General features: G+C 39.9%; 9 protein-coding genes across 23 annotated transcripts in view; 5 read left to right on the top strand and 4 right to left on the bottom strand.

Moving 5' to 3' along the window:
• The window catches only part of mapk8ip1a (mitogen-activated protein kinase 8 interacting protein 1a), a 29555-nt gene extending 22521 nt beyond the window's left edge, over nt 1-7034 (top strand). The window contains exon 12 of the mRNA XM_005458376.4: nt 1-7034. This exon is cut by the window's left edge and continues 661 nt beyond it. The gene's annotated coding sequence lies outside the window, so the exon portion shown is untranslated.
• An 898-nt stretch (nt 7035-7932) lies between these two features.
• On the bottom strand, nt 7933-15492 carry cstpp1 (centriolar satellite-associated tubulin polyglutamylase complex regulator 1). 3 transcript variants are annotated; one of them, XM_005458375.4, is made up of 10 exons: nt 15264-15492; nt 15085-15187; nt 13564-13694; nt 12215-12299; nt 11936-12021; nt 11511-11555; nt 11348-11441; nt 9878-9987; nt 9652-9715; nt 7933-8905 (listed from the first exon to the last, which is right to left on the bottom strand). In XM_005458375.4, exons 1-10 carry the CDS (start codon nt 15304-15306, stop codon nt 8737-8739), a joined length of 930 nt encoding a protein of 309 aa, XP_005458432.1. In that variant the 5' UTR covers nt 15307-15492; the 3' UTR covers nt 7933-8736. The 3 variants fall into 3 exon arrangements, with proteins under 3 accessions (XP_005458432.1, XP_003453675.1, XP_013132000.1); XM_003453627.5 differs by having other exon boundaries at nt 11348-11555; nt 15264-15491; XM_013276546.2 differs by lacking the exon at nt 7933-8905 and having other exon boundaries at nt 9648-9715; nt 11348-11555; nt 15264-15491.
• A 4914-nt stretch (nt 15493-20406) lies between these two features.
• ckap5 (cytoskeleton associated protein 5) lies at nt 20407-60059 on the top strand. Of its 6 annotated transcripts, none has more exons than XM_019361480.2 (45): nt 20407-20736; nt 28161-28257; nt 30909-31102; nt 32075-32281; nt 32515-32686; nt 32785-32917; nt 33022-33122; nt 34855-34968; nt 35067-35171; nt 35629-35718; nt 36242-36406; nt 37870-37998; nt 38083-38241; nt 38406-38507; nt 39136-39246; nt 39379-39471; nt 39792-39977; nt 40152-40246; nt 40857-41040; nt 41186-41331; nt 41598-41772; nt 42815-42928; nt 43140-43268; nt 43456-43650; nt 43735-43861; nt 44321-44406; nt 44656-44766; nt 45183-45305; nt 47675-47824; nt 47894-48097; nt 48177-48312; nt 49322-49515; nt 49611-49783; nt 51097-51120; nt 52481-52654; nt 52764-52884; nt 53297-53476; nt 53572-53759; nt 55345-55420; nt 55512-55700; nt 56097-56234; nt 57098-57181; nt 57290-57449; nt 57538-57656; nt 57819-60059. In XM_019361480.2, the coding sequence occupies exons 2-45, from the start codon at nt 28201-28203 to the stop codon at nt 58071-58073; spliced, it is 6168 nt and encodes a 2055-aa protein (XP_019217025.1). In that variant the 5' UTR covers nt 20407-20736; nt 28161-28200; the 3' UTR covers nt 58074-60059. The 6 variants fall into 6 exon arrangements, with proteins under 6 accessions (XP_019217025.1, XP_013132024.1, XP_019217024.1 ...); XM_013276570.3 differs by having other exon boundaries at nt 20409-20736; nt 28164-28257; nt 57813-60059; XM_019361479.2 differs by having other exon boundaries at nt 20409-20736; nt 57813-60059.
• Nucleotides 60060-85773: 25714 nt separating this feature from the next.
• Nucleotides 85774-95627, top strand: LOC100712138 (homeobox protein DBX1-B). The gene is made up of 4 exons (XM_005458370.4): nt 85774-86544; nt 87043-87126; nt 90463-90665; nt 93487-95627. Exons 1-4 carry the CDS (start codon nt 86190-86192, stop codon nt 93769-93771), a joined length of 927 nt encoding a protein of 308 aa, XP_005458427.1. The 5' UTR covers nt 85774-86189; the 3' UTR covers nt 93772-95627.
• Nucleotides 95628-96341: 714 nt separating this feature from the next.
• On the bottom strand, nt 96342-110183 carry dnaaf4 (dynein axonemal assembly factor 4). Of its 3 annotated transcripts, none has more exons than XM_003453624.3 (11): nt 108357-110183; nt 107735-107848; nt 107277-107432; nt 106062-106209; nt 103548-103678; nt 103220-103436; nt 102508-102653; nt 99507-99610; nt 98896-99049; nt 97092-97197; nt 96342-96862 (listed from the first exon to the last, which is right to left on the bottom strand). In XM_003453624.3, exons 3-11 carry the CDS (start codon nt 107397-107399, stop codon nt 96738-96740), a joined length of 1254 nt encoding a protein of 417 aa, XP_003453672.1. In that variant the 5' UTR covers nt 107400-107432; nt 107735-107848; nt 108357-110183; the 3' UTR covers nt 96342-96737. The 3 variants fall into 3 exon arrangements, with proteins under 3 accessions (XP_003453672.1, XP_025765188.1, XP_005458426.1); XM_025909403.1 differs by lacking the exon at nt 107735-107848 and having other exon boundaries at nt 108357-108426; nt 109061-110183; XM_005458369.4 differs by lacking the exons at nt 107735-107848; nt 108357-110183 and having other exon boundaries at nt 96342-96914; nt 107277-107562.
• Nucleotides 110184-124494: 14311 nt separating this feature from the next.
• LOC106098847 (uncharacterized) lies at nt 124495-127212 on the top strand. The gene is made up of 2 exons (XM_013276555.2): nt 124495-125160; nt 125880-127212. The coding sequence occupies exons 1-2, from the start codon at nt 124567-124569 to the stop codon at nt 126204-126206; spliced, it is 921 nt and encodes a 306-aa protein (XP_013132009.2). The 5' UTR covers nt 124495-124566; the 3' UTR covers nt 126207-127212.
• An 884-nt stretch (nt 127213-128096) lies between these two features.
• Nucleotides 128097-133632, bottom strand: LOC109194488 (uncharacterized). Its single transcript, XM_019361478.2, has 5 exons — nt 133465-133632; nt 131482-132216; nt 130714-131106; nt 130046-130162; nt 128097-129529 (listed from the first exon to the last, which is right to left on the bottom strand). The coding sequence occupies exons 1-5, from the start codon at nt 133540-133542 to the stop codon at nt 128450-128452; spliced, it is 2403 nt and encodes an 800-aa protein (XP_019217023.1). The 5' UTR covers nt 133543-133632; the 3' UTR covers nt 128097-128449.
• A 25134-nt stretch (nt 133633-158766) lies between these two features.
• ptprz1a (protein tyrosine phosphatase receptor type Z1a) lies at nt 158767-237653 on the top strand. 6 transcript variants are annotated; one of them, XM_005458364.4, is made up of 31 exons: nt 158770-159093; nt 180067-180129; nt 186640-186819; nt 188445-188596; nt 189203-189298; nt 190836-190902; nt 190983-191140; nt 192886-193036; nt 197387-197571; nt 200794-200920; nt 204270-204310; nt 204402-206538; nt 206620-206739; nt 211083-211221; nt 216655-216737; nt 219817-219902; nt 221915-221935; nt 222949-223045; nt 224623-224705; nt 226640-226774; nt 227025-227159; nt 227511-227686; nt 227775-227910; nt 229022-229168; nt 229333-229426; nt 229519-229592; nt 229729-229845; nt 230213-230368; nt 230522-230664; nt 232367-232502; nt 235247-237653. In XM_005458364.4, exons 1-31 carry the CDS (start codon nt 159033-159035, stop codon nt 235397-235399), a joined length of 5649 nt encoding a protein of 1882 aa, XP_005458421.1. In that variant the 5' UTR covers nt 158770-159032; the 3' UTR covers nt 235400-237653. The 6 variants fall into 6 exon arrangements, 5 of the variants coding, with proteins under 5 accessions (XP_025764924.1, XP_005458421.1, XP_005458420.1 ...); XM_005458365.4 differs by having other exon boundaries at nt 158771-159093; nt 204402-205269; nt 206221-206739; XM_005458363.4 differs by having other exon boundaries at nt 204402-206739.
• A 1948-nt stretch (nt 237654-239601) lies between these two features.
• Nucleotides 239602-288088, bottom strand: aass (aminoadipate-semialdehyde synthase). The gene is made up of 24 exons (XM_005458361.3): nt 287931-288088; nt 282220-282456; nt 279375-279551; nt 276767-276851; nt 272346-272413; nt 272087-272233; nt 271902-271980; nt 270092-270219; nt 261231-261379; nt 258713-258835; nt 253744-253855; nt 253516-253575; nt 253214-253281; nt 248616-248737; nt 247439-247568; nt 247053-247163; nt 246523-246631; nt 243889-244029; nt 243629-243796; nt 242901-242996; nt 242310-242425; nt 240317-240405; nt 240057-240233; nt 239602-239932 (listed from the first exon to the last, which is right to left on the bottom strand). The coding sequence occupies exons 2-24, from the start codon at nt 282436-282438 to the stop codon at nt 239814-239816; spliced, it is 2793 nt and encodes a 930-aa protein (XP_005458418.1). The 5' UTR covers nt 282439-282456; nt 287931-288088; the 3' UTR covers nt 239602-239813.
• Between the last annotated feature and the right edge of the window lie 270 nt (nt 288089-288358).

Raw genomic sequence — 288358 nt, 5'->3', positions numbered from 1 at the left:
AAAAACTAGCTGGAAGTGCAGCTTCTGATTTTATTTGATTAAACAGCCTTTGAAGTACATATTTAAATGTTCAGAGATACATATATTTAACTTTAGCTCATACATTCTGGGCAACAAAGCTTTAAGCAGAATAAAAATTAAATTATATAACTTAAATATTTGTTAGATTGTTTAAGAGCCTTAAATTTAAGAGCCAGGTTGCTGTGGTTCAGGTAGGAGAGCAGGTGTCGACCAATTTGGTTGGTAGATCGAGCCCTGGCTCCTCCAGTCCACATGTCAAAGTATCCTCGGACGAGACACTCAACCCCAAGTTGCCCCTGATGCATCTGTGTGAATGTGTAAATGGGTGAATAAGACTTGTGGTAGAAAGTCCTTTGAGTGCTCATATTGAGTAGAAAAGAGCTATATAAGTACCAGTCCATTTAACATTTAATTGCTGTTTGCATAAGTAATCATGTATGACTTTTTAGGGTTGGTATGGAGTTCAATGAAAACAAAAATTTTAAATAAATTCTTCCTGAACTTGCAAAGAGTGCGCAAAAGAAAAAAGTCACATTGATGATTGATTATTCACAAAGAAAAGCAAACAACCACAAATAACAGCAAAATCACCCAAAAGAGACTTCAAATAGACACAAAACAACTACCAAGAGATGCAAGACGTAGGTGAGAGAACGTGTAACGTCTATGAACACCAGCCATTAGGATTCATGCTGTGGAAAGCATGATCATTGACCACTCACATGGCAGTCTGTCAACTATTTGTATAGTCTATGAAACTGATGGGTGACACTACACAGTTCAACAAATGGAAAAACAAAAAAATCTGGTTCTTCTAGTTAAACAAATCTAGACATTTTTACTGATTTCCTCTTTTAGAGTGGGGAAAAAAATTATGCGATGCCCTGCTGAATTTGTAAAGTTTACTCGCTTATAAAGAAATGAACACTCTCAGATGTTTATGGTAGTTTCATTTTAATGGAGAAAGAATGACACACAGAAATCCAAAATAAAAACATAAAAGTTCTAAATGTATTTGGATGACATTGAGTGAAATATGTATTGGATTTCCAAGCTGTTTTCTAGTTCCCTCAAATGTTGGATATTTGGAGTGTCATTACTCCAGAGTTGAGTGCATTCTTGTAGTAAAGTCAGAAACACAAGGAAAACTTTTTTTCTTCTTAGCAAGGTTGAGCCATTTATGTATTGCTACCAATACCAGACAATACTTTTTTGCACTTTAAAACCCCACTGCAGCAACACTGGCTGTACGGATGAAAGATTTTACAGTTGTTCCACCGTTCGATGTTCACTGCCATCATCTTGGACTGTTAACTTGGGGTTAATGGGGCTGCGCTGATGAGGTGAGGCAGTGTTCCAGTTGAAAATTCCACAAATTCCATTGACTTGTGGACATGGAAAACTACATGTATAAAGGCTAATTTACACTGCCTGTAGCCCTGCTCTCAAAAGCTGACACAGATGTAACTCTGTATGTGTAGCTGGTTTTAAGAAAGAAGTGCTTAAAGTTCAAGTTTTTAGAATATGTGTAGCGCCATCTTGTATCAGTTACAGAACGTTACATCATCGGGTTGGTTGGAGTCAACAGACATTACATTAGTTTATGTTAGCTAACTAGTAACACAATCAATAACTCAGGGGAAAATAAGGACTGTAAAACTTTTGTGCTGCTTTTCCTCACCAGGCCTGAACTGCACAGTCAGCTGTTAAAACAGTTTCTCACAAGGTGTGATCAGCATCATTTTATGTAATAATATTCTCTTTTCCCAAGCACATCCATACGTTTTTTGGGGGAGGGGTTGTCACACCACAAGCATAACTATGTTTTTTACCAAAACACAACTGAAAATCTTAACCGCATTAACGCGGCAAATCTCCGTTAGCAAGTTAGCGCAGGTCGCCCCGTGCGTGGGGCTGCACGGCGTCAACGCATTAGCGCGGTTAGTTCGTCAATGCGTCAGCGACGTACAGCCCGGTAGCAGTGGCAGGCGCCTTTACTGGCAATCGCAGCACTAAGATGTTTCTTGTAGTTGGTCACCATTTTTTCACACATTTCAGCAGGGATTATGCGCCCACTCTTCTTTACAGAAATTCTCCAAATCCTTTAATTTTCTCAGCTGCCTGTTGGCAGCTTCAAGCTTCAGTTCTGATTCTCTCTACAGATCAGATTTATAGGATAGAGGTCTAGCGACTGGCCACTCCATGATCATAATGTTCACCTTTTTTAGCCACTCTGTTGTTTACTTGTTGGTATTTAGATCATTTTCATGCTTTAAGACCCGTGTATGACCGATCTTCGGTGTTCTAACTGAGGGAAGAAGGTTCTCATCCAAGATCTTACAGTACAGCCCTGTCCACTGGCCCACTCAATGTGATGAAGTGATCCTGTACCCTTAAAAGAGAAACAGCACCAATGCACAATGCTCCCATTTCCTTGCTTGACTGTAGGTATGGTATTCTTTGGGCCATACTCTGTATTTCTCTTCCAGCAAACACAGTGGGTTTAACTGTCACTAAACACCTCAGTATTTTCTCCCAATCCTTCTCTGAATCATTTAGATGTTTGCTGACAATCCTACCATGGATCTGTACACGTGCCTTCTTAAGCAGGGGGACTTTGCAGATGTAGAAGATTTACAGTGTAGTGTGTTACCAGTGGTGTCCCAGTGACTGTGGTTCCTTTTGGGCTGATCCACCAACCTTGAGACTTTGAACAATTTTTGCAAGATTTTGCATGGAGCCCCAGACCAAGGGCCATTGATAGTCATTTTATATTTCTTCCATTTCCCAAAAAATTGTACAAATAGTTGTCACCTTCTCACCAAGCTTCTTGCTGGTCTTGTAGCATATTCAAGCCTTATGCAGGTCTACTGTATTGTCCCTTTGGTCTTTCCCTTGTTAGTGGAGAGGCTGGAATTGAAGAAATTGTTTTGGTGGACAGGAGTAATGTATACACACAGCAAGTTGAGACCAGGAGTATCTCCAGTCAACTGATTGATTGATCTATTGTAGTTTGTGTGCCACGTGGGCACTCAGAAATCTGTGGGACCCAGAATTCTTAGTGGGTTGTAGGGGATCAAATATTTTTTTCACTCAGGGACATGCAAATCAATTTAGGATTTTTGTTTTTTGTTTTTTTCTTGGATTTTTGGTTGACATTTTGTTGCTCTCCATTAGAATGAAACTAACATAGAAATTAGAGACTGTTCATTTCTTTGTAAGTGAGAAAATCTACACATTCAGCAGGGGATCAAATAATTATTTACCCCACTGTATGTCACTGAACACTTAGACCACACTTTGAGCTCCAGGAACATAGTCATTAATTTTGATATATTACAAACAAGCTGAATAGTTAGTAAAACAAGAAACTAGTGCATGAATGCTCTTTCTTATTATTAACATTTGATGTAACGGAGTGATACAGGCACTTGAGTTCAAATGATAACGCTTTATTTTACAAGTTTTATATTTTCCAGCTAATGTGGTAAAAACAAAAGACTATAAACTACAAGGATATTTTTTTAAACCCCTCATAAAGCCCCTTTTAAACACTTTCTACTTTCCCCCACTCTTTCTTATTTTCTCTGTAGTCATTCACAACTTAAAGTAAGATTTTAAAAAATAGCTGTACTCAACTGATCTATTCTACCTGCTTAAATGATTATGTGCAATGATGATCATCTCAGTGACGTAACTACATTCTTTTGATCAAACGAAATTCTTTTGACAATCTGTGATTCAAGTTTATTTTAAAGATTCCCCAAGACAATATTTTAAAGGACAATAAAAACAAAAAACATTTCTAAAACTATAAACTGTGTATTTTCTGAACCCCAGACATGATAGTCTACTGTTGATGATCTTTGGAGTTCTTGTAAAGATGTCTCATTCGTCTTTTTGCTGCTTTCCCTTTTCTTCCAAATGTGGCTCAACTTTAACTCTTCATGCAGCTTTCTTTGACTGCGCACTGATGTACTTGATGCAGACTAATAGGAAGGACCGCATTATTTTGAGCTGAGACATTTTCTGTATTGCTTAAAGCATACATACTCAAGCCTTGCTAACAGTTGGAGCTTTAAGTTATCAAAAAGGAGGTAGAAAGTGGCGCATGTGGTTTCACAAATGGAAGCCACATGTGCAGGTCATGCTAGGTGGTTGGGTGGTGTGGACACCCAAGTTTATGAATGTGATAACTTGAGCACAAGGTGACGTAGGATTTTGAAATTCATGCCATAGGGGCAGCTACTAAAAATCTCAGATGAGTTGGAATCTCAGTGAATCTTCAGTCAGAAGTAAAGTTTTCTGAAAATCCTGTGAATACGACAACTTAAGAACAAGGGTGATGGAGGATTTTCACAAACTACTAAATATCTTGGACAAGTGTGAATCTCAGTGACCTGGACCTCAAGGTGAAGGTCAGAGGTCAACTTTTCTGAAAATCTTTCTGAATGCAATAATGCAAGAAGGAATTCACCCAGGATTTTGAAATTGATACGATAGGTGCATCTTCTAAAACTCTCGGACAAATTTGAATCCCGGTGACCTAGACCTTAAGGTCAGAGGTCATTTTTTCTGAAAATTCAAACTTATACAATAAGGGGGCTCTACTAGGAGGCTGAGGCAGTAGCAGTGGCGGGCGCCAGCATTTTCTGTTCTAGGTGGTGTTTCACTTTCTTACTGGGGTAAATCACCATGATAAATGGTAAAATGGTAAATGGCCTGTATTTGTATAGCGCTTTACTTAGTCCCTAAGGACCCCAAAGCGCTTTACACGTTCAGTCATCCACCCATTCACACACACATTCACACACTGGTGACGGCAAGCTACGTCGTAGCCACAGCTGCCCTGGGGCGCACTGACAGAGGCGAGGCTGCCAATCAGTTATCATGATATATGATAACTTGAAATCACTGCCTACTGACCAATCAGTTCTCCAGAAGATAGCATTAGCATTTCTGGAAGATCCCTCGTATCTCTGTGGGGTGTAGGAGAATGCAAGGTTTTTCAGTTGAACCTGATGTCTTAATGTTAGATGCAACATTATTCTTTGAATTATTTTTTTCTGTTGACAGAAAACAGTTTTACAGGTGTTTTAGTGTTCTATGAGCATTAATATAGGATGCTAAAACAGTACACCTGCACTATACTTGCTGACCTCAAATCACTTTTGCATGTAGACTAAGCCTATTTTTAAATTCTGTTTTAACACTAATCCTTACTCTCTGACCCCTAAACAATGTTTATGTTTTTTAGTGCAAGTTTTTAAGCTGTAGTTCATCGTTAATTGTTAATCTTGTGATTTTGCACACAGAACAAAAAACAAGGTAAAAGACATTTTGTTGCAGATTAAAAGTACATACAACAATATTTAATATTTTTTCCAAATCACCAAACTAATACACGAACATGCCTGTGGCAATGTGACCCGCAGTTTTGATTCTTCGAGCTGTAGACCCTGTTTAAGGGTTTGAGAGAAAACACTAAATATAAAAACAGAATTCAAAGGTAGTCTACTTACAAATTTCATATGAGGTCAGCAAGTACAGTGTAGGTGTCCTGTTTTAGGATCAGATATCAATGCCAATAAAACAATAACATTCCTTGTTACGGTGACATAAAAAATCAAAGAATAAGTTTTCATCTAAAAGTTATTTTTTATTACTGATGCTCATTAAGGAAACAAAGACAGTTCATGCTAGTAAAAATCGTCCTCTTATTAATGCACAGAGGTCCGAGTGACCTTGCAGGCATGGTAATGCTATTTTCTGTAGTACTGAATGGTCAGTAGGCAGTGATTTTATACCTCTTGATCTCTAATCAGGATTTTAACCTACAGGTTAGGTTCACAGCATAAGCACGTGGCGATTTACCCCGGTTAGAAATGTACCACCTTTGTAGTGCAAAACACTGAGGGTGAACCCTGAAGTTCCCTGGATAAGCTGGAATCCTGCTTACTAGTTTAGGCCTCTGGTCATATAAAATGTAGACAGCTGTTCTGCTACCCAGTTGTGGCAAAAATGTACTTACTGCAGTTATAAGATCAGGAATTTGAATCTTTGGTCTTCTATTAAATGTATATGGAATAAAAAGATTTGAGCAGATTAAGCCAGTTGCTTAATCTATATCAGAGCAACAGTGCCTTTTTTTTCTATTTTATTTTCTGGTGTAATGATGATGGCTTTCCTCTTTGTCACAGAATCGAAATAAAAGCAACAGCCAGTTACAGACAAGCAGTCTTGTGGCTGGACAGGACTTTAAAAGAGGGACAGAGAGGGTGGAGCTCTTACTAAGGAAAGCATATAATTGTATGGATGATCCCCGACCAAAAACAGACATTAAAAGCAAAAATTCTGGGGACTGAAAATAGGCATCTGTCTGCTATTATAGGTGGTGTGTTTTGCCCAAATATTAGAAAAAGACAATCAGTGCTTCATCTTGGACTCCTCATGCTGTCAGTCTTCTTGTATGGGCACTTCTGCAACTTGTCCATGAGATTCACTAATAGGAGCATAGCAGCTGCTGTCCTAGCACAGTAAAGACAGGCTAAAGGACAGGTGATCTATATGCTCCTCTTCGCATAAAACCTGAATTTTTCAGGACAACCAAAACAAGATGGCCTGCATCAAACACACTGTGTCACACCATTCTTGGCTTACATGTTTGTTTCAAGAATTACATTTGCATTACACAAAGTATATAAGACAGCAAACTTTGTTTGTTGGTTAACTCAAATATGTACGACTGTGGCTGTCATCTTAGCTGCATCATGGTGAGAGGCTGTACCAGAAAGTGCCCTATGTAATCCACTTCTGTGATTCTGACGCCATGGAGATCAAGTGCACATAACTCAATAGATATATCCTGTATAGATGTTTGTATAGAAGTTATTATTGTATGCTGCTGGTTTGACAAAAACCTGGGTGTGACACTGCATAATATCAGTGTTGTAAAACAAAGTCAAGATGATGCTGGTGGTGGTTCTTGTCAATAAATCATGTTTACAACTTAATTTTAAAGCAAGCATGTTTTTTTCATAAAATATAAAATGTGTTCAATTTCTAGAAAGTTTGTGTGCTACTTTCAGACCTTCTGATACCTTTGATATGTATGTTGCAAGAATACAGTTGAATTATTCAGTTATGACACACACTGTCTTCTGGTTTCCCAGATAGAAAGATAACATTGAATGATGTTTAGTTTTCATCTGAATCATCATTGTAGTCCAGACTGAAATCTCAGTGCTAAATAAATGTTGAATCAGTGTTAAAATACTGTTGAAACCGACAGTGTAAAAGTAATGACATTGAAATAACACAGATTCAAAGTTGACCTGTTATAATTGATTGATGATCTATTTATAGTTGACCAGGTGACAACAATGATGCTGAAATGTCATGGATTTATAGTTGACCAGAAAATTATGACTAGGTTTAATTAAGTGGTCTGGAGAGCAGGGAACATATAGGGAACATATAGACATAGAGACTTTTTGAATACAGGATGTCTTTTTAAAGAAATTTAGGAGTATCAATCAAATCACTTTAATTGTATTTATCTAATTAACCTACTCTGAGCTAATGCTGATTTTATTTCTGATCTTTGAGGGGAGTAAGATTAAAGAGAGACCGGGCACGCCTTGGCCAAAAAGACAGTGATCTTTCGTTCATGCTGGAATGTCGCAACAAGAAAGCAGTATTTCTTGGAAATTCAGGAATACTTTTACCCTTTCCACAGATGTAATGAGAGGTACACCAGGGTAACTTGAAACTCTTCCAATTCCCTCTTTCTCAACAAAAACTCTACCATCTGCCAATCCAGGACAATTCATGGTTCAGGGGTGGCTGTAGCTCAGGAGGTTGGTGGTTTGATCGCTGGCTGTTCCAATCAACATAGCAAATATCACAATATACACTTTCCCATTCAATTTTATTTATACACTGCAAGTTCACAGCAAAGTCAAGGTGCTTCATATACTAAGGTAAACAACCTACAGAATTAGAGAGAACCCCAACAATCAGATGCCCTGTATGAACAGTACTTGGAGTAAGAGACGTCCAGCAAAACCAGGTTCAAGAAGTGGGAGTCATCTGCCTCGACAGCTGGGTGGGTGACGCGAAAGAGCAACAAGAAAAGTAAAAGTATGTTGTTTTGTATCTTTCAGAGTTGCAAGGCCTTGTTGCTTAACAAGGTCACTGAATTTTATTCTGTATACATTTTTGTGTTTACAGTAAGTTTGTAGATGTATTTTTTTCCACATTGCTCTTGTGATAAACAGCCTCATACAGACATGGTTACATATACGGAAATGGAACGGTAGTTATATAATACTTTCTGCTTTTCTAGTCTTATTGACTAAAAAGCATGCTACAAGACAGGTTCATACTGTATATTTACTATTTTTGGATGCAGATGTGTGTGTATTGATGTTTGGAACTCATCTGGTTCCTTGTTTTTTGCATTCTGCTAATCACAGTTTGTGGCACAAACAGATTCATCAATAAATTATAGTACAGTAGGTATTGGTGAGAGCTTAATTCTGTATGTTTTCTAATGCATGTTAGACATATCCTGCTTTCTTTAATATTATTTGCATTATTTACAATCATAAAAGTTAGAAGGATGTCTTCTTCTTGTTCAGTCCTGACACACTGTTGATTTTAAACAGGCGTTCCTTTAAGACAGCAGGCAACAGGTCACTAAGTTGTCAGAGATCAGTTTTCAGATGAATCGGTCTCTTCAGTGGAGCCGTCACTCTCCACCTCCATCCTCCTCCTGTGGTGGATGTTCCTCCTGGGTGATGCCTTCTTCTGCACTTCCTTTAGCCCCCCCACAGCACTACTGCTACTGTTACTGCTAGGACTCACTACAATTTGAGCAATCCTGGACAGCAAGAGAACAAAAGATTACAATTAAAAAAAGAAAAGAGCAAAATGGAAAAAAAGCAAAGTTAAAATATGTAGAAATTGCACTGGAGCTCTACTACGTTTGAACAAGAGAGTAGCAGCAGAGCAACTGTTTTCATGCCAGTGAACAGAAGTCTGACAATATCAGAATCAGCAGCTTGGACATTAATTAGATTTTGACCTTTGAAACCCACAAATTTACATATAAAAGATAAACCAGCAAGAGAACATCACTGCTGTGATTTTTCAAAAATTGATAAGTATTAGCCATTAATGACATTAATGTATAAAAAATTATAAATTATATTATTCAAGAGAGTTCATTTTTCTTGTTTTATAGTCTTGTGCCGCTGGGGGGGGGTTTAATTTCAGATTACTTCGATGCTCTTTGCTATCAATCCAGTCTACCTTACTACAATCTATACTAACTTTATACTGTCTAGGGGTTGAAAAGCAGCTCTGAAAACTCTTGAAGCATCTGCTTATAAAATGTAGAATTCAGTTAGCTTAATCCTTAATAAGAGTAAAACAGGTCAGGTCAAAATAGTACAAATGATTTTTTTTCTGTTGTAAGCCTACACCAGATCTGAGGAATCCCTCACTTGTCATATAACACATTAACACCTGGTTACAGCTACCTAATATATGGGGTAATGTTCCTGTTGTTGATATGTTTATTATGTGTATTTATTACATATTATGTGCATAGATGTGCAGTCTCACAGTTTGTCCAGTTCCTGGTCCATCTCTGGGTCAATGAGCAGCTCTGCCTTACTGGGTAACACTCCTGCAGAATCAGGGAAACGAAAAGGTTCAACATTCAAACATTTGAAAGCAACACTAATGTAATACAAACTAAAATGCACATTTTTTGACTGATGTGATGCTTATGCACTGTGTGTCAATAAGACCCAGTGTCTCATTGACACACAGTGGTGGTTGAACCCACCAATAGTTTGGTTGATGGCCTCTTGTTTAGCCAGACTCATAAGGAAGCTGTAGTAAGAAATTCTGTCAGTCTGCTTCAAGATTTCCCTCATACATGACCTGGGGGGATGACTGCACACACACACACACACACACACACACACACACACACACACACACACACACAAATAATGACAAATCAGTACTACAACTGGCACTGAAATTGTTGTGTGGTGAGGTGAGGTGGGAATATTTTTGCAAACATATAGTGTATACGCACAAAAACGCTTCAGGCACAAATCAGTGATTTATTAACATTTTTCCAATGTAATTTTTCGTACTTCACAAACAAATTTAGTGTATCTCACCAGGGGTACGGACAAAATACAGCCTTACTGTCTTAGGAAATTTAAACACGTGTCTTTAAAATGAATACTTTTTTTAAAAATTCATCATTATTATTGCCTTTTGGTCAAAATCCTGCTCCTCACATACAAGGTCTTAAATAATCAGGCCCCATCTTATCTTAATGACCTTGTAGTACCATATCACCCTATTAGAGCACTTCGCTCTTGCACTGCAGGCCTACTTGTTGTTCCTAGAGTATTTAAAAGTAGAATGGGAGGCAGAGCCTTCAGTTTTCAGGCCCCTCTTCTGTGGAACCAACTTCCAGTTTGGATTCGGGAGACAGACACTATCTCTACTTTCAAGATTAGGCTTAAAACTTTCCTTTTTGCTAAAGCATATAGTTAGGGCTGGACCAGGTGACCCTGAATCCTCCCTTAGTTATGCTGCAATAGACGTAGGCTGCCGGGGATTCCCATGATGCATTGAGTTTTTCCCTTCCAGTCACCTTTCTCACTCACTATGTGCTAATAGACCTCTCTGCATCGAATCATATCTGTTATTAATCTCTGTCTCTCTTCCACAGCATGTCTTTCATCCTGTTTTCCTTCTTTCACCCCAACCGGTCGCAGCAGATGGCCGCCCCTCCCTGAGCCTGGTTCTGCTGGAGGTTTCTTCCTGTTAAAAGGGAGTTTTTCCTTCCCACTGTCGCCAAAGTGCTTGCTCATAGGGGGTCATATGATTGTTGGGTTTTTCTCTGTATTTATTATTGTGCTATCTACTGTACAATATAAAGCGCCTTGAGGCGACTTTTGTTGTGATTTGGCGCTATATAAATAAAATTGAATTGAATTGAATTGAATTGAATTATTTATTAGTTTATATTTTTTTTTATTTACAGATTACAATTAAAATTTAAAAAATGAAGCACCTAAATACTGGCCTAGACGCACTAGATGCAATGTGAAAATCCTAAGTTACTTCCTTAAGTAATCGCATTCACAAGATTTTAAGTGAATTCTGACCTTAAACCCAAAGTCTAATGGTAGGAATTTGAAAATATTACATCAGCTACATCACCTTCGAGAGTTATCGCATTCACAAGATGTCTACATGAAACTAAAAGAATATATTGGTGGGTGTTTACCTATGTTTGGACCTGTCGCACAGGGCGTCTATACACTCAACCAAAGTGGAAGGCTCCACCCCATCTTGTGGCCGCTCCTCTTTGTTGTTCTCCTCTGTGGACACAGATGGGATCTGCTCGATGGAGGTGGATGTGGGGACGATGACAGTGTTGGGACTCTTACCTGCCAGCAGATCTTGGTAGATTACCAGCACACAGTCCAGGAACTCTACAAACACAATGGATGAATTTAATGGACGTTTCCTTTAACTTCTACAAAAACAAATCACACTATTAATCTTTACATACATTTTATTAATTTAATGAGTCCCTTTATTTTATTAACCCATATTACCATTCGGTTCCCTGGATTAACATTAATCCCCTCCCTTTTTTAATGTTTTCAGTCTGTTTCCTAGATTTCCTATTTCATTAACTAGGTTCTCTTCATTTAATAATCAGTGCACATGAATTATTACCATTTTCCCTTATTTTCTCTATATAATGCTTTGGGTTTTTATTCTGTTCCTTTGGTTTATTAATCCTTTCCCTCCCTAAGTTAATTAATTTGCTCTCTTTAATTATTCTTTTCATCACTTGGTTTAATACCTTGGTAGTAAAACTGCAGCTGGAAAGCATAAAGAAAATCAGAGAAAGACATCAGACAATCGATGGTGTCGTCCATCACAGCAATTCTAGAGGAGGAGAAAACAGCAATCATTACCCAGAAATTTTCAGCCTGTTAAGATCTGTTGTGTTCAAAATGTGCTACATTGAAAATGTGCTCAAATGAATTACAGAGGATTATATACTCTGCAAAGCACTCAGGTTTCATCTTGATGTGACATAATCAAGATGAAACCTTGGGAAGTTACTCTTACTGCTGACCTGGCGGCACTCTGAACCAACACCACCGGAAAATCTGGACACAGTAACTGCAGCAGGGATCTGTATTCCAGCATGGAGAGCAAGTCTGGAACACAAGACACAAAACATATGTTGGCTACAAATTACACAATGACTAACCATCAGTTTTAAACAGAAAACTCATGACAGCACAAAACTGTAACACATAAAACTGTCAGTGACAACTAAAACAATAATGTAACACTTATAACATGAACATAGTTTTATTTTTTTATTAATTACAAATACAGTCACATCAAAAACTTTGTCTCTTTGATCTGCAAGGATTTGTAAATTCACTGATTTTGAAAAAGCATGTTGTTTTAAGTCACTACAACCACATCAAGAAGAAACATACAGCATCACACAGATTTAACTCCTCCGGTGTCTATTTAATGTCTATATCTACATTTGCCAGCTTCCTAAGTATCCCATAATAAACTTTAGATCTAGTCAGTGTGTCCTGCTGGGATGTTTCAAGAGTACAGGGCTATTTGGTCCCTGTACAACTGTATTCACACTTATTTCTAGTGGGTGATAGAATCTCCCAAGGCTGCTTTGACTGATTTTGTCCATGATTTTTATGGACAGAGTTTTAAGGTCAACAGGTCCAACCAAAGGTTGTAGTGTGTCAGGGTTGGTAGTCTCAGAATCTCATGTCCGCTTTTTACAAGTGATGCTCACTCAGTTGTCTTCATTATGGCTCAGGTGGTAGAGCAGGTCACCTAATAACCGCAAGTTGGTGGTTCGATCCCAGTCTGCCCTAGTCTGCATGCCAAATATCGTTGTACAAGATGTTAGTCCCATATTATTCTCTGGTGGGAGCGCATGTGAATGTTAGACAAAAAGCACTTAGAACCAGCATAGAGAAAAAGTGCTTGTGTGAATGGATGAATGAAACAAGTTGTGTAAAGCACTTTGACTGAGACAGAGTACAAGGGCGCTATATAAGAATCAGTCCATTTACCATTAAGAGATACCCTCCAGCTCGGAGGATTCCAGAGTTTGGTTCGAAGCTAAGTGTTAAGTGTCTTGAATGAGAATTAGGACCACAAACTGTGAGGCCAGAGTTCTCAATCTTAACCCAGAGTGCACATTCTGGGTTAAGAAAAAGTTGCTGTCCCAAGTGGTGAGGTCTTAGTATCTCAGGAGAGTGACAGATGGATAGGTCTGTCATCAGCAGTAGCACAGTAGCAATAACATCCTGAGAGTGAATCCAGGCTGGGATATTTCTGTCTGTAGTTTCCATGTTCTTTACTATGACTACATGGGCTCTCCCTGGGGGTACTCCAGCTTCATTTCACACTCCAGAGACGTTATTGTGTTCTCACCTCCACTTTTGCCAATCTGTCTGTAGCATTTCCAGAATACTCGAATGAAGGATGCTCTGTTATGTGGAGTGGCCTGGATGTAGTTAAACTCTCTGAAGAGGACGTGGTTGCTGTTCTTTACACTGCTGAAACTACAGAGACATTACAAACCCAGATATATTATATATTTCACACACACACACACACACACACACAAATTTACTCGATTTCTCTCTGTGATTAATAAAGTCTCTCTGACTCTGATATGTCTATATAAATAACTTTCTCTCGGGACAAGGAAGGGAAGCTGCGCTTGCCTTATCAAAGCTCCCCACCTGCCACCTTGTGACCACAGGGAGTTAGAATTGCTGCAGCTCTCTCTGGTTTGAGGGCGTGTCCATCTCCTGGCCAGCAGCTTTTTTTTCTGGTTGTTTTGTGCATGTGCACTGTGGATAAATTGCTAGTCTTTAACGGTAAACTGATGGGAGACCAGTGTGAGAAACAAGCTGCCGTTGGCTCGGCTTTCACTGCTCTGACACCAGTAATAAACTGTGCTTTGTATGGAAACACGGGCACCATTACCCTGTAAATTAGCTTCAGTCAGATTCAACATAACGGATGAGTTTCTTCTTGGTAACCACCTTGGCCAACATGTGTAATGTAGAGAATATGGTGTGAGAAAAAGTTTTTATTAACTTCTTTAGTACTGTGACAATAATCAAGATGGGATAGTAGCTCAGACCATGTCTGCTCTAATAAAACAGGCGAGTTAACCAGGCATAGACTCAGCAGCGTTTTCAGATTAACATCTATAAGATTTCCCGAATGTAGATTTTTTTCATTAATATGTTTAATTCCCCAATAGATGTATGCACAAGCTTTTCAATTCAACTGTTTTTATTATTAATGTATTTTAATACACTTTAAAAAAAATCATGATGAAGGACTGTGAAACTGAGCTCTTAAACAACAATTTCTTTTTTAGAGATTAGATTTTTCAGAGATATGCGATGCTCACACAACAGCCACACATATGATGAATATGATTAATATGATACTGTACATTAGGGCTGCAGCTATCGATGATTTCGGTAATTGAATAATGTATCGATTATTCCATCCATTAATCAAGTAATCAGATAAGTTACTTATTCCGATCTCCGTGTTCCAGATGTTCAATCTACAGATTCACCATTTTCACAGACTTTTCCTGTCTGTGTGTCACTGTGGAATGCAGGATTAAAGACCTGAGGGGGGGGGGCTCCATCTCCAGCTCGTGCAAATGCATGTAAGTATCAATATGATCTTCAGACAACAATGAAATGAAGATAGTATTGATACGTATAGCTTGTGCATTTGCGCGAGTTGGAGATGATAATCCTTTTAAACCGTATGACACACCATTCCTTGAACATGACGAAGTAACAACAAGAACACGGTGAGTCGAATAAGTAAACAAATCTAACTAGTTAACGTAAGAACCTGTTAACCTGAAGCACCGGAGCTGCAGTCTCACTGTTTCAACAACTGTGTGGAACCTACTATTCAGCGAAGTAGCGAATCACTCCGAACTGGTTGTATTCCTCTTTGTGTTCTAGCAGCTGGATCACAGCATCATTCAGGTAGAACAGCACATTGCTGTCCGCTGGAACACAGACACACACACAGATTATAAAGTTAGCCTAGGCGCTAACTGACACAGCTAACAACACACGACCTACCGAGATACTGGTCAGCGGGAACCGTGGGGTTCAAACGGTTCATTCTGCTCTTCCCAGAGAAACCCACTGAGACGAGACTTAATAAATACGCAGCTATAATCGGTGAACAGTGCAGCTATTTACTGTACGTACACTGTGTTCTTATTACTCGGAATTATGTTAGCTAGCTGTCGTGAGCTGGTGGACTTCCATGGAAACCGCCGGATGTTGTGAGTTACATTAATCAGAGCCCCTCGAACAATACTACTTACAAAGATTCCCCTTTGAAAGCAAATGTTTTACAGAGCTTTCAGAATAAAAACTGAGAAAAATTGGAACTTGTATTTTGAATTTACAGTTACAGAAAAATATTCACAAATGTGTAGATTGATATTCTCACAAATAGAATAAAATAGAATAGATCTTTATTGTCACTGTTACAAGAACAATGAAACACAGTTTGGCATCTCTCTCTCTCTCTGTGTGTGTGTGTGTGTGTGTGTGTGTGTGTGTGGATAGATAGATAGATAGATAGATAGATAAAATGAATAAGTGAGTGATCAGAGCAGTATAAGGTGCAATGTGGTCAGTGGTATTGCGCATTAAGTAAGGAATAGGAATGCTGGTTGCTACTATAATAAATACAGTTATATAAATAGAGAATGTTGGTTGCATTATAGTATAATAAATATGGTTCATAAATACAGTGTAAATGTCCATGGATTTTAACAGCACAGTTAACCTTCAATCAGGGTGAGGGTAGGGCATGTTTGACAGCCTTGATCTTGACATTGAGTCTGTTTGTCTTTGACCTGATCGACCTGTAGCGTTTACAGTAAGGAAGGAGAAAAAAAAGTGAGTGTCCAGGGTGCAAGGGGTCCTTGATGATGATACTGGCTTTCCACTGAAGTCTGCTGGTATAAATGTCTCTGAGGGGGGTTAGCGAAGTGCCAATTGCCTGCTCTGCCGCCCTCACCACCTGCTGCAGTTTTCTCTTGTCCTCCACAGTACAGCAGTTGAACCAGAGTGTGCAGCAATAGGTCAGAAGACTCTCGGTGGTGGAGCGGTAGAAGTAAATTAGAAGTCTGGAGTAATTGCATCTGCTACAGCTTCCTGAGAAAGTACAGCCTTTGTTGTGCTTTTCCTACCTGCTGGGAAATGTTTTTAGACCAGGTAAGGTTTTTACCGAGATGTGGACCCTGAGGAACTTGAAGCTGCATCAATGTAGAGGGCGGAGTGCTCAGATCGCCTTGTTCTCCTGAAGTCAATTACCATCTCCTTAGTCTTGGCTGTGTTCAGATGTAGGTTGTTGTTGTCACACCATCGCTTCAGATGCTGAACCACCTCTCTGTAGGCTGAATCACTCTATGTAATCACCCAATCAGTCCTATGTAGGTGGTGTCATCAGCAAATACACTGTGAGCTGCAAACTTCTCATTTAAATTTTACTTAAAGTAATTAATTAATTAATTTTTGTACTGCTTACAACCACATCTCCGTGATTACAACCTCTTAAATCAGTGAATACAAGCACTCGACTGTTCCCTCTCAAGTCAGATCATTATTCTGCAATTTTGCAACACTTCTTGGGAGAAAAGCATTTCAAAACTTGCACTTGTAACTGAAGGGGGATAAAAAGGGGTGTTGGTGGTGGTGGAGGGAAGGTATGGGGGGGCGGGTAACGGCAGTAGAGGTCAGCCAATCAGAAGGCCTCTGTCCTCTTTTCACCATGTTGGATTCGCAACTACAAAGCACTGAGCCTGGTTTCCTTCAAAACTTTGTTTAGTACATTAGCACTGTGGTTGATTAGGAAATTAACACAGACACAGCAGTCCCCCATTCCTCATTAGGAGCAGCAGCAAAAACCAGAGTGAATGATCATTTTAGCTAACGGCACTAGTTAACTAGCTACCCAGCGTACACTGATCAGTAATACACTGTTATAACAGTTCTAATCCTTTTTAACAGACCTGAATGTTGCAGCTGCATAACACACTGTTGATGACGACTGTGATCTGTTATCTTTGTACCAGAATAAAGAGGGAACCCAGAGTATGAGCAAGTCCAGTGTCTCAGTGCCATCCTTTCTGCAAAGGCTTATGAAGTCACATCCACCACAGATTCTCAGGACCACAACAGCTATACCAGCAGTATCTTCTCACTCAGTTTATCCCACTGTTGGCAGTAAAAGAGGACTTAGTTCATCTCTGAGCCCTCACTCTGAACCACAGCACTTTTCGCAGGGACATCAGTACATCACACTTTAAATCACACTAAACTAGTCTTCCTCAGTACTTTCATGCTGACTTACCCATATTTATTATGCTAAAAGGAAGCAGTACCAAGTTCATACCAACACTTACAAGTTTACAAGTTCATAATAAATCCCTGAACTCAACAGATAAAGCTGCCTCTGCTGTCCTTTTTTTGTTCTTTTGATTGATTGGTCATTTTGTTTTGGTTAGTCTGTCCAGCAGTAAAGGCCGTTATGAATGATTGAGAATGAGTCTTGTAAGGGCGGACTAATCTCTTTCTTGTTTTTTCGTTTATTTGTTTGTGCCACTTCCCTTAAAGAACCCAGGTTGTAGGTCATACATAGCGCTGATTCCCAGCTAGGCTGTTTGCAGTGCGTGCCCACAAGTAAATTGATTGCGATTTCTCTAAAACTGGGTGTGACAGTTTTCAGTGTAGTGCTATTTGCCTGCACCTTTGGTTTGATAGGTCTCATGTGCAGCTGGGATATTACTAGAATTTATTTCTTTGGCATTTCATTCGACACCTTAGTGCTTGGTTATATAAATGTTTAAAGTAGATCATCTTTAGTTATTTCGATTCAGAAACAACACAGAATTATAAGTCAAATGTCTCCTATGTGTGTTGTCCGTTATCCGTGGCTGTACTATCCATGGAAAAAGACAAACTCTCTATACTTAAATGTTTCATAAACATTCTTTAAGATACTAAAATTCAACTCAAATTAGAGAGGCTGGGATTTGGTCACTTCGTACAGCCAACAACAATATTAGAGCACTTTTCAGCCCAAATTGATTTTGGGGCAGTCAGTTTTGTCTTATCAAGCCACTCATACCTGGAATACAATACCCTCAGAAATAAAGAATATATAACATTCTTTATTTCTTTTTCTAAATTTGTGAAATAGTGATTATTGGATAATCAAACATGTTGTCATGACATAATGCCCTTGAAAGTCCGATTCTAATGTTTTGGGGGATTTTTTGTAAGTGATCATAGTGTTTGATCTTTAATAATGGTATAAGGACATGTGTTTATGTCACAAGTGTTTCTGTATTTTACTTATGTTCACACGCTTCAAAATGTTTGGTTTGTTGATTTATTTAATATGCCATTAACCTGCCAGGGTTTATGAAAATGAGTCTGTGGGTAAATCTGGCATATTTACATGATGAATTTAAGTGCTCACGTTAATTAATAAGTGTTATCCCTTTTAAATAAACACAAACATTTACAAATTGTATTGATGATCACAGCCATCACTAAAAAATTAAACTGTGCATGGCCCTTGGTGTGCTATGTCCAGCTGATATTGAAATGTGTGTACTCATGTAATTAAAACATATGAACAAATGAAAAGAAATTATCTCTACTCTTATTGTTGTCAACAACAGCAACAACCCACAATGAACGGGTCTTGACAAGGTAGGGATCCCCGACACAGTTAGGTTCCCCTGTGTCGGGAGCATGCGCTGGCCTGTCCAAATCACGGACAAACAGTATCCGTCATTCTTGATTTTTAGTTTGCAAACATTTCTTATAATGACTTGTTACTACTGAAATTTTGGAGGTTTTAGCTTTTTATACAATCAAATTACAGGAGGATACATATTACCAGGCATAATGTCGTCGGTTTGTTGAAATAATCCCGTCCGATAATATGTGAGAACAACAAATGTATCATTTCTGTTGTAACCCACAAACTGAACGGTAATTTAACGACACCCATCTTTTACTTTCTCACTAAACTAAAACGTCACGACTTCCACGTCTGTTTAGTTTGAATGGAGGCGGAGTCAACTGGATCCGGTTTCCCTGCCCAGCGCGTCCTCCAGATGCAGGGGAAACTAATTCCTTCAGATATACCTACCTTTACCTACCTTGACACGACACAATCATTTTATGGTGGCCATCAAATTCTGCACTGAGCTTTGGAGAGAGTTTTATATATCCTTTATTTACCCGGATTAAAAGTGTCGTTGACATTAAAAATGTGTCTTTCGAGAGGGCCAAGAGGGCAGCAGAAATTGTAACAAACATAACATAACAGTTCTATAAACTTACTTAAAGTGACCAAAACGCACTGCATTGATGACAATATGGGTACAAATACGCAGAGTCATAAAGATACTTCAACAACAGGCTATTTCTTTCTTCTATATATAACCCAATCATAAATCATGTTCACTACTGTCTATGTACTAATATGAGTAAAAATATTCGACCGTAAAAGACACATAAAAACATCGGAAATCGGTTTTTGGTATATCTCCAAAAGTTGAATCTGTTCATCTGGACGTAGCGTTTTGTGGGAGAAACGTTTCTCCCACAAAACGCTACGTCCAGATGAACAGATTCAACTTTTGGAGATTTACTTTCCTGGATGATTGAGAATGCATCAAGAGGTTTTTGGTATAACATCGCTCATCCCAAACTGCACATAACTAAAGTTTAAAGGGCGTGCACGAAACAAACAAGTAGTGTTTACATAGACAATAGTAGTTTTGAGATAGACTTAATTTCAGAGTAGCCAATGAAATCTCTTCTGAGAAAGCAATGCACGCGTTGTTCCAATCAGCTAAGGAAATTCACACATTGAAGGCGGAGCATATTTCAAACGCAACCAATCTCTCTCCACATCTGTCTCCGTCTAGTGAAAAACAAGGAAGCCCATTAGATGAATAAGTAGTCACGTAAGTAAAATGTCACTGTATGAATGTAGCATTTTGTTTGTGTGCTGCTTCTTCTCTGTCCATGACAGGTTGCTTATGCAGTCGGACTAAATATTAAAAGTGATTCAGTACTGGAGTGACGTCGTTGGGGTGGTGTCCCGCTCTCCGCCCCGCCTCTGTCTGTCCGGCTCTGGAGAAATTTGAAAAAGCTGAAAGAAGTTGGACGTATTTATCGAAATCGGAAGTGGGCGTTCATTTGCGTTTAAAATAAGAGTTCAACACACGCATATTTCACAGACAGAAAAACAAATATTTTCACATCCCAGCCCAGAAATACTTTTTCGAAGTTTTTCTTTTAACGAATACGCAATTTATGTAAATTATATTTAAAATTTGTATTAGATAGGAAACGGCCCAACTGTCTGTTTTATTTTGTACCGGAACAGTGTTGAATCTCCTTCGAGGCAGAGAAGCACTTGTATAAAACTCGACTGGACCCGCAACAGTGATCACTATCATCCTCATCGAATTGGAGAAGCAGCATCGTAATTTTTAACAGCCGCAAACAGGTATTATGTTAAAGATTATTAATATTATTATTATTTTAAGCAACTACAAATCATGTTTGAATCGGAGCTAGTTGTGATGTAATGTGTGTAGCTGCGAACTGCGCTGTTAGGCCTGGTTATGTTGGCGCGGATGGAAGGTTAGCTTGTAGCCTTGTTTCTAATCAGCTAACAGCTATTATCAACCACCAGTAAATTAACGGCGAGGTTTGACTTTGAAAATAACTTATGCATAATACAATTTTGCACGACATGTTTAGCAATGTTTATTTGTCATTAGCGATAGCCGTGTGTGTTGATGCGGGTTGGACCAGAATGAGCGGTTAACGGGGTAACGTAGCAACTGTCACTGTTGTTGCTAAGTTAGCTAGTTAATGGCCCTCAGTAACTAACGTTAGTAACTAACGATTGCTAGTTATGTTATGCTGGCCACTCCCATACAAACCGGGAAAGCAAACAATCAGTGAAATGGGTAATTGACGGCACGGTTGATAACCAAAGTGATTGTAACCAGACCGAAAAGCAGCTGGTTGGGTGTATTTAAGGGGGAATCTAGTTGATAAAGGTTAGCTGTGCTCATTTGGTTGTATTTTAGTTTAAGTTCTGTAATACTGAGAGCTAGAGGTGTAGTGCTGCTTTTTTTGAGTAGGAGAGCTCACTGATCACATGTGTTGAGTTGTAATTTGTTTCTAAGGCTATTTCACTAAAGTCACAAATTTACATTACTCAGATATACCTGAGAAAAGTAATCAAATGTGAGACTGAATTTAAGAACATCATCAGTTTTTACATGCTGTTTACGGCTGTCTCCTTCGTGGATGTCTTCTCTTTTTCCATTCTTTCCTGTTGGGTAGTTGTCAACTCTTTCTCTAACTCATCTCTCTCCCTCACCTATTCTCTGTGTTTTGGATCTTCTACCTTTCACAACATTAAGCTCCTTTTCCATTAGTACCAACTTGGATCGACTTGCCACGGTTTTTAGGGCTTTCCATTAGGTCATAGTACCTGCTCGGCTGGGGTTCCAAGTGATTTGAGCAGGTACTAAAATGTGACGTCAGACTGCATGCCACTGATTGTCTGGTCAGTGGCATCACTCGAGTCATGAGACAGTCTCATTCACGAAAATCAAAACTGCCGTTTTTGAAACCTGGCAACAAGGGAAATGGCTACAAAAAACAATGCCATGGTCCCAGAGTCCGATGAAAAGCTACAGACTGAGCAGCAGGTATGTTCTTGCCTTGAACTCCATCTTTGCTGTAGTGTTCCTGTCGCATACCAATTACATCACTGGACACTGGCTATGACGACAACCACGCACATTAGATGGTACTTGATTGCAAACCAGTTGATCTGAGTCGAGTTGATCCAAGTTGGTGCTAAAGGTAAAGGAGCTTTAAAGTCAGATTTATAGATTTATCCAGCAGCTTAATTGGATTAATTGATTCATCCAGAGGAGACCTGCTTTATATCAAGCTCTTCCACTGTTTAAACCTAGAATGTTTTACACCTGACTTGTACGATGTGCATAACACAAAACGTTATTTACTGTCAGATCCTGACACATCCCTGTATTGAATTTAGAAGGCAACTGTGTCTCACATGCTCAAGTGTGCCATTGCCCTTGTTTTTTCTTGTATGCCAGTGTCTGGTATATTAAAGTCAGCATGAATATAGCAACTCCATTAAAGTGGTTTGTGGTTTTCATCAGCCAGATTGTGCTACAGTAAAGCAGTCTTTCAGCATTAAAAAGCTACTGTTGGGATTTAAGAAAGTGGTGCTAAGTGGTTTGGACTGAAAAATGTGGAAACGGGAGATATTTTATTTGGTTGGCCTTGTTGCATATGTATTTATATGAATTTCCCTTTAACAGGACACATTTTTTTTTTTTTTTCAGAGAACAGTTACTAAATAGATTATACAAAGATGATTAATTAGGATTTTTGCATTCAGTTTCATTGTAAATGTAACAGTGATATTTTGGTGGTGGAATTTGTGATGGTTGGAATGAGAGGAGGAAATGTTGTCAGAGTGCCCAAGTGTCACCAGTGGATGCCTCAAAGCTAGCAAAGGTTTTAGCCATATACTCACATTGTTAAAACTTTGGCTATATACTGTACAGAATATGATTTTGTGTCTCGGCAAAGGCTGTGAATTTAGAGAGGGAGCAGTCAGAACTGAAGCAACTGTACTACCAGAAGGAAATGGCTACAGCATTAGAGACAATGAGGGCAGCTACAATGACCTCTGAATCCCACAGCCAAATAGGAATTGTGAAGAGGCTGCTAGGAAAGCCACAATCACCAAATATCTGCAGAGAGTAAAGCAAGTCCTAAGGAGTCAGCTGAATGGGAAGAACAAGATCTAGGCAATCAACACCTACGCTCTGCCAGTGATTAGACACCCCACTCGGATAATAAGCTGGTCAAAGGAGGAGATGGACGCCACTGACATCAAGACAATGAAGCTCCTTACAATGCATGGAGAGTTTCACCTCAAATCCAGTAGCCCGAAGGCCTTTTCACATAGGCTCTGAAACCCATTAATTTCTATTGCATGTGCCGCATGCACGATAACGGTTTCCTGCTGAATTAAGCAAAGTACAGCGTAATCGTGTCAGCAAGGAGTTCTTGCACAGCATCTGTGCTGTGACATACCTTTGCATCACCAATAGAAATGAAGCCAACAGCCACGCTAAGTTCAACCACTTGATGAGCAAAAACATTAGTGCATATCAGAGTTCAGTGAACTTTTTGACAAAACTTTATGTGTGTATGTAGAGACCTCCAGAGCATTTGAATAAGCCATTCCTTTCAACAGTTCTGGAGACCTCGGGAGAAAAGCAGTGTTGTGGAAATGACTGTGTCGAGTATGGCCTGGAAGTCATGATGTTAAACTGGGACATGCTCCTTAGGGTTGTTGAGAATGACCGAGCTAAGATCCTGTGGGACTTCCAAATACAGACAAACTGGTGTTGGCTAACCAACCGGACATAATATTTGTGGACAAACAGAGCAAGGCAACTGTAATTGATGTCGCTATATTAAGTGAATGCAACAAAGGATCATGAGAAGCTTGAAAAAAGTACCACGAGCTGAGAGAAGAGCTTGAGAAGATGTGAAGGCAACAGTGCTCCCAGTGGTAATCAGCGCAATGACCCCAAGCTGGACAAGTGTCTCCAGCAGATCCCAGGAACAACACCCAGGATCTCTGTCCAGAGGAGCGCAGTCCTAGGAACAGCAATGATGCTACGCAGGACCCTCAAGATTCCAGGACTTGGGTAGAGGACCCAAGCTTGAAAGGGGACATGAAATGCTACACATATAAAGCCTAACTTGCATCATAGAGCCCAGCTCTCAAAAACGGACAAATCTAACACTGTCTGTGAAGCTGGATTTAAGAAATAAGTTTAAAAAACATGTTTAGCGCCATCTTCTCTCAGTGTACATTACGTCAGCAGGTTGTTTGTTTGGTGTAGGCTTGCATTAGTTAGTTATATGTTCTGTCATTAGTTGGATAACAGCGTGGAAAGCAAGGGGACTAAAACTAAAAATCTGTTTAATGGGATCACTTTTGTGCTGCCCCTGGATATAACAATGTTAAAACAAAGGATATACGGTCCACTTTGACTGTCTGGCTGTCTTGGCTTTCCCAACTCAGCTTTTCAAAAATTTGCATTTGTTCAAGTGTGATCAGTGATCAGTCAAAGTCAGTTTGCAGCTGTTGGCACAAAGGTGAGATGCGCCCTCCAGTTCATAGTACCCCCAGAGTATTTTCATTTATTCAATAAAATATTCACATTTGTTGTCCCTGTATCGACATATCGCCACACAAAATAATACAGTATTTTTAATATTGTAATAATTTAATCTTTGTTTTTGTTTTGTTTTTTTGTGTGTTCTATGTGGTTTTTCTCCTCTCTCTCTTTCGAACCCTAGTATTTACCTGGATAAGCCAAAATCCTGCTTGGTAGTCCAGGGCTCAGGACTTAAGAAACCAATGAATCATGCCATGGTAGCTAAGCCAAGTTAACAAAAAGTCAGAGCTCTGTTGAGTCATCATTCTCTTAACCTTAACTAGTAATGACTTCATGAATTTCTTAACAGCAGGGACGTTGTAAGTTAACTTTGAGAATCATTTAATGAAAAATGTCAATAACTAATAAAAGCATTTTGAACCGTTTATTGTATTCTTGAATAATGGATCATGCAGCTTAACTGTGCATGCATCATGCATTATCAACATTAAAATCTAGAGAGAGCCCATCTACCTTTCAGAGAAAGCTCATTTCCAACCTTCCTTTTTATCTAAAAAATTCTTGAAAGTGTAGTTGCAAAATGGCTAACTGATCACTTGCAGAGGAATGGTTTATTTGAAGAGTTTCAGTCAGTTTTCAGAGCTCATCACACTACAGAAACCATATTAGTGAAGGTTCCAAATTATTTTCTTGTTGCATCTGACAGTGGGCTCATCTCTGTGCTTGTCCTGCTAGACCTCAGTGAAGCATTTCATACAGCTGACTATTATTTTATTACAGTAATTAGAGCATGCTGTAGTTATTAAAGATACTGCTCTGTAGTGGTGTGAATCACATCTATCTAATAGACTCCAATTTGTTCATGTAAATGGAGAGTCCTCTTCACACACTTAGGTTATTGAAGGAGTTCCACAAGATTCTGTGTTAGGACCAATTAAACTTAAACTATGCATGCTTCCCCTTAGCATTAGATGGCATAGCATACATTTTCCATGATTTGGTACTATATAAATAAAATTGAAATTAAATTGAATCTCTGGGCGTTTCCCAGTGGAGTTTGGTGCTTCATCTAGCCAAAGAAATAACTTTACGCTATGTACATTCACTTCTTAACCCAAAACCAAGTGCCTCAACTGATCTGGACCATGATAATGGTGTCTGTTTGGGCGTGACCTCAATTGCTACATTAATTATCAATGGGCAAATGTACTACAAGTCTCTTTTTCCCAACTTTAGTAGCTATCAAATGACACTTTCCATTAGCTGTCATTAGTATAGAACACTACGCTGTACTTACTCCTCCTCCTCCTTTCCTTTTTGTTTTTCTTTCTCAGAATCCTGCTACATCTCTTTCTAATTGTTGACTGTACAGTGGGAAGATAAGGCGATCGAACTGTAGAACATCATCCACTCTAGATACATTAGCAGATGGTCATAATACATTTTTAACCAGTTGCTTAAAGCCTCACTTTCCCACTATGTACCACATTGTTTCTGAACCACTGTTTGCTTTTTCTGTCATATGGACTTCAACTAAGATGTTCAGCTGAGTCATTTGTTTACTTTTTGCTTTTTGGAGGTTGCTAAAATAGGCCCTGCCCCACCCCACCTCCTTTTCTTAATATATTTATTTTTTAATAAAGGTATTAAATTGTAATTGGAGGCTGACTGGCTATTGTTGTCAGACATGCCCAGGCTTGTCTTGTGTGTGCAAAGGAAAGTAAACACATGGCATTGGTATAGTATAGATTAGGGCTGTGTGATATGACCAAAATCTCATATCCCGATATAAGACATTTATCGTCCTGACAACGATATAAATCACAAAAATTTAACATTTTTCTGTAAATTCTGTGAATCTTGGGCAGCTCGACTTGTGTTTAGTGTTTCCAGCTGGGCGTCGCGTACCTGGAGTCGAATGTTTTAACTGATGCATGAAACGATACATTTTTAGACATCGGTTGTAACGGCCACCATTTTCTTTGTGAGTACTTATTTCACGGCGTACTGCGGGGAAAAGCCTGTTCTAACATTTGAGTCTAAGGTTTATTTTTTAGCACCTGACGACTCTTTTTGCTTCTCATCCGTAAACACTCTGCATACTCATTCACATGATTCAGTTTATTTTGAAAAGTCTCAACAGGATCTTGAGCTTTATTGTGAAAGGTTTACGTGGAAAACAAACAAGCGGACAGCGGAGCCATGCGATGGTTTTACCATCGTTGCTGCTAACGATAACGCATAAAAACAGGCGCTTGTCTGTCCGTAGTGTGGTTATATTAAATATAAGAGAAAGAGAGAACTTTAAGAAATTAATATAGCCACTACAGTGACGATCAAAACAATGAAAAAAATACTGCTGTAAACAGTTTATTTTGCAACACCGCGAAACAAACGATAGCTTAATATGAAACGATAGACGTTTTTATATCGTCATCCGATATATATCGTTATATCGAACAGCCCTAGTATAGATTGCTATGATATTTTTGTCACATAAAAAATTTATACCAGGATGACTGGTATAGGGAGAGATCTGGCTGATGTAATGAAGGGAGGGAAGATGGATGAATTGTGTGTGCAGCAGACCAGGTTGAATACAAGCAAGGCCAGATGCATTGGAGGTGGATTCAAGGTATTCTTGATGCAATATATTCTTATGTGATGAGAGATAAGAGTAGGTATAATCTTAACAGAAGTGTGTGAGAATAGTATTGTGGATCTGGATTGTCAGACAGGGTCATGAATTTGAAGCTGGAAGTCGAAGGTGTGATGTTGAATATTGTGCTTATACTCTACAGGTTGGATGTCAGTTAGAAGAGAGCGTAATGCTAGACTAAGGATGTTTTCACACTTACAGGTTGTTTACTCTGGTCCAGATATATTGAACTTACAAACTTCTAGCTTTCTTCTGGGTTTTGCTTTCTTTTTTTTTTCTTTTTTTTTTTTCTTCCCCTCTCACAAACCTGACCTTTTTATATTAAGCATTGGCACAATCAACTGGTCAACTGGTCAGTGATGTGCTTTACCTTCATAATGCTCTAAGCTTGTAAATTTGAGTTAAAACTGAGGGTTCTTCCAGTGTGTACATTATATAAAAACTTGAGCAAGAATTTGAGCTCTCACTCTCATGCCAAAAAAAAAAAAAAGAAATTAGATTTGAGAAAAAGAGTTGATGCTCACAAAGCAGAACATGTATCTACAAAGTTATCACAGCATTTCCAAGTGTGAACAACTGGAGTGTGAAGTATTATCGAGAAATTCAAAGAGCCAGCCAAGAGTGTTCAGATGATGGCATAAGTAAACCGCTTTAGGCTTCCAGTGTGCACAAGAAAACTCTTATACGTATTATCATAACTGGTGCACTTTAGTGTTGGTTTGATGTTGATGGTGTAAAAGTCCCACTTATCAAAACTGCTGGTTAGCTTACAAACCTAGAGGCTTCCCAAATTAATTAGGATATCCGGATAAGAAGGGCTTTAATTTTTCTATCTTAGAAATAGGTGCATGGACTAATTTTTAAGGATTATTCTGAGACCACTGTCAAAATTTATTAGAAAGTTATAATGTTACGAATTAAAGTGGTGTGTGTGTGGTGTTTTTGTTTTTTGGGGGAGACATGCTGTGTAAATGATGTGTGTGTGTGTGTGTGTGTGTGTGTCCCACACCTCAGCAGTGTACCTTTGGGGAAGCTGAGTCCCCAGGCAGCCACCATGGGGGACGATAGCGAGTGGATGAAGCTCCCCATTGACCAGAAATGTGAACACAAGGTGAGCCTCTCACTTATGCTTGTCCTCTGTGAATGTATTTATTTTTTCCTTTAAAAATATTTGTAAATGTTTCTACACAGCTCTTTTACTTGATATTTGATTTTTAATAAAAGTTATTTCAAAATTTGTCTTGATGCATCTAAGGAAATCATAAAAAGTTTATTGTTCATCTGGAGTTAGCGTTTTCAGCCAGAGAAACATTTTGTCACTCAAGACCAAACACATTAGCTTAGTGTTGAGTGGTCCTGTTGCTGAGGTTGCAGTCATCCTGTAATCTCTTATGCACTACCTCCACTCTGCTGAAACTTTTGTCCACAGTTGCTCTGCTTCTACATCTGCAATGTTGTTGTTTCAAATTCAGGTTGGTTTGACACAAGCAGCTAAGAGGAACTGTTTGGGGTACTGCAGCTGTACGACCCGGTACTTTAGAAATGTGAATATGTGAAGGATGTTTTTTAAGTGGGGTTTCTGTGTATTAATAGTTACTATAGCCCGTTTTACATTAGTACCTACTTTAATGGACTCCGTACAGTTCGCAACAGTTTTCCCATTAGGTCATAGTACCTGGTACCAGGTACTTATTTTAGTACCTGCTTGCCCGGGGTTCCAGGTGATCCAAGCAGGTACTACAATCTGATGTCGTCAGACTGCATGCCACCGATTGGCTGGTCAGTAGCATCACACGATGAGTCATGAGAACGTCTTGTTCATGAAAATCAAAATGCTCATTTTGATAACCCAGCAACGGGGAAATGACTACCAAAAAAACAAACCCCCCCCCCCCCCAATACTATGGTCCTTGAGTCTGACGAAAAGTCACAAACCAAGCAGCAGCTATATTCTTGCCTCGAAGTCCACCTTTGTTGTAGCATTCATGTCGCATTTTAATTATGTCACAGGACGATCAGACGCGTTGCTATGTTGACAGTCACGCACTCAAGGCAGTATTAGTTTGTACTGGAAAACCTGTCGAGTTGTGGCGATCTGTGGTGGTTCGATCCGAGTAGCTACTAATGTTAAAGGGGCTTTTATTTCTTTGGAAAGATCCAAAGAATTTAGTTTTCTAGTTTGTGTTCTTTAACACATTTCTGAAATGTACGTTATTTTTAGTTTTGGGTAACCTTACCTTTCTTTTTTTTTAAAACCTCTGGCAGTTCACCACTTACCTTTGTACCATTTCAAGTTATTCATTGGACTTGAACGACTTGAATTGCAATAAAGAACTAAAACAATTGGGGGGTTCTCAAACATCTGACCGATGGAGTAAATCAGTTTTGACTGATGTGGGGGGGAAAAAATGGTTTTATAATTAAAATGGTTCACCTTGTGAGATCTGGAATCTGAACTATGCTGGAGATTAAGGCTCTGTTTTATTCTGGTTGTAGCCACTGGAAGATGATACAGCTACTCAAGCAAACGAACCGCTGGACATGGTTAGCATAATCAGCTGGAATATGTTTTATATAGATATAGAAGTCATTCTTTCTTTCCCCTCCTGAGCATGAGAGCCACAGTTTGGGTTTTTTTTTTGGTTTGTTGGTTTGTTTGTTTTTTTTATTTTCTTTGTTTTTTGTTTTTTTGTATACCAAACAAAAGGCTTTTAAACGAACCATACGCTGAACTCAATTTGATTAGTGCTTTTGTGTTTAACATGGGCGGGAATGCCATTGTGGTGTTGTGGACTGTACAGAGAATGTGAGCAATCCAGCTTTCTAAAGCTAAAACAAAACTGCACCCTTTTCCTTTGTTATTCTCTTTTAGCTCACAAATAAGCTTGACTGAAAAGCCAGCAATCACTTTGCCTACAGTAGATTTAATAGGCATATGGAGCATACAAGGATATACACTTTCTAACCGATGTCTGAGATTTTTCTTAAGGCAGTTCACCTGCGCAGAAGCTTGAAACACTGTTTGTGTATGTCCATTTAGTTTCTTTGTGAAAGCATGACTGAATAGGAATATGTGAATGGTTTTTAATCATGATTTTATACCATATCACTCCATTAACACAAGCTGTACTTTGTTGCTCTTTTTTTCCCCCCCTTTACAAGAGTGAATTAACAAAAACTAAGCAGTAGTAGCAAATATGGACGGAGCCACTTTGCATCACACACCGCTTAGTGAAGCCCTCTTATGAAGCCTCAAGCTAAGCATTGGCATCACCATTCCATCATGTTCCACTATAATGGAATTCATGCTGAGTTAGATGAAGTCTTATGATGCATGAGACTGAAGAAGTCAGTCGAATGAGTGACAAATGTTTCTCCCACTGAAAACGCTGCATAAGAATCAACTTTTTGGGATTCTGGAGAATCCTGTCTGCCTCGTAAAATTACCATCATTTAGAATGTTTTATCATGTAAATTAATATTTAAATTAATAAGACCTGTCAGAATTCAAGGATTCATGTTCTATTTTTAGTTTTAGGCTGACTGGTGATACATGATGTATCTAATTTTTTTTTTTAAAACCTACCAAAAGCAACATGTGAGATCAATGTGTGATGTTTTAAGGCTATTTGATCTTGGGATTGCAAAACGAATGTTTTGTCAATATAAGTTGTCTTGAGTATCTTTTACCCTTTTGCATCATTTAGCATTATTGTCCAGACAATGTGTGAAAGTTGGAAGTAAAATATGTATTTCATATAGATTTGGAAAGCCCGCCTGAATGGTTATGAAGAAGCACTGAAATTGTTCCAGAGGATAGAAGATGAAAAGAGTCCAGAATGGGGGAAGTACCTGGGACTGATTAAGAAGTTTGTCACAGACTCGAATGCAGTGGCTCAGCTCAAAGGTCTGGAGGCAGCCCTTGCCTTCATTGAGAATGCCCACTTTGCTGGAAAGTAAGTAACAGTAACAACAAGAGTTTCTTCTGCAATTTCTTTTAAAAGTCTGGAATGGAAAAAGCCTGCTACTGTGCCTCTAAACAAAAAAAAATAAATATAGTGGGTCTGTTGCCTTGCTGGAAAGTGTTGAGTTGCACTGCAGCAACAGTGGTTTGCCTTGTGATTCAATTAATGTATAAAGGTAAACTGGACTCAAAGATGGTGCCAGTTAAATTGGTGGTGCTTAATGCTTATTAGTTTTTCCCTTGCTTACACCAGCTTTTGGCCTAGTCTGTAGAGTTTCTGTTAATCTAATGAAAATACACACATGCAACACGCACACAAATAAAATTGCTGAGGGATGAAATAAATTGCAGCGAGCAATTTATTAAGATTTTTTTTTCTCTTTTGAATAGTTATTATTGCTCATTAATATGACAAAAATATTTTTCTTTTTTTAGGATTACTCAATTAATATATTAATTGATTACTAAAATAATCAATAGCTGCAGTACTACTCATTTCCTTATGGTGTTGGGGGGACATATTTTTCTGTTCCTGCTATGTCGTTATAATTTTGAGCACCTGGTGAAAAAATGTGTTTTTAAAAACAAACAAAACAAAAACGTAACATACTTGGAAGCTGAGGGGTAGCACTGGCGGCTGTGAAGATCCTTTTTTTGTTCTTTTCTTTTGGTATTCAAAAGAATAACAAAGGTAGCAGTAAATCAGCTAAACTCTGTATTAAGCAGTAATAGCACTGATGAAAGGGTGCTATTTTGTGTTTGGGCCACACTCTACTCCTACAAGTCACTTGTGAATTTGATTTTTTTTTTTTTTTTCTTTTTTTCTCTTTTTTCAAGCTGGTTGTTAAGTGTGGACACAGTTTAACTTCTGTCCTGTTAATTCTGCTAGCATGCTATCATGAACTTGTATATCTGTGTATATGCCTATATAATTTTTTTTGTTTTTGTCTTTGTCACTCCATAGGACGACGGGTGAGGTAGTGTCTGGTGTGGTGACCAAAGTGTTCAACCAGCCAAAAGCACGGGCCAAAGAGCTGGGTATGGACATCTGTTTTATGTACATTGAGATAGAGAAGGCTGAAGTGGTTCAGGACGAGCTGCTCAAAGGACTGGACAACAAGAACCCCAAGATAGTGGTGGCGTGCATTGAGACTTTAAGAAAAGCTCTCAGGTTAGTGTAACTATACTGAGAATCCTTTAATGTATAGACACAGCAAATGTAGTATGTCATGTTAATGTTGCCTCTGTACCTGCCACCCAAGACCAAATAAACAAAAGCATTGACTAAGTTTGATCAAATTGCTCATTTCTGACCACTGGAATCAAATTACTGTATGTCAGTCTGTGTAAATGTCAGTCCTGTAAATAACAATAATCAAATGTCACGTTATTGTCTTTTCACAGTGAATTTGGATCTAAAATAGTAACATTGAAGCCAGTAGTGAAGGTTTTACCCAAACAGTTTGAGTCTAGAGAGAAAGCGGTGAGAGATGAAGCCAAGCTGCTTGCAGTAGAGATCTACAAGTGGATCAGAGATGCTTTGAGACCTTCACTTCAGAACATTAATTCTGTACAGGTGGGGCCCATTATTACACATATTTTACACTCATTTCATTCATTTTCGTTCATTAAAGTCATGATAAACTGAATCAACCTTTTTTTTTTTTTCTGCAGCTCAAAGAGCTAGAGGAGGAATGGGTGAAGCTACCTTCATCTCCTCCCAAACAGACGCGCTTCCTGCGCTCCCAGCAGGACCTGAAAGCAAAGTTTGAGGAGCAACAGGCTCAAGGAGGAGAACAGTCAGATGGTAGATTTATAGATTAGAGAATTGCTTCTTTGATGTGTTGTTAGATAAAGAGGAGATAGAGTCATAGTGTGGTATTGACCTTTTCTTTTTTTTGCCCCCATCAGGAGATGATGGGGAGGAAATGGTGGTGGCAGTGGATCCTTATGAGCTGCTGGAGCCTGTGGAGATTCTGTCAAAGATGCCCAAAGACTTCTATGAGAAAATTGTAAGTTTACGCAGCTTTGCAGTTCAAAAACCTTCCCAAACATCAAAATAAAGTAACGGACATGGTCAGCAATAATACTCAGGTAGGCTGTAGCATTTAAATTATCTTCTTTTTGTACTACCGAGCCCAAAGACAGTATCCCCCACATCAATACAGCTATACCACCAGCAACCTGAATTGTACAATGAATGGCTCAGTCATTCATATTGATTATAGAATAGAATAGAATAGAATGCCTTTATTGTCACTATACAGTTGTACAATGAGATACAGAGCAAACTTTCTACTCAGTGCAAACATGCTGGGGGGGTACAGTTCTGCAGTGCTATATACATATGGACAGTATTAACATAGGGAAAAAGATATATACACACACACACACACACACAAGCTGGTTTTAAAAAAAGTAATATGTAAAAAATAGTGTTGTGTATATACAGTTGGGTTATTGCACATAGAATTGGTATTGCACAGTGGTGGTCCATAGAGGAAGTAGGAAGAAAAAAATTGGGGGGGGGGGGCTGTGTTATCGGTGCATGTGTGAGTTCAGGGTGGTTATCGCTTTGGGGAAGAAACTGTTTTTGAGTCTGTGGGTTTTTGTGCTGATGCACCTGTAGCGCTTCCCTGAGGGAAGCAGGCTGAACATGTTGAAGCCAGGGTGGGAGCTGTCCTTGATAATGTTTGCTGCTCTGCTGAGGCAGCGGGAGGAATAAATGTCCATCAGGGAGGGGAGAGGGCAGCCGATGATCTTTTGTGCTGTCTTGACCACACTCTGAAGCCTCACTCTATCCGCCTTGGTGCAGCTGCCGTACCATACCGTGATGCAGTAGGTTAGCAGGCTCTCAATGGACGAGCGGTAGAAGGTCAGCAGCAGGTTGGAGTTCAGCTTGTACTTCCTGAGGACTCTCAGGAAGTGCAGCCGCTGTTGGGCCTTCTTGACGACTGCTGAAATGTTGTCTGTCCAGGAGATGTCAGAGAGATGAGGACACCAAGGAACCGGAAGGTGTGGACCCTCTCCACACACTCCCCGTTGATGTAAAGGGGGGCTAAGTCGGTGCTGTGTCTCCTGAAGTCAACAATGAGCTCTTTGGTTTTCTTAGTGTTCAGTGCCAGGTTGTTTTCTGAACACCAGGCTGCCAGCTTCAGGACTTCCTCTCTGTAGTCTGCCTCGTCTCCCTTTGAGATGAGTCCGACTACCGTGGTCTCATCAGCAAACTTGATGATGAGATTGTTGTTGTGGGTCGAGCTGCAGTCGTGGGTGTAGAGAGAATACAGGAGGGGGCTATGCCAAAGTTTGACCCTACCATTTGCTTTCAACTGATCCAAGCTGGAAAACAACTTGTTAAAACTGTTTTTATATGACAAGGTTACAAGCTGCAGTAGTTGAAATGGGGCATTTTCTAAAGAATATAACCAAGACAACCCAATAAGAAGAAAGAGAAATATAACAACTTGCTTCTCTAACATGAACAGAAGTGATGTAATTGAGCTTCAGATGCATCCTTTGAAGGACGTAGCCCATAAATTGGAACACAGTTATTGAGCTCCCCTGTCTGCTTTGGTTTTTCTGTTGTTTTTGTTTACCAACAGGCCTAAGTGTTGTTGTTTTGTTTTGTTTTTTTCCTTAATAGTTTTAATTATTAACACATTAAAATAAATCTTCACTTCAGGTGATGGTACAATCGTGGAGTTTAAATGCTGTTTAATAACGTGTTTGTTCTGTCTATTGTAGGAAGCTAAGAAGTGGCAGGAACGAAAAGAGGCACTGGAGGCTGTCGAGGCCTTGACCAAGAACCCCAAACTAGAGAACGGAGACTATGGAGACCTTGTCAGAGCCCTAAAGAAGGTAAAGGTTCAAAGTACTCTTGAGTGGCTTCAAAAAGCATTTTTTTCTCACAGGTCTGGGTTTCGCGATTGTCTCTTGACAAGTTTACTGTGTTCTAGGTCGTAGGGAAAGATGCTAATGTGATGCTGGTTTCAATGGCAGCTAAATGTCTGGCAGGATTGGCTGCTGGTCTGAGGAAGAAATTTGGAACATATGCAGGACAAGTAAGTTGAAGCGCCTTTTCTTGATCTAAATAACAGCACATTTTTGAGAGGAGAAAATGTTCTCTGTAACCTTGAAACACTAAATGGATGCTGTAGGCTGAAATGATCAGCATAGCAACTTTAGGAAATAAAACATGTTTTTTTGTTTTATTTTATTTTTTTTTTATTCCTTTTATTCATCCATCCGTCCATTCACTTCCGCTTACCCCGCCTCTCGCCCTATGACAGCTGGGATAGGCTCCAGCGCCCCCCGCGACCCTCCTTTTATTCATTAGGAATAAAAACAAACAAACATGATGCAAAGCTGTATATCAGATTGAGGTATCATAGTTTTGTTTTAAACATAGTTAGCTTTTAAATTGATCTGTTTGTTTGCATCTTATATCACTAGTTTGTATATGTCATCGAATAGGCTGGCCCAGTTTGTTACTTTCTAATGTGAGATCTGTCTTTTAAGGTGGTTCCAACCATTCTAGAGAAGTTCAAGGAAAAAAAGCCACAGGTTGTCCAAGCCCTGCAGGAGGCAATTGATGCTATCTTTCTCACTGTGAGTAAATTCTTTACATCTTATTGACAACAGGCTTCAGCATGTAAATCTGAATGAAAAACCTCTAGTCCTTGTTATGTGTACTTTCACTTAACATAGATGCCATAGATCAACATTTTCAGTTTTTAGCCCTCAGCCATAAAAGGCTGATTTGTTATTGTCACCACCCCCACTAGTCCGGTGCTGTGAACGCCTAAGTTTGTGAATGCAGGAACGAGGTGACGTAGGAGCTTCAAATTAATACCTAAGTGCATCTACTAAAAATCTTGGATGAGTTTGAATCTGTGACCTTCTGAGGTCAAGTTTTCATAAAAACTTGTAAATTCCATAACTTGAGATCAAGACGGCATAAGATTTAGAAATTGATACCTTAAGTGTGTTGACTTATAGCTGAGAGGTAGCACTGGCAGTTGCTGGTATTCTTAATACTATATGCACTTTCCCAGTAGTTATAAACTTAGAACTTAAACTCCTGTTAATTGTAGAGAATTTCACTGACTGTGCAGACTTCTCCCCCCTCCAGACAACTCTCCAGAACCTGTCAGAGGAAATCCTGGCTGTGATGGACAATAAGAACCCTTCAATCAAGCAGCAGGCCTCTCTTTTTCTCGCCCGCTCCTTCAGACACTGCACACAAGCCACACTGCCCAAGAGCATCCTCAAGCCTTTCTGTGCTGCTCTCATCAAGGTACACATGACTGAAGAGTACAATTTATAATTTATGATTGCAGCATTACAGTGTAATGCCTTTTAGGATGAACCTATAATTAACCCTTTCATGCATGAATTACAACCTCAATCAGGGTTTCTCCAGAACCTGGAGAGGGTTTTTTGGGGGGTGAAAATTCTGCAGTTTAATATCTCATTGCACTCTGAAATAAAATCATGGTACAAATAAGCAATTGAAGTGAAAAAAGAAATTGTGGAATCAATTTATAGACCAAAATGTGTTCTAAACTTTTGACTCATCAAAGTAGCCACCTTTGGCAGATGTAACAGATGAACACACCCGTGGCATTCTTTCTACAATAGAAATCAAATATTCTTCAGAAAGTTCTTCCCATATCTGTTGGAGAAGTTCCCATAAATGTGTGGCACTTGTAGGTTGCTTTGCTTTCACTGTTCTGTCCACTTCATCCCAAACAAGCTTCAAGTCTGAACCCCTGACAAACTAGGCACATATCAGAGGGTATTGCATAGCACTGCAGAATGCTGTGGTAGCCATTTTGGTTCAGGGAGCCTCTCACTCAGTACAAGTCACCGACCCTGGATCCAGCAAAATAGCCACAGACCGTCACACTTCCTCCTCCATGTTTGACACTTGATGCGACACACTGTGGAACCATCCTTTCGCCTACTGGATGGTGTACAAAGATCCTGTGTGATGAACCAAAGATTTCAAATTTTGATTCATCAGTCCATAATACCTTCTTCCGGACTTCAGTTTCAGCTTTGGGTCTGCCAGACCTCTTCCTGTCAGAGTTTGCCCCAGTTTCTGAGTGCCTTTTGATCCTGAAGGAAACTGGGATCACTGACACTTTGACTTTCTTTGCAATTTTTCTGTAGGAAAGACCAACATTTTTAAGTGTTATAATGGTCTGTCTCTCTTCAATCAATTCTATTGCTAATTGCCTTCTTCTCTCCATTTTTGGCAATTCTCCACTTTTGTATCATTTCAATCTATTCTTTGGGCTTGAATGACTTGAATTGCAACATTCTTCTTTGTTAGTACTGAGTGCAATCTAGGCAGACGATATAGGCGACACTGCCCCTATAGTTTCCTGAAGTGTATTGCTGTTACAAAAATGCATGTATGTGGTATTAGTATATGACAATAAAATTCTGCGTCGATGAATTTTTATAGTCGACCTCATTGATAATGTTGAGAATCGTTGCAGCCCTGCGTGTATATATCTGTATGAACTCGGTCACCTCGTTAACAAAAGTTTGCTGTAACATTCACAGATACAGTGATGTTAAGTTCTCTGCATTTGTTTTATGTTCAATATACGTATGTAACTTAACAGACACCAACATTTGTATCGCCAATTGAATTTTGTTCAAGTCACAACTAAATATGGACTGAAAAATTTGAAAAGGCACTGCAGGTCTGGCCAACTAATTCTAAGTGTAGCTATGTTTTCCTCACAGCAAGTAAATGACTCTGCGCCAGAGGTCCGTGATGCTGCCTTTGAAGCTCTGGGGACTGCCATGAAAGTGGTGGGAGAGAAAGCTGTGAACCCTTTCCTGGCTGACTTGGATAAACTTAAATTGGATAAGGTGAGGAGCAGGAAGATGTGAATTCAGACCTTAAAAGTTCAATTTTTTTGTTGTCATGAACTGCTCACTTTGTTTTTGTTGCAGATTAAGGAGTGTGCTGATAAGGTGGAGCTCTCAGGAGGTAGGAAGGGTGCAGGAGGAGGCGGCACAGTTGAGAAGAAATGTGCAGCTAAAGCCGTCGTCCCTGCTGAATCTGTATCCAAATCCTCTGTTCCATCGAAGAGCCAGTCTTCTGCCAATAAGGTGTGCTGAGAGCAATGCATGTACAGAAAAGTCAAATTAGTCGAAGGAGAAATATTGTTGCCTTATTGTATATCAGCTTTGTTAGTGATAAATAGAATGGTTGCGTGGTTGGCGTGATTACCAGTCTATAGTTCTACTTAAATCTTTTTCTCCATTTTCTCCAGGTGTCAGCAGTTCCACCTAAGAAAGGGAAGCCGACCTCTGCAGCTGGTGCCAAATCCAAGAAGTCCTCCGACAGTAAAGAATTCACTGAGTCTGAACTTTCAGTAAGTCATTACTTGTCTGCATGCTGGTCCTCTGCAACAAATGTCTGGCATATCAATACATGCCATTGCCAGAACATTTGCTGTCTCCCAGTCCAGTGTGAAACTCATGGAGAAGAGAGGGAGGTATTCTAAGAAAGCTGGACAGAGCTGTAGAAAGTCTTTAAGCCATCAGCAGGGGAAAAAATGTGTATATACTTGTACTATCCTTCTACAGTGCACAGTTGACAGTGTACCTGCCCAATGAAATGTACACACAACGCAAGACTTTACATTCCCACATACTTTATTTCTTGCCAGGCTTTACAACTTAAAAACAAAGACAATGATATGAATGCAGCAGCTACTATACTGTAAAACAACATGCTAGTAAGCACAGTTGAAAATAACAGATTTAAACAGCTGATTAAAGTAACTAAAACAACTCCATGTTTTCACTTGGGATTATATGAATATTGTCTTAAAGTTAGTTATCTTAGTGAATCTTTTCAGTATCCAGTCCTCACTACTGACAAAGAGTGCCTAGCAGCATTAACTCATGTCATCATTATAATGTTGTATCCCTATGGGATACAACATCAGGCTATTGCTTTGGAATTTCTTATCGTGTGCTTGTGTGTTGTTATATCAGGTTGAGGTGTGTCAGGACTTGGCTGCAGGTGTACTTCCTGCCTCCTGTCTCGAACAGCTGGACTCGGCCAACTGGAAGGACAGACTGGCCAGTATGGAGGAGTTCCAGAGGGTAAAGTCTTCCTGTTCTGTCCTCATCAGTTGTGTCATAAACAACTTCATCACAGAACAAAAGCTGATTGACTCATAATATCCAGCAGTGATTGCAAATAACATTTTTCATTAAGTTTGTGTATCCTTCTAGGCTGTTGAGACAATGGATAAAGCTGCAATGCCCTGCCAGGCCTTAGTCAGGATGTTGGCCAAGAAACCAGGGTGGAAGGAGACGAACTTCCAGGTAATCACTGACAAGATGATGTTAGTGAAACATCATTAACATCTGCTCAACAATTAACAACTACATTGCACAATTAAACAATGAACTAATGGGAGTGTCTCTTCCAGTTGACAGCACTCCTATACAAATTTTACTGACTGATTTAATGAGAATTTAAAAAAATGTCAATGAAAAGCTGCTGTAGAGGGAACCAAGGTTTTGGCACTGCACTTAAAACCATTGGCATTCTTTGCCATTTACACACTGGCTTTCAAAATAAAGCAACTGTTATAGTCACAGATCCGTAATCATGTCTGATTACTTACCCTTTTCTTGTTCAGGTGATGCAGTTGAAACTCCGCATTGTGGCTCTCATTGCTCAAAGGGGACAATTTTCCAAGACCTCAGCCTCTGTTGTTTTGGATGGCTTGGTGGACAAGGTTGGAGATGTCAAGTGTGGTGGAAATGCTAAAGAAGGACTGACTGCTATTGGAGAGGCATGCTCACTGCCATGGACTGCAGAACAGGTAAGGGTCAATTTTTCTGGATTGTTAAAGATTGAAAAGGTCTTTTTATATGTGCAGAAAATGACAGAAACATCAACAGATAAAACTGTAGCAACAGCGCCTTGATACAACTGTTGTTAAGAAAATTGAACTGAGATTGAACAGTATTAATGACTTATGATTTTTCTTTGTCAGGTTGTTTCTATGGCTTTTTCCCAGAAAAATCCCAAAAACCAGGCAGAGACTCTCAACTGGCTGTCTAATGCTATGAAGGAGTTTGGCTTTGCAGGGTAACTTCCTGTCCATCACACATCACTGTATTTGTAACATAATTTCCAACTGATTTTAATTTGGGGGCAGCGGGGCTTCTTCAAAACATCTTCATTCAACATTTTGCCAGGGAGGTTATGTTTGTGTTTCCCAACTGCCACTGGACGAGAGGCAGGGTAAACCCTGGGGAGGTCTCCAGTCTGTCAATGGGCTACCAGAGAGTCGGACAACCATTCACACTTATATTCACATCTATAGACAATTTAAAATCACTAACTAACCCAACCCTACTAACTGCATGTCTTTGGTGGTGTTAGGAGGAGGAATACCTGGAGAAACCCCGCCTATTCCTGTTAGGCAACAATAACACCAGTAAATAAAAGGAAAAACAATTCTATAAAAAAGAGTGGGCCAAAATCTTTCTACAGCAATGTGAAAGACTCCTTGCCAGTTATTATTAATGCCTGATTGCAGTTCTTGCTTTTTCATATCGCAACTAGATCGCATATAGAAGATTGAGATGGGCACCATGACATCAGTTGTTTTCCTGGCCTCATGTATCTATGCCATTTTTCACCCTGGAAGTTGTCCTAAAGACCTCTGTTAACATTTGACCTCCCTCCTCTCCAGTATCAATGTGAAGGGCTTCATCAACAATGTGAAGACAGCTCTGGGAGCAACCAACCCCGCTGTTAGGACAGCAGCCATCACTTTGCTGGGAGTCATGTACCTCTACATGGGAGCTCCACTACGCATGTTCTTTGAAGATGAGAAGCCGGCTCTCCTTGCGCAGATAGATGCAGAGTTTGAGAAGGTAGCACTTCCAGAGATTTCTCTAAATTTAACTATGTGCTCAGTTCAGCAAGTGTGACCGGTGTAATTATTGTAGTAGTATAATAACAACAACAACGGCAAAAATAATCACAACTAGTGTCTCTTTCTCCTGTCTCCTGTTTTAGATGCAAGGTCAATCTCCACCACCCCCTATCAGGTACACCAAAAAAGGGGCGGCAGAGGAGGAAGGTGGTGAAGTTGAGGAGCAAGATGAAGATGCTGGAGGTGGAGGACAAAATATCATGGACCTGCTACCCCGAACAGATGTCAGGTAACCTGATTGTTTCCTTGAAATGTATTTAACCATGCATCCATGTGCGGTAGCTGGAGCATGGATTCTCTGATGGCGACATTTTCAAATTCTTGGGTAACAAGCCTGTGTGGATCCATGTTAAGAGCTTCTAGACCTTCGCTGTTTAGGCATTTATCTGGCTAATTAGGCCATCAGTAGGATGTTGGACCTTAAATCTGTAATATGTCATGTTTGCCTATCCCCCTTCTTTATTTAATGTAGCTCTTTTTCCTTCTGTCTCTAAGTGACAAGATCACGACTGACCTTGTGTCTAAAATTGGAGATAAGAACTGGAAGATCAGAAAGGAAGGTCTGGATGAGGTTGCAGCCATCATTTCAGATGCCAAGTTCATCATGGCCAACATTGGAGAGCTGCCTCTGGCCCTGAAGGGACGTCTCAGTGACTCCAACAAGATCCTGGTGCGTAAGACGGTGGTCTTCACCTGACCTATAGGTCTCGCGTGCGTGCGTGCGTGCGTGCGTGCGTGCGTGCGTGCGTGCGTGCGTGCGTGTGTGTGTGTGTGTGTGTGTGAGATTTGAGAAAAACAAAAATCACCTGTACTGTACTTATCTACTTAACCTATTTGGTTTTTATCTTTGGTGAGGAAAGTATGGAGAAAGGATGAGAATCCAGGCCTAAAAATGATCGCTTTGTGTTCAACAGTTAGTACTCCTGCCTTCATTTAAAATCATGCATATCGATCGTCTGGTGACAAACATTCTGTCATTTTTACTACCCAAATTTCTCCTTCTAACATATTGGTCAAACTTATATTTCGATTAATCTTTGATTAAGAATTGGAGTGCTTAATTAGATCATTTTTACTCGCACAAGGCTGGATGTTAAGGTCCTTTGACCCCTTCCCAGCTGTGAACCCAAGGGGCACTACGCAGGGTAAAAGTCACTTTTTTTAGGATGCTAATCTTCACATTTTGAAATGAAAAGGCAGATGGTTTGGAAGACGGGTAAAAGAGGCCATCTGTGTCAACTGTCGTTGAACAGAATGGGTAGCTTACAACACCGACTATTAGCCACCTATATTACAGATTTGAGATCCCTTCCATGGCGCCTCAACCGCCACTCACATCTGTGAGGTGACCTCAATAGGTGAGATGGTGGGGTGAGGCAAGCTCTCAGTGGTTTCACCCAAAACATCTGGTGATAATGATCCATGCCTTTATTCATGACTTGATGAGGCACATTAACACCCACTAGGGTTTAAATACCTGGAAGTCCATTTGGATTTTTGAACTGAAGAAGCCTCTTGGATGACGGGTGAAATGTCTCTGTGAAACTTAAAGAAGTCTGGTTGATTTCCTTAGATGAAATCACAACGTGTGTGTGTGTCTGTCTCAAAAATTAAAAACTGTACCAGTTTAGTGTGAAGCAATATTACGTGTAGTAATACTTAAAATAAATAGGCACTAAATATTAATAAGGGTTTTACTTTGTATTTTCCAGGTGCAGCAGACTCTTTCTATTCTGCAGCAACTGGCTACAGCCATGGGACCTGGACTTAAGCAGCATGTCAAAGCTCTGGGAATTCCCATAATAACTGTTCTAGGAGACAGCAAGGTACTCAGATCACCAATGATAGTATTCATGTTCATCTTGTCACAAACGCATTATTTATTTTTAACCCTCTATTCCAGAGCTTTCCTGCTTTTGAGATTTTTACATGAAAATTTCATAAAAATATGAAAGTGCCATGAAGCAAACATGTTAATGAAAACAATAGTAAGATGTATAGACCTAGATTGAATTGTGCTGGCAATTATTTCTGCAGCCAAATGTGAGGGCGACGGCCCTGACCACACTTCAGGCCTGGGTGGAGCAGACTGGGATGAAGGACTGGCTGGAGGGAGAAGATCTTTCTGAGGAACTGAAGAGAGAGAATCCCTTTCTGCGACAAGAGGTACACACACCTATTCTTTTTGCTGTGTGGCCTCACAGAACATAACTTTTGATTGTTCTGAGAAGTTCTGTTTTCTAGAGATGGATTGAAATTTTAGTTGTTGGTGTTCCTTATTGCATGAATTGCAGCACAACGTGATGTAAGTAAGAGACTCATGTTTTGCTGGAAACCTCTGTGCATTCCCCAGCTGCTGGGCTGGTTAGCAGAGAAGTTGCCCACACAGAGGACTGTTCCAGGGGATCTGATGCTGTGCATTCCTCAGCTTTACGCCTGTCTGGAGGACAGAAATGGAGATGTGCGGAAAAAGGCTCAGGATGCCCTGCCTACCTTTATGATGCATCTTGGCTACGACAAGATGACCAAAGCGACAGGCAAACTCAAAGTACGAACCTACTGGATATTTTTGCTTCTTGACCACAAACAGTGAGTAGGAATTAATGTCATCTTACTCTCATTTCCCCCCCAGCCTGCCTCTAAGGATCAGGTGGTATCCATGTTGGAAAAGGCCAGAGCAGTGATGCCAGCTAAACCCGCGGCTCCAGCCAAAACGGGGGGAGGGAAAGGATCTGCAGAGCCAAATAGAGCTGCTTCAGGTATTTTTAATAGTTTAACATAGTCCCGAGTATGTGTTCAGAACATTTCGGTGGTACTCAAATTTATCTGAACAATGGATTGCATTTAATATTACAGGCATGGTTAAAAAAATTAAATGGCACCATTACAGCTAATCTTTATCCTGATGATAAAGGTGAAGCTCGGTGGTGCATGTGCTGTTGTTAAGACTGTATTGGACTTTTTCTCATGTGTGACTAAATAGTGATGGAACCCTTTTTAGCTTTTAAATCCCCTGTTTTGTTTTAAGTGTACTTGTTCATGTTTAAGAGTGATGCCTTTTTCTGATCTCCTCTCCTTCACAATGAACCCTCTTAAACTGGTCTAACAATAAAACTCTCAGGATTTCATTGGAGAGAAGTTTGTCATTTCCTGTTAGGCTTGCAGGTATGAGCTAAAACAGCCAGATCATTCTATTAATTTAAGTCTGTCCTTTGCAGCCTCCAGGTCTCAACTACCAAGTGAGGACGTCGCTGATAGTAAACCAGAAGTTAAGAAAGTCCGAGGTGGAATGGCTGCTAAGAAGGTATTTATCCTTTGTGTGCGTGTGTGTGTGTGTGTGTGTGTGTGTGTGTGTGTGTGTGAACAATATTCATTTTGTGTATAGCACTAAGCGGATACAAAGTGGTTTATAAATAAAGTCAGTACAGGATGGTTTGCCATGCACATTTGCCACTGGGGTTTTTTTGTTCTTTTTTTCTTTTACACCATTTTCTTATCAGTTAATTCAGGACCAAGAAGTTGTAAATACAGTATGGTTTTTCTACTCACCCAGCCTCCCTCCCCATCCGAGGAACCCATCCCTCCCCCTTCTTCCAAGGACAAGGACAATAATGGTAGTAAAAAGCCTTCCAGCAAAGGGAAGGCTGCTGGTGGCAATCAACAGGTAGATGTTCAAGTGTGGTTTAGTGATGAAACTCGGCTCAGAACTTCATTTGAACTGTCCCTACTCTCTCCCTGTACATCAGGAGCAGAGTTTCTCACTAGGCTCTTTTCAGCTTCTCTCTCTCGCCTTGGTTGTGTCAAAAATGCACTAACTTGGTTGCAGAAACAAAACTGATAGTTCACACAGGATTCAGGTTTCACCTTAATTGCATGAATGTGTTTGTCAGACCACCGATGATAGTTTTGCAACCTGCCTGGCATAACACCTCCTATATTTCTTCTTTCTGCAGTGTGTTACTTACAAGCTCTTCCTCTCTTCATTTGACATTAGAAAACATTACCATGCTCACACACCCACAGACACAACAATGTTTAATTCAGCTGTTCTCACTATGAATTTGCTGGTGCTTCTCTCAGGGTGCTGCTGGTAAGAAGCCTGTGTCTAAAGGTCAGAAGGATGATGAAGATAAGTCTGGGCCACTCTTCATCCTCATTGCCAATGCGAAGGAACAGAGGATCAAAGAGGAGAAGCAATTGAAGGTACCAGCAATAGGGCATGTCTTTGTGGACTTTCTAATTGTAGGTGTATCTTTTGGGCTGCTGGACTTTGAAGTTTTAGACTCGTGAAGTCTAAAAACATGAAATTTAAGAACTAAGGTGATTTTTTTTTTTTTTTTTTTTTTTTTTAAAGCTGAAATTTAAACTGAAAACGTTGGATATTGTTCTGTGTGCAGTGTGCTCAACACCACAATTAAATAGAGAACCACACTAACTTGAAGTGACAGGAGGATAACATGCTCAACAACACAACCAAAAGAATAGTCCTATAAAAGAACACAAGTTTTATTGGCACAGACAAAGGCTTTGACTTTGAAATGAAACCTACACAATCTGGTGATTAAAATATGATGGTTGTACAGCTGAAGTCAAAGTTGAACAGACAAAGACCAGTGTGTTGTCTCTATAGATGATGTACACGTGAATATAATTTTTGCACAAATGGAACTTCCATAGGAGCCGTCATAGGGCAATAGGCAGCGTGCACTCTGGGCAGGTCACCAGTCCATTGCAGGGTCCATACAAAGACAGGCAAGCACATACTCATATCCTCATGTATAGCTAATTTAGAGACTCCAATTTAACCCAGTTGGAGAAATGGGAGAAAACCATCACAGATAAGCAATCTCCATGCAGTACAAGATCAGACCCAAACTTTTATTACTTTGAGGAGAAAGTACTGGAGAGAAGAAGACTTGAGAATTAAAAGCAGCTCTAAAAATATATAAAACACTTATTAATGGGCAATAATGAATGTTAACCCTCCGGTTGTGTTCACCCCCACCCCCTTACTTTAGTGTTTCTGGTCAAAATTGACTGGTCAGTTTTAACAACTCTTAAATTAACATAAGAAACATTTTTCACCACCAAATTGAGTTCAGTGGGTGGGTCAATGGGTCGTTCAGTGGGACATTCAGTGGGTTGTTCAGTAGGCCGTAAAAGTGGGTCTTTCATTTTGTCATTCAGTGGCCCATTCAGGGTGTCAGAGGCCAAGGGGGGGGGGTGGATTCCCATTCATTTTCTATGGCGGGCACTTTTGACCGGGAACAAAACAGATGTAACAAAGTTGATTAAAACACTCAAAATTCAACAAAAGAGGTGCTCATCACTTTTATATGTTCAAGTGCATAGTGTGGAGGATGTCATCAGGCCTCGAGGCAATCGGATGTAAAACACAATATTTATGAGTTTTTTAACTTATAAATCGGTCAGATTTGACCCGAATGTGGTGAGAAGCAATAATAACAATAACAGCATTCTGAAGTTTCTGTGCTGCTGAAAACAAGACGTTATGATGGTGTAGATGTTAATTAATATTAACAATAATTCACTGTCTGGTGTGATAACCCTCAAGTCAGTGGCTCAGTTTTACTGGTACACACCTACCCAGTAGTCATACAAGGTGATTACAGGAACAGCGCCGCTGTGTTGGATGCTACAAACACATTTTCTTCCACTTTACCTGATCTCAACGTGTCAGTAACAGCTCCGCCTCTTTGCTCTTCGCGGTGTGTAAACAGACTCTGGCTCCACGTTAAACTACGCCAGCGTCATCATCACTGCTGCTGTTTTCTTATCAGGGTTTCTGTTTAAAACTGGGGCCTGTGTGGCCTTAATGTCAAACCTTTTATTCACACAATGCTCCTAAATAAGTTTGTATTACAGGCCTGTTTTTAGTCGCAAATGTGGGTGAAACACTTAAGTTCCCATTTCCTTGGTGACAGCGGCACGCTACAGAGCCACGGTTTATTCAGAATTTTTATAATCAGATATTTCAAAATACTTGATGAATCCTTGCAGCTCTATTTTTCATGTATGTCCCAAATCATTTGCACCTTTTGTTCTATATTCTGTATTAATTCCCACCAGTACCACTTTAATGCTACAGATTGTGGTTCACTTATCACACAAAAACACATTTGCTGCACACATATAGCTCTTGAATGGAATAATAAAGGGCTGTTGTAACGTATTGTAGTGAAAAAAGCAGCAGCAGCTCTAATTACAGTATCTTAATTACGAGATGTTGTAATTAAGATACTGTGTAAACTAAACACTTGTAGTTAAGGAATTGTTACTCCTGTTTTTTGGTGAATAGAACACCTCCAGTTTAATGTATGTCAGAGACGGGAGATTGCATCATGATGATGAGAATGATTACAAAATGAATGAAGTGGTAGAATACATGTAGCCTCTGTAGGACCGTTTAATACCAGTTACACCAAACCATTTAAAGGCATTTTCATAGTGTTGCATTGTGATAAAATTAGATGTGGAAAATGTATTTTATTTTATTTTTTGGTGAAATATGGCATGTCTGCTTAAGTAAAAAGAAAACGTTTTTGTTGTAGATTCTGAAGTGGAACTTCATCACCCCTCGAGATGAGTATGTGGAGCAGTTGAAAACTCAAATGTCCACCTGTTTTGCAAAGTGGCTACAGGATGAGCTGTTTCACTTCGACTTCCAAAGACATGTCAAGGCCATTGGAGTCATGATTGAGGTATTGGCTGGTCCTCTTCCTACTGCAGAGCGTTTTGTTTGCGTTTCACTAATGAAGTGTGTTTAACAGAGGTTGGAGAGTGAGAGTGAAGCCACCATCAGCTGTCTGGACCTGATTCTGAAGTGGTTCACCCTGCGGTTTTTTGATACCAATACTACAGTCCTGATGAAGGTGCTTGAGTATCTAAAATTGCTGTTTGCCATGCTGAATAGAGAGAACTACCACCTGACGGAGTATGAAGCCAACTCCTTCGTCCCCTACCTCATACTTAAGGTGAGTACACACCCGAGTGGGACCACTTCATTTATTTTCTTCCTCACTCCATCTGCTGAGCATCTTCCCTCATATTTAGGTTGGAGAATCAAAAGATGTGGTTCGCAAAGATGTTCGGGCTATCCTGGCCATGCTATGCAAGGTTTATCCAGCATCCAAGGTCTTCCCTTTCCTCATGGATGGAACCAAATCCAAAAACTCCAAACAGAGAGCTGGTAGGTTTTTCTTTGGTTACAGTCTTTGCTGCACCACATGACTATCAGTCCTCTTCTGTTTATAGATATAACACAGAAATTACATTAAAAAGGAAAGCTGTGTGGCAGGATTTTGATTTGGGGAAGGAAAAATGTTCTTTTCAAGCTCTGTCAGCTCCAGCAATTCAGGATGACATCTGCAGCGAAAGGTTGGGTGTGAGGAGAAAGACGAGGGCAAAACAGGACCGAATACTCACTATGGGAGAAAGGGCCAGAGTTTACTAATTAAATGTAGTAGTGGTGTATAAACCTACAGGGAGGAAAAAGAGATGAGTAAAGAAATGTTCAGTGCATTATGGGAAGCCTAAGCCTATTGTAACATAAGCATATAAGCTTTATCAGAAAGGAAAGTTGTAGGCCTAATCTTAAAAGTAGAGCATGTATGTCTCCTGAATCCAAACTAGGAGCTGGTTCCTTAGTAAACAGCTGAAGATTTTTCCTCCCATTCTACTTCTGAAAATTCTATGAACCACAAGTCTGCAGTTCAGGAGCAAAACTGCTGTTAGTTTAATAAGGTACTGAGGAGGCCATTAGACTGGAACATGGGGGGGGGGGGGGGGGGGGGGGGGGGGGGGGATTCAAGCAAGAATGGACAACTCAAACACCAAATGGCTTAGGAAAACCACAGAAGACATTTAAGTGGGTGATTGCAGGAATGTTTCCTGACTTAAGGAGGGAGGAAAACTCTTCACAACATCTAGGTAAGTCGGTAGGAATAGCATTGATATTCCTGTCAGCTGACTGACATTGCCCTTCATCTTCATAATGATCAACATGTATACACAAAAAGTATATCTTTGTATTGATAAATATGTCAGTATATACAAATAGACAATATATCGACTATATGGCCTTCACATTTATTTTCTTTTTTAAACTACAACCAGAGAAGCTGTATGTAGAGAAATGCAGGTTAAATACTGTAACACATTGTAATTGTGTTGTTTTCTTGTGTTTTTGTTTTTCTCAGAATGTCTGGAAGAGTTAGGTTGTTTGATAGAGGGCTACGGGATGAATGTATGCCAGCCTACTCCAGCTAAGTCTCTGAAAGAAATTGCTGTGCACATTGGTGACAGAGACACATCTGTACGCAACGCTGCCCTCAACACTGTGGTGGCTGTCTACAACGTCTGCGGGGAACAGGTCTACAAACTCATAGGAAATGTAAGATGAGCGCTGGTCCTGGTCATGCTTTGGTAAGACTTCACATGAAATTGTACTCTGCACTCTTTGACATGCTTCTATCCCTGTGCCTCCAGTTGTCAGAGAAGGACATGAGTATGCTAGAAGAGAGAATAAAGCGATCAGCAAAGAAGGCACCCACAGCTGTGGCCAAACAGACTGCAACAGATCGGTCTCAGAAGGAGCAGCCAACAAACTCCAATGCCACCTTCCTCCGCAAGCCTGCACAGGAAGACCCTAATAAGCTTAAGTATGTCCCCTCTGATTATGAGTTTGTCTCAACTAAATAAAAAAAATTAAAAGGACCCTCACCATAAGATATTAATATTGATGAGGGGGAAAAAATCACTGTGTGATTACTGCTTGGTGACAGTGCACAACAGGCCTTTGAAACGGCTATTCTTCAAGTTTAGCGACTGGTTACAGTAGGCCAGAAATACTATAAGTTTTCACGTATAGTTTAAAGCATGATATAAATCACTTAAGACACTGGTCTCGTAAAATGAATCTCGTTTTAATGAGGTTGACGGTTTCTTAGTTGTGCCTGCATGAATCCCAACACAACCTCATGCTGAAACTTTACTGACTCTTCAGTGTAAAAGTAAGCTTCATGTGATACAGTTATAATGCCCCAGAAAAAATATGAGTAATCAAGGAGAGCAGTTTGAAACTACTATACATCTTAGAAGAATCATAGTGGGGACTGGAGTACCTGGAGAGAACCCACGTAGGCACAGGGAGAACATGCAGACAAAAACAGGATCCAGTCAGCTGGCAGATTCAAACCAGGAACCATCTTGCTAGTAGGTGACAATGCTGCCACTACACCTCTTTGCTGGCAGCATTTTATTTTCTGTGTCACCAAAGTGCCATTAGGTAACTGTTGTTATGATTTGGTGCGTTATAAGTAAAATTGAATTGTGTAAATCGGTTTAATAAAGCTGTCATAGTTTGAGAGTTACTGGCTCAATATTGACCCTTTCATTATGCACAGTGAATTATTGTAGCATGTAGTTTTGTGGACCAGTGCACAAGGGAGCAGCTTCAGCTTCACAGTAAACTAAATGGAAGCCCAATATGACTATAACTTACAACGTTAAGCTAAAAAACATTCAGTATGGTTTCTACAGTAGCCAAGTTAATCATCGTGGCTTATGTTAAAATAATGAATAAATACAAATCTCAGAGGGATTTAGATTGTTGTAATATCTGCCGTAAATAGTTTGCATTATGAATTGTCTTGAAATGCCATATTACAATCTATTCCAAATGTTTCCTGTGAGCATGTTAAACATTTGGTCCATTGTGTTTTGGTTGGGATGAATCTAATGCAGTCATACATCAGTTTGAATGTTTACTCACAACTTTGTCTGTCCCCTTCTTGCCTTGATATTCTGAGTCATTGCATGTTGGGTTCTTCTCATAAGGTTACTTGTCTAGCCTTCAACTTAGTTTAACTACAATCACCTTTCACTGGCCGACTGCCTGCCTTTCTCTTAACCCTTCATCTTTCTTCCTATGTGATTTCCTCCTTTTTTCTGCCTGCCTTCCTTTCTGGAGCAGAATAATGTATCGCACGTATAGGATGTGAGTACCAACTCCTCCTCCTCCTTCCCCTCTTTTCTGTCTGTAGCCATTGTAAGAACTCGTCTCACTGTATTCTTGTTCAGTGTATTCAGTGTAAACTTGTTATTTCTGTTCTTCCTCTCTCATTTCTCTACTTTTAGAGGGTTATTTTTGCCAAATATTGTGGTTGCTGTTTCTCCAAAACAGAAGCATGAAAATATATCTTTTCCCCTCCACTGTATTATGGTTATCTGAATTTTTGATCTCTGGCCCAGAGGTGTGAATCACTCTTGCAGCCTTCTTGCTGATGTACATTACCCACCGTAGTACACTGGTTAAGCCAATGAGCTTTTCTGACAAGTTTTTCTTTTTAGTTTTTCCACTGTTCACTTGCACTTATCTATGCCAGACACATTTATCACTTTTGTCAGTGGATTATGGTAAAATTTCAGTGTGTGCTATTCTTTATTTTTCACTAAAAGAAGGGGCACTGTTTAAAGAATATTGTGATGGGGGTGTTGCACCGGCTTTATCCATCTATAGCAAAAAAATTAGTAATATTCTAATGTACCATAAAAGCATTATACTACATTGCTAGTGATGCCTGAATGGCTCCAACTTACTAAATCCTGTTTTTCCTCATTCTGTCTGGAATGTGTTAACTCAAGAGTGACGTTACACCTTTCCGAGGTATCTGCATTCGTGGCATTTGTTCCCTCATTCTGACCAAAACAACAGCTTTCTTAAAATCTCAGTCTTGTTATACATGTGGCTGTTATTTTTTTTTTTTTTTTTTTTTTATTTATTTTTTTTTACAGCTGTTCTTAAAGGCTTCTTATTTAATATTATCAAAAGTTTTTCTTTTTACAAAATCAATATCGTAGGTCATTTATGCAAATAGCTCAGACTATGCTGCTGAAATGCGTTACCAGCTGGATAATCACTTTCATCAACCTGTTATTTGTTATTAATGTAATGAACAGTAGCCGTTTATCTGGTTGTCCACATGACTTTTTCCCATCTCGCTGAAGGATACAAGCTCTCAATGTCTTTAAAATCAGTGCTGCTCTCTTTCTGTTCAGACAGTCCCAGTGAAATTTGGTTGATCAGACAATTCTCACACATACAAGTCCTGTGTTGGAATACAGTGATAATTCATAAAAATTTGAGAGTTTCAAACTCATTTATTAATCATATTAAATTGGATTAACCCTTCTTTAGGCTGAGGATATTCACTTATATTCACATTATCTCTCAAAGCTTGAAGTTGTGTGGGGACTGGAGCTAAGCAGCACTGATAGATTATTATGCTCAAGTAAATTTAGTGTCTTGTTTTCTTTTCCCACCACCTGTCTTCCAATCCCTTCCTCAATCCATCTAGCCAAGCCCGTCAGAATGCACAGCACACAGAGTCCCTGCATCCATCCATCCCCAAGGAGTTCCAGTTAGACTTGGACATGATTGAGATGGACCAGGGTAGAGTGTGCGAGCTGCCGGACCTTGTCCAACACAAGCTGGATGAGCTGCTGGAGCCCATCATGATCCCCGAACCCAAGTAAACAACCTCAGTCCTGATAATTAAGCACACACAAGCAACACAAACAAGAAGAAAGAAGTGAACATTAGTTGAGGTTTAATGCTTCTTTGCAATTTTGTGTTCAAAGGATGCGCTCGGTCTCGCCACACTTTGATGAACTGCACAACAGCACGGCTTCCACCATCAACTTTGTCATCTCTCAAGTCGCGAGTGGTGACATCAACACCAGCATCCAGGCGCTGGCACAGGTAAACAAACCTATATTGCACAGAGCACATTTTCAGCTGATTGGATATGAAATATTTAGTAAAACTGTCAACCACCACTTACAATAATCATTAATTATTTTTTAAAGTAACTCTTCTGCTTCATTAATGATTATTGTGACGTTGCACTGCTAGGAAAACATGGCACAGGTCTTTCTTTTTTTTCTTTTCTTTTTCAATTCTTTTCAGGAATGGATATTTTCACATGATAGTCAGGATTTATTTATTTGTTTATTGGCACAAACAAAAGCACTACAAAGATACTCCCATCACAAATTGATGCATAAAGTGTACATGTTGGTGGATAAAAGTATAATGGCATCCCTGAACCCATGCTCAGTGTTCCCAAATAGCATTTCTCTCTAAATCTGAAGGATTGTCTTTTCCTCTGCAGATTGATGAGGTACTGCGACAGGAGGACAAAGCGGAAGTGATGTCGGGACACATTGATCAGTTTCTTATTGCAACCATCATGCAGCTGAGGCTCATCAACAGCACGCACATGGCTGACGATCGGGTGGATAAGAAGGATATCATAAAGTTGTATAGCTGCATCATAGGAAACATGCTGTCTGTGAGTTGTGCCTACACAGTAATCACATCTGTTAGCTTGATTTGAGAGGAGGACACTGATGTCTTTATGGACCTCCTCTTGTTCCTTTCTACTAGCTGTTCTCTATGGAGTCCCTGGCCAGAGAGGCATCTATGGGTGTCTTGAAGGACCTGATGCATGGTCTGATAACGTTGATGCTGGACAGCAGAGTGGAGGATGTAGAAGATGGAACACAGGTCATCAGGTCTGTCAACCTGCTCGTAATCAGAGTCCTGGAGAAGTCTGATCAGACCAACATGATCAGGTCAGTAAGAAAAAACTGCTCGCTGTGATAACTTCAGCTAACTTCTGTGTGTGTATCTGTGTTATCCTTTCATTCTTCCTTTTACGGCTTTAAGTCCAGAGAGGTCAGTTTTGTGTTACTAAGGTGGGCGGCTGAATAACCTATTCTTAACACACAACCTCGTTGGGAGCCAGTTACATTCAGTGTTTCAGTTTACGATCAGCAGTAAGCGCCACAGTCTTCTATTTTATTTACATAAATAATTCATCATCAACATGTTTCCATTTGTCTTGCAGTTTTTCAGCAGGACCCTGCTGGAAAACTAGCTGCACAACTGATAAATGAGCCTTTTTTTTTTTTTTTTTTTTTTTTTTTTTTTAAGTTCCAAAGAGACTGATTTTGGCATATTACCCAAAGTCTGAACTGCATCGATCCACCTGCTCAGTGTCCATGGTTACCATGGTTACCATGGTTACTGCAGAAGCTGCTGTGAATTAAACAGCTGGCACTGCGATAACTTGCTGGTGGGATGAGTGTTAGTTTTTCATTACAACAGAATAGTCTGACTTGGTTGACTTAAGTTAACTTCTAGTTTAGGAGTATCATAGATGACGCCCATGTGAGTGTGTCCTCAGACATCTGGACTCGTGTGGACTTTCCAACGACATAGTGGTAACTGTACACCACTGTACTGAAAAAAATAGACCATTACTGAAATAGTGCTAGTGCTATATTGTAAACTGTGATATAAATGTGGAGGTGCTAATAACATGTTTAGTTATAAAGGACGCCTTCCTGCTTTTAGTCTCATTCATGAGCAGTATTAGTTGTCTGCTAACATCCAGAAGTCTCCATGATGTGTTTCATAGTTTCTAACAAGTCTTTGACAGTTAAATGGAACATGACTGAAATGCAAACATTAAAAAAAAAAAAAAAAAACACCCCACAAATCAGATGTTATTCTCATTTCATTTTTATTTTAGTCAACTCAGAAAATTCTAACGGAGAGCTGGTGCTTAGAATGCAGCTGAATAAACATTTCTTTTAAAAACAGATGATGTAATCATTTCTGGACAGGCTGGAGTCTTCGGTATCCACGAACAAGATGTTGTTTCAGACGCTTCTCTGCGTGTGATTTGAAATGCATTCTGGGATACCTGGCTGTCCCAAGTCTACACTACAACCAGTTCATAGCAATCGATTATCTAGGCTCGACCTGTCTTGACTTCATTTAATATTTGATTCTTTGGACTTCAACATGTAAAACCTTTGTCTCGTTCCTGTTTCTTTCATTTAAGGAACATTTTTAAATTGCTACAAATGGTCTCCTTATTCAACGCATTTATGTCATTCCATTTAGATTATTTTAGTGCTGGACTATTAACACATTCTACCATCACTTTCTGTTGAGATTTTTTTTTGTATTGAATTACTATTTGTTTATTTTTATTTTATATTTCATATTGTGCTTACTGGCTGTTATAGTCCTGGATGTTCCTGTTTATTTTACTTGTTTTGTGTAAATAGTTGCATAAATAGCTTTGTGACTGTTTTTCTGTGAAATTGACTTGACAAATAAACTTCTTTCCTTCCCGTTCCTTGGCAGTGCTCTGCTGGTGTTGCTTCAGGACACACTGGTCTCGACAGCTGGTTCCCCCATGGTCTCAGAGCTGGTCATGAAAGTAAGGGAAGCTGATCTTAGTGCCAAACCTGTTGTCCACTAAAAATGTTTTAAACTGGACTTCTAACTCATCTATGTTTATTTACATTCAGTGTTTGTGGAGGGTTATCCGCTTCCTCCCAGAAACCATCAACAACATAAACCTGGATCGGATCCTGCTGGATGTCCACAACTTCATGAAAGTTTTTCCCAAAGAGAAACTAAAGCAGCTCAAGAGCGATGTCCCACACAGGACCCTCAAGACGCTCCTACACACACTCTGCAAGCTCACCGGGGCAAAGGTAACACACACAGTAGATGAGTGGGTAATACTTGTGCTTCACAGCAAAAAAAAAAAATTCCTGTTTTGTTCTGTTTCTCTTGGTTGGCTTGGCTTCCATCTGTGGAGTTTGCATGTTCCCTCTAGAGTGGCATCTAAATGTATGGTTCAGTGCAACTTGTAGTCTAAAGAGCTTTGAATGGGCACTAAAACTAGAAAAGCTCTCATAAAGGTTATATAAGAAAACTGTTCATTACCTGTTTAGTAACCCATGCATGGGTCCAGGTCACATTATTTTACCATTCATTCATGCTTAATGCTTTTGATAAAGTTTTGAATTGGACTCTTTTTAAATGAGTATTTAAAATGTTCATTTATTGGTGACTCTTTCCTATTGCTTTGTATTAATGATGATCAGATCCTTGACCACCTGTCGATGATTGAGAATCGTAACGAGTCTGAGTTGGAGGCCCATCTGAGGCGGGTAGTCAAACACTCTGGAAACCTGGCGGGACTCAAGAGTGACCGAAGCAACGAGAAGGGGGGACTGCGTATAGTAAGTAACACATAAGACTCTGCACTGATTTTATAAATGGAGAATTTCCATCAGTCAGAATTGTGAGTTTATGTTGAGCGGAATGTTGATGTACAAGTTAAATAAAATTCTACTTTTTCTTGTGTGAAAAATGCATTTATCCCTCTGGGGTCTAGGGTATAATTGGCCATTTTTGACTACTTTTAAATTTGACCTTCATATTTCACCTTTAAAAACCATTTATCTTGCCTTGTTGGGTTGGCTTTTCAGCACAGTCTCACGTCTGACTTTATTTTTTCATTTCGACATTTTGGCAAATGTAAATTTTAAATTTCAAAGACTTATTTACACACTTTGTAAACAAATTTATACGCAACTATTTATGTTGAAATGCAGGCAATGTTTCAGTTGCTTTTTGTACAACTATTTCAAACTGTTTGCAGAATAATCAGGTGTCACAATAAGATGACACACAAAGTATTTGTTTCACTCCAAAAGCCCCCACAAGACAGAGGAACACATCACTGGCCTAACAGCAACATGTTCATGTGCATCTCAAAACTTGCTGTCGCTTGACATTGCTCTCGCTCTCTCATGCTATCATTCCCACAACTTTCCCCTCTTCCTATACAACCAAACACTGCATGCTGCCATATAATTTTTTTTATTGTTAATGTGGTGCTATTTTGGTTTTTTTTTTCTTCTCTTCTCCTCCTCAGTGCTTTTCTTAGAAGATCCAGTTTTTTTACCATTTCTTCCTGCACTAAACGTGACGGCAGTATTCAGGAAAAAGCATGATGTAGCAAATCCATTGAGTCCAGAGGGTTAAATAATCGAACTGTCAACCACTGCTGAGTTACACTATCCTGATGTTTCTTTTGCAGGACGATCGGATGTCAAAGGCAAAGGTCAGTGACATTCTGTCTGAAATCTTCAAGAAGATCGGCTCCAAGGAGAACACTAAAGAGGTCAGCATCGCTCCGGTTTGAAAATCAAAGCAATTAATTTTGAAACACCTTTTATGATCATTTAGACCCTGGACAACAAAGTGAAGCTTGAACACTCTCCTTTTTCAGGGTTTGACAGAGTTATACGAGTACAAACAGAAGTACTCAGATGCAGATCTGGAACCGTTCCTCAAAAACACATCCCAGTTCTTCCAGAGTTACGTGGAGCGAGGCCTTCGCATGATTGAGTCTGAGAGAGAGGGGAAGACTCGAATCCAGACCACAGCAGGTACAGCTGTACCCATGTTGTCATGGTGCTCTTTGGTTATAATCAATGAGGAATGTGTGGTATCATCTGTGTGTATGCTTCTCTGCAGTGATCCCTCAGCATGGTGTTGACTCCAGTCTGAGCAGCAACGAGGAGCTGAAGCCAGCTGTTTACTATGAAAGACTGAAGATTCTCAGACAACGACAAGGCCTGGAAAACACTTCCAGGGTCAGTTGGTGTTATTCATTCAGTAAAGTCACAATGCACTGATGAGCTACAGCTGCTTATCAAAGCCACAGCAACATAATCCCAGGATGAGTGTTTGTTAGTAGTGGATGCAGCCGAAGCTAACGTGTCTTTTTGCCCTCTGTCTCCCTCCACCAGCAACAGAGTGTTGGGGGAAGTGAGGATGAGGCTCAGCAGCGACCCACCATCTCCTCCCTGCTGTCCTCAAAGCCGTCAGTGGCATCATCCACCGACATGCTGCAAAGCAAGCTGTCACAGCTGAAAGAGTCGCGGGAGCTGTACATGCAGGAGCACAACGTTCACTCCCCGACACACACCAACACCCGCTCAGCTTCACCAGCAGCCAACCTGGATGACCTGAAGAAACGCCTAGAGAGGATAAAGAGTAAACGGCAGTGAAGCAGGAGCACCACCTCATCTCATCCATTAACCTTGTGGAGTCCTCTAGTAAGAAATGGAGCATCCACCTTTTTAACTCATGCTGTCTTTCTATTGATGTTCTGCCGGAGAGAAAGAAAAGGACACAGGACCCCGCCTCAGATTTGAACCTGACTCCACCCACTGTGCCTGTATGTTGTTAGAAATAAAACACACCCTGTAGAAACCATCCAGGTGTTTTCAGCTACTGTTATCAGAATGTGAGTTATTGTTCATCAGAGTGAAAAGCTGAAGTCCTTCAGCAATATGAGAGGAGGGGCGCTGGTGGTGTTGTAGTTGTTAGAGAATTAGGATCATGTACTTTGTTCTGTCTTTGCCCTCTATGTACACTCTTCACTGTATTATGAAGCTTCCTCAGCCACTTGTCTGCTCAATTTTTTTGTATATATTGAACAGTTCAACACTTCTGTTGGCTGCAGGGGAAAATATCAAGAACACAACAGTAGCAATATTCAGGTAGACGCCCAAAATGAGGTGCGTGACATGAGGTGAGTGCCCCCTATTGGTCATACATAGTTTCTGTGATTTCAGCTTTGCATCAGTTCAGTATGATTTTAAAGGATGTGTTCAACACACTGAATTAATTTTACCTCAGCAGGAAATCTGAGAAGATGGTCTTAAATTTCATTTGCAGAAGCAAAAGCAAAATTTTTTTCCCCTTTTCTGCTGTAATAACACTTTATATTCTGATGTGAATCCAGTTGTCAGGTTTCATTCTCCACCTCTGAATAGGAGATGTCATTACTGGGAGAGTGAAATTTGCTGGGACATGCTGATTTACTGCTTCACCTACTGCTCAAGAGTTTAGCTTCAGTAATGAGTCCAGGTCATATTAATTATAAATAGGAATTAATGTTATATTCAGCTGAAAGGATAACCTTCAAAGAATTAATGTACTTAAAACCATTGTTTCACATTAAACGGTCATTACCTAAATTTGAACTGTATAGCTGCATGAAGTAAAATTAAAATATTAATAATAATAAAGGCTTTCTGTCCTCTGGCCCATGGTTGGCATCTCTAAGTGACACTGTAAAACTCCAGCACCTATTTAAAGTGTCTAACTTTTTTTGTCAATTTCAGACGTGAAATATTGTAAGTTGAGTTGCATTTATTCAGATTCTGATGGTTTATCTGCGTCTTCTTTAACCAGATATTCAGATGATGGGCTTTCAGAAAGTATCTGGTTTGTTTTGTGGCTTTTTCTTGACCTTTGTTATCACAGAAAGAGCAAAAGTGTAACCAAAAACATTGGCTGGTCCAGACTTCGGCATAGGGTTTTAACTGCTAGATGTTCTCTATTAATCTACAGGTTATTTTCTCAGTTTAGTGTTTGCAATGGTTGACCCATCAGAAAAAGAGTGGGAAAATTTTTCAAACCCTCATCAGCTTGCACTGAAGGACGGGCTGATCTCATAACTGTCTCCTTTTGTCTGAATCTCTAAAGTAGACTCCTCCAGTCCACTTATTGTTAGTGGTTTTGTAAACTGAATTAACAGATCCATTGTTTTGGTGACTCCATCTGTTTTTGTAGTCTTGCTTCAGAGTCTAGAAGCTACTGTTTTTCCCCTGAAATGGGTTGGAGCTGGTGTACAATTAATGGTGCAGTTTAAAAAAAACAAAAAAGGCTTATTTTGCTTATTTTGTTGAAGGAAGGAAGTGACCGCTGAGAATTTTTCTTACATGTGTGCAGTTGTGTTGCGCTGTGCTGTGGGTTTACACTCCGCTGTAAATAATGTATGTAAAACTCTCCATTAACACATACCTTCACTTAACAAACCGCAGCCATGAAGCCAGACTGCAGGGTGAACGTGGTTGCCTCTGTAAAGTGCATTGTCCAAACTGTTGTTCAGCAGAAGGAAGCACTCTGTGTTTGTAGGCTGTAGGAGCATGGCATGAGCCTGTGATTTTTATGTTATTCTGTAAATAAAGTTTGCATCAATTAAACTGCTTATTACATCTTTATTTTCCAGCCCTCGACCAATGAAGATAACCAAGGCTGTCAGTCATCTGTTCTGTAGTTAATATTAAATACAAAAGAACAGATGCTGAGTAAGTATGTAATTCCTTAGCTTTCCTTGTATAATGTGCAGCAGAATTTTTTTCCTGCCCTGAATTTCTGTATTTGATTGTAGGAGTGAAAAGACTCATCAATGGTTTTTCTAAAATTCATTATTGTTTGGTCTATAAAATATAAATACCCTACATACTTCCCAGATTCTGAGTTTAAGCCTTTGGGAGGGTTAAAAAATGGTTAAAATACTATATGATATATAGTGACCACCAAATAACTGATTTTACAATAATGAACTAACGCAATAAAACATTTTTCTTCTCATCTTTTTTGGAGACCTGAAATGTAAACATACCTGTCTCTAAGCTATAGATAAAATAGACCTGACAGTCAACACAAAGATTGAGACATTCCAGGATCTGGACACAGACACACAGCCGGACAAAACAAGTGTAATGAGGAATTAAATCCAAATTTGACAGCACTGAAAGTAAGAGAGAGAGAGAGAGAGAGAGACCTTTGACCTTTTAACTTGCCCCTCAATAAGATGTGAAACACGATGTAAAATAATCCCAAAAGTATCCAGTGGCAGTGCTGGGAAGAAAGTTTTTCCTGCCTACACGGAAGTGACTGGAATGATGTTTTGATTTCTGCATGTAACAATTCCACATTTTCTGCAGCCATATCATGTGAAAATGATCGCAGATGTACCCCAAAAACATGTTTAATAAGAATATGGCGGCGTTTGCATGAAACAAGTAAATTAATTTTTTTATGGATTTTTGAATATGTGCTGATTCAGCAGTGAATGTGGGAATTCTTGTGATTTCTAGGATGTAATGTCAAAATGTTGTAACCATAAAACTTGAAAATGATCAAAGATCCACCCAAAGACAGCTTGAACAAGCATATAGGGTTGATAATTGATGGTTGATAACAGCTTGGTTGTTATATTCTTAGAAATGTGTAAATATAACCATTTACCAGTGTGTATTTTGTGTGTATTATTTATACGAGTGTGATTTTTAGCACTGAATTATATGAAACCCGGCATCAACAAGAACAACAAAGTGATTACAGATATATATATTTTTTTTATCCCAACAAAGGAAAATTAACCCCACATAGGCTTTTAAATAGCCTTGTGTCTTTGGGAATATGATATTGCAGAATTTACGAGGCGCACCTAAAGGCACCATGAAAAGCGAGCCCACAATGAGCCGTACATAGCGATGTAGGTGCGCAAATTATTTTCCAAATGTGGACCGCGGTCTGCAGCTGCCAGTCAAAGCTGTTATGGTGAGGTCTCACCCCAGTTTTACAGCATTATGGTAGAATTAGAATCAAACTTAGGAGAAAGGAGAGCCCTTGAACAGAAGTCGGCATGATGAGTACTAATAATCAGTGTTGGGACTAACGCGTTATTAAGTAACGCGTTACAGTAACTACGTTATTATTGTGGTAACGAGCACGGTAACTAGTTATTATGCCAAAACCAGGAACGCGTTACTCGTTACTGGGATTTAGATAGGCTCGTTACTCGTTACTTCGTGTGGTGGATATCGCGGAGCTTCCACAGATTCAATAACATTAGCAAGTGATGGAGGCCAGCAGGTGGATGAAGGAAAAGGGAGGCAAGAGGAGAGACCCGAAGCGGCCGCCGGTCCGCGTGTCAGGTGAACTGAACTTCAGGTAAGAAGTTATGACCTGCAGTCTATCGGAGTCAGATATAAACCAAGTTTAGGTGGAGTTTATTTTCGGTATGCTGACATTTTCGTACTGCGTGCTAGCTAGCATGACGGAGTTTCTATACAGCTGGGTGGGTGCTATGTTACTGATGTTGAACTTTATTTTGTTCATACGGTTAATTATTAGAGTTTCCAACCGTCCCCTAAAAAACAGAATCGTCTGGTATTCAGAGAAAATATTACGCGTTTCGTACTGAGGTGAAAAGGAACACAGTTTGTCCCGGACTTCAGCTACAATGAAAAAGACACAAAGCTGAAGCTGCACAGCTGCCTCTTCTTCTCTCATTCTCTCCTGTTTCTTCTTCAATCATGAAACTGATCAATGATCAGCTGATCGGCTTTTCTCTCTTGTTTGTTTATCGCCCACTTTGCGCCAGAAAGAGGAAACCAGCGGATGTCGCGTTAAACAACAGCAGCAGGTTTAAGCTTGATCAGCTGTTGTTAGAATTTATTTAATATTAATTTCTAGTATCAGCTGATGTTTGCTGGAGCCACAGCTGTAAAGCTGCTGGTCATGATATCGGTTTGGTTATCTGGTGAGAGGGAAACATGAAGATGAAACCAGGAGATGTCCTTACTGAATCATCAGAGCTGAACAGGTGATGGAGAAACAGGTTTACCTTTTAGGTGACATGAATGAGTTGAAGGGAAGTTATGAACTGTTTCTGAGAGACAAATAACACCAGGATCCTTTTCTATGTAGCTGACAGCTGGTAACTGTGCAGGGGCGGGTCTAGCAAAGTGTTGCCAGGGGGCCAGGTAGGGCATTAACAGGGAAAGGGGGGGACAAGGAAATACTTCTTTATTATTCTCATTTAAAATGTCTCGCTTTAAAAAAAAATAATTATCTGAGTCTTACAACAAACGATTGATAGATTGATACATATATACCATCAGAACAGTGTACATCACTGTCACAACAGTGTTTATTTTCATTCAAAGGCTTTATGATTTTTCCTATAATGGTGGGCCGGTCTCTAGTCAAAATGCCCAGGACGATTTTTTTGTCCCAGTCCAGCTCTGTATGCAGCTCATCTGCAGTCTGGTGTTACCTACATCTTCCTATTCAGAAGGCAGAATTTCCAAGTTCTGAGTACAATCAAAAGCACCACGACTGCAGTTTTTGTGTTGGATGTAAAAAGCAGGCTAGAATCATGGCGGCGGTCAACGACGGTCCAGGCGTGGGATTTCTCTCGTGGAAATGTGCACATTATTTTTTCCTTTCTATTGGTAGGTGGCACAGTGCACTTGTGGCAAGTAAGCAAGCTAGAAGACTGACAATCTTGTTGGGTATCCAGTTACAGAAGCAACACATTAACAAGAGAATTCTGAGTAAAACCAAAGTTACTTTCCCTAGTAACTAGTTACTTTGAAAGTAACGAGTAACTTGAAGTAACTGAGTTACTTTTTTAGAGAAGTAACTAGTAATGTAACTAAGTTACTAATTTAAAGTAACTTACCCAACACTGCTAATAATGGCAGAAAGCATATTTGCAAAAAAATTATCTGAGAAGAACTTAATTGTTTTAGCGACCCCAGTCCCATTCACTAACATGGAGGAGTCAGGATTTATGACCTATACTGCAGCCAGACACCAGGGGGCGACAGAAACGGTTTTGCTTCATTTTGGGAGAGCTGTTAGGTCGTCCATGTTTTCTACAGTGATTGGTCTTATCACAACAGTCAGCTCAATAATTTCTTCTATCTTAAAAGATCTCCTTTAAATGTATTTTGAATCGAAGTGATCCAATTTATCCACATAGTCATTTTCTGAAGAATGTATTAAATATTTTACCTCAAACTAAGTTAGCAGCTATTCTCCTAGTGATTATCTTTGCAGTATGCAGTGTTAACACAATTTCTTTGTTTCCAGTATTCCTGCTGTTGAGCTACATCTGGAATACAGCAATAAAATGTAAGGCTGAATAGAAGTTTTGCATTAGTTAAAACTTCTTCTTTTACAAGGGTGGTTATTGACAAACAGACTGATGCATTTATTACGAAGATCAAAAAATATTTTCTAAAGGTTTGTTTATATTTCTGATTCAGGCACCTGGCAGCTGTTTACAGAAAACACATAAACCCATCCTATAAGCAGTTTTATACTTCTTTTATACTAAGTACTTTACTAGTAATTTACTTGTAATTAATTCACTTTACGGTAATGCCACACTGTAAGTAAAATAATGTGATTTTTACATAAGTGACTGCAAAAAACTGATACCTTAAATTAAAAAAAAAAACCCCTGTAAAGTGTGATAATATTATAAGAATCAGAAAATGTATGCACTCCTCTAACAGGTGGCAGCATTGATGTTATTAGTTGTAAAGGTTCTGTGAACACTTAATAAGTTCCATTCAGTTCAAAATAATATACTATAAAATAATTTTTTGTAATATGACAGTAAAAATAACACACAAATATGAACCATCGTGTTCTTCATTGGGAGCGTTCCAAAGGTTCATTTTGTTTAGGAAGATCCCTAACTGAGAGACGTGACCCGGTAGTATCTGCATGGTGGTAAGAGCTGTTCGGTTCTCCAGATATTTAGAAAAAACAGGAAGAGCTTCAATGCTTCCTTTACTGCTTAAGATAGCTTAGGATACACTGAACCATCCTTTATGAAAAGGGAGGAGAAAATGCAGATCATGCAAATGTTCACTGTAACTGAATATTTCATTTCATCCATAACTTCCTATTCATTTATAGTTTTTAACAACAGTTCTGTATGATGGAGAAAGAAACTGTTTTGAGTCAACGTTAGAGGATTTTCTTTGGCTGGGACAATAAAAGGGGGATAGCTGTTTGTAACTTTAAGTGTTGCCAACAGTGAAGGCAGCCAGGTGAGTGTTTCCCGTGTTAGGAGGGGAGGCTGAGTGCCCCCTTTAGGTACAGAGAGACCTAAATTAGCATGCAAATCCAAGGTCTTGTTTTATTTATTTGGAAATAAATACATAATTCTGACAAATCTGTTTTAGAGCACATAACATGACAGATAATTAAACTGAAAATACAGGCTGTTAAGTGTGTTGTATGCGGGATAGCATATCAGCATCATAACACTACAGTAAGTTATGATGCTTGTTTCAGATTAAGAGGGGTTGACCACAGACTGTAAAGACCTTTATTTTTTAGCTCGGAATCTGAAGTATAAGTTGTGCTTAACTGATCAGACCACACAGTGGGGCAGGACCGAGTGCAGCTGGGTTTCCACACAATTATGGAAAACCTGTTGGTGTTTCATTGTAATCCAGAAACTCTGTTATCATCTGAGCCATCCAAGCCTCCAGAGTTCCTTTAATGGCAGATTCACAACTCAAAGCAGCTTCATTTCAAGCCTTAAAATGTGGCTCCAAGGAAAAGACTTTGTTGGTACACTGATGTGAGCAGATCAGAGCTCCAATCCTGCCAAACATGTGAGTGAGGCTGTAAAGTAGCACTTGAGCTCGACCACACACCCTGCCCTCTCTTAGCAACCACAATTGAAATCTGTAAACACCTCACAAAGCTGCTTTTCTTATATTTCTCACACCAATTTTCAGGGTTTTTTCTAATCTCCTAATCAGATGTACCAAAGGCTTCCCAAAGAATGGCATCGTGAAGAAGGTTTGATTTGTAGTGGAGCTATATTGTTTGACGTGGTGAATGTCTTCTTCAAGCATTTGAAAAGACAAATACAATCGTAGCTTGCATAGAAAAAGAAAAGTGCTCAAGTGTTATTACAAAAGATTAATGCCACTACTTCAAGATGGAACAAAGGGAAGCAACACCCTGAGGCCTACTGGGAAAGTCTGGCACCACTTAGGAGGGATGATCTGGTTGATAACTAGAGCAGGAAGCACCAAACTATTTTTACTGTCATGTTTTTTCAACAAAGCCCACACTGATGTTTTACCTCCAAGTTCAAAAATTTGACACCATTTTTAGTAAGTACAAGGAATAATTCTTGGGTTCATGTGGAGACATTAGAGACCACATGATGAATGTTTTGAAAGAACTTGTGCGTCAGCTTGCATTATCTTGCTGAATGAGACTACAGTCCTCAGGGAGTACTGTTTCCAGCTTCACTGGCATGACTGAAATAGTGCTCACATAAACCCACCCTGATCTTATAGTGAACAAGACTGAGAAAGACTCATCTATGTTGTTTTCTTCCTAAAGCTCCTGGCAGAGTTCATCTTTGCACAAGGTGGTATTTTGCATCTGTGACCTGATGCACCAGGTTCTGGCATTAGTGAGGAATCTCAAAATCTATTACATTTATTGTTTAGGCTGAATCAGGTGACCGCAGTCCGTCTTTTAGTTATGCTGCCATAGACTAAGGTTACTGAGGTACCTTCCTGTGACGCAAAGAACAGCTCAACTATTGCTTAATGTTTTCCAACTCACCTCGTTCCCCTCCAATCAAGCAGTGCTCTACTATTATATGCCACTTTTTTCTTCTCTCATAGTTTGAGTTCTGTGCTTGTATCTCTAATTGTTGGGGTTTTGTCTCTAATATTCTAGAGTCTTTACCTTAACATATAAAGTGCTTTGAGGAAACTGCTGTTGTGAATTGGTACTGTACAAATAACACCTAATTGAAGTGAACTGAATTAAAATTAATCAGTTATCCGGTTCAGGGTCATCCTGCCTTAGGCAGGTGCACTCTGCCAGTCCATTACCAGGCTTTATAACAACCATTGTTAAATAAATTCATTCATAGCTAAACTAAATGTAGTTTAGTAAAATGATGATAGCTTTTCTAGCCTTACTGACCACTCAAAACACTTCACACAAAAATAATAATATAATAATAATAATATATATATATATAATTAAATAATAATATATAATATAAAAAATAATATTAGCAATAATTTATATACATTATATCATTTCATTGTTGTTAACAGACAGAAAAACAACCAGGCTGAGGTCGCCCCTCCCTCAGCCTGGTTCTGCCAGAGGTTTTCTTACTGTTACTGTTGCTCATATGAGGGGTCATCTGATTGTTGGGGTTTCTCTGTTTTCCTTTTATTATTGTAGGTACAGTCTGAAGGGCCATGAGGCAACTGCTGTTGTGGTTTGGTGCTATATAAATTAAACTGAATTGAACTAAAGTGAATTGAATTGGCTTGAATAATTATATATTAAAGTCTTGTAAAGTTAATGTTACTAATGATTTTTCTTTTTACTTATGTGACCATTTATGTTTGTGCTGGTGTTTGTGTGCACACAAAAAAAGTAACGAGCTCTTTCAGGGGGAGATTGGAAGATGTTTTTATTAATTATAAAACAACAAAACACCTGCTTATTTGTACTTATAAATTACCATTAAGTCTGAAAGCTAGTGAAAGCCGCTCTGAAAACTGGTAATTGTGCTCCCCATTATGCCTTGTTTTAGTTGGTGACCGACTTTAATTAACAAGCACAACTTGGTGACGTGTTTTTCATCTGCCTTTACTGAGGCTTTGCTAACAATAACAACTGATAACTGGTTTGACACCAGTTGTTATATATTTATATCTACGTGTCTCACAATAAGGCAAATTATGATTCTAATTTGGGGAATATAAAAAGCTAAAGGCAACAAAACGTTCTGTCAGATTTTTCAGTTTAGGAAATGTTTAGTGTGTTTAGTGCCATCTTGCCAGGGCCTTTCTGTGTGGAGTTTGCATTAGGGGTGGCCAGTATATCAAATATACTCCATATATCATGAGTTTTACCATTTATGATGGTTAAAATGGCTTTACCTTAACCATCGAGTATAATTCGCCATGGCAATATTAAGCTGTCTGCCTGTAATTCACTGATTTTTTTTTCTACTACATGCCGTGAATGCAACATGAATCCCCCCTCCCAACCAGGAATTTTCTAACTGGCAGACTGCGTTCAGTATTTGTGTTTATATACTACTAGATAGGGGAAAATATGACAGGAGTTTCAGATGAGCAAGAGAATGAGACGCGATCGTTTGGATTTCATAAGGATGTCAACAAAAATGTGGTAATTTACAAAACATGCTGTAAAAATATTGCCACATAAGGCAGCAGTACCACAAATTTATTCAAACAGCTTAAAAGTGATTCAGTGCAAAAAGAAGCCTGTTTTAAACTCTGCATGTCAACGTCTCCTCACACAACAAAGAAAATGTTAAATAAACGCGCTGTGATACCAGTGACTGTTCTCGGTCAGTCGTTTTCATAGTCACTGTTGTGTGCATTTAAAGCCTCAGTTTTGGTGTGTACTGAATATAATAATAATCCATCCATCCATCCGCTTCCGCTTATCCTTTTTTCAGGTGGGCTGGAGCCTATCCCAGCTGTCTTAGGGCGAGAGGCAATGTATAATAATAATAAAGGTTTTGGGATTTATTTCTGTGTCTATTGTGTTTAATCGCAGTTTAAGGGGGCAATTACTTTTTCAAATATGGACAGGTTTATTCCCCTTAAAAAATTAAATTATTAGGTACTACTTGGTAAAAATACTAATATTAAGGCAACAAGGCAGAAACAAGAATGTAATGATGTGGTAATTTTTAAGTTATTACCACTTAATTTCCAAGTCATATCGTGGTAGCAACAGTGGTTAAAGTTGAGTAATGTATTTGGATAATAAGGGCCCCAAAAATGGCTTTAATAATGTGGAAACAAAGCTTCATAATATTATTACTTTGATAATTAAGTGGTATTAACTTAGAAATTACCACATTATTACATTTTTTTCTTTCTTGTTACCACATTACCATTTATTACTGAGCTGTGTTTCCACATCATTACCCCCAGTTTTTGGGGGGTAATAAAGTGCTAGCCAACATGATTTAAAAACTGCATTTTATATTTACTTGGATTCTGTTTGTTGTGTAATATCAAAAATGGTTTGATCTTAAACATTAATGTGTGACAAATATGCAGAAAACTGGGAAATCAGGAAGATGGCAAATACTTTTTCATGACACTGTTGTGGTGGACGGTCACCCGCCCTCACTTTCTATGTGATGAATAACCACTAAAAGTAAATCAGATCATAATAACCCTGGAACATCCATACAAAACCTGATTAGACATGCTACTCTTTCCCTAATGAGCTGAAAACTATTGGACGAGTGTGTTTCGGTGTCAGTTGCCTGTAATCTGCTCCCTCTGTAACACCTTTGTGCCGTATTTTGCAACCTAGTTTCCAAAAAAGTTGGAATGCTGTGTAGAAAGCAAATAAAAAGAAAATGCAATGATGTATAACTCCCATAAACACACACAAGCAAAACAGCAACTATGTGTTGCTGCATGTTGGTTTATAATCTAACTATGTGAGAACACTTAAACTATTATGAACAACTCTAATCGATTCTCTTCTCTATCCTAGCAAGACACATAAGTCTTATCAATTTTACAAACCAGACGACCAAGCTAACCCCATATTTGGCTCATCAAATTGTGATGGTTGAGGCAGAAAAACAGAAACATGACCATTAATGTGGAATTGTGTTTTCACCGAGCAGCCATCCAGCAACAGTGAAGCTGAAGCAAATATCACCCAGTACCACAAGAGGGACCCCTCAGTATTTTCTGATCACCTAGAAAATAATGAGTTTTGTGTTCACTTTATATTATATATTATTTTCTATAGTTGCTATTTTTTTTTTTAAAAAACATAAGAAAAATGCAGAAATAAAATTGCCATAGGGTTAACACTGTGCAGGACACTGGCTTAACTGTTTACTGGCTTTAATCCAGCTTTGAAATTTGCTTTTGAAAAAGTAGTCTTTGTAATTTATTGTATTTCATGATTAAAACAAATAATTATATTAAATCTGCCAGCAGATAAAATGGTGGAAATCTGGCAAACTGCCCTAAATATTATATTGTGAACATGATGCACAAACATAAAACACAAATCAACTTGCATTTGTTTGAAAAGCAGGAATGTGATGCATTACTGTCTAAATCCAGTAATCACTTCACAGTTAGGAAGCAGATTTTAATTTATGTTACTAATCAGTTGTGTGGCAATAAAAGGTTAAATAGCCCAAGACAAAGATGTTTATGCTTTCCTTTTGAGAATAAGAATTTATGCTGATATGTTGGCATAATGTAAGGTTTATTTTTGTACATTATATAGCCAAAAGTATTCATGGTAGCACTTTCTATTACGCCTCGGTAATAAAGGGGTTATAGTAGGGTAACAGCGGGGAAACAAAAATGTTTCTTTGTGTTGTTTCTTTCTGTTCTTAATAATTTCACGTGGTTAGCACGTATACTTCAGAAGACATGAGGGCTACAAATGTTTGAAAAAATAAGATGGTTTAAAAAAAATTTCATCCCTTCAGTGACCTGTAATTTGGAAAATGTTCATAGTATGAAAATGCAAATTCCAAATATTTTTTTTAAATAATATTTTTATTATACAAGGAAGATTTTATTATAACACCTGTTGGCATGCCTCGACAAAATGTACCCACCTCAGCGTGTAATCCTGTAACAACTGCACAGTGAAGGCTATCCTTGAGCTGTCAGTGGTATAAGTGCAACACTGCTGTCTAATTACCACAACACATTGAGTTAAACCTTCAAAAACCTTTTCCAACTTACCGGTAAATACTTTGCGGGGTTTGGACAGCTTGTGCTGGAAGCGGCAGTGCCGAGACTGCAGTGAACACTGTGGCTGGTCAGAAACAGGAGGTGGTACTGGATTACACAGGCAACGAAGCTGATGGAGTCAACATATCTCCTGACTTGGAGATTTTTTCATGATTACATGTCTTTCTAATTGTGGTTCTTGGAGAGCAAGAGAACTCAATTCAATTCAGTTCAATTCAATTTTATTTTATTTTATTTTATTTATACAGCACCAAATCACAACAACAGTTGTCTCATGGCACTTTTTATTGTAAGGTAGGTATATTTTGCATTAATTACAGTTAATGACCCCAAATGTGTTATTTCATACCTGTGATCACTTTAATTTAAACTACTTGTATCACTTGTCAGTGCATGTGATTGTTTCGTTATGACTATAATATTGATATGTGCATGTTTGTGTCATACCTTCCCACCCTCTTTAATCCCTGAAATAGAGTGAAGATCATGAAAAACCCTCCACCCTCCTCTACTTGGCCTTACGCCCAATTAATTCCTTTCTCCTCAAATTATTATTCACATCATTCACTTCACAATCAAAAGCTGTATCCCCTCTTCCCTCTATTACCTCCCTCAATTATCCCATTCTTTTTCCATAATCATAAGTACTATTTTCCTAAGAAACAGAGAAAAGGGGATAGAGGCCCCTCCTACATAACCAGCTCCAGTTTGACTTCATCATCTGTCTTCTCCACTGACAGTTGGAGAAGACTTTTGTTAAATATCTTATTACAATTTGATTCACTCTGTTTAAACTCAGGATAAATGTTGTATATGGTCACAAAACAACTTTTTAACTTGCAAAATATCGTATAACATATCATAACATATATTTTATATTCTCAGTTTTCTATGGAGGCTCCACTACACTTGTATATGCTGTATATAAAGTACATAAATAATGCCAGACTGGGAGTGGGCTCCATCAGAAAAAATGTTGTCTGGAATATAAGAAGTATATGTAAATATATAATAGTAATTCAAATTGCAGAGGAATCGGGGACCCAATCCTCGGAATGGACCAATTTTTGACGCAGCGTGTTTTGGAGTTTGAAAGCCACAGAAATGCGGTGCTTAGAAAAAAAAATGTGTCTCAACTGCTCCGATACTCCTAACACACACGGGATCACTAAGGGTTTTCGCTTAGGCAGCAGTTGCCCTGTTTATAAGGTTGGGGAAACCTGCAGTCAGCTGAGACTGAAAAAGTCACTTGGATGATGACGAAACGTTTCTCCTACTGAAAACGCTTCGTCCAGATGAACAGAATCAACTTTTTGGGATTTACTTATGATGACTGAGCATGCATCAGGATTCATCATGCATCCTTTCCTTAGGCAAATTTATTAGAAAACACTGGATACATTTGAATTCCTATGCAGATGATACCCAACTTTATTTATATATGAGAGACTAAACAATGAACACCAATTAAACTACAGTTAAATTACAGGCATGTCTTAACCTGCTAAGACCCGAACTCTTTCATGGCATGCATTTTTAATTTCTCTTTGCTATTTGGGGTGATTGGGACCTGATGAGTGTAAAAACAAATCTTTTTACCTGATGTAGTTTCTGAGAAGAGGATATCAGGCCATGGTAGAGCAAAATTTAGTATTGTGGTCTAGACAACCCAAAATGTGATGTCCACATATGCGGATGCGAGGTCACAGGAAGTTACAGACTTAAAAAGCTGGATGACCTCTCATTTTCTGCCTTTAAAGTCAGACAAAACTGAGGTTATCGTAAAATCAAACCAGATACTTACTCTAGATGGTATTACTTTGCTCTCCAGTAAGACTGTCAGGAATCTTTGAGTTATTTCTGATGAGAATATGCCCTTCAATATTCAATATTAAATAAAAATGTAGGACTGCTTTCTTGCATTTGCACAATATCTCTAAAATGAGAAACATCCTGTCTGAAAAACTAGTTCATTACATCAAACCCAGACTACTGCACTTCATTGTTTTCCAGGTTCTTCTAAAAGTTCCTTAAAAAGACTCCAGTTGATCCAGAATTCTGTAGTTACAGTACAGACAGGGACTAGAAAAAGAGACCATATTTCTCTCATATTAGCCCATATCTGTTTTAACTGGCTACCTGCTACCCCTTCTCTTCTCCCCATCTAACTAATGTCCTACGAAATGTCATCTAACAGACCCAAAAATACTGGTATAAATAATGCACACAAAAATACTATGTTATATTATAATATTAGTATTTTTTCTTTCATTATTTATACCTTAAAAGTGTCAGTTTCAAAGTAATGCATTTTAGTCAACAGTATTAAAAAAGAAAAGCAGTGAAAACTCCATCTCATTTCATGTTTCCTTTCTGTTCACGTCACCTCTTTAGTTTGAAGTTTTTCATATAAGTTGTGGAATCCCTGCTAAGCCACGCTGAGCTGGCCGATTATTCCTCTCAAGTTCTGCCTCTGCTGCTGCACTTTGAAGTCCCACTTTCATTCTTCTGTCCTTTTATTGGTGTCTCTGTCGCTCACTCACAGCTAATACCATAATGATGTAAAAACGCAGAGGAGGAGGGGATTTAAATTAGAGCCCTATCTTTCTCTCTTGTTGTGTTTAATACCTCTTATTCTGAGAGCAGTCAGGACATAAGGGAGCTCTGAATGTGGGATAAGGTCACTCCATCTGCCACTGAGCATAACAGATGAAGGGAAAAGTGGTTCAAGTGAAGGAGTGTAATCCGTGAAAGAGGGCTAATATCAATGAAGAGAGATGTGAGATGAATAATAATAAAAAGAAACGGATTCTTGAGTTTTAATTAGAATGGGCCAAGAAATTCTACACAACCCTCTTCTTTGTTTAGCTTGAAGTTTAACGTGTTGGGAAACTTCAACAAGAGAAGAGCATGCTGAAAGCAAATGAGAGGCTGTTTACAGATAAATCCATTACCATTTCTCATTAATCAATTAACCCTTTCATTGATAAAGAAAAGACTAATTAACTCTTGGTTAAAAGGCCATAAGGGGTTTGTGTCAGGCGAGCAGCTGCAGAGTGGGAGAGTGTTGAGAGGACAGAGCAAAAAAAGCACCTTAAAATATTCATTTTCTTCTGTTTTAAAATGCCCTTTTTTTCCCTAGAATGGATTGAGATGGCAGTAAAGATTGAAAAAAAGAAGAGACCTATATAATATCACTGCCTGTCCTTTTATAGGACATGCTAAGCTGTGCATTGCCTCAAGAATGAGCCAATGACTATGTGAAAGAGTGACAGCGTAACTCCAGTTCTTCCTATTGCCAAAGAATTAAGCCAAAATGTTCCATCTGTGTGGGCTACCATGTTGCACTTTGGGAGCCAGAGTCTGCATAGTAGTGACTTGAGTGTCATGTACTGTATGAACTAGGCAGGATTGGAGGACCCAAAATGCAGACTCATAGGCAGAACTTAACTCAAAACACAGCTTTATTGCTGGATGTACCCCCAAAAAGTTGATTCTGTTCATCTGGATGTACAGTTTTCAGTGGGAGAAACGTTTCATCATCACCCAAATGACTTCTTCAGTCTCAGCTGACTGCAGGTTTCCCCAATCTTATAAACAGTACATTTTCATAATGACTGAAACTTGCACCACTGAAGGAACAATGGGCTGTGAGGTCAGTTCCTTGATCATTAATATGCAAATCATCATGACCATTGATCAACAACCACCGATCAAAGCCCACTGATCAATGGCCATGAGTACCATTCACAGAGATTTGGGGGATGGCTGCAATCACAGCATTGTAAGATGGCGAAAGATGTACCCTTAGGCCCCCTCCTCGATTCAGAGATGGTCTTTCCCTTTTCACGTAAGCTGTGATTGCAGAACAGAATCAACTTATTGGGATTTCCTTACCTGGATGGTTGAGCATCAAAATGCTGGATGTAATCATACAGAAACCAGTGTGGAAGAAACTAAAATAACAGGCAGAACACAGTTGGAGAATGAGACAGATCATAGGACAGAGACGCAGACAGTAAATAGAGAGGGAAACAGGGCAAAGAGGAAACACCTGGGGAACACAGCTGGCAGCACTCTAACAGACGAGACAGGTGGAAGCAAAATTGAACATGATGCACACATGACAGCGGACTATCAAAGTAAAACAGGAAACATGGGGAACACACAGACGCTAAGACGCAGACTAATGAATCCCAGCCAGGGAACAGAGGGAGGAGAGAGTGAGGGACTAGAGGCAGAAAGAGAGAACGAGGGGCGAGACAGAGTCCTTGAAAAATCCAAAGTTACTTTAAATTAGTGCTGTCAGCGTTAATCTCGTTAAAATGACGTTAACGCCACAACCGCATTAACGTGGCAAATCTGTGCGATCCGTGCTAACTCGCTAACGGAGATTTGCCGCATTAATGCGGTTGTGGCGTTAACATCATTTTAATGAGATTAACGCTGACAGCACTAATTTAAATATCATTATTATCTGGAAATGAAATGTTGTCCTTTGAGATTTTAGCATAAGACTGCGGATGATACTAAATTGAAGATCCATTGCACTTACGAAGCACTCTCTTGCCTGGTAATATGGAAATAATATGGAAACACAACAGCAGAAGGTTTCATAGAAGTGTAAATTGTTCCTTTCATTTAACAACAGGACCCAGAGTCCACATGATTGTCAACAGATACCTTCACCCTGGGGGAAAATTGAGTGAGGGAGACCATCAAGAACAAGCCTGGGTCTAGAGCAGGAGTGTCGAACATCCAGCCTGCAGGGCAGGAGTGGGCACACCATGCAGCCAATCACATGCAAAGACTGACTGGAATCAGACATTCCAAGACAGCAAGTGTAGTGGCACAGGCCATAACTGCACTTCAGTGATATTGGAGACTGCAAAGCTGAGTGCAGGATTTATAAAATTAGGAGCAGAATAAAGTGATTCCTGTTTTTATTTTCAGTCATTTTCCATTGTGGGTGACAAAAGATTTCAAACTAGTCCAGGCCTTAAACCTAATGTGTGTTCTCCCTAGTAGTAGGAAATCCATAAAAATAAGGCTTATATAAAAACACTGAATTAAAAATTGCTTTCTTGAAAAAGAGTAAAGTTACAGTTCTGTACTGAATATTACATAAACTATATACAAAGTGTCTGTGAAGCCATTTATAATTCTTAACTTGTTTAAACTGCTGATCACCACACACAAGCACAAGCATTGGTTTATTCGTTTTAACTGTAGTTTCATAATTTTTACAGCTTTTCCTACTGATAAAAACCTCCCTTATGGCCATTCATATTACACCAAATAATTAGGCAATAAAGCTGTTGGGGACGGGCTCGGTATCCTGGCATCCCCTTGGCTTGCTGCCTGTACGTTGAGGATTTTTCTGGTGGGTGAAAGGGTTTGTTACTCGTGCCTTCAGGTAGGGGAACAAGTCCTGAGTGTGGTTTGTGCAAAGACATGATGATGTGGTGCTTTGCATTTGGGTTTTGTTTTGTTTTTTTGTTATCTACATTCAGCTCTTCATATCACTCTAATCATGTTTTTTTTTTAAAATACACTTACAATAAATATTTCCTGTTAACTGCATGCTCTGGATGCTGTGTCTTCAGTTATTTCATGTAGTGTCTAACGAATGTTCTGTGGTGAACATATTTTCACTTACTATGTGTATGATGTGAACACGTTGTTTGGTTTTGAACACAGGATAACTGATAGTTTGAGTTTAAGAAAAGTCTGGGGTTTTCTGAATGTACATTAAGATTTTTGGATTCGTGTTTAAGGTTTTGAGAAAATGGGTGGATGTTTCACAAATTGTTTTAGCAATACAGAAAAACTGTAATTGGTTAGTAATTTTAAGCCTGTTTTCTCTGGAACCAACTCAGCGTACATTTTATATAACAAACCTCACTGTGTTTATGTTCAAACTAGCTGCTGGAGTGTTAAATGTTCACTAAAGGTGTGTGTATGTGTCTTAATAATAGAACCTTTTGTGCTTTCCCTGCTGGCTTCAGATGCAGTAGGTTAGCAGCACTTGCAGTTTTACTGACCAAATCACTTGATATTTGCACACATTCACAGAAATCTTGCAATACAGTGCTTTTCCTAACACATTGCTTGCAGCAAAAGTGGTTCTTTCAGTCTATATTATAGACTTCATATACTTAATAACTGTTATTATTTTTTTTAAATGACAGTGTAATCTTGGCAGCACGGTGGTGCTGTGGTCAGCACTGTTGCCTCACAGCAAGAAGGTCCTGAGTTTTGACTGCACCATCTGGCGGGGGGCCTTTCTATGTGGAGCTTGCATGTTCTCCCACAGTCAAAAGACTTTTAGTTAGTGGGCTTAGGTTAATTTAAAAACTAGTTTGGGCATTTTGTGCTCAGTGTCTTTCACCTGGGCCACTTCAATTGAAGGAGGCAGGGATTGAACCTTCCAAATAGTAGTTGTTTATTTATTATTTACAACTAATTAAAATATTTGAATTAATAAAACTACAATAAAATCTTAGCTTCTTACATCATTTGGCGTTGTATATTACTTTAATATTTGAAATGTGAAAAATATTAAATTATGCGTTTTTTCACATAACTAAACACTCTTTGTCAGTGCTCTGTGTTTGAAAATTCAGACATTTTGAGCTCCAGTCCAGTCTCATTATATGAGCAGATCTCCGACTAGGCCGGATATGACTGGATTAGCTGTTCCCTGCCCTTTGTACACCAGGAAACCAGATCAAACCACACATGCGCCTATATATGTGCCTACACAATATGAGGTTATTGTGCATATGCTAACATGTGCATGTACATGTAGGGAGCAGAAGGGCTGAAAAACAACTCAGAACAAAAAGAGAGAGGTGGGAAGCTGACTAGTCACTCAGTCAGCCCCATCTCCGTCCTTCTAGGCTTGGACAGATGGCCAGATCAAAAGAGAAACATGAAGTTAAAATCAAAGGTGGGATTAGTTCTGAGTGAAAGAGGTGGGCATGGGACATTTTAGAAAGAGCCGTGGGGGCTTGAGGAGATGATTTTCAGTGCTCAGAAGAGATTGTCTGCTTTGTAGCCTGTATTCAAAATACAAAAGTAATTACTTTATTGGATTTTCAACTTGTTTTCTGGAAGGTTTTACTATAATTATCACAACAATACCTTGTAATTAGATGTAAATGTGAGGTTATTTCCAAGAAAATCCTAGCCTACAAATTCAAAGGAAAATCTGTTTGTTGGAAAAACTGACTGGGTGATTATTCTAACACAGACACATTAACACAGTACACAAACATTATATGGCTTAGATGAAGGAGCTTGGAGTCAGTGGGGTAGTTAGGTTGATCCACCGTGTTGCCCCTCAAATGAAATACCATTTTAATACATTGCAGATCCTGAGACATGCCCAGATAATTTCACTAAATATTTCAAATGAAATACCATTTTAATATATTTAGTAAAATCATCTGGGCCAATTCACAGAAGGGCTGAAAATTCTGCCTGTTTTGTTGGTGCTATAAACACTTTTGCTATAATGAGCCAATGACAGAAAGAAACCAAGGACTTAATGAAATCTTTATTTTTTCAGTTATCAAAAAGTTATTAAAACGTCCTCCTTTCACAACTGAACGATTTATTTTTGATGATAAGGAAACTCTCGGTGGGATTTCTGTTTTAAAATAGAAAAAACATACAAAGCTCTAACTAAACTTTAAAAAAACAGACTCTTGTCATAGTTAAGTCCAAAATTAAGCAGCCAGTTTTGTTTAGTTTTTTTCCCAGGCTCCATCTGAAAAGCTTAAGTCCTGTGTCATCAAATATCTCATGTGACGGTATAATGTTTTCTCATAAAGACAAAAGACATACTAAGAAAAAAGTTTACTGCCTGTGACGCTTAAAACTGGGGTGTCAGTGGAGGTTTGTAGCTTTGAAGCAGTTGATTTCTTTCCTTTCTTTTATATAGCTGATAGCAGTGTCTGTCATTTTTACTTGAACAAGTGATCAAATAATCAGAATTATCCAGGTGACAGTGTGGATAATGATCAGAATTTTATCATCTTTTTACAGCCTGTTCATCAGCATTTATAATATAAGTTAAATACATGGAAAGAAGAAATCTCAGATGTTCCCTTTCTTTTGAGTAACAACAAAGTGGTTTGAAAGTTGGAAGTTTTTTTTTCTTGTCATGAATGAAAAGCCTATTAAAGCTTTTATGTTGGCGCCAGTTTAGTTCAGCAGGTGAGCAGGCACACATGTGCCGCATGGCCAGAAGGTAGCAGCCCGAGTTTGAGTCCGATTTGCAGCTCTTTGCTGTCTCGAGACTTAAATATAAAGAGCAAATATATACTGACCCACTGACTTTACCTAAATCTAAAGTCCTAATCTGCAGTGTCTGATGGGGTGCCTCCAATCTTTTTCATAGGGGTGAGCATACGGCAAAAAAGAGAGAAGGAAAAGAATTATATGCCCAGGTAATTTCCTGCTATTGATGATTTCACTGAGTTGACATAACTGAAAATATGAAAACCAAATAAGATTTTGAAATCCATAAAAATCTGTTTTAAGCAGGAATAAATAACAAGTTAATGTTTCATCTCATTATAGGGTGTCTTCATCTCTCTTGAGCTCACGTTTATTAGAATTATTACAAATGTAGGACAGTCTTGCCGGAGGGCGGTGGGGGGGCTCCACTTGGTGGTGTCTCCCTTTCTCTTCTTATTAATATAACAGCCACTGTGTATTTTCTGACACTGACAAGTTTTTTCTTAGGTCTTTCTTTTTTGAGTCTTTCATTTTGTTTCTGTTGTGGATTTGAATCCCTAACCCCTCCCCTGGCTAATTTTCCTGTGTCTCTCATGGGTGTCTCTGGGTCTTGCTAATGTTTCTCTGAAGACTTTTCCTCTCTTTTCATACTGCTGCAAATTTTTCATATAGATGCTTTATATCTGTTCTTAATGTGAGTATTTTCACTGTAAATATTAACTGTTTCAAGCCTTTTGTTACAAAATTAATGTCAGAAAAAACGTGCTTGTGTTTTTATTCAGTGTTTTAAGCTTCAAAACAAATTTAATCTCAATTTCCTTTATAAATGTTATTGTTTTTGTATGATTTCAATAACTGTTGCTAAATATTTGAATGTGATTTTTTTCTATTAAGACAGAATTTCTGGGGCGAAATAGTTTTGTATTTGTTCACTGTGGAAAACCAAAAATGTAGAGCTCTTTAGATCTGTAGTAATCTGTAGATAAAAAGCAATATACATGAGCAACACAATCTCTCTGTGTGCTGATCCATGTGAGAACGCTTGTCCCTCAGCATATGCATATATTAGCCTAGCCACTGAAAAGGCAGAGTCCTTTTTCCCCTGTTATGCAAATAACACCAGCTCTTAAAATTGTATGAGTGAGAATTAAATGTGAATTAAATAACGCTTTGTTCTTTTCTTTCCATTCAAATCCCCACGCTATTGCCATGCCTGTTATGAGATTGACAAGACAAGAAGTGACATAAATACCATGGCCAGCATTCAATCCAATTATGTAGCGTGGCCCGCCTCAATACCTGCTAGCCATGGAGTGCTGCATTGGCGTCCTTGTATTCAGACTGTCTAAGAAATAAGACTAGCTGCATTCATCTTCAAGCCTAGCACTGACCTTGCTCTCTTCTCCGCAGCTAGCTCTGAGTCATTGCCCTCAAGTCTATATTCAACCCCTCAGACTAGCTTAAATCCAGGCCTCTGGACAAGGACGCACCTTGCCCAGAGGCCTGGATTCACTGTAAACTACTCAAAGGGACCAAACCAGCTGGAGAAGTTATTAGCCATTTATAAAAATATGCACAGAGCACTAAGACAGGAAGTGTTGTATATGCGGAAAAATTCTGTCTTTCTGTTCAATCAGTGGGCACATTTTGCAGGAAATCAGGTTTGGGCTGTGAGATGATTAAAAACTGATGATAATTTAGTACTGCATTATCAAAGAGCAGTTGTGAGGAGATGGATAATAAAGAGTGGTTTACTTTGAAATACTGCTCCTGCTTTGCTGTGAGGAAACCACAAGATTTAATTATTACTTAAAGTAATTCATTATGTGGTTCCAGAGTATTTTTTTGCCATTTGATAGAAACAGAGTAGAAAGACAGGAAAACAGAGAGAGACATGCAGCCAAGGGCAGCAGGTCAGACTCGAACCCAGGGCTAGTACTCTACCACCGTACAGCATGTGGTCACCTGTTCATCCCACTGAGCTAAACCAGCACCCACTCCTAGAGTATTTAAAAGTAGAATCGGGGCAGAACCTTCAAGTCTCAGGCCGCTCCTCTATAGAACCAGCTTCCAGTTTGGATTTGACAGACAGACAGCCTCTCTAGTTAGGGCTTGAACAGGTGACAATGAATCCTCCCTTAGTTATGCTGCAATAGGTCCAGGGTGCTGGGATTACCACAATGCATTGAGTGTTTCTTCTTTACTTACCTTTCTCACTCACTGTGTATATATACCTCTCTGCATTTAATCATTACTTATTCAAAAAATTTGATTCTGTTCATCTGGACTTCAGTTGGAGAAATGTTTCGTCACTCATCCAAGTGACTTCTTCAGCCTCAGCTGACTGCAGGCTTCCCCAACCTTATAAACAGTACCTTTGCACAATGACTGCACCCAGCCCACTGAATGAACAATGGGCTGTGAGGTCAGTTTCTTGATCATTAATATTCAAATTGTAATGAACATTGATCAGCAACCACTAATAAAAGATCATTGAGTGGGTGAAACTGATAATGAGGATGATGTTATAGTCTCTTCACAAGAAATTTATGATGCAGTTAGAACATTAAAAGGCAATAAGGCTTGGGGATGGATAAGATATCTGCTGAACATTTAAAATTTGCTAGTAGAAAACTTTGTTTTACTGGGTTCTTAGTACATGGGCTTCTGCCTGACTCAATTCTGTCGCTTATGTTAGTACCCATGGTAAAAGAAACAGCTGGCAAAATAAACAACAGGGATAATTATCGGCCTACAGCACTATCTAGTATTTTGCCAAAGGTCTTTTAAAGGACTATTTTAAACAGGATAGAACATTTTGTCTTAACCTCTGATAACCAGTTCAGTTTTAAATCTAAGCAGACATATATTTATACCTTGAAGGAGACTGTGGATTTGTATAACAGGCACAATTCCACAATCTTTATGTGTTTTATTGATGCCTCTTAAAGCATCTGATCATGTAAATTGTGAAAAGTTATTTGATAAGTTATACAACAGAGGGGTTCCTAAATCTTTGGTAAGAATTTGTCCTTTTGGCATGCAAGCCAAATGTTTGTTAGTGTTGATGTACCCACTCGTCATGCTATATTGTACATATATCTCATGTACACTTGTAAATAGTATAATTTTATCTCTGACTGACCCTGCATTAAGTACAGTTACATTTTATTCAAAGTTGTGGAATTATTGGCGTTTCAGCCTTCATGTAAATTTGTGATGCTCTGGATTTTATTTTATTTTTTTCTTTCTCTTTTCATTTTCTTTTGTTATGAACTTTTGTGTGTCTTTAATAAAGTGAACTACTCACTCACAAAGAAATCCCCTGACCTCCATTTAGCCTTTACATTCATAGATTTGTCAGTCTTTTCATAAATATTATGGCCACATCCATCTAATATACTTGGGTTAAGTTTCCTTAACAATAATCTCTATAAATGGATATGTGCATATGAATATAGCAAACCTGCAGGCAAGAGGTAGGATCTACAGTGCTGGGATCATTCTAGTTTGCATTTATAGTCAACTTGTAGTCAGACTCCTAGTTACTAATCAAGTTTGCACCCAGTTTTGGCTAATGTAATGTATTTGTATTTATATAGTGATTTTCTTGTGTTATTCAGCTCTACAAATCCGTATTGAATAAAGGCTTTTTGAAGAAAGAGGGTCTCAGATTGGAGTCAAACCCGAGCCACTGCATTTTTTTCTGCAACACATGGTCACCTGAGCAGTCACATTTTTAACCATACACTGCTTTATTCTATACACTGCTGTCATGTGACCCAACTGACTTCAAGTGTTTTATCTAGCTCACATCTCTGACCGATTTAGAATCATTTAACCTAACATGAATGTGTTTGGGACTGTGGGAGGAAACCAGAATACCCAGAGGAAACCCACACAGGCACAGGGAGAACCAACAATGTCCACACAGATAGCCCTCAGCTGGTTGGCCTTCTTGCTCTGAGGCAACACAGGTAATCGCCACACGACCGTAGCACTTGAGAGTGAGAATAAGATTGCCTTTTGGCAAATGCAATCCCTTTTTTGTTTACACTGCAGGCAACAAAAGCAATCTAGGAAAGCAATCTTGAAACCATCATCTAATGACTCTTAACAAAGTTGTTTATTTGCTTTGTTAAATTTATATTTATTTGAAAACACTGACTAAAGTAGCTATCTGTCCGGGGCCAGTGTGGAGTGTGGAGTTTGCATGTTTGGGTATTCGGGCTTTCTCCCACAGTCCAAAGACTTGGAGATAAATTATCTGAATTTCTGGAGTGGGAACATGCCTTCAAACAGGAAGTAACTAAACTCAGAATCGCTAACAGACAAAAAGCTTGACAAGAAAGCACAGAGGATGTCATCAAATTAACACCAAAAACAGAACCCAGAAAGCTAAAACTAAGGAGGGCTGGAAATATAAATGCTAAGCACAGAGTAAAAGCCAAACAACAAAAAACAAATGACAAAACACTAAGACATTAGAACTATGCAGAGAACCCAAAACTGGAATACCTCAGACTCAGAATCAAAAACCCCCAATAGTCCAAACACAGAAACGCTGGGGCAAAGACCCAGGACCACGACACAGTGCTCTGGCTGTAAGCCTTGCAAAAGTGACTGAAGTTTTAGCAAAATCATTTTTTTATGATTTAACAAATAAACAATACTGTATTTCTTACCACACAGAATCAATCAACCATCACTCATCTCTAATGTATACTAAACTGTTTACTTGTGATCTCTGATGTCCAAATTATTTTTTACCAGGATGTCTTTGGTAGTAAATGTTATACATAAACAGACAGAGCTTTAGGAGCTAACCTCCCCATTTCCCAGGTAGAGCTTGGCTTGTGTATGCACCCCTTTTAATCTCAGGCATTTACAAGCACCCCTCTAAACAACCTACCAGGTGTGTTAAGCCTCCTGCTGAAGGGCTGTAGAATGTTGAGACTCCAATATGATTAGTGCGAAATGGGCTGTGAATAGAAGAATGAAAGCTCTTATAATGTGAAAGACTGTTAGCGCAGCGATGTGCTGGTCTGAGCTCCCATGACCAATCTACAACTAATGAGCATTCAGTGAGCGTGCCCTGTGTCACAAATGTGATGGGGACACTGAGGCGAGAATTCTCATATTTGTCAGTAACATGAGCTAAGTGCTTTGGTCAAGTTTTAATTTTATTGTATGAATTCAATATGCCAAGAACATTTGTACACTGTCTTCTGGTTGATAAAAATTCACGGGGCTGGACAATAGTAAGTGAGGATTTTATAGTAAGATGTTTATTTTATGTCTGTGGAGGTTCTCGGTCATCCAGGTCATCGTAGTCTAAGGAGCTTTTTGTAAAATCTGTTTCACCTGCTCTCATTTGCTGTTTTAGCTCTTTGGCGGTTGTTGAAATAGTTTTGTGACCTTCAAACTGAGATTCTGACCTTTATGACAAAATGCATCTATACTTAAAAATTGATTCAGTTCCTTCTCCCAAGTCCCAGTGATTCTTCTCCAAAATGGTGCAGCTCAGTTGGTATTTACAATTTGCTCAACACTATTTCTACAGCTATTCTCCACAGATGTTCAGTTTCTTCACATTTACAAGAACCATAAACTAACACCAGGGCCAGGGTTACACTGTCTCTAATCATTCCATGATCCAGCGATGACTGCTGCTCAGCCACTCCCTTAAATAATGGCTCTTGACAGGGTCATTACAGGCAGGTGTGTGATTGCCAGCAGGCGTGTGTAACAAAAATTTCAAAAAGTTTCACCACTACACAAAAACTAGCACACACAAATACACAAACCAGGATAGCAGAGGAACGAGGTGAAGAGACAGTGTTTTCTTGTCTTCCACAGCATGTCTTTGTCCTGTCTTCATCCTTACCTTACCTTACAATATAAAGTATCTTGATGCAACTATGTGTATAAATAAAACTGAACTGAATTGGTTGTCTTAGGATTTCATCGTTGCTATGTGCAGATGTTGTAGCCTTATCAGGCGACAGTGTACACCCGCAGTAGACAGTTTGTTAACTGCAGCTTCTTACCCTCATTATCAAGTACATTTCATGACACACACACACACACACACACACACACACACACACACACACACACACACACACAACACAACAAGACTGCTGATTTGTTTATTTGCATTTTTCCATATTCTTCTCTTCCAGGTGCTGTTTGTTTATGTTTTTACTCACAGGTTCAGAGGTTGGTGACCCCTTGTGCTTTTCTTCTTATAGTATTTTTTCTTTTTTCATCCGCTTTCTTTTTTCTTTCTGTCTTTTTTTCAGCTCTGACATTGTTATTTTCCACATGTATCAATGGAAATAATAATAATATAAATGAATGCATAAATAGATAAATAAAAGAAAAAGAAAAACACGAACAAGGAAAGTTTATAGAGCGTTTCTTGGAAAAATATGTTTGGCACAACAGTGCATTCAGATCATAATTCTAAATGCAAAAGCTGCAAGACCAGATAGGCTTTAAAAAAGGCTCAATCATGATTATGTTGCTTTTTCCAAAGTAAGTTAAAGAACAATTTGTACCAAAGCAGATGAGAGGATACTTTTTTCTGTCTCTTAATAATATAAAGGCAGTCCATTTTACTTTAATTAAAGCTGTCACCAAAAGGTAAATGTAACGGTGAAACAGAATTTACAACCCAATAAAAGGTTGACAATATTCTAACTGAATATGGTCTGCTGCTGGCCATTGACGGTAACATGCCTTTGATTTGCTCTCTATAGCTCTGCTGTACTGTAAACAAACAACGATGATTACTGGACCAGAATAGGAAACTAAGATGGTACATCAGCTCCTGGCTTGCAACTAACATACACTAGCAGACATTTAGTAAAATTAGCTAATATTCTCTAACAATCTAGTCCAAAAAAGGAAACATTTTTGAGGCTGTTTAGAGAACTAACCAACACTTTTTAATTCTTTTTTCTTTTTTGTTACTTCGCAGCAATGGCCTGCATTAACATTTTTCCTGGCTAATGCTTTGGTAAAATGTGTTCTGAAACTGAATAACAGAATTGCCTCTTCATCTCCTTTTTTGTAGGGACATCTTATTTATCAATTACAAGCCACTGTGTTGATGTTGGCGCAGGTGTGAGTGCATTAGTAATACCATGGCATCAAGAACACTGGACTCTGTAACCTCTACTGTCTCTAGCAGAGAAACTGGGAAAATATAACATTTGAAAAGTGTTATTTTTAGAGGTCCTGTGATGAAATTTATGGGTGCTTGAGCACTCCCATAAAGGGTGTAAAATCGCCAATGAGGCAGAGAGATGGGCTGAGGGTTGAACTTGTCCGCGCGCACACGCTCGTGCGCAAGTGTGTGCGTTTTTGTTTGTGGATTCGGTATAAAAACCTACGAGGACGAAGAGCCACCGAGCAGATGTCTGGACTTGCCTGTTTCTCCTGAAGAAATCTCAGCAAAATAAGAATTTTGTTCGGACAACGATGATGTTTCCCTGCGCTGCTCTGTCGCCTACTCTTTACCCGGGTTTCCTGCGTGTCCCAGCTACTCTCTCCGCGTCACTGAGCGAATCGGCGGCTCAGGGAAGAGGAACCGGCTTTCTGGTAGAAGATCACATAAGCCAACATGTCGGCTACATACATCGAACTTTCTCGTCCATTCGTTCCGGAGACATTGTGCCGTTCAGTGCGGGCTCAAGGTCCTTTCCACGTACAACAGAACCAAGCACGGAGACATCCGGTCAAGTCAGCCGCAGCAGCCCCGGATCTGTGTACGCCGCCAGCCCGGACTACCTGAAGTTCGGGGTCGGTACGATCCTGGCACCTTCTACATGGAGTCGTGAGTTTCTGATACCGATCTCTCCCTCTGCCCCTCTCTCTCCATAAATGTAACATATATATTTACACACACACACAAACACACACAGAGCGATCTGTGTTGACTTATCGGAGACTTGATGCTGTTAGTGAATGAATTAGCATAAAAATGTTGATTATTATTATTGTCTTATGATTTTCTTTTAAATTTCTACACACAATTAGCAGTGTATTTCACTAACACGTAATTAAAAGTAAAAAAAAAAAAAGAAGATAAAAATAGGGGTGACGAATTCAGGCCTTCATTCAAACGTAAAAGCAAAGTTTTTAACTTTTAACCAATTTAATGAAAGTTAAGCAATAGACACGTGAACACCAATCTTCCAGTACAGTCGTCTGATGAGTTTAGATCTGAGGTGCCCTTTCAGAGGCACTGCTATTAACAGTCATCTGTGTCATCTATCTTTTCATGTTAAAATCCTAATCTGCCTGTGGATGCGAATCTGTTTTCTGTTTCCAGTCCAGAATCTTCAGACAAAGTCGCTCTCTCTGCCTCTTTTAGACAGAAGCCTTTATCCTTATCTCAGAGCCTCTGATTTCACAGGTAGGTGAACTAGGAATGTTTATGTTGTCTGTTTAACAAATGATTTTTTTTTTTTTTTTTGCAGCTTGTATACTACTATATAATGTGTGTGATTTGAAGATATAAGGGAGAAAACATGACTTTGACTCTTGACTCATAATCAAATTTACTTTCTGATGGGCTCTAACTAAAGGATACTTGATGTCCACTTAAAGTGTTTTGATTGTTCAGTGAGAAAAGAAATGCCATTCACTTTGTTACCATATATCACACACACATCATATGGCTACAAACAGACATTAAGTGAAACTACAGGCTCCCACTGAACTGGAAATGCCTGGAAAATAATGGGCCTGGATTTTTTACATTTCATGATCCTTTGGCATCAGCGCCTCCAAAGAAATTATTTAAAATTAGAGATGTTGACTCATATAGTTTAGTAATTAACTGATATCAGGCTGATATTTACCTATGGAAATATCACATCCATTTTCCAAGATACTGTGATACAGAGATGAAAGACTTTAGAACACCTCAGTTATGTTTCATCATGAAGAATTCTTCCCTGTAACCTTTGGGAATACAATCTTATACAATCAGTTATAGCCAACTAAAATAAGAAGGCTTTAAATTAAAATTATGGCACCAAATATTTTTGTGCTAATAATATTTAATTGATTTTATTCACACAGAATTGGTGTCTTATGTATGTTTTTTGTTCATTCAGTTTAATTTAATTTAATTTAATTCTTTCCATTCATTTCGAGGAATAAAGATGGTATTAATTAAATTAAAGAGGTCTTCCCAAGCCAGATTCAGATGCCTGAATCATTAGAGCTGGTTCCTTTCAGTGTAGAGAAACAGTGGCTCTAATCTGACCTTTAAATGACAAAGTTCCTCACCCTTTTCTCCAAATGTGAAACTAATCTCTGATGCATGTACTCACAATGATATTATTTTAATTATTACCCACAGCTTCTGGTCTTAAGTGAGGGTAGCAACATAGACTGACTAGTCTATTGACAGCTTCATCAAATCTCTCTCTACTATAACACACCAATGCAGTGGCGCTGCACTAGCATTCATTCCCCTGTTACACTCTTTGCCCAAGCTAACAAGCCAGCTTAGTTATGTGCATCCAGATATTACAATGATATCAGATGATATCAAGTGACTCATGCATTTACTTTTAATTGTTTTGCTAAAAAAAGAACAACTGACACATGTAGCAAACTGGTTGCAAATGAATAAAACTGCCTCAAAGCCACATGTGTCAGTTATTCCTTTTCAGCAGTACACTTAAAAGGAGACACCCTTTAATGCAGCCATTCACACCAACCGTGTAATTTCACTGGACAAATGTGCAGCATTTCCAATACTATTTTACTTCAGACACACTGATAGATGATTCTCTGGGTCTCCGAAATGATTTCTCTGCCTCCTCTGATGTGGTCTGAACTCTGCCAACAAAAGCTCAAAATGCCCCATTGGCATCCTGAAATATGTGTGAAAGCGGCTTTGATACACCTTCAACTCCTGGATCAAACTATGACATTTTCAACTGCTGCTGCCTTCTCATGAGAATTGCAGAACTGGATGAACCCAAAATCTCTGCTTTTTACTTTTCTTGTTTAGAAACATCAGTACCAGGACCATCATCGCTTAATGTCGAACTTTTTTTTAGGATGAATTTTCAACAGAAATGCAACATGTTTAGTGTGTAAATCCATTATAAGGCAAGTTTAGATCTGGAAAACCTGGGAGTTTGTGTTGTTTTTTTTACAACACGTTAGCTGTCTAATGGTCCAAAAAGCCTTAAATAAGCATCAAAGGTTCTACTCATGCATGGACTTGAGTTACATAATAATCAGGTTGGCTGTAGCTCAGGAGGTAGAGCAGGTCATCTACTAATCGAAAGGTTGGTGGTTTGATCCCTGGCTGATCCAGTTTGCATGCCAAATATCCTTGGGCAAGATACTAACCCGAAGTTGTTCTCTGATTCTTCCATCTGGCTGTGTGACTGTCAGATAGAAAACACTCAAGCATGGAAAAAAGTGCTGGTATGAATGGGTGAACGAGGCATTTTGTGCTTGAGTGCTTAGGTAGAAAAGCGCTATATAATAAACAGTCAATTTACCATTATACATAAAAACAGTACACCAGCTAAATTGCACTGGTTGTTACCAACCATCTGAATTTCAGATGGGCACATGGAGTGGTGATAGCAGAAATACACATGCCTTTATACCACTATACTAACGTTGAAGTCTCATGTGTTTTGGTTTGATTTGTTTTTCTTCTTCTTTCTCCTGGGTCTATTATTATTCTATTATTCTACTCATTATATATTATTTAGTAGACGATCATGATTCAATTTTAAAAATGCCCTTTTACAGTTTACAAAACCTAATTTTTCTGGGTAATGAGTTCTGACCCATCTAAAGGCTATGACACCAGCTGAGATTTTACATCAATAGAACATCTGGCACAGGACATCTGTGATGAAAGAAAGGAAGTTTCTCCAAACTTGTGCATTCAGGAAACCCTGCTTGGTCCTGATGGCCTCTCTCATTAGTTTTTCCTCAGGGTGAATGTAGCTGTTGATAATAATGTGGACTCGTGTTATTAAAAGAAAAGAACAAATTACACTTATATTACACTACAATTTCACTATATTACTTCTGCTGCTGTGTTTTTGAATAACGTTTTATTTTAAGTTAAAATGCCACCGGGCTGTAGAGTGCCCTGTGAGTGTTATGGATCTAAAACAATTTAAATCTCATTTTATATCATCATCAGCCTTATAATAAAATCTCAAAGGTCAACATTTAATTTCCAGATAATTCTGATATTAACAGTAACTCTTGGCCTTAGTGGAATGTGCAGCCCTATATCATTTCTATCTAAAATAGGGTAACAAAAACTACGGACTGCTGAAACATTCAGTCACATAGACTATGACAGTGAAATTGGTGTGTAGAATTGCTAACTAGCTAGCAACAAGCCTCTAACACCATGCGTATGCTAACGGCTAATCTAGTAAACAAATTAACAACAGGAGCGCTGTTATAGTTCTACAACATCTAACAACAAAGTGATGTTAGATGTTTTAGAACTATAAGATGTTCAGATGTGTGTCTTGTTAATTATATCACCATGGTTGCAATTTTGGGTTAGTTTTTCTACAATGAGAGGAAGTGGAGCCACGTCGATTCGTTCAGAAAAACTTTAAATCCATGCAGTACCACTTTTATTCCTCTAAAGTTTGTATAAAAAGTAGAACTTTTTTTTCTTTTAGATGTCGAGAGTACCCAATCTCTTAAAATCTCCTGTTTCTCTTATGTTTTGTCCATCTAGCCTCCGCCTCTGTGGTTCCTGTCCCAGGAACATTTTCATGGCCCCTGAGCCCCAGAGGGAAGCCCAGGAGGGGCATGCTGCGGCGGGCTGTGTTCTCAGACCTCCAAAGAAAAGGTTTGGAGAGAACCTTCCAGAAGCAAAAATATATTAGCAAACCAGACAGGAAGAAGCTTGCGAGTAAACTGGATCTTAAAGACACCCAGGTAAACACCACATCATGGTTTTGGACCATTACTAACACTGTGATGGCTTCAAGAACTTTTTTTCTTTTTCCTCAGGCAAATCTCTGAAGTTTTTATGACACACTTTGACATTTTTTATTCAGTTATGGCCATGAGGAATCCGGTACAACAGTAAAAAAAATTTAACACTCAGTTGATTATAATTTTGGAAGAGATGCAAAAGTTGTCTATAAAGGTTCTCAGTCATTCAGGTCATTGTAGTCTAAGGAGCTTGGAAAGAAAGCGTCTGGAGCGTCTTCAAGAAACTTAAAGAAGTCCAGAAACTTTCTTAGACTAGATGCAAAAGTTATTTTCTTTGGAATAGTGATGAAGGTCATGAGATAATTACAAATTTTAGTAAATCGTATTTGTGTTGTTAAAACATGTTTTTGTGGGAACAGTGGTTCAAGTTCTATAATTATGTGTGAAGCCACCTAATAGGCTACATACAGGTACCATAGGTTAAGCTTGCATTGTTATTGAGGTTACTCCTTGCTGTGTTCTAGTATGAAGAGCTACTCGATTTTTTTTTAGTTTTTTTAGTTATTCCTTTGACACTGTATAAAATAAAAACATGTATAACAATAAATCTTATCCCAAGAAGCTGATTCTGTTCATCTGGACGTAGCGTTTTCAGTGGGAGAAACTTTCATCATTCATCCAAGTGACTTCTTCAGTCTCAGCTGACTGCAGGTTTCCCCAACCTTTTAAACACTGCATTTGCATAATGACTGAAACTAGCACCAGTGGCGAACAATGGGCTATGAGGTCAGTTTCTTGATCAATAATATGCAAATTGTTATGACCATTGATCAATGGCATATATTGATATTTCTGAATAATGCAAAATGAAACTCATAGGATAATTATTATAATAATCACAATAATGAAAAAATTGTGTCTGTGAAGGTTCTCAGTCATCCAGGTCTATCGTAGTCTAAGGAGCTTGAAAATAAAAGCGTCTGGACTTCTTTAAGTTGCTTGAAGACGTTTCACCTCTCATCCGAGAAGCTTCTTCAGTTCGGAAAAAATACTATTTTCAAACAAATATCATGAGCAATGCAAGTTGAATCACAAAACCAAAATCCCATTAGAACTCTAATTATATCTTAGAAAACCATTTTATTATATATGTACATATTTTTCATTTTTCCCTGAGTGCAATCAAAGCACTGGCACTCAGAGGCATTGAGTCTGGGTGGAGCATGTTCCACACCTCTATTGCCAAGGAGTTGCAGCTGCACTGTTGCTAGTGACTATCATTGTGATAATCTGAGAATCAGGTGGTGGACACTGGAGGTGAAGGGAGCTTTTAGGCTGAAGAAGGATTGGGCTTGGTTAGACTGTGGGCCTCTAGAGGTAGCTGCAAGCTAAGTGGAGTTCAGCTCTGGGAGTGGCTGATGCAAAAAAATCAGATGTGGGAAAAGTTTCGGTAGACAATAGAAAAATACTTTTGGTTGGCCTCACAGCAATTCTGGCAAATTTTCAGACAACTCTGAAGGGGGAACTGGTGCTCTGCTCACACTTAATACAATTGTCCTCGGGATGCTACTGACCTCAACTGAGGATATAGTAAAGTGGTGGAAGAAACACACTAAGGATCTCCTCAATCCCAATGTCAAGACTGTCAAGCTATGTGTAATAGAAGCAGAGTCTGTGGATGGAGGGGAATAGTGGCCTCTTACTGGGAGTGATCAACTTAGTTGATCAACTGCTCATTGGCAGGGCCCCTGGGACAGGGTCTTGGGATGTTGTGTGGCTGTCCTGTTTGACATGTCTTCCCAATGCTGTGTGCAGGTCTGGAGCAGTGGCTATGGATGGGTATACTGGGATGTTTGTTCCCCTTTTTAAAGGAGGGGGACCAGAGGGTGTGCTCAAACTACAGGGAGATCACATTCCTCAGCCTACTTAGAAAAGTATTTGTTCAAATTTTAGGAATCTTGGGGTGTTGTTCACAAGTGAGGGTAGAGTGAAGCATGAGAATAACAGATGGATTGGCTCTGCATAGGCTGTACTAATGTGTTGTGGTGCAAAGAGACCTTAGTTTAAATGTGAAGCTGTTGATTTACCAGTCAGTTTATGTTCCTACCCTCAACTGTAATCCCAAACTCTTTGCACGGAGAGAAAGAATGAGGTTGCGGATACAAGTGTAGTTTCCTACAAAGGGTGGCTGGGCTGTCCCTTAAGAGAAGGTGAAGAGTAGAGCAGCTGCTCTTCCACATCAAAAAAGATGACTCCTTGACTCCTCCTAGGCAAGTTGTTTCAGCCATATCCTACTGAAAGGAGGTCCTGAGGCAGATCCAGGTCTCGCTGGAGAGATTGTAGTTCTAGACTGGCTGTGAAACAACTTGAAGAGGTGCCTGGGGTTATGCAAGTTTAGGATTCTCTGTTTAAGGTGCTTGAAAACAGAAACCTAGACAAGTTGTAGAAAATGGATGGATGTACAGTACATAATAAATAAATTTTAAAAAAAAAACCACGGTCTCTCCTTTATTTACCTTTATTTTAAAGTGGTGTAGATTCTCTCCACTGTTGCCAACTATTTGCTCATAGAATATTATATGCTCAGGGAGGACCTGTTATCTTTCTGGCCTGTAGGAGGGTGAGGGGAAATAAATCAGAGAAAAGAGAAGTACGGAATATGCTTTGGTGCTTTTCTTTGGTTTGCTGCTACATATGAAAAAAGTATACATTAAATACTGAAAGGGCAGGAATTTACCAGCTGGCCACCATTAGTAGTTCAAACTTGAATCACAGAGATATTTTCTATTTGATGTTAACCTATTTTTTGTGTCATGTAAAGGTGAAAATCTGGTTCCAAAACCGCAGGATGAAATGGAGAAACTCCAAGGAGAGGGAGCTGCTGTCAACGGGTGGCTGTCGGCAGCAAACCCTCCCAACCAAAACCAATCCCCACCCAGATCTCACTGATGTGGGCAGCACGTACAGCCACAGGCTGAGCAGGACTGCACCATACAACCACGAGTCACATTTCTGTTGTCATCATCGTAACCCTTCAACTCTATCAGAGTCAGGCAAACAATCAGAACTGTCAGAGTCAGACAGTGAAGAAATCACAGTTTTATAAGAGATTCTGATTAATGGAGTATTCCTAGAAGATGATGGAAGAAAATTCAGAAGTGCATGAATTAGCTCTCCATTTTCCCTCTATTTGTTTGTACAGTGTTGTTTATATTACCTTTATAGCATATCTGCACACACTAATTAAAAGTATACTGAGCACTTTTAGATTTAATATTTGTAGATTATTTTTTTAAACTCTAAATATACAAAATGTTCTTTCATTCATATTTGTATTTGTTGCTCTCTCACAAAAAAAATAGAAAAATAAAAATACTTAATTTAAAGTGTCATGTCAGGTGTCCTGTCTACCTTACCAAATTATAAACACAATGCCAACAACACAAAGAAAGTTGGTAAAACAATCCAAAGGGTTTTTAAAACAATCTGCTCTATGATTCTACTGTAGAAGCAGGTAGGTTAATTCCAAGGAGAGGGAGGGTAGTAGAAAATTACACCACAACAGCGAACAGTCAATATGTGACTCCACCATTACTGGAGGCCAAGGTAAAGAGTAAGCATCTGGTTAGATACCATATTTTAAAGGTTTTTAGGGCCAAGTATTTAGAAGCATGAAATTAGAGGTCATCTGTTCTTTATGCCTTTAAGACATTCCTGCAGTTTAATAATTAGTATAGTTATCTGGATTAATGGATGGGTAAAGTTAGGCTTATTTTGAATGGCAGTGAAAATACATGTTATATCTTCTAATGATACTGACTAAGGGAATCATTTATAACATAAACAGAATTACTCCTAGCACGGTTGGCCGCAAGCACTCCTCCTAGCTCTCCTAGCCGCAAGGTGGTTGGTGCAAGCTGGTGGACACCAGAGGTGAAGGGAGTCATCAGAGAAGCAAAAACTTGGGTGGGGGAGAGTTTTTTTCTAAGGCCTAAGTAATTGCTTTGAGACTTTCGTAAGCAATTATGGCAAACCATCAGGTGACTCAGGAAAGTCCTGCTCTACCAACATGGTGGAGTGCTGCTGACTTCAACTGAGGGTATTGTCAGGTAGTGGTAGGTAGGGGTGAAGTCACGGAGGCACCTAAACAGCTCCTTGGTTGCAGGGCCCATAAGTGGATGAGGTTTGCCCTGAGTTCCTGAAGCTTGGGTGTTTGCCCAACCACCCTACATGTGTTCTGTGGACTTGGAGAAGACATTTGACTGTGTCCCTCAGAGTATTCTGTTTGAGGTGCTTTGGCAGTCTGGGGAGTCGTCTACACTAATCTGGATAAATTTGAAAATAGCTAAAAAGGCTTCGCGTCAACACTATCATTTTCAATCGTTTCCAAACAGTTATTGATCCACACCGAAACGACTGAAAATGCTTACATTCCTGTACTGTGCATGCATGAAACATAGGACGATTCGACCTGCATCATTTCTGTCTGCCATTTATTTACTTTCCGGCTCTTTGAAAGGTCGTACCAAAATGTTGAGAAAAAGCACAGAGTTTTTAAATGGTCTGACAATGAGGTGGAGTTGTTGCTGCAAGTAACACAAAAGTACAAAGTTGGAAAAGCGAGTGAGAATTAAAGAATTTGAAGAAAAGCTATCTGGAGGATGTACAAACTGATATTAATCTTTAATAGGGCTGTCAAAATTGAGCACAACAAAACAACTGCAGTATAATGCCCTCCGCCATCTTAGTTTAATTGGTCACATGACTGCATCATTTGACTACAATGCGTCATCGTTTCCGAAAGCCTGTGGTTACGCAGTCCACACTGCGACGTGAAAATGGCGTTTTCAAATGTATCCGCTTTGGAGAGCTTTGGAGTCTCAGTGTGGACGGAGGGCCAAAACAGAGAGAAAAAGATGTGTTTTCAAATGAAAACGTATTAGTGTGGCCTTGCTGTTTTCAATAAATTGTATGCTCAAAAAAATGTTTTGTCTAACTTCGATTTCTTCTTGTTGCATGTTGAAGCTTTGCTTGGAACCTTGTTAAGATCCAACCATGCAAAATATGATTTTTTGCCATTTTTCAAGTGTTCTTAAACTTTTGATCGGGACTGTACAATCTGTGGAAATTAGCTTTCTCCGAAGGGTGGCTGGCCTCTCCCTTAGAGATAGGGTGAGGAGCTTGCCCATTTGGGAGGGGCTCAGAGTAGAACCACTATTCTCCCACATCGAAATGAGCCAGTAGAAGTGACACTGACAAGGATGCCTCCTGGGTACCTCCTGCATGAGATGTTCTGAGGATGTCCCACCAGAAGGAGCCCCCAGGGCAGACCCTGGACCAGCTGGAGAGATATCTCTTGGCTGGTGCATGATGCAGTGACTGTTTCTTCTTCAGTCACCTTTTTCACTTACTGTGTGTTTATACACCACTTTAATTATTAATTATTATTTATCTCTGGCTCTTTTCCACAGTTTACCTATTCCTTTAAAAAACTTGAGTTTAACTGTTCCCTTTTAACTGGTGATTCTAAACTGGCTTTTTGTTTGTTTGTAATGTGTGATTCAGACCCTGTAACAAGCTAACAACCTCTCTAAGGTGTAACCTGCGTCTTACCCTATGACTGTAATAGTTCCAGTGACACTGTGACCATGAATTGGAAATACAAAAGAAAAAGGATGGATTTTTGGGAACTGAATATGCGGGACTTTACTGGACACAATATGACATCAACATGGATTTCTTTTTGTTGTTTTTTTTCCCCAACATTTTATATAATATACAATTAATTGATCATGAAAATCATTTAAAACTAAGAATGGTATTACTTAATGAGACACTAGACACTAAAAAAGTAGCTTGGCTTTACCTACGATACGATTCATAAGTATGTATTTTTCAAAGGATGTTGTTTACAAAGGATGTACAGAATACATTTGTTATCCATCCTTAGCTTTCAAATGTATGACCTTTGTAAATAAAATACAAGAATTTTTAATATTTTATAAAGAACCTGAAACCAGTGCTAAATAAAACATTTCATGAACATAACGTACAAAGCACATGCCGTGTGTGTCACTCTGTCTCACTGGCAGGATTGACAGCAGATCCTTGAATGATGTCTCTGATTCTCTGTGTATCCACCAACAGTGCTTCATTATTAGGGTCAATCTTCAGAGCAGCGAGGAAGTCTTGTAGCCCTGAAATTAAGTTGTAGGTAGATCAGCTGACACCTGGACACCTTTTGAGTCACTGTAAAAAAAACACGCTTCACATATTTGACCTTAACTTTGACCTTAGGTAGGACAAAGCTACTGTCATGCAAGTTACAACTCAAGCCTTGAGTCATGGCTAACAAGTTCTAAGTAAAATCCGAAACAAATCACTGAGTGCAACACATCAGCTTATTGATATTTTAGAGCAACAAACCTTCTGGATAAGCTTGCAGCTCGCAGAAGGCAGATCCTCGACGGACAAAAGCTCGAACTCTGGCAGCTGCATTGGCAGGGACTGGTGGAGTCAGCAGATCAAGTGCCTGCAGTAAAAAAAAAAAAGGGCAGATGTTTACTGTATGCTATTCCTCTGGAAAGTAAATAAATCTTCACCATTCATTGTGAGAGTTAGACCAACCAGAGCAAATCCAGTTGTGAAATTTTCTCACTGCTAAAGTCAATTTTAGTGGTATTATAACAAAGTGGAAGCCACTGGGAACAACAGCAACTTCAGCCACAAAGTTGCAGACCGAGCAGGGTCAGCCGATACACAGAGGGTTCTGCAGAGTCAGTTTATTTACCACTAGAGCAGTGGATTGGTCTTTTATATGTTCCACTGGAGCACTCAAAGTGCTTTACACAATATGCCTCATTCACCCATTCATAAAAGCACATTTTTTTACTTGAGTGCTTTGTATCTAAGATTCACACATTCACACTCACACTCCAATTGTCATGGTCTGGCAGTCCTCACCTGCCGCTCTGCCCGTTGTGTCCGTGTTTGTGGTGTTTCTTTGTTCTCCCTCCTTTTCCCCGTTTCCCCGTTATGTGTGTTTATGTTGACGTTCGTGCTCCCGGAAGTTTAGGATCCCCAATGATCATTCGATCCAAAAGTGTTCCTGCTCTGGAGGCAGCCACACCTGTCGCTCATCAGCCTCCACCAGCTGCAGCTGATTGGGAACGTCCTATTTAACAGTGTGGCCGAGCTCCAGTCGATACTGGATCGTTGAGTTTACCTCGTCAGTACAGCCGTGGACTTGCTTTTGAAAAACCTCACTTTGGAGATGGATTGCCTAGCTAACTCACTGTGTTTATCTTCACTAGGAATCGGGAGCAGAGTGTGTTTTCACGGGAGCGGAGTCACGGATTGGATTGGAGTTTGGAGTTTGCCATTTCACTGTTCACGGACACAAGCACTGTGTGGGGAAGATCACCTTGCCGGGACTTGTATATATTATACCTGTTGTTTTTCACTGTAAATAAATTCACTGTTTTCTCTTGGAAGAGTCCTGTGTTTGGGTCCGTATCCTACCTACACCCTGACCCCAATGGATGCTTCAGAGAGTACCTTGCGGTTAGTATCTTGTCCAAGGATAACTGGAATGTAGACTGAGGCAGCCAAGGTCCTTCTGACTAGTAGATGGCCTGCTTTACCCCCTAAACCACAGACACCCCTTCTCCATCTGGCAATCCAATGGATGAGCCTTGGTTTGTGTCAGTACTTGTCTGACTGCATTGTGCCAAGTGTAAAGTTTGGTGAAGGCGTGATTATGGTGTGGGGTTATTTTTCAGGTGTTGAAACTCTTAAAGCTTCAGCATACTAAGACATTTTGGGCAATTTCATGCTCTCAGCTTCATGAGAACAGTTTGGGGATGAGAGAGTCCAGATCTCAACGCACAGAACACCTTTTGAATTCATTAGTACAGAGACTAATTCCTCCCAGGCCTACTTATCCTTGTGCTGACTCCCCATTAATGTCTGACCTCATTAATGCACTTTTGGAATAATGGTCAAAAATTTCTATAAACACACTCCTGGGATGTTAAAACTTAAGTTCATATACATGGCTGATAAGCGAATACTTTTCCCAATATAGTATATAATGCAGTGATCCTAGTTCAAATCTGCTCTGAGGCCATTTAATGCAACTCCCAGCTTTCTGCCTGTCTATCACAACAAAAGACTAAAGAAGCCCAAAAGATAAAAGTAAAAATTTAAAAAGATATAAAAGAAAAAATACCTGAGAGGAGTCTTCAATGGCCTTGTGAAAATTCCTTAACTTCAGATGGCATGCGGCCCTGTTTGAATACAAAGCAGGGATCTTCCCCATGAGCCTGATAGCCAAGCTATAGGCATTCACTGCTCCCAGGAAGTCCCCAGTGGCAAAACATTTGCTAAAAAATAAAGTGCTGTTAATCAGAGCTGATAACAAGGTAAATACAATTAATTAAACAGTGAAATTAAGCATGAAAAAACAAAACATTTCAGTTACTCCAAAAAAACAACAATATTTTGTACTTAGAAAGATAACAAAAAGTAAACCTCCTTAGAGACACTTTGAAAGTACAGGTTTATGGAAAACGGTTAGTTAACAGTCAAACTGTTAAAAAAATGTTTTGGAGCTTGTTAAACTCTGCCCCTAGAAAATATTTCAATCAATAAAAAACAAAAGCAAAAGACCCAAACTAACACTAAACTAATAATAACCAGACTAAAAAAGGACATCCACCCTGGAAACTAAACCTAACTGAACTGAAATTGGAAAAAAACTTGAAACTTACTAAAAATTATATAAAACTAATTAAAAAAAATATTTAAACTAAACTCTGTTTGCTGACACACTTCACTCACTCTCCTTTGTCCTTTAACCAGTAAGGGTTCCCCTCCTCTTCCTTCAGGTCTTTTAGATCATCAACATCCACATTTCGCCAGGTTTCAGCTTGTTTTCTCAGCCACTAGTTGGTTAAAAAAAAAAAAACAAGCATATAAAAATAGCAGGGCCAGCAGTTCTGTTATCTGTTTAACAAACAAAAGCCAGATCTACAGAAGTGATCAAATAGCAGTGACTGTAGAAAACATGACCTAACAGCTCCCCCAAAATGAATCCAAAACATCTCTATTGCCCCCTGGTGTCTGACTGCAGTATTAATCATAAACCCCTTGTCTTCCATGATAGCAGATGACACTGGGGTCAAACTGTCAAGCTAAATCAAAAGTTGCTTTCCGCCATTACTAGTAGCACTGATCAGCACTGACTTGAGTTCAAGTGGTCTCCTTTCTGCTAAGTTTGATTCTAATGACTACCTTGATTGGGTCATGGTGACAGTGTTAATTAGCAGCAGAAACCGGCGCATCTCTGCTTGGAAACTGCAGATAAAGCAGGAATTTTGAGAGGTGGTCCAGTATTTACTTTCCAAAAGAGTCAACTGTTAGGGTATCACCCAGTGTTTTGGTTATTGGACTTTTTGGACCTTTTTTTATTGTTATAATGTTCCACGTTTCTTAGTCTTTATTTAGTATTGTTTAGTTTTCTTGTGCTTCTTAGTTTCATCCTTTGTATTTCTATGCAAAGGATGTAGCGACGTAATTATAAACTGTTTCCCAGTTTAGTCAGTTTTGTCTTCATGTTTGTTTGCCTAGATGTCTGTTTTACCAGTTGTGACTCTGTGTGTGACTCTCTCACCCTCTGTCTCTCACCCTTCGCTCTCTCACCTTCTATGATCCCTTGTTTGTCTCTCGCCCTCTCTCATCCCTCGCTCTGTTATCCGTCTCAGTGTGCGTGTTTCTCGTACTTCCTGTTTAGTTTGTCTGTAAGTCCTGTAAGTCTTTGGGTCCTATCCTGCCTGCCTCACACAGCCTCATGACAGCGACTGTCTGCTCTACACTGACAGCCTGAGGTGTTCTGCAGTAAACTGCACTAACCGTCAGAAAGACGTGTGGCATCATCACCCTTTTTTGTTAAGCAAAAGGTGTTTGTCAGCTAATCAGTAATTAGTCCTTAACTATCCTGCTAAAATGAGCAGTCAGCTGTTGGGGAAAGCTGGTGTTTGTTTACTAATCCATGCATATCAATCAAATTAACCTGAAAAGAAACTACTGTATGTTTGAATGTTTCAAAAAATTGTATACTTCAATCCCTCATAAATAGCACGTTTAACACAGTTTTAACAGAAGATGAAGTACTGAGAGGACTGAAAATGTTGTCACTGTATTCTTCACAATGACTGGCTGTAATATCACTTCCAGTTTGTAACTTCTGTTTGTTGATAACACAACTGATGTTAACTAAATAAAAGACACAGGATTAATTGAAAAAAAATGTGAAAAATATAACAAAGTCTAGTATGCTGTGCTGACACCAAATATAAACAAAAACGAATTTTATGTTTAATTTTTCCACTAATTAATTTTTCAGCACCAGCTGTTTATATTTATTTATACATTTTTTTTACATGTCAGCTGTCAGCAGAACTGTAGACCCACTAAATGTAAAGAAAACATTACCTGTCAGTACAGGGAACGATCCACTTTATTTAAGGTTTGAGAGATAAACTAAACTTCACATCTGACATTTGGTGATGATTCTTTTTTCTTTGTGGCATCAGGAGCTGCCCTCAGATTCAGACCTAGGAACCATCCAGTGATAACAGATAAATCACCCAGTATATGCTCATTTTATCTCGGAGTAAATTTGTCATAACTCAAAAATTAACTGATCAAAAAAGGCTAAAAGTACCGAAAGATGTACTGTCAGTGAAAGCTGTAGGTGTTTTACTGAGAAAGCTAAAGACAAAAAGCAAAGGGATTAATCATCCATATAACTTATAAAGAGAAACACATTAAGAATTGTAAACTGGAGTGGTTGTTTTGTTGTTTAGCAAGCTTCACACTACTAGGACCAAGCTGACCTTAACCAAGGAAATCCAGACCAGCTAGGTCCTAATGGTTTCTGCAGCTTGTTTTTCCCCAGGGTGAATTTAGCTGCTGATAATATTGTGGATTCTCTTTCTGTCTCAATGTTACCAGACTGTAGAGTGCTCGGAGCATATAATGGATGTAAAACTGTTTAAATCCATTTGTTTATGTCATCCCCAGTCTTATGTATAAATCGCAAAAGACAACATCTAATTTCCAGATTATTCAGATATTTACAGTAACTCTGGGCCTCTGTGGAGTGTGCGGTTGATGTCGTCTCCAGTTATAAAACGAGGATAAAAAAAACTAAGGAGTGATTAATTATTCAAACATAATGACAGCAACAAAGGTGTGTAGCATGTCTAACTAGCCAACAACAAGCCTTTAATGCAGTGCATTAAAAGACCCCATATGTAAACTGCATGGGGGCACTTTTGCAGTCACCAGCGTGTGAGTGGATGGGAGTGTGACGCAGCATCTCAGTCCTACTGGGCGGATTCTGGCTTAAAAAAATTCCACATGGTAGCCCTGACAAGTGCACAGTGGGAAGTAGTGAAGCCATGGCATCCATCTTTTATACAGTCAGTACAGCTAAGATGTAAAAATACTCCATATTAATTTTTTTCTATTTCTGTTTTTTTCCCCCCAGTGGATTAATGTTACCTTTAGGGGCCAAGGGAGTGTACAGTTATCCAAATACCCGAATGAACAACCACATTTTGTATTATATAAATGATCATGCAATAATTTATTTGCTACACTATGTATGTATGTATGTATGTTAAGTGTGATTAAAATCCTAACTCTGAAACTGGAGCCACAGTCCATTGTATTGTTATTGTTGTTCAAATACTCTCTTAAAATGGTTATTGAAAACTCCATACTCCATAATTCTTTTTGACGGTGGTATTGGTTTTCACAGCATTCAGGAACTCACCTCCTCCTCCTCTGGAAGTCTGGACTCTCTGAGAGCTGTTGGAAAGATTCTTGGGGTGAATGTAACTTGAATGTTTCCTCTGTGTCTTGGAGGAGGGAGTTCATCTTGTGCTTTCTTGCTCTTTGCATTACTGTTGCTTCTTTGATCTGCAAGCAGGAACATGTTCATTAATATCAGCCTGTATAATGCCAAATCTCAGCACCAGGAAAAAACACTGTAGACTGCAAGACAAATTTGAACCATTTGTCATTCTATGAAGCTTCACTTCAGGCACTTTGCCTAACTCACATCCAGGGCCAATTTATAGTTACCAATTAACCTAATATACATGTTTTTGGACTATGTGGTAAAGCTGAAGTACTCAGAGGAAGGCAGGCACAGGATAAGATGCAAACTCCACACAGAAAAACTCTGGGAGTCTTTCTGTGTGGAGCTGGGACTCAAACCAGGAACCTTCTTGCTATGAGGCAACAGCTCTAACCATGACACCATGCTACCTAAAAGAAGTGCAATGATGGCTTGAGGTTAACAATGTTAATTCAGAGCAAGAGGGTCCTGGGTTCAAACCCATAGAGGCCCTTTCCGTGAACTGCAGGCTCGCCATGTGCTTGCATAGTGTTTTTCTTGTCCGTCCATCCTAGGTGAATGCTGCCTATGTCACCTCAAGAGTTGCATTTCCTGTTTTTTTGTTTGGTTGGTTTTTTTTACTCACCCAATTTCATTTTTTCTTGGTCAGAAGGTCCACATTTCTGCCTCTCTGTCTCTGTTCTTAGTTGGCGTGATCTGGCTTTTTCACTTTGCAATTTCAGCTGGACATCCTGCTCTGCTTTTTGTTGTTGTCTGAAATGCCATGCAGCCAACTCTTGTGTGGTTTTCTCTTGTTCTGCGTCCTTTATCTTCTGGATACTGTCTCGTTCCTCTTTTTCAAGCTGAACTCAAGGAAAACATAACAAAACACTAGAGGCTCTTTTCAGGATCAAACAGGAGAATTTTAGTGATCAGTTTGGACATTTTGGTGATTAAACAGAGTGGAAAATTACCTTTATCACTGTCTCCAGAGCATATTTGTTATCTGCTTGTTGTTTTGCTGCCTTGCTTATAGACTCTGAAGAAAGCTTTTCGTGGTATTTTAACAGAGCCCTCTGTCTGATCTCCATTTTTTCTTTATTATCTGAAAAACATTATGAACTTAATTTAATCGGGTAATTTCACTAAGATTAAAATCCCAAGTAAAGCCTGCTAGGGTTGGTTGGGCAGCTGGGCGAATATCTATCAACAACTGAACTGAAGTAATACTAAAGCTGAAGTAACTTCATGTGCCCAACACACTTATGAATACTGAACAGGCAGGGCACAGAAAGGGTAGAAAAATATGCAGTGATTCCCAATTTTGATAGAAGCTGTGCACAGAGCATCAGCAGAGGAACAAACAAGGAACAAACTTCTAAAACACTCCTGATGTGATTTGAAGCATTTTGAAGAGCAAAACAAAGCTCGGGATAATGCTCTCTCTCTAGTTTCTAAAGGTGAAGAAATAGCAGCTTAATATGAGCTCCAATGACTAGTTCAGTGTCTCCCACACCTATACTTCACCTGGTATATTTGGTGATTAATTTTAGCATTTGTTATTTTTATTTTTTTAATTAATCTATAAGAGCAATCATCCCAGGGATGAGATATTTACTAGAGTATCTGGCAAATAGAATAAAATATCCAATCAATCAGCTGGTTAACCAATGAAGTGTGTGTGGCTCTTTTTCTGGTGCAAATATAAATGGACACATATTTATGTGTGTCATGTTAAAAAGAAGCTACACTCTCTTTCAGTTCTAAGGTTTTACATATCAGGACATAATAGAAAATGGCCCTTAGCAGGTCTTAAAATGAGATAAACAATGACATCGCTTACCTAACAAAAACCATGCAAAAAATGCACAAGCAGTGTTTGAAAAAATAAGCCTACCAGTTGGTATTACAGTTTTTCTTGATTTCACAGCAGAAAAACACTCTCACTACTCTTGGTGCAGTTCTCAAATCAGTAATGCATTTCCCCACCCATAATAGCTTTTGTCATTGTTTTTATGGACACTACTATTGTTTTCATGTTGTTTTCAACATTAACAGTTTGTACTTTGTCAATCATGGACTGTGAAATGGAGCAATCGTTAGCCATACAGCTTGATGCCTACATGGATGGCATCAAGCTGTATGCCAGGAGTGAAAAAGACATCGACTCACTGACCGATACCACTAGGATGTACAGCTAGAAGTATAGTTGGATTGTAACAAAGAGAGAAAAAGGGGATTGCACTACCAAAAGGCAACTATGTAGACACTGGGAACAGCTACAAGTATGTGGGAATCCCGCAGGTAAATGGGAACCATGAAGAGGCCACTAGGAAAGCCGCAACTCATGGATCTTTGTTGTCTCATGAGACAACAGATGAACAAACTGGTGATGGCTAACCAACCAGACATAGTGGTGGTGGACAAGCAGAGAAAGACGGGCGTAATGATAGATGTAGCTATACCAAGTGATAACAATATCAGATATATAAAGGCTAATTTACACCCTACTCTCAAAAACTGATATAGATTTAACACTGTCTGTGTAGTAGATTTAAGAAATACATGCTTAGAGTAAAAGTTCTTAAAACATGTTTACTGCCATCTTGTGCCAGTACAGAACGTGACATCATCGGGTTTCTTGGTTGGTTGCAGTCAATACACTCACATTAGTTTATGTTAGCTAACTTTAACAGAACCAATAACTCAAGGGAAGACAAGGGGAGAAAATAAAATCTCCCTTAGGGGGTCACTTTTGTACTGCCCCCAGCTGCAACAATGCTTATGTTAAGAAACCAAGAATATAAGGTTCACTTTCACTTTGTCTCTTAAGCAGTAAGTGTTTCTTCGTTGGACTAGTTGCACTGAGACAGGAAAATCCACCTGTTAGCCATAATTTTCGTTTTTATAAAGCAGGATGGCTGGATGTACCGAGAGGCGCAATCAGCTGATGCGATCAGCGCTATTTTATGCAATAAAATAGTCTCTCTATCCCAAGAACACTCAAACAGTTAACAACCTATCAGGTTACTACATGTGCCTCACACTACAAACATAACTATGTTTCTTATCGAGGCACAATTGGGAATCTGATGATGTCACGCTAAACATGTTTTGATAACTTTAACTTTCAGCACTTATGTCTTAAATCCAGCTACACAGTAACTTTTGTATCCTTGTCAGTTTATGAGACCAGGGCTCCATGATGTAAATTAGCCTTTATACAGGAAGTGTTTCAAGTCCATTTTAAATAATTTTACAAGCTTGTAATTGCTAGATAAAAGCCCTCAAGAGACACTGTTCACAGGAAAACATCCAGCTTACCACATCAAAAATTTCAGGACTGCTGCATGACCTACACTGTCTCTTTTTGAACTGTCAGAGACAATGTATTATCTGTCAGTCATTCTTTCAATGACACATTATCATGGGTTCAGAAGACCAGAGCCTTGTTGTTTATTGAAATGACCACAAGTTGAAGCTTTTACCTGTACTTATCATCAGATGCTCCCACACTTTGTTGGTCCTTTTTGGCAAAGTGATGACTGCACATCCATTTGCAACCCTTACTGCGATTCTGTCATCATCAACAGGCTCAAACAAGAAGGCTTCAAACAGATAAGGGGGGAAATGCACCTGTGAAGAAGAAAAAACATGAATACATGTTATACTGTAAGAATTGTTGTTAAGAGAAATGTAAGACCATCTTCTGGTTCTTGTTTAGCGATTAATTAGAATAGAATTTTGATGTACATATATAATTTATATATATATATATATATATATATACATAAAAATAATCATATATATATATATATATATATATATACATATATATACATATACATATATATATATATATACAATTCTTTTATATATATATATAGTTATTCTGACGTCTTAGCACTGGCTTTTTCTTGCTGCAACTCGTCCTGTCAAACCTGCAGCTTGAAGTCTTCTATTCTCAGTTGAAACTAAGACTTGCTTACTACAACTTCTATTAAGCTGTGCTTGAAGCTGTTGTCCTGTGAGCCGCCTATCACACAAGCTGTTAACTCTCAGAAACTTGTCCTCTGGTTAGGTTGTGGCTTTGAGTCTGCCAGACCTCTTCCTATCAGAGTTTGCCCCAGTTTCTGAGTGCCTTTTGATGCTGAAGGAAACTGTAATCACTGACACTTTGACTTTCTTTGCAATTTCTCTATAGGAAAGACCTATATTTTTAAGTGTTATGATGGTCTGTCTTTCTTCCATTGTTAATTGCCTTTTTCTCGAGGGTATGGTACCACAGTGTGTTCCAACTCTGCTTTTATGCAGACAGAGGGGGACGGTAGAAAAATATCCGGTTGGGAGGGGGGCTTTAATGATGCATTTGGGAAAAACTCATGCAGACAGCTTAATATGGTCAGGGCAATTTATATTTATATATTTCTTTTCCTTCTTTTCCTTTTCACGTAGATGACTACAAAAGCATTGATAGAAGCGCTCGAAAATATATACAGCAGCTGAGTTGGCTGCTGCTCATAAACTTGATCAAACTGCGGGACATCGTTTCACGATGTCTCAATTCTGTGTGACACAGAAAAAAAATGCTATGCAGTCCAGCTTAGTCTCTTACTGAGACCAGGCTCATGGTAAAGTCGCATAGATATAGTATTTGATACACAAACAGTAAAAATACAAAACTCCTTTTTTCAGAACTTTACCTTGAGGTAATCGTCCGTACAGACAATGTCTACCTTCCCGGCTTTCGTTCCTTTTAGAGGCACATTAATGTAAAGCGTCGTCTCCGTCTGGGTCCAGACGTAGTCCATCACGACCAGAGGCATTTTTGGTACAGCTGAGCTCAATGTTTGATTCGCCTGTTTTTAGAAGAGCCAAAAGGTTGTGCTTTGATTAAAAAATCGCTCTATTTCGTTTCATAAACGTATCCGACGTCAATTCCCGTCGCACCTCGTCATGTTACTATGGTAACCATAAACAAAATGCTGACTTTGAGTTTGTCGGAAAAACCTAAACTGAAATTCGTAATGCATAACCACAATGCACTAAATATTTTTTATATATTCTTCTATAAAAATCCGCAAAGCAGAAATCAAAACCTTTCACTTTCTCGGCACAAAGTGCACTCAACAACCTACGTAAGAGGATTAAGGGTACTGACAAAAAAGTGGGGGCATCATTTCCATTTGTTTGTTGTTGTTGTATTTCCAGAATCCTGAAGAAAAAATTCTGTATCTTCAAGTGGATTGGAGACGGAGCTTTTTTTCTTAGAATTCTGGAAAAACAAACAAACAACATCAACAACACAAAACCCCAAAACAAAAGACTCACACACTTTTTGTTTGCCACGGGCCCTAATGCTCTTTCATAACATCCTCATCTTTGAGGTTAATTTAATGGAATGTTTTTTTTCACTGAAGCTTAACTCTAACATCTCCCTTCTAAGAGGAGAAGCTACCAGACCCTGGCTCAGTGGTTCTCATAACTCACTTCAAATGTTATTACTGTTAATCAGCTCCTGTCTGTCTTCTCAGATTCAGCTAAATGCTACAAAACTATTCAGATGGTGCTTGACAGTGCAAATGGATAATGACCCAATGCAACCCAAAAGTTTCCCCAGGTTAACTAATAAGATATTCTTAAATGCTCAAGTTAGTCACTGAAGGCTGACTAGGGCAGTAACAAACAGCAAATGAAGGTGGCTGGAGTAAAGACTAGTGCCGTATGCTATAAAGCAAATTCAACATACCGAGGGTATCATTATATTATCTGGTTTCACTTACCTTGTCACTGGTGATCAGGATAATGGGGATGATATTGTTACAGCATCACCTTGATCACAAACTGATTGAACTAAAACACAACATACAGTTAACAACATAAAACACAACAGTAAAATGGGTAAAATAGAGACATAAAATTATCTACATAACATATATAACATACCTCGTCAACTGACCCATGCTTAGTGGCAGAAATGAGCACCTTACAGATACTAGGTTGAGGTTTTGTGTTTGATTTGTTAAAGTCACTTTGTCTTATGGTTTGATATGATATAATGGGATTACATGCAATACTTGCAATACATCTTTTCCTGTGACCTTTGGCCAAGAGTGTAAATTGTCCCTAAAGGCGTTAGCTATTGACAAAAGGCCCTTCATAACGTTCATGCTGCCTCATATGAATCTTCAGAGCCAATCAGAAAATACCCATCTAAGGCTTCACAGCTGCCAACATACTTCTGTAAGACAAATATCTTTTCTGCAGTGGGAATGTTCCTTCACAATATTAGAGCCTGAAAAGATGCTTTTCAATGCTTAAACTTAAGTAAATGCCCACTAAATACAGAGGGCTCTGGAATAGGTAGTCTATTAGCTGACATTGCTTCTGCCAAAACCTTTACAAGCTCACCTGCGCTCCAATGAGTGATGTTTACCTCTCTTTTTAGTTCTGAGGGTTGATTAGTAGCATTGTTGAACTCTGTTACCTGTACGTTTGCAGGGGTGGTTGCAGGAGTGACTCTTTCTTGCTTCACTGAAAAGTAGTCTTCCTCGTAAACTTGTAGTTCTGCTTTTGCTGCCTTGAATCCTTTTAGATTTTCCATCTTTCAATTTCTCTTTTCAAGCCCTCAAATGACTTTCTCAATGCAGCACCTTCCTCTTGTTGTCGCTTTATCACAGCTGCTTTCTTCTTTTCTCTTTTAACATGCCTCAGTTTCCTCCTTCTCCTCTAGGAGGCATTGTGACATTGCAGCAGCATCTTGTTCTGCAGTAAAGCGTTTCTTTTCTTCTTCACGCAATTGTACTTTTTCTCTGTATTTCTCTTGTTCAGTCTTAATCTGAAGCAAAGCCTTTGTGGCTTCATACTCCACTGCAGCTTCTTGTCTTTTGGTGGAGGAGCCATTAGAAATAACTCTATTGGCTTTAAACTGGCTATGAACTGAGACACTAACAGAGCAAGAGGATGTAAATATACAGCTAGGATCAGGCCATACAATCTCCTCTTGCTTTTCTCCTTTAATGTGACCTTTGATGTTTTGTAAAATCACTGTAGTCACTGAGGTGGATTTGTCTAGCTTGGAATGCATATCATGAGGTGGTCCATCCATTGCTCTATACTCATCATAAATATCATTAAGCTTGGCTACTTCTCTTTGTACAATGTTCATGTGACCTTCAAGAATGTCAAGTGGATCTCCTTTTAAACAGATTTTTTGCAACTTTGATTAATGCTTTGCATCTGTCATAAATACTGTCAAAGCAGCGTTGAAGCCATTGTATCCTTTCTTTATGGAATTCTTTTCCCTTTTCTCTGAGCATGTGAGGCCTTTCACTTCTATGCAGCTCTACTTCCACTCTTTGCTCTAAACAGGTTTCATCCACTTGCTCTGCTTCTGCAGCTTGTTCTGCACTGGAAACTTCAATTTCTGTTTCATTTGTTTGTGACATTTTTGTTTTTCTTGAATTGTTATGCATTTATTTCTTAATCTCCTTAACCTCCTTTTAACTTGACTTTAGAAATGAATTGTGAACTTGATTGCATTAATTCCCGGGCGATCGTGGCTCAAGAGTTGGGAGTTCGCCTTGTAATCGGAAGGTTACCGGTTCGAGCCCCGGCTCGGACAGTCTTGGTCGTTGTGTCCTTGGGCAAGACACTTCACCCGTTGCCTACTGGTGGTGGTCAGAGGGCCCGGTGGCGCCAGTGTCCGGCAGCCTCGCCTCTGTCAGTGCGCCCCAGGGTGGCTGTGGCTACAACGTAGCTTGCCATCACCAGTGTATGAATGTGTGTGTGAATGGGTGAATGACTGGATATGTAAAGCGCTTTGGGGTCCTTAGGGACCATAAAAGCGCTATATAAATACAGGCCATTACCCTTCTTGCTACCGTTTGGTGCTGTTGTTGTCAGGCTTCACACAGTTTCTTATTGTTTCTCCCACCTTGTGTCACTTTTCCAAACACAACTTTAATGTCTGGCTTCCGGACATCTTTATGAAGAAGCAACTGGTGAACGTGTGTGTCGATTAATATTTGCAGCAGCCTGGTCCTTGGTGCAGTGACACAATGTTGCCACCAGGGGGCCGGGAATCATGCAGGTCCGAGTTCAACTATCACTATCACCTCTGCTTTAATGTGAGTTGTACAAACTTGGGGTTGCCATTAAGCTTGCCATGCTCATACTTTAACATGGGTGTGCATCTCACTCAGACGCACCAGGGGAACCAACATGCAGTACAATAGTTCCTACATGAGAATCTCCACAATAAATGTCGTAATGACATAAAATATGCATAGTGCAAAACAAAATATGTTAACTAAAAGTATGACAGTAAAAAGGTGGTCTTGGGAGCACCTAGCTTATATGAAAGGGCCTTTTATCGGTCTAATAATGTTTACAGAAAACTATAACTGTTATGGAAGAGATCCAGAACTGAATAATAACTAACAATTAAATGCAAAGTTGTGCATAAACACACAGTGATTGAAAAACAAGGTAAGTGGAAAAGAATATACATTATGGCAAGGACCCAGCACCCTAGACCTAATGCAGTGTAACTAAAGGAGGAGAAGTTGTGGGTGGGTTCTTAAACATTTTGAAAGAAGAGGCCTTCCCATAATAATAGCTTAAAATGCAGTGTTAATGCTGTCATTTTCAGTATCTACATGGATGTTAAAATCTCACACAATAAATATTTTATCTGAGCAAAGCCCTGAATCAGATTAAAAATAGTCTGAAAATCAGACAGAAAGTCTGTGTAAGGAATAGGTGGTCAACAGATAACAAGGAATAAAACTGATTTTTGAGTTTACCTGTTAGCAAGCAAGGAAAAAATTTATTTATATAGCACTTTCAGACAACTACCAGCTGAAAACAAAGTCCTGTACACTTAACATGACAACCCCCCCCCCCCCCCCCCCCCCCCCCCCCCCGATACATTAAATAAAATTTTTAAAAAATCTTAAATAAAAAAAATTGATTAAATTAAAATAATAAAATCAGCACATTAGATTAAATCAGAGCAGTAAAATCAGGGTCAAACTGTGTCAAGGAATAAAAATTGGTTTTAAGATGTGTTTTAAAAATGGACAATGAAGGGGCCTCTCTAATGTGCAGGGGCGGGTTATTCCAGAGGTTAGGATCAGCGATAGAGAAGGTCCTGTCCCCTCTGAGCTTCCTCTTGGACCTGGGTAGCACCAAGACCAGATTGTCACCTGACCTGAGAAACCTGGGGGTTGAGTAAGGATGAAGAAGCCCAGAGAGGTAAGATGGGTCAAAACTGTTTAAGCGTTTGAAATAAAAGCATGGATTACTGTTTCAGAATGCAGCCCGGATAAAATAGGTCTTACCTTTGTCAAGCACCTTAAATGAAATGAAATTAATTAAGAATAAAAAGTGGACTTCACAGTAGCCCTAATTTTTGTGTTCAATATAAAATCACTGTCCACTTTAGAACCCAAGTTAGTAACAACAAGTTGTAATTACTCTGCCAGGGGTCCCGAATCAATAGAGGAAGAACCATAAGGTCTTCTAGGACCAAACAGGATCACCTCTGTTTTGCTTGAATTACAATTAAAAAAGTTTAGGGCCATAAATGATTCTATATCTTCTAGACATGCCAGTAGGGGTTTAATAGAGAAAGATCTTTCTGCTTCAGAGGCAGATAAATCTGACAGTTGTCGGCATAACAGTGGAAGGATATTCCATGCTTTCTAAGCATGGTTCTCAAGGGCTGTAAATACAATGAAAAACGCAGACGCCCTAGAATTGAGCCCTGCGGGACCCCAAACTGAAGAGCAGCAGAAAAGGACTCCTACCCCAAAAAGTTACCACTAAAAATTCTATCAGACAGATAAGACCTAAGCCAATTCAACTCAACAGAGTCGTCAGTGGACACGAGGAGATGCTGGCCGGGTTCTCCAGAACACCCAGCTGATGTGGCATGATACTGGCCAGGCTCTTCAGAACCCCCAGCTAACGTGGCATGATGCTGGCACAGTTATCCTGAACCCCCAGCTGACTTGACATGATGCTGGACTGGCTCCTCTGAACCTCTAGCTGGAACAGATGCAGGACCAGAAGGTACGGAAACTCCTGGCTCAGGCGAAGCTAGCTGGAGCTGCGTGAGACAGACAGCCAGCTCAGGTTGCCTTTCAGGCTGCAGCAATGCATAGTCCTTTGCGGGCAGGATGAGCTCGCCTGAGCCCTCGGTGAAGGCTGCTGCAGACTGTAGAGATGGCTCGCACAAGCTCTCATCGGAGACAGGAGGCTGAGACAACCCGGCAGAGCTCTCAATGGAAGCTGCTGTGGACCGCTGGGAAGGCTTGTACGGGCTCTCAGCAAAGACAGAAAACTGAGATGGCCTGGCAGAACTCCCAGGGGAAGTAGCTGAGGGAGGCTGAGAGAGCTCAGAGCTCTCAGCTGATGAACATGGTAACAGAACAGGTGGGTGAGCAAAGGAGTGATCTAATGGCTGAGCAGACGACAGAGCTAATGAGTGAACTGGTAACAGAACAGATGCCTGACCTGGTAACAGAGCTGTCAACTGAACTGAAGACTAAGCTGTCAACAAAACAGGAGACTGAGCTAACAGCTGAGTTAATGATAGAACTAGGGACTCGAAGCAAAGGCTGTAGTGTATGCGGTAATGATGGTTGTAGTAATGGTGGTGATGGTTGTTAAACTAACCTTTCTAAACTAACCTTTCTGAGCCTCTACGACATGAGGACAGGGGCCTGACCGGCTCGCCTGAGCCTCCAGCAGAAACAGGAACCGGACACTAGCCACTCCCACCCGAGGAGTAGGTATGGGTGCTGGAGGGTGCTTCTCCTTTGCCTCTCTGTGTTCCTGCCCCCAGGGGAGCTCAGGCCCGGCCTTTCCCTGCACCCGTTTCAGTTCCTCAGGTGAGGGAGGCGGAGGTCAGCTGGTCCTTGCTCTGGCTCCCAGGCCGGCTGAGTCCCTGCACCCGTTCCTCGGGTGGGAACAGCAGCTGCCCAGCGGTTGCCTTTACCTGTCCTGGCTCCCAGGGTGAGGGCGGCCGTGAACCAGCTGGACCTCAGCCTCCCTCACCTGAGGAACTGAAATGGGTGCAGGGAAAGGCCAGGCCTGAGCTCCCCTGGGAGCAGGAACACAGAGAGGCAAAGGAGAAGGCTCAGCAAACAAAGACTTATCCAAAGTGGGTTTTGCATTTTTACCACCAAGATTAACACTCTTTGAAAAGAACAGTCTCTGATTTAACAATCTTTGGAGACACAGTCTCAGAGTTATTCAACTCAGGAATGACAGAACCAAAATTGACTAAACCCGACCGGACAGAACTCGAACCAACAGTCTTTGACTTTGACTTTTTTGGAGGGTGATAATGGTCTTTGATCCTTCCCTGCTCAGAGGGAGCAAAAACAAAAAGGTTTTCCCAGTCCACATCATCATCCAGTAGAGAAACACCAAACCTATCTGTGCTGAGTCTATTGTTTGTGGACTCAGGAGGAGAGTGTGAAAAACAGTCATAATCTCTCACCACCGGGAGTTGCTCAGCGGAGTATGTATGCGACGGCTTGAGTGCTGCTTTCTCTGGGAAGTGGAATCGAGCGGGGTAAACAGCTGAGCCTCCGGCACGCAGAATGGCGACACCGAGGCTAGAGCATGAGCAGAATTCCCACCTGAAGCGGCCACAGCTTGGTGGGGGCTTTCGGCAGTCCTGAGGGACCGCTCTGGTGGCTGCCAAGAGCCAGCCGAGTTCCTTAGAATGTGGGCCCGTAGTCAGGAGTGCACCACGGCCTCAAGTAGAGCTCCTCCTCCAGCTGGGCGATGGCTGCCTCCTGCCGCTTGTACAGCCTGTGGTCTGCTGGGTCCATGTTATTGTCGGAGCGTACTGTCACGGTTTGCAAGGCAAACAGAGTGAAGATTGAGAGGGATGGACTCAGGCGCAGACAATGATGCAGGAGAGAATGTTTCAAACTGAAAACGAGTCTTTATTTGTGACTGAAAAGAAACACTACAAAATGTCTGTGAAGGTTCTCAGTCATCCAGGTCATCGTAGTCTAAGGAGCTTGGAAATAAAAGCGTCTGGATCTTTTTTTAAGTTGCTTGAAGACGTTTCACCTCTCATCCGAGAAGCTTCTTCAGTTCTAAGGGTCAAATGGTGGAGAGTCACAGATTTAAACCCAGTGGGAGTTTCCCCCCAAAGGGGGACAAAGGACCCCCTGATGATCCTCTACCTAATCACATGAGCCAAGGTGTGAAAGCGGGTGTGGGTCCCAATCAGCCAGGGTTTCGGGTGAGCTCATTGTTAAACCTGGCCCCATGTGATTTCCTGAGGTCAGATGGCCCAGAATGTGAGTGGGCGTTAAGGCGTCTGGGAAGGGAACTCAAAACTGGATTATAGATGGCAGACAGTTGGTGTCGTAAACCACCGCCTCTGTTCAAAGATGGTTGCTCACAGTGGACATAGGTGGCTTCTTTCACTCCTCTTTCAAACCATCTGTCCTCTCTGTCCAAAATGTGAATGTTGGCATCCTCGAAAGAGTGACCTTTATCCTTAAGATGCAGATGGACTGCTGAGTCTTGTCCTGTGGAGGTGGCTCTTCTATGTTGTGCCATGCGCTTGTGAAGTGGCTGTTTGGTCTCTCCGATGTAGAGGTCTGGGCATTCCTCGCTGCACTGTACAGCATACACCACATTGTTCAGTTTGTGTTCAGGAGTTTTGTCTTTCGGGTGTACCAGTTTCTGTCTGAGTGTGTTGCTGGGTCTGAAGTACACTGGCATGTCGTGTTTGGAGAAAACTCTCCTGAGTTTCTCTGATACACCGGCTACATAGGGGATGACAATGTTGTTGCGTCTGTCTTTCTTATCCTCCCTCGCTGGTGTCTGATCTTCTTTTTTGTGCATCTTTGCTGACTTTATAAACGCCCAGTTAGGATAGCCACATGTTTTAAGTGCTTCCTTTACATGTGTGTGTTCCTTCTTTTTCCCTTCAGGCTTAGAGGGAACATGTTCTGCTCGGTGGTGTAGGGTCCTAATTACTCCAAGTTTGTGTTCCAGAGGGTGATGGGAGTCAAAGAGGAGGTACTGGTCCGTGTGTGTGGGCTTCCGGTACACTTCAATGTTGAGGTTGCCATTCTCTTCAATGTGCACAGCGCAGTCCAGGAAAGGCAAACAGTTATCCTTTGTGTCTTCCCTGGTGAACTTGATGTTTTTATCCACGGCGTTAATGTGCGCAGTGAAGGATTCCACTTCTTGTGTTTTGATTTTGACCCAGGTGTAGTCTACATATCTGTACCAGTGGCTGGGTACTCTCCCTTTGAAAGAGCCAAGAGCCTTCCTTTCCACTTCCTCCATGTAAAGGTTGGCTACAATAGGTGACACGGGGGAGCCCATGGCGCAGCCATGTTTTTGTCTGTAGAAGCCTTCGTTGTATTTGAAATATGTAGTGGTGAGGCAGAGGTCTAACAGTGTGCAAATCTGATCGGGTGTGAAGTTAAGTCCTGTCCTCCAAGGCGCTGTCTTCTTGTAGTCGTTTTCTGACAGTCTCCACTGCCTCCGTGGTGGGTATGCAAGTGAAGAGGGAGAATACATCAAAGGACACCATGGTTTCATCTGGATCCAGGGTAAGTTTCTGGACCTTGTCGGTGAAGTCGGTGGAGTTCTTGATGTGGTGTGGGGTGTTCCCCACACCACATCAAGACCCAGCAACACACTCAGACAGAAACTGGTACACCCGAAAGACAAAACTCCTAAACACAAACTGAACAATGTGGTGTATGCTGTACAGTGCAGCGAGGAATGCCCAGACCTCTACATCGGAGAGACCAAACAGCCACTTCACAAGCGCATGGCACAACATAGAAGAGCCACCTCCACGGGACAAGACTCAGCAGTCCATCTGCATCTAAAGGATAAAGGTCACTCTTTCGAGGATGCCAACGTTCACATTTTGGACAGAGAGGACAGATTGTCACGTCCGATGTGGCAGACGTGTGGAGTGTAGATAAGGACCCAAGATGCAGACTGCTTAAGTGGTGAGCGAGCTTTAATAACCAAAGGATGACACAAACGGAGAAGAGGTGGGCGAAAACCCAAAACCTAAGAATGAACTAAACTGGGAAAAGCTAAGCAAAAAACAAACCTGAAACCTTGAAACATGAAACGGAGATGCAGGGAGAATAATGCGGCCAGAATACGCAGGAAAATGGAGGGGAATAACACAGACGAAACAGCAACTAACAGAGGCAGACACGAGGTTTAAATACACAGAAGGATAACGAGGGAATGAGACACAAAAGGAGGGCACAGCTGGGAGTAATCAGACCTGACGAGACAGGGGAAGAGTAAACTGAACACACTGAGATAAGACACAGACCGTCACAATAAAACAGGAAACACATACACACAAAGACACAGACTAGCAACGCGGACTTAACACAGGGGTAGACGGCAGAACAGAACAACACTAAACCGGAGGAAGAACAGAACCAAAATGACACTGGTAGAAAACACAAAACGCTGGGTCAAAAGGACCCAGGATCGTGACAGTACCCCCCCCGTCAAAGGCTGGCCCCAGACAGCCCAACAAGGAAACAAAACAGCCAGAGAGAAAAAAAAAAAAACAAAACAACAAACAACCCAACCAGGGCGGGCGGTGGGGGACCAGGACGGAGGGCTCGAGGCAAAACCAAAACAGGAGCACAAGAGGGACAAAAAACCAAAAGCAAAACACGAGCCAGCACCAAAAAACAACAAAAGAAACACACTGGAGCCCAAGGAAACAGAGTCCAAAACAGAAAAGTTCAGGGGCCGGCCAGGGGGCCGACCGCACAGGAGTCCAAACAGTTCCGGGGGCCGACCGTGCGGAAGGCCACGGTGGCGATGTGGACCCAGGTCAGGGGGCCGGCCCGGGGGCCGACAACCCAGGAGCCCGGACAGTTCAGGGGGCCGGCCGTGAGGACGGCAGCGGCGCCGACGTGGGCACAGTTCAGGGGTCGGCCGTGAGGACGGCAGCGGCGGCGACCCAGGTGGAGGCGGTCCGGGGGCCGCCCACGACGGCGATGTCGCCTGGCCAGTGGCCTGAAAGGTGGCCAGTCAGCTGCGGACCCCGACGGGGTAGGACCAGGCGAGGCTGAAGACTCGGAGGCTGGACCGGGCGAGGCTGAAGACTCGGAGGCTGGACCGGGCGAGGCTGAAGACTCGGAGGCTGGACCGGGCGAGGCTGAAGACTCGGAGGCTGGACCGGGCGAGGCTGATGAGGCCGCAGGTGACGGCGTGGAAGCCGGAGACGATGAGGCCGCAGGTGACGGCGTGGAAGCCGGAGACGATGAGGCCGCAGGTGACGGCGTGGAAGCCGGAGACGATGAGGCCGCAGGTGACGGCGTGGAAGCCGGAGACGATGAGGCCGCAGGTGACGGCGTGGAAGCCGGAGACGATGAGGCCGCAGGTGACGGCGTGGAAGCCGGAGACGATGAGGCCGCAGGTGACGGCGTGGAAGCCGGAGACGATGAGGCCGCAGGTGACGGCGTGGAAGCCGGAGACGAAGAGGCCGCAGGTGACGGCGAGGAAGCCGGAGACGAAGAGGCCGCAGGTGACGGCGAGGAAGCCGGAGACGAAGAGGCCGCAGGTGACGGCGAGGAAGCCGGAGACGAAGGCACTGCAGCTGGCGGCGTAGATGGTGAGGCTGCAGCTGGCGTGAATGAAGAGGCGGCAGCTGGCATGGAAGCCAGAGACGGAAGCGCTGCAGGCGGCGGCGTGGAAGCCGGAGGCGGCGGCGCTGCAGCTGGCGGCGTAGATGGTGAGGCTGCCGCTGGCGTGGATGGTGAAGCTGCAGCTGGCGGCGGCGTGGAAGCCGGAGACGGAGGCGCTGCAGCTGGCGTAAATGAAGAGGCGGCGGCGGCGTGGAAGCCGGAGACGGAGGCGCTGCAGCTGGCGGCGGCGTGGAAGCCGGAGACGGAGGCGCTGCAGCTGGCGGCGGCGTGGAAGCCGGAGACGGAGGCGCTGCAGCTGGCGGCGGCGTGGAAGCCGGAGACGGAGGCGCTGCAGCTGGCGGCGGCGTGGAAGCCGGAGACGGAGGCGCTGCAGCTGGCGGCGGCGTGGAAGCCGGAGACGGAGGCGCTGCAGCTGGCGTGAATGAAGAGGCGGCAGCTGGTGTGGAAGCTAGAGGCGGCGGCGCTGCAGCTGGCGGCGGCGTGGAAGCCGGAGACGGAGGCGCTGCAGCTGGCGGCGGCGTGGAAGCCGGAGGCGGAGGCGCTGCAGCTGGCGGCGGCGTGGAAGCCGGAGGCGGAGGCGCTGCAGCTGGCGGCGGCGTGGAAGCCGGAGACGAAGAGGCCGCAAGCGGCGGCGTGGAAGCCGGAGACGGAGGCGCTGCAGCAGGCTGGACGGATCCCTCGGACCCTCCAGCGGAGACAGGAGACGAAGGCCGGAGCGGTCCCTCGGACCCTCCAGCGGAGACTTGAGACGAAGGCCGGAGCGGTCCCTCGGACCCTCCAGCGGAGACAGGAGACGAAGGCCGGAGCGGTCCCTCGGACCCTCCAGCGGAGACTTGAGACGAAGGCCGGAGCGGTCCCTCGGACCCTCCAGCGGAGACTAGAGACGAAGGCCGGAGCGGTCCCTCGGACCCTCCAGCGGAGACTAGAGACGAAGGCCGGAGCGGTCCCTCGGACCCTCCAGCGGAGACACGAGACGAAGGCCGGAGCGGTCCCACGGACCCTCCAGCAGAAGCCATCACTAAGCCAGCAGCCATGGAGGCCACTAGCACACATGAAAGCAACTGGCACTGCCCAGAGCACTGGCCCTGCCCAGGCAACGCTGACATGAGGTGGTACTCAGGGGGCTGCTTAAACTGCAGGGGTCCAGAATTAGCTGGGGCCTGACACCTAGCCTCTGGGGGAGCCCTGGAGTGGCAAACTGTACCAACGGCGGCTAACCCCTGAAAAGTACACTGAGAAGACGTAAGACTTCCTCCCTGCGTGGAGTGAACGGGTGAACCAGGTGGCCCTGGGGCCTGAACTACAAGTAACGGTGACACTGGAGGCACTGGGGCCTGGACTACAGGCGGCACTGGGGCCTGGACTACAGGCGGCACTGGGGCCTGGACTACAGGCGGCACTGGGGCCTGGACTACAGGCGGCACTGGGGGCACTGGGGCCTGGACTACAGGCGGCACTGGGGGCACTGGGGCCTGGACTACAGGCGGCACTGGGGGCACTGGGGCCTGAACTACAGGCGGCACTGGAGGCACTGGAGACTGAACTACAGGCGACACTGGAGGCACTGGAGACTGAACTACAGGCGACACTGGAGGCACTGGAGACTGAACTACAGGCGACACTGGAGGCACTGGAGACTGAACTACAGGCGACACTGGAGGCACTGGAGACTGAACTACAGGCGACACTGGAGGCACTGGAGACTGAACTACAGGTGACACTGGGGGGAACTGAGCCGAAAGGGGCACTGGAAACTGCACTGAGGGTGAAGCTGAGAGCTCTGGAAACTGCACTGAGGGTGAAGCTGAGAGCTCTGGAAACTGCACTGAGGGTGAAGCTGGGAGCTCTGGAGACTGAGCAGAGTGTGGCACCGGAGACTGAGCAGAGTGTGGCACCGGAGACTGAGCAGAGTGTGGCACCGGAGACTGAGCAGAGTGTGGCACCGGAGACTGAGTAGACGGTGAGTGAGCGACTGACACTGGAGACTGAGTGGAGAGCGGCTGCGTAGCAGCTAACTGAGCTGAGAGTGGCAGCTGGGCAGCTAACTGAGCTAAGAATGGCTGAGCAGGCGATAAGCTGTTTACATTGCTATCTGCAGCACAAAACACTGCCCCAGAACAAACAGTTCCACAATCCATAACGGAAAAAGAGTCCTCACCCACCACAGCCGACGATGTAGAAGTCCGAATGTCCGGCTGTGGGGTGGCGCGCCGGCGGCGCGATCGACGTTTCTTCCCCGCAGCCGGCACCGACAGGCCGGGTAAACTCGCATCCGGCAGGTGAGGCTGACGCGGCTGCTCCGGGGTGGCTGTTGGCTGTCGCTGCTGGACGCCCGATATTTCCCAAGCTCGCGCCGCCTCCCGGGCTTCATACAAGTTGGCCAATAAGTCCGAACATCCTCTGACCTGGCGGAGATAGGGATTTCCTTTGAGGATCTCCTCAATGCCATTTATCCCCACGATCCTAGCTCTCATATTCGAGGTGTGGGTTATCCACTCAACCAGGCGTTGGACTCGCATCAGATCGCTCTCCCCGGGTAAGTCTGCTGGATCCATGTGTTGGCTGTTTCGTGCTGTCACGTCCGATGTGGCAGACGTGTGGAGTGTAGATAAGGACCCAAGATGCAGACTGCTTAAGTGGTGAGCGAGCTTTAATAACCAAAGGATGACACAAACGGAGAAGAGGTGGGCGAAAACCCAAAACCTAAGAATGAACTAAACTGGGAAAAGCTAAGCAAAAAACAAACCTGAAACCTTGAAACATGAAACGGAGATGCAGGGAGAATAATGCGGCCAGAATACGCAGGAAAATGGAGGGGAATAACACAGACGAAACAGCAACTAACAGAGGCAGACACGAGGTTTAAATACACAGAAGGATAACGAGGGAATGAGACACAAAAGGAGGGCACAGCTGGGAGTAATCAGACCTGACGAGACAGGGGAAGAGTAAACTGAACACACTGAGATAAGACACAGACCGTCACAATAAAACAGGAAACACATACACACAAAGACACAGACTAGCAACGCGGACTTAACACAGGGGTAGACGGCAGAACAGAACAACACTAAACCGGAGGAAGAACAGAACCAAAATGACACTGGTAGAAAACACAAAACGCTGGGTCAAAAGGACCCAGGATCGTGACACAGATGGTTTGAAAGAGGAGTGAAAGAAGCCATTTATGTCCACTGTGAGCGACCATCTTTGAACAGAGGCGGTGGTTTACGACACCAACTGTCTGCCATCTATAATCCAGTTTTGAGTTCCCTTCCCAGACGCCTTAACGCCCACTCACATTCTGGGCCATCTGACCTCAGGAAATCACATGATAGGGTGGGGCCAGGTTTAACAATGAGCTCACCCGAAACCCTGGCTGATTGGGACCCACACCCGCTTTCACACCTTGGCTCATGTGATTAGGTAGAGGATCATCAGGGGGTCCTTTGTCCCCCTTTGGGGGGAAACTCCCACTGGGTTTAAATCTGTGACTCTCCACCATTTGACCCTTAGAACTGAAGAAGCTTCTCGGATGAGAGGTGAAACGTCTTCAAGCAGCTCAAAGAAGTCCAGACGCTTTTCTTTCCAAGCTCCTTAGTGTGAATGTTTGTAGCACAAATTCATAGGAACCCTTTTATTTAGTTATTAATTTTTATCGTTAATTACTTGAAAGAGATTTAGGACATTGCTCTGCAGAATGGAAGATAGATCTTGCGTTTTCTGACATTAAACCTAAGACAATGAACCTTACTTGTGTAAACCCAAAACAGACTTATTTCTTCCACTGAAATCAGAATTTGATATATAGCTATTTTTTGCATTATTTCTGAAAGCTAACTGGTTCATGTTGATGGCTGACTGCAGTAGCAAATAATGGCCATTGTACTTTTCACTTTTTTATGTCTCAGTTTCTCTAGTAGGATCTGAGAGGAGGATTACCAGAATAATTTTATCTTGTGAAGCCTTGTGAAAAGTGCTGACTCATTTAAATTATTCAGTCTCTTCCAATGTAAAGATGATGCTAATATCCAGAAAAACACTGGTCCCCTGCTTTCAAAATCATCTAGGTCTGATTTTAACAGCTGGCCTTCATTTCCTTGTCTGGAGCCATTTCACATGATAAAATAAGAGTTTCCGCTTTTCCTTGAGTGAACAAGAGCAAAGTGAGCACTATGAAAGGCCCAGAGAGCTTCCATTTGATGACTGGCAGCCTCAGGTCTTGTATCTGGGTGATACTACGGGCCACTTTAAAAGCCGGCCTTTCTCCTGCTGCAGAATAACACAGAGAAAAGAAGAGGTGGGACATGAAGAGAGGAGGGGGGATTTAGTGGAAAAACAGGGCCAGGGGGCCTAGCTTTTGAAATAAGACTGCTGCAGATGTCTGAGCAGAAGGATTAGGCTGCAGGCTTTGGCTATATTGTCCAGTTTCACTCGCCTTCAGTTGTGGCCCCTTGTAGCTCATAGCAGCCTCGGGGTGGTAAGCTGTTGGTCAGAGTGCCAGCTGGCCTCAACGTGTACCCCAACGACGGTCGAGCAAGTCCCTCCAACTCACAATTCACTCATCCTCACTCTCTGTAACTCAACACATAGAGTATGTAATGTCACTCAGATAACCATCTTGGTGTTGTTGGTCAGAATGTATGTCAGTGGGGCCATAATCGTGTGAGAACAACAGGGCTCTACATTCTATGAGGTCCATCAGTTTATTTTTTCCCTCTTATCCAATTCAAGGTTGCTGGGGTCTGGAGTCTATCATAGCTGTCATAGGGCAAGAGGCACGATACATCTTATATACTTCACTTCATGTTTTATTCACTTTATGCAGTCTCTCAATTAAATTTCTCCTCAGGCCATCCTCACATTTACATCTCTTTTAATCCATGAATACCTTTCTTTCATTAAATCGTACATTTAAAAAGTAAGCTCACTCACTCATATCCTTCCTCACACAGAGCCTTCAAAGTCATTTCTACATGGGCCTCTCAGACAGAGGCCTATTTTCTAGAATAATTTCATAGATTATATTTTCTTATCGACCGCCTTGTGTTTCTACGGAGCCCCGCAGGGGACATGGGAGAAAAAAAAAATTAAGACGGACTTTTGCGGGATCTCGCAAAACATTGCGAGATCTCGCAAAACTAACTCGGGATCTCGCAAAACAAACTCGGGATCTCGCAAAAGTTTTGCGAGATCTCGCAAAACAAACTCGGGATCTCGCAAAACTTTTGCGAGATCTCGCAAAACAAACTCGGGATCTCGCAAAACTTTTGCGAGATCTCGCAAAACAAACTCGGGATCTCGCAAAACTTTTGCGAGATCTCGCAAAACTAACTCGGGATCTCGCAAAACTTTTGCGAGATCTCGCAAAAGTCTGTACCATACACCTCCAAATCAGCACTGAAACCTCAGAAACAACCACAGCGATGGAGGACACACACCCATTTGAGCGATTCATAGATTTTTACTTTGAGCTTGGACTAAACTATAAAGACATTAAAACTGTGCTTTGCAGTAGACACAGTTTTCATATAAGCGAAAGACATCTGAAGAGAGTTCTTAGCACAAGGGGACACACTCGTCACAAAGCGTACTCTTACGGAGCCCCGCAGGGGACATGGGAGAAAAAAAAAATTAAGACGGACTTTTGCGAGATCTCGCAAAAGTAACTCGGGATCTCGCAAAACTATTGCGGGATCTCGCAAAACAAACTCGGGATCTCGCAAAACTATTGCGAGATCCCGCAAAACAAACTCGGGATCTCGCAAAAGTTTTGCGAGATCTCGCAATAGTAACTCGGGATCTCGCAAAACTTTTGCGAGATCCCGCAAAAGTTGAATTCCAACAATGGCGGCAGCTACTTAGTCGTAATATTACTCTTTCTGGGTCACAAAATAAACTTTTAAGATATTTTGAGGCGTGAATGTAGCTGTGTAAATGTCAAATATCTGCGCGGTTTACAAGACATCACATATTTGCAAAAGTGCTCCGACGTTTTTCGGAGATCTGACACCCACCATCTCGAAGCTAACGGAGGTCGAGACCTACTACAGCCGGGAGAAACACCGCTCTCCCGGCACGTCGTGCCTCGACCTCCCGGTCGGCCTCGACCTAGCGGCCTCCGAATGCGGCTAAAACTTTTGCGAGATGTCGCAAAAGTTTTGCGAGATCTCGCAAAAGTCCGTCTTAATTTTTTTTTCTCCCATGTCCCCTGCGGGGCTCCGTATACTCTGACCTGGCCGTCTTGGTTGAATTTATTGACAACCAACTGCAGTACTCTGGGCAGCTTCACGGATACCGATGGATGTACACTAAATGCAGGGAACATGGACTACGCGTGAGGAAAGAGGATGTGCGCTTGGTGTTGAAGGAGCTGGATCCCCGAGGCGTCGCACTGAGGCAAGCAAGACGTTTCAGGCGAAGGAACTATTTTTCAAAAGGGCCGAACTTCATCTGGCACATGGACTCATACGACAAACTGAAGCCATATGGCATCTGTATCAATGGTAGTATTGACGGTTTCTCGAGAAAAATAATCTGGCTTAATGCATACACAACAAATAGTAATCCGAAAGTGATCGGGGGGTATTACATAGAAGCGGTGCAGCGTTTAAAGGGCTGCCCTAGAGTTGTGAGAGGCGATCTTGGAACTGAAAATGGCCATGTTAGAGGCTTTCAGCGTTTCCTTGTGTCCGTGGCTCCTAACGACACCCTTCAGAGTTACTTGGAGGGAGCAAGTACCGCCAATCAAAGGATTGAATACTGGTGGCGTTTTCTTCGCAGCCAGTGTCTGGAGTTCTGGTTATCCTTATTTGCAGACATCAGAGACAACGGGTACTTTGATGGTGGGTTTCTGGACATAAACCTCCTTCAGTTTTGTTGCATGGGACTCATCCAGGTGAGTTAATAAAATATGTTTTGTTGCGTGTATGGATGCATGCGTGTGTGAGTGAGAGATAAAGGAAACCGAAGAAGTGATAGAGAGGTAATACACGAAGTATTGTGAGAGATGAGATCTGTGCCAGGTTTAGGGAATGGAGAGACTTGCAGGAAGAAAGAGACAAGACAGGGAGAAGAGGTTGACAGGAGCAGGGAGTAAATGAAAAATTGTGTAAATACTATAATTTAGGCTTAAGCAATTGGCCACCTTAAGGCAGAGCTCAACAACCAAGACTACAGTAACATCTATGTTGAAGATGTTGACATGGCATATGAAAATTTCTCATCTATAATATTAACTATTTACAATTTGGAATTATTTTGATTGGAATATCCAAATAACTTTCAAATACAAAATACAATGATCAGTGACATAAAACAAATTGATTATTATAAGGGGAGTAGATGAGCCAAGCAGGTAGTAATAAGACCAATAGTACTAATGTAAAATATCACAGCATAACAGTAACAGGAGTTAGTGTGTGAAACACTTGTACAGATGACATTAGGTAAAGTACATGATTACAAAAATTCACATGATTGTTTAAAAATAATAAATTGCATAAATATAAGAAACCTTCCTCTAAGTGAGTGAGTTCATCGTGATCTGCGTATATGTATATATGTATATACATACATGCGATCGCATTTCTTTAATTTCTGTATTCTTGTCAACAGGATGAGCTGGATGACACTGCACAGGTTTGGAATGCACACTCCATCAGGCCATCAACAAACATCAATATCCCCAGTGGGCGACCTAATGTAATGTATACATTACCTGAGCTCTACGGGACAAGAGACTTCCTTTGCCCCACTGAAGAAGAACATGTTGAAATGTGTAAAACTGAGTGTGTTTTCCGACTGACCAAACCATGTGACCCCGATGTGTATGAACTATGCAATATCCTCATGACCGAGTCCCATCTGACTCCACCAACAGACCCATATCAGGCTGTGAACTTGTACATGCATCTAAGAGAGAACATCGTGGCATTAGTGTAAATTCCATACACTGCAGCTGAGAACGTTTCTCAAAATTGACCTGTGCTATATGTGAGAAAGCTAACTTCTGGATATTTAACAGACTTTAAACTGTAAGCTTTCTAGTACACAGTCATTTATGAGAATATCTTATATAGAAATATTTATAATTGTGTTCCAGGAGGGTCAGTGAACTAAAGTATAAAGGGAAGTCTCTGCCTGTTAATGATATTCTGAGTGTTCTTTAGCACAAAAACATTGTAATTTTCTGTCAAATGTTATCAAGTTCTATGTCTATGTGTATTACTTCGGATTACTTTACCTGTCTATTTGGCTTGATACATGGATCAAAACATAAGAGAAGTATTAATTTAATGTGTTAGGAGTTTTAATGTACAGTGTTTACTAGGATAATGGTGGTTTATGTTGAGTATTTTGTAATAATTTTTAAATGGTGAGTTGGTATTTACACCATCTCTATTTGTTAATGACGGGAATGTTTACTTGTTGATGTTGGCTAGAATACAGTTTAAAATCGAAGAGATATTCTATTATGCCTTGTTGCTCTATATATATTATAACGCCCACTGTCACACTGGCAGGCTACATGAAATGGTACTAAGGGGCATTATAATCTGAGGGGGGACACCTTTAGCATTTTTCTGAACTCAAGTTTCTCTGTCTAAAAATATAATTATTTGATGTAATTTTTGCTATTTTTTTTAAACTATTTACTGTGATTCCAGACGAGCTTTAGTTTTTTAATGTTGGTTAAACAAAACTGAAAAAATAAAGAACTAAATCAAGACATTTTGAACTCTTAGAATTTCAAATAGATATAAACATTCTTTTTTGGCTACTGAATTTAATCTTAAGCTTATTTTATCAGCTGAATAATAAATTCTCTGCACCCACCTATACTGTTGATGAACAGCAATTTCATTCGAATGCTATTTTTGAAAAACTCGCCACTTCTGAAAGGATGATATGTGTTGTTGAACTATCGGACAAATAAACTGAAATCTAATCAATTTCTAATTTTTTGGGGGGGACCATGTAGTACTGACAACTAAAAAACTGCAAATGACAAAAGCATATCGACAACATCTGTGTAGTGACTGCCTGTGTTCCCAGGCACTTAAATTTCAGAGAAGGGTAGACAGAAGTGCATAATCTGTCAAAAATGTAGCAATATTTTATAATTAACCATATATACTATTTAATCTAATTTGAAATCCTGGCATACAAACTTGTTTATCCAAAAAAATGTTAAATCTGATAATCATTACTTGTTAATTTGTATTTATATAAGACAGTATAAAGAATTGTGGATCATCTGTATGTGACATTATGGGCAAACTCCTTTCAAAAAAGAACTTGTGATGGCAATATGCTTTTTAACAAAACAACTAGTAAACATTTTGGAAGCTAATCAAGGGGAATAGGACTTATTGTTACAAGATGATGTTTATAGGCTACATCAGCTTTAAGAATTTGTAAACAGGATCTTATCATTAACTTTCAATAACTTTTTTGCAACCATAGTGACATTATTTGCTAATATTAATGGACCTTTCACCCTAAAATCAAATTTACACATTTTTCTGTTTGCTAGCTGTAGTGTGAGTTACCCAATTTTAGAGATATTGACTGTACAAGCCTACCTTTCTCTTGTTTCACATGGTACCTAATGCTTAGTAGCAATGTCTTTATGTAGACTTTATGTAGCTTCATGTAGTTTTTCAACAAGGAAGAGATCTCTACAGCTAATATCTCACAAAACTAGGCAACTCACAACAAAATATTCTAGATGGATAAACAGCAGGCCAATGTGTGTCACTGCGGGCTATGCAGGTGTGTTGACAGAACGTACCCAAAAGCAGACAATGAGAGAGAGAGAGGACACTGAACTTAAAACAAAAGCGAGCCTTTATTCTGGCTGATGGCAGGAGTAAATGAAAACAATGATAATGTGTACAGCACATTTTGATGTGATCTGTCCCTCTAACAATAAACTCAAACCTTGTTTTCAACAGAAGTTAAAGATCCAGTCATTTTCAAAGAATTTTAAACAATAAAGAGTCCTTGTGAAATCGGAGCTAACATACAACTAAGCCATCAGAAAGTTAAACGTGTGACAGCTTACTATACGGCTGAATATATCAAATGCTTCAATGACAAATGAGAAAAGACAGAATTCATGAACTCAAGGATAATCATACATATAACAATTACAGCTGTAACCATTAGTACACTCATCAGATTCAAATGATGTCCATTTCAAAGTAATTGCTGAAAAGGATATTGTCGAACTCGGTGCGAAATTCAGGATAAGAACTGTAAGTGCATGGCACTTCAAGGGTAGCTCCACAGGTGTGAGCAACAGGCCTTCTGTTGAGCCCAGTTTCAGCATTAAAGCACACCAAAATTTTGTCAACACATATCACAGAAGATCCTGTGCAGAAGCGCAGGATTTTCTCAGCTTTGGTTTCATCAGCGTTTTTAACATAACGCTGAAGATGGTTAAAGGTTGTCTGTTCTCCGTGAGACAGCATCAATTTTGTTGTTTCAAACAGCTGCACTAGTCTTTTGCCTGTGGCCTTCTTTGTCTCATACAGAGACAACACACTTTCCTTGCCTGACAGTTTCAGCTGCAGACGTGCCGCCATGGGTGTGGAGAAGCAATCCATTATATACTTTGGCTCTTGGAGAATGGCCTTATGAGCCATTGTTTCAATGGCAGGCTGCATGTTGTTCTTAGGTGGTAGGAAGTGGGAACCCATCCTTGTAAAAAGATCAAGCAGGTCCTCTTCATCATTTTCATCCATTGTGCCTTGGAGAGCCTTGTTGACAGCAGATCTCTCAACAGGAGGGAGATAGTTGAGAAACGATGCAATCAGAATGTCGACATCAACTGAGTCCATTCCGTGGATGCAGGCTAAAATGAAAGCCTTTGACAGCCTCACTGGAAAGACACCATGGTCTAGTAAGCCTTTCACCCATATCTGCCCAACTGCTTGCCATTCAGCCTCACTAAAGTCTGGCCTCAGCCTTGGAACTCGTTCAGTTTCACCTTCACACTGTTCCAAAAATTGCTCCCAAAATGCAGTGTAAACCTCCCTTGACACCCCAGCATCATCAACAGCATTTTCATTTACAAAGTTCATCTTTAAAGTCTCATTCATAATGCTACTGTCCATAAATACAGCCAAAAGATCATCAACAACTTTTATCCTGCGGACTGATACATGTAGGGGGCTCTGTGGGTCTCCTGAATTTGATGGGGAAAGTTGGCTGCTTGAATCTAAAGGCAAACCTTGTGCGATGAAATTCAGTCCATGGTCCTGAGTAAAAGACAAAATATGCACAGTCCATAAGAAATGTAAATAAATTGTACAGATTACACAATATCAATCTTCTGATAAAGTTTGAAATTTCTTTGTCTAATTTTAGTGGGCTGTACATTCCCAAACCATGTTTGCACTGATAATTTATATATAACATTAACATTTCGGCCTGATGGATCTCCTCGTATGCCTCAGAAAATTATACAAGTGTTCTATACATGCTCATACATGTATGAGAAGACTCACTTCTGTGCAAAGAAGGTAGAGATCACAATAGTGACACCAAAACAATGTGTTGCTCCTGTGTTATGTAAATAATTTGATTTCAAGACTAAATTTCCTGTTTAATCTTATCTTAATGTGAATCACTGGAATTGTCTCTCAACTGACAATATCCTTTTAATTCAAATGGACCCACAAACTGCTATATCCTCGGAAAATAGCATGCAATTTTGCCATCTCTACATTATGTAAAGATAGGTGTTTATGGTTGCCTGAATTGATCCATCTTACCTGTGCAATCTGGGTTGCTTCCCCCTGTATTGACTGCATATGGGATGTGGGCAAGCCATTAGCTGAAGACAATGGGAGCAGGAAACCATCCATAGGTAATCCATTTGTGTCGGCATTCTGAGAAGGAAGTATTGCATTAACTGACAACAGACACCTAAACCCTTCAAGATTATAAGACTCTTCTTCAATCTTCTACCTTGGCCTATTCTAAATCATTAATGTTCTTAAAAAGTCTGCAAAATATGTCAATAGGTCTTAAGAAAAAGATACACCTCTTTATTTTCAGCCTACATGTTTCACTTACAAGAGTAAAAAGACATATTACAGTGGAATTCCACAGGTTTTTATCAGATCTTGATGTACTTCTTACTACTTAAAATGTTGTATTATTGCTGCAACAAAATCAAGTTTTAAACAAACAAGAGATGAATTCTGATTAATAGAAATCGAGCAAGTGTTTCACAGTAGTGTAGGTTATTTCTTTTAAGATCCAAAAGAATAATATTACAGAAAATAACATACATGCTTAAATTTTGTCCAAGCAGAAATGCATGATCAGCTTTTTTAAAATCAGAAGTATGCAAGTCATTGAATTTGAGTATAAATAAATTTCCATATTTTGTAACACTTACATAAACCACATCAAACACAACTTTCCATGGTCTTACCTGTGTGAGATCGTCACTGTTGACACAATTCAGGGTTATCACAACTGTGTCATCACCATCTGCTCTGACAAGATCCTCTTCAGGATTCCATAGAACCGTATCCGCTTCGTCTATGTCTGGAAAACGAAATTCCAAATCTTCTGGAAGTTTGTCCCGGGACTCTAGTTTGAAGGATTTATAAGGAACTATACTGGTCAGATCAATAATTTCAGAGCAGTGGTCAGGGAAATCATGATCACTTGAGTCATTCTTCTGCCGCTGTCCCACGACAGTGTTTTTAATGTCTGTTGGGGTTGAATGCATATGATGTGATTTTCCTTGTCTTTGTGTTGTGACTGCCTCACAGAGTGATTTCAGTTTTTTTGGATTGGGTTCCATCTGGAAATTGTGAATCTGTGAACCAGAAAACAAACACAAGAAACAAACGAACATAATTCAATTATTTTTTCAGCAGCCAATCATTTACTACATCTTAATGAATACAAAGCTGTAATTCTTTCACAGATGTATTAAATGTACCTTACCACACAAGTCAACAAAAAATTCCTGGAATAATTTCATCCAACAGAAGTGAAAGTATTCGTAGATGTACATAGAGCACTTGAATAAGACAACTCTTTATTGCCGTTGCACAGTCATACCTAGTACAATAGTACAACGAAATTAGAAAATGTCACACGTTACCAACAAGCACTACTAAACACAACAAAATACAGTAACTTTAAAGTGATCATTATTTTTAATAATAACTTTCTTATTTTAACAAACCTGTTTGCCAGTGTCACTGTCAGATGAATCCCCATGGTCAAGTAGATCTGGGACAAAATCATCTGTCTCACTGTCAGATCCAAGTAATGTCACCGGTGAATCTTCTTCAGTTATGCTGACAGAAAAATCCTCTACAGATGAGGACTGAACTGTTGACGGTGTTTCATCTTTCGTGCAAATGTAAAATCTCAGGATCTTCAATTTGGTTTGTTCATAAAGTTTGCCAACGGTGTCATCTAAAGGAATCGAATTTCTTTTAAAATCACAGACATCTATGTTAAAGTCTTCAACTCTCCCTTTTGGCGAGTTCCCATCTGGAAAAAACAGGTCCTTTCCCATTTCCAAAATCTTAGCTACAGTTGTAGTTTTTTCCACAGTTGCATGTCTTGTTCCTCCACCATTTCTGGTTCTCACTTGACGGTATTCATTACTGCTAAAATGAAGCCATCCGATTTCTATTTTTCTGCAGGTCTTCTCTCCTGCAGTATTTCTCTGTCTTGCCATCCCTTCACCTTGCTTGTGGAACACGCCTGATGAACCACACAGCACTCCTTTGGTTTTTGATCTTACTTTCCGTGCCGCAATTTTATCTCTTAGGTTCTGCAGAAGAGTCTCTTTATCTGTGCTGTACTTAGTTTGTTGACAGAAAGACTTGACAGCTACTCTGTCACCATATGTCCTTATGTATTTCGCCATTTCTCCATCAGTCATGACGGACAGCACTGCCTTATCCACCTGCAGACATAAAACATTAGAGAAATGCTATTAATGCCACACTAGCACACATGGAATCCTAACTGTATTACAAATAGAGTTCTTAATCCACACAACATCCAAATTCATGGGCTGCAACCTTTTATTTTTTTTTATTTATTTATCACATTTTAGACATACAAGCTGTGTCCAAATTCATGGGCTGCATCCTCCTGAGGACGCTTTTGTAGACCGATTACGTCACAGCGATGCGCCGATGGCAGTCCGAATGCAGCGGACAAATGCGTCCTCCTTTTCACCGAATTCAAATTTGAAGGATGGGTCGGGTGTGTGCTTCGTGGCCCACCATATCCCAGAATTCATAGCGCGGCCCAGCCAAACTCCAGTTTCCGGTAATGGCGGCCGCTAATAAGTTTTAAAATTACTGTTATTAATCTTTCTGGGTCACAAAATAAACTTTTCACATATTTTCAGGCGAGAACGTGGGTGTGTACACTTGAAATATGTGCTTGGTTTATCAAGGTATCGCATATTTGCAGGTGCTTCGACGTTTTCGTTGACGTCTGTTACCCACCAGCTCGATAGCTATCCGAGAGCTCGAGGGTCACTGAAGCCGCCGAGAACGGCACAACTCCCGGCACATCATTTTCAGATCACCACGGACTTTTGCTACTCAGGTTAAACGTAATATATAAAACATTTAGACAACCTAAAAATGTTATTGTTTGGCATTTTTCAGCGTTTTATTTGTTCGTGAGTAAACGGTTTGGCTGAGATTAAAGTTATTAGATTAAATTAGATCAAATAAAACTTTATTAATCCCCGGGTGGGTTCCTCCTTGGTTTTTACACCGCTGAATAAACGTCAAACAGAAAACTGATTAAACAGAAGCGTGAGATGGTCGAGAATTTACTCCAGTGTCCTGTTATATTTTAGATAGCAAGGAGCAGACGGCCGAGTTTCTTAAACTCCACCGAGACAGCGGTGACGCTAATCAAAAGGCTAGACCGTCCAACTTCCGGCATACCCGACCTTCTGAGGACCCGGCCCACGTACACAACGAAGCCCGGGTCCTCAGTAGGATGCAGCCAATGAATTTGGACACGATTTGAAATTTCAAAACATATGTGGACTTAACGAGTTATGTTTAATGAACCTGAACATATTTACAAGAGTTAACATTAAAGGCATGCATATACGACCTCGGTTTTTCAACAAGTTACTCGCCTCTTGAACCACGGTGTTTAATGCTTTGTTGTTTATACGTACTTTGTCTTGTTGCATGTGCACGATGTCGTCGTGTGGGACCTCTCTTGACCGCAAAAAATTTTCTAAATCCTCCTCCATGTCCGCACTACGGAGCACCCTTCAGCTGAACTGCTATCAAAAAGGAGCGGGATCTTTTGCGAGATCTCGCAAAACTTTTGCAAGATCTCGCAAAACTTTTGCGAGATCCCGAGTTAGTTTTGCGAGATCTCGCAAAAGTTTTGCGAGATCCCGAGTTAGTTTTGCGAGATCTCGCAAAAGTTTTGCGAGATCCCGAGTTTGTTTTGCGAGATCTCGCAAAAGTTTTGCGAGATCCCGAGTTAGTTTTGCGAGATCTCGCAAAAGTTTTGCGAGATCCCGAGTTTGTTTTGCGAGATCTCGCAAAAGTTTTGCGAGATCCCGAGTTTGTTTTGCGAGATCTCGCAAAAGTTTTGCGAGATCTCGCAATGTTTTGCGAGATCCCGCAAAAGTCCGTCTTAATTTTTTTTTTCTCCCATGTCCCCTGCGGGGCTCCGTATGTTTCACCTTTTGTCTCCCTGTTTATCCCTGTTTCTCTGTCAAGGTCGTGTGTTTGTGTACTTTCTGTTTTACTTTGACAGTCTTTAATCCCATGCTCAGTGTGTTTGTTTTTTTCTTCCCTGTCCCGTCAGGTCTAATTTGTCCCAGCTGTGTTCCCATTTGTTTCCTCTTCCCTAATCAACCTTGTGTATTGTGTCAGTTTCCCCTTGTCCCTAGCTGGTGCGTCTGCAATCCTTCCTTGTGTCTCCAAGTTCCCTCATGTACAGGTTTTCTTATTACTTAAGTTTTAGCTTCCAAGTGAAGCAGATCTCAAGCAACACATCGTCCCACAATCTAAAGATATAACTGAGAAACAAAGTCACTCACAAAAAAGTTACAGATTTTCATTCTTAAGGCTTTGGGACTCCAGTGAACCACAGTGCCCCACAGACCCCATCCATCCATCCATCCATCCATCCATCCATCCATCCATCTTCTTCCGCTTATCAGGGGCCGTGTTGAGGGGGCAGCAGCCCAAGCAGAGAAGCCCCCTCCCTCTCCCCAACCACCTCCTCCAGCTTGTCTAGGGGAACACCGAGGCATTCCCAGGCCAGCTGAGAGATATAATCTCTCCAGCGCGTCCTGGGTCTTCCCCGGGGCCTCCTCCCAGTGGGAAATGCCCAGAACACCTCACCCAGGAGGCGCTCAGGAGGCATACTTGTGAGATGCCTGAACCACCTCAGCTGGCTCCTTTTGATGTGAAGGAGCAACGGCTCTACTGTGAGCCCCTCCCGGATGGCTGAACTTCTCACCCTATCTCTAAGGGAGAAGCCAGCCACCCTTCGGCAGAACTGGTGGTTCCATTGTTCCAGGGGTGAGTATTGCCAGCTATGCAGAGCAAGCTGTTGCATAAGGATTGAATGGCCCCTAGCAATGGGCCACACACCCCATACTCGCGGAGCACCCGCCACAGGACACCCCGAGGGACACGGTTGAATGCCTTCTCCACAAATATGTAGACTGGTTGGGCAAACTTTGCACCCTCAAGAATCATTGAGAGGGTAAAGAGCTGGTCTAGAGTTCCATGACCAGAAAAAAAACACATTGTTCCTCCTGTATCAGAGGTTCGACTAACGAACAGACTCTCCTTTCCAGCAACTTGGCATAGACTTTCCCAGGAAGGCTGAGGAGTGTGATCCCCCTATAGTCGGAACACACCCTCCGATCTCCCTTCTTAAAGATGGGAACCATCATCCCGGTCTGCCAATCCAGAGGTACTGCCTCTAGTCTCCACGCAACATTGTAGAGGCGTGTCAACCAAGACAGCCCTACAACATCCAGAGCCTTTAGGAACTCAGGGCGGACCTCATCCACCCCCGGGGTTCTGCCACCAAGGAGTTGTTTAACTGCCTCAGTGACCTCGCCCCCAGAGATAGGTGAGTCATCCCCCTTGTCCCCAGACTCTGGTTCCTCCACGGAAGACACGCCAGTGGGATTAAGGAGGTCCTCGAAGTATTCCTCTCAACCTCACGCACTAACTCAGGCTCCTTCCCCACCAGAGAGGTGACATTCCCGTCATGAACTGTGTGTGGCAGCCAGGAATGGAGGACCCAAATGCACACTCCAGGTAAGAAAAAGTAAGGAAAGTAAATCAAAGCAGCTTTATTGCTGGACACAAGGAAAAATGAACTACAAAGAGGATACAAAATAAGATAGGCAGGCTGGCAGGCAGAACACACAGCAGGGAACAAGAACAAGGGAGATCGCGACACAGGACCAAGGGAAACGGTGACATAAATATGAGGGATAACGAGGTAAGTGAAAACAGACGGGAAACACAGCTGACACAAATGAACATGATGCCACAGGGGAAGCATACCTAACATGGAAACACAAGACTTTCACAATAAAACAGGAAACGACACAGGAGTGGAGGAAAGGCAGACAAGAGGGAGCAAGGGAACATGAAGGAGCACGAGGGAGAGAGAGAGAGACAGAGACAGGAGATGAGAGAGACCTGACAGACTGGAGAAACATAATGAAACACGAGGAGGGAAACAAAACACAAGAACTCACACAACCTATATAAACACAGACATACAGAGGGCAAAGAAACAAGGGGAAAATGCTAAATAATCAATGAACTAAACAGAACAGCCTAGGCAATATAAAAATAAACTCAAGACTAACTAAATGAACTTAACCATAAACCATAATACAAAATTACACAAAAATACAAGAACACAAAACGCTGGGTCAAATGACCCAGGACCATGACAATTCCATATCCCAGTTGTGAATGATGACCACGGCAGACCCGGAGAGATTTTTGATCAGCTTTATTAATACACACGGTTGCTGTTACAACACACACAGAGGTGCAGCTCTCCTGCTGCCAGCTCAACATACCAACAACAACCCCGACCACAGGACCCAGTGCAATACTTAAGTTGGCAGGGTGTGATTATGGACGCCCCGCCACACTAGTCTTGGTAGCCGGGGATCCATCCTCCAGGGCCTCCGCTCCTAGCTGCCACCGGATAAACATTGCACCCGACCCCTACAGCGCCTCCTGCAGGTTGTGGGCCTACAGGAGGATGGGCCCATGTTCCTTTTTCGGGCTGTGCCCGGCCAGGCCCCATGGATTAAGGCCAAGCCACCAGACACTCGCCCTTGGGCAAAAGTCCCTGACAACCTAGCCCCAGTGATTCATGCTTTATGCACTAGTGTGTGGTCATCTTGGAAAAGCAAGGAATAGGAACAGTTCCCTCAAAGTTAGGAAAAAAATGTCCAAAAATATCTTGGTATGCTGTAGCATTACAAGTTCCTTTCACTGGAACTAGGGGCTGAGCCTGACTCCTGAAAAATAACCCCACACCATAATCCCCCTTCTGCCAAACTTTACAACACAGTAGAGTCAGACAAGTATCGTTTTCTTGGCAACCATCAAACCCAGACTCATCCATCCAACTGCCAGACGCACAAGCGTCAGTCTTCACTTCAAAGAAGACATCCTCACTGCTCATTCCAGTGCCAGTGTGCTTTACACCACCACATCCAACGTTTTACCTGATGATGCAAGGTTTGGACACAGCTGCTTGGCTGTGGAGACCCATTCCATAAAGCTTTCTACACGCTGTTCTTGAGGTAATCTGAAGGCCACATGAAGTCTGTAGTGACCGAATCTGCCAAAAGCTTTTGACCTCTGCCTTAGCATCCACTGACCCTGCTCTGGGATTTTACGTGGTCTACCACTAAATGGCTGAGTTGCTCTCATTCCCAGTTGTTTCCACTTTGTTATAATATCACTAAGAGTGGACAGTGGAATATTGTGTAATGAGGAAATTATATACTCTTGCACAGGTGGCATTCAATCATGGTACCATGCTGGAATTCACTTAGCTCCCAAAAGCTTTTTGTAGAAGCAGTCTGCATGCCTAGGTGCTTGATTTTTTTTAACACTTTTTATACACCATATTGTTAATATGGCAAATGTGGTAATATCATAAATAACTATATATTTTTTTATGACCACAGGCAGTAGGCCAACAATACAACAACCACAACTTAAATAATACTCTGCTTTATCGTCTGTTTTCGTTTAAGTACAACTATTTTTTTTGTTAAATTAATATCATTCTAATATATTAATATCATTCTTTTAGACTTAAATTGACTAAAACCGCAAAATGAGTAACAAAGTCTTTTCTGATGTCAATAATCAAGTGAGCAGTAGTGTAATTTTCTAATAGAGTATCCAATCAAGAAACTTAACTCACTGAAAAGGCTTCAGGTGATCCAAAATGCTGCAGCAAGAGTACTGACAGGGACTAGAAAGAGAGAATATATTTCTCCCATACTGGCTTTTCTTGACTGGATCTCTAGATCTGATTCTCCAGAATCAAATTTAAAATCCTTCTCCTCACATACACATAACCATTAGTTATAATTAATCACTGGCTCTCTTCCACAGTGTGTCTTTTGTCCTCTCTTCCTCCCCTCACCATCAGTCAGTCATGACAGAGGGCTGCCCCTCCCTGAGCCTGGTTCTGCTGAAGAATTCTTCCGGTTAAAATGGAGCATTTCCTTCCCACTGTTGCTAAGTGCTTTCTGTATTATCGTAGGGTCTTTACCTTACACCATAAAATGCCTTGAATTGACTGTTGTTGTGTTTTGATGTTATAAAGGTTCCTTTTTACTTGGCATGAGAATGAAAGGAGGGCAAGGCACTTCTGCACTGGTCTCACTTTTCAGACTGTTAATATTTTACATACAGTCTAGATTTATACGATTTTGTTTTTGTTTTTTTAAGTCACTTCCTGGTCCTCACATTTCATCTTAATACATCACTGAAAGAAAAAGAGGGAAAGAGGGGAGGCACGTATTCTCAGAGTGAATTGTGGACAAGAATGCCATTGAATTTGGGTGTTTTTTCATGCACCAGCCTCTTTTGTGTGCAGGCTAAGGAAGTCTATTGTGTGGGCAGACACTCTGGGAAAAAGGCGAGCTTGGAGCTGTTGTCTGCTGGTGCTTCTGCAGCGCTCAGGCCCTGAAAGGATCTGAATGAATCTTTGCCATTGGAAGCAGCCGGCCCATAACCAAGAGACAATACCACCAGAAAACTTTGAAGACCAGCAACAATTAAAAATGCTTCACTATATTAATTATGCATTCATTCTTTTGTCTTCATTCTTTTTTTTCCTTTGGGAGACCAGAATAGGGGCGCTGTAAGGTTTAACATTCAACAGGTTTGAGTCTGAGAGAGCTTACAGTGAAGAAATTACACATGCAAACTGTGCTTCAAATGCTTCAGTTGAAAATTCAGTGAGAAAGAAAATTCTGTTATTGGATGCGAGTTTCAAGTGATTATACTATGATATTCACCTAATAAAATCAAGCTTCAGTAAAAACACAACAAAAGAGGGGGGAAAAACAAAGATCAAGAAAGTTCGGTTCAGCTTCATCTTGCAGAGCATGTTGCTAGGAAACTCTGAGTTACAGCTTGGAGTTCCACTTTGCAGACTCTTTTTCTTTAGGGCCTTTCTACACTCCTTCTTGGTTGCCTGCAGAACACACATAAAGCAACTTTCTGAAAGCACTGAGGTGAAGTTCTACTGGCTGGCAGTCCTGTCAGGTGGCTCTGTTGTGCTCAAACATGCCAACACGCAGCTCCATTTTCACCAGTGGGAAGTTTTGTTTAGAAACGGCTTTGAAGAATCATTCTGTCATACTGAAAACTGAAGGACATGAAATCAGAGTCGCCCCCTGGTGGTCAAGATTTCTCTTCACTGGTGATTGTTACATTTTATATCCAAATTTCAGCTGGCACACTGGGCATCTCTGAGATATAAGAAATTATTCAAGTATAATATTTAATCACTAAAACAAAAAATTTTCTATTCAGAAATGAAAGTAAATAACTGTAATTTGGCATCTTAATCAAAGAATAATCCAAAGGTTGGGATTTTTTTTCTGCCTTTCTGTAAAAGAGTAAAATTGAAAATTCATGTATAACAACAATTATTATATTTTAGTGTAAAAAATAAGTTTTTGATCAATGAGCTTGCGTATACTCGAGGATTACCTTTTACAAAAACATAAAAAATTGTTTTGGTAATTACCAGTACTGATAATTAGCACAGCTGTACATTGGGTTAAAACCTAAGCATAAGACATAATGTAAGGAAATTTGTATTTGTGTGTGTATGTGTGTGTGTGTATGTGGGTGTGGGGGGGTATATTTGTTGTAACAATGCTACTTGGTAATAAATCTTTTACTAGTGGAAAGCATGTTTATTTCTCCTTAAAAGTGAAAGGAAAATTATAAGGGAAATTTGTGGGTTGAGCAGCAGAGTGGGTTGCCCCCATGAAAAACAAATTAAACCCTCTTTGCCAATGCTAAAAAGCTTATTATCCTATGAATCTTGTTTTGAGCTTTTGGTAACACAGGAGAAGACACATTATGGTAATTGCTGCAACAGTAGAGTAACAGCTTTTGGTGGAGGCAGTATGATGGTGTGGGGTTGGATCTCACTCACTTGAAAAATAAGGCTTGTCATCATTGGAGGTAATCTCAGTACAGAGAGATATTAAGATGATTCTGCAACCAGTGGCAATCCCATATCTCCACAGTCTGGGACCAAACTCCTTGTGGGATCAGTTTGGGCATGCTGTTCATGTCAGCGTGACCAACACAGCCACACTTGCTTACTTGATGAAAAATTGTATGCCATTCCACAGCAGTGTGTGAGAAAGCTAGTTACCAGCCATGGAGCTACCTGGGTGCTTGTCATGGTCCCAGGTGTTTCTAGGTATTTTTGGTTTCTTTTCTCACTCCTTCCCACCAGGGCAGAGTCACACTCTGATCCTCGCCTCATTCCTCACCTGCGCAGCATCACTCACCTGCTGTCCATCACCTGTGATTACTCCTGTCCTACTTAAGGCCTTGGCAGAGTCAGATTCTTTGTTGGATCGTTGTGCTAACCTTTGTCCTCCTCTGTTTGTTGTCAGCTCGTGTGTTCATCAACCCCTGTGAATCTCCCCCTGTGTTTCTCTACCAGGTTTCAGGTTTTGTGTTTAGCTTTTCCACTTTAGGTTTGTCTTTGTATTTCTCAGTTCCCCGTTTGCAGTTTTGCAGTGTTTGTAAAGCCAACAATAAAGGCTTGCTTTTTGTTAAACAATCACCTCTGCTCCGTGTGTCTGCATTTGGGTCCGCTCACTTTCCTCTACAGTAGTAGTGCACAATGAAATCTTCCCCCAAGTTTATATATTCATTGAGGAGTCATCTTAGCCAAAAATGAAAATCAAGTTGAAGGATCACCATTTTCACACACAGGAGATGATACAGTACACATTACAAAGGCAGAAATACAACAGATATAATTGGACTAACAGTCAGAACGAAAAGGACCCAGAGTTGCACAACTAGATGATTTTGATCATGAGATCAGTCAAATTTAAATTAGGCAAAGGTTTTGATTTTTCCAGAACCCAGCACTTTTTCATCCCTCCTTATAAATAATGTACCTCAGTAACTCCACCTTCTGGTCCTCCGTCACCAGCCAGCAACAGGCAGCAGGCACAACCTCAAGTATCAGAGGAACCTCTCTTTCCTTCAGATCACCAGTCTCTCAAAATCCCATCAACCACCCCTAACAGCTGCCTCCAACCACCATTTCATGAGCTCCTGGAATGCCAGCTCCATCCTCAGCTTCTCCTCCATTAAAGTCCTCCTCTGCACCTGGCACCAGGATACTAGTTTCACTGTCTTCTATTAGTCTTTCGTTAAACTCAGCAGCAAATCTTCCTGGTACAAGGTTGCAAGTTTCTCTTTCATCTATCCCTCCTTCGATAAATACAGCAGCAAATCTTTCTGCCTTTTACCAGTACCATGTCCAATTTTGCTTCTGAAACTGCTGCTCTTTACAACCCACTGGCTTCTCCCTACAGCAGTTCAGTCAGGACACATTCTGGGGTAGTCTTGACCAGGAACTCTGCTGCAGCATCTTTCCTGCCCATTCAGCACTATTCTCCAAGATGTGCGGAGCTCCATTGCGTCCCGCTTTTACTTGTTCCATTCCACCCCAAAATAACTCACAGCCCATAACCCACACATCTGTTCTTACCCACTTAGATCCAGCGGCAAAACCCACAACATCCTTCAGTAGCATAACTTTGCCACAAGGTACAGATAAGAAGACTCATTATGTACCTAGGAGGCCACACCATGTCAGCGGCTCTGGTCGCTCACGTCTCAGTCTCGCAGTATCCTGTTCTTTTTGTGGCAGTGGCCATTCCTGGCCAGCATGGCCCTGTTCAGCCATCAGTCTCTTGTACATGCAAAAACCTCCAGTCTGCCGTCAAGGATCCAGATGCTGTTTTTGTTGTCTGCTTGCTGAAGAAGTTAGGGAGGAATTCATGATTGGACCCTTTCCTCAACCTTCACCTTTTTCGCATCAGTCCACTGGGCAATGCAACCAGAAAATATTCTGGAAAAAAACTCATCATTGTCATTATAGATTTATCAGCATCTCATGGTAGCCATGTACCAACCTTAATCCCAGCGATGATTTTTCTCTTAAAAACTCCACAGTGAACCATACCATTTCCCTGATAAAACTCACTGGCAGAGGTGTCTGGCTTTCAAAAGCTGACAATATAAGTGCTTTAAAAGTCCTGGTAATTCACCCTGACTTATGGTGCTTGTTTGGAGTCAAGTGGAAGGATGCCTATTATTTTGCGTTTGGCTAACTTTTGTTTGCAAAAGCAGCCCCAAACTGTTTGACTCACTCTCTAAAGCCTTGTGTTGAATTCTCTCCAATAGCCATTAACTGCCATATCTGGTCCATCTTCTTGATGATTTTCTGGTCATATCTCCTCCCACATCACCTCCGACTCCCAGGTCATCCACCATGAAGTCAGTTTTCAATGAATCTGGTGTTCCATTTCCATGATATAAGAGATATAAGAGAAAACAGAGCGCCCTTCTACATCCCTGAAGTTCTTTGGCATAACCCTTGCCACCATGCAGTTCCAAGCTTCATTTTCCATCAAAAATCTCAATCGTATTAATGCCCTCCTTCAAACACTCTCCTTGCAGAGGTGCAGAGTCACCTCATGCAGAGGTGCCCTGACACCACTTCCTCTATTTTCAGCCACAACATTCGAGATCTAAACCCTAGCATTGCAGAACTCATCCACCTTTCCCAAGAAGATTTGATTAACAGGCTCTTAGCAAGCAATCTGACCACCTACTGGGCTGATTGGACCACATTTCATTCATTCCACAACATTGGTACCATGTCTGGCTTCGTACCATTTGCATATCGATTCCTGTCCATCAAAATCCCCACAATCAAGGCATATCTCAGCAGGATCAATTTCTTTGCCAAAATATTCACAGGTTCCCCTCGCTTCACCTCAACATTATCTCAGCTGTCACTGTTCATCAAGTCTTTGACACAGGCATCCCATTCAACCCCACAACATCTGCCCCTAACTTCGGATCTTTTATCCTGCTGCATTTTCACACCCAGGCAGAAGTATGGTCACTACCACCTGGCATGAGGCGGTGTTCCTGCTCGCTGTGTTTGGATTCCTACACTGTTGTTCCTCAAACAAAGAAAAAGCAATCAATTGGACAGCCCTCTTTCAATATTGTACTTCAAAATAAACTCACCTCTAAGCCCCTCTGAGGCGCTGACCCGTTACCTTAACTTTAGAAAATTCCAGCACCCCTTACCTTCAGTCCCTCTGTTCATCACTGAGTCCAGCCACATTGCTACCAGACCCTGGTTTCTTTCACATTTTCATCAAGTTCTCCCATTTTCAGAATTTCTCCTAATCTTTTGTCTGGCCAGTCCTTCCGCATCCATGCGGCAACACTTCTCGCAAAGGAGTCCCTGACCACTTAATCAAGCTCATGGGTCACTGGTCATCAGCCTACCAGTTATACATTCGCAACAATCTCCAAGACCTTTGCAGTGCTCAATCATCACTACTTCTAGGGGATGTTTTGATGCATGCTTAATCACCCAGCTAACAATATCCTAAAAAGTTGATTCTGTCCTAAAAAGTTGATTCTGTCCATCGCGTAGCTTTTTCAGTGGGAGAAACGTTTCATCACTCATTCAAGTATCTTCTTCAGTCCAGGATATGGACTCATTATTGAAAGCATGGCTACTGATCTGTAGGGAAGAATAGACTACAGAGTCCTGGCCTGATGTGTTGTGCCATCTCCTCAGCCAGTGGTTATTTGGTTTCCCCAATGTATAAATCATGGAAATTGCCCTGGCACTTAACAGCATACACTATATTACTCTGTTTGTGTCTACAGAACCAATCCTTGCAGATAGACCCATTTCTGGCACAGGGTTTTTTGGGGTTAAAACCCACAGAGACGCAGTGTTTAAAGAAAATGCGTCTCTACTGTTCCAATACTCCTGACACATACAGGTTCACTAAGGGTTTATGCTTAGAGAGCAGTTGTCCTTCTCTCCTGGATCGCCTGGAGCTTTCTTTAGGTGCGTTCCCAGCTTTGACAAATGTCCAGCTGGGATAACCAGGGCCTCAGGGCCTTCATGATATGATGTTCTTCTGCTTTCCTGGCCACTGTATCTGCAGGGATGGTGTTCACTCTATGTCTGTGGTTGTTAATCACACAATTTTTTCATTATTGTGATTATTATAATAATTATCCTATGAGTTTCATTTTGCATTATTCAGAAATATCAATATATACCATTGATCAATGGTCATAACAATTTGCAAATTATTGATCAAGAAACTGACCTCACAGCCCATTGTTCTTCAGTGGAGCTAGTTTCAGTCATTGTGCAAGTGTGCTGTTTATAAGCGTGGGGAAACTTGCAGTCAGCTGAGACTGAAGAAGTCACTTGGAAGAGTGACAAAATGTTTCTCCCACTGAAGATGAACAGAATCAACTTTTGGGGTACTTCTAGGGGATGCCTCTCTCTTGTGATCTGCCTGCCTCTGGAGCTGCTGCCAGTCCCCTGTGAGCCCTTCCCCCAAACTGCAGCTTCAGTTCATGATTCTCCAGTCACCATTCTCAAATCTAAATAAGGATGTGGTCCCTATTAGTGGATTTTCCCTTTATTGCTTGTGAACGTACATTCTCAAAACAAGTACACAGTTATCTTAGTGTTAAATAATTATGCTTTTTTGGGTGGGAGATGAGTAAATGTACAGAAGTTCAAATTTACAACAAATCAACTCCACAGCAGAAAATAAACAAACAAAAAATACTGAACCTTCCAACCTTCCTGCCCCCAGTCACTTTCATTCAAACAGTTATGGTGCTGTGAAGCTATGTGAAGTTATATGTTCACTTATGGCTTTTATTTACACAAATATGTGGTTTTTCGTATTATTTTGCTGCTGCAATTTTTCTTCTCCAGAAAACCAATAAATCCCAGCAGGTATGCCAATGTTCTGTGGAGTGCAAAACAGGTCAGATTTCTTGTCTGTTGGCAGAGCCATATGTTTCAAATACAAGCTGGGTTATTGATTGCAAAGCTCATTGTTGCTGCAGGAGATGTTATGAGGAAAATCAGAGATTGGAGTGAATGCAGAAGTACCTCAGCACATATCTGCCTCTTTATTAAAGTCATCTGTGACCTAGGCTAGCACAAAATAGAAAGTTTTTCCATTGTGCGTCTGATTATGTGTGTGGTGGTCCCAGCCAATACATATCAGCCCTCTTCTCTCCTAAAAAGGACCTTGTTGTCAGTTAAGAGACCACTTAGCGCTCTTATAATCTCATCAGAGTGCAGATAAAAGCGGATCAGACCTGCTGTTTTCTGAAGCCTCCTTCACTGGAGAGGCTGGAGAGGAGCGTTTTGTTTGCCTGTTGGTATGCAGAGAGCAGCTGAGGCGCACAAAAACGCTGGTAATAACAGTACATCTTTGTAAAGGTTCAAAGGCTGCCAAACAACCAGTCAACCCAACCAACTAACTGAGATTCAAATCTGTTGCAACAATGGCAGAGAAACATCAAAGTTGAAGGCAGAGCAAAGTGGCCAGTTCCCATCACCTAAATCAATAAAGACTGGGCACAAAGTAAACACAAAGTTAACAGAGGAAGCCACATTCACATGTTACTAACTGCTTGTTTGGAGTCGGAATGAAATGTATTTAATCAAACGCTTAGTAAATGTTTCGTGTAGGGGCTTGGACAGGCTTGGCTGACTTGGGGTGACTGTAGCTCAGGAGGTAGAGCAGGTCATCTACAAATCAGAAGGTTGGTGGTTCTATCCCTGGTTGCTCCAGTCTGAATTCAAAATATCCAGATTAACCAGTCTAAATGCAGAAAGAAAACAAATTAAACACAGAGAGTGAGAACAAAACATGGGATACGGAAGAGCAGCCTCAGGAAGTGTGATAGCAATGACACAGATTAGAGGATGGAAGGGTAATAACCCATTTAATCTTGAAATAATGATAAGAAGTAAACTCACACAGAAAGTTGGGATCATATTATAAGCGGAATTATAATTATATGGGTGTACATGATCTGCAACAATGCCTGGGAAGATGCATCTCAGAGTAGCATCCACATGGATGGCAGAACCCAAGGTTTCAAGCAAAACAATGACCAAACATCAGACTGGCTTCTTCCCATACTCGTGCTATGGGTTCCCTTGGTAGGTCACGCACATGCACCTGGCCAGACATGTAAATGCGATTCATCAGACCAGACCACCTTCTTCCACTGCTCTGTGGTTCAGTTCTGGTGCACAGGAAGAGGAACCCCCACACCGTCAATAACAATGTCCCAGAGGGACCAAGGCTTGGCAAGCCCCAGACCCAGGCCAAGCCACACACACACACACACACACATCCCAGATCACCAGCCCCAGACAAGTACTAGGAAACAGAGATGTAAGAAGACCCGCCTGCTCCCCTTACTGCTTATCAGTGTTAAATGTGAGTGTATGAGGTTTAAAAAGTGAGAGGTGAAAACTAGAGTACCATTCAAACTGAGGGGACAGATGCAACACAAACACTAAAGCCGTGTGTATTCTGACCGCTTACTATATTTCTTTATGGGACTACTGTGTGTGTGTGTGTGTGTGTGTGTGTGTGCGATTAGTTGACCAGTTACCTGGCAATGCTGATCAAAATCTACAGGATGCTGCAAGTTCTAAGTACATTCTCCTCGTTTCTCCTGTAATATATTTGTTTAAATGTAAACATATGAGCTCTAACACTGAGTGTGCTCTGGTTTGAACTACCTCTGCGATAAAGCATTATTTTCAATACTGTAGTTTAAGGAGGATCACTACCTTTTAACCTGCATTCAGACTGCTACCAGCCACCGACCGACTTTTTCAAATGTAGTGTGAACAAAGAATGACTGATCCCTCAGTTAAGAGAGGTTGGGGTAGTGGGGTTTACACAGTGAGTGGGGTTATACAGAAGGGGGGAGTATAATGACACCCAGTCTGGTTTGTGTGGCATGACCTCATTACCTCAATCCATGTATTCACTGTAATTCAACTTCTGCTGTTGTTTGTCATTTTTAAAGCATCTGTACACTACAATTACAAATTCATTTAGGGAGGATTGCATTTTCCCTTTCTGCCTCCTCAAGAAATATTTTCTATCACCATCGTATTTTCTTCCTTTTTCATCATTACAAATGTAATGTAGAATGAAACAGTTAAGACTGTGAACTAATTCAGGCGGACAAACAGCAAAAGTAACTGTATTGACCTGAATTAACCAGCGGTTAGGTGGAGGGGCAGAACAGTACAATACCTGAATGAATTTCTATGCAATAGTAAAGCTTAAATACACATAAAAACTGGATGAGCTTATCTGATGTCCTGAAAAAGGCCTGGAGAACCTTCTCTCAAGAGATTCATTCAGTGACTGGTGCTTTTTCTCGTGTAACATCATCTGTGGGTGGAACATTCCAGTAAATCTGAAAAAAAAAAATGCTCGAACAGATGACCTGGTCTGATTCAATCCCTAGACATACCTACCTTCTACCTCACCCAGGTCTAGGTTGTGGGGCAGCAGTTTAAGCAGAGATGCCCGATGTTTAGCATCTGCTTGGTGAAACCAACCGGACCACATCATCTGCAAAAAGCAGTTTCTGGTTCAGTAGTCTCAGACTGAAGCAAAAACCTGACAGAAGACATTCCTGTTGCAGTCCAGTACCTACATGGTACACCAGTTTGACTCATCTGGGAATGCAACATAAAAAGATCTTGTATAAAGCACCTTTTTCGAGGACAAACCATCAAGTGAATGCAGAAAGAGATCTTTGTAATCTAACTTTGTGCTTTCCTGTAAATTCACCGCAATACTGCAAGCTAAGGTTATTACCCACATGCTTCATTTTGTTTTGCAGGACTTTTCACAATATAAAAAAACAGATTGCAAATTAAAATTTCCAGTTCATTGAATGCCACTGAGCAGTCCTTACCTTTAAATAGAATCTCTCTTCTTCCTCTCCTGTATGGTCTTTCTTACATCTTTTTCCATCTCTGAATGCACTATCTTGCTCTCTTTTCTCTTCCTGGAAAATACAGCAGCTGTACCTTTTGCTGGCATACACACTGTGTGACAAAAAGTTTGTGTGTTTGCTGATATTTGTTAGGCTGGCTCACGTTGGAGGGGAAAAAAATCACTCCCAGCAAATCCAGATTGCAGGAAAGTCACTGAAAAAGCACCCAAAAAATCCCTGAATGGTTGCTCTGCGGGGGTACAACTAATTTTATTAGCCTCCTTGGAAACATTCAGCCTAAGAAATGGAAAGAAGGTTCTGCATAAATCAAAGGTAATCCAGAGTAAATTATGCAAATATATTCAATGAGATAAAGAGGGGGTAGTGTGCTCATTTGTTGTGAGGTTAAAAAAAACAGTTAGTGGTTGAAACTGAATTGAGCAAACTTAAATGCTTGTAGGGGCTCTCAGCATTTTAGGAAACAACAAAGGGGTGTTGCATCAATTTTAACTCACTGAGACAATAACAAAAGAAAATCTGGTGAGAAAAAGCATACACGACAGGTGGGGTTCGTTGAAGTTATCCCACCTCTTTCTTTTCTTTTTTCTTTCTTTACACACATCCAGCAGTTTCAGTTCATTTCAAACAAAACTAACAATGCTTAGATTGTTTATGAGCTTTGTTAACTGATTAAAGTACATTTAAAATTCTATATAATTTATTTATTAAATTTTGTTGTTATATTGCAGCTTTAATAATGATCATTAATCATTATTTTACTTCAGCTCAGCTGAGAGAAGTAATGGATGGAGGGAATTTTATTTCTCTCATAGAAATACTAAACAAGAAGGAGGTCAGACTGAAATGGCAGGTAAAAAATAAAATAAGATGTATTTAATTTTATGCACTATGGGACAGATTTATTAAGCTGGCCAAATTATTGTCATGCTGCAATCAGAAAGTGATCTATCTACAGTTTTCTGCATGACTTCAGAGATACTGAGACACACCCACCCAGGCAAAAGCAGAACTGCATTCCTTTGCCCTAAAGCCATCCTTTGAATGAGCTTAACTTAGCCAAAATGCCTGATAGCTACTGTGCTATCAGATGCACTAAGCAATGGTTGTTTACAGCTGACGGAAGGGCATGGAGTATGGAAACAACATATGAGCACACCTCCTGCCCTTACAGGTAAAATCGCACTAATCCCTGCCTTTCCACAGCAACCCTGGCTGTCTGTTGCGGCTCCTTTAAACTGGATGATTTACCTGACATCGGAAAAATACTTCAACTTTCTATTTATGATACAACATTAATGTGACAAATCATTACTACCAGAACTTTTCTGGCCCTACACTGTAAATGTCCAAGTCAACTAAACGGAAGAGTTACATGTGGTAGTTCATTTAAGCTAGCTAGCTATCCAGCTGATTCCGCTTTGCTTTAATGTTTAACAATTTCTTGTTCTTCATTAAAGGATAATGCCAGTTTTTGAAATTTGTGCCGAAATTGTTATTTACATCTTTCAAAGTTTAACAGAATTTATATTCTAGTTCCCAAGTATGTTATTTTCTAGTATCTAGTTTTGTATTTTTAGTTCTTGATTTCTGATTTATTTATGTTTGCTCCCACTGAGTCGAGCCTGCATCTGTCTCATCTCTGTCTCCTGTCATTAGTGTCCCAATTTTTCTTTACCCTCAATCTCCCCAGTCATGTACCCATGTCTGTCTGGTCTATCTGTGTTCTATCTCTGCAAATGCATTTGTAGTCCTGTCCCTCTGTTTTCTCCCTGCCTGTTTCCATGTTCATCTGTCTGTGTTTGTTTCCATGTTTGTTTCCCAGCCTGTCATGTTTCCATGTCTGTCTATCTCCAGTTCCAGTGTCAGTTTCACGTGTCGCAGTCTGAGTATGAGTTTGAGAGCAGAGAGCATTGGAGGGGAGAGCATGGGAGTATAGCCAGCGAGACTCGGCCTGGTAGAGTATGAAGCTTGAAATTTGAATGTTGCTAAAAGAGAGTTTTTCCTTCCCACTGTTGCCAAGTCCTTGCTCATACGGGGTTGTCTGATTGTTGGGAGTCTTCTCTCTCTTATTCAACGGTCAATATAGAGGGCTTTGAGGTGAATGCTGTTGTGATTTGGCACTATATAAATATAACTGAGTTGAAATAAACAAAAATGGGCTACACACACACTTCTGTATTTTCAGAGTGAATTGGGATTTCTTTGTCATGTTAATGTTTTGGTCTCCATTTCAGTGCAAGGTGGAAGCATAATTCAGCAGTCAGGAGGACAGCAGCCCTGAGAACTCCGCCATCACACGATCAGCCATTCCAGTCAATTACTTATCACATTGCGTAAATGATTCTGTACCACTAAGTAACCACAAAGTGTCTCAACACACATGTGGAATATGATTCACTTTGCTCGTTCATTTACACTTGCTTTCACAGCACAGGCCTTTGTCTTTCAGACAAAGCTGCTCAGTTCAGCAAACTTCCAGCTGGCTCCAAACACACTACGGTCCCAGCGTATTATTGTGTAAAACAAGAGAGACATGATTAAATCCTGGCCTTGCCCTTAAACCCTGTGCTCAAACCCTCCACTGCATCCTTCATGCAATGGAGCCACTGCACTACTGCGTGGTCTGAACAGAGGGTGAATAATCATCCCAGAAGGTAGTAGTGGAGAGAGTCAACAATCTGCTGAATGGCCTGGCACTCCTCCACAGTGCTGTAGTGAGCATCTTGCTCGGACAGCTTACGACTGATGTACAAAATCAGGCTGTTGATCCTTTTACCCACTAGAACAAAATGGCCTTCTGCTTGAAGTTTTTCCTTCCCACTGTTGCCAAGTCCTTGCTCATCTGTCTGCAAAACAGAAGAGAGTGAAAAGTGTGATGGAGGTTTGTGTCTCCTGAATCCAAAGAGGGAGCTAGTTCCACATAAGAGGGGCCCGAAAGGTGAAAGCTCTGCTTCCTATTTTACTACTTATTGTAGGAACCACTACAGGTCAAATGTACAAGGCAGCAGCCTGAGAGCAAAGTGCTCTATTGCGGGGATATGGTACTCTGAGCTCTGATGGAGATGAATGGATTATGACACCATCCAGGTAACCAATCACAGCTTAGCTTCCCTCTGGCAGGTCCAACCTAACATCAGCACCTGGGGCGATTAGTTAACTACAACACTTCAACAGCTGATTTAAGAAGCCTTATTAAAAAGGAAATAAGGAAGGAACAGGTGAGGTGAGGAAAGCAGAGAAGGCGTTGCCTACTGTTGCTACTGCAGCAAACACAGAGCATGAGATGGCCAATAGCTTAGATAGAAAATCAGGTGAATCAGAGGCTCTTGGTGCTTCTAAAGTGTTTACTGTTACAGGTTACTGCTGCCATCGCTGATAAACTGAGCTAGAGATTCACAAACTTTGCACAGTCTGTCACACTACCATTTTCTAGATGAAACAAATTCACCTCTCATAACGAAGTTATCAAGAACATCAGGGCGACAGCGTCACAGATCTGTGACATTATAAGCATGAAACTATGCAGCTGCAGGATGGTTGCTCTCCTTTTCTTCTCTCAGATGGTCAACCAGGGCATGCACAATGGTAAGTAACCATGGTTACAGGGGGGCACTCAGAAACTCTCATGATCCCCAGTAAAAGATCTCAGGTTATAATAGCCATGCAAAATTAATTATGTGCCCAAAGACTAAAACCTAGTAAAAAAAAAAAAAATACTGTGAATATAGAAACTTCTTAACAAGGTAGGTCCATCATTCCCTCCAGGTCTCACTGTCATTCCCCACATGAGCGCTGAAGCCTGAACACATCCTTATCAACGAGCTCAGCTCCATCAACTTTAGGAAGCCACTGTCCGCTGACAGCCTTGTCATAGTTGGATACTCAGGCTATGGTGGACTTGGGATGCAGTAGACTATGGTCCATGGTCCACCAAACTGTGGTTTGTCTGGGGGCACTGCTGGAGGAACAGTAGATGGAGGTCAGGTGTGTGTATTGGGACATTCATAAACATGAGAACGTGGAAGGTCACCTTTCACGTTCCTCAAGAACGCCTCAGGACTTGACAAATCGTCAGTATATTACGCCTCAGGAGTGAGAATGGGTTGGGCCAGCTGACCTAAGAGACCGACAAGGTGTGTAGGGATGAAGAAGCTCAGAGAGGTAAGGCGGGGCAAGATTGTGAAAGCATTTAAACACAAACATAAGAATTTTAAAATGAAGTCTAAAAGACACATTGTGACATCCTCTAAATGGACTTCAACACTGATTAATGGAAAACCACTGACTGTTCAGCAGATGTTAGGGTTTTTAGGGCTGCCTTTTTTAGGTTGGTTACAGTCTAACTCACAAATTGTGTAAATCTTACCCAACCTCTTTGTGACATTGTGGCACAAGCTGGCAACTGAAACTTGACAGCAACACTCATTTGGACAATGAAGGGTACAAATGTACTGATGTACTACAGTTCAAGACTGGACAACATGGAAAAGGCCAAGCTGGATACATTCAATACCTTGCAGCCATAGTGAAAGCTATTGAAAAACAACAGCCACATTGTTGTGTACCACACACTAATAGTAAACACAAATCACAGAGTGGTTGCATTTCTCAGCTCAAGTGCATTCATTTTTCCCCAGCCAGAAAACCCAGAATCTGCAGCATTTTGATAAAACCACACAACACCTGTTGAACAGAAGGGATTAACATGGTAGTTAGAATGACTTCCAAAGAACATGAGCTATATGACTTTGCTGAGGTGGCTGTAAAGGACATCAGATTGAGACCGGACCTAAGGACAGAGCCTTTAGAAGATCCTGATCTCACCCGATCGGGAGGGTGAGAAGGGGAACGTGGTCTCATTTGCAGTGGTACAACAATCCCCACTTGGGACAAAACATGAAGTCCTGGCACAAGACCAACTTCTGCCCAAGTGGCAGAAAATATTTTAAATAACACGAGCACTAGAATTTTCTGAAGGAAAAAGAGTGAATATCTACACCGACTAAACCTACAGACATGAAGCAGAAACCTTACCACAGCTCACTGAAGATAAGAGATTAAGGGAATGCAGAAACAAGCAGGAGCCTATGAAAGTCAGTGAATGGATAAAAAAGGGAGCTATACAGATGGATGGGCTCTTGAGGTCACATCATGGGAGAATAGTAGCAGCAGTGAAACTTTGTCAGCCTCTGACCAAGCAAGCACATGGCCCTGTGCATGTCAGTAAAAAGTTAACTCAGAGAAATATGGAAGAATTGTGATGGTACCCACACACGGGAGACATTTTGTAGAACTAAATTACTCACTGTCTCAAGTGCAATGAACACAACCCTTTCATGGGAAAGTTCCCAGTCCCAGACGCCCCATTCAAAGACATTAGCATTGACTTCACTGTCATGGGAGCTGAACACAGAATAAAGGGATAAATATACTTACTGGTAATGGTGGACAGATTCGCTAAATGAGTGGAAGCAATTTTCTGACTGTGACTGTGATAGGGAGTGCCAAGAATCATCAGGTCTGGCAAAGGGTCACATTTTAATAATAAGCACTTATCTGAGGTTGTGAGAGCTTTAGGAACAACACACTGATTCAGGGCAGTATATCATCTGGCATCTCAGGGTACTGTAAAAAGAGCAACCAAAATGACATTGGCACGATTGGCATTAATATCCTCACTGCATAGTAAGACACATTTGACACCACATGAACTCTTGACAGTGTGTCCAATGTCTGGACCCCCAAGAGTGGGAGCACATCTCTAAACAGGTCCAGAAAGCTTAAAAGGAGGGGAGACCAGAGCCAACAGACTCCTGTGGTAAAGGTAGCTGACTGGGTGCAAGTAAAAGTTCCCAAAAGGAAGGACTGTATAAAGTGGAAGCCACTAAGTGCCTTCCCAGCTCTGACAAATGTCCAGCTGAGATAACCACATTTACTCAGGGCCTTCTTGACATGATGTTCTTCTGCTTACCCGGCCGCTGTATCTGTGTGGATGGTGTTCATTCTGTGTTGTAGCGTCCTGATGGCACTGAGATTGTGCTCCAGTGGATGATGAGAGTCAAACCTTAAAAACTGATTCAGAAAGTGTTCTTTTCTGATTTTAGATGGAATGACCCAGAGCATAGGCGAGTTTACACCCATTCATCAGAGCACCCCTAAAAATAACTATATTAAAAGTAGTATTAATAGCGCATTTAAGCATTATTTTCTGACTTTGTCTTCAAAAGTTATATTTTCCTAACTTGTCTATTGACAGTACAGGCTAGAATAAAAACAGGTTTTATGTCCAGTGTTGTAATTTTTGTTTTCATGGTGTTACAGTGAGGCGATGCTACTTCCACAGCATAGTTTGTCATTAATAGAATAAATAAGACTTTTGTTGTTGTGGCAGAAGGAAGACAAAAAGATAATTTTGCAACACAAATCAGTGATGCAGATTTAAAATGTACTTTAACTGAAATATAGCAAAAGTTCAAAATGTTCTGATAATGTGGGGACTTATTATTATTGCTTATTTTTATTTGTTCTCTAAATTTCGAACATAAATAGCGACATTAGCTAATGTAGCTTAAATCAGTAGAAGTTACTAGCTAATTTGAACTTTCTGATCCACTAGGCCACTGTATAGTGTGAGCTGCCTGCTAAGAAGCTGATGTACTGAATTTCACTTCCAAGGATCCAGACTTTCTTTTAATTTTTTTAAATTGAGCAATTACCGAGCAATGGTTTTCCAGGCTTTCTGAAGGTCTTTCACTGTTGTTGTGGTTTATTTTACTGGCTTTTTTTTCACTCAATTTCAGTCCAAGGGATCAACCAGTGTTATATCTACACATAACAGACAACTTAGCAAAGAATGAATTTTTAACCAAATATCTGTGGGTACTAGCAGAAAGGTCCCTCAGAAAGTTCAGGCTGTGTTGAAGAATAAAGTTGCTCATACCAAATGTTGACTTCCAAGGTAATTAGTACAAACTCTGTTTTTGCCTTATATATTGTATTTTCATGTTTGCTTGCACATTATAAATAAATCACTGCACCTATTTCCCTAGCAAAAACAAATAAATGGGTGGTTCAATACTTTTGCACAACAGTTTCCAAAACATGTTTTTAACAAACTGAACTAGTTACCTCTATTTTTAAAATTATCTTAAACCAAATACTAAAGGATGCTGGCTCCTGTCAGTCTTGTTTGACCTGTCCCAAAAGCTTATTTTTGTAGTTTTAGCCTTGTATGTTAATTTGTGTCCATTAAAATTCAAAAATATTGTTAAAATGTATTTCAATAGCTTGAGTCCAAACAGCAGACCAGACATCCGTGCAGTTCTAGCCAACACAGTGAGGACCACCACAGCTGAATTAAAAAATTGCACTGCAACAAGACCTTTCCCTTATGAACACACACACACACACACACACAGCATACTGTATATATGCACACATATTACACTGTGCATAACAGGGGCGATTTTAGCCCATCTTTGGGGGTGCTTCAGCACTGAATGCCCATTAACCTTATAACTCCTGTTGTGTGTGTGTGTGTGTGTGTGTGTGTGTGTGTGTGTGTGTGTGTGTGTGTGTGTGTACAGAGAGACAGCCAGGTTCATAATGGATATAAGGAAGTTTTTTTCAAAAAACAGGAGCCACATTCAGGTAAAAGTGTAAAATCAAATGATCCGTCAATAAAGGATAATGTTGGATCAGTGTTTCAATATTTATATCTTTTATTAGATGTTCATGTGGTTTGGTTATTTACCTTTTGGTTGAAAGTACACTGAGAGAGGACTTTTCATTAGTGATCTTAATAGTATTTTTTTCATATTAATGTAATTTTTTCATCTAATTGAATACAATCTATTTGTGTATGATTGTCGGTCCAAAGAGGGAGAGAGGAAAGAGGGAACGTGAGGAGAAACAAGGTCAGGAAGAACCAGGTAAGAAAACAGACCGGGCAAAACTGAAACTGTTAAACTGACAAAGAGAAAAAACCTGATTTTACTCACACAATCAGGAAGTTGCATTCTCCCTATATTAAAGCTGCTGTACAGAATCTGCAAAACAAACTGGGTTGAAACATTTTGACCCTCTTTAACAACATTCCAACATAACATTATCATTGATTGGGGAGATTAAAATTAATGACATATTTTTATGTGGTTCAGCCACAACTCTACTAAAACTTCAGCCAGTAATAGGTAGGCCAGCTTTTGGACCGTCCAGTTGTCTGTATGACTGCAGTACATACATCACATTTGCACACTATCAGAAAGTGCCAAACAGCCCTGGTGGAGTGAGGAGCGTAAAGAGAAGCAGAGTGCTCTGTTTATATTCTAAAAATGTTTTAAGCTGACTTGTTTCAAAGATTCTGTACAGCAGCTTTAAATGTTTTCCAAAAGCACACAGTGTTTCTCAAACTTTTTACAGTGTGTACCATTGGGAAAATGTCAAGCTCTCCCAAGTACCACTACGGAAGCATGAAACTCATAAATCTTACAACACAAAATTAGTTTTATTAAATTAGTCAAATTAGTATCTGCAGTAAAGATTTTTACATACATTGTATACATTCTACCACAAGCAAAGTTGCCTCCATTTTTATATTTTTTTATTAATATTTTGTAATAATTTATTCGTAATAATTTATTCTGTTTTGGGAGTATTTTTTTAATGTATCTGTATTATATTATACATACACATTAAAAGTGAATCTCTGCCCAAAAAATGCACTCAGCTTACTTTTTACTCACTATGAGCATCATTCATTATTCTCCCCCAGGATTTAAGGTTAGGATATGAATTTTTTTATATTCCAATCCATTCTTCTTTCGCAGCATTTAAATAAACTTTATCAGATTTATGATTTTGTTACAGACTTTTCAAAAAAGTGTTTTGCTTTTCTTTCACAGATGTGGGGATTAAATTGTGTTAAAATGTACAAAACACTGATGTCATGTTTTGTGACGAGGACCCAGGCACAGAGAGACTTGATAAATTTAAGAATCTTATGGTTTAATAAAGAAATTTGCAGACTTGCACAGAGATGGTAAAATTATGATGACTGATAACAGAGACGAAGACAACAGACGATGAGGACAGGAAGGAACAGGGGTTTAAATGCACCAAGGAGACAGTCATAGAGAACTCGGGACAACTGGAGACATTTAAGGATGCAGGGACTGACAGAGACAGGGAAGAAGTCTCATCGTGACGTGTAAAGTTTATTTTGCCTGGCTGGGCAGCTCTCTGGATGCTCAGCACCCCCAAAGCTCTGATCCTAGAATCGCCCCTGGTCCATAACTATTTCATCCAGTTTGATAGCTAATCTTGACCCAACCAGACTAACACTCCCACCAATTTGAACCAAAGGAGATACTTTTGTCATATTTTTAATTAATTTAATGAAGCCATACCGTTACAATGGTATATCACGTAAATGGAAAGTAATTATGTGTGAGTTATTGCATATCTCAATGTCACCATGCATTGCATACAATAGCCTCTTGTGGAGTCCAAGAATAATAATATGAAGCTTACTCTAAGCCCAAGTACATAAATGTGCATCTGCTTAGAAATATGTAAAAACTTACCGTGGATCAAAGACTAAATGGTAAATGGTAAATGGACTGGTTCTTATATAGCACTTTTATACTCTGAGCACTCAAACCACTTTCGCGAGCCCAGGTGCAAGTGAGCAGGTGAAGGGGACTCCTTTTTTTGTGACATACTTCTAGTAAAGACAAGAACATTAAAACAAATTCTACTTACATTTCAACTGTAAAACACACACAAGCTGTCACTCAGATTAATTAAACCTGCTAACAGTTGTCTTTGGCCACTGGGGACTGGCTTACATCCCCACCAAGTCTCAGTTATAGCATAGAGGCTAAGAGTAACCTGGTTAACAACAGAACACAAACGGATTTCCACAGTCTCTCTCTGTACTATAACTTTGAGACAGCAAAATGTACCTGCAGTGGTATAGACTAAAGTGGTGGAACCTGGTCTGCTTTTCTGTGTGATGCCAAATATTTATTAGTGAATCATACAAAGCTACTCTTGTAGAGTCCAAAAATAAAAACATGGAGCTGGAAATGAGCAGTTAACATCTCTGATTCTGGACCAGGATTTACTTGGCAATGAATCAAAACCAAATTTAGTAGTATCACCCACCTCCATTTGATAAACACAGGAGCTTCTTGTTCCAGAAAATCAGATAATTCACAAAGAGGTTTGAAGTCCCTTGATCAGCCAATTAAATGCTAGACAGACCACTTATGCCTGAAGTGCACTTGTATACGCAATAGGACAGGTCTCAGCAGGTTTTGGGGATCCCAAGAACAACCTATCCAGCTTACTCCTCAACACTATCATATAATTTTTACTAAACATAGTTTTCCCTTTTAATATTTCACTTAAATGCAAACACACAAATTCTCAAATAACTAGATCGAATGATATAATGATTAGAGTAAATCGACTTTTGGATTTATGAGCTTAGTTTTCTCATCTATTTACTGCTGTCATATCTTATTTCCATTTGCTGTGCCCCCTTTCCCTCTTAATATGTTTCCTTCAGTATTTTCTATGTTATTTATCTTCTTTAGTTCTTTTTCATTTTCTTCTCCCTTGTTTCATATCCTTATTACTTTCACTTCTTCTCAATCTTTCTCCCCAACCAAACCAAACTTTAAAATGTTTTTGCACCTTTTTGCACCGATTCTTATTCTACCCTGACACAAATATTAATTAATAAATACAAAATTAACGGCTGGATGAGGTCGTGTAATTGCCAGTGTCTCTATTAATGGTCGTGTGGAGGAATTGAGCCAGTGAAATGTGGGCGGCGCACCGCCTCGGTGTGGCCGCTCCTCTCCAGTCAGCCAGACTGCGTGAAGAACAACGGACAGAGCGAAACGGCGTCGCACACTGGGACCTGCGAACTGTACTACACATACGTAAATAGCCAACCCACAACCTGCATAGTACAATATGGAGCTGTGAGGGTCGTGGACCTACTCTCTCTCGCTCAGCATAAAAACACTACATTGTTTATTTTCCGCATTTACGAGTATTTTCCACCAACATGGAGACTACAGGCTTCTGGCTGCTACTGGCTGCACACTTTATCCTCATCTGCCAACAAGGTAAGGCATGTTGTAATTAATGTTAGTCTGCTCTTCACAGAAACAGTTAATAGTGCTTCAAAAGTGCGCTGGCCTTTTACTTGCTGCGCCAACTTTTAGGTGATTGTTCACTAGCTTCAGGTAAGTTGAAGCGTACGCTGTCTCAAAAAAAAAAAAAAAAAACCCGAAAAAAGTCTATTTGCGGTCTTTGTATTTTGTTAGCGTTAGAAAGTTGTTGTTTTTATTTTGTCTGGTCTATATATATTTATGAACTCATTTTCCTAACTGTGGCTGAGATGCCACACACACACTTCTTTTCTTAATTACTCAGTGGGATCTCAGATTAAAATGTTCTGAGGCATAGAGTGTCACACATAAATTCTAAACTGGAGCTGTCAAGCATGAAAAGAGAGGTCTGGACACGGTTTAACTGGTTTATTAAGAGTGTCAGACGCTCTGTATTTGGCAACAAGAGCAATTGAAACCAGTAACACGTTACTTATATATATATATATATATAATTCATAAAACTCATGTACATACTGGCGTTATTTTAAAATATGATGTTTATATCAGAGATGTGACTTATAGTTTTGTAGCTGTTAGTTTCTGTGGCTATGGAGACGTTTCCAATTTTTATTTATGTATTATTTATTGATTTATTTTTTGACTGATGCCTTTGGAAAGTGCAATCATCATCAATGTTTAGGTTTAACTGTTTCAGTCTACTCTCACGCAAAAAGTATGCTTAACTCTGGCAAGTTAGTTGGCAGATCTATATTCGTCTTTCCACCACAGGAACTCAGGGAGTCTAAAAGTTCCAGGCAGGTAGTTTTAAAAGCTTGTTGTAATATCTCAAGGTCCATGAACTTTTGAAGTGGGATTTTACAACTGCATTTAAAATGCAGAGAGATGGTGATCCGATGGCACACTGTTGGTGCACTGTTGCCTCATAGTAAGCGTGTCCAGGCCCGTGTAGGATCCTTACCAACTCCAGTTGTTAGCTAGCTCCTTTGTCAAAATAATGTTGAATAAATAATTTTTCATATTTTCTTCTGGTAGAAAAAAATTGACTTCTTGAAGGAAAGGAGCACAACCATGATTAGAACATGCAAACTCAACACAGAAGCATTGCACATTGCTGGCCCACTGCTCCCAATGCTTAAGATGGGTTAGATGTGGCTATCCTATAAATATTAGTAAAAAATATATATTGTCTTAAAATATTATCGAGGTCATTAAAAAGCAGTAACTCACAGCCAGTCTTTGTTTATTGATTTTCATTTGGTCTTGCTGTTAGTACCATTTAGTAGCTCTTCTGGCACTTAAATCATTTTACATGACCACCCACTGCAGGCAGCACTGTCTTTCAAGTTAACTGCTGAACCCTAGAATCAATTCCTCCATGTTTAGTAGCTGTTCTTTACTTAAAAAAAACACTTAAAAAAAAAGAAGAAAAGACACATAAGTTGATCCTTCTTCTGGTCCATGTCCCAGTAGTTCCTGGGACATGGTGCAAATTCTGAGTTGCTTAATGCTGCATTATATTTCAATATAAGTCAATATATTAGAGCCAATTTACAGCTTCTATGATTACTGTTTTCATAAAAAAGAAATACAAAAATGTCTTACGTTATATTGGTACCTCTGCAAACTTTAAAATCTACTAGAATTTACAATTCCTGTGGGGTTTTGTTTGTTTGTTTTTTGGTACTAATGGACACACTGGTAGGTCCTGCAGGGATATGGAGCTTTAAAAAGTCATTGGAAATTAATTAGGATTTTCTTTTTCTTAAGTTTAAATTCTGGAAGAGCATGTTTTAAAATGTAGCTCTGATGAAATGTTGGGGCACAAAAAGACATTTTAGCTTCCTGAGAAGGCAGCACAGGAATGGTGGAAGAAAAGATGTACAAGGAGAAAACTCAGCACCATCTGTCCTCCCATAAGATACTTTTGAATGGGCAGTGCTAGCCCCGTGCCCTACTGTGTCTGGGCTCATAGAATCTCCTGCCCACTTATTGTCTAACAGGGAGTCTGCTGACAGATGGCGGTCACAGTCAGCCTGTCTGACACTAAGGCACATGGAGGAGGTAGCTGTGGAAATGATACTCATCACACACGGTGATGAAGATGCTCACTTCTGGCTAAAATAAATGCTGTTTTTAGTCTGTGCTCACATTTTGTATGAAAACAAATGCGTTAGTGCTTTTTATTTTCGTATAGACTTTTATTTACTGAGTTACTGTATCAACTTCAGTGGCCAAGCAGTGTAAAGTTGGTTGTGTGGAAAATGCTGGTGTATTGATTCAACTTAAGTTTAACAATTAAATATTCTATAAAAGCCTAGATTCTGTTCTTTCTTTCAGGAAAGACATAAATGATCACCACAGACTACCTCCTGTTTGTCTTTCTTCTTTACATTAATGTTTTTTTCCCCCTAATTATTTTATCCCTTGATATCTGTCCAGTGCTGCTTGGGGAGACTGGTAAGACATCCTTTGCTGCCCAACTGGTAGTCTGGAGAGGGGGATAAAAAGAGCAGATTTCCAGTTGTGACAGCGGGGATATTTGATGACCAGATTAGTTGGTATTAAGCGTTAACTCGGGCATACAGAGAAGCCATTGGTTTAAATCCTCCTGAGTCTCCCCTCCTTTCTTTCCATGGGCCCTTGGCTGAATGGTGGCTGGGGTTATTTGGGGAAACAAGCAGACGGGTATTTGGTGGAGGTCAGCTGAGGAGGCCAGTTGGTCGAGCTCAGCCCAGTGAATTATGCTGTGAGAGGGGAGATTTGTTTTGAAATAGCAGGAAAGGGGGCAATGACATACAGAAGAGAGGTCTAAGGGGTAGAATGAGGTGGAACGATGGGGTGCAGAGCAACACAGAACAGAAAAGGGTAATGGCTGTTTTTTTGCTTTTTTTACAGCGGATGGGGAGGTGGGGAAGTGTGATTCACGATGGCAGTGTAATTTGTCCGAGTGGTGGTGAGGACGAGAGGGCACTGTCACACTGTGAAGCTGGTGCTGAAGTGTGAAAGCACATTTTGTTAGGAGTGGGGGATAAAGTAAAGAGTAAATGCACACATTTGCCCTCCAGTACCACAAGATTGTAGGCTCGCAGAGTGATAGAGCACAGGTTAAGCAGCTCTTCTTCCTTTGTTAAACTTTAACAGCCCCACCAAAGCCCACTGTGTATTTTGGTTCTCCAGCCTCACTTTGTAGTCCACTTTTGTGGACTATGCTGAGGAAAACCACATACATGTTTGTCTCTTTCTGCTCTTATTAAAATAACAAAGCTGTGAAAAATGTGAATAAAACAGAATAAGTCGATTTACAAACACATATTCTGTTTACAATATAATATGTCTGTCTAGGTTTTCAGTCGTCCAGATCATCGTAGTCTAAAAGAAGGTGACTGGACTAATTTAAGTTTCTTGAAGATGTTTCACCTCTCATTTAAGAAGCTTCTTTAGTTCTAAAACCAAATGGTGGATTCCTAGGTATTTAAAGTTGTCCTGTCCTGATCATTGACCCAATGTTGATCATGTGCCTCATCATATTAGCCAAGGTGTGAAAAAATGGCACAGGTTATTATCAGCAGAGGTTTGGGGTGAAACCACTGTGAGACCTTGCCTCACCCTATCATGTGACCTATTGTGATCACCTGACACAAGATGTGAGTGGGGGTTAATGCGCCTGGGATGGGATCTTAAAACTGCATTGTAAGTGGCAGACAGTTAATGTCACCCTCTCAAAAATGTTCAAAGATGTTCGTTCACAGTGGATATAGATGGCCTCTTTCAAACCATCTGTCTTCTGTCCAAAATGTGAACATTGTCATCCTTGAACGAGTGATCTTTGACCTTTAGATGCAGATGTACAGCTGAGTCTTGTCCTGTCGAGGTGGCTCTTCTATGTTGTGCCATGTGGAGCAGCTGTTTGGTTTCTCCGATGTCTGAGCAGTCCTCACTGCACTGCACAGTATACAACGTTTATAATATCCCACTAAAGATTGGACGTCGGATAGATGTGCAGGCCCATCGGTCCATGACCAATCCTGGACATTTATACAATGTCCAAACTTGGTCCACAATTTGGATGTCCAACCATGACCCAACTTGGACTTTGGGTCATGGTTGGACATCCAAATTTACATGATAGATAGATTTTTTTTATTTTTTTAACAATTATCAACATTTTTGTTATCATTTGAATAGAGATTATTTATAAACAAACACAATTTATTATGTGTTAGCCTATTGATTTACTCAGTCCATGTGGGTATTTATTTATTTTTTGTTATTTTACATTTTTTCAGTTTTTCTTTAACTGGCTTATTTATTTCAGTTAATCAACTTATGTTTTTTTTAACCAGGTTAAAACTGTGATTTTTTTTTTTTAAAGTTTTTTTTCAATGTGTTGAAATCCATGTTAAAATATAAAAATAATAATGGTATTTAGTATTTAGAATTCTTTTAAAAATGTATTTTAAAAGGAGTACAATGTGTTTAATAAGTTTAAAAGAGCAGTATCCTGTTTTACTGTGAAGAGCTTAGAAAGAGGAAGTGAATGTGGTTGTGATCGGTCGCAGGACTGGGAGAAGTTGTTATGGAAATTACGAGAAGTTTGTAAAAGTGTTTATGTATGAACTGGACTATCTGCTTGACAGTCTTTGTCAGTGCACACATTTTGCAAACTGCCTGTGAGAAGCTGGATACATTTCTGCTCAATCTGCTGCTCAAATCCACCATGCAGCTGCTTACTTTTGTTTTAGCTTAAGAGCCCGTGCCATCTTGGAGATCTCCACTGATTATGCTGCATTCCTTCACACATAACCGTTTCTGTACAGAAACCGTGCTGCCCACCCTCTGGAAACATGGGACTACAGTGCCTATAAAAGTGTTATAAAAAACAATGTCTAAAATGAGTTGAAGTTTGACATTGAAAAGATTTCCACAACAACCACATTTTAGCCTGAACCCAGAGGTTGTATGGAGACCAACACTAGATGTTCAGTAGACACTGGAAAAAAAGATGTCATTTGGCTACTGCAAATGAAATGGCTGTCACAGCTGACGGTGAAAAGCCAGTGGAACCATCATTTTTCAAAGAATGTATTATATTTTATATTTGACAACCGTGCAGTCTATTTTAAGCTAAAGGCAACAGGAGATTTCTTAATCACACTGGATAAGAGCACAGACTGTGCTCATTTTTGGAACTAGGTTAGGAAATATTTTTCCTAGTGAAAAACTATGTAGTTAAAAAGTGTGCTCTGAAGGGGAAAAACTGTAAATGTATGAAAAGTTCATAATTCCACTATTTATAACAGTCGTAAACAGTGAAGTTTTGAAAAGAATCAGTGTCTCATTTAAGGACAGGCTTTGGCATGCAAAGGAATAGCCCCTTATCTTGACAAAATACTCAAATAAGTTACCTGTATTGTGAACTTCTATTAAAGGCACTGCAAACAACAGTTGTTTTTTTACATGGGGCAGAATACATACACTTAACGGTTTCATCCAGAGGTGTGCTGGCTCTCCACAGGCAGAGTTCTTTATGTTTTATATTTGAGAAGCAGCCCCACACGCCTCCCCTTTTGCTGATTTGTTCATTGATGGCTGGCTTCTCAAATTGTCCTGTTTGGAAGATATCTTTTATCTCTCAATGAGCTGAATTTCAAATTGCAAGGACCGCACAATAATGGCAACGTGTTCTCACATTCCATAAGTCCCCGAAGCTATGGGTTGCATGACACCAAAACCATGTCTCGCACTGTGTTATAGGACAGAGAACAGTATAATGTTACTGATGCGGAAGGGAAAACATCTCGTTGGGCTTATTCAGACACACTAGCTACGCCCGTTCACAACTTTCATCACTATTTTTGAGTGACAGAAAATGGGTTCAAAATCCCTTTGAATTTGAAAGCCTGGAGGGGAAAAAGTAGAACTATTACAGCTGAGCAGTTACATGCTGAAGATGATGTAACAGTGGGAACATCACCATTAAAGACAAAGTCGCCAGCAGAGACATTGAGCTATTAGCCAATACCATGAGACTACTACCTACCAAGGGAAATTTAGATATAGTTTGTGATGTTCTTCATTCTGTCACTAGTAAACTGGAGATAATGTAACCCCATTTCCTCTTCCTGAGTATAATCAAACCTCTTTGGATCACTCTACCCTCATTCAGCTAGTGTGTTACATGTCCCACCAGAGACGATAAAACACTGACTTACTGTATGCTAACACAAAAGATGAATATAGCTCATCTGTCCTGTGTATAAACGTTTAGAACACAGGAAGCTATTACCCGCGTCGTGAAAAGAAAACCTCCGAAGGACCGTTTTGATGCAACAATGTGGGGATTGCTTTGTGATGACCATGGAGAGGACATTGTCTGGTGGATTGTGTAATAGACTACATTAATTTCTGTACAGATAATGGTGTACCCACCAGGACTGTACATCAGATTCCTGACATCAAGGGTGTCCTTACGCAGAATGGGAAAGCCTTTTGAGTCCGGAAACAAAGAACAACTGAAGAGTATACAGAGATAGCTGAGGGGAGGCATTAGTCAGGGGAAAACGCTTTTCCATTACGACCTACTCAGATCGACTTCCCAGGTTTGCCATGGTTTTCAGAGTTTTCCCTTAGGTCATAGTACCAGGTACTAAAGTAGTACCTGCTCTGCCCGGTTCCAAGCGAAGGTGCTAAAATGTGGCGTGTCAGACTGCATGCCACCGGCTGGTCAGTAGCATCACTCGATGAGTCACGAGAGCGTCTCGTTCATGAAAATCAATACTGCTATTTTTGAAACCGTCAACAAGGGAAATGGCTACAAAACACAATGCCTTGGTCCCCAAGTCTGACGAAAGCCACAGACCGAGCAGCAGGTATGTTCTTGCCTCAGTGTCCTCCTTTGTTGTAGTGTTCATTTGCATATTCATTACATCACAGGACGCTTGGACACATTGCTCTGACAACGACCACTCCTATTCGGTGATACTCGATTGTAATGGAAAACCGGGCGATCTGAGTTGACATGTGCTGAGCCGTGGCGAGTCGAACCGAGTAGGTACTAATGGAAAACAGGCTCTACAGACAGACGGTGGAGAACCAGCTACAGCTGAACAATGTTAATAGAGTCTGGAGGAGTCTTAGAACCATGTCAGGCTATAAAGAATGCAGTTTTCAGCCTGTAGGGGACAAAAAGTGGTCAAATGAACTAAACCACTTCTTCAATAGGTTTGATTCGTCATTTGCCCCTGTCCCAGGTCTGCCCTAAAAGCTACAGCCACCACCACCACCATCACCATCTGAGCACCCTGGGGACTGCCCCGTCTCCACACACACCTGAGCTCTGCTTAATTTCTTCTTCATTTCCAGTGTGCTGCACCTCCCCATCAACCATGATCTCTAATACACAGCCACCTTGCTCCAATATGTCTTTCACACTTAACCAGATGAGGTGTGAACTCAGGAAGACCAAAGCAATGACGGCAACAGGTCCATATTGTACTATCATACTCACACTGAGAGACCAGCTAGAGTACACAGGTGTGTACCACTTGAATCCTGGACTGTTGTACCAACATAATCCAGAACTGTGTGTCCAATAGGGTCTTCTGCAGTACAAGCAGCCCACAGGGAACAGTTCTGGTTCCATTTTACCATATACACCACAGACGTCTCCTACAACTCTAATTGCTTCCTGCAAAAGTTCTGACTCAGCAATTGTTGACCTTATCGCCAGTTGGGACAACAGGAAGTACAAAGAACTGACCAAGTACTTTATTGACTGTTGCCAGGGTAACCACCTCCAAATCAACACTGGGAAAATCAAAGAGCTGGTGATGGACTTTTACAGGCACAACCATCCTCCTACACCAGTGAACATCCAGGGAATGGACATTGAGATGGGGTACTCATAAGTACCTGGGTGTTCACCTGATCAGTAGATTGCATTAACAATCCAAAGGCCATCTATAGGAAAGGACAAAGCAGGCTGTATCTGCTACGGAAACTGAAGTTATTTGGAGTGCAGGGTCAGCTCCTAAAGACCTTCTATGGGGGTGTCCAAACTCATAGGGTGCATCCTCCTGAGGCCGCATTTGTAGGACGATTACGTCACAGCGTCGCGACAAAGGCTGTCCAAATCTGTAGACTCCTCCCAGTGTGGCCTCCTTTTCCAATGTCAATATAAGCTCATCTTTTAACTTGTTACTCAAGGTAATGGAGAGAACAGCAGCGGTCAGTTTGAGTCTTGGTATTGTTATCTTAATAGGAGCAACTCTGGTCTTTGCTGTAAAGCACAATGCACTTTATCATCTTTGTTTACGTGTCTTAAATACGAACACTGATCATAAGAATATAAACTTGTGTCAGAAAAGTCATGCAACTCTGTTTTTACAATTTGGCCAAAGTCTTTAGGAACATAACAGCGTGATATTATGATTTTCTCTAAGTTGTCTAAGTCGCTATTCTAGTTATTCCACATTGGCCTTAATTCACTGGGAAGTGGGTCATCCCAGCTTGTGCCTTGTTTGCATGTCTCTTGAAGGACTCTTTTGCCTCTAAGTAGAAAAGGGAATGAATCCCAGTGGGCCGTAAAGAGATGCAGCCATAGATGGGATGCCTTGGCTTGTAGCACGTTGATCGCTGGGGCGAAAATGAAACCTGACTGTCTGCATCAATGTGCCAGTGAATGCCTAGTTTCAAGTTTGGAGTCATTAAATGCCAAGTCACATGCTTGCTGTGGGGAGGCACGTTCAGATGCTGGAATGCTTACTTAACACCGTTTTGTCATTGCTAACAAACTTGTGTAGTCTGAGTTCACCTGATGCACAGTGTCTGAGCCTCCTGAGGGACCGGAAACCTCACCTGGCCCGGACACGGAAAGGATTGACAGATTGATAGCTTGCAGTGTTCGTCACACCATCATCCACGTAGAAATCCTTCATTATGAATTGAGATGCAAGGGGAAACTGTGTCTCGTTATCTTTAGCAAGCATGCTTTAACCCATAATTTGCACACCCTGGTGAGGATGTGGCGCTGAAAAGGTGCACCTTCATCCAAAACTCTTGGGGCTCAATGTTCAGTGCGCCATTTTTCCACCATAAAAATCTTAAATAATCTGTCTGCTTCATACACTTGAAATTGGTGGAACATTTTTTTCAGCGTCACAACATAATTCAACTTGATGCCTTCTAAATCTGATGAGAACACCATTAAGATTGTTCAGCAAATCTGGGCCTGACAGCAAATGATCATTGAGACTGTTACCTCTGTATTTTGCTGAGGCGTCAAATACTACTCTGAATTTGTCTGGTTTTGGGGGTGATATATCCTGTGGTGAGGAATATGCCACTTTTCTCCTTCTTTTGCTTCACTGTGCACTTCCTCTGCATCACCCTTTTCTACGATTTCACTCAAACTTTATGTATTGTTCCTTGTACCTTTGGTCTTTCGACAGTTTGGTTTGAGGCTTTGAAGCTGCACAGTGGCCATTTGCTTATTGTCTGGTAAGAGGGGTCTCTCCTTAAATGGAAGTGGCATTTCATAATGTCCTTCAGTGTTTTTGTAAATGCCTTCCTTTTAACATGTTAAGAAAGAGAATGTCATCTTGAGACACTGACCTGTTATCCTTGTTATCGTCCTTAAAGTCAGACTCAATAACCTTGATTGCATCAGCTGAAGTCACTAGTGGGAGCTCTTTAACTGCAACTCTGTGACACACAGTAGACATGCTAAAAGAGTCGTCCTAAGACAGTGCCGGACGTACAATTCTCCAGCCCAATGCTGTGCGAACTGCATAAGGTTCATTCTCTCCTCCTAAGATTACTTGCTTTGGAGCTTATGCCTTAGCAGCAACTGTAGCCAATTAAAAGTGCAACTTCACATTCTGGTGGTTGCAGCCTGTTCTGTGCTGATCTGAATTTGTGGCTGGTTTGTAGCTAATTTACCATTGTCATAGTTGAAGTTGTGCAGACAGGTAGGATGTTTGTTTTTTTTTCTTACACACTTCACATACAAGTCTGTAATAACATTTCTTTGTGCTGTGGGTTTGAGACAGCCATAACAGAGTTTTTTCTCCTTTATATATTTCCTTCATTCCTCAAGTGATTTGCTGTTTAACTGTGGGCAACTGTGACGTTTGTGACTTTTTTTTTTTTTTTGTTCAAAACTAGTTTTGTATTTGGCTAGGGTTGGTGTCACCAGTGGTAGCATGAGGTGATACCTGGATCCTACAGAGGTTGCACAGGCAGTCAAAGTCCATTGCCAAACGGTTTACCCTTTCGTCCCAGCACAGTATGAAGAGCATGGAAGAGATTCCAGGAGACAGGCGCTCTAGGAGAGCTTGTCAGGGCTGTAGAAGGTCCTTAACCCGTCAGCAGGACAACTGGTACCACTGCACCCCTTGCTCCTTTGTGCAAGGAAAAAGCAGATTGTCAGAGCCCTACAAAATGAACTCCAGCAGGCCACTGGTGTGATTGTCTCTGACCAAACAATCGGAAACAGGCTTCGTGAAGGTGGTCTGAGAGTCCGGTGTCCTCTGATTGTCCCTGTGCTTTACAGTTTTGTAAATGAGAGCAAGTTCAGCCTAAACACATGTGACAGACCTGAAACAGTATGGAGAAAATTACATTATTAAGCGTGACTGGCTTGGTGGCGGGTCAGTGATGGTCTGGGGGGGGGGGATGCACAGACCTCTACAGGCTGACTGTCTCTGACTGCCATTAGGTATCTGGTTGGAAAGATCAGTGGGTTTTGAGTTCCTCCTGGTTCATGACAATACTCACCCTCAGTGCAGAGAGTTTGCAGGCAGTTCCTGGAGGATGAAGGAATTGATACCACTGACTGGCCCCCATGTCAACCAGTAGAACACCTCTGTGACAGTTTGTTTCTTTGAACTCTGGCTTGATAATTTTCATTTCCAGTATATTATGTGGCTTTCTTTTGTTCCTAACACATTACCGAGTATATATCTAGTAACAACTATATCAGGTATTAACCTCTCAAAGCAGCACTAATATCGCTCTCACTGTAAGACAGCTGGGATTGGCTGCAGTCCCATTGCGAGTGGGTAGGAAAGAAATGGCTTCATATCATATACAGTAAGCAGTAGGTTTCCGTATAAATACGCATAGAATTCTCTGTACCACAGTTTGAGGTATTCTTTGGAGCCACTAGAGCAAAATTCATAGCACTTGGTAATCTCATCATGTGAAAAAAAAATGCTTATTTTTGTTTGTGTTTTACAGTCATCTAAATAATTATGGTAATAATGGTTGTTCTCCTCCAGTTCAGATAAGTGGCCATTTAGAGAAAAAAAATCAGAAAAAATTCAATCTCAAATAAATGTCATCATAATAGATGTCTTTCTGAAAGTGCTTATAATATAAAGTGCCTTGAGGTAACTGATTTGGTGCTATATAAATAACTGTGAATTAAGTTTTGCAAGGTCATTTAAATGATTGGAGTCCTGAATATCATTTTGCTCAAATATATGATCAAGTTGTGATAAGAACAAACAGATTTTGCATGAGAAAGAGAGGGAGAGAAATAAAAGGATTATTAAGAAATCACAAGTAAATAAGAAATCACCAGACACAGTGCTAAAGAGGGAAAATGAAATAGAAGTATGTCAAGGTTACGAGAGGACAAATCCATAATTTCCTCTCTGTCTGCCCCCTCGCTGCTAATTTAAATTAGGTCATCTCTCAAAATAGTCATGTGTGCCCAAGGTGTTGCCAGCAAATGCCAGTCTGTTAATGAGTCAGTGATTGTGTTATTGATGATGATCACACACAGCACAATGGATATATGCAAGTAAAAAACCAATTGATGTTTGGCAGCAAACTTGCAGGCAGGGTGGCTGTGGCTGCCCCCTGCAGATGATGTAGCACTGAAATCTTTAGAAGGTCAGCGGGTAGGATGCCCTGCTTAGAACACTATGGACAGAAAACTCAGTCATTTTTTTTCCTGTGAGACTGAAGCCGTGTTTTTTCAAGTTGTGGTCTGCATGCTACAAATGGGAAACACTATTCTAATAAATACCCCATTATTCATTATACAGCCACCATTTACAAGCTTATCTGTATGTGAATTTGGTAATGAAATACTTCTTGATGGAATTAAGTGCAAGATAGAATTGGGCTTTTTAGAGTAGGGGGAAAATACATTTTATTCATGTAGTCTCGTAACTTATGGATAACTTTAGGTTAGCTGGCCATTCAGTCTTAGATAAATTTTATTCATATGTTTATTGTATATGTTGAATTTCAAATTCCTTTTTTACAGACATAGTTTTGAATGGATCTTTACTCTAAAGCTGATTCAAACCTGTCCATTGAAGCCTGACACTTTGCTCTTTACTATAATGATATAATCACAATATCTTCTCAGTCAAATGTTGTTTTATTGATATTGTGCTGCCTTTGTTGGTGAATTAATATAAAAATGGGTATTTTCAGTATTATATGTGTTCTATAGACACAATGTTCATTTTCAGTTTATAAATATAACACAGTTATCAGTAAATGGAAACTGCATACTGGACATTTGCGCATCAAAAGGACCCAGTCGAGGTGGTTCAGGAATCTGATTAGTATGCCTCCTGGGTGAGGTGTTCCCAGCATGTCCCACAGGAAGGAGGCCCCGGGGCAGACCTAGGACACAGTGGAGAGATTGCATTCCATAATTTCCTCAGGTATTAATAAAGTATTCTGATTCTCTCAGCTGAAGATGGATGGATGAATGGAAATTTAATGACTGGACTTGTTGCACAGGTGGCATCCTATTATGGTGCCACACTGAGCTCCTGAAAGCCTCCCATTCTTTCACAAATGTTTGTAGGAGTCTACGTGCCTAGGTGATTGATTTTTATACACCCGTGGATTGGATATTGGATTCAATGATTTGGATGAGTGATTGAATACTTTCAGCAGTATAGACATAGAAATAGATTTTATTTAATCACACATTGGGGAAATTCACTTGTTACAGCATCACAAGAGACATGGGACATAAGGTAAATTTGAGATATATTGGAAAAATTTTAAAAAATGGAAAAATAGTTTTTAAAATAGTATACAACAAAGAAAAAATAATATACAATGTAATAGTACAATATACTATGTAAAGAGTGTTACTATATACAATAAGATTTTTTTTTTTATATGTATATAAAGTACAGTGCGAGTGATAATAATATGTATGGATTTTTAAACTATATTTATCCTGTGTGGATATTTTACAGTCTGAGCGCTTAAAATGAGGTTCTCATTCGACCTTGGTCCACTACTTTTGGTGGGTTACTTCAGTGTTTACTGCCCGTTTTCCCTAGTTGGCAACTTGGAAATACTACATGCCTTGGATGCAGCATTAAAATCGTCAAATTCATTCATGAAGTAGTCTTTTGATTTGACTACATGCTCTAACCGACGTCCCTAGGCACACCATTGTCAATTGATTTACTCTCCAACTGAGGATTAGGTTGACAAAGTATTTAATCCAAGAAAGAGGGCTTTACATTCATCCTCACACTTCCTTTCTCATTGTTGTTTCTGTGGGATACAGTGCTGGCATTCTGCTCCATCCATTTAAGTCCAGTGTTTAATTAAGTTGTTTTTCTGTTGAAGGAGCTTTTCTGGGGGCCTTTGACAAACTCTTCCGTCAGTGTGTGTACAATCAGATTAGAAACACATCTGCTGAGAATCAAAACACCTCTACTTAGGAGACATGCTTTATAAATAAGGAAATCTGCCAAAGAAGGTAACTTAGTGCTTAGTTTAGCAGGACTTAATCAGACATTAGAAAATGTAGAAATTTTGAGTAAATAAGATAACAAATATTTACTTTATCTCAAAAGTTGGGCAATTATTGCCTTTTAAATACATTGTGCAAAATAAAGTATTTGCTTCTATACCACCTGCTTTCAGTTAAATCACAAGTGATACCAGGATACCATTTAACAAATTAATTTGATGCATGGTTGCAGATAAAATCTTTCTCTTGCATGGCTCATCGGAGAAAAAGGAATCTGATGCCACTTCTGACCTATTAAACATTCCAAAAAATGTCTTAAAAAGAGCAAAAATTCTCACAGCTTTGAGAAATGTTTGTGGAGCAGCCCCTCTCATGTAAATTTGGAGACAACCCTCAGTTTTAACTTGAATTTACAAGCTTTGACCATTACAAAGTTAAAGCAAATATGGGAAAGTATATAGATGTATATGTGACTTTTAAACTTCAATTTAGTTGTTGGGTTCCGATTAATATGCACTGCAAATAAAAGTCTTATTATTTTACAGGAAGAGTACTAGAGAGTATAATTATTTCTTGATCAAATTCACATGCATATAAACTGCAGTGACGTCCCATTCTTAAGCCATAGGGATAAGTATAATGTCAGCCCACCCTTTGTAGCTATAACTGCTTCTGTGGAAAAATGCTGAAAATGTAAAACTGCCTGTCTCTATTTATTTAACTTTTTTTTTTTTTTTAAATGTTGGGGCAACGTGTGTCTAAAACGATGTGCGGTGTTTTCCTGGAAACACTTATGCAAAATACTAAACCACCTATTTCAAAAACATTATTTTCTTAATATTTAAAACTAAATGCTAAAAATCTGGCCCTCTTTACCAGTCTATTAAGTTGTTTCCTTTCCCTCTCCATGCTGCCACCTCTCTAGCAGACAACGATCCATCACAGTGTCATAAAAGGCTCTTATTAATCTTCTGCACACTCCAAAAGACCTCAGCCTGCCCAGCAGATAAAGCCAACTTTGGCTGTGTTATGTGACTAGTCCTGTTTATTGTTTTGGTAAAGGGATTTGTACTTTAGTGTCCAAACCACAGTTATGGTGTCAGTGAGCATTTTACTGGTGTTAATGAGCAGGTGGTGAGGTCACACCAGATGATGAAGTAGATGATACTCTGGATCATCTGAGAACTTCTGGAGGTGGCATTTTGTGGTGTTGTATCTGAAGTCCAAAGTATAGAGGGTAAAGAGGAAGGGACAGAGCACCGTCCCCTGAGGGCCCCCTATGCTGCATACCCCCACTTCAGACACACAGACCTGAAGCCTCATGTACTGTGGTCTTTTGATGAGGTAGTCTATTGTTCATGCAGTCGCAGTGCTTCTAGTACTCTACAGCTGTGAAAGTGATCTTGCCAGAAAGTAATTCTGTGGACTGCATCATCCACCCCAACACCAGGATGGTAAGCAAACAGCAGGGGTCCCGCAGTATGCTCACCAGAGAATGGAGGTTATTGATCCTCTCCAGACTCTTCATCAAGTGGGAAAAGTAAGACCAAAGGTCTGAAATGGTTAGGCTCATTGGGCTATACAGTCTTTAGCACCAGAACCACACAGGAAGTCTTTCACTTTGGTGGGAGGAGCGGGAAAATGCAAAGTCTTGTGTGAAGAGGGAGGAGTAGCAAATGTGGCATTGGGAGTGGGGCCTGAATCAAAAGTCCCTTTCCCATTAGTACCTACTCAGGTCGACTCGCCACGGATCAACATGACTCGACTCAGATTGAATTGCTTTCTATTACAGCCCAGTAGTACCTTGTTTGCGTGCTTGTTGTCAGTGCAACGCATCTGCACGTCCCGCGTAATTGACACGACTGTGACACACCAGTCAGTGGCATGCAGTCTGATGATGTCACATTTTAGTACCTGTTTGGATCACTTAGTACCTGCTCGGCTAGGGTTCCAAAAAAGTTCCTGGTACCAGTTACTATGACCTAATGGAAAACTGTGGTGAACTGTGATGACTCGATCCGAGTCAGTACTAATAGAAAAGGGGATAATCTCTCTTTAAGAAAGGGATTCAGTTCACGATTGCTCTATTCTGTAGTCTGTATCCGTAACCAGTTTTGTTAATACTCTGAGGGGCGGTTCAGGCTTATGCAGGAGTGCAGTCAAGACAGAGCATCTCCTTGGTAAATCCTTGCTGGTGAGTTATGCATGGCTTGAAATTGGCCTCTGTGGTTGTTTGGCACATTCCCATAAAATTTCTCATGTATGGCTCTTAAGGTTCTGTTGTTTTTTTCAGTTCTAGGCATTCCAAGATCCATGTGTTGAGGCACTGGCTTTCTTGTAGTTTCTTGTAGTCAATCCAAGTGGTGTACAGGTTGGTCAGTCTGGTCTTACAGTCTCGAGTGACTGCTCTATCTACCAGTATCTGATGTTTTGCTCTTCTGGTGTTTCTGCCAATTGGCTTTTGGGCCCTGCTCATGTATTGAGCCATGTGGATGTTCATCTTAGCTGCTGTGATGCCTCACATGCTCCCATGTTGTGTTAGGCAGGTTATTAGCTAGTAGTTGGATAGGACTGGTCCTATTTGAGGTCCTAGGGAAGCAGGACTGCCAGGCCTTTCAGTTAATCATTCTGGGTACGTTTCATCCATTAGCAGCAGGTTAATTTGTGCTGCCAGACATTCATTGTCAGTTAGTTAGCTTTTTTAGCCAGTAAGTGGGATTCATATCAGAGCCTTGCGCTGTCTAACTCTTCATGCTTGAGATTCTTTCTTGGATATCTGCAACTCTTGACGCTTGTTCAGGGAGGTTGCTATTGTTGCTCTTAGCGCCACCAGATACCCAGCATTGTTATTATGTCTTACGTCCTTCTCCCACATACTCCTCCAGTATTGCTCCATCTCCAGCCTTGTTTGTTCCCTGCCACTGAGTGCACACCTTTGATGGTTCAGTGGAGAACAGCAGGTTTATCCTCCTGGCTTCTGGAATGGAATAGGACTTTATTGTCATTGTACATGTACAACAAAATTGTAGGTGCCACACTGACTGTGCCCGAAGAAAATATGAATAGTCGACAGCAGGATATATATACAAAACAAGAAAAAATATACAGAAATAAGACAAAGGCACACATTAGCGAACAAAACAGTTGCAAAGTGCTCAGAGGCAGTGCAAAGAAAGACATGGTCTGAAAAGAGTCAGCGTGTGAGTGGCCTAAGTGATAAAGGTTACTTAGACCATGGCTGAGACTGGTGAGGCAGGATTGGTGGGCAGTGGGTCAGACAGGTGGTGAGCGGGGTGCAAGGGGTCCCCTGTGATGACACTGATTTTCCTGAGACAGGAGGATCTGATGAAGGTCTCCAGGGATAGCAGAGGGCAGCAAATTATTTCTTGGGAGGTGTTAATTACCCTCTGTGCAGCCTTACTGCTCTCAGTAGTGGCCCGTGCGTACCAAATACCCAGGCAGTAGGAGGGCACGCTCCACTGAGAAGCAGTAGAAGGCCAGCAGCTTCTCATTAAGGTTATTCTTCCTCAGGACACCAAGGAAGTGCAGCCACTGCTGGTCCTTCTTTACCGGGACGTTGGTGTTGTCAGTCAAGGTGAGATCATGGAGCCCAGTAACCTGAAGATAGAGACAGATTCCACCCTTAATCCATTTATAATGAGAGGGGAGTGGACCTGTCTGTGCCTCCTGAAGTCCATTAGGAATTCTTTGTTTTAAGGACGTTCAGCTCCAGGTTATTTTCTGAGCACCAGTGGGACAAGTTCTCTACCTCCGCCCTGTACGCTGTCTTATCTACATCAGAGATGAACCACGGTGGTGTCATCGGCATACTTTAGAAAAAAGTGCTTCTATGAATGTGTGTGAACAGGTGACTGAGATGAGGCGTATTGCAAAGTGCTTTGAGTACTCTAGTAGATTAGAAAAGTCCTATGTAGTAATCATTTACCATGGTTTTAGATCATATCCAGAGTTTGTTAGTGTCTGTGTGTATGAAATAATTATTTTTTTTTTCCTGGTGTTTTTTCTTTCATTGGATTTTCCTAGAAATAAAAAATTCATCCTGTATTTTTACCAGTAATTCATCCAATGAAAATATTACTAATACCACCCCCACCATGCTCAAATCATCGTTGGCATCAAGAGCAGAGGGTCAGGGATTCGGGTGGAAGTAGAGTGGAGGGGGTTGTTACACATTCTGGCATGAGCACCAGTTCTCACCCCACAGCCTGTAGATGTCCTGGCTCTCCCAGGGTTTAGCTAATCCTCTTATTCAGATTCTGGCTGGAGGCTGCGGGGCTCCCACAGACCAGAGCACAGAGTCGGCCACTCTCCGCTGAATAAACACAGTGACACAGTTGTGGTCTTTTTCTATTTCGTACAGGCGCTGAGCAAGAATTCTCCATAGAATCTATTCTACTCCTTCACTCTTTTCCAGTAAGCATGTTAACCCACCACCCCCAATCGTCAAGACCTGAATTACATCTCTCCTACTCAGTCACCCTCCCATGTTCACTTCTTTGTTCTTCTAAAATCAGCTTTTCTCCCCTCACCTCCTCTTGATCCCCTTTTGCTCTATAACAGAAACCTTTTTTTCTTCATTATTGATGGTCTCAGGAATATTTTCTCCAAACAGCGCAACAAACACTAGCCACATTGTGTAGTGTGACATCATTTTATGCTCCCTCCACAGAGGTTCCCAAGCGCTTTGCTTGCCGAGTTTACTTAACAAAGGAAATTATGATTTGTCAAAAAACCTGAACATCATGGACTGTAAACGTGCTACTTACCTCAAACTTAGCATAATGTCATCCATCCCAGTCACCTGTCCCAATCAATTAGGAAAATAAGGTTATTTTCTGCTTTCAGTTAGATCACAAGTGATACCAGCATACCATTTAAAAAAAATAATTTGAGGCATGGTTGCAAAAAAAATCTTTCTCTTGTATGCTCATAGACTAAAAAGGAATCTGATGCCACTTCTGATCTATTAAACATGCTAAATTATCTTAAAAAGAGCACAAATTCTCACAGCTTTGAGTGATGTTTATAAATTAGGAAACAACCCTCATTTTTAATTTGACTTTACAAACTTTGACTGTTACAAAGTTAAAGCAAATATGGGAAAGTGTATAGATGTATATGTGACTTTTAAACTTTAATTTAGTTGTTGGGTTCCTGTTAATATGCACTGCAAATAAAAGTCTTATTATTTTACAAGAAGAGTGCTAGAGGGCATAATTATTTCTTGATTAAATTCTATTCACATTAATTGTCAAACATTTTGATTATTGGTTGTTTTTTATGATTATTTTTAAAGGATGTCCCTAACATGAACTTGTACCATGTTATTAATTGTCTAATTGTCTTGTTGTTAAGTTTCTGATTGCAAGCCACACAAAAGAGGACATTTGAATGTTTTGTTTTGTTGTGTTTTTTTTTTTAACCATTTCCTTTATTATGTAGAAATTTGTTGTGAGACATATTGAAATGTAAACAACAATTGTAACCTTATGTATATGCAGTGACACAAAAACTGAGAAGTTTACAAGTATATTCGAATCATTTGAGAGGTTAAAAAATCTACAAACTCAACAAATAAAGTATGCGTAATCACATTATCTAGACAAATTATTTGTCATTGGTCTAGGGTGCCAGCTTTGCCTTCTTGGGAATTAAGCTCAGAGTGTAACTGAGAACCTGAAATTTAATCTAAAATGAAACCTTAAGTGCTCTTAACACTTTTGTGACAGATTGTTAGCTTGTCCTTGCTAAGGAGAATGTGACGCCAGTGTGTATATATGTATGCACAGCGACATGTGCATACACAGGAACAGACTGTAATAAGCCCTTGTTGATATACTGGTTACGGAGCAAACAGGTGTTACATGTCAGAAGTGCTTACTTACACTGTCTGGCTGACATTTTCAGCTTAAGAGAGACAGAGCTCACAATTTCCTGTCAGGGTTGGCCCTGCTGACAGCACAGACTTCACACCCCAGACCTCGGGAGCATTTTAGCTTGTGTCTCCATCTTAACATGGCTTCTGTCTGTGACTAGGCCATGTTGGCTTGAGCACAACACCAGACTGTCATTAAGTCTGCCACTTTTGCCAAAGAAAATCTTTTGACAGAGGTATAATGTACAGCAAAAGTATGCCATTTGAAGTTTATTTACTGTCATCCACAAATAGTAAATGCTTACGTCTTTAGCAAAGTTTTTTTTTTTTTTTTTTTGTCTGAAATATTTACATTGACTGACATTTACTCACTTGCAGCACAGCCAGAAACCTCACCACCCTCCCGAATTAATATGCCACACACTGTAGAGCAAGTTCACGCTCACATCTCTGCCCTATTTTAAAAAATGGGGGGTAGCAAAGTAGCAAAATTATATCACCATCAAAAAAATGGCACTGTGACACACACGCACACACACTGGCGTCACGTTTGGGCTGCAGCCCTTTTATTTGTGGCAACACAAATTCTGTGATATATCTGAGCAGTATTATCAGGTGCTTCTCAAGTGAGTCTCCCATCCTGCAGATGAGCTCCATTCAACAGCTTGAATTTAATTTGGTGGCAGTACCTCTTGTTCAGCCACAGTACTTTAATAATATCCATGAAGTTCTCCACCTCCTGAAGGTTCTGGTTAAAATGACCCTTCAGCTCAAAGTAACAATTTTCTTAAGCAGAACAAAGACTCCTGTCACGAGGTGCAGTCCATGATGGTGGAGCTTGAGTCCATTTCACAGCAGCCTGGCCTACAGAGAGAAAATACATTGATTGAAAAAATAAGCTAAAAATGACTAATTACTCAAATATTTTGCAGAATATACTTAGGCTGCTTGCCCAAGTCAAATCTGTCATGTCTGTGTATTTAAAAACTAACAAACAAACAAAATCAGATCCCCATGAACTAAATAGAAGAGAAGACGTTAAAATATTGAAAAGGGGAGGTAGGGTGGGGCACGTAAATGAGAATGAACAGCTTGCAGAACTGGGCGAACCTATATAGATGACAACCGGAAGGAGCGTGTATGGAGGCGTGGCCCTGCTCCTGAAATTCCGATACTTAATCTCCAAATAAAAAACCCCCCCACTGTTATAGTAGTGAACTTGGATATGTTAAATAACTTATGTAAATAGTTTTATTATTCATAGATAAAGAAACTGAATACTCTATGTAGAACGTGTTGGTGACCATTTGTTTCTGTCTTGCAGCTGAAGGATATGGATACAGGAATCAGCGCAAATTTTCAGAAGACATTGACTGGTCGTACGCAGGTGAGTCAACAATCACAGGTAACAAAACAAAAATGCTGAACTTCTGTGCATTCAGAACATTCCTTTCCATGTGAAAGTTAACATGGTGTCAACAGATTTGGGAGGTCTTCATTTTGTTATGTGATTGCTCAGTGTTTGTGTACACTGCTGTTTGGTAAGACTCTTGAGTGTATATATATTCCCCTCTCGCCCCTGCGGCACTCTTTATCCTTCAAGCTTGGGTCCACTGCCAGAGGCCTGGGAGCTTAGAGGTCCTGCGCAGTATCTTTGCTGTTCTTAGGACTGCACTCTTCTGGACAGATTTGTTCCTGGGATCTGCTGGAGCCACTCACCTAGCTCAGGTGTCACTGCACTGAGTGCTCCAATTACCACTTGGAGAAGTGTACGAAGATGTGGAGATCTGTGCGGTTGGTTAGCCATCACCAGTTTGTGTGTCTATATCTGGAAGTCCCACAGGATCTTAGCTTGGTCATTCTTGACCATTTTGACCTCAGGTCTTCCTGAGGGGCATCCCAGCAAGCACCTGGGGTCTTGCCTGGTGTGGTAGACCATAGCCTCTATGGAGCTTGTGCTAAGAGCCTGTTCCTGTGCTGCCATAATTAGTCCCATGATTAGTGTGGGTCTTTTGAAACTGAGTGGATGCTTGGTGTTGTGACGCAAATCTTGGGACTCGTCTGCACACTCCAGTCCACTTTTTGTGGTGGGGGAATAGGTGATACCCCGAACTTGGTGGTGTACTGGGGCATTGACATTGCTGGCCCTGGGCTGACCTTTTCCTGACCCATGGCAGGTTGTGGGAGATGGGGGTGCCTACTGAGCCACAGGAGGTAGAGGATTACCCTCCTTCCGGGGTTAGTCCTCAACCTCTTGGTTTTACCTGTCCCAGCCTTCCCTCCTCCCCACTCCCTCATACAACACATCACTCACGCACGTAGAGTCTTGAAGGGGGTGTCGTGGGTAGGTTACACACACCCTGTAGGTTAGTGTGTAAGGCCATGAAAGGGCCCCCTGTGTAAGGGACATTCACGAATACACGAATGCGCCTTATGCCACCCCCCCGTCCTCCTTTTTTAATTACACTCAGGGGTTACACACAGGGGTGCAGGAAAGGGGACATCTTCCTACACCCCTGTTTCACACACTCTGCCTCAGACGGGGGGCAACAAGCAGTTTGTGGTGGTTCAGGGTGACATCTGCTCGCCAACACCACGGGAGGGAGGGAGGGGGGCAATGTGTGCAGATGTGTCTTTGTCTTTCTGTATGTCATCAGTTGGTAGGTGAGAGTGAGTGAACGAACTGTACGTGTGTGTGTGCGTGCGTGCGTGCACGTGTGTGCATGGTGGGGTCTGGGTCTGGGGCTTGCTGGGTCTTGGCCCAAGTGGGACATGGTGACCAGGTCGTGTGTACTCTTGGGAGCTGTCTGCCTTCAGGCTTCTGGGGAGCATCACTGCAGTTACCCTAATTATCAAGTACATTTGTGACAAAGACACAGGCATTCTCACACGCAGTCACTGACTCATACACTCTCTCCCTGTGTCCTTCTCACGCTGTCCTCTCACACACACACACTATTGGAAAATTGTTGATTTATGTGTCTGTGTTTTTTCAAATTTTTTGTGCTCCAGGTAGTGTATGTTTGTTTTTTGGGGTTTTTTGTTTGGTTTTTTTGTCTCTTACAGGTGCAGTAGTTGGCGATACATTGTGCATTCTATTTGTTTTATTTGTTTAAAGTTTGTGGCGAGCCTATTTATGCTGTTATGCAATAAGCAAACACCAAAAGAGTATCGTAGGTATAGAAGCTTTAGCTAAAACAAAGAGTCTCAGTGCCATGTAAAGGAACAAAGAGCAGAAAGATAAACCTAAAAGACTTCCACACCCAGTACTGGACATCACTACCAACAATACAGACTGCATTGCCCTTTAGCTGCTGTTACATTAAACTTGAAACTTGATTTTTAGGCTAAAGGTCTCTTCCCTTTATGTGTTCCTATTGATCTAAATACAGGCCTATCAGAGTGGCAGTTTTTTGTTTTGAAAGATTCATGTTACCAAAAAAGAAAGGGGGGAAAAAGTAAAACCTGGTGATAAACTGACTTTTCTTCTGTCACCATCATATTTTGAGATTTTGGGTGATTGGATAGAACTACTGGATGAACTATTATATGCAGGAGTATCTAGAATGTTCCTAGGACTATGCTCTTTTAGACCTCAGATAAGACCTCAGAGATCTCAGATGACATTCCTAGAATCTACTGGAGCCAAACAAAGTTTGGGTCGGGGGGGGTGTCACTGCCCTGAGTGTGCCAATTACCTCAGAGACCACTGTTGCTTTCATCTTCCACATCTTTTCTAGCTCCTCTTTTAGCTCTTGACCCCTTGAGTTCCTTATGTTCCTACTTATTGATATTGTTGTCGCTTTCCTATTGCTACATCTATCTTTAATGCCTATCTTTGCTTAAGCATCTTAAAACACTTGGTTTTAGAACTAAACAAGGGGATGAGAGGTGCAGAGTCTTCATGAAAACTTCACAAAGTCCAATCACATTCTTTCCATGCTTCTTAAACTACTATGACCTGGATAAATGAGAAGCTATATAGACATACTTCCATGATGCTTCCCTTTCTTGCTCCTCTTTTTTTCTCAGGTTTCTGCTCCCTAAGGGATTCACTAAGTACATCAGTTTGATGACATCTGATGTACTCATGGATCTTTGTATTTCTATTCTGGACAGTGGCGCTGACAGTGGCCATACAAATGATAGACAACTGTTAGATTGATAAATGTAAGGTTTTCCTACTTGGTATTCAGTTTTTGTTGAAAAAAGGTCAGTTTCAACAAAAAATGAAAATCTGTTTCCAAGAGGAGAATACAATGCTCTCACAGTTACCCCAAGATAAAATGAGTGATATTCTGATGTTGGAGCTTTCATGACCGCAGCTCATTGCTGAAAACTGCTTCTCTGACTGAGCAAACACGAATAAATTAAACAAGCATGTTCTGATTTCTCAGATCATTCTCTAAAGTGGAAATGACTTCTCCATATTTTTAAGTTGATCTTTGTTATAAAAACAACATGATGTCACAAACTGGGCAGATGTCTTAACATTCATTTTAGTAACATACTCTGGACTGTATACTTTTATAAACAGGATTTTAATAGTAATCTAAGGATCATTAAATTTATACAGTATATTCTAAGTATTTATAAATATTTTCTATTTAATTGTATTAAAAGACAAAGCACATCAATGGCATTCACTAAAAAAGTTTTAGAGACTGGCTGAGATGGCGTGTTGCTTCTCTGAAAGCTTTTACTTCACAATCTTTAAGAGGTTGCGATAGTTTCAATGTAATACAAATGAAGCGTGGCTGCGGAACATCAAGCACTAAATAAGAAAAGCAAAAAACCCTCATTTTAATATTGTCATAAAGTTCAGGAAATACAAATAAGAGAATTGTTTATATAATGGTGTTCTGTAAATACTTTGTCAATAATTCCTACACCTTTGACACACAACATCACTTTCAGTCTTCTGTCTGGCTTCCCACAGAGTTGACATTCACATACCTGAACCAATGACTTGGTGATGTTCTGGGGTAGGATAACGGAGACCTCTTTTCAATTTCTTCTATGTACAAGTTGGGCACAATGGGTGAAATTGGGGAACCCATGACACACCCATGTTTCTGTGTGTAGTACTGACCCTTGTATGTAAAATATGTGGAATGAAGACACAGTTCCAAAAGCAAACACACTTGTTCGATGCTGAGAGTGGTCCTGTTGCTGAGGTTGAGGTCATCTTGTAATCTCTTACGAACTACCTCCAACGCTTCCGTGACTGGAATACAAATGAAGACACATGTAACATCATATAAGGCCATGGTTTCATCTGCCTCCATAATGACATCTCTCACCTTCTCAACGAAATCCAAGATGTTCTGGATGTGGTGTTCAGAGCTCCCTACCAAGGGGTTGAGAATCAAAGACAAAAAATTTTAAGATGTCATAGGTGACGTAGTTGATTATACGGACAATTAGTCTTAAAGGTGCACCCTGTTTATCAATCTTCTGTAAACCATACAGACTTGGTGTAGATTCCCCTGGGTATAGCCTGTGGTATGACGTCCAGTTAGCATTGTCTTGTTCTATCACCCTCTTCCTGTAACCACTTCATTTTAGGGGCTCATAAGTATTTTTGTCACTGAGCAGTTCTATGCTAAACAAAGCCATAAAGGAACAAAGTAATATTAGACACTGACTCTGAAACTGATTAACAGCCTAATCTGGTCTGCTACTTAACTGACGAGATCAATGTTACAAGTCAGTTAAACTTCAATATCACAGAAGTTTAACTGACTTGATGCTATACTATGATTTAAAAGTGTTCCTTTAGTTTTTGTAAAATGTGCAGCGTGGGGCTACACGGCGCATTAACACCTTGCATCCCCACGCACAGGGCGATCCTCGCTAACTGAGATTTGCTGCGTTAATGCGGTTATGGCGATAACGTCATTTTAACAAGATTAACGCTGACAGCACTAGTATGTATGGATAAAGTACACATCATTTGTGTATGTTTAATCCATGTTTAAATGTCCCTTAGCGTAATGTCCCTTGACCAGACACCTTTGGTAAGCAAACAAGCTTTTAGCAGGTTTTGGCAGGTTTGAGGTAATCACTTTGGAAAAATGTCGGTCTGTTTTATCCTTTCCACAACCAGCTTTGAACTGTCTTGTGTATCATTGCCCTATTGAAACGCTGAACCAATTTGAACTCTTTTATTTCATTTAATCCACTTTGTACCAGTTCCACTGGCAGCAATATTCCCCCAGTTCCAACCCAATATTTACCAGTTGGTACTATTTTCCCTGGGATTAAGTACCTTAGCTTTATAAGTAAGGGTGAGCTAATCTGAGTTGATGTGCAGTAGCTAGTACCACCAAAGGTTTTACACCCTGTGGTCTATCCAGATCTTTTCATACTGCTCAGATGACACAGAACAGACCAAAAACAAGAAAACACATTGCTGTTGTGTAATAACACCCTGACATAGTTTTTAGGGTTAGATTTCTCAGGGAAACTCAAATGTGTGTATAAATCCCTTCTTTTCCAAAAGATGCTATATCATACAATGTTTTGATGATGGTGGTGATGAACACTGGGGTGGCTCAGGAGGTAGAATGGGTCAGAAGGTTGGTGGTTTGATCCCTGGCTGCTCCAGTCTGCATGCCAAATATCCTCGGGCAAGATGCGAACCCCAAGTTGCTCTCCATCATAGTATGAATGTGTGTGAATGTCAGATAGAAAGCATTTATGTAAAACCATACAGAAAAGTGCTTGTGTGAATGGGTGAATGAGGGATTTTGTAAAGCGTCTTGAGTGCTCCAAGAGAGTAGAAAAGCACTATATCAGAATCAGTCCATTTGCCATTTAACATTGGCCTTGTCCAGAAATGTTACAGATGTGCATACTGTCTGTTCTATAGCAGCATGTGGCTCACATAATATTAAAGAAAAAACATTTTAAGTAAGTCTTGAGCTCTGCTTAAGCATTTGCATTTACTTTGTTTCTCCATTCATTTATCTTTGTTTTTTCAACAGTGCTTTCACTGGTTTAACTTAACTTCTACAAAAATCAGCAGAGAAATGAGAAGTGCTTCATATATTTAATCAAGCACACAACTTCTTCACTTATTAAGTGCCAGATTTGTTATCATATTGCATTGATATCATATTGCAAATTTCAGAAAAAAGTCATTGACCTCTAATCATAAGATATAAAGTTTAGATCAGGGGTCCCCAACTCCAGGCCTCGAGTGTTGGTGTCCTGCAGGTTTTAAATCTCACCCTGGGTCAACACACCTGAATCAAATGATTAGTTCATTACCAGCCTCTGGACAACTGCAAGACATGTTGAGGAGGTAATTTAGCCATTTGAATCAGCTGTGTTGGATCACGGACACATCTAAAAACTGCAGGACACCGGCCCTCGAGGCCTGGAGTTGGGGGCCCCCTCGTTTAGATGAATTCACAAAATGGGAAAATGTCAATTTTTTTTGTATTGTATTTTGTATTGTATTTTTTGTAGACATTTCTATAGTAGTAACTGGTTATCCATTAGTCATTACTTTAGTCCATTAGTCATTTACTTTAGTGTCGTACGAATGGACATGGGACAGGTCTTTATTAATAGAAAAAGCTTGAAAATGTCTGAAAATATAATTAAAAGTTTAAACTCTATGCCCTCCTTCACATTTTTTTTAAAGCTGTCCAGTGGGCAGGGCCAATTCTGGGCCCCGGGCCTTACTTTTGTGACACCCCTGAACTCAAGAGAGTCAATTAGTCAACAGAAAATTATTGAAAGTAACAACTTTCACTTTTCACTATTTTTTTTTTTTTTTTTTTTTAATTTATTTTGGGTTTGATTATTAGTTGGTTGTCTTTCCACCAAGATCTACACCGCCTCAAAAATGATTTATCTGAACACTAATTGTCCATATACACTCCAGGAACATTAAACCAGAACAACTGGGCCAAGAAGTTTCCATCCTGCAGCAACGCCAAGCAGTCTCCCATCAACATAGAACAGAACCTGGCCCAGGTGAAACTACAGTACCAGAAGCTGAGCTTTGATGGCTGGGAGAATCTGACCACTAACAGAACAACAATCAAGAACGATGGCAAGACTGGTAATAACAGTAATGCTTTGCATTGTCTTTGTTGTTGTTGTTGTTGTTGTTTTCTAGGACATCAAGAATTTTGATCTAGTTTTGTCAGTTCTACATATTCACATATATCTCAACCACTGTATAGAATAAAATAGACATTTTACACACATTGTGATCGCCAGTGGAGGAGTCCTGTTGAGCCTAGCAACTGATTATTTTTTCTCTCCTCCCACAATAAAATTGAAATCTTGGAATATCTTAACAGCATTTATTAGACCACCATCGAATGTAATTTCGAAGTCACAGCTCCTATAAATTAAGAGTGGCACTGTAATTACTATATCATTGTTTTGTTTCTGTAATGGTCACCTGTATGTGCAAGCTCTTTAATCGAAATGATGTATTTATTGCTACATTATAATTATTGTTATCCATTAAATTTCAAATTGTCTTTTACAAACAAGTAGAAAATAGTAAAACACATTCTCATTTTTTAAAGTAATTATTTACTTCATCACTGAAAGGAAAAATGTCTTTTTGTGGTTGAAAGTTGAATACATGATTCATTTCTGACTTCTTAAATCCACCAGCTGAAATTCAGATATAAAAATGTGAATTCAGTTAACTTGCCTAATAATAACTTTTAATAATTGGGAATCTGCCAAACTTGCTTACAATGTATTTGTGTTTCTTTTTTTTATTAGGACAGGTGTTCTGATAAATAAATTTAAAAAAAACAAAAAAACTATATATATAAAAACTATATACTATATACCAACAAATGATATGAAATGGTATGATTTTAATTTCAGAAAAAGGGGTGAATGGGACATTGGATACGGTGCTTGTAAACTTGTCAACAAGAATGAATTAGCAACAGGTTGAGCTAATATTTTCCTTACCTTGACCGGGAAATTAGATTTTTGACAAGACAATAATGCATAACAGGCTGAAGCTCACATGGATTAAATGGCACACAAAGGGAGGCAAACAAAGAGCGATCACAGTTACAGTGACCAAAACATATCAAGGGGACTTTTCTTCATGTGTTCAGTAATCAGTGACTTAAAACAGTCTTAATATTATCAGTTCACAGTAAAATAGGTATTGTCTCAACAAAACCTTAATTACATGACCGTGATAACACACTGTATATTATGGAAGATAAAAGCACGACCACTTTTGTGATCCATTCAAAGTAAGTTTAGATTCTTGAGCAGATCTTTTTAACTGGTCAAAGAAAGGGCGACTTTTATTCAGCCCCTGATTTATGTTAGAGTGTAGGTGCTGCTAGAGTATTATATAGAGAAGATCATCTTTTGATATTCTGTATGTTTCTAACCCATTGTTTTCAGGACATTTTCACTGTGTTGTGGTTGAGTCTTCAATGCAGTAGACGAAGAATAAAATTAAGAAATCTGGGATATCAAAAACTTGAAAGAGATCTACAGTCATTGCCACTGCAACACCTTAGTACTCTTAGGATCATTGCCCTTTTGCCTGACCTACTTTGGGTCACGCTAGCTGTTGTACAAATGGCATCTCTTTCTATACGTTTGTCTCAATGTAGCATTTTAATAACATTATAAAATAAAGACAATTCAGTCTCACACGTGCCATTTTGTCTCGCATCTCTTTTCTGTTAGTGACCGTCAATGTGGATGGTGACTTCTATGTCAGTGGAGGAGGTCTCAGGTCAAAGGTCAAGGTGGGGTGCATCACTTTCCACTGGGGGTGCTGCAATGCTTCTTCAGAGGGCTCAGAACACAGTCTGGATGGAGTCAAATACCCTCTAGAGGTGAGTCAGCTTATGTGACTAGTGTTGCGCTTGGAATGACCTAAATGTTAAATATTACTTACAGACTCAAGTTCATCTGTTATGATCAGGAGAATTTAAACTATATCTAGAAATTAAGCATTCAGTTACGTTAAACTCTAAAGTCAATCTAAATATTAATTGCAGCTGTCTTTATTATTGTGTTTTCATCACAGTTTTGTTCTGTCTTTATTTAATGATCGATTGATTATTATTATTATTTACTATTTTTTGTTTTACCTCCGCAACCTTTGTTCCATCTTTATAATTTATTCTCATTTTATTTGCTCCGTCTACTTAGATTCGTTTTATACTGTTTCTTGTATTTTTTTTGCTTACTACTTGAGATGATGCATCTCAAGCCATTTACTTATGATTACTTAAATATGATTTAAAAAAATGTTATAATATTATAATCAGAATTCTTATAAAGCAACAATAAAATATCATCCTAATTTAAAACAAAATTATTTAATAATTTAAAAAAAGACCTTTACAAGAAGAAATTCCGTGTCTGAATTAAACGATCTCACTGGACTGATAAACTCAACTTGTTGGTGTTTATTTTTTTTCTGTTTACTCGTGTAGATGCAGATATACTGCTATGACCCACTTCGATTTGATTCTTTGGATCAAAGCATCAAGGCTGGAGGCAGAATCACAGCACTCGCTGTTCTATTTGAGGTGTGTGGTTTGTGTGCATGCGTTCACTACGAGGCATATTGTTAGGTGCTGATAACAGGTTTACAGGTTTGTATGACTTGTTTGCTTAAAGAGTAAAGCATTGAAATGCAAAAAGCTATCCCATGCATGTGTGACAATAGAAGGAGAGAGGTAGTAAAATAATAATAATGATAAAATAAGAGTTAAGCTTGAGTAAGTTAGCACAATCACTGAGGAGGAGCTCAGCATGAAGCCGCTCCTCCTCTGTTGAAAAGAGCTGATTGGGGGCTTTTTAATTCAAAACAGGTAAACAGATGTTCAAAGTGATACTGCCAGTATATGTAGTATCGTGGCTTTGTCCTGTCTTCCTACCCTAACCCCATCCAGTCACAGCAGATGATCACCCCTCCCTGAGCCTGGATCTGCTGTAGGTTTCTTCCTGTTAAAGTTGTGTTGAGAAGTTTTTCCTTCTCACTTTCACCAAAGCGCTTGTTCATAGGGGGTCATATGACCGCTGGGGTTTTCTTTGCTTTGCTCATAGAGGGTCGTTTGATTCTTTGTATTATTGTAGGGTCTTTACATTACAATATAAAGCACTTTGAGGAAATTGTTGTTGTGATTTGCCGCTATATAAATAACATTGAATTGAAAAGTAATGCTCAATGATTAGACTGAAGGTTTATTTTTATTGTTGGTTTATGATCTGTGTTCTTGTCTGTGTGCTTATGCTCAGTGTCAGGGTTCATACTGAGCATAGTAAATACTTTTTCTTAACATGCAGTCTGCTTTGTGCAGTCATGTTGCCTCTGGGCATGTTGGCATGTTAGAACTGTCAAAGGCCAGGTTGGAACAAAACTAAGAAGACTGCCTCGTGTGAAACAGCAGGGAATATCTGTGTGTCTTTCCAGCTAAAGCTTGGAAATAAAAACTACCAGTTAACTACCAGTTTTGTTTCGTGCCAGCAACTTTGGCAGTAACTGGGTCATAATTTTATCTTCTTCTCATTGTTTTCTTTTTTTTTCTCAAAATTCAAAAAATGTGGACGCTTTGTTGGAAAAGGTGAAAACAGTGTAACCATGAAAGTTCTGGTTTTGAATATGTCCTATAGTCTTGTTTAATATTCCCTTTCTGTTGCTTTTGTTCTTCTTAACTTTATGGTTAAATAATAAGTATTACTTTGAAGTATTTTCTAATCAGTGCAAGAACATACATGTCTTTAGCAGGACCTATATCTGTCCAGAATGGATTTAATGTTATGTTTATAACATAAAATCCATGACACGATGTTATGTTTATAACTTTGAGAGGAAAGGGTTGTACGCTGTTTGTTTAATTTATTCCTTCATATTTTGTTACTTTGTTAACTTACAAAGTTTCAGTCCGCAGGAACTTACAGTTTTACAACATACTGGCTGTCCTGTTTATTTTCTGGGGGGTTTTTTTTCAATGGTATTAGTGTTGTTATATTTCTTAGTAAAACTATTTTAACATATTCATTTGGAACCTGTGTATATATATGTGTGATTTACCTAAAGTAATAATGTTTTCCTTTTCACAGATAAGCACTGAAGACAACATGAACTACGCTGCTATAATCGAAGGCATCAACAGTGTGAGCAGATATGGTACAGCAGGTGGCTTTTTTGTGTTTTCTCTTACCTTTTCTTGAGTTGTGTGTTTTTAAGCTGTCTTGTCTACTGTCCAGGAAAGAGTGCCAGGGTTTCACCCTTCACTCTGCAAGGTCTTCTGCCAAACTCCACTGAAAAATACTTTATCTACAATGGCTCTCTGACTACGCCACCTTGCAGTGAGGTTGTTGAGTGGATCATCTTCAAGAACACAGTAGCCATCTCCGATGACCAGGTGACAAATCCAGTTCCAGTACATTTAAATTAACACATATACATTTTCACTTTCTATTTTGACATCTTCTTCAAATCCTGCATGTTGTTGTTGTTTTTTTTTATATTCTTGATTTAAATGGTAACCTTCTTTATATTGATTTCTAAATGATTGTACCACTTTAGGCAATAAAATATGATCCTAGCTTTTACTGTAATCATACAGTAGAATTTAAACATATTGTAAACATAAATTTCTCATTATAATAGAGGGGTCTTTTTGCCTTAAGTGGCTCGACAAAACCTAAAAGCCCAGTTGGAGATAATGGGAATCATGACGGAAATTATCGGAAGTTTCTATTAGGCCAGGCTTTCACCTTCAGGGCTCTGTGCATGCTCACTCTAAAAATAGGTGTTTTGTGGTTCGTGTAACTCTATTTCCACACAGAATGATCTCAGAGTCCTGCTGGCTATTTACATTTAAACATTAAAGATTACCATCCATTAACCTAATAAAAGACTGGGAAACAGTTTATTGGCAGATCATAGTGGAAATAAGTTTAGTGGTTGAACAGACAGTATTGTTTTGTGTTCTAAAAGCTGTAATTCCAACAGTGTAAAACACACAGTTTGCACCACACTGGACAAATCACCACATTAAACAATAAACTGAAGTTGGTGTCATAAACACTACCAACTACATGGGGAAGGGGGCAGATGGGATGGACACTCACTGAAAACTGTGACTCGATAGAAGAATCGATAGAATAAAAAAAAAAAACGAAACAATTATTACGATGTTCGTAAGGAACCCCTTAAAAAGATATTTAGGTTTCACAACAGAGAGGGGAGAGAGAGAGAGAGAGAGACAGACAGAGCATGACTGAAACCCATACAGAAGCAATCTTTGCTTCAAACAATTATTGGCTTACAGAAGGTTTATGAGCTATTCAGACTTGATGAAACACATTAGACCCACATAACTGCATGTGCCTGCACAAACATGTAGATGCACACAAAAGGTTTTCAACAAAAACATTCCACCATGATCCCTGCTGAGGACCAGATGTCGTTTTCAACTTGACTCATTCACTTCAAACACAGCTACCATTAGATAGGTTTCACTCTGGTGAACTGGTGACTCAGCAAGACAAAAAAGAACTGGACGTCCATGGAAGACAACAGTGGTGGGTGATCGCAGAATCATTTCCATGGTGATGAGAAACCCCTTCACAACAGCCAACCAAGTGAACAACACTCTCCAGGAGGCGTATCAATATCCAAGTCTACCATAAAGAGAAGAGTGCAAGTATATACAGAGGGTTCACTGGAGGGTTCACTTCACTGGAAGGTGCAAGCCACTCATAAACTTTAAGGCTAGATTGGACTTTACTAAAAAGCATCTAAAAAGCACAGTTCTGGAAAAAACATTCTTTGTACAGATGAAACCAAGATCAACCTCTTGGAGCTGAGTGATGCAAAGCTGATGTAGTAAAATGCAAAAAAAAAAAAAATGATGTTGGAAATTAGATTAGTCGGCCGCCTTTGATTCTTTAGTGGGGCATGTAGTCAGATATAGTTTTGATGTTTGAATACCTTTGTTTATTTTATTCCCAAAGTCTTTTCTGTAAAAGAACCTGCTGAAATCACAACCCCACAGTTAGTGCAACCTCACAGTACAATCACTCCTAATTATTAGGTAACCGGTGCATTTAATGGCAGAGTGCTGAACTCATGTTCATAACTGTATCGATTCCTCTGTTGCAGCTGGTGATGTTCTGTGAGGTGATGACGATGCAGCAGGCTGGATATGTGATGCTGATGGACTACCTGCAGAACAACTACAGGGAGCAGCAGGAGCAATTTATGGGTCTGGTGTTCTCCTCTTATACGGGCACTGAGGAGATCTTCACACGGGGTTTGTATCCAGAGTTTTGTTTCTTAGGACAGTCATTTATACCAAGGGCTCTAGTCATCTGAATGAAATTGTATTTGATTGAAAACAAATGTTTTCTCTAATTAAATACATCAGCTGGATTGTGTAGAATACGTACTAACTGTTTGCCTTTTTAACCTAAAGACATATAAAGCTATTATCTGCAGTTTTAAATAATTTTAACTTTGTTATTTAAAACTGAAATCATGATATACTTTTTAGACTAAATCATTTTCCATATATATGAAGCAGGTTGAAGCATTAGTTGAGGCAGAGCTAATAACAGAGGCTGAATAAATACATCTTTGGGCTGGATGTACCTGTCCTCATAAAATTATTATCTGGAATAAGTTAACACAAAAGTTGTTGGAGCATCCAAACACAGACAGGTTTGCTTATTGCTTTTCGTGACAGACCTTGTTGGAAGCTGAGATGTGGCAGTCAAACTACTGAAAACTTAAACCATAAATCCTCCATTTTAGCCATGATAGAAACTTTTTTCATGTGGTATTGATTAGTTTGGAACAAGCAGCAACTGAAGAACAGGACTTAAAAATGTATTTAGTGTGGTAGTCCGTTTTCCAATCAAGCTTACTAGAATTACCTGTTAACTTTCCTAGATATGGGAACCTGTGGCTCCAAAAAAATGAACATAGCAGCTGCCAAAATGCTAGATGATGATGATAATGGGTGGCAGCACAGTGGCCACCTCCATCTTACATATACAGTAATCCAGTAACTGTAAACAGTAATTGAACTCGTAATCACAATTCTAGCTTACCTAAAGTAGGACTTATTCAGATAAAATAATTATTGTGGGTGATTTTAACATCCATGTAGATGCTAAAAATGGCATTTAATCTGCTATTAGACTCAACTGGCTTCTCTCAAAATGTAAAAGAACCCACCCACCACTTTAATCACACTCTAGATCTTGTTTTAACATATGGCATAGAAACTGAACATTTAACAGTGTTTCCTGAAATCCCTCTGCTGTCTGATCATTTCTAATAACATTTACATTTACAATATTAATTACACGGCAGTGGGGAGTAGACTTTATCACAGTAGATGTCTTTCTGAAAGTGCTTTAACTGACTTTAAGAATATAATCCACCCACTGTTATCATCTTCAATGCCCTGTACCAACACAGAGCAGAGGAGCTATCTGAACACTACTCCAACAGAGGTCGATCATCTTGCTAATAATTTTACCTCCTCACTTTGTATGACCCTGGATACTTTAGCTCCTGTGAAAAACAGCTGAAATCAGCTGAAATCAAATCAGAAGTACTTGATTCGCTGGTATAGTTCTCAAACACGTAGCTTAAAGCTAATAAATCGTAAGCTGGAAAGGAAATAGAGAGGAACTGTGTTCCTTACCTTTTGGATGGTGCCAGTAGTATCCCATTAAGGAGTGATGGCCATCTTCAACCAAAATGCTGACACAGATGTGACACAGGAACTGTCAGTCATTAGTCTCTGTCCTGCCTCTTCCCTTTCATACATGGCTACAGTGCAAAATCAGGGTTAAAAGTCTGAAAGGGAGGGAAAAAGTGAAACTGAAAAAGGGGGTTTGAAACTGAAAAAAAACTAAATTGAATAATTTTGTAGTAAACAAAATGAAAAAATTAAAAAAAATTAATTGATAAAATTTAGCCTACTTTTTTATTTCTTATTTGAGTACATTTCAGAGCCGGTGCTTTTTCACTTTTACTTGAAAGAAGTTGACACTTGAAACTTTTGCTGGAGTATTTTTTAACACTAGTATCTGTACTTCTAATTAAGTACAGAATGTCTGTACCTTTTCCACTTGTGTCTGGCTTACCTAAGATCAAAGTGGGCTGCATTTGGCTCACGATGTAAAATGAAATTGCTGACATCCCTATTTACCATTCCAAAAGCAATTCTCTTTTGCAATGTGAAGCTTATTATTAGTGAGTGTTTAAATATAGGACTTTACATGACAGGTTTTTTTTACATTTGTAACCAGCAAATACTCAAACACTATGTATGTATGTGTGCCAAAGTACAGATCCTGATTCATTTTGATAAGAAAGGGTGCTGAGAATTTCAGGCTTTTAAAACTCTGCCTCAGATTTCAATGTGCGGAAAGAAAAAAAAGGGTCTGAAAGTGGGTCGAAAGACCATTTTTCCAAAAATATATTTTCAAAATTATTTGACATATGAAGCTTAAATTTCTTCATTCTATTCCATCATATATCTTAAAACTTTGGACTATAAAAGTTTTAGGTAAATTGAAGATGGTGAAGCATAAAATATTCTAAAATTCTGCTGATTTTTAGACAAATGATCATGATGTAAAAATAGAGCTGAAGTGACCTGGATAAAATGTCAGTGACAGACAGAGAATGGGGTGACTTGGGTACCAATTGATTTTAACACTGCATGTTGTTTCTACTCAATAACTGGGATTGATCTTTGGCTTTGGGTAGAGTTTGTTCTGGTACCAGAGAAATATTTGATGTTGTTTTCAACTAATGTTCTAAAATATTCTTAAAACATTTGAAAAGCTGGTTTTGAATTGCCGTTGAATTTTGCCTCCTCCAATTAGTTTTGGAATATGCACCACTTTAGCATATTTTATTGGAGTTAGCAGAAATTAATTTATTAGTTGTTACACACACATCTTTATATATTTTGGCAACATTAAAATGCTCAGAAGGACAAAAACAATCTTCTCCATAATCAGTTCCATTTGTTTGTCTGTTTGTCAGTCTAGCATCCATAGTTTTAAAGATATTTAAATATTGTGTGATGGTAGATATCAATAACAACTGAAGGTGATTTAATTTTGGTGAAAATTGTTCAAGGTGATACCAAATGTGAAAAACAGTAAAAACTTTATATTACTTTTAAAGGATTGTCATCAAATTTTACAATATCCTAGACCTTGGAGAACTTGACTATCTAGCTTGGCTAAGCACAAACACTACATCTGCTAACCTCAGCATGTTGTAATAAAACCATAAAACATAAAATTTTTAGTAAGCTGTCAGGACGCATCCCTTTTCTGTGAAGTCTAGAGGGCATGAGGGCAACAGCACAAACTATACATAAAGTGGGAGAGAGAGAGAGACAGAGAGAGAGAGAGAGGTTTGTGCATTCTTTACCAAAGTTCTTGTGGTTGGCACTGCCCTCTAGTGGTTCAAGCTAAATATTTCTATTTATCAGTTTATATTTATTTGTATTTATCTGTTCCCTCTTCTGCTGTTTGTAGCTCATGATATCAGGATTTTCACTTTGATCCCTCAATGAACAAAGTTTAGACTGGTTAGAGCACTGAGTCTAGCTGCAAATGATTGGATAGAGTTTTCTGTCTGTCACCACCAATCCTCAGCCTGCTTTAATCTGTGTTAATCCCAGACTTCATAGTGTCTGCATTGTCTCTGCACTACTAATCTCACCTCTGACCCAGAATCATACTTACAAACACAGGAAGGAGCCATTTCAACAGCCACAATTCACTTTACTCATCTAATGCTTACTTACCGGTAGTTGATAATTCAGTTCAATTTAATTAAATAATATATATACAGCGCCACATTGCAACAGCAGTCACCTCAAGGCAGTAACAAATAAATAAATAAACAAATAAAGGCACATCATGATGGGCACTAGGACAGTTTATGCCCCACCAAAGTCAATTTTAAAGGTATAACTATGGCTTCACATCTAAATTGAATTAATTCTTGATTATGCTCTTCAATTTTATATTGAAGAGCATAATTTCACAGTTTTATGAAATTCAGCTTTGTAGTTTTTTGTGTAATTTTCCTAACCAGCAAACAAGCATTGACCACATTTCACCACTGAGCTGCTTCAAAAGAACAAGCTATAAAACATATGTAATGAGATGTGATAACCTGCATTATGGACCAAGAAAATTTTAAAAGCCAAATCATAAAATTTAATATTTTCCTTTTAATTGACTTTCTTTTTTTTAATGTAGTCCATCATACATGATAATGTATCCAGTGTTCCCCTGTTCATCAAATCTACATAAAAGCTACTAAAATAATAAAAGTTACTATAGTAGAAAATAAAGTCAAGGTAGATCTGGAGTTTTGGTTCCTGTATTTGAATTTGTGTCCAAAAGTGCAGGCAAAAATGGAATATACAGTGTATAATGTGACAATCAATAATACCAAGCGAGCCACACTGTAATGAGTACAACATTTATTTATCTTTTTTGTCAGGATCTGAAATGACTGAGGAAATGTAACCTGTAAAACCATCTGCAGAATCGTGGGTTTAAAAGAGTGTATCACAACATATTTTTAAAAAGAGAGGTTTTTATCTGTGTTTCAGTCTGCAGTTCAGAACCGGAGAACATCCAGGTGGTACCACACAACCTTAGCAGCCTGCTGGTGACATGGGAAAGGCCACGGGCAGTGTATGACTCCAGCATCGAGAAGTACTCAGTCAACTACAGACTAGCTAGTACAGAGAATGCTGTCTCATCTGAATACCTGACTGACGGAGACCAGGATGTGGTGAGAAAGCAACCAACAGTTCATAATATAAAAAACTTTTCTTTTAAATTTTGTGATATTTTCCTTCCATCCATCCATCCATCCATCCATCCATCCATCCATCATCTTCCACTTATAAGGGGCCGGGTCATGGGGGCACCAGACTAAACAGAGAAGCCCAGACCTCCCTCTCCCCTTCCACCTCCTCCAGCTTGTCCAGGGGAACACCAAGGCATTCCCAGGCCAGCCGAGAGATATAATCTCTCCAGCGTGTCCTGGGTCTGCCCCGGGGCCTCCTTCCAGTGGGATATACCTGGAACACCTCACCCAGGATGCGCCCAAGAGGCATTCTTATCAGATGCCCGAACCATCTCAACTGGCTCCTTTCATTGTGGAGGAGCAGTGGCTCTACTCTGAGCCCTTCCCAGATGGCCGAACTTCTCACCCTATCTCTAAGGGAAAGGCCAGCCAACCTTTGGAGGAAGCCCATTTGCGCTGCTTGTATCCGCACTACCCACAGCTTGTGACTGTAGGTGAGGGTAGGGACGTGGATCAACCAGTAAATTAAGAGCTTCGCTTTTACATTCAGCTCTCTCTTGACCATAACAGACCAGTACAGCGTCCGCATCACTGCAGCCGCAGCACCAATCCATCTGATAATCTCTCGCTCCCTTCTCTCATCACTCGTAAACAAGACCCCAAGATATTAAACTAATCCACTTGGGGTAGGAAGTTGTCCTTGACCCGGAGTGGGCAATCCACCCTTTTCCGGCTGAGGACCATGGCCTCAGATTTGGAGGTACTGATTCTCATTCCCACCGCTTCAAACTCTACTGCGAGCTGTTCCAGTGCGAGCTGGAGGCCATCATACATTAAGGCCAACAGAACCACATCATCTGCAAAAAGCAGAGCTGAGATTCTGAGACCACCCAAGTGAAAGCCTCCCGCCACTTGGCTACTTCTAGAAATTCTGTCCATAAAAATTATGAACAGAATCGGTGTCACCCGGAAATGAGTCCGACTTATTGCTGGCTATGCGGGCCAAGCTCTTGAAATGGTTGTATCGGAGTCAAAGGGCCTGTTGCAGTGGGTCAGACATCCCATACCCCCGAAGCACCTTCCACAGAACACTCTGAGGGACATGGTTGAATGCCTTCTCCAAGTCCAAAAAACATATGTAGATTTAGACATATGGTTGGGCAAACTCCGATGCACCCTCAAGTATCGTTGAGAAGGTAAAGGGCTGGTCCAGTGTTCCACGACCAGGACGAAAGCCGCATTGTTCCTTCTGTATCCGAGGTTCAACTAAAGGATGGACTCGCCAGCACCTTGGCATAGACTTTCCCAAGGAGGCTGAGGATTGTGATCCCCTATAGTTGGAGCACACCCTCCGGCCCCTCTTCTTAAGTATCCGTCGCATGACAGTTTGCCATAATTTCTTCCTTTTCCATGGCCTCTCCAAACTCCTCTCACACCGGATTTTTGCTTTAGCCACTGCCCAAGCCGCATTCTGCTTGGCCTGTCAGTACCTATCAGCTGCCTCTGAAGTCCTGCTCAGCTCAACTTCTCGCTTTACCCAAGTGTCCAGAAAGTATTTCTGCAGGTCTGGTGATACGACTACAAAATCAATCATCGACCTGCAGCCTAGAGTGTCCTGGTACCACATGCACTCATTTACACCCTTATATTTGAACATGATGTTCGTTACAACTGTGGTTTGCACAGACGTGCAGTAACAAAACACCGCTCGGGTTCAGATCCGGGAGGCCGTTCCTTCCAGTCACGCCCCCTCCAGGTCTCACTGTCAATGCTTACATGAGCATTGAAGTCTCCCAGTAGGACAACAGTCCCCATGTAGCGCACTCTCAAGCACCAAGGGACTCCAAGAAGGTTGGGTACTTTGAACTAAACTGCGCTTAAGCGGAAACGACAGTCAGGACCTGTTCTCTGACCTCAAGGTGCAGGGTGCAAGCTCTCTCGTCCAGAAACCCCAACGTACAGGCAACAAGCCGAGGGGATACTAGAATACCCACCCCAGTCTGCTGCCTCTCAGTAAGGGCAACTCTAGACTGAGACAGTCTAGAGTTGAGTCCAGGCCCTCGCCAGGAGCCCAAGCCGTGCGTTGAGGTGACCCCGACTATATCTAGCAGGTACCTCTCATCTTCATGTACTAACCCAGGCTCCTTCCCCACCAGAGAGGTGACATTCCATGTCCCAATCACTAGTTTTGGTAGTCAGGGTTTGGTCCGACAGGGCCTCTGCTCCTGGCCGCCACCCAACACACATTGCACCCGACACCTACGGCGCCTCCTGTGGGTGGTGGGCCTATAGGAGGATGGGCCCATGTCCCTTTTTCGAACTGTGCCTGGCTGTGCCCCATGGACGCCACTGGGCACCCTCGGTGGGCCTGGCTCCAGTGCGGGGCCCTGGAAGGGTGAACTGTTCCCTTGGCCTTATACTCATAGGGGTCTTTTGAATTCCTCTTTGTTTGGTCCCTCACCCAGGACCAATTTACCATGGGAGACCCTACCAAGGGGGCAACATAGCCCCTGGAATCCCTGGAACACACAAACCCCCTCCACCACGATAAGGTAGCGATTCACAGAGGGGGTGATATTTTCGCCAATTATATTAACCATTGACCTCTATGAAGCCTGAATAAGCAGCTGTTGCACAAATGATAATCACCGCGAGAGTTGAGGCTCGGGTGTGAAATTTTCTGTTTTCGGGGGTTTTATTGGTTCTTAGCGTTATTTTTTTGTCGATTTTATTGTTAACTCGGTTTCCCTGGGTCTTTTCCCGTGTGTTATGAATAAATCTTCTTTGTTTTTGGTACCAGTACTGGTTTTATTTTGTTGTATTTATCCGCAATACTGGTCCGTGGCACAAAAAAGGTTGGGGACCACTGGTCTACACCATGAAGGTAGTTCTCAAGGCAAAAAGGGATCTAACCTGAGTTTATAGAGTTCATGTTGTAGAACAAAACTTGGCAGTGTATAAAGCATATCTGAAACACAGACCTTTCAGAAAGCTAAGTAAGGCCTATTCAGCTCAGTGACTTCAAGATGCGTAGACATCCAAAAAGTACTACGTAATTTCTTAGTTTTAGGATAGCTGCAACATTCACTTGTATACTGTACTTTGACCATGGTTTAACTCCTTGTGAGTAAAATAAAGACATGCAAATGGCTGTAGAGAATGGAAGTAGGTATTCTTGGCACTGATGCGATATTCTTTCACCAGGGTGCGATACTTGATGACCTCTTGGCCAACACCAGTTATATGGTCCAGGTTGTGGCGGTGTGCTCCAACGGTCTGTACGGACGTTCAAGCAACCCACTGATGGTAGTCATGCCCATTGACAACCCTGGTAAGAGCAAGCGTGCCCATCACCAGGCATGACCACAAAATCTATTTATTGTGAAATAGTAAGGCTAGTGCAAATTGTGACTTTGTGACAAAGCTGCAGAGATAACCAAACCTGTATATTATAAAGTTAATTTATATTGAACCTAAAAACAAAGTGCAAAATAATTGGCTAACACTTAGTAATGTTATTGGTCACATTACTATTACTAAGTCATCATTTGACTATATTTCAAATTTAATTCAGTCACTTTTACATAATCTAAATTTCATCTAATAATGTGTATATATTTTTATTTCATTCAAAATTTTTATTTACTATGGCATTTTATTGGTTTTTTATTTTCAGCTTTTTTTTTTGTTATTCTCTCTTTACATTTTTTTTGTTGTCTTATGGTCATAAATGGAATAAACTGCATTAGAAGATAAAAGCTTATAAATTACCACACACTAACAAGGTCACTTTTGTAACGGAAACATCTGGTGTTGGTTGAGGCTAGAGAATTTTTTTTTTTCCGTCTATTAAAAGGGTTGTGTTTAACCGTACTTAACACAGAGACCTGAAGCTGAGGAAAAACTGCTTCAGCTCTTCAAACTAACTAAATTGTTACTGAAATATGATCTTTAGGGTGCAATTAATTCACTCTTTTGGTTTCTCACACATTTTTCTTTGTAAACAATTTATCCCAAATATTCATCCTCCCCTTAATCCTGAATAAATATTTCTTGTGTTTTTCCTCATCTCCTTTTCACCCTACCCATTTTACCTTCCCTATGGTTGTACACATGTAACATCGACTACATTTGATTTAACACACAAAAACATGATGTTTCATCTTGTCTGTGTTTTTAACTGTTTCTTTAGATTCTTAAAATGTACTCTTCCTGTATTTAGAGTTAAACAATCTTTGTTTTGCTGTCATTCACGTTCACATGGCATCTGTTCTGCTTCCCAAACCTTTTGTTTTTGCAGCATTTTGTTCAGTGAGGACTGGATTGGCAGTTATAGTGACTTTGTATTTCAGCTGAACTTAATAATAAATAAACCAATATGTGTTCTTACAATCAAAAAGACGAAGTATCCTATTATCCTGTATCTTATTGTAATATTCTTCAAAATTCATTAGATTTACATAAGTGAATTTTTCCTAACTTGGGTTTTGGATATATGCTAACATTCTGGCAGTCGTAGCTGCCTAGAAATAGCACACAGCTGTTACCATATATTTGACAGGTCTGTCACAAAAAAACAGAAATCGACATCTTAGCAACACCTTATTATGTTAGTATTAGATTACTACCATTAGATTACTACTTATATTTAAGTAGCAGTACCTTATTTTCAATTATATTGTAGGGTCTCTACCTTATAAAGTGCCTTGAGGCAACTGTTGCTGTGATTTGGCACTATATGAATAAAACTGAATTGATTATAGCATTTACAAGATTGTGAGGAATAACTAACAAGGCAAAGTTTTACTCACCTTTAAAATTAGTCACTTTTAAAATTGAAAAAATATTTCATACCGAATAAAGTGTATAGCATAACTTTATAAAGATTTCATATTTCCACCAAAGTATATTATATTGCCATAATTATTTGCTCATCTGTCTTCACACACTCATAAACTTGAGTGACTTGATTGATTGATTGATATACCTTTATTAGTCCCACAAGGGGGAAATTTCATAGTTTTCTAGTTTTAATCCATAGGATTTATTATGATGTCAGCCCACCCTTTGTTCATTTAACAGTTTCAACTCTTCTGGGAAGTCTTTCCACAAGGTTTAGGGTCGTGTTTATGAGAATTTTTAACCATTGTTTCAGAGCCATAATTTTGAGGCCAGACACTGATGTTCCATGAGAAGGCGTCTCTGCTCTAATTCATCAAAAAGGTGGCAACCACCAAATGCAGACCTGTCCATCAGATTGCTAGAAAAAGAAACATAATTTGTCACTCCAGAGAACATGTCTCCACTGCTCTAGAGTACAGTTGTGGTGTGATTTACACCACCATCCAGCGCTTTGCGCTTGGTGATGTACAGCTTGGAGCTAGCTACTCAGCCTTGAAAACCTATTCCATGACCCCACTCTGTGATTTTACATGGCCTACCACTTTGTGGCTGGGTTGCTTTCATTCCCAATTGCTTCCACATTATTATAATACAAGGTGACTGTGAAATATTTAGCAGTGAGCAAATTTCATTACTGGACTGGTTGCAGGTCCTATCATGCTACCACACTGGAATTCACTGAGCTCCTGAGAGCGAACCATACATAATTATAGTAGGAATTTTACGATCACCAAATGAAGTACGTTGAAAATACAATTCCTGTACAGAAGTTTGCAAAAGTGTTATTTATGATTTGTGATGATGATGATGTGTGTTCTAGGAAGAAATACTGATATGTATTTCATTTGTAAATGCCATGGTGCTAATGTTGATAAATTAAGTTAAAACACATATCATTTCCCTCAGTCTTCTCCATCAAGCCTGTTTCTTTAAACTTGTAAAACCTCACTTCATGCTTCACAAACAAGTCTGATCTGGTCCTTGTGATGTGTCATTTAGCTTCAAACAGGTAAGAGCCACTAGCCCACCATTTACACACCTGCCCCCTTAAGTCCCCACTGTGTGCTGTCTCTAGGTTCAGTCAGCTTGTGCAGCATTAGCAGATAACTCTCTTTATGAGTTTGTTTGATTCCTCTTAGGGAACAGGTGGATCCAGTCTGAGAGACAATCTGAGTTAAAGAAGTAACTTGAAAGCTTTTTGTTCAGATTCCTTTCTGTAACTTGTCTAGTTTTACAAGGATGAAACAGGAAAAACTACAAGTTGCAAATGCTTTATGTGTTTGTGTCTTTTGAGGATAATTCCTGCATGCAGGTACCTGATATGTTGTCACCATTGGTTTTTTTCATAAGTTGTCATTTTATCACATGTAGTTGTCTGAATAACCCTCCTCTTTTTCATTTTCTCCATATGGTTTTTCATATTGTCCTTTTTTTCTATCCCGAGTGACACATTCACATTCTGATTATTAGTCCTAGAATACTAAAACTAAATGACAGGATTAATTGTCCAGGAGCTTACCTGTTCTTCTCTGAGATGTTTTTCATCGGTGTTTCCAATTTGTTATGACCTTTGTTACCTATCTCTGCTTTTTCAGCATTTTCTTTCTTTGAACATTGTTTCTAATTCTGGAAATTAAAATTAACATGAATATAAATTGAAGGAAACTTAAATCCATCCTGAATAAAAGTTAAGCTAGAGTTAGTTTGAAATTAAGTGATTTATTCTAGTCCTTGTTTGCATTGTATATAACTAATGTTGCATCCTGTTCCTTTTCTAGAAAATGCACTGGATCCAGCTTCTTATGAATATAGTAATGAGGTAAAAAAAAATCCTATTTTCCCCATCTCATTGTTTAATTGTAGAATTACTGTTAGTTGTCAAAGTCTGTAAACCATACTTTTACCAACAGGTCAAGTATGATCCAGATCTTACCTGGGACGAAATAGGACAAACTAAGGACTACGATCTGGATTGGAGTGCGACAAACTTGCAGAGGACAACAACTTCTGAATCACCTTTTTTGCTTTTGCCTACTATTAGAACTACAACAGTAGAGTCGGGTCACAGTAAAGTCACCAAGGATCCAGTTCCTCCTGTTAGATCCACTCAATCTGGTCAAGTGTTGAGCAATTCTGAAGAGATGCAACAACATAGTACCTCTATGTGGTCACCAGAAATGACCCTGCCACCAGAAACAAGGGGAAGAGCTAACTTCAATGCCAATGCTCTGTTTAATTTAACCAAAACAACCAAAGAAAACTCACTTTATACCACCACTGCTCCTTCACACCGCACTATAAAAATAGATGGTGTTCATGGAGGCGTTACCCTAAACGGAAAAGGCAAAGTAGAGGGAGGTATAAGTACCAGTGCTCCCACAGTCACCACTTCAAAGGCTGATTACATTAATAGAGGATTAAGTCAACAAGATTATTCTGGAAAAGTAACTAACACTACTCCTACAATTACCAGTGCAAAGACCAAAGACGGTAATATTTCTCAATCAGGCAACACTGCAACCAATGTCATGTCTCATATCAGTAATGTGAGCAGCACAACATCGTCTTCTACATCCTTCATCCAAACCAAGACTGATCCAAGTTTGGCACGCCCAACAAACAAAGACAACACCACTGATAGAAGTGTTTCCACTAAACCCAGAGGTATTCCAGAGATCCAGACAGAAAGCTCAACTTCCAAACCTTCCTCTTCACCTACCAAAACATCTGTCCAATTGAGCCGCATTCTCTTGCAGACCACAAAGCCACTGTCCAATGGTGAGAGCCTATTTGTGTTCCCCTCAAGTTCCTCCTCCTTCACCTCCTCTCCTTTGTGTGACACCGTGGATTCCAGCTGTGCCTCTTCCACCTGCTTGCATGATCCTACCTCCTCTTGGCCTGTATTGTCTCCCTTGGATTCACAGCTTACTGCTACATCCCTGTCACCTGTCAAAGACCCAGTTTCCCAGTCTTCAGTCTTCACGCTATCTGCCTCTACCCTGCCTTACCTCCCTCACCCCTCACACTCCCTGTCTGGTTGGGTGACTGACCCTGTCTTTCCTGGTGTTGGGTTTGATAATACTGATAGCAATGATGATGTGTTGTCTGGATCTTCAAGTAATCCCTCAGTATTTAGCAGTACACCTCCACTCCAAGCACTTCTAGACCCGTCTGCTATTGTTTTCACCACCAAGCTCTCTGAATCTTCCTGGGATCAGTCTCTCTCAGCAGCATCTCTGTCTGTCATCCCCACCCTAGAACCTTCAGTTCATCTGTCTAGTAACCACTTCCTTTTTGACGCTACCCTGGGATTATCTAGTTCTTTCTCATCTGCTTTTGACAATTCAAGATATGCCACAGGGAAAACAATAGAGACTTTTCTCAAAGAGGGCAGTGGTGACAGGTTTCCATTAGTTAGCGATGTGCATGGCCTGTGTGACTGCTCTTTGGAGCCATCAGCATCCTCCCCTTGGTTGCATTTGTTAAGTGTTGGATTTTCCTCCTCAGCCTGGGACTCTATAAGTTTAGAGCTTTACTCTAGTTTGGGCTTCCTTTCAGCCACTCATGTTGACTTTGACAATTTTCTACACTCTTTATCTGTGGTGGGCTCTGATGGTCTGTCCTTAGGTCAGCCACTGTCATCCCATAGTGCGATCTTGCCTTCGTCATCTTCTTCATACTCCCAGGTTCTCCAAGCAACCCAAAGTGACCTGCCAATTTCTGTTGCAGCCACATCATCTGCCATCATGGAATCCTGGTTCTCTGTATCATCTGTGCTAACTCCTTCACCCACAGCCTCCCCCACCACCCTCGCTCCAGAGGGACAGGTGATAGACGCCAGTACCAGTGCATCTGGCTCAGGCCTGTTCCCCGACTCCCAGGAGGGCGTAGATCAGGAGTGGGACATGGTTCAAACTTCAACCTCTGGGGAGAGCATGCTCCCTCACTCGATGAACGTTATTAGCAGTGCTTCCCCATCTAGCACCTCAGAGGCTGGCCAGACCCCAGACGATCTGGATGAACACCCCTCAGCATTTTATTTTGAAAGTGAGAGTAGCAATGCATTGGGCTTCGAGGTAGGAGACACAACAACGGAAGCAGTAACCTCTGCTTCAACTTGGTCGCTAGGTAGGGAGGAGGGGAGCAGCTCAGGGCAGAGTGAAAGCCTCTACGACAACGAGACGTCTTCTGACTTCAGTATCTCTGAGCACACAGAAAGGGAGTTGACAGAAGAGGAGCCAGTAGCAGGTAAAACAAAACAAAAAAAAAGCTGCCAGTGTGCAGGGGACAAAAACTTCACTGCATTTGCAATTTTGCCCTGGAAACTAAGAAACACATGCTTCATTAGAAAGAATTTTGAACATCCAAAAGACTAATCTACTTCTCTGCAGCATATACTTCATTTTTAATTTCAGTCTGTTAAAGCAAAAGAAAGAAAATTCACTTAACTATACAGTTCCCTTAACTATAATTAACCTGTCATCACATTTTTCACTATTATTTCAGATATATTCATCTTAATAGATTGCATCCAGCCATTTTTTTTTTCAAACTGGATATCAGGGATGTAAATGGCTAGATCTGATATTAGTATGCTTTTAGGTGAGAACTGTTAGAGAGTATGTTAGAGGGAGGAGCTCCACTTCCATGTGAAGTACACATTCTTTTTTAGTATAATTCTAATGGAGTCTCTCTGATGACATGTGAGGCAGTAAGATATTCATGGCCACTAATAAAGAAGAAGATGCGAAAATACAGGAGCCCTAAATGCTGCACTACATTTGATGACAGAATAAAACCCTTTTAAGAGGCCACACTATCATGAGATAGAGACAGAAAGCTAAAGAATATCCTGACAACAACCAAAATTATTATTGTAATTTTTTTTTAAATGATGACATGTTGTCTAGCTTTGGTCATCAACGTTTAGTGATGCTGAAAAACCCTAAACACTGAAATGCCTTTTCAAATGTTGCTTGACATGGGCACCAGAGGGCAGCAGAGTTGTTTTGATTTTCAAAGTGGTTCACATATCTATATTATCTTTATATTGTCTCAGCTGTGCTATGTATAGGTTGTAAATATCAGTGAAAAAGTGATTTAAAGTTTTAGTATTCACAAAGTAAATCAAGTAATCAATAACAGAGAAAGAGTTTTTCCCTTCCTGACAGGCTTTGATTTTTAGTTTATTTAAATGAAAATCACATTGATCTTATTAAAACCTTGCTGCAGGTGGGTAATATCATAATTAATATCCCTGTTACTTCAAAGTTGCATCATAATAATAATAATAATAATAATAATAATGATAATAATAATAATTCTTTAAAAAAATTAAAATATCTTTTTTTGTTGGTTGGATTTTTCTTTTTTTAAAATTTTCATCCATAAAGCTTTGTTTGTCAAAGTGTCATTGAAAATACCAAAATTCTATGATTAAAAAAAAAGTTTTCATATGGTCTTGTTGCAGAAGGTCTTGGTGTGTTACTGCACTAATAAGAACAAAGGCCAAATGTTTGCAAATGGAAAGTAAAAGGAGTGGGTCACTCCTTTTATGAAACCCCCGATTTGATTCTCTTTGGAATCAAATCGGGGGTTTCACTTTTTTTTTTTTGAGGTAATTTGAGGTCAATTGATCTATGTTTTGTGATGTGTATTAAAAATTGCCTCGACTTTTCTTTCAGATAAACTAAAAATAAGGCCTGCCTGGTAGCTAAATATATGTTAGGGGAAAACCTGCAACCTTTTGATTTAATTTATTTGTTAAGAGGGAGTTTTAAGAGTGTTGGTTCCTTAATTCACATATTTGATTTTATTTGATTTTTAATTTTTTGACTCTTCTATTTCAATTTCCTCATTCAATTAACTAATATTTTTCATATTCTAGTAATTAGTCCAAGGTTTAAAACCGGCATAAAAAGGTGTGCTGGATGAATGATTGGATGAATTGGTTTTACTCTTAAAGCGCACCACAAACTCGATATGAGCTGGTTAACAGGGCTGACCCACTCATTCATGGCAGTACAGGGTCAGTCTGTGCAGAAAAGGTTCTAACAAACAGCTTTTCAGTCATGTGTAGTTCACACTATTGTTGTTCTTACAGGCTGTCAGAGAGGATGGTTTAGCAGCTCAATTCAATTCAAATCGATTTTATTTATACAGCGCCAAATCACAACAACAGTCACCTCAAGGCACTTTTATATTTTAAGGTAGATCCTACAATCATACAACAGACAAGTGCAAGTGCTTTGGCAACAGTGAGAAGGAAAAACTCCCTTTTAACAGGAAGAAACCTCCCGCAGAACCAGGCTCAGAGAGGGGCGGCCATCTGCTGCGACCGGTTGAGATGAGGGGAGCTGCTGAGTGAGCTCAGGTTCAGCCATCATAGGTTATGTACTTTGAGGAATTGGTGATTGACTTTTCATTAAAGGCTTTTGTGCCTTCCTGTGTTTCAAATGGTTTGGCAGGTGTTTTAATTGTGATGAATTTTGTCATTTTTGAATGAGGGAGAGCATTGTGTTTTAAGTTTTGAGATATAAATGTGTTTTTTCATTCTAAAGTAGATATTAGAGGTATGAGAATGTCAGACTTTGTTTCATAAACACTTTGAGTAAGCCGAGGAGAGCTCAGTTACATCTCAGTTCTTCTTCTTCTTCTTTTCTTCTCATAAGTCTTCAAATTATTAATTATTCTTCATGTTTTGGGGGTCACCATTAAATTTGTATGTGTTACCTGCCAAGATGAAGTACAAAGGGATAGTACTATAAGTTCTAATTATTTTTGATACATTTTTGATTATAATTTCTTTTGCAACAAGTTTGGAGGTTGGTCCACAACTTCTATTTAATTAATCAGATTTGAAATTTCCATTTGAATCATGTTTCAGTTGAGTGAAATGTTGTTTAGGTCTTCCATAGTGGACATTTCTATCCACTTTTACAGGAAAGATCCACAGTGGGTATTTTTTATATATCAGTAAAAATAAATAGTGAAAACTCACAAAAATAATACCTAACATCTGGAAACAGAAGAGCACAGTGCAAAGAAATCTGTGTAACCTATGATGCTGTATTACCATTTTGCTAAGTGCTCTAATACAGCGCTCCCCATCCCCTGGGCCACGGACCAGTACCCGTCCATGAGTCGTTTGGTACTGGGCCGCGAGAGTTGAGGCTTGGGTGGGAAATTTATGCTTTTCAGGGTTTTATCGTTTTTTATACTTATTTTGTTTATTGTTTTTATCATTAACTTGGTTTTCCTGGGTCTTTTCCCAAGGGTTATGAATAAATCTTTTTTTTTTTTAATACTGGTTTTGTTTTGTTGTATTCATCTGCGACACCTTAAAGGCCGGTCCGTGAAAATGTTGTCACACATAAACTGGTCTGTGGCGCAAAAATGGTTGGGGACTGCTGCTCTAATATATAAATAAATAAATTACTTACGTATTCACTTAAGTAATTTAAGTACAATGAAAAAAGTCGATACAACCCCACAAGAGAAAGGAAAGCTTGTTTTATTATTCTTAGAGGCCTCATATTGAAGTTTTGCAAATGTGACATCAGAAAACCGTTTTGATGCTGATTTTTAATTCTTTTCTTTACATTGGACCATCTACGGGTTTTTTCCTGTTTTCTTTCCTCTACTTTTAATTGTTCCATGCTTATATGCTCAAAGTTTCAAATATACTTCAGGCAAAGTTGTTCAATTGAACCAAGTGGGAGAGTAAGTATAATTTGTTGACAAGACCTGATTGATAAAATTATGATTTGCTTGACTAAATATGTCTAAATCTGTAAGCTGTAATATATTTTGAAAATGAAAGAGCAGTTAGCAAACAAGCAGAGGACGTTATTTTTGGATTGCCAGTCGATAGTGTTAAATTTGTGGTTCTATGCTTTATTTATCAGTGTATTCTAAAAATACAATAATCTGTGTAAAGATATACAGATTTGCTGAAAATACAGTAAAAGGCAGGTTAGTTACATTTTAACAGGTTTACAAAAAACCCAAGGCAAGGGCAACAGTGCTCTACTTAAGGTTTCACGACATAAATTCACTAATCAGTGTACGACCATCTTTTATATATATTTTATAGATAGGAGGTCAGAAATCAGGTGACTTTAGAGACTACACCTTGGATTCTACATGGGACCATTATTTTTTACTTTCTTTTGTATTATTTCCATTTATTGTAGATCGATTTTGACCCTCTGGTTACATTTCAGGCAAAATAAGCAAAAATTTAAATGCATTTGCTGACTGACGAAAACAAACAAAGGAAAAGCTGGCTAAATAATGAAAAACGTGTTTGAAATGGCCATATTCTACCTTTTGTTTCAACTAATACTGACAATTTAAATGTATAAACTATTATGACTATAATGATTTTTTTGTAATTAAAAGTTAACTATATGCAGTTTAAACTGACACATTGAAAATATGACTCTGACTGGCTGTGTGTGGCTCTGTTGACCAGTTTTATTACACTTCTCGAGCCTTCATCTAAAAAGTAGGTGGGTTTTGACTTTTATTTCTGCTCTCCAGCAGCTTTTTTTTTAGCTGCCAACTCTTTTGGTGTTATTTCTCTACAGATGCTAGTAACAGCAGCCACGAGTCGAGAGTTGGTTCCATCAGGGAACAAGAGAGGAAGGCTGTGGTTCCTTTGGCTGTCATCTCCACCCTCGCCGTCCTCGGCCTGATTGCTCTCATCTGTGTTCTCGTCTACTGGCGGTAGGTACCCGCCAGTAAATCTGCATATTATGGAAAACAGTTCATACATGCAGAATACATAGTATAATACTATAATCCCCATCTATTTAAAAGTTACACTTTACATAGTGAGATTCTTTTAACACATTCACACAGGTGGTTTAGTCCAAAGGTAAGTGAGAGTTGTGAACAATATGGTTAAAATAAAGGCTTTTTTCCTGCAGCCTGTTGTGCATTTACCAGTTCCCACCCAGTTTGTGCTCCATGTGAGGATGATCCAGACAACTTGTTATCGATAGGAGCGTCATCCATCATGGATAATAATATCATGCAATTATTCTTGTATGTATGGTACAAGATTAACATCAGGAAGAGACGTGACATTGGAATGTCATTTGAAATGATTGAGAAATTCATTTTTGCCTTTTCTTGTACCAATTATATGTCAAAAGTGCATTTTTGTTTACTGAAAATACTGAAAAACGCTAACACATTTAGCATCCACCTTATTGTCTAATCCAAATCCTCCTCCAATAATTTCATGATTTTTCTCACTGTTCTCTTTTTCTAAACGGTGTTAAAATATATCCCTAGTATCTATTAAAAACACATATGCATAATCCCCATCTCCACTGCCCGCCCTCCAACCCAACTAGACTTCACATGTATCTTCTGATGATCAACCAGAAGATTTTCATATTTTTCTGGGAAACCTAATCTCTTCAAACATGGGCTCAATCTTGATCATGCATCGTATTGTGTGTTTTTATTTCTGTGTTGGTGAGCAAATACACACACACACACTAATAGCTCCTTCACAAATGATACCTTCTGTTCATCCTGTTGTGCGGTTGCCAGCAAACTGAATGAAGCCTTTCATCAGTTACTGCAGCTCTCTGTTGATTCCCTTTGAATAACCTTCAGAGATGCCATTTTTCTTTATTTATGGAGACATATGAAATGCTCAATATGAAGCAAACTGAATTTTCTTTAAGGATAGTCATAGTTTTTTGTTTGCATGCTTTGTTTTCTTCTCACCACAAACCCCAAACTTTTTTTTGTCTTGTTTTGACAGCAAATCTTGAAAATCTGTCTGACTGTGAAATACCCAGCTCCAGAAATCCAATCAAAGACACGCTGTCAAATGCAGTGTAAACATTTTTAGTTATTTTTCACAGAGTACATTTGTCATCTGCCATGTTGAAGATAAACATATTGCTCTTGTTTGGCAATCAGCTTGTTGTTGTATCCCTAAGACTGAGCAGTGCTAAACTGGTAATAATCTGTAGAGCAGGAGGATTAATCCTTAATAAAGGATGTGCTTTGGCTGCAGTGCTCTGAGCACCACTCAGAGGAGAGCGTCCTGGGAGGGCTGCAGGATCGAAAAGGACATCTGACTGATTATGTCGGATAGAAGGAATCGTATCAACTTCTTGTAGGGCGAGCAGCAGGAGGTCAGACTGCACTAATCCTCCTGTTGTTGTGTCCTCCTTCACTAACTCACAACACGGTGCTCATTTGGCCACTGCTGCTGTGCATTTGAGATGAAGCAGTGTGAGAGGATTTCGATTGACTACAAAGTTGCGGCAAGGTGAGAGTTGTGCAGCAAATCAGGATATAGCTAAACAGTCTTTAAAGGTTTGGATATGCTCAATATTAATATTTATCCTACATCCTGAGTCGCTCACAGGATGTGGATGGTAGCTGTTTTCAGTTCAGAGTGTGTGACTGTGTGTTAATGTGGTTGTTACGAAGCTGCAGCGCAGTTACTTAATTTAATCTGAGCTTCTCACAAGTTACTATGATCAATATCAGTATATAATCAATATAATCGCATTAAGTAGTTTCTATGGTATTATATGTATGTCAAAAGTCATGCGTGAGAAAAAAATGCACGAGTACTAATTGCAACTCGCACAATTACATTTATGTAAATTCAACAATGCACACGCACAACTCAGAAGCCATGCGTTGAAAGAAGCTATCAGGTATGCAAGACTGCGTTTGCGTGTGCTTCGCGGTCTTACGGTTAACTTTGTGCTCGAATCCTGATTGCTCAAACCAACTGACCTTTGGCTATTTGGAGGGTGGAGCCAAAGGAAAAGTAGGCCTAATATTAAATCCTAGTATAGCAGTGGAAATTACATTACTGCTAAAGAAATCATTAAAACTGGAGTACTCAGAGAGAAGTTCTGAAGTCTCTGAACTCCAGTTTACATTATCACACACCTTTTAAGATAAAAAAAAAAAAAAAATCATAATGAGTTTCTAAGAAAAGGAAAAATAGTTTTCATTCTTTCATTCTTAATTGAATACATTTTTCAAAATGTGAACAAATAAGGCGTGCTCCACACACTGTGGGTTCAGGTTTCACTGTTTAATCCAGGTGCTCCTAACAGAAAGTCTGTGGAGTAGAAAGGAAAAAAACAATGTAACAGGCTGTCTTTTTACAACACAACACGACGGTAGTAAGTAGCTCATTTTCTGATCAGAATTAGTGGTCGATAAAACAGTTAAGGTCTGTACTATGATTTTGTGTAGCAGCCTAAAGGGTCAAACTACACACCATCCTTGTAGCTGCTGTTTGCTATGTGGGCTGAGTTTTCATGCTTTGTGGTTATGTCTGTCCAGTTAACCAGCAGATTAACTTTAGTTATGGCTGTTTCCAGCACTCAAAGCATTTTGAGTGCTCAGGTCGAGTATAAAAGTACTATATAAGAACCAGTCCACTTACCATGTACCATGTTGTAGATCCTTAAATCTGGTGTCTTGCCCTGGACTTGCAGACCAAAGGGAAAAAGCTATGCATCTGTCTGTTTGCACTGCTAAAATATTTGTACAAAATACTTGTAAAAATGTCTTTTTAAAAAGGATTTTACTTTGATAAGTTTATATATTTATTAGTTGATATATTTATATACATAGTTTATAATAGTCTTCATAGTAAAAGCAAGAAAAATATTAAAGAACTTATTCTAGTAGGTGGTTAGATTTGTGGTTATTAGTAAAATTATTATGATTAATTTATAATATTAAATATTAATATAATTAGAATTAAACTTATTGCAGTTGTGGAAGACGTGCCTATCCCAAATCCTATACTTGGATAAAAGTAGTCATACTACATTCTGTGAAGTTTATTTTCACAGACTTTTAATGAAGTGCAAATGTTCTGCATTAAAATATGTCAGTCTCTATATAATTGTTTGTTTGTTTGTTTGTTTGTTTTTAACCTGTACTGTCAGGCAGGTTTAGCGACACAATCATGGTCTGAATGCTTTGTTGTGCCAAACACATTTGCTTTTTCCAGGACGAGCGCTGTAGACTCTGGGGTTAATCGTTTTGTTTTTATCATTTGTATTATTATCTGTGTGGGTATTATGCCAGAGTGGACAGTGGGTGAAGGCCAGGTTGGCGAAAGACAAGAGAAGAAGGCGGAGGAATTGAAGAAGAAAAGGGACAGAAAGAAAGAGGGGTGGGGAAAATCAACGACCAGTTGGGAGTAGCAGGGAGGGGAACCACCTCCAACCCACCCTCAATAAGGCCAGACATGCGTGTGCACACACACACCACAAGAAGACTGTTGATTAATTTAGCTATGCATTTTTATATTTTTGTCTTCCAGGTGCTGTATGGGTTTTGGGGGGTTTTTGTTTGTTTTTTCTTCTCTTACAGGTGCAGCATTTGGTGTCACATTTCTATTTGCGCTCTATACTTTTGTTATATTTTTCACCCCTTCCATTTTTTTCTTCTGCTGGCTGTCAGCTTAGACAGTGTCATAATATACTATATACTATACTACATATAATGTAATAACTAATTTAACACTAATAGAAACTGATAATTAAACAGATGAAAGAAACACATGAAGAAGAGAAGCCTATAGAGAATTTACAGAGCTCGTCTTGGAAAAGCAAAATGTGTTTGGCACATTTGTGCATTCAGATCATAATGCTAATTGCAAAACCTGCCAGACAGGACTGAATTTTTAAAAAAATAAATAAATGGTAAATGGACTGGTTTTTATATAGCACTTCTGTACATAAACACTCAAAGAGCCTAGGGGTTCCTCCCCCTCAGATTGCTGCCAGTGCATTTAGGCTTTCGCCACTGGATGAGAACAGGGTTTTTTCCCGGTGCACTTGGGTCAGGGAGCAGGTACTGACTGTTGTTTGGCACAGAAGTCCAAGCAACAGTTCAGCTTTCTCGAAGTTCCTGAATGGGGTGCTCAAGCTGCTACACTTCATTACTCTGTTGCCCTCCTGGGAGACTTTAACCCTGATATAAGGCAACGATAGTGAAACCTGGAGGAGTGTGACTGGCATGCACAGCCTTCCTCATCTGAAACACAGTGGTATTTTGTTATTGCAAATCACAATTTGTCCATAATGAACACCATGTTTGAACATAATCTGCAAAGGGTGGACCAAAATCATAGTATATATATAGATGAAGGAGGCAGGTAAGGCTTTGAACTGAAACTAATCCTTTTAACTACATGCATCTCATTATGTATACAAAGTATTGTAGATCAATTAAATTTGTTGCTTTGGAAGGTGTGAATAACCATTCAGACTGCCCACTGCTGGGAACTATTTGAAGTCTACATGAACCACTTGACTATCCTGAATTATGACCCCCCACTGATGCGACTCAGACCACTCAAGGACCCTGGCTGGCATTAAAAGCAAAATCATTTAAGCGATTCGGGTCCTATACTCCTTTCTGCTTATAGCTCCTGTTGAGCTAAACTGTGTCATTTAACAAAAAAAGAAATCTTTAATCTCGTAAAGATTCCGTTTATCTGGATGCAGTGTTTTCAGTGGGAGAAATACTTTATTGCAGTGATTCAACAATCATGAAGCTGATTTTGTGACTTATTGTTGCAGTGGTACTACTTTCAGTCATTGTCCATCTGTACTGTTAGGAAACACTTGCAGTCATCTGAGACTAAAGATCTTCTTACCTTGAGTAAGTTGTAGAACAACTATCTTAAATAAAACAACAACAAAAAAACAACCCACTACACTGAAGAATTAATATTGAAGTAGAATGACTCAATAAGAAATTACCCTGTTTGGCTTGGAAACTTGATGCAGGGCTAATCAGACTAGATTAGTGGACAGTGGGGAGACCTGTTGGGAGGTTGTTTTTGTTAATCAAAGTAGTTTCTCAAAGTATCTGTCATTAATTTCAGAGATCAGGTCTGATTCAGTTTTTTTCCCCTGTCTGAGAAAATCCCTGATGCCCATATCTGGCCGAGACAGTATAAAAGTGCTGTCATTGGTTTAAAAGCCTATTAACAGATCATCGTATTTACTGGTGTTATGGGGAGTTTATTTTGTATTTTTCAAAATCTGGGCTAAATGCTAAATTACATGAAAGCAAAAAGCATTTCCCGCCTATCAGTGCAATGTTGATTGTCGTCTAAAGGAAGTGTTTGTTTTTCTGCAGGTTGTGTTTCCAGTCGGCTCACTTTTACATCCATGACAGTTGCTCAACCAGAGTCATCACAGCACCAGACACTGCTATATCTGGTAACATGCACATCGTTTTGTGTGTGTCTGTGTGACATATTACATTGACATGAAGTTGAAACCCAACGTAACATAAGCCATTTGAGGACTTGCATACTAGAAAAATTGCTTTCATTTTAAAAACAATATTATACTCTCAATTTTTCTTAAAGATTCTTTCCATAAATTTAACAAATACCCCAAGTTGTCAATAAATCTCTTCACTTTGCACGAAAAACAGGTCCTTAATTTTAAAAAATGTTTTGTTTCTAAATTTTCCAGCCGACAGTGTAAAGATGCTAATTTACAAAAATGTCATTAGTTTCTGGAGCTGTCCTCATTTTGCTTTAAAGTTCTCACTTGTCTAAAATATTGTTTGTTCTCAAAAAGTAATATTTTCACAAATGTAACAACTTCATGCATTACATTCATCCATTCATCCATCCATTTTTTTCCGCTTATCTGGAGGCTAAGCAAAGAAGCCCAGACCTCCCTCTCCCTAGCCACCTCCTCCAGCTCCCTGGGGGAACACCAAGGCACTCCCAGGCCAGCTGAGAGATATGATCTCTCCAGTTTGTCCTGGGACATGCCTGGAACACCTTCTATGCCATGCCCATGCCACCTCAACTGGCTCTACTCTGGGCCCTTTCCCAGATGGCCGAACTCCTCACCCTATCTTTAGTGCAGGGGTGTCGAACTCCAGGCCTCGAGGGCCGGTGTCCTGCAGGTTTTAGATAACACCCTGGGTCAACACATCTGAATCAAATGATTAGTTCATTACCAGGCCTCTGGAGAACTTCAAGACATGTTGAGGAGGTCATTTAGCCATTTAAATCAGCTGTGTTAGATTAAGGACGCATCTAAAACCTGCAGGACACCGGCCCTCGAGGCCTGGAGTTCGACACCTGTGCTTTAGAGAGAAGCCAGCAACCCTTAGAGAAAGCACATTTTCGTTTCTTCTATCTGTGGTCCCATTCTTCGGTCACTACCCAAAGCTCATGAGCATATGTGAGGGTAGGGAGGTAGAACAACCAGTAAATTGAGAGCTTCGCTTTTACGCTCAGCTCTCTCTTCATCACAATGAACTGGTACAGTGTCCACATCACTGCAGCCGCAGCACCAGTCTGTCTGCCAGTCCTCTGTTCCCCTCTCCCCTCACTCGTGAACAAGACGCTCAAGATACTTAAATAGACTTGGAGGTACTGATTGTCATTCCCACTGCTTCTTGTCTGCGAACCACTCCAGTGCGAGCTGAAGGCCACCACCTGATGAAGCCAACAGAACCATATCATCTGCGAAAAGCAGAGACGAGATTCTGAGACCACCCAAGTGGAAGCCTTCCGACACTTCGGCTTACAAAATTCTGTCCATAAAAATTATGAACTGAGTCAATCACAAAGGGCAGCCATGATGGAGTCCAGCACCCACTGGGAACGAGTCAGAAGGATCGAATAGCTCATAGCAACACCCCACACTTCCAAAGCACGACCCATAGAATACTCAGAGGGACACGGTCAAATGCCTTCTCCAAATCCACAAAACACATGTAGACGGGTTGGATAAACTCCCATGCACCCTCAAGTATCCTTGCTAGGGTAAAGAGCTGGTCCAGTGTTCTACGACCAAGCCAAAAACCGCATTGTTCCTGCTGTATCCGAGGTTCGGCTAATGGACGGACTCACACACTGTGTTAGGTTTCTTCCGCACCACAGAGGTGACATTCTATGTCCCATTTGCTAGTTTTGGTAGCCAGGCATCAGCCCACCAAGGTCCTCCGCCCTTGGCCACCACCCAGCACACATTGCACGCGACCCCTATGGGTCGCGTGCAATGTGACCCATAGGGGCCACCAGTCACTTGTCTTCGTTCACCCTCCCCAGGATTGGTTCCAGGGCGGGGCCCCAGTATCTCTATCCCGGGAATGATAAACTGTTCCCTAGGTTTCTATGAATAGGGGTCTTTTGAATTGCTCTTTGCCTGGTCCTTCAACCAGGGCCAGTTTGCCATGGGAGACCCTACCAGGGCGCAAAAGCCCTCCGACAACATAGCCCCTGGCATTCCTGGGATACACAAACCCCTCCACGGATTCACGGAGGAGTTATGCATTATATTCAAATATTTAAATACATCATCAATAACCTTGGTTTTTTTTCTAGATTTAGTTCTATTTTTTTTTTTCCAAAGTCAGTCCACTTGCTAGTTCCTATTAGTTTCCAGAGGTGCATTTAAGTGTGGCCTGCCTCGGCACTGTATCCCTCAGTTTCTCTTACTCACCTCTTTTTTTCCTGAGACTTGATATCTACATGGATCTTAAGTTTGCACAAAGAGGGAAACTTTAACTTCTGTTTTAAACTTCCGAATTTAACGCCAAATGTCATTGTATTTTATTACATGTACAATGTGCAGGATCTAACCCAACAGTTTTCACCATTTTTCATTTTAAAAGTCCAATGTGCATGTTGCCTTTTCCAACATTCACAGGGCTCTGTTCCATGAATTCATCCTCCATAGTCATAATGTCAATGCGTGTGTGTATGAGGAAGAACCTGGAAAAAAAGGACCTGTACTGTGACCTTCACTGTGGTGGTCAGTAGGCCATCAAGCCCTGAAACACAACTAATTTTAGTGCCATTGCTGACAGTGCACCCAGTATTCACTGCCTAAAATAGGTGTGCCAAGCTTGTAGTGACATACTCATAAATACTTAAGGGAGTAATTGCTGCCAAAGGTACTTCAACAAAGTACTGACCAAAGGCTATATTCATAGCCGGATTTATTATGTTCACATTTACATTATTTTCATCATTTATTTTTAATACATTTGCAAGAATTTGTAATTATTTTGAATTTGAGTTTAAAATTAATTTAATAAGTTTTGTATAAAAGCTGTAACGTGGCAAATGAAGTGCATACTTTCTGGATGCACTGCATACCAGTTTATTTAGTTAAATATGTTATTATCACAGCCAAGAAGTCCAGAAACTTTCTTTTTTGTGTTACAAATTGGACAAAAAAATTTTATTTGGAACATTTGTTAGTTTTTTGTTTTGTTTTGTTTTTTGTCATTGTTGTTTTAGTTTTGTGGGGTTTTTGTTTCCAGGTGAGCACAGGGCTTTTCCAGTGAAGGATTTTGTCAAGCATGTTGCTGAACTTCACCACACTCAAAGCTTCAAACGAGAGTTTGAGGTATGACAAAGATTAAATTATATAATACAATTTTACAGTGGTGCAATTGTTATAACACAAAAAGACCCCTGTCATAGGGTGGATTCAAACCCAGGACCTTGTTGTTGAGCTGAGTTTGGATTTGATAAGCAGAAGATTTTTGTTTGATTTTTGTTTAAGTTTTATGTTTGAGTAGTTGTGTGAGTGGTGTTAAGCTGGTTTTATGGTCCTCTCAAATGTGTCCATCCATGTACACTATTCTGGTTGGACAGAGGGGGAAAGGGCTTTTCCCCAACCCAGATGCACTCCTGTGCAGTCCAAGATCCTCACATTGCTGAATGAAATCAACTGCTTAATGGTGATTGGTTGATGTGTGGGCAGGACACAATAGCAAAGTTCACCGGGAATGGAAGAACCTTGGAAAAAACACTTCAGCAGAAAAAATTCAGTATGCAAACACAAATAGTGGCTGCACTGGACACTTAACAGGTTTTAATACTGTGTTTCACTTCAGCTCTTTGTAGGTTATAAGTTCACTGTACTCAGTGGCTAACTGACTGACCAACAACAATGCAAGCAAGAGTGGCCCACAGACCAGTTGTAGCATATACTTTATACACTGATTCTATCTGGCAACAGAGCTCACTGCAGAGAGACGGGCAATCCATGAAGTGAAGCTAACACCAAATGTGCTACCTTTGCTGGACCATAAAACCAGCTTTATGTCTGCATGGGAACATAATATCGTCTTATATTCTAGCTTGCTGCTTAGCTTAAATATTGCCTTTATCCATGATTATATGCTTCATAATAAGGAAAGAAATCTTTAAAGCTTTAATTTATTGACTTGAATTAATCATTTGCAGAGTATAAGTTGTTGTTCTTCTTATCTCTTTGTGTAGAGTCTTCATTCATTCTCATGAGCACTGTTGACTTTTACCTGCTGACCTTCAGCAGAACAAAATGCTACTTAATGAATCAAAGCTCCAGTTTTCTTTGTTCTGAAGCTGCCACTGAAGAAAAAATCACCAGAACATTAAGACTTGAAAGAAAAATGGATTTTTATGACAGGGAGTATGCCACCTAAAGCAACTGTATTAATACACATCAGATGGTAAAAATGAATACATTTATTCAGGCAACAAATATAAATAATGATTCAAGTCTGTATTTTTACTATTTCCCATACATTTCCCAAAGGTTTGGTAACCCTCTGCATGCATCCATGAACCTCCTCCGAGATCAGCCGTGCTTCTCAAACTTTGTCTCCAAACTGCCCAGCCTGATCTGTTCCTCATTTTTAATCCTCTCCATTCTGGTCACTCCCAATGACAATCTTAGCTCAACCATCGTCTTTTTGTTAGTTCCACCATCTCCAAACCATACATCATGGAAGGCCTTTCTACCATCTTATAAATCTTTCCTTTCACTCTTGCTGCTATCTTTCTGTCATGGGGTGATCCACCCACCCCACGCTCCTTGCACTCTCTTCTTCCCCAGTCTGTTGCATCTCTACTGCTTGCATGTTCAATTCTATCTGTCTCCCTCTCATTCAGTCATATCCATTTTGTGTTGCTGCTGACGACTTTCATTCCACTTTTTTCTAGTCTTTACCTCCACCTCTGCAGGCTCTATTCCACCTCTACTCACTACAGATCACAATGTTGTCTATAAACATTATCAGAATCCTGCCTAACCTCATCTGTCAACTTGTCCATTGGGAATGAATAAATAAATGAATACGGAAAACATTTGGGCAACCGTCATACTGCCAGTTCTTGTTGCTTTGGGGCACATCCTATAGTGAAACATCAAAAGTGTGATATGGGTTAACCCTAACAAATCAAAATGCTGATGGGAAAATATTTACAAACAGTTTATTGTGATTTCTCCTTCATGTTGGCAGCAGTTGTACTGTGACATAAAGCTATGCGGATCTGTAATTTGTAATTGTAATTTGTCCTTTTGCACTTCTTTGGTTTTTGTTGCGGAATTGTCCTGCTTGTCTGCTGCTGCTTCGCCCTCAATCTTAGACACTGAAGCCCAGTTACGAGGTAAGCCCCTGTCAATTATTCGTGTTGCTGCATACCACCAGATGTGTTTCTGTCTTGTATTGCACGCTGTTTCTTTGTGAAAGTATCAGCAAAGCATGTTTACTCTGTGGCAGCAGTAGAGGAAGGAATGACTGCATTATGATGCAGTCATTCCTTTGCATAATTATTACAAAGAGTAAAATGTCTGCATAAAGGTCGTTTCTACTTTCAAGAAATCCAACAAAAACATCCAACAAAAATCTGTTGGAAATCTGTTAAAATCTCAAAATCTTTTAACCAAAAACTGTTTTGGAAAACTAGTTGTATGAAGTTTTAAAATACATGCACTATATTGGCAAAAGTATCCACTCGTCTGCCCTCACACGCATATGAGTGACATCCCATTATTAATCTGTAGCGTTTAATATGATATTGGCCCACCCTTTGCAGCTAAAAAAGCTTCAGGTGTTTTTGGTAAGGCTTTCTACAAGGTTTAGCAGTGTGTTTATAGTCATTTTTGACCATGCTTCCAGAAGCACATTTGTGAGGTCAAACACTGATGTTGGATGAGAAGACTCTGCTCTAATTCATCCCAAAGGTATTCTGTCTAGTTGAGGTCAGGACTATCACAGTACCACGCTGAAATTCACTGAGCTCCTGAGCGTGACCCATTCTTTCACAAATTTTTGTAGCAGTCTGTATGCCTAGAAGCTTTATTTTGTACACCTGTTGCCTTGGAAGTGATTGCAACACCCGAATTTAATGTTTGGATGGGTGAATGAATACTTTTGGTAGTAAAGTGTATCTTAAAAGAGAATCTAATGCAATGTTTATCCTTGATGGTCTGATCCGCAGCTATTGCAACAAGCGCGTGGTAAATGGTTTTGAGTAGAAAGGCGCTTTCTATCACAAGTTTACTTTACATTGTAGGGAATGTAAACTGAAATCTGCCAATGTGTAACTGTACTCACACACGATACATGTACCTAGGCTCTGAAGATGTTAAGCTTTGCTCTGTGTGTGCATGTTTCTAGGAGGCACAGATGTGCACTGTGGACATGATGATGTCTACTGACAACGCAAATCATCCAGACAGCAAGACTGAAAACAGACACAGCAACATTTCGGCCTGTAAGTACAGGTTCAGACAGTGTGATGTGCTTCATGTTCAAGCTTCAGAACAGTTTCAGATTTCTAACTTTTACCAAAGGACTTATTTTCATCTCTTAATCACAAATGAGATGGATAAAAGGCATAACATAGTTATGATTATGTTAGGTATTTTAGGATATTAATTGTTAAGATTTTGCTGAGTCTGTGTGCTCTGCTAGTGTTTATCAGATGCAAACTAATGTTTCTGTTGAGATGAGTTTTAAAAGATGGTTTGCACTAACCAAAGCTCATTTTCTTCTGATGAAATAAAACATTTTTTTTATAAAACTTTAAAAAGTTTATATATTTGAAGGGTATATTAAGGGAAAAAATTCAACATGCAATATATCCTACTAACAATATTTTGCGTATATAATATATACAAATAGTTAATTCCTGTGTTTGGGGTATTACAACACATTAGTAGGTCATGGTGGTGTTCAGCCTAAGTTCCTTTCATTACAAGTACACATAAATGTTATTCAGAAACACATACAGTTGTAAGTACATGGTAAGGTATGTGCGGCCACAATACTCAACAGAGCACCACTTATAGATTCTTCCATCACTGAAACTAGTCCCACAGTGCTACTGTTTATGGCACACTGAACAAAACTATAAGGTCTAGTAGTCACAAAATGCAGTTTTTAAATGATAGTTTCATTTATTAGAGAAAAAAAGCTACTTAACCTACCTGGCTCTATGTGAAAAAAGTAGTTGTCCCTTCTTGTTAAATCTCGACGTAACTATGATCAACCAGTATTTTTTTTTAAAAACTGAATGTAATTTCAATAGCCATGCCTAGGCCTGATTACTACCAGACCTTTTGAATCGAGAAATAGCTTAAGTAGAACAGAGAGAGAGTAAAAGGTTAAAAGATCCCAGAAAGCAACACATCATGCCATAATCTAAAGAAACAGTTGAGAAACAAAGTCATTGACATGAATTAGTCCAGAAAGAGTTGAAGGCTTTGGGACTCCAGCACAGTATCTGAAACATACCACCTCTGAATGGCTCAAAACCCTAAACCAGTCAGATTTAGGCAGCAATTAGTTTTTCACATTGGACCAGGTTGGTTTGGGTGCACTTTTCCCTTAATAAATAAAATCATGATTTAAAAACTGCATTTTGTGTTTGGTAGGTTCTGTATTAAAATGCGTTTACATTTAAGTGTGACAGATGAGCAAAAAAATAAGAAACTTGGAAGGGAGCAAACAGTTTTTAACAGCACTATATGTTTATTTTTGTCAACAGTAAAGTACAGTAGAGGATCTAGAGAGTAACTGGCCCATTTCAGGACTTTCCTCCAGGATTACATCCCTGAAGAGATCAGGACTAGAATGTAATTGATAGAGTGTAAAATTTATGACTCTATCAGGCGATCCTGAAGCAGAATGTCTCGTCATGCCCTGAAGTTTTTAAAATTTCAAAATTAGATTTAATGTCCATTTTGTATGGAAGATGTCAAATTTGCTTACGTATCTTTATCTGATGTAAAATGAATTAATCTAATTTTTTATCTTTACTGTTTGTCTGTGTCTGTCTTTGCCTGTCAGATGACGATACCCAGGCACACCTCTCACTATTGGCCAACAAAAAAGGAAAAGCAACGGATTACATTAACGCGAATTACGTGGATGTAAGGAAAACATTTTAATAAGCTACATACAAACTAAGGCCTTCATCCTCACTCTGAAGCTCATTTCTGTTTATTCAGCCTCTCAAACAAACAGTCTAAGGGTATTTTTATTCCCAGAGCCACTCAACACTTCCCTCTAGTCTTCCAAAACCAAGTCAAGTCTCCCTGCTGCATATTTCTAAACCTATTCACGAGAGGGGACCTGCAAAGCTCTCTATTATGCTAGTAGCGGCACCAATAAAACCTTATTTCCAACATCTTGTTGTTTTGTGAAAAGCAGAAGCGACACAAAAAGACCTCTCTGCAGTCATGGCCTCTCTGGAGAGCCGGCATACAGGTTAGAGTTGGTAAAAGCACATTGAGAATCTCTACAGCTCCTACTTTTGTCTGCTTTTGGCGCATTGACGACAACTTCATGCTGTCAGTCAACTGAAGGTTATCAAACTATTAAATGGAGTGATTGAACGGCGCTCTCTCCTGAGAACATGTGACAGTCTTCTTTCCTGTGTTGGCCTTAACTAAACAAATCACCAGAATTCTGCCATCTTGACATTTTTGTTAAAACACACACACACACACACACACACACACACACACACACACACACACACACAAAAAAAACATATTGTCCTTGATGAGTTTTGTTTGATTTGGCAATTTAGTCTCCAATTTGAGCACCTAGAGGAGCTGTTTTGGGCCCTTTGTCAGGAGTAAAACAAATCTAGTAATTTGAGTTGTGGGATTTAGATTGACTGTGAAGTGCATTTAAATGCTTCATTTTCAACAGGAGAACAAATAGGAGGCTCCAAGTGGACTTTGAGGAGAAAATATTTTTTGAGCACATTTTTTTTAAAAATCAACTACAACAAAAAAACTTTAACATAAAAAAGCTACAAATTCTAATGAAACAGGTTGAACTCATATTTACTTGAACTCATATCAGACTGAACACACCAGGAGTTTATGAAAATATGCTGGTATTCCTGAACTAGCATCACTTGTAGACTTTCTACAAGTCTAATTTTAGATATATCGCACAAATCCTAAATATTGATTTAATATGAGCTTTGAAGTAGATATCCTGATCAAAAATCACTCCTAAGGTTTCTGAAAGTGTTACTGAAGGCCAAGGCAATGCCATCTACATAAGTGTTAAGAGTTGGTTAGACACTGTGTTTCTAATATTTTAATGGCGAACTACAGTAAAGACAGTTTTGTCCCCATTTTAGAAGTAGGAAATTGTCTGAGACATGACACAAGACATGTCTGAGTTTAACGACTTGATGTGAATCATCTGGCTTCATGGATAGATAAAGTTGGCTATCATCTGCATAGAAGTGAAATTGTATGTTATTTCTTCTAATAATATTGCATATTATTTAAATGTATAATGTCAATAGAATTGGTCCTTGAGAAAAAGAAGACTCAACATTTACATGAACAGCCCGGATAGATATAACTCAAACCACTGTAGTGCAATTTCTTTAAAAATTAATTCATTAAAAACTCTGTAGTAAAATATTGCGCTAAGTGTTATCAAATGCTGCACTGAAGTCTAGCAGGACTCTGACAGTGTGTAAGCTCACTGTCAGAGGCCATAAGAGGTCGTTAGTAACCTTTAGTAGTGCTGTTTCTCTTCTGTGATTCTGAATCCTGACTGAAATTCTTCAAATAAACCACTAAATAAATAAATAATAAATCCAGATTCATAAAGGAATGGCGCAACTATACTTGAAACAGCTATCAATGTGGTGTTTAAGCATTCAGAGCAAAAACTCCAATGCACAATCTTTTTGATACCTGTATTGTTTTTCACATTGCAGTGTAAAAGTACATGAACACAACAAAGTCAGCAGAACAAATTTCCCGTCTTGCACATACACCTGTGACATTCTGATTTGCCAAAGATCATGTCAGCACTTTGTGTTTCTCAGGGTTTTAAGAAGCCACAGTTGTACGTTGCTGCTCAGGGGCCTGTGAGGCCGAGCATTGAGGACTTCTGGAGGATGATATGGGAGCAGAACATCTGCATCATCGTCATGATCAGCAACCTGGTGGAGAAAGGATGCGTAAGTGTCTCGTCATAGTTTCTGAAATTACATTTATATTTTTGAGTTGAAATATATATGAACATAATCTGATGACAGACACAGAGTGAACTTGTGTACACTCATGTTGGTCAGTAAAGGAAGAAGTAATTCTGTAGCTTTTTTAAAAAGAACCTTCACAGTCCTCTTTTATGAATATAGATTATCCAAAGAAGAATCTTATCCATCACATTTCTTTTAGCATTATATGCATGTGTTTACTGTGTGTTAGAGAATATGTGATCAGTACTGGCCACTGGAGGTGCAGGAGGAGTACGGCAGCTTTCTCGTGACTGTGAAGAGCACTAAAGTCCTCGCCTACTACACCCAGAGAACCTTCACCATCAGAAAAATCCAGATAAAAAAGGTCAGCCTGTAGCAGTCACCCTTAAGTATCCTGAGTAATAACAGAATTTTAATTCATTTTTTTATAGCTCTAATTCACAAAGATAGTCACTTCAAGAGAAATAAAGACGCTAAAATATTAAAAAGGAGTTCCCTTAATGTGAACCAGTTGGGGTGAGGGGAAAGAGAATATATACAATATATTTAGATTTTCATGTTACTTGTAGCTAGGCCAAGTAGGAGTGGCAAGAAATTATTTTAGGGTGACGGTACCACAGTAGATCCATCCATGGATGGCACAACCCGAGTGATGTCAGTGAGTCACTGTTGGTATCTTCCTGTTACTGACTGGTTTGTTCTTGTCCACCTGCAGAGTTCTCAGAAGGGGCGGGCCAAGGAGGGGGCCAATGAGCGGACTGTGACACAGTATCATTACACCCAGTGGCCTGACACTGGCGTTCCAGACTTAGCTCTGCCGTTCCTCAGCTTCATCCACAAGTCGTCCAGAGCCAGGACAGATGACATGGGGCCACTGATGGTTCACTGCAGGTGGGAACTGGCAGAAAGAGCTAAAGATCTCATTTTCATTGGCAGCTGAATATATATGCTTAACTTTAATATTCTCTTTGCCACGCAGTGCTGGTGTTGGCCGGACAGGCACATACATTGTCCTGGACAGCATGCTGACGCAGATCCAAAATGAGGGCTCCGTCAACGTCATGGGCTTCCTTAAACAGATTCACACTCAGAGGAAATGCCTGGTGCAGACAGAGGTCACCCTTACTCCTGTCCATACACACCCATACCCATAGTCAGCAACACACCACTAATAATAATACTAGCTAATAATAACGACTTCTTTGTGGATGGTAAATCCTGAGTCTCTACATGGCAAGTTCAGTGTCATTGATCCGTGCACCCAGACTGGAACAACTGACATTAAATTTGAACCAAACATTAATGCAGCCCAGAAGATTAAAAAAATAAAAAAGGAGAATCTCACTGGCAAGATTTTTCCTCAAGCAAACCCATGCCTTGGTATGCTGAAGCATTAGCGGTGCCTTTCACTGGAGCTAAGGGGTTGAGCCCAACTCCTGAAAAGTAACCCCACATCCACCAAACATTACACTTGACAGATTCATCCATCGGGCTGCCAGATGGAGAACCATGATTCATCACTTTTCACTGCGTTACACTGTTTAGATGCAGCTGCTTGGCCATGGAAACCCACCCCATGAAGCTCTTTATGCACTGTTCTTGAGCTAATCTGAAGGCACATGTGGTTTGGAGGTCTGTAGCAATTAACTGCTGAAGATGTTACACACTGTCCACTTCAGCATCCGCTGACCCTGCTCTGTGGTTTTAGCGGCCTACTACTTCAAGGCTGAGTTGCTGTCATGCCCAGTCTCTTCCACTTTGTTAACGGTTGACTGTGGAATATTTAGTAGTGAGGAAATTTCCCAACTGGACTTGTTGCACAGGTGGAATCCTGTGACGGTAGCATACTGAAATTCACTTCAGTGCCTCAGACTGACCCATTCTTTCACAACCTTTTGTAGAAGCAGTTTAACAAAGGTGTCTGATTTGATACCCTAGTGGCCATGGAAGTGATCTGAACACATGAATTCAATGGTCTGGATGGGTGAATGATTACTTTTAGCAATGTAGTGTACCAGTATGATATAGAGGGGTTACTTTGACAGTTACTTTGACAACATTTTGATCACCTTTGCATACACCCTCTACATTCATTCCCATAATGAGTGACCACAACTGTAGACATTTCTTTCAACCATATTTTGATTCTGTGTAGAATCTCCTGTTATGAGACTGTTAAAAAGGTTTAAATGACAAATTTAAACTTCCTGTTTTGTCTTTCTGCAGGAACAGTATGTTTTTATCCACAATGCCCTGGTGGAAGCCATCTTGTGTGGCGAGACAGAGGTGGCAGTGGCTCAACTGCATAAGTACGTGGACAAGCTGATGACCCCAGGGCCTGATGGAGGAACGGGGATGGACCAACAGTTCAAGGTAAGCTGATCACCTTACTCTCAATATGTTTCATTGAGACAGACACAGTCTCAGACAGTCTTCATATTAGTTAGTATGAAACTGTTATCATACTTATTATCAGACATCTTTTAATGAAAGATGGGTTTTTTTAGTTGTTTACAGGTTTTTGATGTTTTCCACAGATGGTTTGTTACACCAATCTGAAGCACTGTGACTATTCCACAGCTCTGCAGGACTGCAACTACAACAAGAACAGAAACTGCTCAGTGATACCCAGTGAGTCTGACACACTCGTCAGCTGCAGCTGAAAATACTGCACATACACAAAAACATCTGTCTGCACAAACATGTTCTATCTCATTTTGCAGTTGAGAGGTCACGAGTGTGTTTGCCGAAAACAGCAGGGGAAACAGCAGACTACATTAATGCATCATACATCGCAGTAAGTCATATATATGTATATGACTCTGCGTGTGTGTGTGTGTGTGTGTATATATGTATATGTATATATCATTCATCATTAATAGCCACAGTTTGAAGTAATGAGACATTTAAAGTACTCTGACATGTTCCTGCAGGGTTACAGGCACACCAAGGAGTTCATCATTACCCAGAAACCTTTGCCTGTCACCGTAAAGGACTTCTGGACAATGATATGGGACCACAACGCCCAAGTCATTGTGTCACTGCCTGGGGTGAGGAACAGTTCTTTTTAAAGACATGACTTAAAGAATCTGGTGACTAAATCCTCCTGGGGCTCTTTGTACCTGTTTGTTCCTTTAAATTCAAATTTTATTTTAATATTTATTTTATATCTCAAAAAATCTTTTCTGATTTAATGGTTTGTTTTGTGGTAAATGTATTGAGGTTTTCTTGATGCGTTAGCCCAGACTAGCGATCTGTTCAGGTTGTACACGACCTTTTGAAGAAAGTCATGCTCTCTCTACAGTATCATGGTACATACTGTAATTACAAGCAGCCAGGTTGGAAAACATGTAGTTGCAAGTTAGAGATATCTATGAATTATCAGAAATGCAATATAATGATTTCTTGTGTTGGTAGATGGAGGAAGAAGCAGAGCCATTTGTTTTCTGGCCTTATAAAGGGCAGCTGATCAGCTATGAGATGTTCACTGTCACTCAAAAGAGTGAGACTCATGTTTGTCTGTCCAATGAGGACCTGCTGATAGTTCAGGACTACATACTGAAAGATACAAAGGTTAGTAACATGGCAGTTTGAATTCCCTCTAAAAAATGTATCCCAGTTTTAATTTAAAACCCAAGCCCATAAGAATAGTTGTCATGTGGACATGAAAACTCACTCTCATGATCTACTGTGACTGATGTTTGCTGTCTTTTCTTATCTTAATAGAATGACTACGTTCTTGAGGTGAGACACTATCGCGCTCCCAACTGGCCAAACCCAGACAGTCCCCTCACTTCCACCTTTGAGCTTCTCAAATTGGTGAACGAAGAGATCCTCACAAAGGACAGCCCTACTGTGGTCCACGATAAGTAAGACCCTTGGGCTACTTACAGTACTGTCGTCTGGTCTGATACTTGTTTTGTAATCTATATATTATTTACGATCCATATCTATGTATCTGTCTGTCTGTCTGTCTACCTACCTACTCAGGCCTTCTTGTCCAACCTCTGAACCTTCTTGTCTGACCTCTCTGTCAGGACGCTGGTTCAGCATTTTGAGTTTATTCTGTTTTGTGATTCTTTGTATTGTTGGTTTAGGATCAAGTTTTATACCTTGAGTTTAGTTCCTTTTATATTTTGAGTTTTCTTGTCTTTGGTTTATTCTCTATTAGGTTCCCTTTGTGTCTCCAAGTCCTAGTTGTTTATTTTTCGGTTTACCTGTTTTGGTTCATGTTTGTTAGCAGCCAAAATAAAATGTTCACTTTTTGTTAAAAATCTATTTTTGCCTTTGATTGTCTGCATTTGGGTCCTCATAAAAAGCTGCATGGTCTGCAGCCACAGACCGTGGCATTCCCAAATGCGCTTCTAGAAAAGTGGCCAAACTTCCTCATAAACATACAGTTGAAGCTGCAAAGGGTGGGCTGACATAATATTTACCCTATGAATGAAGACAGTACAAGACGGGGATGTTTCTCAAGTTTATATGCATGTGAAGGCAGACAAGCAAATACTTTTGGGAATATAGTGTATATAGTGGAGATGGAAGTTGTGGGTGTGTTTGTATATATATATATTGATAAGATATATATATAGAGAGAGAGAGACGTTGATTCTCTGATCCATACCACTACGCTATACAGCGATGACAAGGCCGCTAAAAAAGCTGCAGCCACCAAATATCAGCAGAGAATAAGCTAAGTCCTGAGTCAGCTGAATCAGAAGAACAAGATCCGTGCAATCAACAGTGCCAAAGGAGAAGAGAGAAGCCATTGGCATCAAGGCAAGCAAGCTACTTACCATGTATGGAGGGTTTCACCTAAAATCCAGCACCTGAGACTGTGGCCAAGGACTAGTGAGTGTCAGAACTACTAACCAGGATGACACAACAAAGATCCATGAGTACATCAGGAAGATGGGCACATAGCATTGCTTAGTAAATACCTCAGGAAGCAGAAACCAGAGAAAGAAGAAGAGCAAGAGCTTCCATGATGACAGACCCGCAGGTACCACTGACAAATAGAAGAAGGGGCTGATATTAAGAAATCCCACCAGTAGCTGTACAAAGCTAGATTGGAAGACATCACAGAGGCACTAATCATGGCAACAAAGGAACAAGCTCTAAGCACAAGATCCATAGAGGCTGGGGTCTAAAAAACTAGATAAGACCCCAGGTGCAGTCTGTGTAAAGATGCCCCTGACACAGTCCAGCTTATAACAGCAGGCTGCAAGATGCTAGCAGGCAGGGCATACATGGAACGCCATAACCAAGTGGCGGCCTAGTCCACAAGAACATGTATTGAGTATGGCCTGGAACTCCCAAGGTCAAAATGGGAGACGCTCCCCAAGGTGGTTGAGAATGACCAGGCTAAGATCTTGTGGGACTTCCAGATACAAACAGACAAACTGGTAATGGCTAACCATTAGCCAGCATAGTGGTGGACAAGCAGAGGAACACAGCTGTAGTGATAGATGTAGCTATGCCAAGTAATAGCAAAATCAGGAAAAAAGAAAACACAAGAAGTTGGAGCCACTTGCCCATATAATTTTATTTATTTTGTTTTTTGTTTTTTAGTGTGGGTGGGTTTACAGCAGGACTGTTCTGTGCTCTCTCGTCTCTGACTCGCCAGTTGGATGCCGAAGCGTCAGTGGATGTCTTCCAAGTAGCCAGGCTGATGAATCTCATGAGACCTGGAACCTTCAGCAACATCGTAAGTTTGTCTGTCGCACAATAATTTTATTGTAATGTAATATTGTAAAGTGTACTTCATTAAATTATAATATTTAAAAAATATATAATTAGCATCAAAACAACAAGGCAGTTGTTTTTATTGTAATAGGCGCTTTATATTTGGGGTTTGTTTGTTTTTTTTGTTTAAGGGTATAATATGCCTTAATAGCTGTGGCCTTTTTCAGCAGGAAAACAGCAGTGAAACGGCAAGAAGCACAACAATGAGTTTGAGGTGTTGACTTCCCCTCCAAATTCTCAATCTAATCAAATATAAGCAATTGTTTTTTTTCCAGCACTTACTGGACAAAACAAGTCTGATCCATGGAGATACCTTCAAGGGGTACCAACATAATTGTCAATTCATTTATTTTTATTGCCACCTTGAGGTGGCTACAATCCCCTCAAGTTTTATATTGTAAAGTAAAGATCCTACAATAATGCATAAAAGATCCCAACAATCAAATTACCCTATGAGCAAGCGTTTGGCAAGATTGGGAAGGAAAAACTCCTTCGAAGTTTTGTACAGTTTCTGAAATAGTCCACTTTCTCTGTTGATAGAGTGACATTGACTTTGAATGGAGAAAGTCACTGCTCACGTCTACTTGCTTTGTATGAAGGTTAATAGTTCAAGTGATGGGACGCTTTTCATGATCAACCAGCATATAGCTATGTGCTGACTTAATGACAATACAGTAATGTTATTAAACTTTTCACCCTACAGCCTTCATTTTACCCTCAAAATGTAGCTACATCACATGAGCCAAGGTTTGGGGGTGAGACTAGGTTTCACAGTGGGTTCACCCGAAACCTTGCCTGATTGTGGCCCACAGCCGTTTTCACACCTTGGCTCGTGTGATTAGGTAGAGGATCAATAGGGGGTTCATGTTTGTTAGCAGCCAAAAATAATCAAAATCAAAACAATCAAATTGTAAAATTGAGTTTCAATAACTGCAGATGTGCCTACCTTTTTAATTAGGGCCCATTTTCTCTCACAAGCAACCGATTCTGGTCGGTTCAGAATATCCGGCATACTTAAAACACCTTTGCTCCGATTCTGTTCACCAGTGGTGTTCATCTACTCAAATCAATCAAGCCCCACGTTGAGTGTGCCAAATTGCAGGGTTTCTTTATGAGAGAGAAGACAAATATGGTCCCGTTATAACTGGAGCATATATATAATTATACAGATAAAAATAAATATACTTTTTGACCTGGAGCCATTTGTTTCAGAGGAATGCCATTCTGTGCTCCCATTAACTCTTATTCACTAATTTCTCCAACCAGTTTTGGAGAGAAAGAAAATAACTTCAGTTTTTAACTTGCTCTCTTGACCTCAATTTAAGCACCACACATAGCAAAAACCCACACATACAGACAGCAACTTGTCAGGATGCTCACAGTTTTTAAAGCACATCAATATCACATTTGCTCTGAATGTGATATGGAGAAGCCTCATTTTAAAGCCAATTTGTGAGAGGAGTGCAAAGCGCTTCTCTTACAGGCATGACAGAGAGAAAAGGGGCCATTTTCCATGTCACGCCTCCCTCATTTGAATATCAATTGTGGATTGGTTGGCCTGTGTCATAGTCCTGCTCCCTCACCACTGGGTCATGTGTTTTGTCAGGAAGTCTGTCAGTGGCTTGGAGTCTGCACTTTCACTTCTCTTGGACTGACAATTTTGGGTGCAAGGGACATATTTCTCATTTCTTTTTTACATCTGACAACTTTCAGTATGTTTAAAACAAACAAACCACTTTTACAGTGTCTGCCACTTTATTAGGCACACTTGTTTTCACTGTACACAAGCTGTTTATCTAGAACCTTTCGTTCACATCCACAGTGTTCCACATCCTTGCAAAAACTTTTTGGAATTGAATTGTAAATTCTAGTTGTTGTAGAAGGATTTTAAATTAGATTCTGAATTTAACAGGGAGCCAATGTATTTTTTAAAAAGCCAATATGAGAAAAATATGCTCTTTCTTGTCAGTACTTTTGGATCAAGTAAAAGAGTTTTTTTTTTTTTTTAGCAGAGTTCTATAATAATGACAGCCTACAAATGTATGAACTAGCTTTTCAGCAAAAACTTTTTTCAGCAAGGCAGCAGCATGGTGGTTTGGTGTTTAGCACTACTGCTTCACAGCAAGAATGTCCAGAGATCAACTACACCATTTGGCCAGAGCCTTTGCGTGGAGTTTGCATGTTCTCCTTGTGTTTGTGTGGGGTCTCTCTGGGTACTCCAGCTTCCTCCTGCAGTCCAAAGACATGCAGTTAGTGGGGTAAGATTAACTGATAATTTTAAATTGCCCATAGGTGTGAATGTGAGTGGTTGTCTCTGTACATCAAATTGGCTCTCCAGGGTATCCCACCTCTCCCGCTGTAGTAGCTGGGATAGGCTCCAGCACTACCTCCTGAGCCAACTCGCAATTGTACAGGTCATCTAGTAATTAGAAGGTTGATGGTTCAATCCCTGGCTACTCCAGTCTGCCAAATACCCTTTTGCAAGATAACCCTAAGTTGCTTTCCAATGTATCTATTGTGTGTGTAAATGTTAGATAGAAAGCACAGAAAAAGAAGTGGATCAGTGACTGAGGCAAGTTGTAAAAAGCACTGAGTGCTAAGGCAGAGTAGAAAAATATAAGAATCAGTCCATTTATGCACAGCAGGTCAGTTAAACACACAAAACTGTATAATGAACATATAATGAGTTGTTTACCCATTTTCTAGGAGCAGTACCAGTTCTTGTACAAAGCCATGCTGAGTCTCATCGGGACACAAGAAGACGAGAAAACTCAGTCCTTTGACGCTAACGGAACCATCGTGACGGAAACCACCAGCACCGCTGAAAGCATCGAATCCCTGGTGCCAACGAATAAATAAAACCAACAAAAAATACTACACTTTTACAAATGAGCAACAGCATTTCGTCCCTTCCCTGAAACCACCAACAGAGCTGCTAGTGAATCCAGACTCTCGCTACAATCACTCAAGAAATCTTGTCATTCAAGACTCTGCCTTTTGTAGATTGAGACTGGTATGAGTTTCCTCTTTACAGTTTTGTAATGTGTGCCTTTTTGCTCATCTTGAATTTTTAACTGTGATATAAGCTGTAGACTAATTGTTCAATGTTTTTAATGCTGTACTGCCCTGAGACTAACTGTCAACGCCAATCTTGTATTTATTGGCGCTGAGCCAAATGTGGGGGAAAAGGGAAAAGCTGCATCTTTTTACATCAAATGCTAAAGTCAAAAGAAAGACTCTTTGTCAGACTCTGTCAATATTATTGATTTTGTTAATGTGTCTTTAACAGAGCACTTGCTCTCTTAAATGTAAATTCTGTTTAAATTGGTGTAGCGTGCTGAAGTCAAATATAAAATAAGGGTATCGAATAGTAGATTAATGTACTGTAAATAATATTATAATAATACCCTGAATGGACCAAATTTCTATTTATGCTTTTCACCTTTGCTTTTATTTTTGAAGGGTTTAATTCTAATTGCCTAGCTGCTTTTATACTATGGATTTTGTAACAGTCATGCATGGGTACTGACCTTTTTGGTTTTTTGGTTTGTTTTTTAGCTATAAAGGAATCGCTGCTGGCTTATTAGCTAAGGGATTAAATAAGGGAAGGAACACCAAAGGGAGCCTGTGAGAGTGTTTTGTTACTGTGTGTTGAACCACAAATATACCTGCAAAGATGCAACAGACACATGAACTATTAGAGGTTTGCTCATTAGTTAGTTAAATACACTGTTTTGCATACAAGTGATGTTGGAAATTTCCAATTTAAACATTTGGTGTCAAGGTGATGTATTAATTCCATTGTAGGCAGCAATTAGCAAAACTGTAGATTAGCAGAATGAGTTTCAGCTCATTAATATGCAGCCCTACAGAGAACCAACAGGAGGCAGGTCAAAGGTCACAAGGTCCAGACAAAAGAAAAAAAAAATGAGGAGAAACAGCCTTCTGTGAGCCTGACAGGGGAGAGATGTTACCGAATCAAGAAACACAGAAAATGGAGACATACCCAATTCCATTTCTAATGATGATTCTTGTCTGTGGATTATACAGTTCCCTTAACAGAGTCATGGACTAATCCCTGGTTATTTCAGTTGATTTTTGCATGTGTTAATCCAGGCTAAGACACTGTAAGAAATGTGTCTTTTCAGGACAGAAAATAGGTCAGTGTCCAGACGCTGTATCCACACTTTAATTTGCATTTTTGACTTTTCATGAATACAAACTTAATTGTTCTCTGCTTGGTGCCCTACTTTATATGGCTGCATTTAAAGAAGGAGCAAAAATGCTGATCATCCTTTTCTGAAGACTTGAGCTCAACTAATTAAGTGATCAGAACCATGTCACAAATATAAAAGTCACAAAAAAGCAATACTGGTGCAAAAGTTTGCATTGCACAATAACTGTTTTTAATATCTTAAAGCTTGGTGCTGACAAATACCAGCCATAATTATAAACATGTACATACTGTGTATTGATGCAGCAAAAATTGTGCGCTGCAGCCTATATCATCATTTGGCCTCCTTTGGGGTCAAGATGATGTATTAAGTCCATTCTAGGTACCATTTAGGAAAACAGTAGATTAGCAGAAGGATTTTCAGCTCACTGATATCCAGCCTTACAGGGAACCAATGGGAGGCAGATAAGTAATCGATAAAAAGAAAAGTAAGGGAGAACTAGTGCGTGAAATGGGCAAATCAAGAGTGTGGAAAGTTCTGAAGATAACAAGGAAACCGTTATTGCAGCTGTAGACCGCCATAATTGTCTTCCAGTTGGGTCTGTGGGTGACATGTTCCTGTTGTGGTTGGGAAGTGGAGGACTATAGCATATAAGAATTATATTTATTATATTGTGCATTTTAGGACACAGTAAAAGATCAATCAAAAAGACAAATAAAAAACATTCATTATTATTCAGTGTCATATTCTCTGTCACTAACAGATTTAACATGAACACATGAATCCAAACCACCTTAAAAATACCATGTGGTACTAATAGCTAGCACTACAGGGGAAGAGCGACTCTAAACCTTAAACATTGGATAGGGAACATGGTGAACCATTAAAACAGATCTTATATATATCTGGCTGCGGAACACTACTTTAACTCCTAACTATACTCACTTTTCTGTTTAGGTTTAGAGGCAAAGTCACAATCTACATTGTAGAGAAAAAACAAACAATAAAAAAAAACATAAAACATGTCATTTAGTGTATTGTCTGATAATGTCTAATTTAACAAGAACATATGAAACCAAATCACATTAAAAATCACAATCTGAGTTTGTTTGTTTTAGATGCAAAATCAAAGTTCTACAGACCAAACAACAAAACGCTGTTTTTAAAGCCTTGTCAACACCTATCACTAACACAAATATATAATAGACATCTCTCAGGTTCATGTGAAATTTACCTACCTTAAAGGAAGACCAAGAGTCACCTCTGCTGCTGAGGATAAATTCATCTGAGTTGCCAGCCTCAGAAATCACAAGTTAACAGCATCTCAGATTAGAGCTCAAATAAATGCCACACAGCAGACACATCTCTACATCAACTGTTCAAAGGAGACTACACGATTCAGGCATTTATGGTCAAATGAAACCTCTACTAAGGAAAAGCAACAAGCAGAAGAGATTTGTTTGGGCCAAGAAACACAAGGAATGGACATTAGACCAGTGGAACTGTGTGCTTTGGTCTGATGAGTCCAAATTTGCTTCCATCCGCCGTGTCTTTGTGTGACACAGAAAAAGGTGAACTAATGGTCTCTACATGCATGGTTCCCACAGTGAAGCATGGAGGAGGAGGTGTGATGGTGGCTTTGCTGGTCAGACTTACTCAAAATTCAAGGTAGACTGAACCAGCGTGGCTTCCACAGCATCCTGCAGCAACACGCCGTCCCATCCGGTTTGTGTTTAGTTGGACCATCATTTATTTTTCAACAGGACAATGACCCCAAACACACCTCCAGGCTGTTTAAGGGTATTTGACCAAGAAGGAGAGTGATGGAGTGCTGCACCAGATGGCCTGGCCTCCACAGTCACCTGACCTAAACACAATCGAGATGGTTTGGGATGAGATGGAGGCAAAGGGGCCAACAAGTGCTCAGCATCTCTGGGAACTCCTTCAAGACTGTTGGAAAACCATTTCAGGTGACTACATCATGAAGCTCATTGAGAGAATGCCAAGAGTGTGCAAAGCAGCAATCAAAGGAAAGGGTGGCTGTTTTGAAGATTCTAAAATATAAAACATGTTTTGAGTTACTTCATACTTTTTTGTTTACTAAATAATTCAGTATGTGTTCATTCTTAGTTTTGATGCCTTTAGTGAGAATCGACAATGTAAGTAGTCAGGAAAATAAAGAAAAACATTAAATGAGAAGGTGTGTCCAAACCTTTGACTGGTAAGTCTATATTCCAGCTACATACAGAGCTTTGCGATATTGATAAACTGCAGGTAGTAATGAAGGAAACTTCTGCATATTAAGAAAAAAAAATCCATAACTAGACAACTATATAAGACTGACGTAGTCATGATGTCACATATTGATAAGTCAAGTCCTGTAGTGACTTCACTTAGCACTAGCTTGGGACTCCTTGAAGCTGGATTTGTGTCTACTCCCGGTTTCAAGCAGAGATCTTTCTTGTGTAGGCTGAATGTGTTAACCACTACACAAAGTTCCCACTAGTCTTTTGACTCTAATGGGGGACAAAATTTTTAAAATCTGCCTCATGTTGCTTTCAATAACTACCGACTGTTATCAGTCAGTAAAGTGTTCGCTGAGGTCACATGAGGGTAATTCTAGACTTCAATAGAATCACACACAAAAAGAGGAGTTGCCCTCTGGCAGCCATTAGAAAGAATACAGGATAAAGGCACTTGGCACTGAATTTAACACCTCCACCAAGCCTGAAATGGAATGAAAGAACAGTTGTCAAGGTAACAACCGCACACATGCACATACATAAAAGAAATTGCTGGATTTATCAGATGGTACTGGGAGCATTATTTGGCAATGGAAAAAGGATTGCCCACACAAGAAGGTACAACAAGGTAAACAAAACAATCTACAATGCTTCAGATAAATTTTTATTGTGAATTGAAAAGATCAGGAAGCAAACAACCTTCCTGGGTAGGCATGTTAGAGTATTATTATAAACTCAGAATGACAGCAGGTAGGTGAGCCAGAATCTGTCTAAAGAGTTTAAAGGTCGATTTATGAAATGAAATGTAGACAAGACTAGAATTCACAGTTATTTGCTCTCCTTGGTGTTGTAGCTCTACTCCTGCAGGGTGCTTTTGGAAATGAAGTGTAGTCCTTCCTCTTTCAGCCTGGCCAGCACTGGTTCGTAGATCTCTTTCACCATTGGAACCACCAGACCCTTTGTGCTGATTTCACCTACAGAGTGAGTATACAGAGCCGGTAACATTATACTCTCAAGTATTTATCTAATATTCAGTGAATAAAGTTGGTGACTATATCTAGTTTGAACATAGTTTGAAAGCAAAGTGAAATCACTAACCGTTAAGAACCATCCGAGCAGCAATGGCTAATGGGTATCCAACAGTCTTGGCCATGGCTGAGAAGCCGGTGGGGTCGCCATACACCACCAGGCTGATGTGTTTGGTCTCCAATTCCCCAGTTGGATAGCGAATCCCCACATCGTTTCTCATAACGATCATGTCTCTTTCTCCCTTATCTGATGACAAGAAAGAATAGTTTTTTACACCTGGTGTCACATTTAATATTCCCGTTCTTCTAATCTGGTATTGTTGAGCTCACCAAATGAAAGTTTAGTTTCCAAATGTTTTGCAAGGGCAGCCAAAATGCTCTCTGCATGGGGCACTAGCTCATCGCCAAGCATCCCTAAACTGCAGAAATAAAAAAAATGGTTATTAAAATAACATAACCATTACAAAACAATACTTAGAGCTCGAAAGATAATTACTCTGCCCTAATAACCCCACACACTGCAGCGGAAGCCCACGTGTCCTTGGCTACATCTAAAGAGATGAGCATTTGCTTTTTGTGGCTGGGTTGCTGGTGAATTGAATAAATGAACAACAAGTCTTTCAATGTGAGCTGCAAGCGCCTTGCTTTTTACCCTTTAACAACACAGATGGAATGTTTCCAACAGTTCACTTTACCATCAGAGGAATTTACATTTCAATGCCAGTGTGACCCTCTTGCCTTCACTGCCAGCACTGTGAGAACAATGACAGCATGAATCCTTGGTCTGAAGAGACCCTTGGAAAAGCTAATTTAAACTGATGATTGTGCATACTACACCACTTCAGGCGTACTTGTTAGGCAGGCAGTGAAAAGTGTGTAGAAGATGCATAGCCTTGCTCTTGGGGTGCTGTGTATAGGGACAACGCAAACTCAGAAGAGCAGTATCAATCACCAAAGAATATACCAGATATTTGGATGTCTGCTTAAGTAGTACAGGATAGTAGCAAAGGATTTGGAGCATTTCTTTCCTGCAAATGACGAAACAATTCAAATTGTTTCAGGCTTCACTTCATCTTTATACTTTTGATAATCACTTTCTGACTTGATAAGGACAAGGTGCCAACTCTCACACACTGACAATATGATACAGGCTTTTACCTTCTCATGGTTTCAGACTGGCCAAATAAATTGAATAAAGGGAGTTTTAACAATGCATTTAGCTTCAGTGTAAACCATAGATGGTATAAACCAGCGGTCCCCAACCCCTGGGCCATGAGCCGTTTGGTACTGAGCCGCGAGAGTTGTGGCTCGGGTGTGAAATTTATGGTTTTCAGGGTTTTTATCGTTAACTCAGTCTTTTCCCGTGTTGTAGTTGTGTCTTATTTTGAAAGAAATATTTGCATGTTACCATAGCGACCGGAGAACATTAAGGGGCAGAGAAGAGGATGTTACTATCAATGTTGTTGGCGCATTTCAGGAAGATGCTGCTAATAAAGTTACACAATTAGTTATTATTATATTTACAAAATACCACAGTTTGTCTTTGTCACATCATTTTATTTTGTTGTATTTATCCTTGACACCTTAAAGGCCGATCCGTGAAAATGTTGTCTGACATGAACTGCTGGTACAAACAATAAAAGGCGCTGTGACATCACCCACTGGTTTATGAAGTCCTCTTTTAAAGACTCCATCTTCGTGTTTTGAAACCCTATATAATGAGTGAGGGATAGATCTGCCTGTGAAACTACTAGTTATTTGCCAGTGATCATACACTAGATACGAGGCTCAAAATGAATAAAATTTACAAAACTATTCATTTTAACCCCAAATGAGTGACTGACCCATACATTAATCAGCAAAATGTTGTGCACAGAGGCCAGGCCCAAGTGCAGTTTTCTTATTGTGTCCTACTGGACCAGACTTGTTTTTGCAACCACAGGATAGATCCTTGTTATCATTAGACTTAATAATTAGATTATAAGGCCACTGGACTCAGTAGTATATAGAGCCTAATCCTGGTTTGAAAAAAATATTAACATACATGGCAGCCATTTCTGGGTTCAAGAGTCTCGAGGTCCCTCACATTTTTATTTTACTGTTGGTAAAAACAATTGTTCCCTTTTAAGACAATTTCTATATATCAGAAAGGCTTGAAAGTGAAAAGTGATTTAGTTTCTGAGTTACCTGAAGACTTTTTAAAAGGACCCATGAACACTATGAGAGACATGGCTGTTAAAATCTTGAAAACACAATAGGAGAGAGACAGCTTTAGGTGACTAAAAGAGGCATGTTTCTTTTTTACTTCAGGATGGTTTCTCACCATCTCAGAGTGTCCATCTTGAAGTCATCCTGCCCTGTGTGTTCATACACAGCTTGTTCAAAGACATTTTGGGAAACAGAAGAAGATAAATCCATCTGCTGACAGAGGAGTTCTTTCTGTAGAGAGAAGAGAAACAAGTCACTGCATTGCATTAATGTTTCATGAGACTTCAGGGCTACATTTTGTAGGTGGGCTGCTATTTATTTGGTTCTCTTTGCATTGTCTTTCCAGATAAAAAGTTCTGAGTGTTTTCAGAGAAAACTCTTGTTACATCAATCATCATCAACCAGCTTTTGATTTCTGATAAACACAACTCGAACACGGAGCACTAAGGCTCCTTTTTCCTGTCAAACAGATAGCAGATGACAAATATTATCTGCTGTATACTCTCATGAGTGCCAGAGTGCCCCGGCTCACTGCAGCCTTGATGCTGATAAACAGCAACAGTAATAGGCTCTACTGCCACAGTCAAGAGCTTCAAAGCAGCTTGTTTCATTAAACTGAATGACAGAAAGAAGCAGGGTGCAATGTTTACTGACTATTTTCCGCCCACATCTTTGGATGCTTTTGAACACTAAAAGAGGTTCTTACCCATGAAACTGGTGATGAAGTGTGCTGCAGGATGGGACTGGGATCGCTGTTGATTAGACCCAGTTTAATGAAACCATTCATGGCCTTCGAGAAACCCTGAGAAACAGAACAGGAACGGAGGTGACCAAAAGATGCTAAAATAAATTAGGTTTCTTCAGGTTTGAGGTTTAATCAGGGGATTATGTTACATATTTTGCTGAGTGCTGGATATTTGCAAAGTTACATGGACACAGAAAAATGTCTATTTTGCGCACCTCAAGATCATAGTGATACCGTTGCTGTACACTGATTGGCCACGCTGATGATTAATGCAGGACTTGTACTTCTGTAGTACAAGTTAAGTTTAAAGATCATTTTGTACCACTGCCAAATCTGTAGTGAGATTTGATTTAATGTTCTGGGCACTTATTGCCGATGTGGCTTTGTTTGGTTACTGTTAACTGATAACTCCATCCTCGTGTCTTATTCTGGTCACTCCTGTCTTGAAAAACTAACATGGTAGGTGGCAAAATGATAACATTGAGGCGTCAAAATGTGGAGTCCAAAACCCATGCATTTCAACACAGAGACTATTTATGCCTTTTATAATAAAAGATAATTATAAATAAAATATTAGATTATTACACATTATGATAATAATCTAATATTTAATTTAATTGTTTCTTATGCATAATAAATTCTGTATAGCAGTTGTATTTGTATGTTCAGTTTGTCTGTGGGTGTTGTACCTTAAAACGCAGTGTTCCTCTGATGAGCGTGTGTGCTGTCTGGATGCCGTACGGCTCAGCGTATTTCGTGCTGTCACGATTCGGAAATCCCTCAAGGTTGAAACCTGGAAAGAAATCCATTGGAGTGGTGGAATCCATCAGAGAGCCACCAGGTGGAACATTTATCACCTCAAAGAAAGACAAAAAAAATCTTATCTTTACTGAAAGTAAATAATCAAAAAAACATATTAACAATTTATGGTCTTTTGAGACATCCATACCTGGTTGTCTTTGAGGAAAATAGCAGGACTGATAGTGTTGAGGAGGACACCATACGGGCTCCAGCTGAACTTGTAACGAAGAGGATTGTCTGAGCACTCAGGAGCAGGAAGACCACCACAGAATGAGCTGTAGGACTCCACCTGAAATGCATTCAGTGTTATAAAGAATGATCAGACAGTTACACAAAAATGCAGCTAAAGCTACTGTTCATATGCAGAAAGTACTTAAAATATCTAGTAGGTGGTATATGGTAGAGTGACCAAATGGAAGCCACTACTCAGTAAAATGCACATGAGGGCCCATCTGGAGTTTTCCCAAAGGCACCTGAAGGACTCTGACCATTAGAGACAACATTTTCTGGCCTAATGAAACAAAGATTTAACTCTTTGGCCTGAATGCTAAGCTTCATGTCTGTCGGAAAAAAAATAATTTTTTAATTGAATTTAATCTTTTTTTTTGAATAAGGCTGTAACATGACAAAATGTCAAATAAGCGAAGCACTGTAAATACTCTGGATGCACTAAAGTGTATTTATAATAATACCAACAAATGTAATTTTTTACAGAAACTTCTAACAAAAGTGTCCAAGGAAGGAATAGTTGTTAACCAGCAACCAGGTCACTGGCGGCCAAAGATCACCGATACACATCAGGAGAGAAGGCTGGCCTGTTGTGTTTGATCCAACAGACGAGCTACTGTAGCTCAAATTGCTGAAAAAGTTACTGCTGATTAGAGTGTCAGAATACAAAGTACATCACAGTTTGTTGCATATGGAGGTGCATGGCTGCAGACCAGTCAGGGTCTATGGTGAGCCTTGTCCAGTTCGGAAAATGCCAACAATGGGCACCTGAGCATCAGAACTGGACAAAATGAAACTGAATAATGAAAGACGGTGGCCTGGTCTGATGAATTCCATTTTCATCGGGTACGTTGAAACCGGGAAGGAAGAAGGCAAGACACGGAAGCAGTGAGAAGTTTTGGGCAATGTTCTGCTGGGAAACCTTGGGTCTTGCCATCGATGAGGATGTTACTTTGAAACGTACCACCTACCTAAGCATAGTTGCAGATCATGTACACCCTCTAATCGAAACAATATTCCTTAATAGCTGTAGCCTTTTTGGAGCAGGATTGGTTTAAGGAGGACAAGAACGAGTTTGAGGTGTTGACTTTATCTCCAAATTTCCCAAATCTCAACCTAATCAATCTTAATAATCTGTGGCATGTGCTGGACAAACAAGTCTAATTTATTCATATTTTTTAATACATTATATTATTCATATATCATAACAGTTGCCTTAAGGTGCTTTATATTGTAAAGAAGCTACAATTATGCAGGGAGAACCCCAACAATCAGATGAAACCCTATTAGCAAGTACTTAGCGGCAGGAAGAAGAAAAAACTTTATATTAACTGGAAGAAACCTCCAGCAGAACTAGGCTCAAGGAGGGTCTAGCCATCTGCCATGAGCAGTTGGGATTTAAGGGAGGGAGACAAAACAAAAGACACGCTGTGGAAGGGAGCAAGAGATTAATAATAACTAGTGATTAAAGGCAAAGTGGTAAAGAAACACAGCGAGTGAAGAAGAAATAATGTTATGCCTGATCAGTGTACCAAGTAATCCCTCTGATCTGATAGTTCAGGCTTTAATCTGATCCAAATATTCAGCTTCTAGTTTTTTGCATTCTTGTGTCTTTGTGATGTTAAAGAGAGACGATATCCTTACAGGGCTATCTCAAGCAAATGTCTATCTGTACGCAAAGAAACCCAACCTGCCTGCTCTTCAGTGCTTTTTTGTAAAAGGAGTTGCCAAACAAAAGAAAAGTTTAAACGGAGTATGGCGTTACAGAGATGAGTTAAAACTGCTATTTCAGTCTGTGGTTAAACTTAGACTGGACAAGTGCTGCCCCTAAGTGAAATAAGATTAGTCTCAAAATCTGAATAAGGCAAAGTCACTGTTCAAAAATACAAACATGAAACTAAAATGAGTATAATAGGTCCACTCTAAAGGAATAATAGTAGGTGGGCAATTTTCAATTAGACAACAATATTTTTTTCCCTATGGTCTCAGCAGCACCCAAACATGCAGGCAAGGTGAAACTGTGTGATCCATAATTGTTTAGTTTATGCTTAAAAAATCATACATGGAAACAAACTTGACAAATCAGTGCTTAAAGGAAGACTGTTACATTCAGCTTCCACTATATACCGACCGACTGAATGATTGGATGAATAAGCAGGTTTACTGTTGTTCTTAATAAAGTTAGTGACAATTATGTATCTGTCAAAGTCTGATCAGGTTAACCACTTGATATGACATCAGCTGACATGAATCATTAATCTTGAGTTATGTCTAGTTTTAAAGTGTTCGGTCTGTCAGAACAATATTGGGTTCAAGTTGTTTGTTTACATTACCAGTTTCTAAGAAAAAACACAAACTCCAGTTTAAAAACTCGACGTCAGCCTGTGTCTGTCTGCTTGAACTGGAACCTGTATGAAACTCAGCATGTGTTAAACATAAAACTTCCTTTCCATGTTGAGCCACAGTGTGACTGTCCATGTGTGTTTGAACACTGTTTATCTGGCACACATGCAGATGCCAGATTTTCTATCTCAGTGTTGCAATGTTGACTCACAGTGCAGCTTTGAGCTTTGGCTTTGTTGATACACTCCATGGCCAACATGTGGTCGATGCCTGGGTCCAGTCCCATCTCATTCACGATCGTGATCCCTGCTTCTTCTGCACTAATACACACAAATGCATTCAACATGTAAATATGCATTTTCATTTTTCATGACTATATTCCTTAATAATACTAAAGGGGATCTTTTCTGTTTCATTTTATTTTTGCTATGCATTTCACTTTCTTATCAAAAGAAAAATAAGACATTTTCATTATAAAATTTAAAGTTTAAATCTTTAAAGTCACAGCTTTCATCTCATAATCTTCAAACATTTAGCCAGTGCAGTAATTATGTAACACAATAACAAGAAACAAGACTAACATTTGCCTATACATTTGTGTTTCCCAAATCCTATACATATGTTTTACAGTAATTTATTAATACTGCTGAGGATGATGTGTACAAATAAGAAAATAATAATGAAACATTTATTGAAAGCAATCCTGAATTCCTAACAGGCTTCTGTGGACTTGATTATTACCTGCTCTGCAACTCCTTCATGGCAGGACTAAGGTAGCTGGCTGTCACCATGTTCACCTTCCTCTTTATACAGTGTTTGGCGATGAGCGGATGGAACGAGTAAGGCAGCAAGCTGAGGAGAAGATGAAGGAGTTGATTTAAGTATAAGCGGACTGATATTTTAGTCTAATCTAATAATGTAATGTTAAATTGTAGAACAGTCCAAAAATAACTGGGCTCCATTAAATTACTTTGGAGATGAAATGATTAAAAAAATTTAAAAGAATGTTTTAATAAAATCTCCATACATATTGTGGTAAAGTACTCATCTGGAATAAATAAAGTCATTACAACTTTACACATTACTTAATAACTGCAACCAATGTTATTTCTGTCCTGCCGCTGTACCTGATGACCAAGTCATGATCTCCGACCAGAGAGTCTAGGTGTCTTTCTTGGCTGCTGACATCCAGCATGACAGGGATGGTGTTGGGGTATCTGGCTGCCAGCTCCTCTGCCTGGTTTAGTAGAATCGATGCTAAACGCAAACAAAGAAACAATAACCACTGTGACACATATTTTTATGGTCTTTGTCAACTTTCTCAGTTTCAGTTTTTTTAGACTTAAAGTCATGTACTCTTTACTGTGCTTATAACTGTTAATGTAAGCCACTCAGCTGGACTCTTGGACCAAGTTTGTGGTGTCTTTGTAATCTAGGGCATTTTAATGCAATTATCTCATGAATATTGTGGCTCAGGGTTTTAGCTTTATTTATATGTTAGCTCAGTTAACGTGATGCACTGTGCTACCCAATCTACCCAGAATATATCCATCTTCTAGATACAGTCAATGACACTCATTATTATAATAATAATGCCAAGATACGTAAAGTCCTAACTTGGACAAAAACCCCAATGGTAAGATTTATACTTTAAGGGTAGTGTTAGAAGTGTTTTATCAATTTTCCTGGAGATGAAACAATATGATTTATGATAAACTGTAAATGTACATCTAAGTGAACTTCCTCAGCTAAAGGAATAAGTCTCAGTTAAGCTTAAAGATGAAAGTATTTCAAATAAAAAGCAGGGAAAGTTCTCTGACTCTCCGCCAAACTGCAGAAATAAGTCTTGTGGGGGTCCAACATGGCAACAGAAATCTAACAGGCTAACCAGTATGAAGTTTACTGGTTGACACCAGTATACTGATGCAATGATTTCACTCTGTTGATCTCCAAAGCCCCAAAACAATTTAATCTCAGTAGAAGTACATACAGCTATGTTAAGAGAGAAAACATGGTCAGTCAGTAACCTGCACTGCTTACAGCTACCCTTTGGCAGAGTTGAGTAAACACTAACACTGTTCAAGGTTGTGATGCGTCCATTAGATTGGCTATACAAATCACTCACTTCTCATAATTCTTTCAAACAGACCAAACTAACCCTTAATAAACATATTAAATATTGACCTTTGGTTTCATTATTTATCTGAAAATGATAAACTTGATAATAAAGACTCTGAGATGAATTTTAATGCCTCAAAAGCCCAGGACATTTCAGTCTTAATAAAGTTTAACAGCCAAACTCACCCACAGTGACCTGGGTGCCCTGATCACGGGTCAGATACTCCACAACAGGCCCAGACACATATCCTGAACCCAACAGCAGAACTCGCTTCATGCCGGCCTTCTTCATGATCTGAGCTTTCTCCCTGAAGGACATCAGACAGGTTGGGTTATTATGGTAAAGCATGACAGCATTTCAATTCCTGAGGCTCCAAGTGGGAAAGTTACACACTGAACTCCACAGATTTGAGTTCAGTACCTAAAACATGAGATTTCAAAAACTGAAGCACAGCATACCTAGATTTAAACTCAAATTTAAGAAAGTAACACTTTATAATCAATTTGTTTTTGATCAAATTTCAGAAAGTCAAATTTCAGAAAGGGAGGATATGGATATTTGTTGCAAATAAAAAAGGAACACCAGAGATGCAGTTGATGACACTCTGATTCCTTCATCATTCATCTGTTAATGTTTCCATCTGATCCTTAAAACTGTATGATTTGATGGGAACAACACAAATTACAGGTTTTCTGGTCGAAACATTTAAAGCAACAAATAAAAGTTTTAGATGACGAAGCTGTCAATACAAAAATATCTCATCTTGCATTCAGTTAAAAGTTTCTTTTTCTTCCCCTTCAAATGTAAAACATTATTTCGTGTTTTATTTTTTACACTGAAAAAAGTTACGAAGGACAATTTCACCACTGTTGTTTTGGTTTGTTTTAAATAATCCATTTAACATTTAAAAAATTCTTCATAGCTTCCCATATATGTAAAGAATGCAGTTCAATATACTTATGCTTATTTAAGAGATTTTCTAATGATATATCCGAGATATCTGGGATATATCATTAGATCTGGGATACATCTGTCTTTGTCTTTTAATAAATAAGTTAATAACTAATGTGTAGAAAGGTTTGAATCAATGTCTTGGTTATTTACAATACAGTGTGTACAAAATCAAAATGGCAGCAATAGGGAGAAAACTGTATGACTGATGACGAATTGGACTAAATCAAGACAAGAGGAAGACTAGCAGTGGAGAAAGTGGGTGAAACGCGGGAAAAAATAGTTAAAAATCTTGGTGGCCACCAGTGCTTCTCCTCAACCTTTGCTTAATGCAGGCCAATGATTTGATCTTTCTAAATGGAGTAAGACATTTCCACAATCACAGGATGTATGTTTTCCATTGTGATTGTTTAATGAGAAGCACCGTATTATTTAGGGTTCAATAGCCCAATTAAAACCAATCAATCATAGCAATAATTCTCTGATTTGTTTAGTTAAATCTAGGTTGGTACTTTTCTTGTCAGGCAGTGTGTTTTTGTTTAAACTGGAAGTAAATAATAAAAATATCAGAAAGTAGCAGTTATAGTACATTATATTGTAATCCATAATATACAATACATTAACTGTTAGTAAGATTTAAAAAGCCAGGTAACCTGTGAGAATTCCTCATTTAAATATTACTATGTATATTCCTTTTTATGTATTTGGGGGGTTTTTTGGCATCATAAAAGTAGTGACTTGTGATTAAACAACGTGACAATGAAAGCCACGCTCTGAAAAACCAGAGCAGGAAGACGTTTAATTAAATTATATATCCTTCTTAAAATATCTGCTAGATTCAGTAAGAAATTCAGTTTGTGATTTTGCAGGCAGGATCACCTCAACATTACACCAGTACTACCACCAATATTATTGGATGATTGAGGCACCCAGAGTGACCTGTGGGATTAAGATCCCATCACCCCCCTCAAATCCCCTAGGAGTCAAACCCGTGGGCTTGTTATCGCTGGCCTAATTGGAAGGCGCATTGCACAAATGCACTAGCCACAGCGGGACTGACTAAAGGTCTGCCTGGCACTTGTATTCTTAATTAAAAAAGAAAAGGCAGACATTCACTCAGGAGGATTACCCCCTAAGTTTACATATCTTAAGGAGCCAAACTCAGTCAAAAGGATTAAAAATTTGATGGCATGGCTTGTCTCGAAAAATTATACTTAGGATCAGTTAAGAAAAAAAACTCATCAGGTCTTAGAGCTGGCCTAAATATGAGCAAATGGAAGGCTTTGGTGACCATGGATTCACTAAGGATGGTGAAGAGGATGAGATCTCTTCAAGCAAGCTGTTAATAGAGCCTTCAAGAAAATAAAATGCATACCGTCTGATTGTTAATGATTAATAAAAATATTAATTGGTTAAATGTTATAAAGTCATAGATCTGTCAATAGATCCAACAAACACATTCAAATATTTGTAAATACAACTCTTGTGAAGATGTAATTACAAATAAATCAATTACAAATAATCAACAGACCTGAGAAAATCATTAAAGCAGATTTAAAACCATTCCTAAATGCTATATACTATTAGAGCAGGGCGATATGACCAAAAATATTTATCACTATATACATTTGAAAATTTGCAATAACGATATAACTGACGATATAATTGACACTAGACAAAATACTTTACAACTCCACAACTTTATTAGTGCAAAAAAACCCCATCAATGTATTTTCACTTAAACAAGCAGCTGTTTTTTTATGTGCGATAAAGTTATATAAAAATGTAACAGTGCAAATTCCTTGCTGACAGTTTAACCAAAAGGCATTTCCAGTGGAAACTGTCCGACATATCCTCAGCATAACCATGTATAATATCCACAAAACTTAAAAAGAGGTCATACACACACAATACGGTAATATTATGTTGAAGCACAGTACGTATCACTCCGCCAGCCTCCTGCCTACGATAGCTGTAATGCTCCGACAATCCATCAAGCTGTGTGGCTTCGTAGCTTAGCAAAGTCGTACTAAAACATTTGACAGATTTTCGAGCGCCGTGTACCACATAAAATCGTTTCGAGGTCAGTAAACACAACCAGAATTCATACATAAGGCACACGGGATTATAAGGGGCACTGTCGATTTTCAGAAAAATCAAAGGATTGATTTTAAGTGTGCCGTATTTTCCAAACAACACGGTAATAACGACGGCCCGCTAGCATGCTCTACCAAAAATAGTGCTTTGTTGTGTATCTGACGGACGAAAGCTAAACCAGTTCCACACCACTGAAGTTGCAGCATTTTTACAAACCAGTTCTGGTTCATCCGTTTCATTTAACGATCCACTTTAGCTCTTCTCATTCTGCGTCGCCGCCATGTATGTGCGTATGTAAACAAAGGCAGTGCGCAGGCGCGTTTTACCCATATTCTATCGCGATATTTCATTTTTCTATCGTTGCCCAACATTATACCGGTATTACCGTGAATGGTATGATATAGCCCAGCCCTATATGCTATCAATGTGATTTCACAGATGAAGAATGCTAAATGTGCAAATGGTTGTATTTTCACATTTTTGAGAAATCTCCTTTATACAAAGCCAGACTGAATTGACTTCTGTGACTTTGGTACTAGAAAAAGCATTAGATCACAGGGCATGTTTACTTACAAGTCTAAGCTTCAAAACATTTTACATTTGTAAGTGACTATCTACACCCACAGTTTGCTAATAAGCTGCCATAAGTTAACTGCAGATCTGACATGTAACAATAAGAACATGCAATATTAAATAGCTAGATTTGTGGCCTGGGCATGTAAAGTAGATGCTAACATAAACAAGTAAACCTGTCCTCAATGTTAGTCTTCAAATTTACTTAATGTAGCATATAAGACAAAAAATATTCCAGTACTATTTTCAGACAATGCTGATGTAGAGAAAAGGGAGAAAACCCAAAAATCTGATGTTATTTGAATGCTGTCTTTTTCCATAAAGTCATAAGCAATGAACCGTTTTATGTTATTATGTTATTTGTACTCATTTACTTGAAGACACTTGAGAAAATGTTTTTGTGTTTTTCCAAGATAAATCATCTCCAAGAAACTCCTAAGTGCAGTCAAGGTCTGTTTTGTTAAGTAGAGTTTATTCTCTGTCAACAGCGGAATTCTAGCAGTTATATCCTGCCTCCAGTCTTTGTCCCAGCTTTTATTAATGCACATTAGTAAAACTGGTATTGATTATATCTGATTAGATCTTACATCTGATTACACCTCAAAAAAACTGCATGTTGACACCAGACAAAACAAGACAGAAAGACTCAGCATAATGAGTGATTGGGTTTTTAGTGTAAAAGAGAAGAAAAGATATGTCTACCGCTTTGTGAGTGCATATTCCAGCTTCTGGAGTTGGTTAGCAGAGATGGCCTATTTAGCATGCTAGCTAAGTAAGGTGTTAATGCAGGCACAGCAGACACCAGAAGGCAGAACTGTGCAGGAACAACCACATAGTAATGGTTAGTTACTATGAACAAAGATCCTCAAACTTCACAAATGACAATTCTAGGAAAGGATTACTTAATGAATGCAACAGCAGAAACGGCACACTAGAAACCAAGTTAATAACTGAGGTTAACAAGCTCTACAATTTAGAAATTCAGAGCTGGTGAGCTATTGCATCTTTCCTGTAATCGTTAGACAATGTATCTTTACTCATAGAATGTTTTAACAGGTTTGATGAACATTTAAAATAAGAATTACATTCAAAAGAAGCATTCAAATGCAAATATAACAAACAAACAAACTTACATATTCACAGTTCCTGTCTGAAGACTTACCTTCTTTCTCTAAGTTTTTCAATGTATTCAAACTTTGGAGTAAGTTTTCCGTTAGATGTGATGACAGCCTTTAGGAATAAATCAGAACATCCAAATTCAAAAAGACATCAATTTCACTTATTTGCAGAAAGAGTCAAATAAATATCCGTTACATACACATATCTAACCCAAATAAATAAATGTATGTTATCAACCAAAATACTGAATTAGAAAATGAAGTAAAACACTCAACTAAAAATAGCATCATGCCTTTGTAACAAATAAAGTGAGATACTTCTCTCGACCAACATTTCACTACTTACATCTCTGACTTGTGGGCTAAATTCTTCTTCGTCCAGTGGTCTGGTTGCATCTGAAGGTAGCTGGTAATGACATATAATTTACTCAAAAAAAAGGAAACCCATGTTTCACATAGTGAAACATGTCACAGCCCTCTCCCATACTCGATCAGAAAACACCACCAAATGCACTGCAAAATTGGTGGCATCATCATTACCTGCTGTCACTACACCTAAAACCAGACGTCTTACCATCTCCCAGATGTAGGGGAAGAGCCGGTCACCAAAATACTCTGTGGCTTCAATTGGCAGCTGAGCAGGAAGGTTGTCAATGGAGCACATGAGAATCCCGTTTCCCTCCACACTGCCGGAACCACAAATAAAATCAAATCAAATGTCAAAATTCAGGCATTTTACTCTTTCATTAAAAAAGTAGCACGTATAAAATTTGATGTCAGTCTCAAAAAGTTAGGAGGGGACAACAAAAGGCTGAAAAAGCAAGCAGCACTAAAAAGAAACAGCTTTGAGACTATTTAGGTTGATTGTCAATAGATCTGTAACATGAGGAGAGTATAAAAATGTTAATCTTACTAGATTAACAAGTAAAGATGGGCAGAGGTTCACCAATGCACAAAAAACAGCTTCTACAAATCGTGGAAGAATTTCAGAATAATGTTCCTCAATGTAAAATTGTGAAGACTTTAAATATCTCATCATCTACATAATATAATCATACACAAGGCTGAAAAAACAGTACTGGATGCCTGTGAGCTCATCAGCATCAGGCTGCATTATATTAAAAACAGGCATGATTCTGTTATTGGTTGCACATCTGGAAAGGCAACATCAGTGCTGAAATGTATGTAGCAATTTTAGAGAGACGACATATCCAGAAGACACCGTTTTCAGGGAAGGCCTTGCTTATTTCAGAAAGACAATGCTTTTGAGTGGGCCCCTTTCCATATGGAAGCAAAACCCCTGGACATACTGGAGTCAACTTTGAACTTTGGAACATTTAGAAACATAAAACATAAAGTAAGAGTCTATTTTTTTGTGTATTAACTTGTATTGCTTAATTGTAAAACCACTGTAAGACAAAATTTGTTGTTGTTTTCTTTATTTACCTGTTCATCTTTGCAGTTATATTGGGCTCTCAGACAAGTCTACAGCATTTAAATTCTATGTCTATCGCTATGAAAGATTTAAAATCTACAATTTTACACTTGCTACACCTTCATATTTTGGTAATGCAATTATGCTTTTAATCATTTAAAAAAAAATTTGAAGGTTAAAACACTAAATTAAATTACATTTCAATTTCATTTTATTTAGATAGCACCAAATCACAACAACAGTTGTTTCAAGGCGCTAAAGGGAGCAGATTTCTTGCAATGATGGCCCCAACACTACTAAATGATCTGCCTGGAGAAAATCAGTCTGCTGAGTCAGTGACATCGTTTATGCTTTCCAAGGTTGACACACATAGTGATGTCTTGTCTACCACATTGACAGCTCAATTTATTTATTTATGCATTGCCAAATCAGAGCACACTCAATGTACTTTATAGGGTAAGATATATAATAATTAAGAAAAAATGCCTACAATCAAACAATCACAAATGAGCAAGCACTTGGCGACAGTGGGAAGGAAAAACTCCCTTTTAAGAGGAAGAAACCTCCAGCAGAACCAGGCTCAGGGAGAAGGTATCTGCCACGACTGCTTGAGGCTGAGGGGAGGGTGACAGGATAAAAGAAAAACTGTGGAAGAGAACCAGAGATTAATAACAACTAATGATTGAGTACAAAGTGGTGTATAAACACGCAGACACTGAAAAGCAGTGAGTGAAGTTGAAATGCTCATGGGAAGCCTCCAGCAGCCTACACCTACTGCAGACTAACTAAGGGAGAGCTACCTGATCCACCCTAACTAAAGGCTTTATCAAAAAGACAAAAGTTTTATTCTAACTTTGATAGCACTTTATAATCCCTGTAATAAAATGTAATTTTCGGGTACTTTGCTTGAAATTCTGGATACTTTACAAGAAAGAACACACATTACATTGCAAGTAATTTTAAAATCACACTGTAAGTCCAGCGTGAGTCATTTTAAATGCTGCGTAATTTCATGGTAATTTATGGAAAAACATTAGGCATTTGGCTCAAAAGACAGGTTGTGCTGGAAAGAATGTGAAGCAGGTTAATGTGATAAAGAGATAGAGATGTAAATGCACTGACGTGAAGAATGTATTGAGAGGGTGGAAGCGAGCTGTGAGCAACAGTATAGCTTCATGTCGGGAAAGAGCACAACAAGAAAGATGGGATGTTTGTTTTTGATGTTATCAGGAGGCCAACCTGAAGGTGGCGGAGCTGAAGAGTTTAGATTTTTCTTAGAAGTGACCAGACTAGAAAGGGTTTGAAATAAGTGGACAGCTCAGGTTGAGCAATTTGGAGGACAAACTTTTTTGTTTTCATTTTTACATGTGACATACATGACAAGCATTTTCTCCCCTAATCATCTTTTCAAAAAAGTATACCACATAGCAGTCACTTCATTGTTTTGTTTTTAACACACAATCTCCTAGCTTTACATTTATTTTCTTTGAGGTGTTGCTTTATTTTAGTAAACTGCATAAGGAAAAGGACTGATTGATGTTATTGGATGTTACCATTTTAAATGACAATTACATTCACACTTAATGATGTGACTTCAAATCTTGGTCTATTACTGTACCATGTAAAGTACAGCGAACTTGTGACGTATTGTTTGTATTTTCCCTGGATATTACCATGACATTATGTTGTACTTCAAATTACTTACAGTGAAATGTATGTGTCTTTTCCTGTAAAATACCTGGAAGTTAAACAAGATTACTTGCAATAATATGCTATAATATGGCACAGGGTACTTATGTTGTAAGAAGGGTAATTACTGTTTGTTTTTCTGAAAAATTACAATGAAATTACAGAGTACTTAAAATTACTTACGCTGTACTTAAAATCACTTACATAGGACTTAAATTTATTTAAAGTGTAATTATTTCATTACTTCCTGTACAAACATGTCACATGTTGTATTATAAAGTGCTCCTGAGTTTGTCTCCTGAATCCAAACCAGGAGCTGGTTCCAAAGAAAATAAAGTCTGAAAGTTGAAGGCTTTGCCTCCAGATCTACTTTTACACACCCAAGGAAGCACAAGTAAGCAAAGTGCAAAGTGCTCAACTGCCTGGTTCTGCTGCAGGTTTCTTCCTGTCGCCAAAGTGCTTGCTCATAGGGGGTCATATGATTGTTGGGGTTTTTTTCTATTGTATATTATGGTCGACCCTACCTTACAAAATAAAGCATCCTGAGGTGACTGTTGTTGTGATTTGATGCTGTATAACTAAAATTGAATTGAATTGAACTGAAATCAGGTGACATGGTACTGTTCTTGGCCTTCATTAAGTTTAAGAAGACAACTGCACTGGTATATTTTTATGTACAAAGCCTGCAGCTATGTGACCTCTTAATCCCTTTAAACAGCTGCTGTGATTTGCGGTCTCTTATTTTGCACCTTGTTCATGGAAAACCCTTCAGAGCACTTTAATAGAACAGAACAGAACAGCCCTTTATTGTCAATGTACAAAGAAATTATGGGTGATCTAGACCAACTGTGCAGGAGTAAAATATAAATAGCCAGCAGCTGCTTGTCTTTGTCTCCCTGGGAAAGTTCAGAGCTAGGGCTGGGCTATATCATACCGTTCACGGTAATACCGGTATAATGTTGGGCAACAATAGGAAAATGAAATATCGCGATAGAATATGGGTAAAACGCGCCTGCGCAGTGCCTATGTTTACATACGCACATGGCGGCGACGCAGAATGAGAAGAGCGAAAGTGGATCGTTAAATGAAACGGATGAACCAGAACTGGTTTGTAAAAATGCTGCAACTTCAGTGGTGTGGAACTGGTTTAACTTTCGTCCGTCAGATACACAACAAAGCACTATTTTTGGTAGCGCATGCTAGCGGGCCGTCGTTATTACCGTGTTGTTTGGAAAATACGGCACACTTAAAATCAATCCTTTGATTTTTCTGAAAATCGACAGTGCCCCTTATAATCCCGCGTGCCTTATGTATGAATTCTGGTTGTGTTTACTGACCTCGAAACGATTTTATGTGGTACACGGCGCTCGAAAATCTGTCAAATGTTTTAGTACGACTTTGCTAAGCTACGAAGCCACACAGCTTGATGGATTGTCGGAGCATTACGGCTATCGTAGGCAGGAGCCTCGCGGAGTGATACGTACTGTGCTTCAACATAATATTACCGTATTGTGTGTGTATGACCTCTTTTTAAGTTTTGTGGATATTATACATGGTTATGCTGAGGATATGTCGGACAGTTTCCACTGGAAATGCCTTTTGGTTAAACTGTCAGCAAGGAATTTGCATTTGCACTGTTACATTTTTATATAACTTTATTGCACATAAAAAAACAGCTGCTTGTTTAAGTGAAAATACATTGATGGGGTTTTTTGCACTAATAAAGTTGTGGAGTTGTAAAGTATTTTGTCTAGTGTCAATTATATCGTCAGTTATATCGTTATCGCAAATTTTCAAATGTATATCGTGATAAATATTTTTGGTCATATCGCCCTGCTCTATTCAGAGCACTAATAAAGACTGTTGTAACTAAAGACTGTTATTCATAAACTGGACTTTGTAATGTACTTGTTTTGGTGTTGTATTTGATTTTTAACTTGTAACACCGTAATATTGTGCCTTCCTGGCCAAGTCTCTCTCGATGCTAATCTCAAGAGATCCCTGATTAAATAAAATAAATAAATATGAGGTCTTTCAGACAAGATAAGAAAGGAGTTTTTAGAACAACCTGATAATAATACAATATTTAAGCCAACTCAAGTAATAAATGCATGAACCAGTTTTTCTACATCACTCTGAGATAGGATGTTTGCATGTTTTATCCATGTCCAAATGCAAGTAAACAGTCCTACACATTTGGATAATATGTGCATTGAAGGAGCTATCCTGGTCAAAAATGACTCCAACATTCCTCACACAGAGGTCAAGCAGGATACGCATGATGAGTTATGTTAATGAACCAAGCTGGACAGAAGAATATACGGAAATCAATCCTGACTCAATCCTGAAACCCTGATCCAAACAGAAATATCCAGTTGATGCTGGCACAAAGGCAAAACATGAACCGTTTGCTCTATACCTGTCATGATCAATATGCTGGTCAGCGTCATACATGCAGAAAGGCTTATCAATGGTGGTGCATTCATTCATGAACCCTATAGAGCCTCCAGTGTCAGCAGATATGTCGCAGATGGCCAGCAGCCTGCAGGAAGACAGAAGAGAAGACACTTATGAGGGGATAGCAGGCTGTGGGGTAAGGTGATCCAACCGGGCACGTCCTACAGGGAGGAGGCCCCAGCATAGACCCGGGTAACGCTGAGGAGATCTATTGGCTGGCCTAGGAAAGGTTTGATGTTTCCTCAGATAAGCGGGCTGCCCCTGCCAACTTTAGATACGCAGAATAAAATGGCTGGATGATTTGTTTTATTGTTTTAGATTTTAATTTTATTGAAGATGTCATGGGATGTCATGAATTTTCATAATTATAATCATTCATATTGCATTCAGTCAGAGTTTTTGTTTTTCAGATGTTATTTTGTCATATTTTAGTAATACGTGAACATCTTTTGTAGTAACATGTTTTCATATTTATTCTCATATTTAACATCTCAAAAAGTTGGTTGAGTTCATCGAGACGTAGCGTTTTCAGTGGCAAAAAACGTTTCATCACTCATCCACATGACTTCTTCAGTCTCAGCTGACTGCAGGTTTCCCCAACCTTATAAACAGCACATTTGCATAATGACTGAAACTAGCACCACTGAAAAACAATGAGGTCAGTTTCTTGATCATTAATATACAAATTGTCATGACCATTGATCAACAATCACTGATCAAAGACAACAACATCATCATCCTTCTGGCAGGGTAGGTACACGGTTTTGCTAAACAAGAAACTATCATGAGAAAATTTTGTTGCTGCTCAGTTACAAAAATACTTGAAACGAGACCAGGAAGTGGTTACAGGAAGAGGGTTGTCTGAAGCAATTAGAACAAGACAATACTATTGACCGGATGTCATTTTTTAATCTATTTATTTATTTTATTTTTTCTTGTAATTGGTTTTTATTTCTATATTATGTATTTTTATTATTTAGTTCCAATGATACAATGGTCCCGTATGATGTTACATCTGTCTCATTTGTGTTCCAGTCACTGAAGCACTGGAGGTAGTTCATAAGAGATTACAGGATGACCCCGACCTCAGCAACAGGGCCACTCTCAGCACCGAGAGTGTGTTTGCTCTTGGAACTCTGTCTTCATTCCACATATTTCACATACAATGGTTAGTACTACAGGCAAAAACATGGGTGGGCCTTTGGTTCCCCAGTTTTACCCATTGTAGCCAACTTTTGCATGGAAGAAGTGAAAAAGAGTGCTCTGTTATCCTACCCTGGAACACCACCAAGTCACTGGTTCAGGTATCGTTATCATTTCGTTATCATTTTTATTTATATAGCACATTTAATTGAACAGCAATGTTGACCAAAATGCTGAACAGAAATACAAAATAAATAGTACCAAATAACTTATAACTCATAATATTAGTGCCAAATACCAAATAACTCTCATACTGTATTAAATGCCAGTGAACACAAATGTGTTTTAGATGTGTGATCTGTAGGGGAAGATTGTTCCACGGTTTATGCGCTACGAGCCCAAATGCTCGATTGCCTCTGTGAACTAGCCTGGACCTTGGTATGGCTAAAAGCAAAAGATCATTTGATCTAAGAGATCTAGAGGGCGCATAAGGCTGCAAGAGGTCAGACAAATACCCAGTAGCCTGTCCATTATGAGCTTTTTAAGTCAACAATAAAATTTTTAAATCAATTCTGAAGTGAACAGGGAGCCAGTGAAGAGAGGCAAGTACTGGTGAAATACGTTCATGTCTTTTAGTTCACATCAGAAGACGAGCTGCAGCATTCTGGACCAACTCCAGTCTTGCATGGCAGGTCCAACTAACTCCAACACATAAGGAGTTACAATAGTCCAGCTGGGATCTAACAAAAAGGTAAAGGTATGTGGATCACACCTGGGTGAAAATCAAATCTCAGGACATACCACAATTCACTGATCACATTAACTGTGGACCAACTGCTGCCTAAGCAAAAACCCTTAGTGATTTCTTATCTGTCAGGAGTATTGGAACAGCTGAGACACATTTTCTCTAAACACCACGTCAGTCAGCTGAGACTGAAGAAGTCACTTGGGTGATTGACGAAACATTTCTCCCACTGAAAACGCTACGTCCAGATGAATTTTTTTGAGATTTCCTTACCTGGATGATTGAACATCAAGACGTTTTTCTTCTTTGTGACTGTGATAACTGGTTTGAAATGCCTTTGTTATCGTTTTTCATTAAACGGTTCTCAAATTTAACTTTAACCCTGAGTGTTTCTTAGTCTTAGACCAGTTGGTCAGTTAAATTTAGTTTTTCTCATTTAGTCGACTTAGAAATTAGTCACCAGGAACATCCCTAAAAGATAAACATGCAATCACTGTTGAGATGCAGTAGCTACCACCACAGTACTTTTATCCATTCGATAGAAAATGATTTTCAGCCTTTTATTTGTGATTTTCCGGTGCTGTGTTCTTACTTGTGAGGAAGCTTTGGTGATCCCTCGTTGTCTGCAGATGAGGATTTTTGTGGTCTTATGAGCATCTGAGCGTCCAGTCGCCTGAGGAGTCGAGGAGTGTGGGGGTCCCAGTAAATACCATTGATCAGACAGGTTGTATAGGGTGCTACCTATAGTCAGGAAGAAACCACTGTCCAGTCATTCCCTATGTATTGAACTATAGTGTGTCAGCCATTCAGTAGTGCTTTTGAAATCTCAACTGTAAATCTACAACACTCCAATTCTGAAAAAGTTGGAATGCTGTGTAAAAAACATATTACACGTTTTCTACACCACTTCTCAAAAATGAAAAAATATAACACCCCAACAATAAACAGTAAGTCTCTCTCTTCTAAGTCCCTGTAAGTAAACAGTTTAATAATTGATCAATATCAATATACTGATTTAATTTGAGATAAGGACCTGGTTATACTACAATGGGTATGTTAGTTTATATGAACCTGCAACTCAGAATTCTAGAAACAGGCTGAAGAGGAAGAAGAGTGGCAGCAATCTTTCATTCTAGCTTCTCTGCTATCAGGGTGAGACCTGTGTGCCTCTGTGTATGTCTGCAGCAGTGCTATGTGAAGTTGTGTGTCAGCTGGACGATGCAAAGGCAGCGCAGTTGTTATCGATCTTGTTGCAAATGACTATCATAATGTTATATTACTTTTTACTATTGATTAATATCTGAGTGTCAATTCTTATTACAAGCCACTTTTTATAAGAATTTTAGCTACTGGATTAGCTTCTCCCTTTAGCATTTCCACGACTCATTTGGTCCTTGGAGAAAAAGCAACGCAAATTATCCATGCAGTGTGATGTAAGGTGCACTGTGAGAGGATTATTCTGCACTGCTGTTTGCGCCGATAGCTTTGCACTTCTGAGACCTTTTTAAGAAGAGTTCAAGAAAGATTATTTAGGCTCAATATTAGCTCTCTTAAAATTAACTCTCCTAAAAACAAAATTAAGAAAACAGGTTGTAAATTAATTTACTTTTTAGTATTTCATTGCACAAATTCACTTTTGAATAAAATTCTTTATTTCGATGTGCATGTCTCTCCTGATCATCCATACTCACTGTATACATCTCTGGATTCTGTGGCTTCCCTAAAAACAGAAAGCTTCAAATCAGAAGTACTTGAATCTCTGGTATATTTCACAAATGCCTTAAAGCAGATAACAAGTAAGCCAGGCGTTTTAAGACCTGCATTTGACTTGGAACAAATTGTTGTACTACAAAAAAAAACCCTCCATGAAGCTAGGCGATCTTACTATTCATCACTGAGAGAAGAAAATAAGAACATCCCCAGGTTTCTTTTCAGTGCTAGAGCCAGGCTGGCAAAGAGTCAGAACTTTTCTATTCTGCTTCAGCACTCAATACTACAAGGCATAGGTTCTTTATATCTAACATTCACACTACGATGAATTAATTGGGAGCAACTCATTTTTAGTATCTTGCCCAAGAATACTTTGCCAGGGTTAGGGTTATCAACCTTATAATTGGTAGATGACCTGCTCTACCTTTATAGCCACATCCACCCCTGAACAGAAAGGATGGACAATAAGTTAGTTCCACAGTCGTGGAAGCCAAGAACTCAAAATGTTCTGTGCTAGGACCAGTTCTGTTTCTGTACACATGCTTCCCTTACACAGTATCATTCGAAGGCATAGCAAATATTTTCATTGCTATGCAGATGAAACCCAGCTTTACTGATCCATGAAGCCAGATGACACATATCAATCAGTTAAACTGCAGGCATGTCGTGTATGTCAAGGGCTGAATGACCTCTAATTTCCTGCTTCTAAATTCATACAAAACTGAGGTTATTGTATTTGACATTAAAATATGCTGTATGACTACTTTAGGCTTGGCGTTTGATCACAAACGTTTTAATTTGATGTTATTTGACTGCTGTAACTGGTGTTGCCTAGCATTGTGCCTCAAGTTAGAGGGTGTGTATTGTCAGTAATGAAAGATGACTCAGGAGTACTTTAGAAGGTTGAAAGAGGATGAACTGATTGCTTTGGCACAAGAAGAAGCACAAGCATTTTGAGAAAATTGTCATAAATGACATTTGCTAACAGACTTACCAAACTTAGAGAGCAGCAGCAGCTGCTGCAATATGATGCTTGCAGGAAAGAGGCTTACAGTAGTGTTCCAGAAACGTACCACTTACAGCTTCGTGAGTCGAAGAAACAACTTCAGACATTTGTTGTAAACAAGAAGCTGCCTTGGATCAAGAATAAATCCATGTCAAGCTTCTGAGTTTTAGAATGTGAAAAACCTAATGATGTTCAATCATTTAACGTGTTCCCAGGTAAGTTACTGTTATAAAGTAGCCCATGAATTTAAGTTGGTCCTAAACTGAGCTAATAAATGTGAGGATTGTCCAACAACAGCAACTTCAGACCAGTGATCTAACAGGCCCATAAGTGTGGTCAAGAGAGGCCAAGAGAGTGTGGAAAGGCAACAGTGATCCACCTTTTAAGTGACTTATCTGATATCCTAATAAGTAAATGGTAAATAGACTCTTATCTTCTTATGTAGTGTTTTTCTACTCTTCTTGATCACTCAAAGTGTTTTATACAATATGCCTCATTTACACAAGCACTTTTTTCTGTGCTACTCTATCTAACATTCACATTCCAATTGATGATAGCAACTTCGGGTAGTATCTTCCACAAGGACATTTGGCAGTCAGTCTGGAGGAGTCGGCTGTCCAACCACCAATCATATGATTAGTAGATAACCTGCTGACTGACTGCCAGCCCAAGGATGAGGATATAGGCAATGATCAGGGTGACCTGGGAATTACTGATGTTCACAGAATAGGGCTGGGCGATATGGCCTAAAATCAATATCACGATAAATTGAGCAGTTAACCTCGATAACGATAAATGGACGATAACCACCCCAAGTGCCAAAAAAACAAACGTTGAAACAAACGAATCACATGGTTGTGCTGCAGGTGGTGGAAGAGGTTGGTTGTGTTACCTTGACTTGACGCAACAGTCTTTTTGCAGAGTTTACATTTAACAATTTTTTGATCAATATCATCCTTGTTGAATCCAAAATGTTGCCAAACGATTGATGATGCATTTTTTTTGTTAACAAGCGTCTCCTCTTCCTCCTCCACCAGCTCTACCTCCGTCGCTGCTGCTTCAACATTTAAATTGTCCTCCATTTGTTCACCCGTGTCTCGTCTTGTTACAGGTAGCAGTGTTGCCAACTCCTCAGTAAGGAAAATCGCTATTGGCTGTCCTAAAAGTCGCCAGAAGTCGCTAAATGACATCATCGCCTAATTTGCATAATTGGTCATGCTAATATAATTGTAACCTATGTTGTTGGAGAGAGAAATAACATTGTGGAAGAGACATAAAGTGAGTAAAAAACGTCCTAAATGCATTTAGAATTTATTTAGAACTACAAATTAAATTTATTTTAGCAATTATTGTTTTTTTTAAAGTCAGAATTCCAACCCTGCTCCTTTATCCGGGCTTGGACCGGCAAAAAAGACCCGAAATAGGCACTCTGGTGGAGTTACTGTGTGTGTGTGTGTGTGTGTGTGTGTGTGTGTGTGTGTGTGTTTATAAGTAGTTTTAAACCTCGTGATCCACAAAACAGCATAACAGTAAAAGAAGAACTGACTGCGTTACAGTCAGTGCGGGAGCAGCGGCTTCGCTCATGCGCGATTCATTTGCAGTTCGGACGCATAGGTGTGAACATCGTCTGCCCTGATAGCAGCTGGGGGAGGACTATCCTCCGCCTGTGAGCGCTTTGGTACGGGCGAGGTGCCCACGGCAGCACCCGCTGCTTGTTGAGAGTAAAAGCGATACCCACTTTCACGTCAAAAAGTCGTCATAAATAAATCTCCAATAACACCAGAAAAAGTCGCCAGATTTGTCGCTAGTCGCTTTTTAGAAAAAAAGTCGCTAAGGGGGTCTGAAAACTCGCTAAATATAGCGACAAAGTCGCTAAGTTGGCAACACTGACAGGTAGTAGAGTCATGTGACTCCACCCCGTCAAGTCTGTAACGTAGCACAGCGTCTTAAAGGGACATGAACATCGCCAACCTGCACATGCCTTTTCTTTTTTTTTTTAAATACCGAATTTACCGACATGGGCAAAATGACGTCGATGAGAGTCATAAATTTCGGTAACGATAAATTTTTGATATATCGCCCAGCCCTATCACAGAAGCTGAGATTCAGACAAGTATCCAAATAAAGGTAAACACATTATGCTAGAGGAACCTGAAAAAGTTTGTCTTCAATGCAGAAGCAGCAGAGAAATCCTTGCCTGGAACATACTATGTGGTCAACTGAGGCCGTACAGGAGGCTGAAGAGTTGAATTATTTAGTGTTCAGGAAATGGAGGTCTCCGACCAAGCCAGCTGATAGACATTAAGCTATTTTTGCACAGGTGGGTTTTGCACCTAGCTTATGAGTCGTTGTTTAGTTTTTTGTCCAAGATAACTTTGGAGAAGCTTAGCCACCATTTTTACTGGCCTAAAGATGTGAAATAATTTTGCTGCCACTCCAATTTTAAGCATAGAGGAAATCTGGGCTTCATAGTTGGAGCACCAAGACTCTGGAATAACTTGCCACTTGATATTCGTACTTCAGAGTCTATACAGTCTTTCAAATTGCATATTAAAACTCACTTTTAATTCAAGTTCAGTTTGAGTACCATCAGGCTTGTTTTATGTTTGTTTGCTTTGTTTTCATGTTAAATATATTGTCATTGCCTCATCATGTCTTATTTTTCTGTATTTGTTTTTCTATTGTTTTCTCTTGTTCATTAAGTAATTGTGAAGCACTTTGGTCAACTTTGGATAAGGATGGTATTAGTTATACTAAAATAAAGAAAATATTAAAAACAGAGCATTCATTTTGAAAGATTAAAACAGTAACTATGTGCATTTTAAAACTGACCCCACATATGCTTTTTGTTTTCTCAAATTAGTACTCCACACTATGGACTGTGCTCAGTCCAGCTATGGTTCCAATACTGCTCTGCACAGACAGCAACCTGCCCCGTTCTCCATGCATCCATGAGCCGCTCTGCCACAGCTCAATATTCCATCTGCTACATGTTCAGCCTGCAATAGTTATTAGTCTTTTATCTAACTACAGTCCACTAGCCACTACAGTATCGACAACTGATCGCTAATATGGCTATCAGATAATTACTAATAGTATAATATAATATAATATTTTAGTGTTGTTGAAACGGAAACATCACCTCTGAAATTCCTCCTAAAGTGTTGTTCAGTGTTATAAACTACTTTAGCTCTTAGTCAGAGAAGGAACTCTTTGGCTCTCTGTCTGCAATGGTGCTGTGTTAAATTCTATGTCAGTTGCATTTAATCATTAGTTATTGTTAATCTCTGGCTCCCTTCCACAGTATGTCTTTTGTCCCGTCTTCCTCCCATCATCCCCAACTGGTTGCAACAGATGGCTACCCCTCCCTGCCTGAGTCTGGTTCTGCTAGAGGTTTCTTCACTTTAAAAGGGAGTTTTTCCTTCCCATTGTTGCCAAGTGCTTACTCATATGAGGTAGTTCGATTGTAGGGAATTTCTCTGTATTACTAGGAAAAGCGAAGAAGATTGTTTGAAGATTTTGCCTGAAATGCTTAATAATCTATTCAAAGCTTAACTTGTTAAATGAGTTTAACTACATAATATTACCAAAGTATCAGCCATCTTAAATGTAAAACACAAGAATACCAAAAATTAAAAACGAGCTAAATAAAGCCAAAAAAGTACCTAAACTGAGCTTTATTTGCTGAAATTTCCTTTTTTTAAAACCAGAAAAAAAAGCTAATCAAAATGTAATATGAGAAACGACCTAACATAAGCTCAATGCGAATCCATGAAACATAAGCAGGTAGTTTCTAATTGGTGGCAACATGTAAAAACCTCTCTAACACACACACACACACACACACGCACGCACGCACCTAATAATGTTTACAAATAAGGATACACACAAACACACACTTTGATGAACACACGTCTGTCCCAGTCTGACACTGTTTGCAAATATACACACACACAAGGGAGTGACACAGTGGGTGTGAGAGTGTGTGCCTCTGTGTTTCCATACCAATCAAGCAGTCTGAATCAATGGCTGCCTTTTTCAGAGTCACTGATCTGAAGCTGCTAAACTTGAATCCAGCAATCAGGAGCAGCTTGCGTCAGCTTCCTTAGACTGTTTAGTTTTTTTCCCGCCAAAACAAAGAAGAATGAAGAAGCTGCTCAGATACCCAAAAAACAAAAATGGTTTCCACAAAACTGAAAACTGTAGGTCCCAGAGACAAACTTAACTACGAGTACAAGGACATGCTACTGAAACAAAAAACAAAAAAAACACTAAAATTGACAGAGAAATGGCAGTTTAAAAATTCTATATATATTTTTTTTGTCCAAGACAGAGATGGTACGCCTGACACTCTCAGGCTCCTAGTTTAAATTTTGTAGATCTCTGTGTTTTGGAAAGGTCATTTTCTGAAAGAGCACAAGCATAGCTACATTTTAATGTATAAACCATGTGGGTAGAACAAGATAACCAAACTATCAGTGTAAAAAGCAACACTACCAAATATTGAAAATGTGCTAAATGTGCAAAAAAAGTATCTAAACTGAAGTTGATATCTATGAAATGTCCTTTTTTTTTTAAACAAGAAAAAAGCAAAACTTGGAGCTAAAGCTCAACAAAATGAAAAAGTACTGAACCAAATGCTGTACAAGAGAAAAACCTGAAAACCTGAAATAAGCTCAGTGGGAATCTATAAATTATAAGCGGGCAGTTTCGGATCGAAAGCATTTTGTAAACACGCATCTGACACAAAAACAGATACAGCTGTAACTATCTAATTAGGTTTTGTTGTAGTATTGATTAATATCTAAGCACTGACTTTTTGAAAACCCAACCCTAAATATGTTAGCAATACATCGTTAAGTAGCTTATTATTGTGTATCTGATTGATTTCACTGGGTGACATTAACTCACGAGGCACATTCCTCATAAGAAAGATTAGACAGTTACAGCTGCAATTTCCATCACACTGGAAAAAAGTCTTAAGTGAATGTGAGTGCAAATGGTGTGTGTCTCTATGTTAGCCAGGGTGTACCCTGCCACTCGCCATGTGGCAGAGTATTAGTTCTCGGGGCCTTCTGAAGGCCAAAGTTTTTCTTTGGTTACATTTTTACTCACTTTTTAGTCCAATCCATGACAATTTTCAGAGGGATGTGTTTCTTGTTTGTTAAACCACTTAAAACCGACACATTTTAAAATGTAATATAAAATCTATATTTTTGCTACAACTACACGATTCCTAATGAGCTATTAGCCAATAACTTGCATATCTTGCCTGGTATGCTTTACGTTAGAAAAAATCTTTTTGAGGAAACTGGACAAGTGGAGGACCAAAGAAGTGCCAAGCCTAAAAATAAAAAAATAAATCTACAACAGATGAACACTCTCTGAAAGTCATGTCCTTGTGTATCACATCATACGCATTTGCAACCCTTTTGAGGCAAATTTCTCTCCATAATGGGGAAATGTATTAAAAGTCAAGAAGTCTTTAGTGTGCAACATACATCTTGTCTTCTTTTCGGGGTCCAGAGGACACAACAAACACCTCCCTGGCATTTTTCCCTCACTACTTGAGTTATACATTCCACTTATCTGGTCATTTTTCCTTATCACCCAGAGCCCATCTCAACTCCTTCCTGAACTCTTCACAATATTCTTTCTTCCTCAACTTCCACCATTTAATCACTGTTACCTTCATTTCCTCTTCTTTCTCTTCATTTTCCTCTCCTTGAATCCCATAACCATCCAACTACCAACTGAAGATTATATTATATATTATACCCGCTGCCACCACCTTGCCATTTCCTATTTCTGTCAGACTGCACCTTCTACATGAGATATAGCCTCACCTAACCTTTGTGCATCTTACTCCACTCTTGTACGCCACGTGACGTTCCACCCTCTTCTTGAAATATGTGTTCACCATAATCATTTCCATCTTTTGCAAATTCCACTACCATCTGCCCTTTCCATTTCTCTCCTCCACACCATACCTACCCAACATCTTCTCATCGTCTCCTCTGTTCCCTTAACCTACATGTCCCTGAGGACACTCTCTGCCACTTCATCTAACGACTTCTGCATCCAGTAATGCCATTTCTGCACGCATGTACATTTCCAGAATTCCGTATTCTTTTCTAACCGACGTCTAACCTGTGGGTCAAATGCACTAACAATATTCATACCTTCATTTTCCAGCTTCAAATTCATGATGCTGTCTGACACTATTTTTCAAGATTACCCCTACTCCATTCCACTTCCTCTCTACAGCAAAGTAGAACAGTCCAGATCCAGTGCTACTGGCCTTGCTACCCTTCCACCGGGCCTCATGCACACACAATAACTCAATCTTCCTTCTCTCCATATCAGTGAGCTCTCTCTCTTTACCAGTCATAGACCCTCCTTTTAAAGTCCCTACTCTCCCCTCCATAATCACATACATTACCCCTTTCCTTTCCCTAATCTCTAATAATCTACATAAAAACATAGGGATTACCATGGTAAACACAGATCCAGAACCCTGCAAGTGCGCTTTATATTCGTATTTATATTTGTACTTTAGTGACACATCAATACAGCATGTGTTTTGAAATGCCAGCACAACTTGACTTATTCATGTCTTATGTGTTGCTGATTGAACTAGAGGACAAGGCCCCTGAAAAACAGACAGGAACAGATGGGGGGTGGGGGGGGGGGGTGGTAAGCGGGGTTTAGTGACAGACAAAAACTAAGAAACTCACGCTGGTCCTGAAGTGGGAAGTGTACAGTTCTGGATGGATCTCATACTCAATGGGGTCATAGATGCCGTCACTCTTTCTTACAAGGTGGTGGTGTCGGCTAAGAACGGTGGCATACACTTTGGTCATATCTGGCAAGAAAACAAGCATACAGTTTGTTCTAGTTAAATGAAATTACATAATATATCTTAATGATAGTCATAAAAACGAACAAACACAATTGGATAATAAAAGGTTGTAGGAATACAGTTAGCTTTAGCCATAAATTAGTATATATCTAATCTTAATGTCACATTAATGATTCTAGTAATATTTTGATTTAATCTTTAATGATAATACAGAGAACTGACTTTGAATCCTAATAATTAGAGAGGTTTACTGTCGTGGGGTGTGGAGTTAGACGGAAAGCTGCTCTCATAAAAGCAAAAGAAAACACTCCAAATAAATATCACTTGACTTGTCAACTTGCAACTAACCAGGGCACATCATTCATGTCTCACAGACTAAAAGGACTGTACGAATTACTAGCATTAAATCTGTTCGGACCAACTTCTGCCACCCTCAGACTCATGGGGTGGTGGAACGGCTGAATAAGACTTTAAGCTCCATAATTCGCAAGTTCATTTACGAGGATGAACACAATTAGCATTGCCAGTTAGACCCTCTTCCGTTTACAGTGAGGGAGGTGCCCCAGGGTTTCATGGGATTTTCTCCCTTTAAGTTACTGCTCAGCAGAACTACACTACTGCCCCTTGTGATGCGATAGCTTTGTTTGAAAAATCTTCACCGAGCATAACACCCCAGTAGATCTCAGACCCAGCAACACCCTCAGACAAAAAAAAATGGAAAAACACTGGAAAAACAGAAAAGAAAAAAAGAAAACAATGTTGTGTATGTTATATGATGAGGAGTACTCAGACCAACACAGAGGAGGGACGAAACAACCACTCCAAAGGTATATAGCACCACAAGAGAGATCCAGGTCTTTAGGACAAGATTCAGCTATAATTTCACTTAAATGAGGAGACACACTGTTTTGATGATGCTAATATTCACATTTTGGACAGAGGAGATGGATGGTTTCAGAGAAGAGTAAATGAGTACATTGATATCCACTGAATAGACGTAGTGGCCTACAACACCAAACAGGTGCCACCTATAATACAGTCCTGAGATCACTTTCCCAGTGATTCACCTCCAATTCACACCTTGTCTCATGCGATCCTAATGACTCACATGATGGCAGTGTGGGTCAGTGACTCTCAGTATCTCAAAGTTGACAACCCCACAAAAATAGAGATAGAGTATAATATAAAATGACAGATGTTTTAATATCATCATCTGGTATATTTTGCCCTAAAATAAATTCTCAGATATTTTGTTTTTTTAGGTTCATGACTTTTCAATTTAATCACAGAGGCAGAAAAATAAAGGAACATAGTCAAAGTTTGGTTAATAGTAAGAACTTTTCGATCAATGTAGAAATTCATAAATTTTGTTATTTACTAAACACATTTAATTTGTATGTTCTCAGGTTGTAACATTTATCTGCTGTGCAGGTACAATGATCTACATGTTAGATGCACTTTCTGGTAATAAACTGAATTAATAAACACTTTAATTGTTATTATAATCTGTAAGCAATGTTTAATTTAAGTCTTTGTGCCTTTTGTGGTATCCATGTTTTTTCCACATTCGAAATAACAAGATCAGACTGACCATTTCCCCAAAGAACTTGTGTGTTTAAAGTGCTACAACCCACCACGGTCACTCCAACAGCTGAAAATTGCATGATGCTCAAAATATTTCATACCTCCTGTTTCAGAGACGTCCTTCAACTCGTGAGGTTCAACATATTCAACAGGAAGCTCGTTGATGATGTCTTGGGCTCCCTGCAAGAAAGAAAAAAGTAGCATAAAATGAAACATTTATCACAAAATCCTCCTTAATGTATTTTTTCTGACTGAGTGTTGTTTGGTTGTGTCTAAGTTTTTGTACCTTGGAGACGTTTCCTGTTCCAGTGAAGCAAAATGTGAGGGGTCCAATGGATTTGGGCATAAGCCCCATTGAAATTTCATACCCACAGTCCCTTACTGCTTGGATGGCCTGGCTCACATTCCTATAGTTATGAGCCATACCGATGTGCTGGATAGGAACCATGTGGGGAAAAGGACATCACATGTGAACTCTTTATAAGGAGGAAGTTGTTTTTTGTTTTTAACATTTTTTTGAAATGATAAAGAATGGCCACTCTTACCATAAACGGAGTGTGGTGGCCGAGAGCCAAGAAGCGCAGCCCCAATCCATGCAAAATGTTAATCATTCCTGAAAAAAATAGAAAGAGAGATTCATTTACTTCAAAAAGAACAATTTACTAAATAATAATACACAAAATAGTAATTTATAATGTGGTCATCATAAAGGATTAAAATGACAGAAATATTTATAAGACAGAAAAAGATGGTTATTAATTCAAGGTTAGTGGGTGATTCCTTGTATTCTGGGCCATTTGAGTTCCCATGACAGACTCAAAGTACTGTATGTTGTATAAAAATGGGTCAGTATGTATTTGTAAAAGCTTGCCTTACACCATCAAACTCCCATCTATCATAGAAAACCATCTTATGTACGAAAAATTATCTTCTTAATTGTCTTCTAGTTACATGACTTACAGCTAGTTGTATATATATTTTGGGAGGGAAATCAAGAACCAGAATAAACAGCTTTTTCTATCTGATTTCTCAGATTTTTTGTTTCAATTTAGGTTCAGATAAAATAATTATATTGGGTGATTTTAACATTACTGCACATGCTCAAAAAAGTCGCGTCAACATGGCATTTGATCTACTATTAGACTCAACTGGCTTCTCCCAAATTGTAAAAGAACCCACCCACCACTTTAATCACACTCTAGATCTTGTTCTGACATATGACATAGAAACTGAACATTTAACAGTGTTCCCTTAAAACTCTTTTTAGTCTGATCATTTCTTGACAATATTTAAATTTATGATAATGGCTTACACAGCAGTGGCTAATACAGTCATGGCAAAAGTTTTGAGAATGACACAAATATTGGTTTTCAGAAATTTTTTTATGATGGCAATTTGCAGAAACTCCAGAATGTTTTGAAGAGTGTTCAGATGAATTGCAAAGTCCTTCTTTGCCATGAAAATGAACTTAATCCCCCAAATCATCAGTGCCATAAAAGGACCTTCTCAGATAATTTCAATAACCGTCTCTTCTGATTGTGAAAGAATGGGTTGCCATCAATCAGGATTTGGCCCAGAAGCTGATTGACAGCATGCCATTGCAGAGGTCTTGAAAATGAAGAGCCAACACTGCAAATATTGACTCTTTGCATAAACTTAATGTAATTGTCAATAAAAACCTGTGAAACGTATACAGTGCTTGTAATTATACTTCAGTACGTCACAAAAACAACCATAGGTTTCTCTTAGGCACTGTAGCTAGGTTAACTAAAAGTCAGCATTTTGTTAAGCCAAGCAACCATAATTTTTAATGACTTCATTTTTCACAAATAAAGAGTTTAACCATTAGAAAAACAATTATTCACAGCTACTCTCAATACTATTGATATTTAAAGGGGGACATGGATTGGTCACAAGCTTTGGGTAGTGGCCAAAAAAACAAGATCATGGAAATGAGCATAGGAAACTGCAGAAAATGAGTTTTGTGACTGGCCTTTTCCTACCTTCATCTTTGATATCAATTTGAAAATCCTTCTTGAGTTATTGCATTCACAAAATGTTCAAACTTGATCTTTGACCTTTATATCAAGGTAATTGAGATTTAAACTCATCAAAGTTTGAAAATCCTAGGTGACATCCTTTTAGAGTTATCGCATTCAGAAAATTTTCAGACAACTTGACCTCTGAACTTGAGATCAAGGTCACTGAAATTCGAACTCTACGGTATCAATTTGAAGCTCCTACGTCATGTTATAATGGTGTAGATGTTAATTAAGATTAATAATAATTCAGTGTCCAGAGTTTTACTGACCCATGTACATTCTTATCGGCTTGTGAAAAGCTTTTATTTGTTTATTTTTAAATATTAATGCGATCTAATTAAAACAGTATTTTATTTTATAGCCTGCTTACTGCAGGTATCTACATGTACGGCTGCCATCAGCCTTCATTAAGCTGTACAATTTAAACATGATACCAGGTATCAATCATGGTCTCAATACTATCAGGTTAACAGTTCATCTGCATGTTTTAATACAACTTCTAGAGGCTTACTGCAGCGGTGGACAGAGTTTGTTGATCAGGTGCTTTGATGAAGGATTCCCGCTAGCAGTTTTCTCAGTAAATGTTTTAATGGTGAGTGCTGGTGATGCTGTTTATGCATGTTTTCTTTCACGCAACCTGAGCTCACCGTCTTGGTACCGGATGAGGCAAGTTGTATAAAGCGCTTTGAGTGCTCAGGAGAACAGAAAAGCACTCTACAAGAACCAGTCCATTTAATGTTTGTCATAAAGAACACCCTTAAACCATTTGAGCCTTTTGTTTTCTGACTTCACTGGGCCAGGAGGAGCTCTTTTTGATACAACTAATTGTGGGTATTTTTCCAAACATGCAAAAGATCTTTGGTTCAAGACCAGGAGGAGGCACAAATTCCTAGAAGGGTTGCGTCAGGAAGGGCGTCCAGCATAAAAATGCGCCAAATCAAGCACACGGATCCATGTCTAAAAATAAGGGAGCACACGAAAGAAGAGTATGGCTGGACAGAAGAATTTCATATGACTCCTACTTTCATTTTTCTTAATGTCAGTAATGAAGTAAAGTTATGTAGCAGTTTATACTGAATAACAGATTTTGATCCTGCAAGTCGAAAGTTAACAGTGTCAACATTGGTCTGACTGATCAAATGATAAAGCCCATGTTTTTTCAACTGATTCACTTCTGTCTGTGATCTGATCTCCACTGATCCCAAAGTTTGCTGCAGTGTAAATCTTTCTAGACAGTCGAGGAAATACAGTGGCTTGCAAAAGTATTCGGCCCCCTTGAACTTTTCCACATTTTGTCACATTACAGCCACAAACATGAATCAGTTTTATTGGAATTCCAGGTGAAAGACTAATACAAAGTGGTGTACACGTGAGAAGTGGAATGAAAATCATACATGATTCCAAACATTTTTTACAAATAAATAACTGAAAAGTGGGGTGTGCGTAATTATTCAGCCCCCTGAGTCAATACTTTGGAGAACCACCTTTTGCTGCAATTACAGCTGCCAGTCTTTTAGGGTATGTTTCTACCAGCTTTGCACATCTACAGACTGAAATCCTTGCCCATTCTTCTTTGCAAAACAGCTCCAGCTCAGTCAGATTAGATGGACAGCGTTTGTGAACAGCAGTTTTCAGATCTTGCCACAGATTCTCGACTGGATTTAGACACCAGACAGGTCAGGGATAAAGTTATTGAGAAATTTAAAGCAGGCTTAGGCTACAAAAAGATTTCCCAAGCCTTGAACATCCCACGGAGCACTGTTCAAGCGATCATTCAGAAATGGAAGGAGTATGGCACAACTGTAAACCTACCAAGACAAGGCCGTCCACCTAAACTCACAGGCCGAACAAGGAGAGCGCTGATCAGAAATGCAGCCAAGAGGCCCATGGTGACTCTGGACAAGCTGCAGAGATCTACAGCTCAGGTGGGGGAATCTGTCCATAGGACAACTATTAGTCGTGCACTGCACAAAGTTGGCCTTTATGGAAGAGTGGCAAGAAGAAAGCCATTGTTAACAGAAAACCATAAGAAGTCCCGTTTGCAGTTTGCCACAAGCCATGTGGGGGACACAGCAAACATGTGGAAGAAGGTGCTCTGGTCAGATGAGACCAAAATGGAACTTTTTGGCCAGAATGCAAAACGCTATGTGTGGCGGAAAACTAACACTGCACATCACTCTGAACACACCATCCCCACTGTCAAATATGGTGGTGGCAGCATCATGCTCTGGGGGTGCTTCTCTTCAGCAGGGACAGGGAAGCTGGTCAGAGTTGATGGGAAGATGGATGGAGCCAAATACAGGGCAATCTTGGAAGAAAACCTCTTGGAGTCTGCAAAAGGCTTGAGACTGGGGCGGAGGTTCACCTTCCAGCAGGACAACGAGCCTAAACATAAAGCCAGGGCAACAATGGAATGGTTTAAAACAAAACATATCCATGTGTTAGAATGGCCCAGTCAAAGTCCAGATCTAAATCCAATCGAGAATCTGTGGCAAGATCTGAAAACTGCTGTTCACAAACGCTGTCCATCTAATCTGACTGAGCTGGAGCTGTTTTGCAAAGAAGAATGGGCAAGGATTTCAGTCTGTAGATGTGCAAAGCTGGTAGAGACATATCCTAAAAGACTGGCAGCTGTAATTGCAACAAAAGGTGGTTCTCCAAAGTATTGACTCAGGGGGCTGAATAATTACGCACACCCCACTTTTCAGTTATTTATTTGTAAAAAATGTTTGGAATCATGTATGATTTTCGTTCCACTTCTCACGTGTACACCACTTTGTATTGGTCTTTCACCTGGAATTCCAATAAAATTGATTCATGTTTGTGGCTGTAATGTGACAAAATGTGGAAAAGTTCAAGGGGGCCGAATACTTTTGCAAGCCACTGTAATTAATAAGATTAGGAATCCTTGCAGCCTTTCTTACCTGCGACACCAGCCCACTGGCCAAACGCTACAATCCGGAAACCATTAGCATCAACCATCTTCTCATAATCAATGAGCCGGACCTCCTGCACAAACAAAAGTGGACTTTGTTAGTGTTTTTGAAGATTGTGAATTTAAATGGAAAATTTATTTTGTATTTTGTCAAAATAAATAATAATGAGAGTTAAAACTGTTTTTTATTTTATTTTTAGATTTTTGAAAGTAACCACATTTTAAGCTCATTCCCTGTGGGAAAAACTCCTACTGTATGCTCCGATCCCCATCAAAAGTAATTTGTCTCTCAGATATATGGTATATTATATTCAGTCGTTAATATATTCTATATTAACGACTGAAATCATGTAAATCCATGTCCCCCTTTATGCAGTGATTACACTGAGCAACATGGACAGTTGTAGACATCATAAAGGAGAAGTCAACCATTTGGCGACATGTGCAGTTTTTGCATTGTAATAGTAAATCTTTACAGAAGTGTCTGTGCATCAAAAAAACAGGAAGGTGAGCAGAAATCAGCACAGACTGTCATGCTCACTGTCTGATGACAATAATGTTTTAAAAAAATTAAGGTTTTATTTCAGTCTTACCCCCGCATACTGTGAGATGCGACTCTACTGAGAGAGGACCGCTGCTGTCAGGCTACAGCAAGTTCATGAAAAAATTAACAGTATTAAAGATTGTGAACTATGACAGCTTTGGTTTTAACTTAATCTTAATCCAGTTTTGGTGTTAATGTGTCAAAAAATGAAAACAATCATTGCTGGAAGCAGTTAACAAGCTTGTTTTCATTAACATTTAAACTTTCTGAACAGGTGATTAAAAGGACTGAAATGAAAGCTGTTGGCTTTTTATCCCAAAAACTGATCACAGCACATGTGAATTTGTGTGTGTGCGTGTGTGTGTGTGTGTGTGTGTCAGTGAGGAGAACCTGCAGGTCTCTACTGCTGTTGGGATTGAATCACAACAAAAATACAACACATGCTGGAAAATGGAAAATGTGTGTCAGGCGAGTCTTGGTTTCAGGTTTCAACACTCTTGCCTGTCATTGACCTTGTGAAGGGTGATCATAGGATTGCTTCACTTTGCCTGCAGTGCTTGAGCTGAAACTTGAGAAGAGTTCAACTACTCAAGCAGCAACATCTAAACTAATCGATTTAGATTATTAAAATATTCACAGAGAGCAACATAACTGCTTGTGGAATTTTGCTCCCAAAATGAAACCGCCAATCACTGCAATGAGTAATCAGTCTGTTGTATATGAATAAAGACAGTAACCAGCAGCTAGTTTGGTGATCAGAGCACGGTTAGCTTGCACTATATTTTTTGTTGTTGCTTATAATGGTCCTGTTAGCAAAGACAACCCCAAATGACAAGTGCACCCACTGTCAAGTGTTGAAGCAACGTGTACATCTAAATCCTGCCTTAAACCCTCACGCTGTTAATTTCTTGAACCTAGGATCCTCTTGCTGTAAGGAAAAAGTGCTGACCACCACACTGCCCACCTTTGTCTTTGACTCAGCATATTACTTAAAAGAAGAAAAACTCATGTTTAAAAAAAAGTTATTTTCAAGGCTAGCAAAAGAAGAGAAAAGAGACAAAAGAATGCTTGGGAGGAACTTCTTGTATCTCAGATAAATACAGACTTTCCCTGCATCATTTAAAGTTGTATACTGGAAATAGGGCTGGGCAATAGGAGGAAAATATAATATCACAATATTTTTGGCTATATCACGATCTATATCACAATATGTTTAAATAACCTCCAAAAACAAATGTTATTTTCAACCATATAGTGCCTAAAATTGCACTAGTATACTCACTCAAATTGACCACTCAATATTTTTTTCTACTTTGAATACAAAAAAATCTGAACAAATTTAAACGTCTTATTTTAAACATGTTTTAACCATCAGTTGCACACAGAGGTTTTTCACAAATGACAATACTGTCACAGTAAGTCTCTCTGTGGTCAACACCAAACCTTTAACAAACAAAAGATCATAGCAACAAAAATTTACATCAAGCAAGAATTCACGAGACAAAACAAAACAGTTGAATTAAAAAGGTTCTCTTTTGTGCTTCTAACCAATAAGAATTGTAAAATAAAAAATGTGATGACCTCAAATTAGGGAAACAAATCTCTAGACAGTGACTATAAAAACAACTGACCAATAGTTTTTAAGGCATGTTTTGCAAATTACTGCGTTTGAAATCTAAACGACAGCTAGTCTCATTATCTCGCTCGTCTAAAACTCCCGCTGTCGCCATGTTTTTCCCCATCTGGTAGTATATAAACACGCATGCTCAGTGCAGTGTGCCAGGTAGAAAACCTTCCAGTTAGGAGGGGGGATTAATGATGTGTTCGCAGTGTGCGAACACTGTCTGCATTTAAACTCAGCAAATTAAATGCAGACAGTTTAACATTGCCATGGCAATTTATACTAGATGGTTACGATAAAGCCATTTTAACCATCATATGTGGAAAAACTCACGATACCATCAAGTATATTCGATATATCACCCACCCCTAACTGGAAACATGAATAAACTGATTGAAAAGCAGGACCACTGCAGGGTATTTTAGGGCTTACCTTTTTCAGTATGTCATCCAAGAGCCCCATGTTGGGTTCCTGAGCCTTAATGGTGTGTGAGAAAAAAGCGTACGTCTTCTTGGGAATGATCTTCTCCTCCGGCGGCCTCTTCACTCCAATTATCAGTGATGCATCTGAAATGTTCTCCTGAACGATAGCCCCTGCCTTCATATAGTACTGAAAGCAAAGTACGGTCTAAATGTTATGGCTCACAAACTGTTTTTAATGTGTCTTCAAGCTTGTCTGTATTTTTAGTCCCACAAACTACACATTTTATAGGTACAATATGTTTTTAGAGGAAGCGAAGATGCCTAAAAGTCACTAAATGTAAAATCACTAAATACTATCCCAAAAAGTTGCTTCTGTTTATCTGGACGTAGCATTTTCAGTGGAAGAAACGTTTCGTCACGCACCCGAGTGACTTCTTCGGTCTCAGCTGACTGCAGGTTTCCCCAACCTTATAAACAGTACCTTTGCACAATGACTGAAACTAGAACCACTGACAAACAATGAGCTGTGAGGTCAGCTTGATCATTACTATGCAAATTGTCATGACCATTGATCAACAACCACTGATCAACACCCACTGATCAATGACCATGAGTATCATTCACAGAGAGTTGGGGAATGGCTGTAAGATGGCGAAAAATGTACCCTTAGGCCCCCTCCTTGATTCAGAGATGGTCTTTCCCTTTTCACGTAAATGGCCTCCTTGACTCCGCGCTCAAACCAGCGTTCCTCCCTGTCCAGGATGTGTACATCCTCATCATTGAAAGAGTGTCCACTGGCCAGTAGGTGTAAACAGACTGCGGCCTGACGAGTTAGCTCTTCACTGTTGTGCCATCCGCTTTGCCAGAGGTTGTTTGGCTTCCGCCATGTATAGATCCTGGCAGTCCTCCTGGCACTTAACAGCGTACACTACATTACTCTGTCTGTGTCGGGGGACCCGATACTTGGGATGAACGAATTTCTGGCGCAGCGTGTTTTGGGGTTTGAAAGTCACAGAAACGTGTCACAGCTGTTCTGATACTCCTGACACATAAAGGATCACTACAGGTTTTGGCTTAGGCAGCAGTTGTCCTTCTCTCCTGGATCAGCTGGAGCTTTCTTTTGGCACCTTTCCAGCTTTTACAAAAGTCCAGCTGGGATAACTACATTTACTCAGGGCCTTCTTGATGTGATGTTCTTCTGCTTCCCTGGCCACTGTGTCTGCGGGGATGGTGTTCGCTCTATGTTGTAGTTTCCTGATGACACCCAGTTTGTGCTCCAGTGGATGATAAGAGTGAAACCTTAAATACTTAAAAGCTTGTTGGTTTATGGTACACATCAGCTTTTAGATGTCCCCCATTACTGATGGAAATCTCACAGTCTAAGAAGGCTAACCTGCCACTTTTCATATCCTCCCTGGTGAATTTGATGTGCTGTATCCACTGAGTTAATGTGATCAGTGAATTGTGGTACGTCCTGAGATATGATTTTCACCCAGGTGTGATCCACACACCTGAACCAATGACTTGGTGGTGTTCCAGGGTAGGATAACAGAGGACTCTGTTCCATTTCTTCCATGTACAAGTTGGCCACAATAGTTAAAACTGGGGAACCCATGGCACACCCATGTTTCTGCCTGTAGTAGTGATCCTTGTATGTGAAATATGTGGAATGAAGATCCAGTTCCAAGAGCAAACACACTTGGTCTGTGAACATCAAATAAAACCATCTGCCGGCATAATGACAGCTCTCATCTTCTCAACAAAATCAAAAGTGTTCTGCATGGTGTTCAGAGCTGCCTACCAACAGCTTGAGGATCAACGCCAGAAACTTTGAGACGTTACAGGTGACCGAGTTAATTATACAGACAATGGGTCTTAAAGGCAAACCCTTTTTATATTACTGATATTATTATTGATATTTATGATCAAGAAACTCACCTCACAGCTCACTGATCGTCAGTGGTGCTAATTTCAGTCATTATTGTGAGATTATTCGGTTATCATATGTTACCTTATATATGTAATCAAAGTAGTTGAATTATGATACTGCTGTAGATCATATTATGCCCCTTAATATAGAGTGTGTGATCAGTATGTAGTTTTAGTTTGCATTATACTTCTGACTTAAAAGAGTGTGAAAATCATTAGATCTATTGGATTGACCTGTATTACTCGACACTGTTGAATGTGTTACACTGTTTCTTGACATTTCATACTGCTGAATCATGAAGAGAATGTTGTGTGCAGAAGACCTTGTGCCGATAATAGAAGAGACAGACCACATTCCATACCCCCACCTTTACGGAGAGCAGAAAGACAGGGAGCCGAGGTCATAACTTAGGCGCCGTAAGAGAGAAAGAATGTGAATGTTTAGGCTTTTACGACTAGGTGGGGGCCACTAGAGGCTATAAGAAGCTGAGTAACCCGTCACCATTTTGAGACTTGCTGTGACCCTCTGCAGGCAGGTCTCCCCATCATGATGGTTCTTATGCTCTTAAGTGTTGAATTATATGGAAATAGAGTATTGTTGATTGAGCATTTATACACCGAGTATTGTCCTTCCTTCAGCCCAAAGATTAAAAGAATTGGGAGATTTTAACATTATGCAAAGGTACTGTTTATATGGTTGGGGAAACCTGCATTCAGCTGAGACTCAAGGAGTCACTTGGATGAGTGACGAAATGTTTCTCCCACTGAAAACGTTATGTCCAGATGAACAGAATCAACTTTTTGGGATTTCCTTACCTGGATGATTGAGCATGCATCAAGATATTAAATACTACATTCATAGATCTGAAAATCAAAAGAACACCACCTGAAGAAGTGAAAATTAGACAAAGTATTCCTTCTCTCACCTTCTCATGAATAGCTCTGCGGTTGGATGGCTGGACCAGGACTTTAACGCCAGCATTTGTGAGCTCTTTGACATGTCGTGGTGCCAGTGGCGCCCTCCTCTCCCAGGGATTGACATCCTCGCGACGTATAGCCATGACGGCCCTGTGGTGCTCATAGCGCCGCTGGGCCACAAGACCGGTGCACATTCCCTTACCTTGATGATGGAGGATTCGGAACATGACTTCACCTCCTCCTGCCTGAAAAAGAGAAAAGAAAAGAAAAAGACAAAACCACAGTGATTACCGCGAAATCGTTTAAGCAGAGAGAAACAGAAAGGGCAACCTGTGACAAGGCAAGGGAGAGTGTGACTGAAAGGTCAAACATTTGCTGCTGGGAGAGAAGTGACATGAGCTCACAAGGAAGCTGTTCTGACAGACCAGGAATCACATTAACATGTTATAACATGTAAATTATTTTTAACAACTACAATAATTTATTATTATTGATAATACTCACTTCAGTTTTATTTATATAGCACCAAATGCCTCAAAGTGATTTATATAATAAGGTAAAGACCCTACAATAATGCAGACAAAAACCCCAACAACCAAATAATTCTCTGAGCAAGTACTCTTGTTCTATGGCCTCACCAAACTCCTTCCACACCAGAGTTTTTGTTTCAGCTGCCAGGCATTCCCATCAAGCACTTTCTATATGTATGGGTCTATACAACCTGATCTACCTGACCTGACCTGCAATCTGGGGGTGTCCTGGTGCCAAATGTACTTATTGACCATTGTGTATGAACTAGGGATGTGCATGACTAGTCATTCATGTGACTAATCGTCACTACTGTCACTAGTTGGAACTAGGGATGGCACGATACCACCTTTTTAATTTAGATACCAATATTGTAAAGTTGGATATCTGAAAAACAAAGGAAGTGCAATATTAGCATGAAATGGTGTTTATATTCAACAAACAATTGTAGAATGGACGCTTATATACTTAAAGTTAGTGCTGGGTGATATGGAAAAAATATTTATCACGATATGAATTATTTTATATCACGATAACGATACATATCACGATATACCACCTGACCTGTGGTCATCTGTAAAGTATGCAGTCTGTAAACAGCGAGTGGAGAGGGTGCAGTCTTTGTTTTGAGTTACTGTAAAGCATGTCGCAAATCCGGGTGCATGTAAAGCAGCACCATGTTGCAAAACAACAAGACAGAGTTTCTTTGCGAAAAATGTCATTTTTTTTATACTTTATTTTCTCTTGCATGAAGTTAAGAGTATGTATAGTGAGAAGACAACATTAATATATTTGCACAGGCTATTTAACCCTTTAAGACCTACCATAGAACCAAGTCCGCCAGAGCTTATCTTTACATTTATTTATTTTGAGTGTCTTCATAGTTTTATTTTTGAGATACACAAATTTTTATATACTACAGGAAAAATGAAAATAAATAAATGCAAATTTGCAAAAACACAGCATGTGCATCAAAATAAACTATTTACAGCAGTGTAATTTGACTTCTAAGCATCCCAGAAATAATACAGAAGAACATAAAGTCAAACATGACTTTTAAAAACACCAACATAGGCTTTGAAGCTTAAAAAACTACATTTTCCGCGAAAATGACGTCACTTCCGGTTTCGGACATGTAATGGCGGACATGCGTTCGCGCTGAGTTATATTCCAATGTAGGAAGTGTTATGAACAGCTGATCGGATCGGCAAAGCCTGTTTCTGGAATATTATGTTTTTGTTGCTGCAAGTCTGGAATATTATGTTTTTGTTGCTGCAAGTCTGGAATATTATGTTTTTGTTGCTGGAAGTGCTTTTTATGCAATTTTTGCAAAGCTATATGTGGAAGGAAATCGTGACCTAGGGCAAGCTAATGGAATAAGATGTAAGTACAACTCCGGTTTCATATGCAAAAAAAACATTATTGCGCTACCTTACGTGGTTACAGTTCTACAGGGATTTAAAAATAGTTAGGGAAAACGGAGTTTGCCTGCTCCGACCGGTTTTAAAGGGTTAATGATATATTTTATGTAATAATTTGTAAAATTCGGGTTAGAAACGATAGAAACGATAGAAGACAAATGGCACGATAGACACTTTTCTATCGTCCACACGATATATATCGTCATATCGCCCAGCACTACTTAAAGCCATCACATTTTACATTTATTAAGTTTATTTATTAAGTTAAATTGTTTTTCTTGTTTTTCTGTTTTGAGTACAATTTAAATTCATTCATGCATTCAATATTGGAGAATGTGATTAATGGTTTCAAATGCCTTTGTTTAGACAGTTTTTGGCCATTACATACTCCACAAATTTAACTTGATATCTGAGTGTTTTTCAACTTTACGCTAGTTGGTTAGTCTAATTTATTTTCCTTGTTTAGCACACTAAGAAATTAGTCACCAGGAACATCCCTATTTTGAATGTAGTGTTCAACATGGACTTGCACATAAGTCCAATAACAAAACTCCACTCAGCTTAAGCTTAGGTAGAGCTCAGGCAGGTCGTTTCGCCCGATTACACCCAGCTGGCTCTTAACGTTGTTGACCACGTCAGTGTTGAAGTCTCCCAGTAGGACAAGGGTGTCAGCAAGTTGGAGCGCCCTCAAACGCCCCAGCAAGTGACTCCAAGAAGGCTGGGTATTCTAAACTGTTCAGTCAGTCTTCCCTTTGGGTAAGGGAAGCAACCCTCTCATCCACAATGAGAACCTCAGTGTACTGGCAGCAAATTGATGGGATACAAGAATACCCACCCATGGGTATTCTGGAGTTGCCTCTCACCGAGGGCAGACTGAAACAGAGCCCAGTCCCTCTTCATTACAATGGTTCCAGAGCCAAAGCCATGCGTCGAGGTGAGCCGAACTATATCTAGCCAGTATCTCGCAATCTCATGCACTAGTACAGACTCCTTCCTAGGGCTGTTCGATATAACGATATATATCGGATGACGATATAAAAACGTCTATCGTTTCATTTTACGCTATCGTTTGTTTCGTGGTGTCGCAAAATAAACTGTTTACGGCAATATTTTTTCATTATTTTGATGGTCACTGTAGCTGCTATATGAATTTCTTAAAGTTCTCTCTTTCTCTTATATTTAATATAACCACACTACAGACGGACAAGCACTTGTTTTTATGCGTTGTCGTTAGCAACAACGACGGTAAAACCACCTCGTGTCCGCTTGTTTATTTTCCACATAAACCTTTCACAATAAAGCTCAAGATCCTGTTGAGACTTTTCAAAATAAACTGAATCACGTGAAAGATGCAGAGTATTTACGGATGAGAAGCAAAAAAGAGCCGTCAGCTGCTAAAAAATAAACCTTAGACTCAAACGTTAGAACAGGCTTTTCCCCGCAGCACGCCGTGTAATAAATACTCACAAAGAAAACGGCGGCCGTTACAACCTATGTCTAAAAATGTATCGTTTCATGCATCTGTTAAAACACTCGACTCCAGGTACGCGACGCCCAGCTGGAAACACTTCATGCAAGTCGAGCTGCCCAAGATTCACAGAATTTACAGAAAATGTTACATTTTTGTGATTTATATCGCTATCGGACGATAGATGTCTTAATATCGGGATATGAGATTTTGGTCATATCGCACAGCCCTACTCCTTCCCCCACCAGCAAGATAATGTTCCGATATCCAGCCCTGATAGCCAGGGACTGGACCGCCAGTTTCCAACAATGGTGGCAGCTACTTAGTTTTAATATTTCTCTTTCTGAGTCAGAAAATAAACTTTTAAGATATTTTCAGGCGAGAATGTAGCTGTGTAAACTTCACATATCTGCTCGATTTATCAAGACATCACATATTTGCAAAAGTGCTCTGACGTTTTCTGATTAAATAGAAATGTGAGATGGTCGAGAATGTACTCCAATTTCCTGCTATATTTGAGGAAGCAAGGAGCAGACGGCTGAGTTTATTAAACTCAACCGAGACAATCTACAAATTTCATTAAAAGTTTAATAAACTATCATCTTGTCTTTACTTTTAGCTAGCACATACCTTAAACACTTCAAGTTGTAAGCTAATGATAGTTATATAAGAGCAGATGCATGCTGGTGCAATAAGCTTTATGTTTTAAGTCCATTGGATGCATGATCTGATTGGTCAACTAATCACAAAAATAATCGGTGACTGGTCGACTATCAAAATAATCATTTGTGGCAGTCCTACATCCATGTACATACTGGAAATGAGAGCCTCAACACGGCATTTAACCTTTCATTAGAGTCTACTGGCGTGATTCAAAATGCAAAAGAACCCACTAATCACTTTAGACACACTCTAGATCTTGTCCTGACATTTGGCATAGAAACTGATCATTTAACGCCATTTCCTGAAAACCCTCTTTTGTCTATCCATTTCTTACTAACATTTACATTTACAATAATGGATTACACCAAAATGGAATAGATTACATCACAGCAGATGTCTTTCTGAATGCGCTGTAACCAAGTTTAAGGATATAATTAATCCACTGTTATCTTCTTCAATGCGGAAAAAATTGTAGAGCAGCTACCTGAAGCTACTTCCACAGAGGTTGATTATCTTGTTATTATTTTTACTTCTTCACTGCATACAACTCTAGATACTGTAGCTCCTCTGAAAAAGAAACCTTCACATCAGAAGTACTTGACTCCCTGGTGTAACTCACAAAAACGCACCTTAAACCAGAGACCTTGTAAGCATGAGACGAAATGGCGTCTCACCAGTAAGGCTGCAGCTAAAAGTTATTTTGGTAGTTGACTAGTCTGCCAGATTTTTTGTGATTAGTCAGTGATTATTTCAATAACTCTTATCTCCGCGTCCTCTGGGCAAATCTGTTCTAGTTTCCAGTACCTCACCTGCTTAAGTCTGCCCACCTGTTAATATCACCCAATTGTCTTGTTCCACAGCAAATTAAAATAATGACCTAGGAAATCAATTTGAAAAAAAAAATCAAATGTATTTTTAACATTATTCAATAAGACCGTCAGAATAAAAATGAAATAAATAAAAATATTAAGTAATACAAATTAGAATACTAGTAGTATTTAAACAAACAAAACATTACTTTTTTTAACCACTCAGTGGAACAAACCACATTTAATATTGTTACCTGCGTTTTGTTATCTCTAGTAACTCTCCATTGAATCTCGGGCTTCAGTGCCTTATTGTTGTGAGTACTCTACATTAAGGCAAAAGGTTGGTGATCAATTAAAATGATTATACCTCACAAAATTTTAAAACGATTAATTGGCATGGTTTTGTCCTGTATTATTTTTGATATAACTGTCATTTCCCATGGGCCATGCCCAAGTCAGAGCAAGGCTAAACAACACCTCAGTGCATTTGCCAGACACTTTAGAAATGCTCCTGACAACGTAAAAATAACTCAATTGGATGCTTCTGTTAAGTGAGCCTTAATTACCACGGCATATCAAGTACATTACACTACTTTGTGATCGATAAGCTTGTTGAATACCACATTATTAACAATCACTGTCAAAAATCTAACAACACAGACACAGCAGTAAAATCAGTAAACATATAAGTGGACCTCTGCGTTGATTTTAGCTAGCAGTGTGGCTTTAATCGACACTGTCTGTTACCACATGGGTCAGTTCTGTTCAACACGCTTAACATTTCAAGCGCTCGATAATAGGCTAGACGTGCTGCAGCTACTCGAACCCACCTTACTGACTGGTTTCTTTACACCACAACGGGTCCAGGCGATGAAATTTGGCGACTGTTCACCGAAAACAGTGGAGGTGAGAAGACATTCAACTTTACGCAGACACTACTTCGCACGCGCACAGCCTGAACCAAGCTACTTCCGGTCACTATTTCAAAATAAAAGTAAAAATTAAAACCTCACGTAAGCAAAATTCTCCGTACCTACCTACATGCAATGTGATACGTAATATAATCTAACGTAGGGAAACCGGCAGAGGTAGAGGTCCTACAGGGTATGACCGTTAGTGTTACGAATGCGTACGTGCGTAAAATATGTAAGCTAACATGCGTAAAAATTACAAATATTATTTTTGTGCAGCGTTTGAGGACTCACAAATGCGTGGTATAACCCACAAGTACGAAGCAACTTAATCACACGTAAACCCA

Source organism: Oreochromis niloticus, linkage group LG7 (genome assembly GCF_001858045.2).
Source record: "Oreochromis niloticus isolate F11D_XX linkage group LG7, O_niloticus_UMD_NMBU, whole genome shotgun sequence".
NCBI lineage: Eukaryota > Metazoa > Chordata > Actinopteri > Cichliformes > Cichlidae > Oreochromis > Oreochromis niloticus.
Note: the sequence above shows the minus strand (reverse complement) of the source record. Positions and strands in the feature narration are given on the sequence as shown.

What these genes read in the sequence shown, in the direction of transcription:
- cstpp1 (XM_003453627.5), bottom strand. Translation starts at nt 15,306, where the DNA reads ATGAACCGTTTGAACCCCACGGTTCCCGCTGACCAGTATCTCG. An exon ending in TCCCGCTGACCAGTATCTCG is followed by an intron (nt 15,188 to 15,263) that starts GTAGGTCGTGTG and finishes TCTGTGTTCCAG; the next exon opens with CGGACAGCAATGTGCTGTTC. An exon ending in ATTCGCTACTTCGCTGAATA is followed by an intron (nt 13,695 to 15,084) that starts GTAGGTTCCACA and finishes ATGTCTCTGTAG; the next exon opens with TTTCAGCAGTGTAAAGAACA.
- ckap5 (XM_013276570.3), top strand. Translation starts at nt 28,201, where the DNA reads ATGGGGGACGATAGCGAGTGGATGAAGCTCCCCATTGACCAGAAATGT. An exon ending in ACTTTAAGAAAAGCTCTCAG is followed by an intron (nt 32,282 to 32,514) that starts GTTAGTGTAACT and finishes GTCTTTTCACAG; the next exon opens with TGAATTTGGATCTAAAATAG. An exon ending in ATCCCTTTCTGCGACAAGAG is followed by an intron (nt 43,269 to 43,455) that starts GTACACACACCT and finishes TGCATTCCCCAG; the next exon opens with CTGCTGGGCTGGTTAGCAGA.
- LOC100712138 (XM_005458370.4), top strand. Translation starts at nt 86,190, where the DNA reads ATGATGTTTCCCTGCGCTGCTCTGTCGCCTACTCTTTACCCGGGTTTC. An exon ending in CAGAGCCTCTGATTTCACAG is followed by an intron (nt 87,127 to 90,462) that starts GTAGGTGAACTA and finishes TTGTCCATCTAG; the next exon opens with CCTCCGCCTCTGTGGTTCCT. An exon ending in TGGATCTTAAAGACACCCAG is followed by an intron (nt 90,666 to 93,486) that starts GTAAACACCACA and finishes TGTCATGTAAAG; the next exon opens with GTGAAAATCTGGTTCCAAAA.
- dnaaf4 (XM_003453624.3), bottom strand. Translation starts at nt 107,399, where the DNA reads ATGCCTCTGGTCGTGATGGACTACGTCTGGACCCAGACGGAGACGACG. An exon ending in CCATTGAAGACTCCTCTCAG is followed by an intron (nt 97,198 to 98,895) that starts GTATTTTTTCTT and finishes TTTTTACTGCAG; the next exon opens with GCACTTGATCTGCTGACTCC. An exon ending in GCTGCAAGCTTATCCAGAAG is followed by an intron (nt 96,863 to 97,091) that starts GTTTGTTGCTCT and finishes ACTTAATTTCAG; the next exon opens with GGCTACAAGACTTCCTCGCT.
- LOC106098847 (XM_013276555.2), top strand. Translation starts at nt 124,567, where the DNA reads ATGTACACTAAATGCAGGGAACATGGACTACGCGTGAGGAAAGAGGAT. An exon ending in GTTGCATGGGACTCATCCAG is followed by an intron (nt 125,161 to 125,879) that starts GTGAGTTAATAA and finishes TCTTGTCAACAG; the next exon opens with GATGAGCTGGATGACACTGC.
- LOC109194488 (XM_019361478.2), bottom strand. Translation starts at nt 133,542, where the DNA reads ATGGAGGAGGATTTAGAAAATTTTTTGCGGTCAAGAGAGGTCCCACAC. An exon ending in TGCACATGCAACAAGACAAA is followed by an intron (nt 132,217 to 133,464) that starts GTACGTATAAAC and finishes TTATGTCTGCAG; the next exon opens with GTGGATAAGGCAGTGCTGTC. An exon ending in ACAGTGACACTGGCAAACAG is followed by an intron (nt 131,107 to 131,481) that starts GTTTGTTAAAAT and finishes TCTGGTTCACAG; the next exon opens with ATTCACAATTTCCAGATGGA.
- ptprz1a (XM_005458363.4), top strand. Translation starts at nt 159,033, where the DNA reads ATGGAGACTACAGGCTTCTGGCTGCTACTGGCTGCACACTTTATCCTC. An exon ending in CTTATGAATATAGTAATGAG is followed by an intron (nt 204,311 to 204,401) that starts GTAAAAAAAAAT and finishes TTTTACCAACAG; the next exon opens with GTCAAGTATGATCCAGATCT. An exon ending in CACTGAAGCCCAGTTACGAG is followed by an intron (nt 221,936 to 222,948) that starts GTAAGCCCCTGT and finishes GCATGTTTCTAG; the next exon opens with GAGGCACAGATGTGCACTGT.
- aass (XM_005458361.3), bottom strand. Translation starts at nt 282,438, where the DNA reads ATGTTCCGAATCCTCCATCATCAAGGTAAGGGAATGTGCACCGGTCTT. An exon ending in TCCCCTACATCTGGGAGATG is followed by an intron (nt 253,576 to 253,743) that starts GTAAGACGTCTG and finishes TGTCATTACCAG; the next exon opens with CTACCTTCAGATGCAACCAG. An exon ending in TGCTCGGATGGTTCTTAACG is followed by an intron (nt 239,933 to 240,056) that starts GTTAGTGATTTC and finishes CTCACTCTGTAG; the next exon opens with GTGAAATCAGCACAAAGGGT.